Here is a 288,358-nt window from a genome sequence, read left to right on the forward strand (position 1 = left end):
GATTCAAAACTGGAAAACCTCACAGGTTCATTTTATCTCCTCAGTGTTCAAAACACCTACGTATTCTCATAATTACAGACAAACCAGCTATGGTTAGCATTGGTTGAACTGATGACTTCCACAGCTTTGACTGTGAGCATAATTTAGTTTGTTTATTATTTTTGCCTACATTCTAACCAGGTTATTTTTCAAGTGGGTAACAGGATGAAGGAAATAACAGACTGCAAAAGCTTTTAATCTCTAAGCTTTGGAAGGTCTTACTGTTCACAAGATGAATATGTAACTGAGGAATTTAAGAAGACAATGTGCAGTAGCTGAAATTGCACATTCTGGAATCTTGAAGAGCAGACAGAATTTGGCACATTACTTTAGATTATATTTTGTACAAATCTCTAGTAAGAAAAGACCTTTTTGGCTACATGAGAGCTGAGGCACAGACAGTAGTTCTCAGAATTGACCTGTCTTATGGACACGATTGAAATGAAGCAGTTTGCCTAAAACTTAATACTTTCCTTGTATTTTCATTACTAACAGCATTTAAATCCTTAGCGATAACTCAAGATCTTATAAAGGGGAAAATATCCTGTTTGGTAATATGTCTACTGATCTTCTACATGTGCAGCCTCAGTCTGTGAAAAAAAAACCTTTTTCTGTTGGCTTCTGTCCTGTGCGCTTGTAAAGCTAAAACAATCTCATTTTTCTAATACACAATTTGACTTAGAGAAGTGTGCAACAGCAAAAATGGGTCATCTGCACCAAGAAGAAGCAAAAGAAGAAAAAAAATCCCAACTATTTCCTTTGGCAAAAGAAAGGAAAGGAGAACTAAACTGCCTGTTAAGCCACAACAAGCTCTTTAATATAAGCACAAAAAAAGGAAAAGATATATACAATATTTCTTCACTTTAGGTAGTAGCTTATAAAAATCAAATTAGAAAGTCAATAAACATCAACGATGTCAGAGAATCTATTTCTGAAAATGTCTTACTACTTCGTAATACTATTAAATCCTTTGCCCAATCATCTGTTTCTCAATCTAGTATCTCAATTGAATATTTAAGAGACCTTTTTAATGGATCTCTCTTTGAATTGTCTTTTAATATACTTGTTTGTAAATTTACTTTCAATAAAATAAAACAATAATGAAATATTTGTATGAGGAAGAACACTCGGTGTGATTTACGGTCATAAATAACCAGACCATTGGATTTCACCTGAATAACAAGACACAGCCAGCAGAATTTAACTGAGCACCATTCATTTTAGTGTCTAAAAGAACAGGATCTTTCTGATTATAGACATTAATAGACAGATCTCTTTCCTTTCGACACCTTGAGTTCTAACTTCCCTCTCCTTTGTGTTCCACTATTAGATATACCTCTACCCTTACATTTTGTTTCTGGACAGGAAATAGAATATTGCTATTTCTAGCAGACCGTACACAACACATAATGCTGAAAATGGATTTCTAATTCAATTTTTACTTGGAGATTCTTTAAAATCAGAAGATGCACTCAGTGTTTCTTACTTTTTCAGGGATAAGAGAAACAAAGGAGTAGTCAGAAACTCCTATAGCCACTGCCTAGCTTCTGAAACACAAAAGGAAATAATTTAGCACTTGAAAACATATCTAAATGCTGTGGCACACTCTGGAGAGATAAATAGGTGATAACCACTGAGTATAGATTACATGAAAGAGGCACTAGGCTATTTCAGGACAGACAGAATCACAAATAACAAGTCTGGACCAAGCAGATGCAAATGTGAAAATATCAGAAATAGATTTCTACATTAGAACTCTGACCCATTACTAAATCTAACATAAGTGCCCTAATAAAACTTTGAAGTGAAATAAAGTTTCTGGGTTATTTTACACCTTCTCACGATGTCCTTAAGTCACAAAATCACCAGGAAGCCCAGGCCTGAATTCAGTCACAACAGCCTATTAGTGCTGATTTAGACCTGGCAGTTCTGGCACTTGTACTCACGCTCCGTGCACTGTATCGAACGTGCACAGCTTGCCTCCCATCCCGGTTTCTGAATCACACTGCAGCTCCCTCTCTGCCCACATTCCTTTTTCTTTCCAGTAGAAAAAAGGTTATTTGTGGTACATGGTCTCATCCTGACATGAACTCAGGATGTATCTAGGGTGCACTAAAGAACCCGGAAGATTATTCTGGACCACACAGGTTAGGTGTGTCTTGGCTGATTACCCTTTCACTGTAGCCTGATTCATCTCCCTGTGTCTGATAACTTGGATGCTATAGTCTCTGTGTGGTGGACTTGACACAGAAATCCTTCAGGTGAAATAACAGACATCTGATGGCATTAGACTCATTTTGCCCAACAAAGAGCAAGAAATTCTTCATCAGAGTGATACTGTGGTAATCGCTTTTGCAATGTACTACAATGCTACCTATCCTAGAATATATATACGTATATGTAGCCTAAATTTATGTATTGTATGCTGATATACAAAAAACTGTGTAAATATGCTATAGGTACATGCAATATAATCTCTTTAAATAAATACAAGCTTTCATTTATCTCCATTCAAGCATATCTAGTAGCCATTCCCACCTGCTAGCTGCCAAGTCAGTCACAGAACCACTGAATCACAGAATAATTTAGGTTGGAAAGCACATCTGGAGGTTACCTAATCCGAGCCCTTCAACTTGTCCAGTTGAGTTTTGAACATCTCCAAGGATGGAGATCTTTCAGCCTCTCAGAGCAAACTACTCTGGTATTTAAAAAATAGAAAGACTAACTGGAATTTCCCACATTCTAGTTCATGTTTGTAGCTTCCCTTCCTGCTGCTGTGTGCCTCCAAGGAGATTGTGACTCTGTCTTCTTGATATCCTCTGATCAGGTAATCGTAAACAGCAATAAGGTTTCCCCTTTTCTTTATATTTTTCAGGCTGAACAAACCCACCTTGCTCAGTTTTATATGTTCCGTGCTATATTCCCCTGACCGTTTGGTGGCATCCACAGGGCTCACTCCAGCACATCCATGTCTTACTTGTACTGGGGGGGCCAGAACTGGACATAGCACTCCAGATGTGTCTCATCAGGGCGAGGAGAATGATCAGTTCCCTGTATCTGCTGGATACACTCTCATACAGCCCGAGATGATGTTGGCCTGCTTTGCTTCAAGGGCGTGTTGCTGGCTCTTGCTCAATTTGTCGCTCAGCAGAACCTCAGGTCCTTTTTGCAGAGCTCCTTCCCAGCCAGCCGCCCCCAGGCTGCCTTGTTGCATCCGTCAAAGCTGCACCTCAAAAGCTCAGCTTTCTTTCAGGACCTGTCCCATATCTTCCTGTCAGTCAGGGCACCACTTCATGTGCACACCGCAATGTGATTCTGGCTGTATTGTTTGTATGTCTGTGTGAGAATATGCTCCTTTTATTTTCTACTCATCCTGAAACAAAAGATTCAGCAAAACACAAGCCCTTAATGTAGGGCACCCTTATAATATCTCCCATGACGACAATGCCTTTCACAGTTCTTTTAATGAGGTTGCCTTGATTTTGGTTTGAATTAATAAATGTATCTTCCTGTTTTTTCATCAAATTTTTATCCCAGCCCAGGTGAAATGAAATTGTACGTGAGTTCTGATGTGGCATTCATCCTTTTGTATCAAGAGAGCCGAGACACCTTGAAAATTTTCCAGTTTGTTCAGAACACTGGCAGACAAAGAGAACACATTTCTACTCAATATTTCAGCAAATAGATATTATTTAATGAATAGTCCTGGTTCTGCGGTTTGTGGAGAGGTTTCCTGGAGCTCGGTCTACATCCTCTGCTTCCAATATGCTTTGGTAAAAGATTCCAGACCTGCTACCAGTTTGGACTGATCTCCTTTTCCTTTTTTTTCTTCTCTTTTTTTTTTTTTTCTCCTGATGAATAAAACATGGAGGACTCTTTAAGACTAGAATAATCCACTCAAACAATCACTCAAAAAGGAAGAAGAATAATTTACATTGCTGTACATATATTATTTCAACATGTATTGTGATCCCTGCCATATCATCTCTGATCTTTGATTTATATTTCCATAACCAGCAGGCTGCTTTCCCACATCCCAAAGTGGATGAGAAGTAACAAACGCTTTACACCATGAAACATCTAAAATGAAAAAGAAAGTAAAGCCTCCAAAAAAAGTTTGAGTGCTTTTGTTCAGATCCATTTTTGAGACAACAATCTTTGCTAAGAAATGGCAGTTTCTTGTCAGATTAATTCCTTGTATTTTTAAAATAAGAAGGTAAAGGAAAAACTACTGTCACTTCGCAATTGCCACAAACTGTCACAAATTCAAAACTCAGCCCATGGCCTATGCTAAGCTGTCACTAGACTGAAGGGAAAACAAGGAAAAAGTTCAAGTCTGCTTTCTTTGCTACATTTCCTTACTCTTATGATAGACTAAATTGCCTCTTAATTACTTGAGCCTTGTGCTCATAATTCTTTCATTCTTGATTGAACAAGGTCTGAGAGTAATAAAAATATAAAAAACCCTGTAAGCTTTAATTAATGTTTTTAATTTTCTCCTTAAAAATGACTTTTGATTCTCCTGTCCAGCACCCTCCCGCACAGTGCATACACATACTGACTCACTATGCCACAACTTCAGCATCAGTCACCATTTAAAACAAAACAAAACAAAACAAAATAAAACAACTTCTGCTTTCGCATGGGTCAGGACAGCAGATCTAGTGCTGTGACCTGGTTCTTATTTGGGTAATTGCATTCTGTACTCTTTGAAAGCTTTTTTAATGTTCTGGTGTAATGGAACATTCTTCATATCCTTTCTGAACGCTAAAGCTTTGGAACATTTACTTGCTGAGGTTTATACCAGAGATAGAAACCTTTTCTGACGAGCGAAGTCCTGCATTAGTAACAGAGTGCAGGTTAAATGTATCAGTCTATGAGAGGCATCTAAATATAAGTCAGTATCATGTTCTGGTTTTAGATTGATTTTGTATTTATGCTTTGTTTACTCAAAAACTGCTTTTGCTTTCATCTCATAATGATGCCCAAAGCACAGAGCTGCGGCACCACTTCAGATTGACTTTTGGACCAGACATGGTGGTTTTGGTCATGTTCATTTTCCCCTTAGGCTTGTAAAAGGGTGAATATCACCAGAGCCATGGCAATGAAAGTGTTTTGTAAACAACATCGTATATTATCCTGGAAATGGCAGCACTTCATTTTCCAGAATACAGATGAGATTTAGATAACTGTCATATCAAACAAATCAGCTTCTCATCACGCTTTTTATTTTCACTCTGTTGTATCAGAGCACCCTCACACAAGTACACTGTTGATCGCTTCTCATCACTTAAAAATCAGAACCAAACACTGTGTTTTGAAAGACCAGAGAAAGAGGATTGACCTCAAAAAGCAAACAAGCTAAAAAGAGTGAGCAAATACAACTCCTGGCAGAATGGTCATGCAATGTAGACAACTCATGGCAGAATGGTCATGCAATATAGCCTAGGATTAAAGACTAAAGGAAAATATTGCATTTACTGAGAAGAAAAATGTATAAATATAAGAACAGATATGAAGTCAAACAAGTTTATAAAAGCTTAGTTTATATTTTGAACCTTAAGCGTTCCCTGTTTCTCCAGTATATTTTGATGTACCCATTCACTGTACATTACTCATGTATTCTGAATTCAGGATTAGGGACTAGGAGGGAAATTTTCTCCTAGCACAGAGAGGAATGATACAATTCAGACATCATTGCGTAGAGTTGGGGTAGTAGTAGCATTCATTAAATCCAAAGTAATATTTTTGAGGGTTTAACATATTTATATAATTTATATAAAATCTTATATAAAATAATTAGGCACATTTCTATAATATATAATTTACAAAATATATATTATATAATGTTTTCAGATTAAAATTACTCATCGCCTGCCACTTTTTTTTTTCTGGTGACTTCCAACAGCTTGGAACAAATATCCTATTCATTTATCAATTGTATTCTACTAGGAATTGAGCTTACACCCTATCTCAGACAAAATTTATATTTGATCTGTTCATTCACATTTGTATGCTAATATTATCAGATTTTTGGTGGACTGTTTATTGGAAATGTTGTAGAAATCTGGCAGTTCTGGCTTAACATGAGATTTGTTTTGAACAGGGGGTGAAGAACAGGACAAACAGGCTATGAGAAAGCAAAACCAGCCGGGCTTCTGTCTCTGCAGCAAGAGGCTCCCATCGGTGCCCAAAATGTCATCATGGAACTGGTGTCACTGCCAATCTTTCTCCTTTCTATTCACTTCCTTCATCCCTCCGGCCACCTGCTGCCACCAGGCTGGGGATACCCCTGGTAACCCACTTCCTACCTCATTAATCTATTTTTCCATGACCAGTGATAAGATTTTTTTTTTAATTTTATGGCAAACCACACTACAGATACCATCTTTTTTGCTGTTACATTTCCCTGTGAGTGCCTTGGCCTCTCAAAGGCAAAATGTAGCTATTATTTTGTTTGCTTAAGGTAACAACAAGATGGCAGTGGAAGTTATGAGAAAATCACACCTTACAGTAAAGATCCTTTATGGCCAGAATTTCAAAGCTAGCATATCTGGAGGTTAATTTTAAGGCAGAGTGATTAAGAGCTGTCGCAGGCTCCTGGGGTTGTGATGAAATAAACATTTTCCTTACATGGATCTTTATTTCTGGAACAAACTACACCCTCTTCTTAACGTTATCTGTTTCTGTGAGCAGTTTTCAGGACACATTTTGGTCTGCGAAATACTGAACATAGAACTGGGGGTCTGATCAATGGCAAACACTTCTAGGGATGAACACAACACCAGCAACTACAACTAATAACAGAACTAACAAGGTTACTTGACCAAGGAATAGCTCAGCCAGAGTTTCTCAAAACCAAGGACTAGAAAGTCTGTGCTTTTTACTGACATAAATAAATTTGCTTCTTTGGAGCTAGTATTAAACACAAGGAACAAGGTATTTTACATCTTTCCATGTCTAGTAAAAGGACTCATCTTCGAATTGTCATTTCAGGTGAACATAAAAACCGTTTGTGTAACTTGATGGTTTTACACTTCAGTAAACAATGTTTTCTCAGTCTGTTAAACAGCCCAGAATTTATGCCAGTTTAGACAGCCTTCTCATCTTTTAGAAGATCTCATTTAATTAAAGTGGTGACCTCTTATTTTCCATACTCAATACAAGTTTCGCTATTGATTTCATTTATAAAGGGCATGTAGAAATGCTAAACTTCAGTAATGAAATTTAATTTTCTCTGATTCACTTAAGAAGCTGAGCAACTATCATGTCTCAGGGCTATATCTTCCTTTTGCTTTCTGTTGTTTAATATCCCACATCCAAATCAGTGCCCAGCGGGCTTGTGGCTTAACTCCGGCTATTTTTTATTGAATACTGAGCGATAAATTAAAATCTCATGACGTTTAAATTGAGTGTTTGCATGGCAAATCTCTACTTCTGGTTTCCTTACTTTCTTTTTGCTGCTTCCAATTCAGCGTCATGCTCCCTTTCCTAAGAATTTGGAATACCTTAGCCCTTTTCGATCAGCTAAATGGGAAACACCAGGTTTGTCTGACAGCTTGAGAGCAGTTTACTATTTAAACAAGTATCCAGACCTAAGGGTACAAATGTGAGAGTCTTCTAGGTTTCTTGAGAAACAATGACCTGGCATTTTTTATCCTTAAACAACATGCTTTAAGGGAACTTTAGAACTGGGAGAATGAAAGAATATTGGTCCCTTGACAGTTTTTAAGTTGAATATCTCCACTGGATCTGATGCAGCTGTGCTGATTTATGGCATTCAAGTATCCGAGGCAAAACTCAGAAACTAATGTTTCAGTTCTTTAGCACTTGGCCAATTCAGAAACAATTGGGTTTTACTGCCGTACAGCATCTGGATAGATCTGCAGCTTTCAAAAGGTGGAGGATCCTACCTTGGCCTTTGCTTACTAACATCACAGGACACCTTCCTTGGCATCTTAGCATTTCTACTGCATACTTGCCAGACTCATGGATACATACTTGCCAGACTCATGGATACTCAGCTGATCCTCATACACTGTACCCTATTCCTCACCAGGCAGTGAAATTTGTCACACACATATATGTCTTATTCTCTACGAATTATGGAAAAATGCTACCTTTGCCACACCACGAGACAGTAATTTGCTTTCAGTTTAACCAAGTAACTCAGCCTTTTTCAACAGTACACGTTCACTCTGCTGTGCAGCAATAATGCAGCAACAATGCAGCCCTCCTGTCTGCCTCCTTAGATGCCAGTTGTAATCCCACTGATGAAGAGTGACAAGGGTTTAACCATTAATAAACAAATTCAATTTCTGGAAATTTTTGTTGAAACAAACACTATTTTGCCTAAATTCCTTAAAATCAGGAAAGAGGCAATGTAAATCTTCCTCTTGGAAACTGTTTTCCTCAGATGGTACAGCATAAATAAAAATTATTACTTAAAATTATTTTATCCAATGAGAAAATTTGATCCATTAAATGTGAAGACAGAAAACACTGTAAGACAGGATCTGCAAAGCCCAGCCAAGAATGTCAATACACAGCAGAGGGAAAGAGTTGTTTCAACACTGACAAAAAATGAACTCTTTTGCTTCAATAGTGTATTTTATGATTACACAAAAAGACCAGAAAGATTTTTAGATTAGAGCTTGATCGCAATGTAAAACTACAAAAATTACTACAAAAACACCCACAAGAAGCTCCATATTGGCATGTGCATATTTTTAATACATTTTTAAGAAAATGCATTTTTCACTGACATACCTGTTTTCAACACGCAATCTTCATGTTGCATAGTATTTTCATGTCAATTTGGATCTCCAAATACACTTGCAACTTCCCTGAGGTTCTATCCAGTTTTCATTTTCTTTTCTATATTTATTTAGGATTCGCAATTTTGTTAGTTTTAATGCCTCTGAAGAATTATTGACTATTTCTTTCTGAATTTCAGAAATGCTGACATCTGTGAAGTATCACTGGTTGCAACTTCCTACTCCCCAGCCAGCAAAGAAGACTTGTTGCAATACATTGACTACCATCAATGTTAAACTGCTAGGGAGTCATCTCCTTCCACCTCGCACCACCAAATTCAGCTGTCTTTATGCAGCTGCTTTACATATTTATATGAAATATTTATTTCATATATGCAGATAATTGAATACCATACTTTATACAGAGCAACCTTTATTTATTTTTCCTGAAGCTAGACAATGTAGCTACAAAGCCACTCTGGAGCAGATATTGGGTCTGGGTAAGGGTCTCCTAGCAAGGCCTCGAGGGACGCACAGCACGTGCCCTTTGGCACCTCCAGCTGATGCATTAATTGAAAACCACAAGACAAAACAGTCAAGGAAGTTTTTAAGGATGTCACTCAGCAAGCAATGACTGCTCTGTAGAGCATAAAACCAGAAAGCATCTCTCTTCTCTTCTTGTTTTTCTCACTTATCGTGCTCCTGCTTATTTTCTCAGCTAAAGCTGTATTATGTTCGGCAGTTCAGTGAGCATTAGCCAAAGTATAAACAAAGAAAAATTTTAAAAAACATATTACTTCTGTCCCAGGAGCAACGATCATTTTCATGAATATAACTCAATGCCCACCTATTTCCCCTCATTGGACAATTTATAAAGATAAAAGTGTCTGAGAGCCCACTTCACTTCCCGTATCAATATTATCCCCGTGGCAACTTTAGCATCTGAGAGCAAGAAATAATGTAATGTGCATTGTGATCAGCTTCCTGTCCCTCATCTCCTTTTGTAACTATATTCCTTATTTTCTTTGCCACATACCTTCCTGTCTGCAGATGCCTTTTACATCTGTTTCAAGGCACCCTTGTATTTAGTAAGCCAACAATTTTTGTAGCTTTTTTTTTTTTTAATCTGATGGTTTATCTTAAGTAACAAAACACTTGATAACAGATCACAGAGATTAATTACATTGCGGTACGCCCTTGCTGAGGGGAAAAGCAAGTATGCTTACAGTGCAGTTTCCAAAACTATGATTCCTATAATGTTTTAGTCATTGTAGCAGAGCACATTTACACTGCATTTTAAGGATTTAGGACTGTATTCAGACCTCTTTAGGCACCCGTCTTAGACGCTGCACTGCCAAAAAATCATGGCTCTCAATCAGAGTGCTTCGGATCACAGGAGTCCTTTAGATCTTTAATAAAAAGACATTAAGTGCTCAGATGTGAACATTTATGATCAGGCCAGATCCCTCGTGTTCAGTGTTTTCACGACTTAGCTGGTACTTCAAAAGTGATGATCTCTGAGAAATGCATAGTTAACGTCTGCTGGCATCCTAGTTCCAGTGGAATTTAGCAAGCTAACTAGGGATCTAAACATTTCCAGAATAGGGATGAAACCATAGAAGTACGTACTGCCAAGAGTTGTAACATACCAAGAAGGTGCTGTTATTTGCATGACACCATGATTTTTTTAACCTCTACACAACGTCTTGAAAAACCTGGTGGTTTTTTGTAGTGTAGGAATTGCAAAATGCAGTTATAGAGTTCCGGTTTTGGTTTGGTTTGTTTTTTGACCACAAGTTTATAAATTCTTTGAAGCAGATAGTCTCTCTTCCTCTTTGCTTATAAAAGGTGAATCCTATTTTTGGTTGTATCATGTCCTAAACAATGATACTATACAATTGGCAGGCATTGATCATCTGAAAAAATAAAATGTTTTTTTTAACTTCTAAGCTGTGTTCTCAGAGTGCAGAACAATGTTGTGGTCACTATAATAAAAGTCTGTATGGACTAAGACAGTAATTCAGGTTTTTGGGTGTAATCAATCTGTCCCAGGTTTAAACATTAAGTCACTAACTTTATGGCACTGTTTATATGGAGGGCTCTTGACATGCAAATGGAACACTTAGTCTGAGAAACAGAATTTAGATTCTGTCGACCCTTAGGCCATGCTGCAAGATTGTTTTAAGAAAAGGTGGTCAGAGAAAAGGTTTGTGATTTTGATATATGTGGTGTTTGAGGAGGCTGCACTTGTCTTGTTTCTCATATAGCATTTTTTTTCTTTTTATTTAAACCAACAACATCAGAAATTCTTTGAAGCATCTATCAAAAATTTTTGCTGCTTGAAAGTGTACAGTTGAATGTTTGAATGGTCAAACAAATGCTCAGGAACTGCTTAAAAAAATTAAATGCAATTCTACAGCATTACAGTGAGAGTTCTCAGTACAATTCCATTACTATTTCTGTTGACATTTTATACAGGAATTGTGCGGCAAAGCAAGCTGAGAAGTGTAGCTTTTAATCCTCCTATAGTTGTTGAACAGAGCAAGGAAATCGCCACAAAAATAATTTGAGCTTGGTTGAATTTCAAAAGATGTAGTAGTATAAATCAAACTCTCCAGTGCTTTATTATTTGGTTCAAAATAGGCATATTCTGAAGTACAAACCTATTCACGCTCTTTGCTTTTTGAAATGTTTATATTCCGTAAAAACTTATTCAATATAAAAAATATCATTTTTAGATCTGAATCTAAAATGTCAGTTTCAGTTTTTATGTCCTGTAATTGAAAATTAGGTGGGGAAGTACCATAAGAAAACTTGGCTGTTTTTGTGTAATGGTGATTACCACAACAACAAAATTGATAAATCAAAACCAATTAATGACAACAACATTATAATGTCAATAAATTTGACCGGGCGTAGTTTTAAATGTTCTTATCGAAAAACTTGTAATACCATGGCAGTATCAGGGAAAGCATCCAAACAATGCGAGAATATCTGACAGCAAAAGGGAATGAATGAATCACATAATCATAGAAGGGTTGGGGTTAGAAGGAGCCTTTAAAGGTCACCTAATCCAACCCCTCGTAGATGTCCTGTAGGCAGGGACATCTTCCACCAGATCAGGTTGCTCAAAGCTTCATCCAGCCTGACCTTGAACACTTCCAGGGATGGAGCATGAGGATTATGAACAGAATAATATGAAGAAAATAGCAAAACTTTCCAATGAAAGTTCATAGAATTAAGTGAAGTCAATGCAAATCGAAGTCTAATGAATATGCTAAAGAACTCAAAACGTTTTCAATAAACAATGATGATTCAGCATAATTACTGTTACCATTAAAGAACTAAGTATATTTAGCAGGTCATAAAAATGAAATTAGGAAGAACTGAAAATGTGCACAATATTTAACTGCTAACAAATAATGCAAGTAGTAAACACTTATATACCCGGTGAATTTACAGGTATTTACAGTCACATGGTCTTTCTAGTGTAGAATTTTATCAATAAAGTCAGCAGCAGCTGTGAGTTGGTCTTGTGGAAACTATTTGGGGCTCCTTCCCTTTCAGGACCTCCTCGTCCTACCATTTGTGGCTCTTCACCTTTCCTAGTCTTGAAGCTGAAAGAGGAACAAGTCACTGTATAGAAACAAGTCTTTGGAGCACATTTCTGTAAAGATGCAGGCCATGAATGCTCCGATCATTTGGGGAAGTGGAAATGAGAAAGCAAGACGGTGGCAACAAGCAGGCATGACAACTAGCTGAGTAAGCATGAAAACATCACAGAAAAAAAATGAGCATGGAGATGAACAGTGCTAGAGATGCCCTTCTGTCCCTTCTGAGAAAAGGAAGGCTTGGGAGAAGGGAGAAATACAGAAGCTTGAAAAACAGAAGCTCAGTAGCCATGGAAGCACTTCAAATTATTTGTTTTAATGTCATGACATAACAGACCTGAACAGCCTTTTGAGAGTGCTCTTTTAACATCGGTTCCGCTGATAGGTTTTATGAAAACACCTTTGATTCTTGCTGCTTGGCTGGTCAAACAGTTCTTTCCTCTGCAATATCAACAGTGTGAGACACTGCTCAGGAAATATTCCTATGCATAACAAACATACTTTGGTGTTTATCACTCTGTTGAACCTCCTAAATGTATATACAGGTGCCTACATGACATCTAAATGTTAAAATGTTAGCTATTACCACAATGGTATAGTTCTTTTCTAAAAAATAAATTTAAAATTCCTACTTCTTAAAAGAATAAAATGTATACTCCCAAAGTAGTCTACTAGCCAGTATTATTTTGCCAAGAACAACGTAGAATATACACACATTGGACAAGGTTTGTTTGAAGCCACTGCTTCTATAAACTTGTCCTGTATGATTTCTGATGTTAGCTTTCAGAACACTGAAATAATTTCAAAACATTCTGGTTTTGTTTTGTTTTGTTTGTTTTTTTTTTTTTTTCCCGAAGAAGCTGCCTTTTTCAGTCTGAAAATATTTTCAAAGCAAAATAGCAAAAGTAACTATTTCATGATCAGAGTTTTTGAAAAAAAAGTCTTTTCTGAAAAGCCTGTTATACTTGCAGAGCATAAACAAGCATGTAACAGTACACATTTATCTATGGATCAAAAATACACTGATACTACTCAAAGTCATCAGGACTACTACACTAATTTATTCTTTCTAACTTCCAGCACAAGTTTATTTTCTGAGACTGCTATATGATGCAAATTATATTAAGGGTTTGGTTGTTTTTCAATTAGTAATTGTTTTATTGAGCTAAATGGGCTCTGCCAAGAAGTCAGGATTTTATATAAAATGCCAAGCAGCAATTATTTGATGACAGCTTCTTGGTCAGAACTAACTTGGGCTGGATTGTAACTTGCTAATGCAGGTTAATCAGCCAGCCTCTGTAAACCAGGTCCATTTTAAATGTGCTCTCATTCACCCTGACAAAGTAATTAAAGGAAAATATTAGAAGCAAAGAATGCCCTGTCTTCCAAACATGTAGAAAAAATGTTGTGCTTTCTTCACGTAGAGGATACTTTGAGGCACTTTACAACGCCTTGGTTTGCTACTGGAAAAATGGATGTTATATCAGGAGAGGCACTGGGCCAGAGCTAAATCCTGAAAATTACAGCGAATGTCTGAAGGGGACAGTGGAAAACACACAAAAGTAAGATTATACTGTAGTCACTGCGAATGAATGAAGCTTGTCTTCTCTCTGCCTTCCAAAACACCGACCTACTCAACCTGCTTGTAGCCTGTGCACAGTCCAGAGCTGCACTTCTCAGGACGGTGAAGCGTGAAGACGGGGCACCTGCAGAAGAGATGAGGGGCAAGAGATGAGAAAGCAAAGCAGAAAGCCAGGCGGCGGGGGGAGGTCAGAAAGCGCAGACCTGCAGCACGGGGAGACAGACGCGAGGGGAGAGGGGTGGGAGGGACGTGGCGGGACAGGCGGAGCGGAGGAGGAGCCCCTGGAAAGGGTGCTGGGGAGCCGCGGTGCCCGGACCGGCTGCCCCGCGGAGGCAGAGCGGAGCGGCGGGCGGCGGCGGGGACGCCCGCGTTGGCAGGCGGAGAGCGGGGGGCGGGAGGGGCGAGGCGGTGACCCGCAGGGGCAGCGCAGCCCCTCGGTGAGGGCACGGCTGGCGGCGCGGAGGGGCGGGCAGGGGGCGTGGAGCCGGCGGCCGAGCGGGGACGGCCGCGCAGCAGAGGGAAAAGCGGAGCGCGGAACCGGGGGCAGCGAGCGGCAGCCCGCACGGCGCCGCTGGAGCTTGGCGGGGACCCCGCTCTCCCGCACGCTCCGATCGTTTCTCCCCTCCGGGCTTCGTAGCCCCCGGCCCCGTTTCGCTCCCATCCCGGCGGCGGGGGCCGGGGCTGAGCCGCCCCCGCGAAGGCAGTGCCATGTAAGCGGGACCTGCGCCGCCGCCTCAGCGGGCACGTCCGGGATGTGAGGAGCCGCCCGGCCGCCTGCACCCAGGGCGGCCGCGCCCCGGGCCGGAGAGTCACCGGTGCCCAGCGCTGTCCCGGGCCAGCATGACCGAGGTGAAGGCCAAGGAGGCCAGAGCGCCTCCGCCTGCCAGAGACGGGCCAGTCCTGCTGCAGGGCCAGCCCGACCGAGACCCTTTCCGCAGGGAAGCGGAGACCATCGAAGCCTCCCTGGACCGGCTGCTCTACCCCAAGAGCAGCGACGAGGAGGAGGAAGACGAGGAGGAGGAGGAAGAGCCGCGGCAGGAGCCGGGGGAGGAGGACGACCGGGATTCTCTCTCGTACCGGCCGGGGAGCGGCTCCCTCTCGGACAAGGACTCCCTGGACAGAGTCCTGGACACCTTCCTGGCGCCCGTGGTTCACGCCGGCTCCGCCGTGCCCGCGGCGCCCTGGTCCTTCTTCGGGACGGAGGCGCCCGACGCCGGGATGAACCGCGGTCCCTTGCACAAGGCGAGCGAAGCCGTCCCGGCAGCGCTCGAACCCTCGCACCCCGCGCCCCGGCCCGCCCCGCTCTGGCCGGCCGGCGACGCCCTGCCCGCCGCGGCTAAGCCGGCGGAGGCGGGGGGCAGCGCCGAGGGTCCCGCCGCGGCGCCCAAGGGCGAGGCCGCCGGGGCGGCGGGGCAGGAGTGCCTGCACGTGCCGCTGCTGCCGCTCAACTCCGCGTACCTGGCGTCGCGCACGCGGCAGCTGCTGGACGTGGCCGAGTTCGAGGGCGGCGGCGGCGCCGCGGGGCCGCGCTCCTCGCCCCCGGACCTGCCGGGCTTCGCCTTCCCGCCCGCGGAGCCCAAGGACGGGCACTTCGCCTACGGCGACTTCCAGCCCGGCCTGAAGATCAAGGAGGAGGGTCTCGGCCTCCCCACCCCTTACCCGGGCGGCAGGGCCGCCGCCGCGCCGGGCTGCGCCGAGTACCCGCAGCCCCCGCGGGCCGGGCCGGAGCCCTCGCTGGAGTGCGTCCTCTACAAGACCGAGCCCACCCTCCTGGCCGGGGCCTACGGGCCGGCAGCGGCGGCGGCGCCGCCCGACAGCCTGCCGTCCACCTCGGCCGCGCCGCCGGGCCTCTACCCGCCCCTGGGGCTCAACGGGCACCAGCCCCTGGGCTTCCCGGCGGCGGTGCTGAAGGAGGGGCTGCCCCCGCTGTGCCAGCCCTACCTCGGATATGTGCGGTAAGCGGAGGGCGCGGGCGGCGGGACCCTGCGCGGGGGCGCCCTCGCTGAGGGGACGGGCCGAGGGGTCGCGCAGCTGGGGGGAGATCCGCGCTTGCTCCTCAGGGCCGACCGCGGAGTGGGAGGCTGGCTCTGCGGGTCTGTTGGATGGTGCCGAGGGAAGGACGGGAGCCCCGTCTGAGTTTTTAGGCAGTAACTGCAGCCGCGTTTCCATTTTCTGTGTTGCTGATGCGCGCCGGGGTGTCCCAGGTGTGTGTGACACCAGCACAACGTAGCTGTGCAGCGGCACCCCCAGGCCTGCCGGCGGCTCAGTGCCTCTGATGTCCCAGCAGGTGACCGTCCCCAGAGAGGGGGAGCAGAGTGTTCTGCAGGCTGTGCTCACCCTCAGCGAGACAATGTTCATAAATAGCCAAATATTCTCTAAAATATTATCCCCGACTTGGAATAAACCCCACTTAATTTCACACAAAAAAGAAAACTGAAACACATGTATATTGATTTGTTAGAACGAAGTGGCTTACTACGATGCCACCATGTTGTGTATTACCTAGAAATGTATGCAAATGTATCTGCAGTGCTACAGTTTCAGCGGAAATCCGTGATTTTTGGAAACATAATGATTAAGTATGTTAGTCTTTCTTTTCTTGGAGAGAAATTTGGAAGCATGTCCCCTTTTCTCGATGTGCCCATCATAGTTATTGATGAGAATGCTACAGCTGAATGGGAAGCAACAGGTATTAAAGATTTTTGTAGCTGAGATGAAATTTAGTTATTTCCCATGTGAAAGGGACATTTGAGATTCAGTCGACTTCCATTTGATTCTGTGTACATGCCATTCTATGTACAGGAAAAAAGAGCATCAGTCAGTATGGCTTTACTCACAAGAGCTGTTGATCTGAGGAAGATTAACATTTTAACACAGTTCCTAGATTGTACCTTTTTTTAGCTAAAACGGATTAAAATAATACTGTGATTTTTGTCCACAACTTTTCTGTTTAATGACTAGGCCGATGTTGCAAATGTGCCTTTAGCCTCATAGAGATAAACCTTTAAGCAGAAAGGCAGATGTACTTTGTTTTGTTCTTGTCCTTTGGTAGCTTGATTACAAATTTTAAAATGAAGTTTTGAGTATAAAACTGATTAATACAGGTAAGTAGTTAACTGTCGCAAAACTGGATATTTCATTTCTCTCAATTCTTTCTCTTTTGAAGGCCAGATACAGAAACCAGCCAGAGTTCTCAGTACAGTTTTGAATCGCTACCCCAGAAGATTTGTCTCATCTGCGGTGATGAGGCTTCTGGTTGCCACTATGGAGTACTAACCTGTGGAAGCTGTAAAGTCTTCTTTAAAAGGGCAATGGAAGGTACTATATGATGCCATTGTTCCTAATTATTTCAAATGTACCTCTGTAGGCCACTGCTAAGGACATACCTTTTGGTTATTACTGATGTTTAAAAATGTTTTGACTAGCACTGTTGTTTGTTTTGGTAACTCTGTTTAAATGTTACAGTGAATACCAACTAAATTATCTATGAATTGATTTTGCTAGTATTATTTGTTTTACTTTCATTACTTGCTATTTATTATTTACTGTTTATCAGTTACTCTTTCCAAGTAGGCAGTTTTATAAAAATCTTGTGAATTACACAATTTGTTTTAAAAACTGTAAATACTATTTGAAGGAAAATTTTGCATATATGAACTAATGATTAACAGATAACAATTTATTTTGGCTTCATTCTGTTTTTGAATTAGTGGAATTTTTCTTACTTGCAAGATGCAGAATTTGGCTTCCTGAGATTTATGGAAATATTTCAAGTTTCACTGAACTATTTCAAGTCATAATAATAATAAATGGGTTTGAGTTTTGTTCCAAATAGATGTTAAATTGCAAAGTTAAGCTGCAGGTTTAAAAATACAGTAGGAATACCTATGTTTATTTTTTAATTTTTGGATTATATTATATGCTTGTCCACTGAAGTTTAGAATTTGAATATAAGAGCAGATTGCTTTATGTAGTTCAACTGAGGAAGCAGTAAAACAAATACTTCTACATTTTATGCTTTGTCTCCTTTTTTGATTTTTATCTGATCCTGTCAAAACTAGGATGTTCCAATTTCTGCTCCATAGGCTTGAAAAACATTTTTACAATGTATAGGATTCCTTAAAATAATAAAATTGCGTCATGTATTTTCTTGCTGTGATACATAGTTTATTCAACTTTTGTAGGGTTTATTGCTCTTCAAATGAAGAGGAGAATATTAGAAAACTAAAAGCTTAGCAAAATAACATAGTTCGTATTTTTGTTTTAGTGTGCTGTTACTTCCTACGTTAAGCATATGTGCATGTTCTTCCTTTAAACTACTAGATACTAGCAAAGTGATAACACCAGACTAGGTGGGCTAGATGGACTTTGGAGCTAGTGCTGCATTTTCTCTAGTGCATTTAATGGGAATCATCAGAGAGCCACTAGAAACACGCATAGTAGAAAGTAATTTATGAGTGCCGTTATTTAAAATAAGATTTATTATTCACTTTTCATCTATATATTAATATTTTAATTTTTATTTGATTCTGTCACTTTTGAATTTAATCTCTTTCCTAAACGAGTATCATGTTGTGTTTGTGCAGTAGGTGAACCTGCTCAAAAACACATTCTTACTCTTCAGCATGAATATCTTAATGGTAAATATTAAGAAGGCATGTAAATTAGTAGAAGCAATATCTTAAGGTTATTTTCACTGATTATTTAGTCAAAGTCTGTACTTGAAGAATCTTACCAGATTAAGACTATAGATATTCAGAGAAATAAGCGATCAGCACAGTTACACAAACAAAATGCTTATGTTTTAAGTAGCAACCTCATACTCTCAATTTTTAAATGTTTCCAAAGGCTGAGAGTATGGTGAGGAAGTGTGTTTGGGTTTTTTGGTTACAATATTCAAAGAATGGACAACTACTTCAGACTACCTGACTATACTAACTAAAAATACAGGTTTTTTAGTCTTATGGGAAAGAATAACAGGTATGAGCAGCATGGGCATGAGTAAGATGAACAAATACAGTTACCTGTTTTTGTAGAGAAAGTGCAAGTCTACAGAGTTCCTTAAGGACATTAACTTCTTTTTTTTAATGGAAGCACAGGATATAATAACTAGCATTGAAGTAATCCCATTTATGGGTAGATAGTTTATTTCATTTAAAGTACTTTTTTGTTTATTTCTTATCAGAAATAAAAGTGACAAATTACTCTTCTGTAAGAAGAAACAGAATATTTTTTATTGTAAATGCAATAGAAAAGAGTGTTTAAATATTCACTGTAGCAATTATATGAACTTCAAACATTTTTCCTATGTTAAATGTCTTCCTGCCCATGATTTCTTTGAGTGGGAATGCATTATTTACATTTTTAAATGTTTAGTACTACTACAGACATGTGGGGTTTTTTTAATAATAATTCATGCAATAAGAAGTTAAACTTTGTGAGTGCAAAATCACAACCAAAACTTTACTTTTCATATACTTACCATAAAGTACTGATCACTATCAGAAATGAAAATGATTGGAAATAGATGGCTTTTGCTACTTCTTGGATTTTCTGTATGTTGGGATCTTTATCATATGTTGTGAAGTTTTCAAGTACATAGATAAATGTCTATTTTCTATTTTAACTATCTCTGTAATCTCATATATATTGGCTGTTTCAAATTTAATAGCCTATGTATTTTTTTTCACAGAAATCGTCCTATTTGTGCGCCATTTATTTTATGCTCCTCTAACGTGTGGAAAATGCTGCATTAGTTAAATCCTTCCTTGGGGATAAAATGGGCCATTATGTTATCCAGAAAACTCAATTTCCCATCTCTGATCTTTTTGAAATAATATCAGAGTCTATTTAAAATACTCAGGCTGAACAATCGTTTGAAACTATGTGGATGAACCTAGAAATGTGTCTATGCTAAGTATGATTTAATCATGCATTTGACTATAGTTAGTAGATACACAGCTTAGCAGTGGGCTAAAATTGTGTAAGGATCACTAAGATGGAGGTGTTTTAGAATTTAAAATTGAATTATTTTAGAATGTTTATTGGCAATACATTCTTAAACATATATGATTTGGTAGATATTTTCTGTCTTTTGGGCTCTTGGCTCTGCATATGTGCCTATATATGCAAAGGATGGTGTCAATACAACAAACATATTTTACTCAAACCTACTCTTGAAGTAGGTTAAATAAAAATGAAAATCCTTTTTTTGGGGGGAAACTAGTATAGCAGATAGGAAAAAAAATCAGTGCTGGACGTGGAGAGGAGAAAAGGGAAAAAGATACCATTTTTTAGGAAACATTTATTTGCATTTATTGTACATTTTCTGTTGGTCCCTTACAAAGAGCTGATGTACCAGTCTGTTGATTCACTTAATGTACAAAGAAATCAAAAGGCTTTAAAAAAGTGCTTTAAAGATCTCATTTGGGTATAATGAAAGCAACAAAAATTACTGTTATTTATATTTGGTTAAGAAGTTCGAAAAAACAAAATTTGATTCAGTGTGCTGATGGGGTAGTGCCATTCCTGTCAGTGACCTGAGAGTGATGAGCACTTTAGAGTTGGCAATCAAAAAAAATTCAGAAATAGTATTTAAAATGCTTTCAAATATGCAGAATTACTATATTTGCAAAGTAATTAGCAGTTGATGATCAGGCATTATTTAAGTGCTACCAGTATATCTTGTTCATGGTAACAAAACTAGGTTATGATACGTCTAATGGTGCTTTAGGAGAATAAAGATTAAGACATGAACTCTTAATGTTTTAGCAGTAAATTGTCAAGTGGTCATTAATAATGTGTTAGAAAAATATCTTCACGTAAAACCATGCAGGGCAACTGTGATCAAAATGCTTGTGTAACGTAGTAAAATTTCTGTCCTGAACAGGAATCCCCCATGTAGAGTTTGGAATTCTGGAGTTACACTTGTGCTAACACGTGGTTTCTTGGTGACCTGCAGTGTTGCCTTCTAGTTGAAAGTGTCTCCTTTTCACTAGTTTTACTGGTGAAAAATTAATATAACCTAGATCATGAAAAAAATTAAAGTGCTATGTTTTCTGTATGAAGTCCCACTTCTCATTTTTGTTCTGTATTTATATAAAGCATTTTCTTTCCTTTGCACTTTGTTTATAATATTGACATCTGACGAAAATTAGTTTCCCAAACTTGAAGAATTGGGGACCAACATGAATACATGATATTACAGCAGATGGGTCAGAAACTAACTCTTCGTTTATTTAAACACCTGGTGCCCTGTTACAAAATTGATAAAGTGATTGTATAGCACATTTGTCTAGTTTTGATACGTGCTTCAAGCTATGCAGATAATAGCATAAGGGAACAAGCCCAACCATATGTAGTAGTGTGAACTTCTCTTCTCTCTGAGACCTGAATTTGGTGAACACTTCCTGACAGAAAGTAGCATTTCCACATGAGTTTTCACTCTGTATATGGAGAGGTACCTGTGGAGGAAGGTGGAGGAATTAAAGATAAGCTGTATCTACACAGTACGAATGCTGACTGTTGCTTCAGCTGAACTTTCTGATAAAGTTTATCTGGCTTGTGTTATGTATAGACAGTTTTGTGATGACAGGGTGATTCACTCTGTAAATACTGACATACTATGCATAAGAAAAATTGCTAGACTAAACAGTACTTTTATATAGCTTAAAAATGTAAAATGGGACAGCATGCCAGAATCTTAAAAAAAAATACCAGCTACTAATTGAAAATCCTCTTTGAAAACAGAGTGAAATGCAATACTATAGAGACCCTTTTGTCTGTGAAATTGATGAGGCAGATGTAAAATGTTCCTTTTTATCCTAACTCTGCAGGCATTTCCAATTTTTAATCCAATTTTCCAGGCTGGATGTTGGGATCAGAGTTTGGTACAGCGTGTATTGTAAACTTGATAGTCATGAAAGTTTCATGAAGTAGAAAACATACAATCATTCAAACGTACAAACGCACAAAGCAGACACATGGCAAATTGACAGACAAAAATACTTTTCACTTAATATATCAGAGTTAATATTATTAGAGCTCTTTTATTTTACAAATGACCAAAATGTGCTAATGTACAGGAAGCTAAGTGCATTTCCAAATTCAAATATACAAAGTTATTTCATCGAGGGTCCTAAAATTCAAGTGGGAAATGTTACTTTTGTCAGAACAAAGAATTTGCATCATGAAAAGGGAAAGAAGGAAAATCTGCACCGATAAATAATTGTATATATTCATTGTACTTCTGACTTCAAAAATATTTGTTATTCAGCCACTTGACAAACGTTGATTGGATGAATTGATTTGTATTAGGCACAATGACCGAGTGAGCTAAGATTGCTTTTGTTCTGGTACTTTGGCTGTTGCGCTAATGCTGGGCTTCCTACTGCTCTCATTGTGTCTTACTACTGGTTTCCTGATAGACACGGCTTGGAACATAATCAGCTGCAAAAGTGTGATTTGCTAAAATTCTTGGCTTAACTTTATGTAATATTTTAGAAGCAGGATCAAGTATTAATGTTAAACATCTTTTCAGGTGGAATAGAAGCTATTTCAGGTAGTGTAGGACTGTATGTGTTAAAGAGCACCAGCAATGGTCTGCTCAGTGTTGCTGGTGCTCCTTTGTTCTAACTTCAGCTGGTCACAACATGAGTAACCCAAACTGCTCATCTTAGGTAAACAGAGAGAAACAGGAACTTCTAGGAAGTAATTCACTGACTTATTTTAGATACCTACTTGGGATGAAAATAACAGAATTCTAGCAGTAAGTATTTTTCTGTACTGAGTTTAAAAGGAGCGTCCAGTGATGATGTACACTGTCTGCATTGGGTCATATGAATCTGACCCATATCACCCAAGGTAGCTAATATATTTCTGTAATGTATAAAATAGATATAATAAGTATATAAAATAAGTATCTAAGTATTTATAATCAGACTGTTAGCTGAGATTTAGGCTTGACGATGTCTATCTCCTTAAGCTGTGTATCTGTTACACAGAACTGATGGTGTACTAGTAAGAGGTGGTTCTATAGAAACTACGGAATGGAAAGACTTCACAAACAATCATTTGTATGTGACAATCTGCCATTAGCTGTAGTAATACGTGGCTGCACTGCAGAGGTTTCCTGGTAATACATAGTCACAACTCTGCATGTTTACACGTGGCTGTTGCTTAGTATCAGTTAATGTCTGAGCACATTTCAACAACCTGGAATCTTTTGCAGTTAAAACATAGAAAGAGTTACATGCAGGCATTGAGATCCATGAGAATATTAGCCTGTTCTCGTCCAATTGTTATGATACCATCTTCCCTTATTGTTAAAGACAATATTTGATGTGAGACTTGTTGCACCAAGCTGTAGATATTTACGATATGAACATCCATATGTGGACCAATCACTTTAAAGTGTTAATCAAAATTAGACAACTGCTCAAGATAAATTGCATCCTAAAGTGCCTATTTTGTGCCCAAGAAGGGAGTGTATGCTACTTGCTTTACTGGATGTCTACACTTCAGAATCTAGTTAGTAAAATGGATCCCCTCTTAAGTTTTTTTTTAGTAGTTAGTTGTCCATTGCGTGTTTTGAAAAACAGACAATAATATCTGATTTTTTTGCACATTACCTTTTTCTGCTACTAATGTTTCTCTTTACCTTTGTTACTCTTAGACTGAGTGACTCTGTCCCACTGTTTCAGTTGTAGGACAAGTCAAAGAATAAGAGGAAAATATATATGAAAAATATCATCATGGTGATGTGCTGTAATACTTTTACTGATATCAGAATGATGGGATGACTGAAATAGAAATATAATGCTGCTTATGTTGGTGGAAGAATACAACACTCAGGGATCAGAAGAAGTACAAATGGTACTTTAATGATGTATACCTCTGAAATAGTTGGAGTGCTTTAAAAGTAGGTTTTGTGTTCAAGTCCCAGGTTCTATATTTATAAGAAAGAGACCCCTTACTGACAAAAAAGCTGTCACTTCCATCATTTTCCATATTTGTACAACTGATGTAGTTAACTACTTAAAAATGGTAACTGAGGAGAAATTGTGACACAGTGCCATAAAAAGAACTGGAAATACTGACTTGTAAGAGCCAGCATCTCCTTCCGAAAGATGTTAGCTGTGGATAATTTCTACTGTTTTCAGTTCCTGTATTTAGACTCAAAGATTTTATGTCTTTCAAGATGTTGCAGTAGTAAACAATTTAGGAAAACAAACTGAATATGAAATTGTAATCCCGATTTGGTAGTTCATTATGGTTTCTGTGAAACAGGATGTAATTTAACTTCATTTTGGTGGTGTAGGTGTTGTGATGGTTTGGGGTTGTGTGGGTTTTTTGTTTTGGTTTGTTTTTTTTGTTGTAAATGATGGGACAATGAAATTAAAGAGATTAAAAAAGCAGGATTGTAGCTTCTAACTGTGTCCGGAAATGAATGAAAAAGAGGATAGCTACATTTAATTGTTCTGATTTGTAGATATCATAAAAACCGTGTGCTCAGGTTGCTGTCTGAAGAAGCGATTTGTGAAGGAAAAAGCCGATGGTGTTGCAGGATTCGCAGCAAAAGGCAGGAAGATTTTGAGATCAGGATCAAGAAAAGGAAAGAGTCAGTCAAGGATTTCACAAACATTGGAAGTGGTTTGTTGAAGAGAAGGAAAGTAGTGCAGGATTATATAGTAGTTCGAAAATGCTGCTTTCTTTCTAAATAAGCCAATTTTGTGTGCTCTCCTTAGCAAAAAAAAACTGGCAGAGGACTTTAAGATTACATGTTTAAAAGCAGTAGACAGTGGAGTGGAGTAATTCCAAAAGTTTGTTGCAAGCGGAGTTATGTCAAAGATTACTTTTCAATCTGTTCACCAAAGCAAAATGCACTATAAAAAAATTCTAGGTTTGACTTAGAAATGAACATTTCATCGTTTTACTTTCTTTTTGAACAAAATGTTTTTGCTCAACTCTTTTAAAAATCACATTTAATTAAAGCAAAGGAATGACAGACTAGCTTCACAAAGGTGAAGGAATTACTAGTACCTGTTACAATCACAGACCCCATCACTGAGTGCGTAGAACAGGTGAGGCTGTCACCCAGGACGTGAGAGCTGGGTCCATCATCTCCAGTGCCTGAAGGGACGCAAACACCCTTTGTCTCCTTGCAGCCCTGATCTCCAGGCTGCCAGATGACTTGGGGTGCAATCATTCTTCATTGCTTTCACTTTGAACTCTATTATTATGAAGAAAGGAATGCCACGTTATTTCAGGTAGAACAAGATTCCAGGATGGAACATACAAGTTACTCTTCTATCAACTCTTTCCCCTCTATGCTCCATTGAATTGTAAATTCTAAATTCTTTGCTATGAAGCAGATTTGTCTTTATACCAGGATACAGTACAGAGTAGTAGTTTGGGCACCTGCTTAAGAGGTGGGAAATGAGAATTTTATTTCAATAGACTAATTGAAAGCGAGTCTCCTGCTAACTACTTGTTTTTTTTAATGAAAAGATTATGCATGGTAAGGTCAGTGGGGTATATGGATTTTTGTTAAGTGATCAGAGTCTTAAGTCTCACTTTAATAGACTTCTTTGTTTTTAGGGAAAATGTTATCACAGAAATGAAATTGGTATTGAATCATTAAAAAACATTATTTGAGGCGTATGGAATCTTGGAGATTGTAGTGATTTGTAATGGCATACAGGGACATGAAGGGCATATTTTCAGTATTACAAACTGTCTATTATAGATCCCTAGTTCTCCCAAGACTGAAGCTCGTAAACCCACATAGTGAGAGGCAAACTCAACCCACATTTGCTGTTTTGCACATTGAAGCAGTGTAAATAGAATAGTGGTTAATTTAGATCAGAGCAGAGGTCAAGTTCGCTGTGTTGACTGTTTCTGATGATGAACTAGGCTGGAGTGTTCGCATAGTTATGGAAAAGCTGACTGTCAGAGCAGGTACAGAGTGATCCTTCCCCTAGTATATTGTCTTAGCTTCCACAAGTCAAGTTTTACTCCAAAGCTACATCTGCACTATTGTGTTTATTATAGGTATAGAGGTGAAGCTGTTTTCTATTTAATTTATTTTGAAACCGTGTTTCTTTTCAGCTTCCACAAGAAGTTCTAAATTTAATTATGTTAAAAGAGTAATTACTTGTTTGTTTGTTTGTTAACCTATTGATTTAACTTATTTTTGAAAAAATATTGTAAGAGGTAAAGCAAATTGGTAGTAAATTATTGAGCAAAACCTGGAGGCTAGCTCTCAGGAAGCAAAAAGTTGACATTGGGAGGCATTTGGTAATAAAATAATTTACAAAGATATGTAAAAGATAGGTATCTGCAGGTTTATAGACAGAAATCTTAAACTAGACTAAGTAAAACACTGTGATATGTTTTGCAAAGAACGGTCCTCCAGTGGTGGGGATACAGTGATTTTATAAGAAAGCATTTCTGGTTAAGATTGCTACAGGGAGGCAGAATCACATATGGGAGGGAGAAAATAGATTTGAAAAAGTACTTTTATTTGCAGAGAGGAGGAACTGAGAGTTTGTGAACAAGAGCCTTTCTTCTGTGCAGGCTGGCATCAATTCAGCACAGATGCACTTACACAAATAACTGCTTGCATATGATACCCCTGGTGAGGATAAAGCTTTATGTTTTCCATATTTTGCACATCTGCAAAACCTCTGCAGCTTATTAGTTTATTTGAGTGATTTTAAGTGACTCACAGCATGTCAGTGAGCTAAATCAATACTGCTATTTTTAATTTAAAGACACTGTATGTGCAGTTTCCTGCATTATTTGGATTAAAATTTCTCAGTGCTGGAGTAAGGTCTGTACAGCTTTACTGACAGCAAAACTTGTGATCATGTTTGTGTGTGTGCATCATTGGCATTTTGACCACTTTCTCATATAAGCCTGCCAGTATAGCATTAGTCATTACAGTAATTAAAATTATATTTGCCTGTTTGCATTAGCAATTCCACCTTTGCTAACACAAAAGGACTTCAATGGAGGTTAAAGAAAATGCTATCCTACAAGAATCTGGAACATATGAGTAACAGATGGAATTGTCTCTGTTTTTTCTCCATATTCTAAAACAAATCTATGTCACAAGCTGAAAAACATTGATGAGAGAGAGCTACCGTGTGCACTTTCAAAAAGAGGTGAAAAGTAAACATGTATAGGAAACATAACATGGGTGAAGGCTTCTGAGAAAGCGACAGTTGCCAGAAAGTTGCCAGATTCATATTTTTGTAAGAAACACAAATATCACTTTCTGACAATATATCTGACAATATTCTGACAAATATCACAAATATTACTTTCTGACCTATGCTCTAGTGACTAGACCGTTATCCTGTTTTTTTTTTTCCTGTTAGTACTGACAGTAGTCATAGAAATGACACTGAATGACCAGCTACCAGTAACAGGAATTTTATCTTGACAGGGGTCTCTGGATACTTCATTAGGGAATGCATTTTATATAACTAACTGCAATGCTCACATATTGAAGCCGATCGGTTAACATACAGATGATCCTGAAGACTGAGATACTGCAAATGTATTTTCAAATACGTATTTTGGCTTCCCATGAAAAAATTCCACATAGCTTTATCTAACTAAATATTGTCCCGTAATTTTGAAATTAACCAAATATCTGGCATGTTTTCCATTTCTTACACAAGCTGTCAGATGGTTGCTGCTACTTAAATATTGCTTTCAAGCAAATAGCAGTTTCTCAGAATGATAGAAATTGTTTCAGATGAGAACATTTACTTAGATTTATCTATAGATATGAGATCCAATCAGGTGACTGAGATAATCCACAAGAGATGAGACTACAAAATAATTAAACCTTATGTGTTTTCCAAATAAGCTGCATCTGAATGAGAATGAGTAGAGTACAGTTAGGGATGGGAAGTGTTGGGTAGAGATTGGATAGTGGTGAGCAGAGTGGAAGACTCACATGAAAGTGTAATTCCATCTCAGGTTGTAACTGTGGCGTTTTTATTGCCTTGAAGACAAGGAGGTGGTTGACCGTAAGAATCAAGAAGCACCTGAGATTTTATCACCGTAATCTCATGGGACGGTTGGGTTGGCAGGTTTTTGGCTTTTTCTTGCTTCTTTTTTTTTTTATCCTGGTATCAGGGAGACTTTATGCAAGAAATAAACTAGGTAAAGGCATAATAAATATTAGGTCATTGTTCATTATTATATTTATAAATAAATACAGTTTATGAAATAAATAGGAATGAAATAATATTCACTTCCTGAAGACCAAAGCAAATGCTTATTTTAAAACTGTTCTTGCCTTTGAAAAGACGGAATGCTTTTGTAGCTAATGAAGGCAGAGTAAGACAAGGAAAAACTGCAAATAATCCCAAGGAAGACATGTTTAAAATAAGTGTTTTGCTTCCTGGTCTGTTGCCAAAAGCAAGACAGAGTTTTATTCATTTGGTTACTTTTGGAAATGTCTCCTGTAAGGAGGAATCTAGGATTCGAATTAATGGGAGAACATAAATGAGAATTTCTTCTGATTTACTGCATTACAAAATAGTTTTAAAATGCCAGGCAATGCATGAGGCAGCTGGTTTTACTTACCTGTTGTTTTCGAAAAGAAAAAAAAATGTTATCAAAATGAATTTCAGGCAATCAAGTTTCTTTCACTAAAACCAAAAAGTAGTCTTAAAAGCGTGGGTAAAAAGTAAATTAATTATCTAAAAAAATGTTTGCACAGAAACAAATACATTGTTTCACATGGTTTCACACTAGCTCTTTTGTTAGAATAGAATGTTCTTTCTCCTGCACTCTCATCTGAGGATTCATTTTCAGTTTGTCTTCTGTGTAGAAAAGTTATTGGTGAACAGTTGCTCATTTTACCACGTGCAGAGAAAGGACAGAATAGAGTTATAAAGCAACTGAATAGCAGCATCTGAGTAGAATCATAATCTCAGACATGTTGGCTACTGGTGACATCAGATGGCTCACTCAAAGCAGTACTTATCCAGAAATCAGTGAAAATTTAAAAGGGTTGATGTTAATGTCTGTTGTATTTGGAGGTCCACATCCACAATATGCCATGGGGGATGTATCCATGATATTGTTACTTCCTGTAGTTTATCCATACTATTTTGATGTAATTTATTGTTCTCTAAATCAATTATTTTTTTATGTTTTCATGCGTTCATGTTAGGTACTGGTAAGAAACCGAAAATGCAGAAATTAATAGAGGATGATGTGCACAAACAGGCAGGATTTTAAAGTTAAACCTTACAGGGTAAACTTGGGCTTATTTTGAAAGGATATGTTAAGATTAGCTTTGATTTCTTCTTACTTATCTACTTCCTTAGCCTGGCTTACTTATTCAAAATTAAAGTTGATCACAGAAATTATCAATATTATACTAAATAAAAGAGTACTTATTTTTTATTCTCTTCAAGTGAAATTTGGAAGTATCATTGAAGCTTGTGTCCAAAAGAATGTTGGGACATCAGCTGAATTTCATTTTTTTGCTCAGCTGGAAGCTAATTTCATTTAAAAAATTCCATTTTAACACAGTAAGGACAGCCTCTTCCTAACTGAGTCATTCAGAATTAAACAAGAAACTAAGAACTAACCTACCTGAACAAAAAGTTACAGTGTCCTTCTTTTTGTCCTTTTTGTCTACATTGGCTGCATCTGTTCAGTTGGTATTTCAGCAAGTATAGTACAAACTGCTTCTCCATCAGAGGTAATTTACTCTACCTAGAGGGTTCTTTTTGCATTACTTAATGCTCCAAATTCTCCATTCAGTTTTATTTTGCAAACTCTACATCAATCCAAGCAAAATTCACTTAATTACTTTAAAATCAGGAACAAAAATGTAAAATGAAAATAATTTTGAAAGGAATAAATTGGTCTCTCCTCATGCTTGATTCGCATATGAAAAATTGATAGTATGATAGTTTAATTAGTTTGTATTATCTCTTAATTATTTTGAAACTTTTAGTTGGAGAGTTTCACTCCTAAACAGGCCAAATAAATTACTATATTTAAATAGTAATACATTGATATTTAAAAGTTAACATAAAATGGGGTCCTTTAATGGGTCAAGTATACTTTTTTGAATCCTCTGTTATTTTTGGAGCATTTATACACAGAAATGTTAGAAAACATGGTATTAATTCTGTTTTTCTCTTGCCTACAGGACAGCACAACTATTTATGTGCTGGAAGGAATGACTGCATAGTCGATAAAATTCGTAGGAAGAACTGTCCAGCGTGTCGCTTGAGGAAGTGCTGTCAAGCCGGGATGGTCCTGGGAGGTGAGCTGCTTTTCAGATCTGATTCAGAAAAGCAGGCAGTCAAGAACACTACCTGCAATCTCTTGAGTTTAAACTTTAATACTGCAAAGGAAAGAAATACATTCTAAGGTTATTTTTGGAAGAATTATCTGATATTTAAAATAATTTAAAATTCCTTTTGATTTTTCTTTAATGAGTCTGGAAATCCTGAAAAAGAAAAATCTTTCTGTAGGAATGTCTCTTTCCTATGGTGTATCCTTACACTCTTTCTTGCAAAGGCAGGAATTGTGTCTTTGGTGTGTATTTGTTAATAATTTTGGATCAGAGAATTTGCTCTAGGTAAAAAATAAAGAAGGAAATTGGTATTGACGCTAAAATCAAGGATGGGTACTATCTCCTCTTTTCTTTTGTGCTCTCCATCATTGCTTTGAGCATACATCAATAAAATGATATCCTTCTCTTCCACTGAAGAGGGCCAATCAGAGGTTGCACCAGCACCGTAGACTTTGCATACTGCATGCTGGGAATTCTCATCTTTATATTAGTTCTTGCTGTAGCAGATTTACTGTTTTTTACGCAACGTTAATAAAAATTGAGCACTATGTCTTTGAAAACCCACAGGGAGAGAATGGTATAGCATCAGGTAGTCACATGGCAAGTTTTGCTGTGCTAACATTCAGGAATGATGTGTATTTTTTCATATTTTTTCATGAGAACTTTAGCTGTATGAAGTTTTGGACCAGCACAATGCTTCAAAATACGTGACAAAGACTGTAAGAAAATGGCTATATTAAGATGATAGAAAGAATATGTTTTCAAAGGAAATTTAAAAAAAAAAGGAACAAAAACCTGTTTTCATCCTAATATCATTTATTTTAGTGCATCAGACCTCTCTCACCATTCTCTCTGCTTTTTATGTAATGTTCTTTGTCACTGGCATTATATACTGTGCCTAAGTTCATTATCTTGCTCATCCGTGTTCATTTGTAAATTAAAATGTGTATATAGTTTTCAGGCTGATATTTTCCTTGCACATCTGTACGCTTTCAGCTCCTGTAGTATTGTATGGAGTTGGAGTATTCTGCATATTCTATGTCATTCTTGTAGCTTATACATTTATCAGTGATATAAATCAGCAGTTCCCAAACAGTGATCAGCTGTTGCTGGCCCTTGGTACTTCATCTTCTGCAAGCGACGGTGCTGCAGCTCCCGGGAGCAGCCAGCGGGGTGAGAGGAGGGGAGGCGCTGCTGCAGTTTGGGCTGTGTTCTGTGCCCCTCAGCCTCCCTAGACCTTTGAGTCGTCTTCTCCAAACTGCATCCCTCTCACCCCACACCACTGGAGACAGACTAATGAAAGCCATCAATCTAATCAAGGTTCCGGTTTCTCACTCCCTCCTGCACCTTGGTCAGTCAGTGTTGCCTCTCAGTGAAAAATAATGGAGCTGACAAGCATGTTGGTGGCACCAGATGGAGGAAGAGGGATGAGTCAGAGAGAACCAGTGTTTCAGAGCTGGGGTAGGAGTGCATCAGAGAAACAGTATTACTAGAAAGGCAGACTTTTCACCCTGAACATGAAGCGTTGTTTGCCAGGTGACAGAAGAGTCCCTCAGGTTTGGGAGAAGGGAAAGGCAGGGGTCCAAAGTGGGCTGTGGAAAATGTGTGGTAAGAATGGGGACTTGGGAAGGAGGACGTGGCAGATAGAATGCCTGTCTTTTAAGGTTTGAAACAACTTGTAAAGTTGTCTTGTAACGTTTCAGCAACTTCATCTATAAAAGGTATCCCTGCCCATGGCAGGGGAGTTGGACTAGATGATCTTTAAAGGTCCCTTCCGACCCAAGCCATTCTATGGTTATAACTGGTGTAAATTAATACAGGTAAAAATTCATTCCAGGCTGTGAGTTTTGCACAGCCAAGAGTCTGATGATGATCTAATCAGGATTTTTGTGTATGATAGCCTAGACAACACCAATAACTAAACCCCAAGTATTTTAACATCACAGGCAGCACTGTTTCAACAAGCAGAAGGGTGTGTGATGACTCACTAGCATCATCTACTTGTTGTGTTTCAGCATTGTTCTGCATCGTAGTTCTACACAGGAAGAGCAGCCAGGAAGTCTGACTTTGTTCTACATTTTGCATGCATTTAGGGATGGCAGTCTTCCTACTGCTTTTTAATACATACATTTTACTCCGGGTGGAGGTACTTAAAATGAAAAAAGGTGGATGCTTTTGCTAGCAATGTTGACGAGATGGTATGTCTCTATTAGTTTGTCCTCATACAAGGATGTTATGTCCTCATACTTGATACCAAAACCTGAGGATAAAGGTGCTCTGACTCTTAGTTCTTTACCATTGGGTATGAAGAGTAAAAACTTCCTCTTTCTTTTTGCATCACCTTTTTTTCTCAACCATTACTAAGCAAGTATGAATAGTTTCTTTGTACCTAGTGCTAAGTTGTTCTGTCTAGCCAGTCCATTGCATTGTTTAGCCCATTTCTAAACATACCTAATCAAAGCTGTCTTCCATTTTTTGGGGTGACTGGTGTTCCTCTGGAAAGAAGAACTTTCTGGAACTTTCTGGAAAGAAGGACTTTGCTTCTTTGGCAGCAAAAAGGAAGTAGAAGAGAACAGAGGGGCAATGGAAAAAAAGGGAATATCAAATGGAACCAGGACTGTGGCATCTCTAGGTTTTTCTCAGCTGCATCATGTTGAGTGTAGTACTTTGGGTCCTCGTAGTGATGTCAGCAGTTTTGAGGGAATTAGGAAGCTAATTATTCAATGCAAATTGAAATTAAGTGCTAAATGCTGAAAATAGAAGAAAAGACAAATGTAGGCAAAAAAAATGAGGAAAATGAGAGTCAGATTATATTATTTGTTAATGAGGGTTTAATATTCAAACCAACAAAAAGACTCAAGATAGACTGTTTAACCATAATGCTCTTTCTACTGTTACTCTCATCTTCCTTACTATCGCTCTTCTGCCATTTCCTATACTTCCTTTATTGTATCACATGAGCAATATTTCCTACCCATGACTTGCTGTGCTGATCAACACAGTATGATTCACATATAGGATCCTACTGAGCTTAGATAATTTTCCCCAGGACGCAAGAATCCATAGGCAAATTTCCAGTTCATGGAACAAATTGCATATTTTTATGCAATTGGATATTTTTAACAAATCTGAATTTTAAATGCTTTAAATATTTTCCTATGTTTACAGCCTATTATATTTTAAGATGTTTTGTGCGTTTTCTGATTTCTGCCATTCAGAACTTACATAGATACACTTATGTTCTTTTAATCTTGCTCCATAGTTTCTTCATGCTAGCCTTCAGTTACTAAACGCAGACTTCCAATGTTGCTTAATCGAGGTGAAAAGGACTAAGATTTTCCAGGATGTTAACTATGAGATTCTAAAGATTCTTTTTACAGTAATTACATTAAACTTACTGCTGGGAGAAGGACACTTATCTTCCACTGAATGTTATGGATTGGCAACCATATAGATCATAACATAATATTACATGGACAATCATTCTGTTTTCTGAATCTCTTTTCAAAGCAATTAAATGAACCTGAATTGCTGTAAAATTAATTGTAGTCAGTTGTTAGTAAATTATAGAATAGCAACAAATAGCTTTAGTAACCAATTTAACTATATGGACTGCTTCTTATTTCTTAATATGCTGAAGGAAAATATCAATGAAAGCATATCTTTTTTAATTCCTTAATTGTCATTCTCCGTGGGAGTGTTAATTGTCTTTGGATTTTATCATCTCATAACTGGACACATTAATCTATCCCCTTTCTGTTTTTCTACCTAATAGGATAGCGCTTTTTTTTTTCTCCTATCAGCGAATCTAATTTCCCAGGCTGTCTATCAAAGGTTTCTTGTTCACCTGTATTGCTAAATTATCACTTTCTTAATTGTTTCAGTCATCTTTCAGTCCATGTTGCAATGATTACATGCAGACAAATTTGAATTAATTTTCCAGGGAATATTTTCTGTGGTAGCATCAAAGGATTTATTAAAACCAAGATGTATTACTTCTGCATTGCTGCTTTGTTCCTTTATTTTGTATACACCCTCCTAAGGTGTACACAGCTTGTTCTCCCACACAAAACGTAAGAGCATAGTGACCTTAAAATCAGAGCCATAGTGTTCTGTAAAGGAGAATAAATCATTGACATCCTGATTGCAGGGTATGGAGAAGGACAGTGAGATGTTAGGCTTTTATTAGAAACCCAACCATTTTAATAAGAAATGCCTACTATCAGTAATGTCTGATTGGAAGTATGGTTCTGGATACCTAGCGAAAAGAATATTAAAATACAGAATTGTGTATTAAGGATAAAATGTTATTTGATTATGAGATTAATTCAATTTTATTTTAAAAATTTCTTTATGTTTTCTAGGTACATGCAGTACACATGCACTATGCAAGTACTATTTATAGTGATCGAATGTAAGGGAACTGTGCATACTAGGAAACTGCTCGAGTGGCGGGTATCTTAAATTAATGGAAGTGTTATAGAGAAAAGGTGTGCTGTCTAAATATGCACATATGCATTTTTATTTTAAGATAAATGTTTTCCAGAGTGGATTAATATTCTTTACGCATTTTAAGAATAAGTGGAGACATTTGTTTATCTTACAGCAGGAAATTATCGGTATATTTTTGTAAGCAGCAATTGAAAAGCTAAGGTACTATCTAATCTCTGTTGTTTTCTGTATGTCCTTATGAGTTTGAATTAATTTGACATGGTCTCCTTGTGGTGGATGGGAAAGTCTACTCTGAGTTATTAGTAGTCACCTCTCCAGTAGATAGGTAACAAGTTACTTTACTGGTAGCTGTTAAGCAACATAATTAGAAATAAACATATAAGCAATTCTGCAAGCCAGTGTGACATTAATTCTAGTACATTTAATCACTTGGAAACATGGGTACTTATTAACTACTAACATTTCCGTGTGATAAGCAGTCTGTTTGGTTTCTTTCTTTACTTGTTCTCTGAACTGTAAAAGTATCTGAAGCTATTATTTCAGAAAATACCTGAAATCATTATTTATGAACTATCAAATCCATTGTTCCTTCTGTTTTGCTTCATGACTAAACAATAGTTAGTGGGAAATTCCCAGCATTTTTAAGACTATGTATAGCTCTGTTATGATAGGAATTGGCCCTAAGTCTCTTTTCATAATATATTGTCTATTCTTTCGTTTGTTTTTTTTTTTGGTTCAGCTGTAACATAAGGTGTAAGCTTCTGTTTTATTCTTTACTAACGAGTCACTAATAAAAAATATTTGTATCCTTACCACAATTGATAAAATGAGCATAAGATTTTTTGTGTACTTGATACTAATTAAGCTCACAGTTAAGTTAGTGTGAGGGTGACTCCTGAATTCACTGGATAAGTATAACTGAAGACCCCATCACTCATGTGTTTCTTGAAATTTTGTTTAGTATACTCTCTTTGGATTTTATACGACTGTCTTAATTTCAATTGAAGTTTGGCATTTTTATTTACAAATTACTTTTTTGTGTGTGGAATGCATAAACATGCATATTTATGACAAAATAACACAAATTATTATTTTTTTTAAAGCCCATTTTTGCTTTTTAGATTGTGTTCATCTGCTCAATCTTGTCTAGTTCACAAACAAGAGGATTGATTCTGCTTCCAGTTATACCAGTGTACATCAAGAATCATTAATTTAAGTAATAGAATTTGTTCTGTTTAAAATAAAATTACGTAAGAAATCTTTCCATGTTTGATGTATTAATTTTGCTTGAAGTTATGCTACCTGTTTACTAATGAATGTTTTGAAAAGGTCAATTTAATTCTCTGAAGTGTACATCCTAGATCTTCCAAAATGGAGACACTGGATTTTCCTAAAATTTGCTACCTTGTATGGTACAGGAGCATCTGAAGAAAATGGAATAGACATGTTCCTAAGCCATTTTTGTTGAGCCTTTCTATTTTAGTGTGTAGTTTGGAAGGCTGGAGCTTTCCAAGGAGGAAGGTGATAGATAAGTCTGACTATGCTGTAGTAAATAGCTGCGAATGAATTCAGAGCACATGCATGAAGCTCAGGTGCAGTTCCCTACCCCAGTGTCCAAGGGCCTCTTTGGTGCTCTGTTTGCATTCTGACAGCGCAACACTACTTTTAACTAAAATAAAGTCAGTAAAAGATGGAGAGGTCTTTGTCCCCTTCCTTTGGGATGCGATAAGTTCCCTTGTCTAACCTTTCACTTGTAAATAAAAGTACAGTTTTTCAAAAGGCAATTTGATATGCACGTTATAAACTGGATTTTAATAAAACCACATGGATGCCTACTGTTAGGCTTCTATTACCTTTCACCTCCTGTACTTTTAGAATGCTTTTTGCATATTGCCATTTCATAACGCAGTTTCTCAGTGGTTCAGCAGTTTGCTCAGCGTGGGTTTTCTTTTCATCCAGTGAAATTTGGTGCATCTAATTTCCTACTATTGTTAAAGGATGCTACACCTCAAGAAGTGAAAATATGCACATGATTTCTGTTGGGGTTTTTTTGAGGAAATCCTTCCCCATCCTTATTATTTTCTTTAAGGTTGAAACTGTAAACTTTCTATGTTTCCTCGTTAGCAAAATGCTTTACCTTTTTTTTTTGTGTGTGTGTGTGTATGTGTGCCATCACTAAACTTGTTTTGCAGAACTAATGATCTAACAGTGTTCTCATCACCTTTGAGAGTCTGTTTAAAGTGAATGTGTTCCATGCAGCCACCTCTAGACGGATTTCTCTGTTTTTATTACAACAAATAATATGACAATATGTAACTAAGGGTTACTGTCTTTGAACCCCTGAGGTTTGATTTGCTAGGTCTGTATGTTACACTGCCAGACTGTTGCCATGAAAGAAGTTTGCAGAGTTGCATCCTAGAGCTCTGTATGTTTGCACAGCCACAGCAAATCACAGAATCACAGAATGTTAGATGTAGTACTTGTGCTTATTTTGGAAAAGCATTTCAACTATTTTTTTTTTAGTTAGTGGTGTTCATACCATTGCAGAATGGAAATAAGAATTGAAAATACTGAGAAAGATAAATTATCCTTTAGAAAGTGAAGAGTTTTTTAAGTGTTGACATTTGGTTTTACAGTATTTCCAGCTTTTCACTCATCGTCTGAACTCTGTTTTCTTTCTGGTAAACAGAAGGAAAACTTTACATTATAGATCAAAAATAGAATTAAGCTGTGAGACTGAAAAATGCCTTTATGGAACTGGAGGAGGAGAATTTCTATGTGTAGTAATTAATTACTAGCATTTTGTTTCTGAATATTAGGGAGAAAAAATAAACAGTTTCCTTAATTACCATTGAATAGAAACTGAACTGTAGAGCCAGCTGGCTCAGCTGTCGGTATATGATAGAACAGTGGGAACTGAACCAGAAAACACTTTGAGGTTACTGTAACCTAGAATTCATTGCAATAATTTTAATGGGTGGGTTCCATTCATCTCTTAGTGAAGGGAGGAGGATATGGAGGGAGAAACTCTTAAAAAATTTCCATGATTATTAATTATATAAATAGTCAAAAAAAAGGACAACTTATTCAGAAGACAGTTCTAATTTCCTTGTATAGAAGAAAAGTGTAATTCAGTGCTAATGTAAAATATTAGTGTTTCTGGTTAATTCTTATTAACGGATCAACAATTTTCTTTTTCAGGTCGAAAATTCAAAAAGTTTAACAAAATTAAGGTTGTGAGAACATTAGATGTCGCACTCCAGCAGCCAGCAACCCTTCAAGATGAAAGCCAATCTCTAACCCAAAGGCTGTCCTTTTCTCCAAATCAAGAAATACAGTTTGTTCCCCCAATGATAAGTGTTCTACGAGGCATTGAGCCCGAAGTTGTCTATGCTGGTTATGACAATACAAAACCCGAAACACCAAGTTCCTTGCTGACCAGTCTAAACCATCTTTGTGAGAGGCAACTTCTTTGTGTAGTGAAATGGTCTAAATTGCTACCAGGTAATAGCACTTCTTATGTGTCGTGAATTAGTTAAGCAAATACGTCATAGGACGAGCAGTCAAAAGAGAATATTATTGTCTGCCTGTTAATTAGTTCTTAACAAATTCTAAAATGATTGAGCTTCCACTTCATCAGATAATATATGCAGGAATCAAATACATTTGAATAGGAGGGCACTCTTGAAGGAATGCATCTGAATGTTTAAACTCACTCCAAAAATACCCAGAAACCCAGAGTTCCTGCATATGATTGTTATAGCAGCTGTTCCCCACTAACCCCTCAAATCTATTTTTCAGTCTTTTAGTATAAAGAAGTGTTTATATTTCTGCATATTCTTTATTCTTATGAAACTGAATTTTTTGAAAGCAACAAATTAATAAATAGCACCAGTTAGGACTAAGCAGCTCATAAATAGACTGGTAACTGAATTTACAAAGAATCAAGACCGGGTTCCAAAAAAAGTCCATGTCATGTATGTATATCCACTGTATGGTTATAGGGGCCTGATCCTGGGATATATAAAAGTCAATATAGTGACAAGAAAGCCTAGAAATACAGTTTCATGTGAGCTCAGTTTGACACTTCACTGCCGCAGGAAAGGGTAGTCCCTGTCACTGCCCTTCCCCATTGCAGCTTGTGCTGTCAGACCTCTTGTTTTACCCTCTGTAGTTTTCTGATGGCTTCATGAGCTGAACCAGTTCACTGAGAGGTGGCATGAATGCCAGAACTTGCTTGAAGGAAGTAACAGGACAGGTAATGAAGAGCAGGACTGCTGCTTTCAGTGGCAGGAAGCTGATAGATTGACTCAGATACTTCATAGCAATCTCTGAAGTTCAAAGAGCAAAAGTTATCAGAGCCAAACACACAAATGAATACCCTTCAGTTAAGTGCAGGAAAGATATTAATATGTGGATGTTTATTTTATTACATCTGTATCTCTTTTTAAGAACACTGAAGTCCAAACTCTCTCTATTAAATAAGAGTTGGTTACAGTGATCATGTTACAAACTGCCATATTTTCACCAAAGGAAAATGAAATCCATTCCTACTTACTGAAATAGTCACTTCTGTCTGCTAAAATTAATTTTGGCTTGATTATTCCAAAATATTGGATCAGAACAAGAAGGCAAGAGGTTAACCTCCAAGGTGAGATAGTCAGTTATTACACAAGCTTCACAAACTTTTGAGAGCTTCATCTCCAAAAGCACGGTGGCAAACAATGATAGGACAAGGGGTAGTGGGATCAAGCTGGAACACAAGAGGTTCCACTTAAATTTGAGAAGAAACTTCTTCTCAGTAAGGGTGACAGAGCACTGGAACAGGCTGCCCAGGGAAGTGGTGGAGTCTCCTTCTCTGGAGACATTCAAAACCCGCCTGGACATGTTCCTGTGCGACCTCACCTAGGTGTTCCTGCTCCAGCAGGGGGATTGGACTAGATGATCTTTTGAGGTCCCTTCCAATCCCAAACATACTGTGATACTGTGATACTGTGATACTTGTCTTTCTAGGTGTTCTTAGTTTCATAGCTCAAAGTTGTAATCTCAGAATACCTCCTCAACTGTTGTCTAAATTAGAATTATTAAATATTTTAACTTTTAATTTCATTTTCAGGATTTCGGAATTTACATATCGATGATCAGATAACCCTCATCCAGTATTCCTGGATGAGTCTAATGGTTTTTGCGATGGGATGGAGATCATACAAACATGTCAGTGGTCAGATGTTATATTTTGCACCAGATCTGATTCTAAATGAGTAAGTAGACTTTGCTGTTGCATAATATAAATGACATTTTGAACTTACTTTTGTCAATGAGATTGTGTCTTCATTGAGGCCAAGGTTTCATTCATTACTTGTTCTTTTCAAAATTAACAGCAGATGAAAGTCCTCTGATTATGTTAAAATTCAGTAACTGTGGGAAAGGTTTATTATGTTGACATAGCCAAACAAAAAGAGTTTAAATAATACTTTTATTCACTAAGAAAAAAAAATGCTATCAGAAGATTTACCTGAATGCATCTGAATAAGACGTGAGTTTATGTTCAACAAATAGAATTAAGTGGGATTTTCTTTTGTCATTGTTTGAGTGGGTTTTGTCAACTGTATGTAGTCTAGGATACTCAGTTTTGACACTTTCTGATAGAACTCTGCTTTTCCAAAATACATTTCTTATCTGAAAATTGTAATAATTTAGCAAGAAGAAATTTTAATATCAAGGATAAAATATATGAGACTGCTCTTTTCTGTTTTGGGGGGGAGTTGTTGGCTTAGTTTTCCTTCACTGTGCCAATGAATTCAGATAACCTTCATTTCAGTCTTTGTTAGTTTTTCAGTTCTGCAAATTAGTATTATCAAAGCTGTAATTTTAGGTAGTTTGGGTATAATACACGTGAGGTTTCCAGGAACAGTAAAACATAATTTCATCTCCTTATTTATTTTTCCTGAATACATTTTTCTTAGTTATTTTTCCTCTAAATCCTAAAAGAACTACTATGAAGTGAGGTGAAATTTAAACATGTTTTCTTGTACAATATACCTGTTTAAGGATCAAGAGGTGGATTTACAGATGATCCATCCACCTGAATTTAAAATCTATAGACATGCAGGTTCTTCCCAGTGAAGTTCTTCATACAGAATATTCAGTGGAGCTGACCCTGTAAGTCCTGACCTTTCCTCTTCCAAATGACTTTAGATCACTGTGAGGTGACAGAGTAATAAATTCTTTCCTCTCCCATGCGTATTAATTATGCTGTACAAATTGAAATACTTTGAAGGGATGAGATTGAGAGAACTTCTGACTGTATTCTGTGCCAGCACAGTCTGTGATTTTTCTCATGCTTACATTCAGAAGAAACAGAGTGAAATGGCTTTAGGCAGTAATGTCGTGTTGTGGGGTATTACCCTGCGTGTGGACTACTGCTGCCACCTTGTGAAGACTTTGTTCGAGGCTAGGGTTGAGATTTGTGTACCCTGATTATAATTCCTCAGAGACAGCTGCTTGTTTGTAGCTCAAGACCATCTACATTGAGAAGGAGGTGGGCTGACAACATGCCCTTCTCTTGGTTGTAGAACCAAGAACATCGGGGTCACATTAGAAGCATTATAAACAAAGGTTTAGACATCGAAAGTAAGTGGTACACTGAATCAGAGCTGCAACGATTTATTGGGAAATAAATTTGCTTTTAGATCAGTGAAACGTAAGCAACTTCCCTGTCTATGATGATGTTTAAGATTGTACTTTTTCAATCACTTTAAGCAAAGGTAACTGCTGAACACAGCCAAAAAAGTCAACTCCACCTGCCTCCCTGCCCTGGTCATGTATCTCCATGATTTCACTTAACAGCACAGACACTATCTGGTTCCACTGTTGAACAGATAAGGAAATGATGTGCTTGAGAAATACCACAGAAAAAGCCATCAGTTAGTAGATGAGGATGATCCCTGACCTGACTCACCATGTGGACATGGTGGCACTGATGCCAGAATAGCAGGAGTGAATAACTGGGGGTGCAAAAGGAGAATGGAAGTGCCTTCTACAGGGGCAACACACACTTGAGTTGTTTTAAAATGACCATGAAACCACGATCCAAAGATTGTTTAACAGCCAGTCTGTCATTTGGCAAACTGAGTTGTAGTGCTCCTTGGGAATGGCTTGTTTGGTACCATCGATTTCAGACCAAGAAAGCCAGAAGTGTTAATTGGACAATGATTTCAATAATTAGTATTAAAACCTTACAAGGATTTCCTGTTGCTTATACCTTGCAGTGTCTGAAAACATGACTAAGAACAGCATTTAAGCATACCCTGACAGAGACTACCAGAAAGCAATAAGAAGGGAGATTTAAAGTAGCTACCGCAGCAGCCTTTGCTTTCAGACATAACAGGTTAAATTTCTGTGTTTAAGTCATTTAAAAGCTGATGTGAGACATCAGATGTTGAACAGAGCTGAAATAATTTTCATTTGAGATAAGAATAACACTTTATAGGATAGAAGAAAAAAGTGCATTGAGAAAAGTCTTTTATTCATGGAAAATATCTTCTGTTTTCGTTGTTGATGGTAGTATCTGCAGTCATGTTAAATCACTGATATTCGTTGCGGGGATGGGCAAAATTTAATCCTGTCTTTGTTGTACCGAATTTGTCTGAATCAGGATGCATTTTTGTAAAATTAGCCAAAGTTACTGGGTCTTCAGGTTAATGTATAATGAATTCAGTTTCCTTTACAAACTTTAAAATGCTATAATTGCAGTAATTCCAGTTGAAAACTGCCTTCCCAATAAGTATATGCAATAAAATATACTCAGTATACCGAAATCTCAAAGAAAAAAGTAAGTTTGAAGTGCTGCAAAAAACTAAACAGTTTATGTGTTTCCTTGTGTGATTTGAAATCTTTTCAGAGAATGTAAAATGTTATTAACCTCGAAAAAAAAAGGTACTTCACATTAATTAATAGGGTGTTTTTAATTAATAAAAAGCCTTTTTTGGTTATCATTCAGCTTTGATAATCTCCAAGGTTTGTGGGTTTTGTTGTGGTTGGTTGGTTGGTTTGGGGTTTTAGGTTTTGTTTCTTGGTTTGGTTTTTTTCTCGGCAGCAGTAACAGATTAAACATCCAAAATAACAGCACATTCATTAGGATTAAAAAACTAGACAAAACAGTCAGAAGATTGTTTGTGTGTGTGACCTCTTTACTTTCTGTAATGTAGTAATTAAAATGCTAACAAGACATTTCCTTCAAGCAATTAGTACCAAAGCCATTCCTTTTCTTTATTTTCATGTTTTGTTTTGTTTTTTTACCTTTTCTGGGTGTAAGACAGAGGATGAAAGAATCATCGTTCTATTCCCTGTGCCTGTCCATGTGGCAACTCCCCCAGGAATTTGTCAGACTTCAAGTCAGCCAAGAAGAGTTCCTGTGTATGAAAGCACTGTTACTTCTCAACACAAGTAGGTTCTTTTATTTCTTTGTAACATACCATTAACAAAAGCATTTTGAAACCTGTTGTTTAAATTGACAATTGCTAAGCTATCTGGCTTAACAAATGGGAACTTCTATAGAAGAAATGTTAGCATTCCAAGATCTAAAAATATTTTTTCTAGTGTTTATAAGGAACAAATAATTTGCAATTTTTAGTTGGTTTTATTCTGTATAAAGGCACTGGCAAAATGTTGGATCCCTTTTAAAATATAGCTATACTGCATTACACATTCTAAAATCAAGTGTGCAGAATTTCTGCATGGAAGCTCTTCAGCTTAAATGACTCTACACAGATTAAAAAACTCTTACAAGCATTAAAAATATACTTTGAAATATTTAATAAATTGTCAGGACTGAGGGCTTTATCTTGGCCAAGAACTTAAGGCATGCTTATTCAAAAGAATTGGGGAGGTGCACATGGCAAACAATACTAACATTTATTCAGCTTTTTGTAGTTGTAAATAGGCCAAGTTTAGCACAGATGTAAACAAATGGAAATGCTTTTCTTTGGTTTGTGGTCACTTTTAATCATACGTATCTTTTAAAGAATCCAGGATACAGCTGCATTTCACTTTAAATGGGAAATGTGGCAGTTGATGAAGTTATTTTCCAAAACTAAAATACAAAATTGTACATCTGCTCAGGCCATAATTGTTAGTTATGAATCCCCAAATAGAAAGTTTTAAAATAGTACAGGTACCACTAGAAATGAGAATAAGCAGCTCAGAGAAATATAATTGGAAGAATGTTGAAGTTTGGTTCTCTACACACTTAGAGTCAGAGATGTGGAAATCCTCTATAACCAGCTTGTTGGTTGTACAAAGTTTCAGTAAAAGATAATGACCTGAATTTTATTCCTTCTTAAGCTGTACTTAGCCAGTGTTTGCATAAGCTCATGCTTAAAAATAAAACAGATCATAAGCAGTAGAGATTAAATTTACCTCATATGAACATTAAAACTACTGAAATAGTAGCAAAATACCATACACTCTGCTGAAATTGCTTTGTTAGAATTCAAGTGTATTCATATTTTAAATTTTTTCACTTTGTTTTCATCACAAAATGAATTCCTTTGTCTATCTGAATCTTAGAGGAAAGTTCTAAATGTCTGTGAAATTTAGATACATTTATATTGTATATATTTTGTATATATATATATATTTATGTATATATATATATATTTTCTGTGTGTGTATATTCTGTATATATATTCTGCCTCTCCATTTCTGTCCCACAAAGTTCAAATCAAATTTAAGAAACATTGCAATGGTCCAGTCCCTCTCATTCAGGAGTGCATCAGTTTAACAGTATTTATCCAGCTACTATTCTTTATCAACTGCATTGCCCTCAGAAACTCATTTTTAAGATTATATGTTTATATACATGCAAGAAATTATTTTTTTTTAAAAAAAAAAACCAAGTTCTTCTAGCTGTGCTGATGAGTATTGCTTTTTGCTTTCCCCTGCACTTATAATCTTATAGGAAAAAACAATTTGTCAGATCTTTGGGAAAAGGAAAGCATATAACCATTGCTGCTGAGACATTTAGTAGACATTTGCTACTGTAAAAATATAATTCCACAAAACTGTTTTCAAAAAAACATATAACCTCTATTTTGCTATAAGTTGTTTTTTAAGAGTACTTCTATTTTAGTCACTGTATTCACCATAACCTTCAAATGTGCAAGTACGGCCGTTTTGAGCTTTCGTATACTAAGAGTAAATCAAGTCCCAACTTCTAGTCTGTCATTCTGTCTCATGTTTGATTTATTGTTTAGATGAACTGGTTTTTACTTTTTATATAATTTTGAGGAAACAATAATTAAACATAACTAAATGTCAGTCTCAATAAATTTCTGATTCTGAATAGAAACCTCAGCATAAGTTTTAACGCTATTTTTGATTTTACAGCTTTTCCATTGAGTTTGCTGTGCCTTTGACTATATTTATGTATACTGTACTTTGACAGTTTTAAAGCTGTCTTGAAAACAGAATTAGTCTTTGCAAAAAGGAGGACAACATTTTTATTTTCTGCAATTCTTTCAATTTTACAGGTCCTTACTTACTACATGTAATTTGCTGTGTTGCAGTAGTGCCCCAGAAGTTCTAAATAAGTCTCCCATCTTGCAGAGGCCTTATACATCTAGGAACTAATACTGTGAATAGTTCAGAAACACTGTGATTTAAGAAAGTAGAGCTATGCCAAAAAACAGAGAGAAATAAGCATATATCAAGTTCAGTTCTAGCTCTAACACTTTCCAGACTTTTGATTTAGAGGAACTGCAAAATCTTATTGCACAAGATTTTGGCTGGGCTCTTGCCACTGAATAAAAGCATCCGCATTCTTTACATATGTTCAGAGGCAAGGAACGTTTGAGCTACCTGTTTTTAAATTGCGTTTATGCATGTAAGACATCCTTTTTCACTTACATAAATAGCTTAGTGAAACCTTTCCTAATTAGACAGGACTGTGACTGTGCTTTTGCAGAATTCTAGGGAAACAGGCCATGAATTGCTGGAAGAGATCTTTCAACTTAATTCACAAGTGAAATGGAAGGACTTAACTGCTGGTTTAGAGACCTAAGTCAAGGATAGCATCCACCTAACCCTAAATTCCATGAGAATGTCACTTTATATGAAAAAAATATTTCATAGATGTCTGTAATTCTGCTATCAGATATACCCAGAACCATCCAGGCTTTGAAAATTAAGCTGTTCTTTTTCTGTGTCATAACTTTTCCCCACTGTGACTATTTCTGCTTGTGAGTATTATTTCTAAGCATGTTGCATTCTCCACAGAACTGAACTTTTCCATTCAGACCCTCACCACAGATGTGACAGGCACACCTTCAGATGCCTCCTATGTCTGTCTGGACATGGGAGGCCGTATGAAGTCAAACCAAAGCTCCACCTTGTCCAGCATTTTATCTTCATCGGTTGCCAAAAGAAATCTAACATGTCATCCCTAAAAGCTAGACTATTATTAAATATGGTGTTACAAATGTAGTTTTTATGGAAGCAGTCACAATTTCTATTCTCTATTTTTAGTTTTGTTTGAATTCCATTTTAGTGAGTAGTCAGACCCTGACTTCCATAGCCCAGCTCTGTGCTTAGACACTTGTCTTGAAAGTAAACTTACTATTTTCTGTATACGTGTCTTCCTCCTGCCCTGACATTCAGTAGTTGTCTGAGGAGACCCTGAGCAAGAAACAGCCTTAGCAAACAGGATCATTTCCTCTCTTTGGCAATCTCCTACAAAATAGGAGACTTCTGCTTAACTCAGGTAGAGATTTGAACTTCTGCCTTCTCAGCTTTCTCTGGGTTCAAAGTGAGGGAAATGTAGTTTTAATATGTTTGCCTGAAGTGTCTCCTTTCCCCTTACGTTCTTTTGAGGAACCAGACATGACTTAGGCCACAGGGTTTCTGATCTCCAGATGGAGAGCAGCACTTAGTGCAGGGTTTGCTACCTAATTTTCTTGCAGGGAATGGGTTTAGGTCCAACCCCTTTCTGCTTTTTAGGTGGTTTCTCTTTTAAGAATCCCACTCCTAGGTATCTCACAATACAATGCATTGTGCAGAGTGTAAGTACAGGGATTTATTTCTGTTTTAATTCCAGAAAGTGACAAATCACCTGGAAGTTGGGCGTTACTGATTGAATAAATCAATGTCATGATGAACCAAGCTTCAATTCTTTTTGTTTTTTTAATAGATTCAAATGAAATCTATTGTGGCCTGATATTAGTTATGGTCTGATACCAGAGTGAAGATGTACTAGATACCTAGATAGCTAGCAGATGATTTATTTAACTGTGTGAGCTAGTCCCTGTGACATTCTTTTAGAATCTGTGGAGAAAAATAAGCCTCTCTACAGCATAATTCTTCTCTTTCTAAAGCTACTTCTAAAACTGTGAACATGTTTTATGCTCAAGACTTGCTTGATTTTTTCCCACTACCACTGCAGCAAGCTGTGGTAACTGGCTCAGATGGAGCTGACTATACTAGAAAGTGTCTGAAGTTTGATGGGGTGAATCCTTCCCCTCATGCTTGCTGTCAGAATACGAAATGTTAAGTGTGACGTTGCAGTGTGAAATGTTATTGGCAAGAAAGAAAGGAAAGGGGAATAGATTTAACAACTCTTTGAAAACCAATGTGTTTTAAACAAGACAGTGTTTTAATGTATGATTATTACAGCGACACAACAATTCAGATTTGATTGCCAGATGGGAATATATTTTCAAGTTTTTCATTTCTTAGTTGCCTCTGTCAACATAAAGTATAAAACTTGTGTATTACACTCTGCTATGTCAAGTAAATGGGAGCTTACACTGCCTTACAATGCTACCAACACTTATCATCAGTGATCAAATATGGTGTTATCACTAGCAGTTGCTAGTGGGTTCATTTGTCAAGGTTCCCTCCGTGTCCTCACTTTGGTCCTCATGGCTGACCATCAAGAGTGAGTTCAACCATTTACTCCTTGCTGTTAATTTCTCTAAAGAGCTGCCCACATTTAAGCCTCTGATAGTGCATCTATTCTAAGTGAAAGAGGTCCAAACAGGAAGCTTGAGCTGTGGATGCTTCACTGTCTGCGCTACTTAAGAGTTGTTAGTTCATTCCTTGACTTGATTTTGAAGCACTCCAGCTAGATCACTTCCAGATCAATGTGCTATGAAGGGGACTGACCCTCAACACTGTCAATACGAGCCAGTCCATAACATCTTTCCTCAAGGACAGGAGCGGTTCTTTTGGCCATCTTATTTTCAGCAAACAGGCATAGCTGAATCTTAAGGCTACTTATAGACATCAGCAGGTAGCATGATTGACTGGTTGTTGCTTGTATGTTCCTTTAACTAATTGTATCACTGTTTCTGGAATAACTGTTGAACGGGAAGAAGTACCTTGCGTATAATAATGAATTGCACTGGACAGCATGAGATACTGTAAGTCATCCTTGTACTTTAAATTTCTCTCATTGCCTTCACAATAAATTGCAACACAAGTGTTACTTTCTTTTTAGTTCCTTTGGAAGGTCTAAGAAGTCAAAGCCAATTTGATGAGATGAGAACGAGTTACATTAGAGAACTGGTGAAGGCAATAGGTTTGCGCCAGAAAGGTGTTGTGGCCAACTCACAGCGCTTCTATCAACTTACAAAGCTGATGGATTCCATGCATGATGTAAGTATCCTTGTTAATGTGTTTTGCTTATTATGTAGGAAGGAACTAGTATTTCTTAAAGGTAATTTTATGGTAAGTAGCTAGTCAGCATTTCTAAACAACAAAAGAAGAAAACCCTACATTTTTCCTTTAGTTTGTATATTTGTATTGAATAGATAGCTGTATATTCAACATCAATATATATTATATAGTATACAAGATTTAAGTATTTGAGAAACATGCATTTGAATGCTACCATTTTGTTTCATTATTTCTATAACATAACTAGTACAGTTATGGTTTTTGGTAGGGGGCAGCGTGTGTGTGTGCGTGTGTATAGAGGTTCATGAAAATATTTAAATAATGCAAAGAATAGACTATTCAAGTTGTAAAGTCAAGCTACTGAGAATTAAGGAAAGACAACCAAGATTTGTTTTGCAACCTTGGTTCAACTACTTTTATGTGTATATTCTATGCCATTTTTTCAGTATCTATCTATATTTGGGAACTGAGTAGTTGTTGAGAACTCTAGTGGTGGTATCATAAAGATTCAGAAGTGTTTCTAAAGATGCAGCTGAATCCTTTCCACATCCCTGAGAACCAGCAAGTATCCTATTGTCTTGATATCCATTAAAATTGAGGAATGACGTTTTGTATAAACCTTTACCAGCATGAATATTGTTTTGTAATGGCTTGTGTATGTCAGCAGGATGGGCCAAGAGCAGAGAAAGCAGAGGAACAGGGCCAGACTGAGGGTTTGAGCAGGTGCTGAGGGAGCGGCACTGAGGTAGTTCACGAAAAGCGTTTCCGAGTTCAGTGCTGGTTGTGAGGGGCTCGCAGGGAGTTCAGGGAAAGATGGGGTTTTTGTATGTTTCTGTTCTCCTATAATTGGCAAATCTGCATTTTATTTTAATAATTTGAGAATAAATTCATTTCTTAATCTAAAAACTCTCGTTGTCACTAATTCCTCCCTCTGATGGGAGAAAAAAAAAACATGAATAGCTCATTTGTGGGAGTTAAGAGAGGTAACAATATTGATAATTATGAGGTTCACCAGGTGGTCTGGAGTCTTTTGATCTGATGCACAAATCTCTCCATTAGCTTCTGCCATCCACAGAAGCCATTTCCACAATTTGGCTATTACAATGTCTCAGATACCAGCAAAAGGGGAATGACACAAGTACGGAAAGCATTTTTACAGGCGAGGGCAGAGAGTACAAAAGTCTGAAGGGACGACACGGAGCTTAACTTTAAGTATTTGCTGGTAGTCAGACTGCAGTTGTCACTCAGGACTGTGAGTTCTGAACCTTTCTCTGGAGTTCGGTCACCTTTGACTTGCAAAAACAAGTCCTGGTCAGTGACCTCCTCACAGCAGCCCTGTGCTCAAAGGAACCTGTTTAGAATGGTCTTGCTTGGGAGAAAAGGTCTTCTTGTCTTACCTGTAGTAACAATTTGTGTCACAGTATCCACAGGAAGACTCTTCTGAGTACTGGGCTGGACAGTTAATCTCTTCATTTCAGATACTCAAACAAAGAAAAATAGCCTGAGGGAAGTGAGTGAGGCTTGCTGCAAAATATCCTCCTAACTGATGGTCAGAGGAGTGTTTGGTCCGTAGAGTATCTTAGTTCAAGTCACTGTTTCAGCTTAGGCTGATATAGTGATAGGGGATACAAGGAAAAGATAAATTACATTAGAGACACTGTGTGTTCTTAAAGTCTAGGGTAGCAGAAATAGTGTGATACTTGACAACATAAAGGTCACAGGTCTTAAAGGAAAACTTGTAATTGGAACTTCTTAGAGAAGATAGAAGAGGTGAAAGAGTCACATACATTGAGCAGCTGCTTTCAAGGGACGAGTGCCTACGCAGTTTAATGTTTGCGGTATACACAGGCATGATCATCATCAGAACCATGGAAAAGCTGACAAGGAAACAGCACATGCTGTCCTCAGAGCAATGTGTGAACAGCATGTGGTAACCAAGGCGTGGAGACGGGTTGAACATGAGGGAAGACTGAATAGTTGTTCAGTAAGTGCTTTTGCTCATGGTGGTTATCATGAGTGAGGATAGTAATACTTTATGATATTAGTGAGACACTGTTTTTATATGACATACCACGTAGCTATATTTGTGACTTTCTGGCATGGGAGGATATTTTGATAGGGAACGACAAGTACCCACATTATTGATTCAGCGAATGACAGAGGAAGGTACATAATGATGTCAGCTGATGGATGTATGAGATAAGTAATTGACAGCATGTTTATCTGGCTGCATTACTCCTAGCCTGATTTATCATGTTTGTATTTTATTAAATCCAGCTAGTGAAACAGCTCCATCTCTTCTGTCTGAACACATTTCTGCAGTCCCGTGCACTGAGTGTTGAATTCCCCGAGATGATGTCAGAGGTGATTGCTGCCCAGCTACCCAAGATTCTGGCAGGGATGGTGAAACCTCTTCTGTTTCACAAAAAGTGAAATGTCTTTTCTCTTATCATAGAGATGATTTCTGGGTCATTTTTTTGTTTGTTTATTTTGGTCAAGACTTTGCAATGCCAGGACTTCAGTATATTTGTCATATTTACCCTGCCTACTGCTTTATACTTGTAACATACACAAGTCATTTAAGCTTGATGTACATATTGTGAGTTCCTGATTCCTTAACTGCAAAAATCACAACAGTCATAAGAAATGTTTTGTAAACTCGGCTAGGTTGCTTTTTAGATATGCATAAGAATGACAATGAATAGAGTTTTCAGATTTCTAAGAACAGTTACCTTATACATTTTTCTTACATGCTCTAAAATTTCTGGTGTGACATGGTGTAAACTTTATACTTTAGTACATTGTGTGCATGGGTACATGTGGGCATGTGCATAATACAATATTTTGGAGAAATTAAAATAAATAGTGCCCACATTTTTTCATGGGTATTTCGCTTTTTATTATGTAACCTGCCTCACAGAAATAACCTTTCAAAGTTGGCTGTCCAGAGTTCAGTAGGCGTCACTGCAATACCTTCATGAGTGACTGAAGTGCTAGCTGCAAAGTATACATTCATATTCATGCTCTTGTCTGTGCTCATACGGCATTGAAACTCTGAGTTCGGCATCCTGTTTTCTGCACCATTGGAAGTCATCAGTGTGTATTGCACCAGAAGTGATGTGTACGCAAACCAACTCAGCTTTGGTTTTTGTTATTTTCCTTAAAAGTTCAGCACTTATTAAAGCTAAAAATCACTTAGCTATCTTAAATTCATCATCTTTAAAATTCCGTATTTCAGAAGCTTTAAATAGAGATGTTTTCACTGACTACAACTCCTAATAACCTTAATGTTTTGAATTCCACTGCTGAATACTCAAACGGTCATTAACATCAAATTATAGCAAGATTAAATGCAAAGAGAAATGGAAAATATGACTACAAACATTTTGATACACTTCTGGCTCATTTCAATACTATTTAGTGGAGCTACATATTTTATATTTTAAAGGCATGCCATTATAATTGGGACAACTGTAAAAGAGGAATTGGACTAAATGAGCTTTATACATTCAAGAAGACTGAAACATTATGATGTGATGTTTGTTCCTTCGATGTGAATATGGAGCAACTCATGCACTTAAGGCAGCAAATCGCTGATATATTCAAACAGCGAAACAGATAAAGCAACAAGAAGAATGTATTAAAATACCACAAGTTTTGCCAGTGACTATAAAAGATTCTCAAATTCTCTAACAACGTAGGAAAGGTACTTTGGTACTTGCTGGCCACGTGCTTTGGCTCTTCCCCATTCCGTGTGGGATGCACCCACCACCTGACAGCATAGTGTTGGTGGTGCAAATACAGACATATCCTTGTCACGTGAACAAAGACCATCGGATGTAAGTTCAGTATCCCACATTAAATCAGGGTGCCCCTCATTAAAAGTATAAATGATACTACTCGTTCATAAAAATTATGTCCCGATTCTTGAAAAAAATGTTGACAACTAACAACTAAAGGTAGATCTAAAGTTATCTTATTATTTATCGTTTCCTAAAGCTAATCAAGAAGAAGCTACATTATGACTGGGGATAAAAATGGTTTTGAGATTCCCACTTAACTGTCCAAAACCCACTAGAGCTTGTGTGAAGACGCAGCCCTGGATAAAATGATGTAAGCAGACTTTTCTGTTAGTTGACTAGATTCCTCATTTCTAACTGCTCAGAAACAAGCAATTTCTTTCATATTCAATACGGTCTGACTTTTAACTGTGATCCCTAAAGCAATTATGTTTTAATAAATAACACAAAATTCTTTATTTCTACATATGAAGTTTTGTTTTCTTTATTTTTCTTTGTATTTGTATGTAGTAATTGTGGAACTGAGTAAAAACGTCCATTTCGACCATTCTGCATTTGTGTAACAACAATATTTTCATGCATTCTTTGGGAATTGAAGCATTGCCACATGATTTACCATTGAATAAACAGACTCTCTATGTTACTGTTTAGATTAAACTTCTAACAGAAACTTCCCACACTAAATATTATTCCTTGACATCCTAATTCTGAAGATGGAAAATGGAGCAGGCAGTATTCTTGCCTTAACAGTGTCCCAGATCAGCCTGCATCTGCCTTGTTCCAAGTGGCTCCCATGTCACCGTGTCCCATAAATACGGCAGATTAGTCTGAAATGCTTTATATTTGTCTCAAAGGCATAAGCAAAAAGGAAGAATAGATGTCTTTTGGGAATAGACCACAAAGGTTAAAAACATTTCCAAATTGTATTTCTTAAAGATCTTTAACTCACAGAAAAAAACCCCAGAACTTCATGGTCATGATAAATGCACTACATGAAACAGAACAAGATTGGCCAAATGTCATTGTTATGTGAATTTGAAAGTCCTGCATTCATTACTTGATTGTCTGAAGTTACAAGAAACTGTTTTACTTTGAGAACTTCCAGCCTTGAGCCCAATTTATAAAATTGCCTTGAGTGTCCATTTCGGTACCGTTGTTTGCTCTGGATTACACAGACACCACGAACAGTGACCAACCCCCAGGATCGCTTCCTTGCCTACAGGAGTCTCCTGTACTATGACTTTCCAACACTGCAGCAATGTCCATCAGTAAACTAAGTTTTTCTTGCAGTGTTTTAGATAGTACCAGACCTTTTAGTTGTCTGTATTTCTCTGCATTAGTATTTGTTTAAATATTAAGGTATTTTTTGACCTGAGCTTTACAAAACATCCTATATTGCTTCTCGATACACTGAACAAGGCATAACAATGCTGGATCTTCTTATGTTGCATTTTGCGTACTAGAAATAAGAGGTTTTGGCAGATGGAGTTTTTTGTTTTCTGACATTTACGATGTCTCTGATTACATTTTAAAGGTATGAGACCTGTTGGACTAACAAAAAGCTTGCCATCTTCTGCAGATTGCAGACATAACTTTTTGTCTGAGCTGTCATGAAAAGTTCTTTGTCTTACACTAAATAATGCCAGCTATGCCTGAATCTAGGCCTGAATCCTGTTCTGTACAGTTTAGGTATTTTTGACGCAAGGCCTTTATACCGTTTCCATCTGCTGGTACTTCAGTGAAGCAAACAAAACCATGGTCAACCATTTCCTCTGTTTCACACCAAGTTCCTTCGCAGTTGTACCCACTGTGCTTCAAGAAATACAGAAGGCCAAACACTTGGCTTGCGCTGTCACAGATCTCAGCTGGATCAGCAGTTTGGACCAGCCTCTAGGGAAAGGGGAATGTGGGTTCATTAACACCTCGTCTGTCACAGGGGGAAGTGCAGTCTGAGAAACTTTCAATTGATTTCATGGCACTTTGGAATGGTCTCGGTGTATGTCTGCACAATAAACTGAAGCTTAGGGATTTTTGAACTCCAGCTGTTCCTTCAGCTGCACTGCACAGCTGCACTTGCGTTTTCTTGGGTTATATCTACACCAGAGAAGCTGGGAGTTCATTTGGTGTTTTCTGACCAGTTAATGCTTCATTAATACCTTAGTTCTTTTTTTTGTTTTTGTCTTTTAAAGTACAGTAAGATGTTTCCCTCAATTATCTCTATTGGGAAGGTCAGCTGCTTGCCCGTGTTCCTATCTGAAACCAAGTATTTATCTCCTTTATCAGTGACATAGCAGCAGCATGAACAGTATATCTGTAGGGATCTTTCCATCCCCTACTCTCCGGCCTGCACAAAACTTAAGCTTGGTTTATCCCCAGAGCAGGAGGGGACGGGGCTGCTCTCCACCCATGCAGTAGTGCAGCTCCAAGTACATGTTCATTGCCTGACAGGCTGTTTGTGGCACGCTGACCTTTCTCTCCTTCCGATAAGTCAGCTTTTAGCCACAGAGCCAAGCGCCAAAGCCCTCCCAGCTTTCCACGGCCCAAAAGCTGTGTGCGCTCTGCCAGGCTGGACTGTCAGCATCGTGGGATTTATTGGTTTGTACTGCTTTGTGTCATCATGACCTGACTTGACCAGAGGGTTTGTTTTTAATTTAGCTCTTTTCCCCCTTGGAAGATGAAAAGGGGTGGAAAAAAAAGTCCTATTTTAGGTGGTTTTTTTTTTTTTAATTTATGAGGTTTTTTTCAACGAATGCTATTTATTTATTAGATTGACGTTATTTGCATGTAGTGTGGTACTGGAGCTTTTCAGATGCTTGGACAGAAACACGCAGTAGAAGATAGCTGCTTGGATAATAATAACCAAGTTAAAATTTAGCTGGCTGTTCACCTTAAAGAGCACATAATCCTCAGGAAATAATCTTTCAGTGCTGTTGGAACTAATGCAGTAGTTGCATAACTTCCAGTACATGAGCAGAGCTGCTCCCTCCATGTATTTTTTTGCTCACATTTAGACATTTTTTTCCTGGGTTGGGCCCAGAGTGCTCTGTACCAGGTATTTACAGAATATAAAGGATGTCAAGGAGTGGTGAGCTTTCGTTTAATTCTAGTTTATCACCATTTAAAACTGGCAACATTTCAGTTCCTTGCCACTCTGAGCTGTGCCCATTATAAAAATACCATCGCAAGTCTCTTAGCCATAGATCATGTTTTTCTGACCATGAAAACTAAATTACGCTTTCACATCTACAGGTACAATAGTTCCACCAGTTTGACATTCAGGCATTTCAGTGAGGAAGTTCTCACAGTGTCATTTAAGTAGTCTCACTCTATTGCATTTTCCCACAGCTCAATTTAAATATCCACCCAGCCAGTTCAGTACTAAAATCTCTTTTTGCTATATTGAGGAAGAAGAAAGATGTAATTTACAGGAATACAGAGCTCTGCACAGTGGTCCCCATGACTGCATACTTGCCAACGAGGGATGAAAGGCATCTAGTGGGCATAAGTATCTTTGCCATCAAGACAGAAGTAACTGGGCAGACCAGTACAAGGACCCTTGTGTTACACAGGTGATACTTCTATGAACATCAGTGTAAGTTGCTCATTCCATATTGGATGTACAGTTTTCACATATGCCTATATACTAGATAAAAATAGAGTAATACTCTCACATTTCAAACCTTGTAGTGTTGGTTTCTGTCCAGTCTGAGACTGAGATGTGCAATGCCTCCAGTTGGGAGCGATGGTCTCATCATAGCCGCTGTTCAAGAGTCCTGATTTATTCCAGCAGGTCTGTTGTGGCTGTTGTGGCTGAATAAGCAGAGCGCCAAAGAGTCATGAACACGACATTGTGCGTTCAGAAAGGTGTGTAAATGCTTTTGCTTAGGGTACCTGAGAAAGAAACACCCAATGATCTGCAATCACAATGCAGTTTTAAAAGTTAATTTTATTTCCAAGGAGGGTATGATTTTATTACAGAGTGTTCAAATAAGGCTGATTGAATACTAAAATTTAAGGGGATCCCTAATTCCTTTCCAAAAAAAGGAAGCTCTGAAGAGTCATATGATCTTTGAAAACCATAAAGCCATGAACATTATAAATTCCCTGAGATGGATACATCTGTTTAAAAGGCAGTTGACTGCAGCTGTTACCAAACATATATAAATGTAAAGAAGTCACTACAAATAATATTGTTTCACACAGTACTTTTTGTAACAACTAGGGACCATGGAGCAGGCGTAGCTGCCATACGTAGTTTAAGATCACAGACATGCAGACACATGTATGGAAACAGGCAGATGCTGTGACACCGTCCCTGCATCCGGCTCCAGACACTGCCCAAGAGATCAAGTGGATGTGCAGGGTGGACACATTATTAGTAGTACATACCCTTTGTATAAATACATGTATTTATATAAATATCATAGTTCACTTTGTGTATCATTATAAATCAAAAGCAGTTTGAGTGAAATGAGTTTTCATGTCTAGCTCAGAGAAGTCGGGATCCCAGCTTAAACTGTCAGTGAAGGTATTGAGATGTCAGGCTAGTGAGTGGCAGGTGGTTACGTGGAGGAACCTTCCTTTTGATAGAAATATTTGGAGATGTTGCATCTGAAATATGGTATTTCCTTTTCAGAGCAGTGACAAAGATATCTGTAGAGCAATTAACATGTTCCCAACCATTTTCCCAGATCCCAGCAACATTTGTAACAGGAAAATGTGGATTTTGCTGGTCTATATAGGCATATTATTTGATAGACCAAAGTACAACACACTTGACGAAAATGATGCACTAATAAACAAAAGAAATGTGACAGCAGAATCGGATCACATTTCACATCACTTGACATGCCCGAGGAGTCACGGGGGCTGTGGGTTGGGGTCCATGGTGACAGCTTTGGGCACCACGGACGAGAACACCATCTTTTCGGGGCTGTTGTCGCCACACACCACGGGTTGGCCAGCTGAGGATGACAAGGCTTAAAAATTCAATTGGAAGTTTCATATCCCAAAGCTCCGCCTACAATATAGTCATGTTGTGCACTGGCCAGTTCACTTAGGATAATTTTGCACGAAACTGTTGGCATTGGGTTTGCTGTTATATGCAGCTTATAGTAGTGGCTACAGCCAGCTTATATTTTACTGGCAGGCAGGAACCACTGTCCTTTCTCAAACTTTGTAATACAAGTCATGTTTCTAGTTGTCTTCTCACAAAGCAAGGTTATAAACCTCTGACATTAAAACAAAAACAGACCTATGAAATTCTGAAAATACTACTTTAAGAAGATTTTTCAATTAAAGTATCCTTACAGCCTTCCCTGAAGACAGCCATTCATTTTAAGAAAAACTACATTATAGAAGAAAACCCAAGGGTTAAACACCAGGCTGGGGACTCTTGCAATACATGATCTCTTGCAGTTTCTGAATTTCACACAGACTCTATATGCCATATTTGTAAAATGTTTATTGTCCCCTCCCTGCCCTCAACACACTTTCTTTCCCAAAGATCACTTGGATGTGTAATGCATGAGCGTGTTGTGGAGGCTTTGGAATCCTTGATGGAAAACTCCACAGAAAGCCAAATAATCCTGAACTTTGAGACATATTTGGGCTGGTGTTAGTATTTCTCTGTATTTAACATTCAAGACCATGATGGCCATGGTTTATGGTTTATTGCTATTATTTTATTTTTTTAAAGAAACTTGTATAAGATTTCTGTATTTTCCAGTGGAGAGGAACTTGCATCTATATATTTGTACATCTAAAATAATAGCTTTCAAGTATTTTTGTACCGGCGTTGTCTAGCTACATTGTGTCGTGTCCAATAAATTGCAGCTGTGCTTACTTTGTAGTAGTACGAGAAGTGCTTCAGTCTGGGTTCCCCCTGCAGAGCGGGCTGGACGTGGATCTGCAGTTGCCGTCCCAGAGCGCTGGAGCCCCTGGTGCCCGCGGAGCTGCGGAGCCGCCAGGGACGCTCATTTCTATTTGATTGCTTTGGAGCTCCAGGTTAGAGACAACACACCCAGTGCTTACTGAATTTAAACCTAGATGGGGAAGGGGGAACTACTTTCCATTTTGTTTTCAATTCAGATCCTCTACAAGGCTCAAAGAATGGGAGACAATAATTTTTTTTACTTGTATGGAAGATAATGATTTTAGTAAAAACTATGAACTGTCAGACTGCTAATGTATAAAAAAAAGAAAAGTTACAATGCATTCCTGATCTTCCAGCGTAAATACACAGAGAGGAAAAAACTATTAACAAGTATGACTTGCACTGCAGTAGGTGAATGCACAGCAGCCGCAGCTACAGGTGCTGATGTGGAGCAGGGGCCGTGGCGCTCCGCCGCCTCTCCTTATCAGACAAAATGTGTCCGAGTAGAGACACAACTAGTACAGCAACATATACATTTATGCATATTTTATAGCGAGGTTTTGAGTGGCCAGATGCCCACCGTGCGATCCCCAGTCCTGGGGCACAGGGCTCCCCTGCTGCCGGGCACAGAGCAGCTGTTGAGGTTGCCTGGTGTGACCTTTTCTTGGCTGCCCCGACAGGGAACGTCACCCCTGGCTTTTGGGGCTCTGCCGGCAGCGCTCACACGATCCTCTCCCCATCACCAACACCTCCCAACAAAAGGGCCAGGGCTGGGGGCCAGGTGGGGCGGCTGGGACGTGTGGCCTCCTGCCACGGGGACACCAGCTCCCCTGTCTCGTTCTGCAGGGGCACTGGTCATTCCGGTCTGGGCTGGTGCTTCGGCTGCTAAGGATACGCTGCAATGTTCATGTGCCCTCAGAGAAGCATTAACTGTGCCTGCAGCAATGATACTTTTCCCTGTTATTTCCACATAACACAGTACATCTCGAAAGGGATGTTTCAGTTTCATTTCTGAATGTCCTTGTTCTTGTGAATTGATCTCCTAGACAGTACCAAGCACTCCATGTGCACACCATGAACAGTTCCACAGGACTGGGATTTACCACATAGATGATTTTGTCCAAATGAATTTAGTTTCGAAACATTCCATGCAGTATTAAACAATAGTGGAAGGCATTTGGTCAGTACAAAACAAAAACATAGATTGATTTCTTTAAAGTGTAAGTCCTACTATCAGTTAACATGCAGAAGAAAATAATTTTTGAGACACTGAAGAACTACAAGGTGTCAGAGTTTAAGGCCATGCTCCAACTTGACTATGCATTCAGTTCAGGACTGCACTGGTGCCTTTATTTAGTCTCCAATTATTTATTTATGCAACGCTGTAGCTCCAGATTGAGAGGAATGACTTTGTATACATATATACTATGTCCAAACTCAGGCTGAATGCATACTCTATTGCTCAAAAATGGTTTTGGTTTTATGTGATGGTTTGTTGTTTTTTTTTTTTTTTTTAACAGACATGATAATGGAAGGGTATAAAGAGTAAAATAATGTTACTCATTATTTGAAATGAGATGTTTAAGCCCTTTGCTTTATCTTTTAGCTAATAAGAGTCTGCCTAAACAACATGCTTTTTCATTGTAACATCTCAGACTCCATAATGATGCAGGCGCCGCAGACACTGATTCATCTCTGCCCAGTGCAGGTGAACTTCCACTTAAACCTGCTAATGAGTTCTTGCAATAATCATCTGCTGCTCTCAGTGAAGACAGCCCTGCTACTTTGTTACCTAAGTGAAAGAAGTAAGCAGTGCCAGAGATCATATCCTGCCGTAATTCAGATGAAACCATCATTTTCCTTTGTGTGCGTGTCCTGGTTTTGTTAAAAAACAAGTTTCTTTTTAGTGAATTTGCCTGTCAGCTAAAGCCTTCATATTAGCTGCATTTTCCTGGAGAACCAGATACATGTCTTGGTAAACACAGCAATGGAATGAGAGGTTATTGATAAGCATGGATGGACATCTCACGAGAAACAGGTGACCAAGAAACTGACCAGCTGTGTATAACATCCCATTCACGTGAATACTTCATATAAAAGTGGGAGATCACGAGGATCTCATCTCTTTTTTCCCTTCTGCTTATGGCCGACATTAGGAGAGGACCTTGCTGGTCGTCCCTGCGAACTGAGGCCTAGTGAGAGACTGAATCCAGCTCCGGTTGGCTGCAGAGTCCAGTCCAGGACTTTGGTTGCCGGCTCTGCAGTTGCTGAGACTTTCAAGATTGGTTTTGTATATTTTATATTATTTTCTCTATTCTTATTAGTAGCATTAGTGAAACATCTTTAATTTTTCCAACTCTGTTCTCTCTGTCCTTCTTTCCCTCCCGATCGCCTGTCCTTAGTGGGAAGGGGGGAGCGGGAGGGGCAGAAGGGGAAAGCAGGGGAGGAGAGGAGGTTAACAATACATCTGCCAGGGTTTTATTGTCACCCCGCAATCTAAACCCTTGACAGTGTGTCAATAATAAAGATGCTGCAGCACTGGAGAAGGCACCAAACCAAGCCAACGTTGAGGTGGCACTGAGGCGGTCCCTTGTCCTACGTCACCCATGGCGATGGGCTTTGTGTTACCACTGTTCTACTCAAGCGCTCTGTGTCCTGCAGGGGAAAGCTGACCTTGGGAACTGTGAAAAGCCAAGAGCTGTGGCTGTTCCCGCTGCATTCAGGGGAGGAGCTGTTCGTGAGAGATGCACACAAATAACATCGTGGTAGAGATGCACTGTTCCTTCAGTTTCTGTCTGGGTAAAAACCACCCAGCAGAGCTAATTGCTAATAGTGGAAAAAAGCACAAGAGCATTCACCTGAGTTCCTAATGCTGATGCACTTACAGATATCTGGACATTTGGCTTTCCAGTTCATTTAGTGGGGAAATGTTGCAAGGGATCATTTAAACAGAGATGAGAAAAAACTATTAAAGAAAGGCTTCAGTGGTAGCAGAACCTGAACTCTCCTTACAACTCAGTTCTGCGTTGCTCCAAAGGTAAAATTCATTGTGCTTGTTTGTTTCGCATCATCTGAACTACAGAGGGACAGGGAGGGCAGGGAGAAAGGTCTGTTCCAAAACACACCGGTGTCACCTGTCACAGCTGGGAGCTGCCTGAGACACCCACGGCATTCACTGCAGGTTGCCCAGGGAAGGGCCTGGGGAGGTGCCTTGTGCTGAGCCTGTGACAGAGCAGGCAGCACATTGTGCCAAATGACCGTTGTTGCCATCCAAGGCAGGCACCGTTTGTCACAATGACAGAAAAGAAACATTATTTTTCAGGACCACACATAAGCATCCCCCCACCAACAGCAACAGCAGGAAATAATAAACTTAAAATAGCTATTTAAGCTGTAGATTTATGTAAGGATTTAGTTGCATCACCTCTGCCCAAAACAATTTGTTTGCACCTAAATCTCTTTGAAGTCTTATGCTCTCTACCTGCTTCCTTCAGATGTCCTTGGAAGGTGCTTCCAGAGCTTCTAGATGCCTTTTTTTTGGGTGGATTTTCCTTGCATCCTGCTTGTTCCATATTAATTCAGGACTCGGTCATCACCGCTTTCTCAGCCTCCACTTCCAGCACTTTGTGCTCAGCTCCGGCACGCTGAAACCCTAATCTTTGTTATCTCCTTGTGAGGTCCTTCCAAACAGCGTTTGTTTCATTCTGGGAACCAGTTGTATCCTGTTCATTTATTTGGAGGAACGCTGTCTAGGTTGATCAAGCTCAGGTTTCTTACCTTCCTTCCGCCCGGGTTTGTGAACTGTCCTCTGCGAGGTTTCTCATGGGGGTTCCCACCGCGCGGGTTCCTCACCTGCTCGCGGCAGGTGCTGACGCTTCCCCAGCAATGTCGTGAGCACACGCTCACGTCTGGGCTATAGAGCCCCAAAAATGAGCTTGGCTGCAGCATGTGGCTCCTGCGGTGCCAGGCACAGCACAGCCCATCTGCCCCCAATCTGCCCCCAGCCCTCAGCCCCCTGCCCGCCGGACGGGCCGGAGCCCGTGCCCGCCATAGCGGCGCGCATAGCGTTCCCGCTCTCCCTTTGAAAATACCTGCAATCCAGGTAAGCCGCATGTTTCCCTTTGAACCTGTTTTTTTTGGTTGGTTTTTGGCTTTTTTTTTTTTGTTTGTTTTTTTTTTTGTAAGAAGACAAAAGCAATGACCATCAACAAAAATAAATCGCTGGTGTTTTTCATTCAGATGGGACTCTAATCCCTTCTAAGGGCACCCAAGAGCCATTAACAGTAATTTTAAATGAAATACACCCGTGCTAAGTCTAACTAATCAGCTCCTCAATTATACTGGCAGAAAGATGTATTCCAATTACCAAAGTGCTTTCAAGTGAATTAAGACTCCTTTCTGTACCGGCTGTGGAGGTCACTCGATGTTCCCATGAATCCCGGCATGTTTACATTAAAAAAGCACACCGCGATCTTTGGCAAAGGCGCTTGCTCTAGGCTAGCTCAGCTTTTGAGCTTGTTGCCATAAATACAATAGAAAAGCAACCAACTGTTACAAAAGAAGCCAAGAAAATCTTTGAATACTTTTTTTTTTTCCGTATCAGCGATCAATCCAAATTACACAGGAAAAGCTTTATAGATGTGAAATCAAATTTTAAAAGATGAAAGTGCACATACCTTATTTACCGTCTTTAACAAGCGTGGTGTTAGAAATGGAGGGAGGTTTTGAAGGAACGAATAGTGTCCAGCTCATGAGACAACGTTCCCACCTGGGACCTGAACTGACTTCCCGGTCCGTGCCTGTGCCGCTTCCTTGCAGCACCCACGTTTCTCCTCTTCACGAGCGCGGGGGTCACACACAGTCACACAGTATCACACAGTATGTTTGGGATTGGAAGGGACCTCAAAAGATCATCTAGTCCAATCCCCCTGCTGGAGCAGGAACGCCTGGGTGAGGTCGCACAGGAACATGTCCAGGTGGGTTTTGAATGTCTGCAGAGAAGGAGACTCCACAACCCCCCGGGCAGCCTGTTCCAGTGTCTGTCACCCTTACTGAGAACATGGAGCCCCCGGCTCCATCCTGCTGCCCCTCGGCCAAGCGCTGCAGAGGCCCCACATCGCCCTGGACCGCTCTGGCGTCCGCTTTGTACCGTAACTGTTCCACAAGTCACCTGCTCTATGGTCCACATTGTAGGCGTATCAAGCAATGGAGCCTCTGGACCAGGAGATCCACTTTTCCAAACAGACAAGAATCGTGGGCTTTAATAAAGCGTCTTAATGCAACCAAGTGATGAACTCCCTCTTCACTCTTTCTGGTGAGAAACACAGGTAGTTTCATCTGTTCAGTGATAATCCAGTAACACCGAGTTACTTTAACAGGAATTTATGTCTTTTTACTTTTAAATGCTTACTGAAATATCAAAATATAGCAAGCCAGAACATTTGATTCCAGAAACAGAGAAAAATCTTAGTTATTCCATGCCAAGTAAAATGGCCCTATAGACACTGGGAAAATGAGTGATAATATCTATTTTAAGACCCTGTATAGATCCCAAAATAGTCTGTGTTGACTCCTGCAGATTAAAGGATCTGAAATGCATGTAGCCTGCAACCCCATGGGAAATAGTAGAAAGCCTTAAAAGAAAAAACCCACTGCTTTATTTCAGATTTTTAACATAAAACCTATGATGACGGATCATTTTTGATGGACTATCAGAACACACATACTCTTCACGTCCCCGTGTGCCTGCTCACCGTGCAGGGCTGGCTCTGGCCGCGCTCACCACGTGTGCGCCCACGGTCTCTGGGAGCGGAGGTGACTCCAGCCCGGGTGCCGGCACAGACCCCCAGTGACAGCGCCGGCCGGTGCGGGTACAGGCACAGGTGACAGATCTACTCCCAACCTGCCGGGCACAGGAGGGCAGGTCAGGTACCTCCTGGCGTCCGTGCTCAGCTGTGCTGCTGCCCCAGGATTCACCCATTCCTAAAGTGCTCATAGTGCTGGGGAGCGTTTCGGTGAACGAGTGGTGACAGTGGTGACCTTTGTCTGGTGACAGGTTACGTCATTGCTGTTACATCCCAGTAAGTTCATTAAGCTGCAAGTAAGGGCAATAAGCTACAGCTCAGTCCTAACCGCCCATTGCAGCCTCTTCTCCTCAGGTTTTCTAGGTTGAGAGAGGTTCTCCTTCCCCTCTATTCTGCCCTGGTGAGACCACACCTGGAATATTGTGTCCAATTCTAGGCCCCTCAGTTCCAGAAGGACAGGGAACTGTTGGAGAGAGTCCAGCACAGGGCAACAAAGATGATGAAGGGAGTGGAACATCTCCCTTATGCGGAAAGGCCGAGGGAGCTGGGGCTCTTTAGCTTGGAGAAGAGGAGACTGAGGGGTGACCTCATTAATGTTTACAAATATACAAAGGGTGAGTGTCAGGAGGATGGAGCCAGGCTCTTCTCGGTGACAGCCAATGGTAGGACAAGGGGTAATGGGTTCAAACTGGAAAACAAGAGGTTCCACTTAAATTTGAGAAGAAACTTCTTCTCAGTGAGGGTGACAGACACTGGAACAGGCTGCCCAGGGGGGTTGTGGAGTCTCCTACTCTGGAGACATTTAAAACCCACCTGGACACATTCCTGTGTAACCTCATCTGGGTGTTCCTGCTCCGGCAGGGGGATTGGACTGGATGATCTTTTGAGATCCCTTCCAATCCCTGTCATTCTGTGATTCTGTGATTTGAGCAGAGCCAGCACAGCAGCTTCACCAGCCCGATTGCATTCTCCACGTAAGCATCCTCATGGGTGAAACAACCACTGAAAAATGCAGGTATGGATGGAAGTAGCACAAATGTGTTATTTATCAGGCAAAAGAAAAGGCTGAACTAGAGCCCAAATTTAAAAATAATAAAGAAACCAGTTTGTGTAGAAAGGCTTTTTATTTTGAAAAACGTTTTTTGTTTCCAAATTTTTGAAATACAGTGTAAGGTACAACATAGAATTATGTCTGCAAGTCAGCTTATGCATGTCATGCCATTTATTTACATGTAGATATATACAGAGTGCAGATAATTATTGAAACCACACTACAAAATAAACAGAGAGTTCAATAAGATAATTTAGTAGGACTTTATTAAATATATATATAGTTATTGATTGTATATACTTTCCTATTAAAATACCATATAGTATCTAAAGTAACCCCTATAAACTCTAATACCTTCGAAATGGTCATAAATATGATTGAAAATTGAAACTACCCATGTGCCCTGTTTAGCTGCTTTGCCCTTTGCTATAACAGAAACTCGTAGTGCTGAGACCGCGGTGCTGTCTTTAGTGTCAGAACTTTAATGAGAATTCCCAGTAAAACACTTGCAAAAAGCTCAGATGCAGAATAGCTTTCAGCTGAGACATCCAAGGGTTGAAGCACCATTCCCTATATGTAAAATTTAACAAGGATCATCCAATGGCTTATTAAATACTGCCACATACAGGACAAGAAAGACAATGCTATGATCTTCAGTGATGGAATTACAACATTGAATTAGTAGCTGTTGGGATACCAAGCACCTTATTAAACCAAAACAAAGCAAACTCCCAAAGCCCGTGAAAAATTTTCTCTGAAAACGAGACCTCCCGCCTTGCACGGACACAGCTGGACCAACAGCTGGACCAACAGCTGGACCAACAGCTGGATCAGCAGCTGGACTGAGAGCTCTCAGCAGCTGCCGGGGCTGTGTGCCCACACGGAGCGAGGCTGAGCTTTGCCTTCAGCCTCGTCTCTGCTCATTGAACAATTCATACAGGACTCTGTGCTGAAAGAAGGGATAATGCCGAGCTGTATGATGTTACCCCATTAGCAGAATATTCCCTTTACCTTCTGGGGGCTTCTGGCCCGCAAATCCTTGCTATAAATTGCCGCAGGGCTGGCTTTGCATGAGAGCTTTGCGAGTTTCCGTCAGTGCAGAAGATCCACCCCAGCCTGGAGGATGGGATCCCCTACTGGGGTTTCTCTTCTCGCTGCTCAACCCAAAATTGCACAAACTGCTGCCTTAGCAAAAGAAGTTTGAAGAACAATATGCCTTTTAGTTTAATTATTTATTCTGATGCAATTTTATCAAGTAGAAAATAGAGCAGTGGAGAAATGTAACAAAAAAAAATACCCAATTACTGCCATACAATGCTTCTTTGTTGTTGTTGTAATTTTTGTTCTGAACTGCTGAATTTTGCAACTTTTCCTCTCCTTACATATCTTTCCTAAGGGCACTTTACAATTCAATCTAATTATAGGCAAAGAACAGAGATTAGCACCATAAAGCATGTAAAAGGAAAATAAGTTACTATTACTATAATAGAATAGTGCTGGTCAGCAAATCTGTGCATAATATTTTTCCAGAAATAGTTGAACAATGGACTTTATAGATCAGTTAGGGACATACGTGTTAGCTATAGTTTAATTTAAGCATTTTGTTACATAGAACTCTAAATGCCAAAATATGGCAAAGACATTTTAATACTGAACTCATAGGAATTACACCAAAAATATTTTTTCATCTTTATCGTCATTAATAAAAAGTGTGACTATAAAATATTAATATACTTTACATATTTATCATACAATATATCAGTCCTTCACACTATGGATTCATGTTGTACTGTAACATGTATCAAAAGGTTTAACAAAGAAAAACCATGGCTAATTACCTAAGTTGTGGGTACAGACATTATTTCCACAAGATAAACAGAAACCACAATATGCATTGTGATCATCTACCTTGAGTCCTACGGTGACATTCGGGAAAAAAAAGCTGCATCCTTTTAGGAAGGATAATAATAATTATAATAAAAATATTGCACAAGCTTTGCTTGTAGCGGGAATCTGACTCATAAAAAACACAGTAAATCAATACTGTGAACTAACTTAATCCAGCTTGCCTAATTTTCTGGTAAGGCACTATCGAGATATTGTATCTTCCTTTAAATGTTAAACGGATTTCTGATCCTTTGCAATTATCAGAAGACATTTTTGGTCAGGCCTGAGAGTATCATCATCAGACAAGCTTTGGTGCTGCTCTCTCCCCCATTTCAGTCTCTGAACACCTCGCTACTCAACTCTCCAGTTCATTGTGCAGCTTCTTGTAGAGAGAAACTGCCTCCTGGGAACTCGGGCTTGTTATGTCCCACAGAAGAGAGGAACAGAAAAACCATAACACACTTCAAAAAGATGAAAAACCCTCCTCATTGTGCTTAACTGTAATTAAGAACGGGCATAACCTTTTTCAGATGTAAATGCTATTTTAAAACTAAGCTACCTTAAAAGTATTTGTGACCATCATGGCTGGTTCAGAAGAAGGGCCTGAAAAAGTGCAGAGTCTTGCAGAGGAAAATACAGATTTGTTTTGTGAGCAGAAGGATGAAGGGGATCTGGTTTCTTATCAAGTTGTCTTCTACAATTCAGTTTTGTGTCTAATGTGAGATGAATGAAGGGGAACAGACAAAACACTACAGGGATTCCTCCAGGTCTTTCTACAACCTTTCCCTCAGCACTTACAGGCTCTACTTACTTAATCTGTAACAGAACTTTGCATTTTTACAAAATTTTTAATGAATTTGGCATTTCTGAGTCCTCTAGCTTGCACTCTGATCAGCTGGTTGCAAAATATAATACTGGAGAATACCCAGACATAGCCAGGGTGTAAGATCACCTACGGTCAGCTTTCACCCCCCACTTCTTTCTAAATCAGGCTAAAGCAAAGCAAATAAGAGCATGTGCTATTTCATCATTCCTCAAGAATTTCACAACAATTAAATTGCTCTGAAGAGGTATAAGAGGTCATCAAAGGATGTTCAACACGGGTCAGTTTGCCACTGACCCCGGTGCAATAAACAGAAGTTGGGATTTTTCCCCAAATCGCTGCACCTCCCTGCCCGGGTGAGACACGTGCTGGGGCGGCAGCTCTCGGCTCTGCCTCCCTCCCTGCGCTGCTGGGAAGGTCACCAGACGGAAGCCTTTGGCCAGCCTGACATCTCTGGATTGTGCAATACAGCAAAAACACAACCAGACCCATGCTGATCTTCTCGGGGCAATGGCAGTTTCAGGCGTAGCTTATACTAAAAAATGTTGGTTTGTCTTAAACATCAGAAAGGCTCAATCTGGTTAGAAAAGACCTTTGTTTCCTTCCACACCTGCCCTGGGGAAATGAGAGGAGCACACACACGTGTCTGCCTTCACTGCCTGCGACGATGTCTGGCACTGCCCTTCATCACAATGCACTCAACACTGTCCGGTCTTAAGGTGAAGTCAAATGTGATTTGGGACTCAAACTGTTCAGACTGAAGAAAGAGCCCAGACCAGTCAGTCCCCAATTCAATGGGTCTGTCCTCACCCTCCTGCCATCAGTCATACCTAGAACAGCCCTCTGAAAAGCCAGATGACTTTTGGAGGATGCTCTTCCAGCCTCTCTCTTTCCCTGATTGCCCCTTGATACTTAATTAGCAAGGCGAGGGATCCTGCAGGTTTTTGCCACCAGCCTGAATTCAACACAGAATTGCTCTGCAGACATCACGCACTACATGCAAGTAAAGAAGGTTCTGATGTGCTGCTTAATGTTGGAAATAAGTCTTGTTTTCTAAGTAAAAGAAGAAAAAGGCTATGGAAAGAAAAAAGAAGCAATTAAAAGCTTACTGATGTTTTTAGTCCTAACAGAAGTTCTTTCTCAAACTTTCTGGAAGTAGTATACAACTTTGAAATCAATGGAAAATTTATCTATCGATTTCTGTTACTGAAGAAAGAACTAAGCCTTGACAGGTCTATGAAACAGGTCTGTAGCACTAAGGCCAGAGAATTACTAATATGGAGCTTAAATATCTTGGTTTTCAGTCGGGCACGGTAACTAGCCAAGCAAGCAGTGCATGTTTTCCCTCAAAGTGTTCAAGGAAGATGCTCAGATTTATAAAGCTGCTTATGGTTTTGGAGGGTTTTTTGTTGTTGTTGTTGGAGGTGGTGGTGTTTTTCAGTCCTACCAGGAGCAATCAATGGGTCTTTACAAAACCTTTGAAAAGTAAGGCTATTTATTCTGTGGAAGGGGAGAAATCTTTGTCAAATAGTCTAGCAGAAGTCAGGAGAAATAATACTAAATACTTTATTGCTACATGGAGCTTTCAGCATTCATAGCTTATAAAATTAGCTACTTCACAGGCCATTTGTCTTACTTGTAATGGAAAAAGTTTGAAAAGGACTCAGTTACAATTTATCTCAGGTTTCAAAACACACTGTTTTTCACTGCTCACTTCACGTGACTACCAGTCATTCCAGATTCTGCACCTCCTCGTTTTCCACAGCTGTTGTTCTGAGATACACTGAGAATCTCTTCCCGATAATGGATATCACAGAAATAAAGGTTGTTAATATTACCCATACTGATATAGAAAGGAGGAAATAAATCTAAGAAGTATTTGAACGAAACATTCATTAAACATATCACATTTTGAATGAGCACTTACTGCTCAGGCAGTGTATAAACTGATTTCACTACCAGTTGCGTAAGTCCTGTAACCCATTTTAATCTCAACGACTAACAGAAGTTCCAACTTCTGATTTATGGAAAACTCATTTCTTATTTGAAATGATTAGGACTAACTTTACAATCAAGTTTTCTATGGGAGCATTCAGATCACAATAGAAGCATTAGTTACATTGTGGAAAAAATTACAATTTTCCATATTAAAAACTACAGATTGCAAGAAACATCATAGAGTGCATTGCCTCTAAATCTCACACTTCTGTGAGCAACATCCTAGGACCTGAAGGTCTGCAGCTAAATGGCAACTTTTTTGATTTTATTACTCTAGTGTTCCTTACCCATAAAAGAAGAACAGAACAACCTTTTTGCAAACAATGGAAGTTATTTAAACAGAGTACCGTCTTCAGTACAGAAACTGTTAACTGTTTCATTACATTCTGTTCCGCTGAGCGGGAGCCGTGTAACCTGCGGCTGCAGTATCTGAAGGAAATCTACCGCTCAGCTAACGGGCTGATCCCATATCTGTGTCAGATAAAAATCATAGTGCTTATTACTTGTTACCATGGATACCATGAAGATATTGCTGTCCACTAAAGAATACTAGAGGAAGACAACATAATTCTCAGGAACGAGTCCTGTTTTGCCTTCGTAAGTTGCTTTTAACCAGCCTGGTTCCACTGATGGATACACTGCAAAGAAAGAAAAAGAGCCAGACAAACAAAACATATTTACAATAAGTTAACATTGTTAAAAGATCCTATATATGGTTAATAGATTTATTTGGACAGTATTGATTCAAGAGCAATTGAAAAATCAGGGCAAAACTGAGATTTGAAAATGGAATTTTGCTCTCTTTACCTTGTGGATAATCAGCTCAGTTATATATATATATATATATACACACACACATATATACACACACATATATATATATAAAAAAATGTAAAAAGATAATGTAAAACTCTTACCATTGGAAAATATTGCCCCTTGTGGGAAAGACAGCTCATGACTGTGCTCAGCCTTACAGGAATACATGGCTTTTGCTTGCCTGAAATAAAAAAAAACATACAGGCTTGCAATAAATGAGATAACAAGGAAAAACATATAAAGAAATGAACTTAAAACCTGGGAAGTGTAGGAATAATCAGTTGCACAAATACAAGATGGTAATGACTAGTTACACAGCAAGTCAGAGGAGTATTATTACAGCAGATAATAACTCCAAGCTTATTGGAGTTAACAAGCGTGTTATTGCAGAAAACAGACCAACATCCTACTTAGACATTTAAACAGGAACATGATTTAAAACTTTTAAAATCCTTCTTTCATTCTCATTGAAGTTGTCATTCAAATTATTACTGAGACAGAGCTTATTGCTTGAAGTGATTGATGGATGGCCTGGAGACAAATCAAAAGTGATCACTAAATGTCTAAAAACATGACTTGTGAGTTAAATTGGGTGTCTGCGGTGGGCTTCAGCTTCTCCCACCTAAAATTAGATGTCTATAAGTAACCTCTGTGCCACTTCCACTGACCATTCCAGCCTGGTTTCTGCTATGGTTGATGCCCACTTGAGAGTGCAACAAATGGCTCTTGCCGGGTTCCACTGCCTGCAGCGAAACCTTCAATGAAATATTTCCTTAAATAATACCTGACATGAAGACACCTACAGGTAGACAGCTCAGCTAAGTTTATGTCTCTCAATCTGTAGCTGGAAAACCTCACTATTAGTTAGAATAGTGAAGCACTGAAACTGCCAAGAACCGGAGAATCCCAAACTGAAGAATTCTCACTGCTAAAAAATTATTTTAAAAAACCCACAAAACAATAAAAAAGCCACTTCACAGGTATCTGTAAAAGAACTACAGTTAGATATATAATGATTATATTCCAGAGAAGCAGGACAGATAGGTGAGCTCCTGATATGGCTTCCAGCACTCTGATTCTGCAAAGTACAAAATGAGGAACTGAACATGGAGATGGAAATTAGGAGCTCTCTTCAGATTCTTGTGGTTTATCTAATACCCTTCCTTCAATTTATACAGGCAAAGCAATTTTTATGCGATCCACCAGTTTTTATGAGTTTCTTAAAACTTATTGGAAACTCACACCCTTTGTGTGGGGCGTTACTGACTCAGCTTTCCTTCTAGTCCGCACTTATCTCAGTGACCCACTATGTGACCTATGGTGAAATTTAAAATTTCTAGCATACTTTTTGAGAGGGTGTAAATGCAAGTGACATGTAATCTATTTTGTCTTTCCTCCCAAACTAGTGAGATAATAGTCATAAATTAGATTAATAATAGTGCCACATCATAAGCATTAGCTTAAGAGGTCTATTTGATTTTGTGTACTGTCAATGGGGTCGTGGCACTTCACCTTTGGAGCTCCACACCTCCCTGGTGAGGTTAATCAGGGACAGAACTCCAAAAGGGAGCAGAGAGCGTCCCTCTGCCCCAGCCTCACACCCTGGTGCCAGTCAGCACTAGCACCCATCATTCATCTCAGTCTCTAAAAGAGTATGGGTGGAGGGACCTACTCCCAAGTTTGTATGTGTGAGCTTTCCAGAAATGACCTCTTCCTTTGAAGAAAAAGCTCTGAAGCTGATTTATGACTAGACCAAGTGATGTATTTTGCCTTCATCTTAAGTGAACAACTGACTCCAACTGAGGCCTACAAAGCTGGTGAAGGGTTTGGAGAGGAAGCCGTATGAGGAGCAGCTAAAGTCACTTCGTTTGTTCAACCTGGAGAAGAGGAGACTAAGAGGAGACCTCACTGCAGTCTATAGCTTCCTCACAAGGGGAGGAGGAGGGTCAGGCACTGTTCTCTTCTCTTTAGCAACTGGAACAGGCTGACCAGGGAGGTAGTCATGGCCCTAAGCCTGTCAATAATCAAGAAGAGACTGGACAATGCCCTCATACACGTGGTGTGAACTGTGGAGTTGTCATATGCAGGGACAGGAGTTGGACTCAATGATCCTTGGGGGTCCCTTCCAACTGAGGACATTCTACGATTCTACGACTCATCAAGGGTTTGACTCTCAGGCTGAGATTTCCAGAGGAGGTTAAGAATTTTGAGCACCTTATTTTCAGGATGCTGAAAACATTTCTGACTCTCAATACCATCATTCTGGACTCATCCCCACTGCTGACTAGAACAACATGAGCAGCAGGCCCCTGCTTGTCTACTTTGCTTCACTGTCAGCTTGTTTTCTGCCTGGTGTAGACTGCTCTGTTTAGCATTTTTCCAAGACAACTCCCTGGTGCCAAGTGCCATGAAGAACTTGCCCTCTACAGTCAACAAGACAAGTGCGAAGTTTCATTACACTACATAATACATACAAATGTATACATAATAATCTACATAATATATACTAAAATATACAGAGGGAGATTAGATGACTTTACCAAAGGTTACATATAAACTAGAACTGAATTCTTTAATCTCAAGATCCTTTTTCATCAAAGTCAATACAACAAAGAGCACTACAGATGTTGTAATTATACTGACCCAGATCGGTAACAGTCTTACAAAACAGCTTTTTCCTGTGTGGCATAATCATGGATTTTACACATATAAAACAGGAGATTAACTGTTAGTAATTATTATAGTTGCAATGAATATAGAGTATTTTGTAATTCATTTACTAAAGTACAGGGATGATTTTGAATCTGATTTTACTAAGTGGCATGGCTATCAAGCCAGTTTCCCATGTTAAGCATGGGACACCTGAGTAATACTGTGATAAAAGACATTTAAGACAACAATAAAATAGAACAGCAATACTCAAATGTGAGGTAGAATTATTTAAGTTATTCTTGAATGTTGGTTTTTAGTGCCCTTAGAAAAGGAAATTTTAAAAAAATGCCGTTTTCTCCTATATTCTCTTACATCTACTGAATTTTTCTGTTTTCAGCTTTCATTTTTACATGATCCAAGTATATTTACCTTAAAAGTAAAAAGAAGACATAAAAACATGGACTCCAACTTGCTCAGTTCTGGCAAGAGAAAGCTTCCCAATATTTGACATTTAGACAGACACACAAACACAGGGTACAAAGACATCAGTTTCTCAAAAGCTCATGAATTACAGGATTCTTCCCATCACCTGTCTCCTGACACAGAGTAATTACATCTCAGTGTTATCCACAAACTGTGTGTGATGGTATAATGAGAGACAGATTCTATGAATATTTACTCATCATTCTGGAGCAATTTTCAAGCCTCTGGTTATTGCCTCCACACTTTGATTACTTAGGTTCCCATATTAGTTATTACTCACTTCAACCTATCCAGCTAGAAGCGTTAGCAATGAAAAGGGCTTCCACGTTCTTGGGCTTTTTTTGTGTGTGTGCAATTATGAAAGCGGACATTCTTACTTATGATGTTTGTGAAAAGGCATGTGATAACATCACCATCATCTATTACGGTTCTCTTAAGGTGATGCGAATAATGTGAGAAGAGTGTGATTTATGTTGTTTTCCTTTTTTCCATGACTTTACTGGATAGACTTCAGATAAGGGGAAAAAAAAAAGCATTTTCCCTTTTCCTACTTTTTCTTACATTTCTTTTCAGCCCATAACAACAAACTTATACTAGCAGTCAAAGGGTCAATACTCATCAGATCATAAACTATTTTTCTTGATAACATGCAGTCAACAACATCTGAGGCCCCTTTCATAATAGTAGTAATAATAATAGTCATAAATAAGCTTTAAAACTATGCTCCTGCCCTAATGAGTTTTCTGTCTAGCAACACAAACACAAAAGCCAGAAGAGGAACGAATGAGGGAAAACACATGAATCTCTCAGATGACTCATTTGTTGATATTATCCTAGAGGGAGAAGAAAGGTTTGTAGATTCCTGGAGATGGCAGACTTACAGACAAGCTGGACCGAGCAGAAAACACTGGGCTGGGCAAGACATTCCAGGTGCTTAAGGAAATGCAAAATATAGCATGAAAACAACACTAGAAGAATGACTAGGAAAGGATATTTAACCAGATGGTTGGGAGGGGAGCATCGGTCTACAGGGCTTCACACTGTCAGCCTGTTCCTACTGAAGTCCCAGCCCAGCACCCAGAGATCCTGCTGCTGAGCCAGAACTGTTCGCTGCCACCAGCTCCTCCTTCCAGGTATTATTTTCTAATGAAAAGCCTTATTCTTATGATATAGTTTTTCAATTTATGTGAGAAATTAATTGACCTTCTGTGTATCGCTAAATCAAAGTCAAGAAAGCGAAGTCAGGGATTACGTGTTCATGCATTTTTGCACAGAAGTTGCAGTAAGAGACCTCAGGCCTTACTAAGGCTGCTGGATAACTGCAATATTTGTGAAAGCAGTAAGAAAACTCCTTCACCTCTTTCAAGTGCATACTAGGTTAGCAATAGGGATTGGTCTCAGTGTGCACAGTAGCTTAATACCGCAGTCTGGGAGATGGATGATTAATAAACTTGAAGTAATCAGGGAAGAAATGGGATGACTGAGAAGACGAAGTAATTATGGAATTGGAAAAAGAGAGTGCAGGCTGGACAGGGCACAACATTTTGGTCTTTCCTGTATAATCCTAAAACATGTGCTGTGGCCTTTCATTCTCTTTCTGTCTAAAAGAAATCTGTTCGCACTGGTAGCACTATGGGGGTATGTACTCAGGTGTACAATGAGAGAAAACAGCCAGGTCAAATAGTGTCCCAGCATTAAATAAAGATGGGGGACACACACTCATGATAGAGGTATCACATTATATGAAGTCAGAAAGCAGGGCTGCAAAGACTATTTGAAGAAGTTAAGGAAGACCAGGCCACTGTGGTGGTAAAGCACTGAGTGCAAAACTATCTGCTGGAATACAGATGAGAATGTGAGACTGCAAAACCACATAGATACTTCTGATCCGCCTGCTGTACAAATGACCACAACAGGCAACAGATGCTTCAAGTAAGAATGAAGCTACTTAGATACTATAATGCATAGCTAAGCAGTAGCTCAAAACCTCAGAACTAGTTACTTCTAGCAGGGTAAATTACCCCTGCACACAGTTCGACACTGTCTTGATTTGAACATTTTTGGTATCAAACCAGACACCTTAAAAATAGTTTCTCTGTCTCACAAGACCTTTCTACCAGGTAGATTAAAGTGTTAATTACCATGATTTCTACATATTTCAGAGCAAAAAAAGACTACCCAAAGGTTTTAAATCAGCCTTCATGTTCATAAGATGCATGAGAGGTAAATAAAAGCTGGCTCTGAATTGTAAAATCTTACTCAGACTTAAGCAGCACTATAAGAACAGTTGAGCTACTTCTTATTTCTTCCTCATTTTGCCTGCTGACCTCTCGTTTTCCATTCTCCTCGTTACTGTTGCTCTTCTGCTTTCTCAGGAAGGCTGAAGTAGAGGAGCTAATAAGCCTTTCAGCGTTTTTGGCTTTGTTATCAGCTCTTCATATCCATTATCAAACTGCTACATTTTTCCTTTGACACATTTTTGCTTCTTACATGCTTTTTATATACAGATAGAGGTGGCACAGGCTCTGAAGGAACAACAGGGGCGAGTTTACAAGAAGGGAACAATACAAAATAAGAGAAGGAACAGCAGCGGAGATGAAACGATGCAGAACTGCTAAAGCAGACATCGCTCCCAGCTTAGGGCACTGGCTTAAGAACATCACAGTCTCTTCATTTATACTTTTCTTCCTTAAATTAATGCTCTGCTGTTTCCATCTCCCTTTCCCCCCTGCCACCCTCTTTTTTAGTCATCTTACAGTTCATGCACTACAAAAAACAAGAACAGCCTTGATTCATGTAAACTGCTTCTCTCAAACAAAATCAATGGGCCTGTGCAAGTTCAGCTTTCTCTTCCTCATCCGTGCTAGATCCATCAGAGAGGACACTCACATTCCACTGCCCCACATCTCAGCACATGTTGACATCTTCATTTACAGCTGTGTTACTCTAGATTACTACTTTTGGATTTGTGGATTAACATTGACTTTATTTTTTGTTTTAATCTACGGCTTGACATTTCCAGTAAGCTTGACAGTTCCTGGTATCAATGAGTAAAGTGATGAATGAAAATGTATGTTCTGTCTCAAAGAACTTGAAATGCTGAGACTGTGAAAAGAGAGATGAACTTTTTCACACATCCATTTATTTGACTATCTGCCTTAGTTTACTATGTATGGAAGATACCGTTTCCTCAATAAACACTCTTCAAAACATCCTAGCTTAATGTAAGAAAGAATCAAATCCACCAAATCAATGAATGCAATTATAAAGAAAACATAAATAATTCATTCTGCACACTACTGAGAAGAAAGGGCAACAGTTTCTCCAGACAGATACTGAGGCAGGGAAGATGTGATGGGAAAGACACGAATCCTGATCAGCTTAATCCTGAACGTTCTAAAGCAGCTGTTACTCAGGACTTGCCTACATGAGCAAACTACCATAAACTAGCACGTTTGCAACTCTGCTGAATGCATGTATATACAGACAGCTGTATGGAATAAATACAGCACTCTCATCCTAATTTAAATCCTGCTAATTTACTCTTGTAGCTCTGTCCTTAAGCAGATCACTAACCTGAGCATCTCTCACTGCAATTTCCCCAGGTGACAGACTAGCTAGACAGGCTGGTATTCTCTATTAGATGTATTTTCTTCTGGAGAAAGGGTGAGTTTAATAAACCACAAAAATTTTGCATGCCACATCATGCTGTCCAAAAAACACAGAAAAAAGCTCCAACACTTCTATTTCAGCCTTTGAAGCCAGCAAAACAGAAGGGATTTTACAAACTGTTAAGTGCTACAAAACACTTACCGTCCTGAAGAAACTTGTTTAAGTGAACCAGCACTTTCAAACAACTGGGCTCTTGCAGCCACTCTGAAAATAAAGCATCACATTGCTTTATACCATTAATAAAACACACAGACTAACTTCACTTGTAATCATCTAAAGTCATGGACACATTTAAAAAGATCATTTTAATTATTCACTTAAGAAACAGAGGAAATTCAAAAGTTGAATTTAAGTTCCTATTCAGCAGAATTCTTGAGGGCATAACCTAACTGGGGCCTGACATCCACATGCTCTAGTACCTTATGGATTCACCAAGGGAAATCTCAACACCCTATATTTAAAATTATAGTCATGGATGGTAAATACATATATTGGAAGTGTTTTTACTGCCAGTCTGTCATTATCAGGCTGGAACTCTTGAGCTGTGCAACATTCTCTGTTTAAGACATGGCAGTCTGTGAAATGACTATGGTGATCCCTTCCAGTTTAAAAAGTGGAGAAGCTGAATGGAGTCCTGCAGTATTTGGAAAACTTCTTGGTGTTCTGTAGCTCATGACATCACTTGTTCTTGGGGACAGAGAAATTCTGCTCAAAGTCAGGATTGCAGCAGAGGTCTTCTGACTCTGAAGTTTGTGCAAAAAGCACTGAGAAACATTGCTACACCAAATCTCAACAAGCTTTATTACTTAGAACTATCCTCTCAACATAAAAAAACCTCAACAGCCAGAAGAACCAAAGATACCAACTATTTCACATCCATCAACCAAAGAAATTTCAGAACAGAAGGGTTTTTTTGGACTTAGACAAGTAAGATCGAATGATTTCCTTGACATAACAGCATGGACAGTAAGTAGCGTTTATGCTCCTTGAAACATTAAATTCCAGAAGAACCAGCGATAATAATTCTAACCACTTTCCAAAGATACTCTTCTTCAATACAGACCTTCTCTGTAGTTTAATAAAATCAATGGGAGTCTTTCAACTGACTTCAACAGACGTTGTGCCGTGTCTCCTTTGTTTACAACTTCAATGAAGCTAGATAAATAATTCACAAATACAGAAATACTCAAATAAAGTATTCACGGATGCTTTTTCAGCTACCTGTGTAGCTCCCTGGGATCACTTTACAGTAGACAATACTGTAACAACACAAATCTCCCATGAGCCTTGATGACTTACACAGATCCTGGTCTTTGATAGCCATTACTTGATGCGGTATCTAATCTTAATCTCCTGCACATTTTGGGAGGCAAATCAGGGTTTGGTGGAGCCTTTGGTGTATCTTTGGTATCTGTTGAAGATAAGCTCTGTATAGATCCACTGCAGCTTTTGTTACCTAAAGAAAACAACCACATTGTAGGGAATTAAAGCTAATTTGAAGTTGTTTCACAACATGTGTAACATGCAAAGCAAAGTGGTGGGCGTCTTTTGGGTTGTTTTTGGTGTGTTTTTTTTGTTGTAGTTGTTGCTGGGTTTTTTGTTTCGTTTTGTTTTGCTTTAGAGAAGAAAAATACATAAAGTACTTACTAAGACACAGAAGAAACAGCCTTTCAGGGAGAAAGCCAGGAGAAAAGAACCAACAGCAAGAATGAAGAAATTACATTAAATTTTTGAAGGCTAAAAAATTACATTGTACTTAAATGGCTAAACGGTACATGCTTTAAAATGTGACAATAAATCCAACATTTATAAAATAGTACACTGCACAGAATTGTAGAAAAAAAATTCATGTTGGAAGGGATCTCAGGAAGTCATCTAAACTCCTGCTTAAAGCATCTACTATCAAATCAGACCACATAATTTGTAAGTATTAATATTTCAGTATCCACAGGAGCTTCATGCAGTTTAAAAACAAATACGTAGGAATTAATGATTATGAGGTGCCTAAAACAATTACTACTGTAACTTGATAAAACAAGTCCTGTGTCCAGCTCTGGAGCCCTCAGCACAGGACACACATGGACCTGTTGAAGAGAGGTCAGAGGAGCCACAAAATGATCAGAGGCTGGAACAGCTCTGCTGGGAGGACAGGCTGGGAGAGCTGGGGCTGTTCAGCCTGGAGAAGAGGAGGCTCCAGGAAGACCTTATTGTGGCCTTTCAGTACTTAAAAGGGGCCTGTAAAAAGATGGGGACAGACTTTTTAGCAGGGCCTGTGGTGACAGGACAAGGCGTGATAGTTTTAAACTAAAGGAGGGAGATTCAGACTAGACATGAGGAAGAAATTTTTTACAATGAGGGTGGTAAAATACTGTCCCAGGTTGCCCAGGGAGATGGTGGATGCCCCATCCCTGGAAACATTCAAGATCAGGCTGGATGCGGCTCTGAGCAACCTGATCTGGTTGAAGATGTCCCTGCTCATTGCAGGGGCTGGACTAGATGAGCTTTGGAAGTCCCTTCCAACCCCATCTATTCTGTGATTCTATGATAAATCTATAGCTGTACAGACTGTATTGCACACAAAAAAGTCCTTCTACTGAATACAAGCCATGGCCACGTGTCCTGTAAGCTGACCAATCTGTGGACTACTGCCTTGTTTGCATATACATTCTGTGAGACAAGAACTGCATCTACTTCTGTGTTTCTTTATTCCCAAGAACAACAGATGCTTAATAATGTTCCAAAAGCTGTCATAATAAAAAGAGATTCCAAAATATAAACCCGATTCCTATATTACTACTCTTGTTATTCTATAGTATTATCCTATATTATGATTTTTTGCTAATGATAATTATTATTCTACATCATTAATACTGTTAGTATCACACTAATTCATATCTAGAAGTAAGGAAAAAGCTTGTACACTCCATGGGACACAGAGGAGAGAGAACTTTCTTAAACTTTTAATATGTGGTTTTGCACGTAACCACGTATTTACCTACTTGCACTTGCATTACTCATTGACAGCTCAGTGGCAAACTTGGCACTAGCACTCAGTCCACTGGAGCTCATTGTTTCAGTGCTGAATGTTAATCTTCATAATCCAAAACACTGAAAAGATCCTAATTTCAAGAAGGCGTTTCTTTTAAAGTAATTTCCACATAGCTGTCAATATAGTGCAATATCACCTCTTGTACTCACAGGGGTACAGCAAGGGTTCACAGGCTTCCCAGCTAATTCAACAGAACTGTCTAAATTAAGAAACCATGTTTTTAAGCTTCTCTGTCTCGTGGGGAGCCTTGTCTACTGGCTTATTTGGAGCACAGCCTCAAGTTTAGGTGCTCTGAGAGTGTTTTTCGAAGCAGCATCTTCCTTTGACTGCACAGGAAGATTTACATCCTAATTTGTGCAATTAAATTGAATTCCCAAGGTTGGATTTGTAAACTTGTGGTTGTTCTTGCACACCATGTCCATACACAGCCATAATCTTGTGTTCAAGCTAATCTACTTGCTGTACTGGATTACAAACCACGCAAGTAGAGCAGAATGAAGCAGTCATTCCCTCAGCTGGGTTTCAGATATACATTTCATGCCAGGGATTACCTTTTTATCCCATCTGTCCAGTCCTATCTCAACTAAAGGCATGTAAAATCCATAACTAAAAAAACCCAAACCCAAACAAACTAAAAACCCCACACCTTTCCTTCAATCTCCTATTTCAATCACCTGAAGAGATGCAGTGGTCAAAAAGAAAAAGGCAAGCACATTGACAAGGAGTGAAAAAACTGTTACTTACTAGATATGTTAAGCCCAGTGCTTTTTAAATTTGAATGCTACATTTGATCAGTATCAATCATGTTGCAACACATCATTCCTTTGACACAATGATTAACCATAGCTGCCAACTCTTATAAATCAGCAATCTCCTTACAAGTCAGTGGTCTAGGAGAGGCACAGCAAGACAGAGCACTCAGAATTCTAGAAACGTGTTGTGAGGTGAGGTGAACTGCAAACTGGTTGAAGGGAAGAAGCCAGAGAGTTGTGGCCAATGGGGCAGAGTCCATTTGGAGGCCTGTATCTAGTGGAGTGCCTAAGGGGTCAGTACTGGGGCCTGTATTATTCAATATATTCATCAATGATTTGGACGAGGGAATAGAGTGTACTATCAGCAAGTTTGCTGATGACACTAAGCTGGGAGAAGTGGCTGACACGCCAGAAGGCTGTGCTGCCATCCAGCGAGACCTGGACAGGCTGGAGAGTTGGGCGGGGAAAAATTTAACGCAATATAACAAGGGCAAGTGCAGAGTCTTACATCTGGGCAGGAACAACCCCAGGTTCCAGTACAAGTTGGGGAATGACCTATTAGAGAGCAGTGTAGGGGAAGGAGACCTGGGGGTCCTGGTGGACAGCAGGATGACCATGAGCCAGCACTGTGCCCTTGTGGCCAGGAAGGCCAATGGCATCATGGGGTGTATTAGAAGGGGGGTGGTTAGTAGGTTGAGAGAGGTTCTCCTTCCCCTCTACTCTGCCCTGGTGAGACCACATCTGGAATACTGTTTCCAGTTCTGGGCCCCTCAGTTCAAGAAGGACAGGGAACTGCTGGAGAGAATCAAGCGCAGGGCAACAAAGATGATTAAGGGAGTGGAGCACCTCCCTTATGAGGAAAGGCTGAGGGAGCTGGGTCTCTTTAGCTTGGAGGAGACTGAGGGGTGACCTTATTAATGTTTACAGATATATAAAGGGTGAGTGTCATGAGGATGGAGCCAGGCTCTTCTCGGTGACAACCACTGATAGGATAAGGGGTAATGGGTACAAACTGGAACACAAGAGGTTCCACTTAAATTTGAGAAGAAACTTCTTCTCAGTGAGGGTGACAGACACTGGAACAGGCTGCCCAGGGGGGTTGTGGAGTCTCCTTCTCTGGAGACATTCAAAACCCGCCTGGACGCCTTCCTGTGTAACCTCATCTGGGTGTTCCTGCTCTGGCAGGGGAATTGGACTGGATGATCTTTCGTGGTCCCTTCCAATCCCTGACATTCTGTGATTCTGTGATATTTTAAGCTGTGTGAACTGCACAGGTAACAATCAACACAAATATGTCAGAAGGAGTTTGAAAATTGAAAGAACATGCCACAAAAATTGAAAAATAAATATCAATACATATTGTTAGCTTTCAGATGCAGCTCTTATTTTCCGATACCTCACAGAAAACACCGGTGTCCTAAAAGACCCTGCTAATTACCTTCAGCTGATGGAATTGACCTGAGGGAAGATGCTGAAGACCTTTTCAGCCCAGACAAACTGTAAGAACTCTTTTTGGTCAGGTCTGTTGGTGGTGAAGCGTTCTCTGGCCCAGTGACAGAAGCTACACTTTGGCAGTCTGACTCCACATCTGTTCTGGTTGCATCCTCCTTTGATGAGGATTCTGGACTTGTAGTCCAGAGGCCTGAACTCTTCTGGCCGTTAGAAGAAGGGGGAGAGGCAATCCACGGAATCCCTCCCGATTTCTCCCTGGGCTGCGAGGGTGTGCATTTGGCAGTGCTGTTCTGCTCGGAGGAGTGAGAAGAGAGAGACTCGATGCTGCCCATGGGAGTGCTGTCTGGGCTGCTGCTGTACGAGTCACCTAGTGAGGAGGGAGGGGAGGGGAAGAAAGGGAAACAAACAAAAAGAATTACATTTTATAATCATATGCATTTTCCTCATGCCACATCTATCCCCTTGTACCTTGTCATCAAATTCATTCATCTGTGGTTTCAGAGGCAGTGATTCTTAAGACAAAATATCTATTTCGTTACTCTAAGTTTCACACATATTCCTACCTTTAACCTGGAAGAGCTGCATTTTGTGGATATTTCTTTAGATTTGCTGAACATAATGGGCTACAGGCTAAACTATTTTGCATAAAATTTTACATTTTCAAAGAACTGCTTGCAATATAAATATCCTTGGGAAAAACAACAGTTACAATATCTTTCTGGTGTGCCTCTTGCTGCATTTCCACAATAAGGCAAATGTGATACTTGTCACATTTACATTCTTAAATGTAGGATTGTATGGCCTGCAGGCACAAGAGTTAAATTTTACTTTGACTACTAAGCTGCTGACGATCTCTGCAGTCTAAGACTAGTCTGTTAGTCTATAGATATCCTGCTTTCTGAATTGTCATAACTGTTATAAAACACCTATCCTGCAGAAGGACAACTCATTCCTTACAACTTGAATATTTGATTAATGTGTTTAATTCGACATGATAGAGCTGCTTTTGCCTCCATATGTTTCAATATTCTTGGCAACAAGTGACCACAACTACACACAATACTACAGATAAGGTCACAAATACCAGGGCCTTGCACAGTGGATCTGACAACAGTAGTGCCACTGGTACAATAATCTGAAATATTCTGCTCAGTTCTGGCCAGAATTCTGGTATCCCAAGTAGACTGTCCCCATCCTGCCCCTGCACAGACCATTAGTCCCTTGAAAATTGCAAGACTGGCTGAAGCCTGAATTTGTCAGATACATTTTCTATCATTCCCTATTGTTTGAAACCTAGATCTCATTTTGCATGCCATGAAGAATTCCTTAATTTCCTGCAATACAGTTAAGTGTCCGTGCTTCATTTAAATGATGACTTAAAACCATCTAGTACTTCATAATTTGCTGTTGCCGGAAGCCAGGGCTCTCTCTTGCCAGTCTCTGGCCACACCTGGAGATATTTGGCAAGGAGAACACCACTGCTTCTGCTGCCACCTTCCAGACACAAGTGAGATCTTTACTGAAGCTTGTACAGCTGAGCTGGACCTAAGAAGCAAATCCAAGTGCAGAGCATGTGGGTCAGACCTAGTTTCAATCCAACCACCAGCACAAGACGTGTGTGAATGAAGAAGTGTGAGCTTGCACACGCTCTGCAAAATACTTGCACAGAAATGCCCCTTTTTAATGCTGGCATCCATTTATTGCAGTTACACTGTTAAACCAGTTGAAACTTGCCCAGCTGCTCGTTTGGTGAATGTAACTGACAGTTCCACCGTAACTTCTCACTGGGGATCCCAAGCCATTCACACTGGCAATTGATCTGTAGGCAGCTAATTGCTCTCATTTAGTATTTAAACTCTCACTGGCAGGAACCATGTGATATAAACCTATGGAAAATGCAGCACCTGTGTAAGAGTATACTGCAGATAAATTTCCTAACACTGCACACAAGAATTACAGCTGATCCTCAAGAAAAGATGTACCTTAACTGTGGATTAATTTGCTATACCAGTTTCGTGTAAATCTCTTTGAGGAACCAAGGGACACAGAAGTTCTTTTGGAAGTAAGTCTGCTGCAGTAGTGGAACTCTGAACAACTTCAATACTTCTCAGTGCTACAGACAGTAAGTAAAAAAGCAATGGCCCACTAGATGAAAATGAATGAAGTGAAACTTTATAATAGTCACATTTACAGAAAAATGAATAAGCATTCTAAGCAGCAACTAATTACACATGTAACTCCCTGCTGTTAAACAGTAAGCCGTATGATAAGTATACTGTTTCTCCCCAAAATATTAGAGTTTGTTTCTATTCCAGAAAAACTAAACATTTCAGTGGTTTTGGCAAACCTAGGCAGTGGCTCACTTTGAATCAATGACCACAGTTTCATGAACGTGAAAAAAGCCAAGTAATGGTTTTGATCTTTTCACCTTGACTAAATTACATTTATTACAGGAGAAAAGATTCTATTTACAGTTTCCCAACCTCAATAATCATCTTACAAGCAAATGAGGTGAACTTCATGTAATGAACTCCACAGAGTCTCAAAGCAGACTATATTTAGATTAGAATTTAAAGTTCACTATAAAAAATTTTGGAACATGGTATGCAATACGAGACTTGCCTAAAATCAAACATCCTTCCTTGCCTGAGAGAAGCACAGAATGCAGTCATCCAGCAGTGCAGCTGTGACTCACAGGAGTAAGCAAGCTGAGAAATTCCCATATGTCAGGCTTGTAATTATCGGAATACAATGCTTCTTGGATATTATTCAGGAAAGTTAAAGCCGAGACATAGAAAAGGAAGATAACTGAGTCAACAAGGACAAACTTACTGTCAGGATCTGCTAGACACGGTGTGTATCTTCCTTTGGGTTTACGTGAACCTGTGGAGAGACAAATTGCTCTTGTCCTTCTTGAACCTGATCGGGACTGAGGTTGGGGAAGAGGAATATTGGGGTCTGGCGCAGTGTGAAATATCTGCATGATCAAAAAAAAAGGGGGAGGAGGAATAAATAAATGTCATAAATAAATAGTATTGTCATAAATAATAGAAGTACTCTCCCACTTCTGTTACTAATTCACGTTTTCCTCACCACAGCTCCTGAAATTAACGCTGTAATGGTCTGAGACACGCAAGAGTGAATTCACAGAATATAAACTTTGCTCTGATCTCATTTTACAATCCAAGAACGACAATACTGAGCTGTGCTTAAAATTTACACTAATTATATTAAAATATTTGTTTAAATAGTTTTATTTTCTAGCTCTTATTAAGTGCTTAACAGTCTAAAATGTGAAACATACAACAGGTCCTTACAACTTCATTACTGCAGAAAATACTAACATTTTTTGGATATCTGACTACTGTACTTGTGACACAGGTACACAAGAGGTTTTAAAGAACTCTATGCTGATAAGAATGGCCAGCCTGCCAGCAAGGACAATACAGAAAGTCCAGTGATTTGGGTGACTTCCATTTGTATCACTTGTTCTGCAATACCCAAGACACATGCAGTAGGAGTCTTGAAAGACCCTAAAAACTCTCTTGGATACTTCTAGTAAAAATGATAATTGCCTTGGAGGATGACCCAAGCAAAGGATATAACCAAAATATTTGTGTGTTTTTCTCCCAGATGTCCTTTCTCACCTATTCCTCCTAGTGCAGGCTGTAAACTAAACTGAGTATCTATTATGGCATTCTGTAGAAGGAGGTGTAATTAGTTCTGTGGAATGGAGAAGAGGTTTTACTAGGATTGCCTATTCCATTAAACTGCTGAAGGAATCCGAAGTGTCCAGTCTCCATACTGCAGAGAGGGCCAAGTGTCACAGGTTAATACCATGCAATGCCAGAACACAACTCTGCAAGGATTTCTGGATCCGCATTCAATAGGGCACTCTCAGAAGAGGATGAAGTGAACAACTGAAATATACCTCTATGCCACTCACAGAGTACAAGAAAGCAAATATACTGCTATGGCAGAAAATACTGCATGTCTTGAGATGCTCTTGAAGTACATTAGTACTGTATTAGGTATTAGTGAGGAAGAGCTTGTCATTTTCTGCAGGGGAAATTCAGTGTTGGAAACACATACATGTTTTGGGGTCACAGGCGAGGAGGCTACCAGTATCACACCAATTTTGAGGAGTCCTATGAAATATAACTGGCAATACCAAGCAATACAGTCAGTACTTACTGACCAACTAGTGCAGGGGATCCTGGTGTTGATTGGGAGCCATCCCTTAGCTGAGTAACAAGAAATGGAACAACCCCAAAGTCTTTTCACTTTGTTTTGTTAGTCATCAGAGAAGGTGATATATTTCAACAAAAGATCCCCACCCCAAATTTATTTTGATGATCAAGTAAAGGAGGTCTGGACTGTTCTGCTGAGTTCTGAAATCAAACAGTTTAAAATAAAACAAAATCTGAGGAGGCCTTTCAGTGAAACTGATCCCTGCAATGGTAGTGACAAAAGTGTTTAATATTTCATGGATTTTCCTCCTCAAAACATGAAACAGTTCTTATTTAATGTTCCAGGAAAGAGTTTGAGGTGGACTTTCACTTTTACTGGTCTCTTTTACTGGTCTCAAAATAGACCAGGCAGGCACAGACATGCCATTCTTCAAAGCAAAAGAAGTACCTAGAGAAGTGTGTATGTTCCAGAGTATTGAAGAACTTTTAAATCACAAGGACATGATGGGCTTAAAACCTGTAACTAGGAATAAAACCTCATCTGAGATAATTTTTTCTTTTTTGCCTTTTTACTTTTGCTCTTGTATCTACGCATGTGAAAAATGACACCGTCCACAGAAATGGGGGATTGTGCTGGGGCTCCACATTGATGCTGCTCTTGAAAAGAGAAATGACATCAGGTGAGGTTTCATGATGTCAGATGGGACTAGATCTTCACTGTACAGCTGGTCTATCCCCAAATGACAGCAATGGTCAGAAAGACTCTGACCTGGCACACTCATCAGAGGAGAATCTGTGCATTGACCCAGAGTGAACCTTCATACACCAATAGCAGGAGAGAGATGGAGGAGCTGGGAGCAAAGTTATGACCTTCTCATTCTGTTTCTAGATACAAGAAGGACACAGCAATCTTCAGAAAGCAACTGATGATCCAGAGAATCTCCTTCAAAGCATGGGAGATGACGCCTCAGATCTGTACCTTGCACAGCCACAAAAAACTTGCTAGGAATACAGATCCATAGCATGGGGTGGGAAGAAGGCATTCTTTCTATCAACGACCTTCTACAAATGCTGGTTTTCTTATTCTTAAGAATGTAAGGATGCTAATGAAAATGAGATCTTGGTTCCTCTTTATCACAAAACAATCAGATCATGTCTTTCTACCTTTTCATAATGCTCTATCAGAATTTCAACGACGATATTCTGAAACTTAATGTTCATCATAGCAGCCACGGTTTCTTCTTGGGCTCTCATCAGAGTCGGTCCAAAGATAACACCAAGGTTGGATACAGTCATTAGATTTTGCTGACTGTGCAACGATACCCTTTAAATGAACACAAACAATATGCAATTAAATGGTTGTGTTAAACTACAATTCCAACAGGCAAAAACCTGTTAACACAATTTCTTTAACAAGACCCCAAGTTCATGCCTCCCCTTTAAAAACATTTTTTAAACTTTTACTTTTACTGGAGTCAAAAGATGGTGTAGTACAACTAGTGTGCTTCCATTAAGGCTCCCATCCTGCAGTAATTAATGGATAATGAGTATGTCTTCCTAGAGTAAGTATTTAAGTTCCTGACATAACTGACAAGGAAAAGCCAACAATCTCTGAACGTCTCCACAGAGAGGTCCAGACCATGTAAAGTTTAGGAGTCTTTAGGTAGGCACCCATCATCTCTCTCCAATGAATACACAGGAGCTTAAATACTTGATGTGGGATCGACTGAAAATACCGTAGCAGAGGTCAATCATATAGTTCAGCTTTCGTGTAAAGCAAATAAACTTAGTTACTGAAAATACATTGCAATAGGATCTCTTTATTAATGCATTGAAAACACGGGATAAATGGGAACAGTGAAATAATTGTTTCTGTGGTAGAGATAACACTAAATTATCTGGCTTTAAAATATATTAACCTCTTCTGTATATTCTGTTATCACTTACTGTACCTTTTCTGTACTTTTTCTTCATTATGTAGGATTTAAAAACTTAGTTTTTTCAGTAATTTATCAGTTAGTAAAATGAAAACCACCGACCAGTAATCCTCAACACCCCCTTTCCCTCCTTACGAATAAGATTTGCCAAGTAAAAACTGTATCACTGTAAGTCCTTCAAAATAACTGCCAGTCATTCCCCAATCACAGCTGCCCTATTGCCTCATGTCTGAGAAATATCATGCCAAGTAGAGATTTGATAATTGCTTTAATGCTTTATTTTACTGAATCTGCTACCAAATAGAATCAGTTACTGAGGCACTTGTTCACATTTTCCTCTTCCTTCTCACTATCTTCAACCATTGTCAAGCTGAGTGTTTTTAGCTATTTCCCACATAATTAAAATAACCCTTGTACCTTTTAAAATTAAGAAACCTTAAAATCTATAAAATATTGGCAGACTAGCAGGTATGAGCAAACTTTATCTTCTGGTTTTCTCTGATAGCCTTCATTAATCAGGTTTATGGAGACATCTGCTATGTTCTCCTTCCAATAACACTCTCAGTTGGCTTGATTTATTCTTAAAATGTTATACGAGCATTAGCATAATGAACTATCTGATGTCAGACTTTGGTAGCAAATAAAATAAATACTATCCCCTTACAAAGATAAAAAAGGTAGTGCCAAGAAAATCAAATTTTCCCAAGGCTACTGGGGGATTTTGTTAAGATCAGGATCAAACTCAAGTCTGGACTCACATTATGTTTTCTCTCAGTCTCACTGATGACTGGGCACTAAGGACACACAGAATTCGTAGGACAGTAGGATTACCTTGGTACAGAGGTGAGATAGACTACGCAATTACTTCTACAATGAACTAATCCTCCCCTCGTATATGGAACAGGAATGTTTCAGCATCCCATTTAGATTGAGAAGCAGGAGAAATATAGGAAAGGGGTTTGTACTGGAGACAATGTGACCATAAACTGCAGGAAAATAAATGCCCATCTTCTTAGGTGTTTCCTATGTTGCTTCTTTAAGTTATGCCAAAAACACTTTCCAAAATTTTACTTCAGACAGACACATTGGCAGAGATCATTATCTGGAAGCCGTTATCATGAAAATAACTATCTTGTTAAAGCAATTTTTTAGCCAATTATCTTATTTTCTCTGTGACAGATCTTATGTTTGGCTTAGGTGGCTAAGGGGTGTTGGGGAAGTCCACTAGTATTCTAATGAAAATAGAATTTTGAATTAGTTCGCTCTAGGTTTCTTAGAAAAATTAAAAAAAAAATAGCCCTTTGCAATGTTACTCTGCTTTGTGCCACACAGTAACTGTTAAGGTATCTTACATAAACACTATAGTCTTACAGTGTAAGACAGAAAGTAGCATGTGTCCTGTGTTTGGGTTTCCTTGGTTACAAACTTGGTAGCTTGGTTAATAAAAGGAATGGTGAATTTAATAACATTGTGACCAGAAAGGGCTCTCCACAGAGCATTTCAAAGGCTCAATTTCTTGCAAGAAAAGAAAAAACCCAGGCCTGTAAGTGAATCATTTTGATAATCAATTTCTCTGACCTACTCCTACTGTTGCTGGGCTGTTGAACAGATACAGGCCAAGGTAATCGTGCATTTCAGGTAGTGGTGAGGCATTCATTAACATACAGTTGCTTTCTCCTCAAAATCTCTTTTCTCTGATATATCACCAGTAAATTTTTGATACTACCAGACTGTAGACTCCTGACTTAGAAAAGTATGGTGTTATTAAATCATACCAAAGAATTGACTTATTCTTTAAAGTAGACAGGTAATTTGACTACGAAGGTTTTGAAACAAAAAAATGAGTTACCTATCTGAAAATAATACCAAACTTCCCATGTTTGTCTGGCTGCTGACTGAGTATATCCTCATGCAGTATCACCTCTCTGCAGGCTGCTCTTCAACATTTGCTGCTTTTGTTTGTTCGTTTTTAGAATGATTTACAGCACACAGCATCTAGATCATATTTAATTTTGCACAGTGACACAAAAGTCAAGGTAGGTAGGGATGTAAAGCCCTTAAGATGTAAACCAAGAAGAAATCATATTATCCTTGTTTTATAACCTGTAGTTAAAGGTACAGTATTTTCAGCTAGACACAAAACCACACATAAAGGAACTGAACAGCTAACAGAAATATAGGGAAAGGATGTACATTTTGAAACTGGATTTTAAACAAAATAATGAAGAAACAGGAGGTTGTTTTTTTTTTTCTTTCATATTTTCCCATTTACATAAAATTATGCACTTTATCTGCCATTTGTACTCTGAAAAATCTCTACACAGTGGAAGGAAAAAGATGAGGAAGGAAGATAGTTAATACATTCCAGAGACTAATTTTGAATTCAGTCTCATTAGAATTGCTAGCATAAACAACAGCTGGCAAATCATTAAAGAAATTAGAAGGAAAGAAAAGAACTGAAAGTTTTCAGTATAAAACTCTAAATTTATCAAATATATGATAGTCAAGAATTAAAGAGAACAATTAATGAAGAGAATACTGCAGGAAAGCTTTTTGTTGGGAACGCATCTGATGTCATACTGAGCATAAAGAGGCCAGGAAAAAAGGTCAAGAAAGAAATGTTTGCCGATAACTAATTCGGCCAACAAATAAGTCAATTCCTATGTGGACATATATATAGCTAATTTTGGGGCTTCCAGACCAGCAGCTCTTACGAAATCATTAATCCCTCAGTAAATGTTTTAATTTTTTACAGGGTTAGAAAGGGGGAGACATTACATGTTTTTAGTTAATCAAAAAACTCTGAGTAAGAAAGCTTATGAAACTTGTTTTCATCTGGTTCTCCAGGTTACCCCATGTGTGACAAGATGCAAGGTCTGCCTAATCGGTTTTTGCAATGGGAGCATTCACAGCAAGTTGGTAACATGTTAGTTCTACAGGGGGCTAATGGCATAAAGGGCTAAAAATAATTTATTAGGGCTAAATGATTTCCTATCAAAGAAATTTTCAAAGTTTTCATGTCTATAAGAGGAAGCAAAACTGCATTAGGCTCCACTGCAGACAGCTCCCTGCAGGCTGGGGCTCCAGCTGTGATCGAAAAAGCAGAATAGCTGGGATATAATGATCAGAATGAAAACAACATGGACTTATGTCTTCTACATATCTCAGTCATGCGGGCCTGATCTGAACAACTGCTGTTTCAGTAGTCACATTCTCAGATCATTGATAAATGTACTAGAATATACAGCATCCTAAATGAGAAAGAATAATACATATTAAAAAATATTCAGCAAATGCCAGTGAAAACTGGCCAAAGATTTACTAAAGTGATATGAAAAAATTTGATGCAGAAACATGATAAATTATAATGTAATAAAGGCATGTCATCGTAACTATTGACATAGACAGGGAATGAAACCTTGTCTCACAGCACGTGCCAAGTGTAATTCAGTGAAGACAAGGGGTCATCAGTTCAAAGAAACGCAAAATCTTTTCAATCTGACATTTAGTTAATACCCAGAGAAGCCGATGAAACAAAGGAGATTCAAAAGTGGGTCTGGACATTTCCATAGATATCAAAAATATAAATAATAATACTTCAAATTACTGTTTCCAAATGAAACTACACTTCAGAACTGTTAGAAAAATAAGATCAAACATGAAGGCGAAGTATTATCATATTAGTCTCCATACATTTCTGAAACAGTGTGGGACCTCGAGTCAGATTCAAGACAGTGTTTTCTACTAGAGTTTTATGCGTTTCCTAAATTTAAGTAGTGTCAATTCCCGTAGTAAACAGGAATGTGGACTAAGACATCGAATGGGTTCACTTCATAAACATAACTTGTCATCTCAGTGGCTCTGGTGCTATTTTTTTATTTTGTTTCTATGGTGAGTATTCTTCACCTACGTTTAGAGGAGCATTTTAGAAACAAAACGCAACTTCTAGTGATATTGTTTAAGCACAGAGAATGGATTAAGCAACACTGACAAATCTAAAGCAGAAATAATCACATCTTACAATAATATGAAAGAGAAAAATAAAAAATAATTACTTGACCAAGTGCTTGATAAGGATGTCCAGCATCTCTCTGTTCTTCTCTGGTAACTTATGCACAAGCGCGTGTACCGCCTCAACTCTGTAGTTCTGGTCATCTGACTCTATTAAACAGGGAACAAATATTGTTGATAAATTAGAACATGTGCTAAGACACGACCACAAATGGCACCAATGCCTGTACATTACTACACACATGCATTACAAGAAGCCTTTAAAATGATGAGGATGATTTTATTACATTTATTACAACACTCTGAAATCTGTATTTCAAGTAACTCACCAATAGTAGTTATCACTGATATTGGAACCGACAAAGTTTGCAGCGATTTTGACCTAATGTCAAATGCCATTTCACTGAAATCCAAGATTCTACTCCTTGATATTAGAAATATCTAAAATTCTCAAATGTCTTTTATTCTTATCAATGCCAGAATGGGGAAATAACTTCAAATTCTAAACTGATGTCATTATAAAAAACCATCTTACTATTTCTGTATCTAATTATTCCATTTGTGAAAAGGAGATCATTATCACCCACTGCATTTCTCAAGGCAAACTGGGAAAATAAAGGTCCCTGCATCAGAGGGATGAATGCTATAGAAGCGTTATAAGCCCATATAAAACAAATCAGCATATAAATCAAGGTTCAAAATTCCATGCAGAAGGCAGTCACACAGAACAAACCACTGAACAGCTTCATCTAGTGAGACTTCTCTGTTCTGAGGGCTTTCATGTGGCACTGTGCTGTCACATACAGTGACATGAAGAACTCGGATCCATGGCTGGATCACTCAATACTAGATCAAGGAGAAAAATAAGGATAGAAACTGAGGAGATTACGAGTCAGGAACAATATTACTTTCATTAACAATTATTTATTAATTTACTTACTAACAGCAACAATGAAATCTTTGTGCAGCTTGAAAGTCATCAGTGGTTCTGAAAGACACCTGGTTGTAAAATATTAAAAGGAAAATTTTAAAGAGAGCCATCACTCAAAGTCTTGTTAAGTTTTATGGGTGTGATTATAACAGCCCTCAACATCTGCAGAAAGTATATTGGTATGTCCTAGGAAACCCAATTCAGTGATGACTGATTACAAGTAATATACAACTCAGTCACGTACATAGTCTGAAAATCTCTTGAGCTGAATCTGGTATCACCATCTAAATTAATAAGGGAACTATTACCGGCACTGACTTCAGCACAGAGACTCACTGTTTTCTGATTCCCAAGCTGTAGAACAGGAATAAATACAGCTGCAGAACATGGCACAGTGGGCTGCACAAGCCATCTTTTAAATGAAAGGCAAAAACATGATGAAATTTGGGACCAAAATTCTGATCATAGAAATCCTAGAAGAGTCACTCTGACCAGCAGACTGTGACTTGCTTTACAGACACAAGCACACAGCATCTGCAATGATTTGTGCTTCTGAAGATGTATTAAAAATTTCTTCAACCAAAGCCAGTCTTTTCAATGAGGTTTTCACTATAAATCCTAGGTATGTTTTCCAGAGTTAATAGGGATTTCTGTGATGCTGCCCTTTGTTAGAGGAGCAGTTGAGGAAATCTAGATTTTTAGAAGGCACAAAACACTCATCATCTGGGTTTAATGCTTTTTATTACGTTTCTTTTGAATGTTATATATATTTTGAATGTTATATATTGACATCCAAAAAGGGTGTTATCTTGCAAGTACCATAATTCTCGAAAATTCTGTCTCTTAGTGGCAAAAATTTTAAGAGAAAATGATAATGTTGGAGGGATAAAAACATACGCTTTTGCAAAGATTTTATTCTGCGGCAACAATAATGCCAAGAAACCTCACAGTACACCAGCTTAAGGGATATAGAAAAGAAAGGCTCTGCACAACACGCTTTGTGGTTAACCTAAACATTTTTAAATAAAAACATGCAATTAATTAAATTCTGGCAAATTTAGGGCTATATAAAGCATGACTATCTTAATAAGGCAGAAAATATGTGACAAATTTTAGATTTATTATCATACATGATCACATGGATATTAGGCGAGATAATAATATACTCAATTATTACCATGCTAAAAGATATGAGAAGTGTAATACGATTTTAATAAGCAAAAGAATAATGGGCCAGAAAAATAATATCAATATTTGTGCAGCATCATACTCACCTGAGGTAGTTTTTTAGTCCGCTTGTTATTGTTTTATTGTCCCAAAGTTCCAGATCAATATCCATATCAGGGGGAGACTTAGGAGCTGGTAGAAATTTTAATTATGATTGTGTTATAGTTTGACAAACACACTAACTAGAAAAGCAGCAAAACAGAAACTAACAAATTAGACATTTAGTTCATGTGATTACTTATTAGCCAAATTATCTACCAATCAGATCAATTTGAAACTTGTAATCTCTGCCAAAGTATTAGTAAAAATTAATTCAGCATTATTTAGTACCTGTAAACAATAACTATATGCACTGCATCAAAGTGTAAAGTAAGCCCAAGTCAACAGAGAATTACTATTATATTTGGCTTAGACATTCAAATACAGGCATTACAGAGCCAAATTATGTAAAAGACTAGAACAACTGTCTATTAAACAGAATTACGCTGTGTTACAGAGCTAAGCTTTGGAATACTTCTGAAATATGCCAAATAGAACTTTAAAGGTAAAATAAATGCTTTTTAACGAATATTTTGCTCATGTATATCAATGATTGCATGCAGAAATTGAATGCTGATGCATACAAGAAACTAGGTAGATGGATCACTCATTTTAAGACTGCAAACTCAATTTAGAGGAAATTGTAAATATACTGACACACTCTTTTGTGTACAGCAGTTAAGGCAAAAGGGACCACAGCACATACGCTGCATATTGACAAAGGTTCACTTCAGATACTTACAAAATATGGTATTCATCAGCTTTTGCACCTTGGAGTTTACACCTCCTATTCTGTACAGCCCCAGGATTGTAATACCTACATTGGGAAAACAAACGGAATGAAAATAATGTAAATATGGTTATTTCAATATACGCTGATGTATCTCTGGTGTATGTTTTCAAATCATCTGTATGTATTTATGGAAATGGTACAATTACGTTCTAAAGTACTGCTTTACCCTACTGAATGATCTTCTGGGATATTAACAAATGCATTCCACTGAATCCACACTATACCTTACACTAATCACAGTCCTACATTAACAGTACCCTTTCAAACAGAAATTACCCATACTAGCAAACAACAAAGAGATCACTGGGCAAAGTGAAAAATAAGACTCAAAAGCAGCCTTAAAACACATTACACGTCAAGCAAGTTTATCATACCTAGACTTCAGTGGAATTACTATACATCTGTATTTGTTTAGAACATCGTCCCTTCCAATTAAGATCTAATTGACATCTACAGAGAAATAATGATGGTACCCAAAATAAAAACATACATAGCATACCACAGCAACAACTCAGTTGAGAATTTGTATGTTATGCATGGATCCCCATGCAAAAGAGACAGTCAAGTCCCAATTTACCCATGTTTCAATTTTTTTTTAATAGCACAGATGCTAATAAAAGAATAAGGTTTCAAGTGTGACCTTCACAACACAGCATTTCAGTATTCCAGTGATGTTAATTTTATTGTTTCTAACTGCCTCTTAAAACCAGTGGTCTTGCCTGCTCCCCACTTTAGGTCTTACCATTTAAAAATTGCCCAATTTTAATTCCAAGACAACATTTCAAAGTCTGATCTCACTTGCATAATGTATGTGATTTGGTTTGAAAACTTTTTTCTCCGCCTCCCCAGCAGGAAAAAACGCAAGCTCTGAGTCAGCAATGATTCCAAAGCTACATAACACTGTTACCTGTGAAACTGAATTCATGTTGGGCTCAGTGTTGCCCAGAGAGGCCAAGCACAGCTTTTGGATCAGAAGGGAGCTGCACACCGGCACTTCAGTGCACGGGCAGGAAAAGATTCCCACTTTTTATGGAAAATTATACACCCACACCTCTTCATTTCAAAGGGGTTAATTAAAAATTTGCTGTGAGTTGCAAGGTATCACCTCAGCAGCAGACTGATTATTCTTTTTGTATATTCCCCCTGTCAAACTATTAAGCTGTTTAAGTAACATGAAATTACAGAAAATGTTTAAAAAACCCACTTAAACGATAAGTTAAGAAATGCTGTTGGAACTTGTGGCAACAGTTATAGGCATAAAGCACATGGATAAAATGTGAAAAGTAAAAAAACAAACGATGGACACACTTCAAAGCACAGCTGTAAAACATGTAGAATTAATTGAAGTAATATTTGAGAAAAAATAGTCATAATAATCTAATACAGAATTTGCTATTTAATACACACCTCTTGTTTCTACAGCATGAATACATTTCCTCACAAAGTTGAAACCTGCTTCATTTAAGAACACTATAAAAAGAAGAAAAAAAGTTCTTTATTTTCTAATGTAGGAATACACAAAATCTCCCTGTTTAGCTACAATCACGTTAGTCAAGAAGGACTGATGCACATCTGTCCATGAGATTATGATACTCCGTCTGTAATAGTATTCTTGTAGATAAATCCTTAGCACTTGAAATCCAACTTTCTGATCATTAGTGATTCATTCTGGGCAGAATATTGTACTGTTTTTTTCTGAGAAACCAGTAGCCCCTCTACAAATACAGCTGAAACCTTGTTGCTTTAAAAGCGGATTCCTGTACTCCTCTGCTCAAGAAAATGCCTTTAACAGTTCAGGACCTACGTTATGAACAGAATATATTCATTGGTTTTAATACGACAACATTCTTTGTTCCTTGCACATGCACATAACCGCTTGTAAAACGCTAACATAGGAAAACGATCTTTGTTATTGATTTTAATTAGTGAGCTTATCTCTAGTGAATGTACTTCTAGTCAACTTTTGTATCTTCGATGCTCACTGCTCCACCTACTTGTATAGACAAGATCTTAAAGCAGCATATGTATCACCATTAAAATAAACACCATCCTAAGAAAAACAGAGGTAGTGGCTTAAATTTTAGATTTCCAGAGTCTCAAATATACCTGCTATGAAGATGTATGTCCCTATCTGACTCATTTCTCTCTCTCTGAGATACATACACCCACGCATGTAAATTATTTTTATGTATTTTTCTTAATATTATGTTAACATATATGTGTTAATATAATGTTAATACAATTATACACATAAATCTCATAGCACCCTTAAATATAATCATTTTATTACTTAGTGTATGTGTAACAGATACACATCCACCTAAAACCAAAAATATGTGATCCATATGGGATATTATTTCAACACACTGGCATGTATTTACATTTAGGCAGATAGACTACTGATAGAAACTTTTTACAGATTTGTTAAATATATTGTAGCTCTGGAGCCAATCAAATTTCTCCCAATTTAGGTTCATAGTAGTACAAAAGTTGAAGGCTTTCGCACAGTTTACACAGCTTGCAATGTGATTCTGTGTAACCCAATCATGTAAGCCAACAAACAGTTATTTCACAGCAATAGAAAGAAAATGTAAAACAATTAATCTCACACGCATACATCTAGAAACCAGGAAGTTACAGACATCTAGCAATATTTGGTAACTCTACATAAAAAAAGAGCTTACTTTCTTCCTTCTTGCTAATAATGGCTGGTAGCGTGTAGATCTGTAAAAAATAAAACCGCAACATGTCAGTGTTTGTGATTTAAATTCTTTATTGCCAGGCTTGTTGGCAGTTCTTAAGCGAGCTGCAACATGCTGTGTGTTAGCTTGCTGGCAGGGGAAAGCCAGCCTGGCCTTTCACCCAGAATAACAGCCCTGTGCCCGGACCTGAGCAGGTGCAGAGGGGGCCAAGCCCCGTTCTGGTTGTGTTTGCAGTTTTACACAGCTGGTCACCTTCCTCGCTGGGGAGAAGGCAGAGGGCCAGCAGGGTGGGTCCCACAAACATAGCCAGACTGGCCTTGAGATTCTAGATTGACTTAGGATTTAATAGCACTAAATTTATGGGCACTAAAATGTGTTAGAAGTCAGATTTGCAGACTCCATTAAATAGGTTAAATTTCAATACAACTACTGATCTAATTTCTGTACTGTTTCAGTCTAGCAAGAAGCTTGTAAAAACACTCAGCTATTTCATAAAATCGACCAAACATTTTTTCCCCTTGGATACAGGTCTGGTATCACCCTCACTCAGTGACTATTTTAAGAACAGACTAATAGTGGGAAGAAATCTCACACAAGACTGTCCCTTAGTAGCTTTCAACACATTTTTACGTTCTTTGCAGTAACTTTCAAGATGGTGCTGTTTACCTCACAATGCTGCCCAAAAGATGGTTTGTCTTTATCAGAGTAGAAACTACCACTTCACAAATGTGATCTGAACCATGAATCCTATTAGACAATATGCCATCATATTACTCAAACATTAAATATCCTAACATAATAATATACAACTAAAGGCTTAAATTCACTAATAGTTCTGCTTTTCTATTTTGTACCTATCTTCACTGTGTATCTGTGATAGTGTCTCACAAAGAACAGGACTGTATTTGCCCATACTGTAACAGAGTATCTAAAATGCATACTAGCTTCTTTCTTTAATACATGTGCCACAAAACTGTAAAATGAAATGAAAATGAAAAAAAAAACCATCCTTACTGGTTCCTTTCCATCCATTGCTTCAAGCCAAAGTTTTCGGTTGGATTCTGAAAAAGCTTGTAGTGTGATGATTCCAGGTCTGTCAAAAATATACATATATACTGAAGTCACTATTTTTTTTCTCCAACAGTATACAAAGTCAGAATCTAAATGCATATTGATGTGAATACATAAAGGGCAGAAAAGTTAAGTAAATTTGTTGGCTTCTGACATAACACAGTAACTCTGAGCTAGATTTAAAAACATTTCTGTTTCTTAAAAGTTCAGTACTGCAACACATAATTTTAGATGTCTAAGCACTACAACCCTCTAATAGGTATCAGGCACCTCCATATTGCAGGATGAGTTATACACCCACAAAGAGGATCCAATACAACCCATTTTTCAGTGGGGAGATGCTGAGGGTGGAAAACTTAAGAGCAAGATGCCTCAGCTGAATTTGATTAAATATGTCTATGCCTGAGCTGGTTATCTACCTTCCTTTCATGGTAAATGAAAATAAGTAGGTACTTTTAATCATAACACAATATGGACATTCAAAGCCAGTCAAAAGAAGTGTGCCTTAAAATGGTTGCCTAAAACGAGCACCTTGAAATAGCATGTTAAGTATGGAGATGTAAAGCCAATCGATCTGAATACTATCACAGTGAAGGAATTTTTTATGCAAGAGATTTAAAAAAAACCAGTTCTTTCTGTGGGCTCTGCTTTAACTGAAAAACATGGTGAAAAACATGGCATACACTCTCTGGTGATGAAGCTTTGACACTGCATAGAAAAAGGGTCATGGGAACCTGAGAGAGGATAAGGGAACCAATTTCAATCTTTGTTCCTGAAATAATTACGTGAACAGACATGTATATACAAAGAATTAGTCTCTATTTGTGATCACAAGCAAATGCGTTCTTCAAGAAACGATTTAAAACTAATTCACTGATTTGCCAACATAGAATGCTCACGAGACAGTATTCCAACACTGTTTATATTTATATGAACTCGCTCACATTCTTAGTCATTACTGAGATCAGTACTGGCCACTGCATCTTCTCTTTCTTAGGAGAAAACCAACTTTTACCAACATGACATTCAGAAGACATTAATGTTGCCCTTGTATATAAACTCTCACCAAAAATTTCTGGGTATTTTGTTGTTTGTTTATCTCCTCTGCTGACTTGTACAAAAATTCACTACTTTCCTCCTGAATATCAAATCAATGGGAAAAGTGAACCCTCTATCAGGCTGTGAAAGTTATATCCTTACAATAATGACCAAGCAACTTTGTATTCTACATCCCTTTCAATCTTCTGCCCAAGTTTCCAGAATGCATTTAACTTATAGGCCATGCATATTTGTTATGAATCAAAATGTCCTAAAGGAATAAACAACATGTGAAAAGTGCCTGCAACTATCTCTTTGATGAGAACTTAAAGAACTTCAGATGAAACATTATTCTGTGCAGTTTTGTTCAACACAATGAAAAAAATTCAAACCTCTCAAAAACTTCAATATCAAAACAGAAACGTTTGTCAATTGAATCTGTCTTTCTCCTGATGCAAGATTTGAGCTTGAATATTTCTGGTGAGCTTGTGACAAGGCCGTTCTATAAAACAAACCAAACCAAAATTAGCACAGGCAGTATGCTGATATACCTTGGCTTCACATCTTAAATTCAACTGTATGAACAGTCCAAAGAATATGCCTTAAAATAGGGATTAAAATTATTTAGGAACATACACAAGAATTTATTTGTATATAAAAGAAGACTAAATTAATAGCTTTCTGTCACATTTGTTATTTGATCATTATATTTCAGAAATATTCAAAATTTTACAAACGTCTGCATATATAACATGATTATATGCAACAACTTAGAATGAATATCATATAACTCTGTCAACTCTCACATGTATATAAAAAGATTTCTAAAGAAGAAAGCTGACTAACTCCCAGTTCTGGCCACCATCATCATGAGGCCACTCTCTATAATGTTGGAAATACTGTTGCAGTCAGTGGAGCTTCTGAGAAATGGGAGAAAGCAAATGTCACCTCTGTCTTTAAGAAGGGCAAGGAGAAGGATACAGAATCAGAGAATTGTTTAGGTTGAAAAAGACCATTAAAATCATCAAGTCCAACTGTTATCTAGCACTGCTAAGTCCACTTCTAAACCATGTCCCTAAGAACCTCATCTACGTGTCTTTGAACTCCTCCAGGAATGGTGACTCCACCACTTCCCACAGCCTGTTCCAGTGCCTGACAACCCTTTCTGTGAAGAAATTTTTCCCAGTATCCAATTTAAACCTCTCCTGGTGCAACATGACGCCATCTCCTCTCATCCTATGTGAAACTACAGGCCAGTCTGCATCACCTTGGTCCTTGGGAAGGTGACGAAGTGAATAGTCCTGGCAAACATTTCCAAACATATTAAGGACAGAAAGGTAACAGGAAGTAGTCAGCATGAATTTAATGAAGGAGAAATCATACAGGATCAACTTGATAGCCCTGTACAATGTAATGGATGGCTCAGTGGATGATGGAAGAACAACAAATGTTGTTTATCTCAACTTTAGCCAGGCTTTTGACACTACATCCTAATACAACAGGATGTTTCCTACTATGACCCCTCTCCTCTGTTCAGCACCAGTGAGACACATTTGGAGTGATGGGTCCAGTGCTGGGCTCCCCAGTATAAGAGAGACAGTGATGTACTGGAGCAAGTCCAGCTAAGGGCTACCAAGGTGATTAAGGACTTAAGAAGGACAGGGAACTGCTGGAGAGAGCCCAGCACAGGGCAACAAAGATGATTAAGGGAGTGGAGCATCTCCCTTATGCGGAAAGGCTGAGGGAGCTGGGTCTCTTTAGCTTGGAGAAGAGGAGACTGAGGGGTGACCTTATTAATGTTTACAAACATATAAAGGGTGAGTGTCACGAGGATGGAGCCAGGCTCTTCTCGGTGGCAAACGATGATAGGACAAGGGGTAATGGGATCAAACTGAAACACAAGAGGTTCCACTTAAATTTGAGAAGAAACTTCTTCTCAGTGAGGGTCACAGAACACTGGAACAGGCTGCCCAGGGCGGCTGTGGAGTCTCCTACTCTGGAGACATTCAAAACCAGCCTGGACACCTTCCTGTGTGACCTCATCTGGGTGTTCTGCTCTGGCAGGGTGATTGGACTAGGTGATCTTTTGAGGTCCCTTCCAATCCCTGACATTCTGTGATTCTGTGATCTGTCATATGAGGAAAGGCTGAGAGAGCTGGGACTGTTCAGTCTGGAGAAGGGGATCTTACCAGTGATTTATCTATAAGTACCTGATGGGAAGGAGTAAAGAAAACTGAGTCAGATTCTTCTCAGTAGTGCCCAACTGAAACACAGGTAATCCCACTTGAACTTAAGAAAAAGGTTTATTTTATGGCAGTCACATGCTGAAACAGGTTGCCCACAGAGGTTGAGAGGTCTCCATCCTTGGAGATATCTAAAACCTGACTGGACACAGGCCTTGCTGACCTGTTCTGTTCAACCCTGCACTGACCATGGAGATGAATCTAGGCGATCTCCAGAGCTCCCCTTCAAACCTCATTGATTCTATGATTCTGTGCAAATGTGATAGATTTCCTATGCATTTGCAACTACCACATTAGAGAAGTTATTTAATAAATAGCTTATATAAGTTTATAAAGAAATAGTTTTATTTAAATATTTAATTTGTCTATACTATATAAGACAAGCATTGTTTCATGCATGAAAACAGCTTTATGCTTTGTTCACCACATTTTTGTCTTTGAACAGTTCCTGAATGCTTAATATAAACAATGGAATATACAGTTCATGTATGCATTCATGAATGTGAAACTTACCACTTTTCCACCAGATTTTGTTTCAGCTATATTCATTGTAAATGTTTTTGTTCCTTTATCGTAAGTGCAGTAATGTTTTACCCATGTAAATCCAAGAGGTCCTAGGTTAAAGAAAGACAGCATTAAATATAATTATTTTGGCATTTTATCATTATTTTAGTTGTAGTTAGATAAAGTAGAGAAATGAAGCAACAGCATCTACATGTAGCCTACAAAAGAAAAACCAAACCAAACTCCAATAAGTTTTTAATTGGAACATGGTCTCCAGGTATAATTCTCAAGCAGCTTGATGAGGTTGCCCAACAAAATTCCAGCAGACTGATCTTCTTTGGCAACTGGATGTGTAACAGCATTTTACTAGGGTAGACAGGCAGGAGACAGGTAAGATCCTGAGGATTTTTCTGCCTAGGAAATACAGTTGAGGATTTTACCAACCCAAGTGCAGCACTAGGATTCAGTATTCTTTCCTTCCTCTGAGCAAAACCTCGAAGTCTGGTATTAGACACAGAAAACTCAATGAAGTAATGCAGTTAGAGTGCATTTCCCCTTTACTTTCAGAGCTCTTTTCAAAGGTAACAAATGCTTCCGGTAGTACCATAGGAACTCCATTCTTCTACCTGTTACCTTAAGGGAGTGGGTAAAATGGCACTGGCTCAGAGACACATTCCATCTTATGTAGCTGAGCACTGGAGGGTGATTTCATTACAGAAAAGGAAAGGAAGGTGAGGAACAGTGGACTCTCAAATAATAGTGATTTAGAGATGAGGAATAAAATGCTGGATGGTAGAGGTGGCACTTTCAGCCAGAAACAGCGGCCTTTTATGCCTTGGAAGGGGTCCTGCTGGGGAAGAGGTGGCTGTAACAGTGGTGTACAACTGACGGTGTCCACAAACTGACAACTGCACATACCCACAATACCAAAGTATAATGTACTTATGGATTTACTAGTCTTCGATTGAGATAGCCACACATGAAATCTGCAGTGACCCCCAAGTAAGTGGGTGTGTGCTTTATCCTGGAGAGCTCACACCACACAACTTCCTAATCCTACTGCAAGGTACTGGATTTCTGATGAGGAAGATGTTTTCACTCCTGGATTACCCAGAGATTTGCTCAGGCCTTCCTGTGAACCTTCATTCACTAATCTAAACCCAAAACCCTCTTAAGTTTAAGCTCAACGCTATTTTAAACTTTGGCCACTAACATAGCTTAGATACAGGTATTTATAATGTGTTCTTTGCTATGAGGACACAATTCCCATAATTCTCTCCATATCCCAGAAGTACAGCCAAGATCTCTCACAATTTTCTGGAAAACAATGTTTACTATAGCACAGAGAACAAGATAAGCTCCCAAAATTCTTACAGATACATCTAGAGGAGTGGTGCACTGCAGAGGACAAGATAATTCAGGTTTTTGCAGTGTGACTGCTCCCCCTTGGGCCAGAACATTATGGCTATAACTGCACTGGTTAATAAAGAGTGCTGGCAGCATTCATGGTCACTAGATAACACACAGTCAACAGGTAACTTGGACAAAGCTTTTTGATTTTTGAGGTTAGGAAATTTAGCATAGAGGGTGGGATATTCTGTGTAAGCCACTCCCAGTGGCAGAAAAAAGCCCCATTTATTTCATTAATACCAGCATTGACACAGCTTCCAGGTCACAGAGACCAAACACAGTGGCTGTGTGTGAAGAGGTACCAAGAAGGAGGAGTGTTTCTTTCCCCTTGGACAGCATCGTGCTTCAGAGCTTGGCATTCAAACACGGTCCCCCTCTGCAGAGCCATCACCAATGCAGGTGACAAAGTAAAATACATATATATGATGCAGTACTGTAACTACTGTTTAAAATCAGAATAGGACAGGAATAGATGATACTTTCAACCCACATGTGATTTTCAAGTTCATTTCAATGGGAGTTACTCATAGGAAAATATGATCTTGTTTTTTCAAAGTATAGTATATCTGAACCTTCTAATTCTTTTTAAAATGAAAGAACTCTGAGTTAAATATATATATGCATATACATATATATATATATATATTTTAAATACCAGCAGTTAAGTAAAAATGCAAGGTGTTAAAACCAAACCTAGTAGTTTTGCTGCGGCTACAATGTCTTTGTCTTCTAAATGTAGCCTTCCGCAAAGGTAGTGGATATGCAAAAGCTTGCATTGGTCATAAAAGTTGGACATCTGGCAATCCACCAATGTAGATGTGGAAATGTACACAGTCTGTTAAGCCAACTCAGAGAAAGTTCTTCTGTTGCCTCCGTTTCACAGGGAAGTAACGTCATGAACTGACAAGTCAACTCAGCCTCAGAATTTAACTGTTCTGTTCCTATATTGTAACTTATTTTCACTTAGCAAAACAAAATCTATAATAATGTCAAATCGATTTTTCTTCTGATGGCATTTCATTAACTTTTTTAGCATATACAAGAAAGATGAGCCCTCTGAAAGCAATTTTAGATGAGTTTTGAAGTCACCTGTTTTTTCATTAATTGTAACCAGAAACCTACACTGAAACTTGAAGTTACTCATGACTGTCCACCTGAACAAAAAGCAATTAATGGCCTACTGCCGTTTTCTTAAAAAAACATATTTACCACCATGCATTTCACTAATAAATATATGCTGGATTTAGTTTTACTCTCAAGAATATCAAGTATTTAACCCAGTTGTCCAAAATTTGACATGAGCCTATGAGGTGATAGCTGTAAGAAAGTAAACCCACATGACAAGGAAATACATAACTAATACCTTCCCCACTGACACACAGATCACAGGCCCTGTTACTCTTTACTCCAGAATAAACTAATGAACAAATTTCTTTTCAGTAAGAGGATGTCAAGTTGGCCTCTCACTATTTAATGAAGCACACCATGTGCCCAATGCTTCACTCCTTTTCTCCTTCCCCCATTAGCAGGGCTCAGTGTAATTTCCACTTAACGCAGGTTTCTTTTATCATTATTACACAATTAAAATATAAAGGGTCTTCTTAAAACTTTCAGTGCTACTGAGGGCGAAAGTGGCTGAGGTTAACGGTGACAAGCATTGAGGTTTATTTCTTTTAGCTCACATATAGAATAAAGATTAATTTCATGATGTTATTTGGAAAATCAATTATCTATAACTCCATGTAGTCTCTTGAGTTATGCTCTAAAAGGGAAGCAGTGAAGATGATCTCATCAAAGCTGAGGTCAAATGGGGTCAAGTCTAACACAGGAATTCTATATCCAGATGCCTTCTATTTTTTTTCAGATTGAGAAATAAGGTGTAAAGATGTATTTAATAATTTTTGCACAAACATCAAACTTGTACAAGCATGTACACATTATCTCAAAAAGTTGCTATATACTTTTCTAATGTCAGGCTGATTCCACAGCAAATAGAAAAATGAATAAATAAATAGACAAATCTGGGTACCCCATGTAATGGAAACTATTTTTCTGAGGGTTTTGCATGATCCTACCTAATACAGCTAGTTTAGCTTGCTTTTCTATACTGGTTAGGGTATAAAACAGCGGCAGCTGATACTTCAGGTGACATATAGTTTTGAATTATCTCATATGACTTTTCACATATTTCCTGTTCTGTTTTCATTTACAACATCATGTATAGTTAGGCTCTTCAAAGTAGTTTCAACAACTTTAGTTTTATTCCTTCATTTAGCTCACCACTTCATTCTCATGTCTCATGAAGTGAATGAAACATAGGATAGATTTACAGCTATTTTGAAGCTGGTGGACTGTATTTAGGTCACTTTTCTTCCTCTTACACCTTTGTTTTCCATTATGTGCATGTTTATTTACCCTTAGAGTGACTGCAAGGTGCAGGGCAGCCAGCCAGAGCAGAGCTGGCTACCAGTAAGTCACTGGGGTGGCCAGTAGCAGGAACCCAGGGGCCCCACAAGGACCTGAGGGCAGGAGTTGAGTTGCTTTGTGTGTTATGACCACCACCCCATCTGACTGCAGCTACTCTGAGTGCTTTCTGAGAAGTTAAACACTTATTCTTCATCTGAACCTCTCAATCATTTGGACGGCAACCACAGCAGAAGTCTGCAGACATTCAAACACAGAGCTGTTGTGCTGTCCTGCTAATTAAACAACTTTCTCGTCCTTACATTTGTTGCCGTGCCTTTCAAATCAAAAGGTATATCTGTTTTACTCACGTTTCTCCTGCACATAGAGATAGCCTTCCATTGTCCATTGACTTGGTGGTCTGTAATCCTGGTTGGCTGATTTCATTCTTTGCATGAGCCTCTCCACTTCTTGCCTAGTGCTTTCGAAATTATTCCTGGTCTAATACCCGGAAAAAGAAGCAAACAAAAACCCATATTATCTCATGTTAGTTCCAAAAAACAATGAAGAACTAATTGTTAATAATGCCAAGGACACTGTACTGGAGACCAACAGAAGCATTTACCAGAGATAAAAAAGGAAAAACAAATAAAAAAAAAGCAATTAAGAATAATACTCTTCATTGCCCTAGAAGCCTAGGAATAACACAGTAATGAAGAACTCAAGCACACAAGTGTAAAGGAAACATCGAGAATAGTAACTTTCCTCTTTCTGCAGGTCAGTAACCTCAGAAAGGAGGTAATTTCACATCTTCAGGTATGCTTACACAGCATTTTGCAGACTTTCTCTCCATGTACTCTAGAATCCACAGACAGAAGCCAGGCTGAACTAGAAGCTTCTGATGGCACAGCCCCACACCTGACGTAAGAAATCCCACTGAACCACTCGAAGCACAGCGCAGAAAACATGAGTTTGGTTTAATGCCCGGCTAATGTCTCTAAATGGCTGCAGTCTCTCCACAATTGCATCCATATCTGCAGGAATACCACAGCTACCGGGACTCAGAACAGTCAGGTTAACCACACTGTCATGAACATTTTTTGATAGGATTGTGCAAACGGTGCCAAAAGCACGTAAGGACTGTGTCTGTCCTAATTGTGGTGTGTGTAACCAGGCATCTGGCCAAGCAAAGAATGAGGTACAAAGGTGGGTTATTCATATTTTCTAATATCTATACTCATGTAAATGCACATTTTTTTCTGTTGAATTCAGTAAGGCCCAGGTTTCCCTCCACACACCTACGCTGATATAGTAGAGAATTATTATGAGGTGTCAGAGGTTTGATAGGTTGCTACAAACATACCAGATGTTGAACACTTTGTTCCTACAGGTAATAGAAAAGAAAAAAGATTTTTGTAATGTTTCTGTGAAGCCATCTTACAGACTCTAATCCTGACTAGCCAGAAAGGTACTCTCTTGGCTTTATACACTGGCAAATACCTTCCCCTCTTTATTCATTCATTCTTTATTCATTCATGGAGTTGCACAGTAGTATAATAACACACATGTTAAATCTTCTTCTTGAAGATAAACATTATTATTAGAGAGGGAGGTAAAACTCCTCTCTGAGCTTTCCAGATGATATCGTTAGGGTGAAGTATCAATTCAGACCAAAGTTAACAGAAGTCATTCTGAGACCTTCAAGAGGGACTTGCCATTGAAGGATGGATGTCCCCATTTTGAGAGCTTATAGCTGTTTTTTTATTAAGTTTTTAATTACTACTATTTAGGAAGCCAGGACTTTGAATTAAATTATAGAAAACAAAGCCAAATGGACATAGAAGGCACACCATTGGCCAGCTGAAACAGTGAACGCAACAACAGGGCACGTTAGGATGCGGTGACCTGTGAAGAGCTGTCGCCCTGCCACTACTCTGCTACTCCTACGGCTGTTACTGCTCCAGCTCTAACCTGCAGGACAATTTTAAGAACAAAAACAGCAGTTCAGGTCAATTATTCTCCAAGACCTTAACACGGTGTAATGGAGAGGAGTACTTCTGACAGCTACAACAGGTGGGCTGAACACAACTGTCCCTGAACACTGTCCTCAGTTTGTCTTCCCCTACACCTTCCATTCCAGTCGGAGGTTGGGCGATGCTCTGAGTTGACAAGTCAGTAGACAGCCCAGCTGGTAAAAGGAAGCTCGTGATCTAGATCTGCAGCCAGGATCCAAGTTTCTGTGTAAAAGCAGTGAATGACATCCCATTCATCTTCATACATCTTCATGTATGTTTCTCTGATGTATAAATATGATAAAAAATAATATTATAATACATAATTCTGCCTAACTTTACATCTCTCTCTACCTCTGTAGTCTATTTACAACTTCAAGTTGTACTTACATTATATTTAAGAAGAGATAAACTATTTCTTAATTAACACTGAAAATGAAAAAATCCTTTAATAGTTCCGTTTCTCTAGATATAAGCACAGAAGATACTAACATATTCTGGCTTACGATGCCAGTTTTGGTCTGCGCTGTGGGCTCTTGCTCCTCTCAGAACTTGCCATATTAAAGTAAATGAATCTGTGGACTGAAGCGCATTTTTCACCCTTTTACCGAAACTGTGCGGTGCAACAACACTGACCCCTTGTGCCTTTATCTGGAACAGTCTCAGTAGCAAACCAAAATTAGTAAATACATAATTTGAAAGGACAAGGGGCTGAGATGCTCTACCTTCAGAGAACATTTGCGTTTTGATCCAAAAGGAAAAGGTTAATCATGTAGAAAGTTTTGCCTTATTTCCCGAAGCACTGTTTTAAATGGGATCTATACGTACATATGAACAACACAGAAGGGGAAGGGGCTACAGAGGGGTGCTGTGCGTTTTTAATCGCAGCCAAACCTGGAAGAGTGCAGTTCTCCTGAGAATACAGATCTACACTAACAGTGCTAAAGCAATGCTGTTGTCTAACTTTAAGTTAACATATGTCTCTCTAATAGCAAGATGCTACAGGGAAAATGTCAAGTGTTTTATTTTCCAGTAACCTACAGGGAATAGCAGTTGAGCGGGGAAAGGTGCTCCTGTACTCCCAGACCTGTTTCATATTCCTTTAGTTCAGTGACCAAGGCACTATCCACAAAAGTTGGTGCCAGATTTTCTAAACTGTTGTAGATTTTTGGATTCAAATGGAGCTACAAAATTTCTGTTGAGTATCTTTTCTTGAAAGAATGAAATGGAAAAGAAATGGAGTCACCCCAAAAATACAGCATTTGGAGGAAATAACAGAATGACAGAATTCCTTCTTTTTTTTTTTTTTTTTTTACTGGAATTTGAAGTTACTTGTCATGAAAAATGTAGGCCTGGCCCAATATTAACAAGTTGAATTTCACTTTTTGCCTTAAAAGCAAGTGATAGTAGTTCTAATGCAGATCGGGTGTAAACATGTTTTGTATATACTTGTGTGTCCTTGGATGTGTAACATCTGAGTTACACAGTGAAATAAATACAGAATCACAGAGTCGTTTAGGTTGCAAAAGAGATTTAAGATCTTGAAGTCCAACCATTAACCTAACATTGTCAAGTCCATCACTAAACTATGTCCCTAAGCACCACATCTACATGTCCTTTAAACACCTCCAGGGATGGCAATGCAACCACTTCCCTGGGCATCCTGTTCCAATGCCTGACAACCCTTTCCACAAATAAATTTTTCCTAATATCCAACCTAAACCTCTCCTGACACAACCTGAGGCCACTTCCTCTTGTCCTATTGCTTGTTACTTGTGAGAAGAGACTGACACCCACCCTGCTATATATACACTTGTATGTGTGTATACACTTGTATATGGCAGTTATGATGAGCAGAAAAGTATGTTGATTAAATGCATTTTTGGTATTTCTGAAGGCAATGGTGCTTTTGGGCACAGTTAATCTTGTATGTATTTTACCACCAAACTCAGACCAATCTACAGGAAAAGATTCATCTGCTCAGTTGAGAGTAACTCTCTACACAAATAACAGACCCTTTCTTCCAGTGGAACTGAATGCTTGTGAGAGCTGCTCACCGAGGAGGAAGGTCCCACCAATTTTCTGATGTGGACAAAACAAATCCAGAGAACAGCCAGAGCACGGCTTCCCAAGTATACTTAATATACAGTGGTCAGCTAGCAGACAGCAGGACAAGGTTTTTGTGGCAATCTGTGATCTTAAAGAAACAAACCACATCATTCTATACTAGTTGGAGCATTTCTGGGACATACACTTACTCCACAAGACAGGCCCCACTCTTGAGAAAGCATTTACGAATATTTAAACCTATCTGGACTGCTATGTTTTCTAATCAAAACTTGGTTGCTGTCCTTTTCTGGTTCCCGCTCCCAAAATTTTGGCCTGGAAATCACAAACTGACTTTCTGCAGATCAATTTTTCCAAAGTTACTTGTTGACGGAAATCTTTGTGACATTAAATTACCAAAAATAACTTTTGCTTATTCATACATAAATTTGACTTCAGCTTACTGAAACATTGCAAGATTTAGAGCCCCCATAAAGTGCTACGAGTCTACTTTAATATCCTGAAATTAAATTAGCAAACAAAATGGTGTAAACACAAATCATCCTTACATTCTGCAAATTGAACTGCAGCTGCTGCTTATATGGTGCAAACTCCTGAGCCAGTTCATATCCTTCATGGTAAAATGTAAATAATCCTTGAAGAAAGGCCAAGAGCTGAAAAAGTAAAATTGAGAAGCATTATATATTTTTAACACGTGCTCTTAATGCTACATAACACCAATAGAACATACACAAACTTATACAGAATAGGTATTGACTGTGATAGTGAAAAAGTAGTTCTTAGCAACTGCTACACACTTTTTCTATTCAGGTGAATATTAGAAAACAAAAACTAAGGACAGTTGATATTCTGTTAGTTTTCAGCAGCAGAATATGGCAAACAATCAGCAAAAAACATTCTGTGTCTTAGCTCCTAGAACAATCTAAGTTTTTATTGCTTGCAGTTCCAAAGGTTTGCTGAACAAGGAATCCATAGTCACACCTTAAGGAAGATAGGTGTTAAACATGCTTTTGAATCATGAAGTTGTCATTTCCATAATAATTTAATTCACTGTCCTAGTTATTTTGTCCAGTTTTTCAGGTGGAGTCTTTGATAGTGTGCATTTTCCAAGTTCATTCTTTCAGAGTTCAAGGTTTTTTCCTTCAAAATATTTTTTTCTCTTTCTTCATAGTAATTGCTTGGGCTATGACCTATTTTTCACAAATGAGACTCTTGAAAGTATGTTTTGGACAGCTTAATACAACACAAGAAATCCAGACTATTTCTTCCTGCTCTGAACAAAATACAGATTCTATTTGGTATGTCTGTGACTGACTCCAACAGAACAGTTGAAGTCTGCACGTATCCGGTTGAAAGTCCTTTTTAAAGTTTGCTTTTAAATAATGTTAAAGTAGCAAAAAGTGCAACTAGATTTTCTGAACACTTAATTTTAGCTGCCTAATTAATGCATTTTTACCATCTACTAGTTTTAAAAGCCTTCTAACTTATTCCATTTTTAATTTAAAAAATATTTTGACATTGTTGTAAGTCTTCTTACCTGCTGTTAAATAACAAGCTTTTAATTCTTTATTATGGATTGTTTTCTTTGTATATATAATTTAGCTTCTATACATCCAAGTAAACAAAACAACAAAAGAAGATATATTAACTTGGATGTACAATAACAAAAGCTATAACAACACAACAGATTTACCTTAGTGTATTACAGCCATTGAAAAGCTAATCATCTAGGTTGCGTAACAGGCTGCCTCCTAACCCAGTAAAAAAACACAGGTATTCGAGAGAAAAATTCTGTTTCCTTTTTTCAGGCTTCTCTTTCAGGATGGGATGAATGATCCAATGGAAACATTTATCTCTCTCCATTGACTACTGAAGTAGCCTAGACTCAGGCAACAAAAATGTTATCATTCATATTTAATGCACTTTTCTTTGTGTTACCAGTGCTATAGATTATTGAAAGTGAAACAACATAAAATTGCCGCTTTTACTGTGTTTATATTTTCCTTAAATTTACACTCAGCCCTACTTGAAATGTAGTTAAACTGTTCTGCCTCCCTCTTTCCTGCTGCTCACTAAGAGACTGCTGGACTAAGGTAACATGAATATATCAGGGAAATAGCTAGAATAACATTTTGCAATTTTAGGGCCCCATCCATTGCAGCATCGCAAGACATTCCACACCCTTCAATGTGCAAGCTTCCACGGCTTGACAGATGAGGGATCAAGGACGCAGCACTGCGGGCAGAGAAGCTAACGTGATGACTTGCTGGTGCCCGAATGGAGTCGTGCTCTCCCCTTCCCACTCCCCCTCCCCTCCCCACTCCGCTTTGTTACGTATCCTGCATATTCTTGTGCCAGCTCTGGCACCACCGAGCCCTTCGGTGAGCATCTCTGCCTGAGGAAGCCGGCTGTTCTGCTGCGTTGGTCAGTTAAAGCAGTTCAAGGTTAATAGATCATCAGTGCTGGCACAAGCAGAAGCGTGAAGACATGGCTGGGAGAAGGACTCCCTTGTTTTTTTAGAGTATTGCAGGGTCACACAGAATCACAGAATGTCAGGGATTGGAAGGGACCTCAAAAGATCATCTAGTCCAATCCCCTTGATGGAGAAGGAACACTTAGATGAGGCTACACAGGAATGTGTCCAGGTGGGTTTGAATGTCTCTAGAGAAGGAGAGTCCACAACCTCCCTGGGCAGCCTGTTCCAGTGCTCTGTTACCCTCACCATGAAGAAGTTTCTTCTCATATTTAAGTGGAACCTCCTGTGTTCCAGTTTGTACCCATTGCCCCTTGTGCTAGCATTGGTTGTCACGGAGAAGAGCCTGGCTCCATCCTCCTGACACTCACTTTTTGCAGGGCCTCTACAAGGGGTGTGAATTCCTGAACCACATCCCACATCAAGTGCAAGGCTCCTCTGCTTGTGTAAATTGTCTCAGCTTATTAATGTTTATAAATATATAAATGTTTATTTATTAATGCTTATAAATATATAAAGGGTGAGTGCCATGAGGATGGAGCCAGGCTCTTCTTGGTGGCAAACAATAATAGGACAAGGGGTAATGGGATCAAGCTGGAACACAAGAGGTTCCACCTAAATTTGAGAAAAAAATTCTTCTCAGTAAGGGTGACAGAGCACTGGAACAGGCTGCCCAGGGAGGCTGTGGAGTCTCCTTCTCTGGAGACATTCAAAACCCGCCTGGACATGTTCCTGTGCGACCTCACCTAAGCGTTCCTGCTCCAGCAGGGGGATTGGACTAGATGATCTTTGAGGTCCCTTCCAATCCCAAACATACTGTGATACTGTGATACATGGTTTTCTGCCGAGCTGAAATCATGATCCCAGCTAAGGACCTGGCGCTGCAAACCTCTTCCTGGTTATTCAGGTGGTTCTGAGGAAGGTCCAAATACAACAATTTATCTTCAAATCTCCAATTATGTGGACAGAAACAGTTCTATAATTTCAAGGTTTATAATGTAATTCTAGAAAGAGTTACATAAAAGAAAAGACAGAAAACTAATCTTCCTTTTGTTATTAATAAGGTATAAGGAAATGATAACCAAGGCTCTGCTCTGGCTCCAGCTGTTCAAAGCCCCAACCCAGTCTAGATCCAGTTACTCATCCACGTCCCCAGCTACAGCAGCATAAATACTCCTGAGCTTACTTCAACTTGTTTCAGTCAAAAGGACATGGATTAACCTAACCTGTAAGTAGGAGCCTGCTGCTAAACCCACCCTTTTCAGGTAAAGCAGCACTGCAGGAGCAGTAAGAGCACTCAGCAAAACTGCAGCCAGAGCTGAATGTTAAAGCAACCAAAATTACAATAAAGCAACCAGTGGGAGAAAGTTTCAGTATGTCAGCATATGCCTGAATGATCAGAATGAAAGATCAGCTTAAAGGGCATTCTGCAGAATGTATTATAAACCGTTTAAATTTCAGCTTCAATACTTGAAGAAAATAATTTTCCACCATACCAAACGCTTTTACAGATTACACAGAGAAATACTGAGGAGGAAAAAAACATAACACAAGATGGCAGCAAAGCTGAATTTATCAGAAAGCAAAAAAAACAGCAGCAAAAAAGCCCTGAGAAAAATCTGAATGCATTTTAGTTAAAGTACTGCTCAGGTATTCTGGCAGTTGTGCACTGCAGAGGATCCAGCCTTGAGGTTCTCTTAGTCAAATACACTCTGAGCAGTTAAAAAAAGAGGCATAAAAGTAAAAATATGCTTATTATATGCAAGTCTTAGACCAGCTTATTCAAGTTCTGTGTTGAAAAATCTACACTGAGGATGGCATTTGCTCCTATGTATGTGTCAGTAGTCGTGGAAGAATGGCACCAGAAAACACCATGTACCCAGTGGGCCTGTGTTGTTAATGCATCTTCATCACCAGTTCCAGTGGGACAGGTACAGCCATGGCCCTGCATGGAGAAGATCCAAAAGCCAAGGACTTCTGCCCTTGGCTTATGCTCCCAGTGGGTGTTTCTTGTTGCTGGTGTTACAAGTGGCACTGCTGCTAAAGGCAGGCTCATAATTTTAAAAAGATTTGTATTAAATAATAAAGAAAATAAAACCAGCCCTTTTTTGTTTCAAAAAAGATTTTCAGAATGTATTTCAAAGTGGTCTTCATGTGTAAAGAGACCTCACATACAACGCCTGATGTGTTCATATCAACAATTTTTCATTTCAACAAGTGCCTTATAATTACCTCAGTCTGACTATCTAATCGGTCACAAAGCAAGGTCTGAACTCCGTAATACAACGCTACTCACTAGCCCAGCACCGCGAGGATTTCAACACAGAACCTGAAACAAAATCCAGCTATTTCTTGAGACTTTATTTATTTTTATGTAGAGCTGGTGACCTCAAGACTGCCTGGTCATTTCATTCTCACAGGAAGAAGACTGTACTTAGGTTTCGGATAGGGGAGGAATTTAACCTTTGGCCTGCAGCACATCAGCCAGAAGTCCTTGTCTCCCTGGTTTCATTATATTTATAAGTAGATAGCACCAGAAGGTACTTATCCATCAGATTAAAGTGAATGCAGTTAATAATGTAGAAAATACAAAGAAGAGGAAATTGAGTTTAACACCCTCAGTCAAGTGTCATGGAACTGCATGCAATTACAGGCAGGGTTTGTTCGTTGTTTTTCTTTTTTTCTTTAAATAAACACGTCTAGGCTTTCATGACATTTAACGGACCACCCTCACATTTCAGATAGTTCACTGCTTACGAGCTCCATGCCTGGATTCCTACAGGCCAAGGAAGCCCTGGCATTGCTGAGGGACAAAGTGGCGCTCTAGGAAGGAGTTTGTGTTTCTCCTAACAAACGTAACATCCTCAGAAAGCTACGTTGGTTTGCACTAGCTTCTCCGGGGCCATAAGGACAAAGCTAGGAACAGAGATTGTTGTGCCTTACTTCGTTGTGTTGTTTAACTTGCTGTAAATTTTAACACTGACTTGTCCTTGAGAAAAGGTTTAAATTTATGATCTTTATGAAAAATAGGCAGCTGTCAGTTACTCACATTCTAGTACACATTAGCAATTCCTTGAGACAAGATGCAGAGAACGGCAGAGAAATCCAGGGCCTGAGGAGCAGCTGCAAAAGTCTACTCTAAATATTGTAATCCTCTATCCAGAGTATGAGTCATTAACATTTTGTATCTTAAGATCTCTCCCCGTTCTCCTCCAGGAAGGAACATTCTCCACTCTTACCGATTTCTAGTGCCCTACTGCCCCAGGTGTAAACCACTTGGCATTTTTGCTCGGCTGCTTCTCCCACTCTGATTCCCAGACCATCTTTTGGCACAGACAAACTGCAGGTTCTGGAAGGAGCTCCAGCAGACCATGTGCTTTTCAAGTTCTATTCCTATGTCACAAACTTATCCTTCTTTCACATGGGCATCACAATTGCCTCCTTCACTGCACTAACAGCCTTTCTTTTATTTTGCTAAACTGATCTTCAAAGAGTCTCCTAGTGACACATCAGTCTGCAAATCATACGGAGATGTGACACTGAGCTGATAAATCAGACACAACCAGCACAAGCACTAGAAAGCACCACAATGAGCAGAGCTCCTGAGGAGGAATGTCTACATAGACACACAGCCAAGCATCTCCTAGCATTTGAGTGTCCGTAGGACACACAGAGGAAAATTAATAATATGGCAAATCTTCTGAAAGGTGATTTTGAAGTGTTAGGCTTTGTCCTCATCTATCTGCATCTAGGAGTACATGCTCATACTTCCAACATCACTTACATAAAGTATGCATTTTTAGAAAGCCTATTTTGAAGACTTTTTTTTTTAAACTTTCTCTTGTGGTATTGCTGATGTGTATTATAATTTACTTGGCATACTTTGCCTTATGGGTTTTAGTAAATTATTTTATTCCATCATGTTGTATGCAACAGACTAGAAACAAAAAAATTAAGAATTTTAAGGGTTCAAAATTTTGTAACTTGTGTTATAACTTAAGTTCCACTTATATGCAGATTGATCACAAAAAATTCACAACCAAAGCCAGAAGACACTGCCCACAAGGGCTATTATTACCCAGTCACCAGAGTATTTCCCATACCTGTGTGTCACAAACAACATATCAGGCTAAAATGCCTACTGATCTGACACAGGATGGCAACTGATGCACTCAAAAGTAAATTTTACTCACTGGGTGTGTACACCTGATGACAAAAATACCCACGTCCACACGACTGAGTTTACCAGTAACCTCCCGCTAGCTTGCTCAGTATCAGCACTGATAAACTGAAAAATCGCTCTTTCATTTTGGTAATTCATAGCTGCTGCTATGATGGCTGACATAGTGTGGGGATAGCTCCTGGTCAAAAGGATAAAGCTTAGTATCTCCAGCTACAATATAGAAAATCAAATTTATTTTTCCTCTCTAGCTAGCCCATCGAATGAAAGACACCTTATTTTAAACATATGCAATTGCACAATAATATTTCCCAATGTACAAAGTGTTCTCAATACAGAAAGTTTCTATGACCTTACAGGAGCATAAAGTTTCCTATACCAGGGTCAGAACTAGGTCGAGCCTGCTAGTTTTTTCCAGGATGTGAGAGTTTTGTAGAAGCAGACAGAGAGAGACACTCTGGATTAATCTGTGACAGGTAGAAAAATGTTCTCATTTAGGAATCCGAGCAAAGTTTTAGTCTCTCAGATTTAGCAGCTGTATGCCATAAAGATAGGATTTCTGTAAGTCCTGCTTGCTGAATCCGGGTTCATTAGTTTGCATCAATGTCAAACATTCACTACACAATACATTCTCCTTTCATGGAGGGGAGGCATCTGAGAAGCTGTTCTTGGTGACAGTGGGTGTTAGAGATGTGATTCAACCTGTTTCACAACCAGGAGTGCTGCTTCAGTTAGTTACAAGGGAGCTGGAAGACGGCGTGGAGAGAGAAAACGTTATACTTGTCATGTTCCTCTCTCACAGCTGGTGCTCTGCGATGCTCAAAGTGCTTAACAGGAAGGGACAGGTCACACTGGATGTTCCCTGTCCAGGACTACAGGTACTAATGAAATAAGGCAACTGGCAAGCTACTCCTGTATGACGTGAACAGTAGCAATACTCCTAATATGCCGCAGAAATACGCTAGCACATCATATCGAAGCAGCTTTTGGTACTGACTGACTCAGAAGACAGTTAAGGGTAAGAGGAAGAAACACAGTCCAGGAGAAAAATCAAAGGTCTAAATATGGTCTTTGAAACACAACTTTATCTTCCTCTTTTATGGTATGTCAACATATGCTTTCTTTGCACATTATGTGCAAAGAAAACTGAAGACAAATGACTCCACCAACAGAAAAACAAAAAAAAACAAAACTCCAACCAAACAAACAAAAAAACCCCTTACCCATCCTAAAGAAAAACTGATTTTTCACTTTATTTCATGTACAACTCAGAAAAACATATGTGTACACTGTCTACATGGAATATGTAAATCTGAAAACCGGCTCAGAACTTCAGCCATGAAAGCACGGTATTAGGCAACATCCATTATGTCTTGCACAGACACAACATTACATGTTGTCCCATTAAAATGTTATGCACACTTAAGTCAGCAGACGTTTCACTTCACAGTAGATATGATACTCTTATATAAACCTTCAATAAACATGGAAAGTGCCCAAGCCAAGATCTTACTGTCTGTCTATATACAAACAACCTGCTATCACAATTTTAAAAGGGAGCAAAACCCAGATATTTTAAATTCAATTTTCAGCTTGAAATGTGTGCATTCTAAGGAAAATGAAACACAAAACTTACAGGTTCAACAAATTCAAATTTCTTTTTCTCTTGTACTTCTTGAATTTTAAAAACATATTCTAATGATGCTTCATAAAAGTTTTGGTGTTCTCTGTCAATCTGTGTATCTGCCTAAAAGACAAAATGAAATATAGACAACATTAATTTACCCTCATGACTGCTTTAAAACCAGATTTTGTCATTAACGAACACATCTTCCATGAGATTGCTTTACAAGCTTCATGGGATTCAGTTTTCTTCCTGAAAATTAGAATACCAACTTAGAATATCTAAATTCGAGTTTAAGGAGCAAACAGTACACATTTTAGCCTCATGCCTTTGCCCTGTGCCTTTTTGATTTCCTCTTCATTTTTGCACTTTAATATTCTGCTTTTCAGGAGAGCCTGGAGAGAAAAGAAAGGTGGCAGCAGGAACTCTGTCTCTGGTATGTGGAAAGTTTAGAAATAGTAGAGAGTAGGAAAGTAATTAAGGAGAAAGAAAAAGATTAATATCTCTATTGAAATGTTTCAGTATCACATGCACTGAAATATATATATTTCTCAACTTCAAACATCCTCCCAAGAAAGTATTTTCTTTCTTAAATAGACTGTCTTTAACTACATCTTGCAACCTATTATTTCATAGATGAGTCACATGCTTTTGGAATATAAACATATTTAAGTCCTTAATCAATTATTTTTTACATTTTAATTTTTGAATGCAAGAACAAGGCAATACTTGTCAGATGTGCCTGAATAATACCACCCGACATGAAGACCCAGTACCAAAACAAAGTCTCCTGCCTAAACAACTAAAGAATTAACTCTTATCACTGATAAAGAGTAATAGGCTTTTATCCTCAATTTAAACAAACCGTAAGAGAGGGACCTAACAGACAAGCAGTGCAGTATGTGGATAATGCCTAAAGAAGAGACACAGATTGCATTTTAATTCATCCTTCGTCATAACAAATCATTTTCTCAGGCAAATACCTTCTGAGCTGCATTAGTCTTAGGTCAAAAAGAAATTTTATCAGGTATTTGCAATGTGAGTAAAACCAGCTCAGCTATTTTTGACGTGTGCCATTCTCTAGTTTTATTCTGGCACTAAAAATAACAAATATGGGAAAACTGGAAAAGCTAGATATTGTCTTCACTTGCTAGCAAACTTTAAAACGGCAAACATCATAAAAGAGGCTTAGTAATTTTAACAGTAGAAATGCAAAAATGTCAGTAATTTTCTTCAGGCAGGGCTTGGTCATCAACATTATATATAACTAACATCGCTTCTTTAGTTAAGGACATGGTTTGGCCACACAGGCTCTTAGTAATATTGATCCACTTCCCTAGCGTAGTGCTCTAATGCTACTTCACAGCATGGGCTTCAGTGGTATCTTTCAAATGGTTCAGCACTTCCCATGCCTATAAAAAACTTATCAGGAAATTAAGTACAAAAACTAATATTACAAAGCAGAAATCAAGCACTCAAAATTCCAATAAACAAGTGCTTTACCACAGAATTAATTCTGATATGTGCCACTAATGTAGTGCATTCAGTTACTGTTTTCTTTGTTGACAGTTTTATTTCACAAAACACATAGCACGAAGGTAATACTGCAAAGCTGAACAGAACCAGGTGCCAGCACTCTGGGACATGATCCAGCAAACCCTCACTCACAGAAGTGCAGTGAATAAGCACTTGAGACAGACCTCAGCTCCCACTTTTAATGGTAAGCAAATAATAGAAACTAGTTTTAGAAATGAGCTCTTTCAGGCTTTGACTTGGAAAAAGTATTTCAACACCTAATTAAATCCATCTCTATTCTGAACAGCATTTAAGCAGATTAAAGTTGTAATGATACTTAATACAACCAAGTGCCATCTCAAATATGCATGGGTTCTTAAATTAAGGTCATAATCACCACTAGTGTACAAGGACTAAATCATAAGTTCCAAAATATATCTTCTGTAGAAGCTTATGGATTTGTGTGAACACTGAGGATTCAGATACGTAAGAACCACTTTGAAAGTGATTTTAAAGTTTCAAAAGCTAAATGGATTTTCACACATTTTTCTATGACTTCAAACTACATGTAAAAACCAAAAAGATTTGATGGATATGATTTTGAGTCTCTACTGGTGTATTATCTAGTTATAGGGAGTAATATTTTCATTGATGTAGGATATCGCTAAAACTTCTACCAGAACTTCAGATAATGTTGGTGACTGAAGCCTTTACTCTATGCCTGATTCTGGAACAGATTTCAGAGAAATAAAATCAGGAGTTTATTAAATTTCACATCACTCAGTTCTGACCGTTTTCTGCTCCACTGTGGACTCTCGTAGGCAGTGAAAAGACGATAAAGTTTCTTTCGGATACTAAAGGAAAAAACCTCTCATTATCTATGTAAACTGCATAACCAGTCTTGCAGGCTCTTAAAATATCCAACACATTTCAATTAGATGAATATATGCAAACCACTCTCTATAGAATATGTTCAGAACATCAAACTTTAGATGCCTAAAGTGCTCTCAGCTGCATTCATAAGAGATATGTAAAAAAGTCCAGTACAGTACAAGAACTACTCCTTGTATGCTTTAGCTCACATAATGTGATGCAGTACCATGAAAACTTAACAATTAAAAGAAACAGTAGGTTAAACGAGAAGTATTTTTCAGTATGACAGCAGAAGTCAAAAAATGGTTTTCCCATCTCACTAAATGCATGATGACAGCTGGAGGTAAAGACTTCCCTTCCCCTGCACTGAGAGCTAAAGCCCCAGCCACCAGCACCGCTGGGCTCTTTGCTCGGGGTCTGGCTGCGCCAAGGAACTCTGTCCTGGACTAGGGCTACACATGGGGCTCACCCAAACCACTCTGGATGTGAACCATAGAATAGTTTGGGTTGGAAGGGACCTTCAAAGCTCATCCAGTCCAACCTCCTGCCATGAGCAGGGACATCTTCAACCGGATCAGGTTGCTCAGAGCCCCGTCCAGTCTGACCTGGGATGATTCCAGGGATGGGGCATCTACCACCTCTCTGGGAAACCCGGGCCAGGGTTTCATCACCCTCACTGTAGAAAATTCCTTCCTCATGTCTGGCCTGAATCTTCCCTCCTTTAGTTTAAACCCATTACCCCTTGTCCTGTCGTTACAGGGCTTGCTAAAAAGTCTGTCCCCATTCTTGTTATAGGCTGCCTTTAAGTCAAGACCTACCACTTCGATTTCAGGCCAGGAACTGGTGCTTGGCCCCATTTCATTTACGATACAGATAGAGGCCAGAAGTCTTCCCAGTTAATATTTTCGATACTAATTTGCTGTTGTACTTCTACTTATGGTAGGTGTGTGCTGCTGATTCAGCACACCTATAGCTGCACAAAACTGGGGAAGACAGAAATAACAAGTTATGCCCCAGATGCTTTACAAGTAGGACATCCAGAAAATCAAAAAAACTTCAGCCTCAGTTACAAGATTTTTAAATCCAGAGATGTCACTTAAGGACACAGTGGAAAATTTTTTCGGTTTTCCATTAGTTTATATACTTGAGCCAAATCCATTGTTATTCTACCACAGTTTATTAGATTCACAGTTGTTACTTTTCATTTCAGTTGCTGTTTTTAGACTGTAATTATTCTCATGTCTCAAGAGTAAAATATTTTATTTTATACGTTTTATTTCTATTCTAGAGTAAATTGGGGCTTGAGTTCACTTTTCCACATTTGGATGAGAATATTTTTTTTCTCAGCTGGTGCTTAGCCTCTAATAGAACTGCTTCTTTATTAATACACACGATGTTTAGGAAAAGTGAAAGCTGTACATATAAAACTTGGACATACAAGCAGAACAATTAACCAATGCTATATAACTAATGTCTTATCTAGCCTGATTATTATATGGACAGCAATGGTAATTCAGGTGCATAAACAGCATTACAAATTTTGAATTGCTAAGCATCATTTAATTTGAATTATACTATTAATGGTAAACATGAAAAAAAAATCCTGCATTATGTGACTGAGTGATGGTCACATCTTCTGTGAAAACTCCTTCTGCAAACTAATCCCCATGATCTAAGAGTCACTGCGAGAACAGTAATCCCATCAAAATAATTTGTAATTACTTTTGGCACAAATCCCAAAGTGTCATCGATATCAAATTGCTGGTTTTACTGTAATTTGCCTCAAAGACAATTCATAATTATTTCTACCACCATATCGAAAAGCCCTGGAATCCTCCTGTTAAACTAGAAGTGGTGTGGTTTTGTTTCTGTTGGTTTGTGTAACAGAAAAGAATTAGCCGTACAGACACTTCAAAGCTGAAGTCGTGGATACAATTTCAGAGCATGATGCTCCAACCTCAGAATAAGGCGAAAAAGAGGAAGAAAAAAGGCACAAAAAAGGACCATTAAAGTGACCTCAGTTCAGTCTCACAGATTAAAATTTATGTGAAACAGATGCATAATTTAATCGAGTAATAAATTAAACAGCGAAAAAGCAATTAAGTATTTGTCTTTTAAATATTCCACATATACCTTATAAAAGTAACATTTTTATTGTAGTACTCTAATTCCATTGTTGCAACCAATAAACATGAGCTCTACCTGAAGTACACAAAATTGGACATGCAGAACATTTAATTGACAAAATATACAACTCTATTAGGGTCATATATAACTCTACTAGGGTCATAATCCCACTGAAGAATTTACATTCACAACAAGTGTGACTCAAGTAATCAGCACAATTTCACATTAACGAAATACAGCATGTCTTGAAGAGAACAACTTCGCTATCATGATCTCTACGTCAATGTGAAACTGGGTGAGAACATGTTTAGTGCTTACGTCTTGCAAATGAGATTCTTTCTTCTTTGCCGATAAATTTAAGTGCTTCTCTAGGATGGAATAGTATTTCTCACTTTCCTTGTCAAATTTCTTCTTCCCATCCTGAAAAACAAAATATTGCCAAGTAAAGTATTTGACTAAATGTCCCAGGTAACTTAAATTAAGAGAAATAATAGGTGCCAAAATAGGCCTGGATATAAAGCCATTTTTGTTGTTTTTGATGTTTTTAGGGTTTAAATCTGAACTGGGCCTGAACATAGAAGGAGGACTGATTCAATTATTAAATGCAATATTAAGCAGGATTTTTTCCCCATAAGTACTAAACCTATACAACAGACTCGAATAGTTTCCCATAATAAATATACATGAGGTTTTATGTAGGTGGTATCTTGCAGACACTTAAGGCAAACTAATCTTTCCCAAATTTTATAAATGTACCTACCTGTCACACTGTCTTTGCTGAATAAAAACATCATGGAAGAGGACGACGAGTATAATAAATTTTATGATATAGGCCTCTTCCTCGCATTTAAGACTTACATATGCTTATTTTCCACCCACACTCTTAAAATATGAGGATGATGGAAAAGAACATACGTGGTTGCAAAAGGAAATTGGTCCAAAAGTCTGTTTCCAATAATGTTTTGATGTGTCTGAATATTTAAGCTTGTCTTATTGAAAAGAGTTATCCCGCTTTTTTTCTTTTCCCTCTCCTCCTAAGTTTTTCCCATCATGTGTAGATAATCCTCACATTTCTACCGTAAGACTACTGTAATACGTGATAATACAAAAGAAAGCTACTGCTATGAGTAGGTTAAAGAACATCGTATTTCCTGTGATCTAATTTAAAATTTATACTTCAACGTTTAAAAATAGGATATTCTGAAATTTAATTCTGAAATGTAAGAAAAAGAAAGCTTTCTCACAAGCTTTGCCATCTTTCATTTCAGGAAACAGGAGAAGGGATCAAAATAAAAATCCCATGAGAGTATCATTAACAATAAAAATATAGTTTTTAATTATAAAATTGTATATCCCCCAATTAAGAACAACCTCCTGCCAGTGACCTTTACAATCTTACGTAAGTTGTAATGATTCTTTCTAATGACTAACAAGTTGAATATTTTGAGAAAACAAAGAAAGCCGAAGACCAGCAGTCCTACTTACACATGTGCAAAAGCTATTAATGGTGGAAAAACTAATTACTGGACATAATGCAGTAACATCAGGTCATCTTCAGAACTGTAGTGATTATTTTCCTGACCCCTTTCTCCCTGGAAATTGTAGCACCACCCTGTTTTTCTTCGTCATATCATGGCAAAGTCAGGTCAGTCAGAGAAATAAGAAACAGAAGGAAGAATTTAATGCTATCAATGAAATGTTATCAACTAACTGTAACAACAAACCAGTGATTAGCACCAGTGACTAAAGTTCGCAATGGTAATTATACTAGATTATAAAACATATTGTATACTTTTTATCATGAAAAAAAATCAAATATATTTAGTATGAAAAATATGCACAATTTAATGTTCTCATTACCTCACAATAAAAGTATTTTCAGACGACAGAGGGAAAAGAAGGTACTTGACCCAACAAAATATAATTAACAATACAGAAAAATTCCCAATGCCATTCTTTATTTAATTCCAGCTATGCAGATATGAGGAAAAAAAGGCAAAAAGGAAAAAAAGAAAAGCTTGTATTTTGCCTAGCAGGGGAAAAAGAAGGTATATCAATTATCTTCCAAAATCTTTCCCAAACACATTCTTAAAAGAGAGAAGGCAGGACTCACCAAATGACCTGTTAGCCAATAAATGAACTTCTGTGGGACTGAAATCACAGGTTGGTTCCACAGCCCCAGTTTTCCTGGGGAATACTCAAGTGACGGGTCTTTGTGATCAAACAAGAGCAACCTGAGTATCTCAACATCTTCTTTGGTCACAAACAGAAACCAAGTTCAGTTGATCATACACCATAGATAAGCTTCTTTTGAATAAAAGGTGCAGTTAGTTGCATACTATCTTCTGAGACAATGATGTTAAGGTGTTGGACTAAAAAATTAACTGGATTATTTTAAAATCCAAGAGACACAGGTGGTAAAGTCACCATCTTGAGGAAATCCTCAAGTCAAGGGCAAACTCAACTGATGCCTCAGAGGCTGCACCAAAGGAATGAGATGTCACGGGCAAAGCTCCTGTAGAATTACCTGTGTCAGACCAGGAATCACCCAGCCCAGCTGGGTCAGCACTGATTCCTTCCCTGACAGATTTAGGATACAAGCAGTAGATACTCCTCTTGCCTCATGAACTCAGACTCAAGCTGATATACAGAAAATGGGTAAGTCCGGTCATGCATTTGAGCTCACATTAACATACTAACACAACCTCTACCAACAAGAGCTGGAAAAGTGTCTGAAGTCTAAGCTGCTTGGTGAGAATCAAAGTCAAAGGTGTGAGAACAGAACCCGGCCATCCGAAATGGGTCCTGTTCTACCATACTGCACGTCAAATGCATGTCAATGCCAAGGGGAGTCCCTTCACACATTTAATGCTGTTCCAGTGTACCAAATCCAGCTGCTTATATTTTGTGCTGACATCTGCAAGCTTCACAAAGATCTCCATGGAACCATCTGTGAAGACATGCAGAATTTAAAGGCTTCCTTGATAGGGCTTCCTTGATACGAGGTCAGCTTCTAGTCTGAGCAGTGTTTCCAGGGACAACACATCCTAACAACTTCTTCATTTTTTAACAAAAGAAAACCTCTCCCTTCAAGACTGCAAGTGGACCAAGTGCAGAGAATAAATAGAAGCAGACTCACAATAAATATTACTTGGCAGTTTTGACTGCGTTAGTGTCTTACTTTGGTAATACTTCTGGGAATAAGGGTGCGGTGCCAGCAAGACAGTGTTTCTGGCACTTTACTGATCCCTCAGACATGTTTATGGGAAAAGTCTAAAAAAACTCTGGCTCCAACAGGTGGGTGAGTCGCCTTCACATGAAATGTCTTCTGTTATGTCAGTAAAAAACACATATTTGAATGTACTGAAGCGTCTGAAAACTGTTTACATCATAAAAATTAACAAAAAAAGATACACTCATGAGCAGGTGATTCATTTTCTGGAAGAGAAGAACCACGGCAGTTTATGCCAAGATTGCTCTCACCTCGCACACTCAGCCGGTGACTCACAGCAGGCGCATCCTCAGTGGAGTCACAGACGTATCTCACTCCAGCTTTAGTCTGTTCTGCAACCCCCAAAACACTCTGTGCCCACGAGACTGACAATACTACTTTTCCACAAGCCAGGAGGTTTACAAAGAAAGTTTCCATGCAAAACTATCTCCTCAAAGGTTAGGAGATAGAGGATTGCTTCTGCCTCTAGATTCCACTTTGGATCAAACCCCAAGGAGAAAAGAGATGTGGCTGGATAGGAAAGCTCATGCTGTACTGTTACCAGAACAGACAGCACCAGCCACAACACAAGGCATGAGGTACGTGGCCATTAGAAGACACTGTTCCCGACCTCTGGGCTATGTCTCTTACTCCCTGCAGCCTCCAGCCACCTTTCTTCCTCACATGACCTTCCTGCAAGTAATCCTCATCCTTTCTCTTTGCCCTGGAAACTTATCAATCATTTCTGTCAAAGTACGACCTAGAATTTTAACTTTTTAAACTTTAGGCTTTAAATTAAAGCTGCTGGACAAGGAGAACCTCAATCCATCCCACTCCTACCAGTCTGATGGCAGTGGCAGCAGTAGATGCCCAGGGCCCGGAGAAGGACCACAGTCAGCAGGAGAGCACCTGAAGAGCAGCACAAAGGAATTCCAGCCAGTCCAACCAGCAAGTCAGCTACATTGGAGGCCAACTTAAATGTCTCTATGCAAACACATGCAGCATGGGGAATAAACAAGAGGAGCTAGAGACATGCACACACCTGCCAGGTTGTGATCTTACTGGAATCACAGAGATGTGGTGGGATGGCTCCTATGACTGGAATGCTGGAATGGAAAGTTACAGGCTCTTTAGGAAGGATAGGCAGGGGAGGTGAGGAGAGGGTGTCACCCTATGTCTATGACCAGCTGGGATGCACAGAGTTCTGCTGGGCGTGGATGAAGAGTCAACCAGAGCTTACAGGTCAGGATTAAAGGAGGGTAGGGGGTCTGCTGCAGGCCACCTGACCAGGAGGACCAAGCAGATGAGGCCATCCATAGACAGACAGGAGCATTCTCACGTTCACAAGCCCTGCTCCTCATGTCTGACTTCAACCACCCCAATATCTGTTAGAGGGACAACACAGCAGAGCATAAGCCATCCAGGAGGTTCCTGGAATGTGGGTGTTGATGATAACTTCCTTCTCAAAGTGACAGAGGAGTCAACAAGGAGAGGTGCTATGTTGGACCTGTTAGAGCAAGTCCAGAGGAGGGCTACAAAGGCGATCAGAAGGCTGCAGAACTTCTCCTATGAAGACAAGATGAGAGTAGAGGTTGTTCAAACTGGAGAAGAGAAAGCACTGGGGAGACCTTATAGCAGCCTTCCAATACCTAAAGGTGACCTACACGAAAGCTGCAGAGGGACTTTTATCACAGGCATGTCGTGATAGGACATGGGATAATGGCTTTAAACTAAAAAAGGGTAGATTTAGACTAGATATAAGGAAGAAATTCTTCACCATGAGGGTGGTAAAACACTGGAACAGGCTGCCCAGAGAAGTTGTGGATGCCCTATTCTTGGAAGTGTTCAAGGCCAGGCTGGATGGGGCTTTGAGTAACCTGGTCTAGTGGAAAGTGTCCCTGCTTATGGCAAGGGAGGTGGAACTAGATGATCTTTGAGGTCCCTTCCAACACAAACCATTTTATGATTCCATCAATGTATAAAAAAAACATGTGAGCTAATTAAGAGAGCACAATAAAAAAATGTAAACACAGAAAAACACAAATTACAAAATAATCCTTGATGTATTTTACAATTATGTAGAAGTCATCAATACTGTTTGCACAGATCAAATTCTGCAGACTCTAAGTACTGTAAATGTCTCTCTATGGTTGTTTAACTGTTCTCAGGTGTGTCAGGTCACTAAATCTTAAATCAGTTCCAGAATATTTACAGTTTTAAATGCCTCAAATTTTTAACAATCCAATTAGGAAAGTCCTTAACTAAATGCTCATATGCCGGAGTTTTACTAACTTCCAGTACCCTCTTGATAGAGTCAAGTGATGTAATAGCAGATCCAGGTTTAATTCCTGGTTTTGTTCTCTCTGCTTAGTTTTTCTCTACTTCTATTTCAAAACTGATTAGACTATATCCAAAAAGAGAAAATTATCTTTTCAGAAACAAATTTTGCTCAAGATACCATTAATTATAGATATACCAGTTAGAAGTGTAACTCAACTTCCTGGAGGAGCTGTCAGCTCATGGCCTGGATGGGTGTACTCTTCGATGGATAAAGAACTGGTTGGAGGACCTGGCCCAAAGAGTTTGTGGTAAACAGAGCCAAATCCATCTGGCAGCTGGTCATGAATGGTGTTCCCCAGGGCTCAGTATTGGGGCCAGTTCTGTTTAATCTCTTTATCAATGACCTGGATGAAGGGATTGAGTTCACCCTCAGTAAGTTTGCAGACGACACCAAGTTGGGTGAGAGTGTTGATCTGCTGGAGGGTAAGAAGGCCATATAGAGGGATCTGGGCTGGCTGGATCGTTGGGCTGAGGCCAATTGTCTGAGGTTTAACAAGGCCAAGTGCTGGGTCCTGGACTTGGGTCACAACAACCCCAGGCAGCGCTACAGGCTCGGGGAAGAGTGGCTGGAAAGTGCCTGGCAGAAAAGGATCTGGGGGTGTTGATTGACAGCAGCTGAACATGAGCCAGCAGTGTGCCCAGGTGGCCAAAATGGCCAAGAGCATCCTGGCTTGTATCAGGAATAGTGTGGCCAGCAGGACTAGAAAAGTGCCATGGTACTTGGCACTGGTGAGGCCCCACCTTGAATCCTGTGTTCAGTTTTGAGGCTCTCATCATAAGAAGGACACTGAGGTACTAAAGAGAGTGCAGGGGAGGGTGACGAAGCTGGTGAGGGGTCTGGAACACAAGTCTGATGAGGAGCAGCTGAGGGAACTGGGGCTGTTCAGCCTGGAGAAAAGGAGGCTGAGGGGAGACCTTATCACTGTCTACACCTACCTGAAAGGAGGTTGTAGCATGGAGGATGTTGGTCTCTTCTCCCAAGTAGCAAGTGATAGGACAAGAGGAAATGGCCTCAAGTTCTGCCAGGAGAGGTTTAGATTGGATATTAGGAAAAAATTCTTCATGGGAAGGGTTACCAGGCATTGGAACAGGCTGCCCAGGGAAGCGGTGGAGTCACCATCCCTGGAGGTGTAGACGGCGTTCTTAGGGACATGGTTTAATGCTAGAGTTGTTTAGGTTATGGTTGGACTTGATGATCCCGAGGGTCTCTTCCAACTGAAATGATTCTATGATTCTATGATTCATTTTACAGAAATCTATGGTTGTGAAAAGATCAGACATCAATTATTAAAAAGGTGAGTCAACCGAGTCAGATAATTTTGGTTTTGATTCCATGCTGTAACTAATCACATGCATGCAACAAATCATTGGCATGATTCCTACAGATTTTAACCACAAGTAGTATTTTTAGATGTAAAGCAGAAAGATATTATGTTTTGAAGCTGACTTCTCTTTTCCAGTGGGAACATCAAGAAAACAGATCTTTTTTTTTAAATGGTCTATGTTTGCTACTACTTTGTGTCTAGTATTTTCCATCAAAATTGTTATATGTATCTTCAGAATTATTACATAAAATATCCCTCTTATTTTTCATAAAGAGCCTTTGCTCTTCTTCCCATTTCTATTTTTTCTAGTTGCAATGACTTTTGGTGCTACACTTATCTTTTAGCATATCTCAGGTATATCTTACATCTGTCCCTAAATAAAGTATTTTACTCTTTGTCTGACAATTCATATTTAAACTTTAACACAAAAATCTTTAAAACAAAAAGCCCTGCACAATTAGTTCAGATAAATATTCAAAACCAATATCCTTGTTTTGTAAGGGGTGATTTTAGAGGGATAACTAAAGGAAATGAAAGCAGAAAACCTTGCAAAGAAACTATTTGAAGAAAAAATTTCAATGAGAATCTCTTACTTAATTAGAAAACAAGTGAATATTGTGAAATATGGCTGTGATGGTTTATTTTTCCCCCACCCTAAATTAGTAGATGTTTTTCTCACCAACTCAAGCTGAGATGCAGAAAATGTAGAAACTGGCATGAAATGCCATAATAAGACTTGAATATAGATCAAGTCAGACACATTTGTCAGTGGAAGAAACTGAAGGCAATGGTGAACTCCACTGAGCTCAATAAAGCCACCTTCCCTTTCTTTCTCCTTGACAACAACTGCAAAAATGTTGATATAATAACGCACTGGAGATAACTCATTGCTGGAATCTCAGACTTCAAATATATTTGTCAAAGCTACGTTTTTTCATTACCTTCCAAGGAAAAAAATCAAAATGTATTCTACAAAGTTGCTGGTATTTCGTTGGGAGTTGTAAATTTTGGGGATCATGTCTTACTAAGTAGTAGGACAAAGGAAAATAGAGATGTAGACCAGAAACTAAATTAGATTTAGTCTTGGAAAGATTGGTTTGAGCTCAGATCCTATGAATTTCCTGAAAAACATGAGGTCTCAGAGTCTCAGAACTTCTCTTCTGAAAATAAATAAATTCACCTTACATTTTATTCTGCCTGAGGTTTTGCTTGTAATTCTCAGGGGGGTGGCTGCTGTGTTGGGGGCTGGTGGTTTTTGTTTGGTTTTAATAAAGTTGAAATTATCATAGGCATCTGAGACCACAGACTGCATTGTGATAGATGTCTGGATGGGGGGATTTCTTTTTGGTAGACATTTTGATTTGCTATGTGCGTGGTAACTGTCTGAGGTAAGGCCGAAAGACATCTTCCAAATGCAAAGGTGAAAACGGGATGTTAAACTCCTTTCCTCCTCCCAAACAGAATTCAACATATCATGAGGCTATAGTGTCTCTCCAAATCTATGAGAAAGCTAGGAGGTTAATGGGCATTGCTTATGTATTGTTAGCAAATAATATTAAGTGGAACAAAGTTATGGTATAGTTTATAAAGAAATGACAGATGCTTAATATAAAATAGGGTTTATATAGTCATAAATTATGACTTATGTTACTCATAACTGCTAGTGAAAACACTTCCAAATTGAAGCTGAATGCACCATGTAGAAAATTAAATGTCCTAACACTATAAATCCTTAAATCAATCATTTACTAAAAAAGAACAGCCATATGCAAACCATGAATATCCAGAAAAGAATATGGTGTAACACAAATAATTATAATAAAAAGAACATATTGCAACTATGAAGTATAACAAGGCAATAAACTGGGAATACAAGAATGTTTAGCAGCATTAAAGCCATGAAGACAGCTATTAAAAACTGTCAGTTTAAAAAATAACCTCAATTAAAATCAGGTAAGATATGCATAAAACTAAAAACATACTTTAAACAACCCGAAACTAATTTAAGTTTAGGATGGAGTCGACATCTGCGTAAACCACTAAATAAACCTGCAAGAGATAATTTACTTTCAGGTTCATAAAATTCTGAAGAAAATTTTCTTTTCCCTGTGTAATGTCTTGACAGATCCAAATATCAGGTACTTTCAAAAGCATTTCCTGTTACGGTAAAATCCTACAGCCATTTCCTAATACTTCCCTATTTAATTCCATCAGATGTGTGCAGACAGAGGGTGCATACCAGTTGAGACTGAAAAAATAGCAGAAAATTTTCACTGTTTCTATGAGATCTAAAATTCTGTTCAAATTAAGAAGCAGTTACTATTAAATGAACAAATGTGTTGGTAGAATGTCATTCGTTTCTCTCAAAAATATTCTCTCTCGAAATGGAAAAAAACATTGAAAGTTCCCAGCACTGCTGTGAAAAGACATGCAAAACTGCCAGCACTGGCAGGTCGCTAAGCAGGACACGTTTGACTCTGTTATTCAGCTGCAGAGCTGTCTCGAGTTCATTTGGCACTTGGCGATTCCAGGAGTAGCTGCTAGATGTCTGGGAATCTGTTAAATCCCTGCCCAAACAGCAGGACTGCTGAGTCTACACACGTAATCTAGTTTTATTGTTTTTACTGTCTACTAAACATGAAGTATTTTTTGCTGGAATATCTTGCTTAGGATACCAGTGTGTTACTGCTTAAATAAGATGAAGAAGCTCCCTACAACAGCAGAAACCAAGTTTTTAAACTCTTCTCTGAGGAAGGTTTAGGACAGTTTCCTGACGCTGAACTGTAAAAGGGTGTCTTGCTCCTGTACAAAAGATTGTGACTTTAAATTATTTTAAAAAGAAACTTACCCATGCATTTTAGGAATTCAGAAAGAAGCTTGAATTAACTCTGTATACTTCATTAAAATTCATACAAAATAAACCGCCCATGTCATAAGCAATACAGATATCTGTTAGAAATCAATATAGCTATATATGCTGAGTAGACAGTAAATGAGAAAAATACACAACCCAATCCTAAATCATCACTTACATGACAAAAGGAAAGAAGCTCATTCACATCAGCAATAACACATGCTGAGATTTAGAATATTCAAAATGCTGAAGTTACTGAGCTGGCAACACTAGCCATGTGAACCTGTTAACATCAATGCTTACAAAATCAGTCAGGAGAGGAGAGCTTGTCTGCAAAAGCAGAAAATAGTTATATATATATATATTTTTTTTTTCTCATTGTCTAGTTCCAGTACAAGCTTAAAGAATCTACTGAAGTTCATTAAAAAGAAATAAAAAATACAATGTTTTTTACGTTTTCTGCTTCAACATGCACCAAATTCAGTTCAGTTCAGACAATGAAGTGGGAGAAACATAAAAAAAAGGAGGTTTACAGGAAAAGACACACCTAACACACAGATCTGGGGGGTTGTAGCCAACTCTTTGATGCAAACAGTGCCACACACCGACTACGCGGACAGCAGAAGAGCAACACTGACAACGGGGGATACTGAAGTGGGCTGGTCTTACCCATGGGGAACAGGCAGCTCCAATTGTTACCTTATCTTCTGCATCAGCACCTAGACTACGCAGGGACAAATCTCTCAGCTTCACCCATGTGTAGACAGCTAGAAATTGGCCTTTCAAGTTCAGTAGTCATACCAACCTGTTATCCAGCACAGTGCCAACAGTGAAAAAAGTTCGTTTTTCTTGATTCTCTGGTTCTCATACTAAGGACAGAGAAGACAGACTTGGCTCTACAGGTACTAATGTAAGTGCACAGAAATAATAAAGATACAGAATCCACCTATGTGGAGTGCAAGCACAGCACAGGGTTGCTACAGGCAGGACACCATTTGTAGCATCATCTTTGCACTTGACAGCAAGGCTTGGGTTCATCCTAACAGTCAGGGTGGTGAACTTCTCAACTACAAAAAGAACATCCCGTTTTTAAAACTGTATTACACTAGTCAACAGCTTCCCTTGGTCTCCACTGCTGTCCCTTTACTGACATTGCTGCTTCTCTCTGTCCGTTCCTTGGTCTCCCTAAGAGGCCACGACCCATTCCCTGAGCATTCCCCATTGGCTTCCCCACCTGATGCTGCTGCTCTCCTCACCCACATTACTCCCAGCAGCAGTGGCTTTTTCCTTCCTCCCCACATTGGGACACGGCCAGTTCAGGTTCTCCACACCTCCTTTCTGTGCTAGATTCCCTCCCAAATGAGGTGTATTTCAGTAATGTCTCAGTGCGCCAGTAAACTAAAATGTGTATGATGAGGCCATTTCAGCAGCGTGGTTACCAAATATCTTCTTCCCTTTGTGCACTTAAAGGAATGAAAATGCAAAAAAAGCTGCAAGGAATATAGTGTCATTCAAATAAAGCAGCTCCGAGACTAGTTTATAACGTCACATACTCACTGCTTTATTTTAAAAGCAGAAGATAAAAATATCTCTTTCTTAAGTAGTAGTATCTTTTTAAAGATACCCTGGGAATCTCTCTCTCATCTCTGCCAACCAGTCAGCGATGTCCCTAATTTCAGCGTGCCAGCAGCACGTCCAGCACAGCGCAGGGTCCCACGCCACCTTCCACGTCATCGCTACGGGACCACAACGCTGACCGGAGGAAGCACTTGAGGCGTGTTATGAGAAAGTTTTCAGATTAATACACAGAACTGGAAGCTGTGCTGTTTATAGATAGAGAAGATTAAAAAAAAAAAAAAAAAAAAAAAAAGAGGAAACAGTCTGGGGTTAATGTCAGAAGTGATTTTGTTTTGTTTTGAAAGCATCTATTTTCAGAGTCCCTCTAACAACACTGATAAAGGAACACAAACTATCACTTTAGGGTGAAGAGTCATGCCTCCCCAGTGGTGTTGTTAAGCTCAACCCATGTTCTCAGTTTACTTCTTATGGAGGGATGATCTTCTCATCAAAACAACCATCTGAGACCATCCCTTCTTGGCAAGCTCCACAGGAACAAATGGTTCTGTGGTGGCTACTTTAGCCTGAAAGATCCTGAAATAACGAAGGTGTTTCATCTGCCAGAAAGATGAGGCTCTTGGTGCTCCGATATCTACACCGAGACACATTAAAGTTTCAAGCAATGATGCCCATCTTTTGTTACAGTACAGAAGTGATACTTGCCAACTACTATCACCCACGACACCTTGGAATAGAGCTATTATATTTTATCCTTGCCTTGCAAAAAGCAAAATTGCTACGATGGTAAGAGAGTTCAAGTTTGTGTATTCCCAGGCCCCTGCAGAACCTGCTGCATAGAGCAAGCAAGATATTGGATGAAGGGAAACCTATGGTTGTACAGTCAAGTGTCCCAATCAAACTGTTTTCTATTTAGAATGGAAACTGCAACTCTGCCACAGGTGTGGAATAATCACCCATAGAGACAGCATCATCTGAGTAACGCCCAAACATAATAAATCTATTTTTATGCTCTTATCTTAAATACACTACAGAAGAAAGGGAAGCAATGGAGAAAGAGAATAAGATTCACAGATTAATTTATGCCCATGTAAAAAGCCTCCTGATTTATGTAAATATTACGTGTTTGGTACAGCTGTGGACTATGCAACAACCATGAGCACACCTCTAAAATAACCCCTGTAGGGTAAGAGAATGCAGCTGCCTTTCTGAAAACATTATGAATTTGGTTTCATAAAGATGGTAAAATTCAGAGTGGAGTCCTATTTTGAGCCTGAGGAAGCAGGGGAATAGATGCCTTTGACTAGTTGGATAAAGACTGAGACCTTGTGCAGGGGGCAAAAGACTAAACTCTCTGCTTCCCACAAGTCGTGTCCTGCTCTGTGCCACGGACAATCGGTCACGTTCTATATCTCTCTTAAATCCTCCTTGAGATTCTTGAAGAGTCTAATCAACAACTTTGAGTCCTGTTTTTCAGGTGCGGAATGTAATCTTCCCCATGCAGTGGCCGAGAGCAAGGCTAGAAAGGACATGATAGATGAGTAGGGCTTCTGAGCATAGTTGCCAAATTCCCCCACTGTGAAGTACCCAACAAGAAGTTCAGTTCCCCTGTGAACTGGAAATGAAATCTGGAGGTGATCGTCCTCGCTCATATTTTGTTCCAGGCTCAGGAGCCCAGCAGGTTTGAGCAGCTGCGTGGGGTCCAGACGCAGTGTCCCTGAACTCTTCCTGTGACACGGGTGACAGTGGGCCAATTTAAATTAGCAAGAAAAAGAGCCTTAATTTAATTAGCAATTGCAGACTTGCATTTTTATGTTCTTCTGTTGTTTTCCACTTAAAGGACTGATACTTGCTGCCTAAGTTTTTATTTTTCTGGTTTACTAACCATAGATTTTTTTTTAATAAATGGTTCTTTTTGCCAACATAAATACACTGTATACTGACTTCAGCAATTTCACCAATTAACACACTTATTCTAAGCCTTAATTCTTAAATGTTTTGGCAGAACACAATAAATTACATTGCCTATTTACTATAGACGACTAATTTATTTACAATTAATTTATATCTGTTTTCTTTGGGATGTAAATTAGAGTTTTATTAAAGTGCAGAAAAAACACAGGTTCAGAAACTGGTTTTAGTCAGTCAGCCAGTTAATCATACTTAAATTTTAACAGAAAGAATGCATTTAGTACAATATATTAAAACAGACTTTGTATAGAGTATTAATTGTTTACTAACAAATACTTGCAGTTAATGGATTGAACTAACAGTTTTTAATCACCGTGTCCACAATCTTTTAGTTAGGAGAACTGAGTTTTTGCTCTTGTTTTTTAAAGGAATACACTAAAAGTGAAACAAGCTTTTAGGATTGTTCCCTTTTGTTTTCAGTTAACTTCCTAAAAGTTTCTCAACTTTGAACAAAACCAGTTACTGAACTGAAGTAAACTGCAATGAGAAAATAATTTTGCTGCATTTGCAGAATGACAAAAGGCCTCTGGATCCAGGTGATCAGCCAGAGATATCTCCCAACTTAATGGTCTGTTTTTCCACAGAAGAAAGTAAGACTGCCTGAAAAGATGAAGTGTGTGCACACTGGGCTCTTCACCACTATTTTTGAAACATCCCAAACATTTCACACACAGAAGTGTAAAAGAAGCAGTGGGTAGTCACACCGTAGCACTACAATTATTTTCTACTTTAACAGAGATTACCAAATGGATGCAGGTCTTACTCAGCTTCCTGCTTCCATAAATTTATTTGAATAGCTATGTTTTAAAGTAAAAATACATTTCATCCATTTAAAAAATCTTTTTTATACTATACATTTTCATTAAATGCAAATTACAAATGGAAAAGTAGATAGCTGCAGCTGATAAAGCAACAATCCACCTACTCCAAATTTTAGGATGTAGGTCAATTCACAGAAGACTCTATACATAGACACTGAAATCCAGAGGAAAAAAGCAAAAATCAGGATGAAACAACATTTTAAAAAATATTTAATCTGAAGTTTTCAAACTTTTCTTACATCAGTCACAAACAAAATTTACCATTATAAACCCAACATTATTCTTCTCATTTTTCAGTTCTTCTATCTGTCAATACTCGTTTAAGTAAGATATCAGATTAGACAACATATTCTGCATTATCCCTCAGATAAAAGTGATCTAGGACTCACACTGGAATTAAGTGTATTTACAAATGCAATTTACAGCTCTTTCACAGATCACAAGCTTAACCCAAACCCCAACAATTCATATGAGTAAAAGAAAACCTAAAGAAAACATGTACTTCCCTATCTATCAGGGATAGATCCTTAAAGACAATAGTATCTAAACAGATTGTCACTTGATCTTTTTATCAGTAAAGTAAATTTTTGGTGTGCAGCCATAGAAACATGGAATTGTTTCGGTTGGAAGACCCTCAGGATCATCGAATCTAAACGTAACAGTGACGGTCAAGCAGCCTCAATTCCTCCTGCTCAGTCATTTCTCCTCTTCCTAATCCTCCAGCCCTCCTCCTCCTCTGCCTTGGCAATACCCCAGCCTATGGCAACCCCAAGCTGTTTTTACCTGATCACTATTGAAAATAAAGCAAAGACTAATCTCAAATTGCCCCTTGGGATCTTCTAATCAGTAACTTCTCTCAAACCAGGCAATACCTCCCATAAACAAAAACCCATCACCCTTTCCCCATTAGCCAGTTCCTTACACAGATTCGGTTACTTATAATAATCTCCATCTAAACTAAATTATAAACTCTCATGCAGAGTGCTTTAAAGGCCTTGCTGAAATAGGCCTTGCTTTAAAGGCCTTGCTGAAATGCTGAAATCCACCGCATTTTCCTGCCTACAGAGTAAGTTACAAAAAATAAGGTCTCAGGTAACTCTGGTAGTAATTGTTTTTGGGAAACTATGTTGCATTTTAACTCAAACCATTTGGCCATCAATTATCCTGGCCTGGCTCTATTTCTGCTGCTTCCCCAGCCCCCTCCACTCTAAGGTTCAGGCTGATATTAAAATACCCCAAACTAGTGGACGCAAGGACCAAACCTTGAGCAACACATGCGGCTTATAATGAAACACCTTCCACCATACCTACTAGAGCAAAGTCATTCATTTTTCTCAGGAACAAGTGCTATAATTTGATTAGATACCAAGGAAACTAGTTCACAAAATAGGCATTCTGGCATCTCTAACTGATCGTAGATACCAATCTAAAACTCTGCTTTGACAGCTCTCCGACAGACTTTAAAAAAAATGGGTGTTTTTCTGTTTGTTTTATGCCTCTTGACTTCTGGACAATCCAAATAAAACACAGAGAGAGCGTGCCAGCCCCTGCACGCCTACATACATCATGTGCCTATAGGTGTGAACATGGGTGCAGGAAAATTAATCCCAGCAGTTAACATGGATTTGTCTCCGAAACAGAATGGAATTCACAGCTTCAAATGAATGAATGAAAGTAGGTAATAATACAAAATAATCCTCCTGGCCAAAATAAATAATTTTATGAAACAAACAGATGGAATCGCAAGGAGGAAACAAAACTCTCCTTTTAAGTCTTAAAATTGCTTCTGTTGTCTTCGATCTAAGTTGCACTAAAGGTCAATGAACATTGGAACGAATATTGCTAAATACTGTACCAAACGGATAAAAAAGAAACATGAAAGTTTGGCCTTATTGTACATAACACATCACACAATGATCTCACCAAAGTCACCAGCTGGGGACTTGCAAACCACATTTACCAAATAAGGCAAAACGCTTCGTGCCTGAAATCCTTTCCCAGTTACCTCACCCGGCTTTTGCTCGCGTTTCTACAATAATTGCAGAGGTCATTTTTTTAAGCTCAGATGGAGTAAATCAACAGGCTATCCAATGCAAAGCTGGGTTTGTGTAGTCTCGGGAGAGAGCTCAGCTTTATTTAAACTGAGTGTGTACAGAAAAGGAAGAACTGAAATATGTGCAATAAAAACAGAAGAGCAAGTAGCATAAATCCCGAAGAGCAAGTGATGCAGAGTTGTGTATTGCTACTTTGATTACAAACACTAATGTTTTATGGGGAATGTTTCTCAAATTTGTTGGGGTCCTTCAGGTTTTTGAAGTGCATGTGAAGAATTGCTCTTTAATGTTATTCTTGTTACAATCCAAAACCACTTGAACTTTGCACTCTGGGTTTATGCTGCCCTTGTATTTGAAATACAGCTTTGTAACATCAACAGGACATATTTTATCCTCCATATTCTCTTTGATTTCTGTGATTATACTCTTTGCCTAAACTTGATATAGTCTTAAAGAAAAAAATAAAATATTCCCATTCTCTATATTAAACACAACAATAGGATAGTCCTAGATAGCTCATCATGGTAATAAAAATCTTGCTAAGATACTTAGTATTCAAACAAAATGGTGATTATCACAGTGAAAACTGTCATTAATTAATAACATTTCGTCCTTCTCCCCCCACTCCCTGTGTGTTTGTGGTGGGGCAGATTGCTTGGTTTTATGTCCAGCTGAATTTTATCTGGTGTTTTAGAAAGAAAGAAAAAACCCAGTAAACGCTTTTAAGCACTTGCTCTCATGATCTTCCCGTCCGCCCCCAAAACCTGACTGTAGTACCAACCATCATTTCCTATTATGTATATTGGTAACACAACTATCTAATATTTTTCCTCCAGAAATTTGGAAATGCAGCTTAATAGGGTACTAAAATTAATTATTTCAAAGTTCGGTTAGAAGAGAGAGAATCCAGCGCTCACCACTGCTTATAAAACACACCGTCACAACACCAGGGTGATCACAAAGACCAGATGCTTGCATCTCTGGCTGTTGCTGAAATTGCCAATGCAAAAGGCATATACAAGGAACCTCATGTTTCCGTATCTAATCTCTTAAAATGCTGGTCCATAAGATGTTATGATGTAAATTATTCATAGCTCTAGAAATATATAATATGACATAACTATCATCTATGCCGTGGAGTCTGCACCACCCCAGCCTCTCTTTGGAGCAGAACAGAAGTACAGAAATGTTTTCAGATTTTTAAGGGTGACAGGGATGGCAGAGAAACAGAAGCAAGTTTGGTTTGATTTAATATAATCCTCCACACTGTTGTAAATTAATATTTGGGGAAAAAATTCTCTCAAACCTGATACAAACCTCAGAACAAAAAATAACAGTTGATGCATGGTTCATACAGCCGACATGTTTAGAGAAGACCTCAAGTAAGAAGTGACATTCTCAGTGTTCTGTGAACCTTGCTGTTGAAATCCAAGTATCAAGAAAGCATTTATGTTTTTTTGTTTGGCTATCAGTTAAGATCGCCCCAGAGGAGTTCAGAGAGCAAAATCTCTGTGCAAATCTTCATTAACTTCAGATTAAAAACTAACAAGATCAACTCATTCCATATTTATAAGAGTTCATAAATGCTCCAGGGTCGAGGCCAGTGAGCACCAGTGGAGGTAAGCAATCTGACCACATTCTCTACTTCACTAACAATGAATTTCAGAAAGCCCAAATTTCTATTCTATTTTGTACTGGTCTCATTATTCCTAGATTACACACTGCTATTTTGCAATTACTAGAAAAACAGTATTAAATGTAATTATTCTCTCACTTCTTTATGTTGATTACATTTAGTTAAAGGCCAAGTGTAATTGCTTCTGCTGATAAAAATCAATTCAGAGGCGAATGTTTATATCACAATCTGGGTTATGCAGGTGGTCTGAGTCTCTCATTTTTGAGGCTGACAGCTGAACTCCGTGCGTAGTGCAAGAAAATATGAGTTTATCTGACGTTTTATAAAACAATGAGCTGGGAGAACTCTCTATATGGCACCAATGTGTCAAGCCAGTACCCTGGACTGCCCCAAACACACATCGCACTGCACAATGAAGTGCATTAGACACTGGAAAAAGGCTTCTCCCGAACTCATTCAGGACACTGTTGTGTGACCACTTACAAGTCAAACCGATCACTGATGCCACAAATTATGTAAGATGGCCAGATGCCCATATTATATCTGGAAGGGATATGGAAAAGAAACCAGCCATTGTGATATACCGAATAGAGAGGAATCAACCTGTCCTATAGTGCCCTGCCTTTAAAGTTGAATACTTGCTGATTCAGAAAACAAAGGAGTCATCTTCAATTAGAACATTAAATGTGTTGATGTCTACTGAGTAATACATTCTCAAAGGAGACATGAGTGTTTTATGGAGTTCTGCAGACAGCCACCTGCAGAACCTGTGAACCACCTGCAGATCATCTCTCTGCTGGTACCAGGACACTCAATAGTACAGCAGGTTATGCTTTCAAACAGGGCTCTCTGCAAAGAAGAATCATATTCTGTATAGGTATATGCGAAGAAGAATGATATCCCATATAGGTATATTAAATGAAATGGTAACACAAAGAACTGAAAAATGCAACTAAAATCTGCTGAAAACTAAAACCAGTTTTGTGCTGGGATTAAATTCTGATTTGTGCAGCACAGAAAACAAACTCCCAGCCCTGCATCTCACCGCAGCATAGGGGTGGGACAAGAGAAGAATGCAGCTGTACACAAAAACATTTCAAGTAAGAGGATAAAGAACATCCATGTCAGAGAAAACTGACCTCAAGTTCACAGTAAAAATTCTTCTCAAAATTCACTTAGTTCCTGTACAGAAGTGTCATCTGTTTGCTACATAATCACAATAGCAGTACAAAAAGTATAAGCCCTCAGTCTCTCCAATCGCTCTGTTCTTCTTCTGAGGTTGTTTGAGTACTGCACAAGCGCAACCTCAGCTACAACATCAAAGAGATTTTTTTCATACCCCTTTAACCTTACAAATGGAAAATTTCCCAGAAAATGTTATGAGTGCTAATACAAGATGCAAAATGCTTCAGAACTGGCATATTTAAGACAACAGACAGAACTGTTATTAACCATACCTCTAATTGACTACCGCAGCCTTTATGCATCTCTCTGAGATTGTGATCAAAGCAGCCGCTGATAACCACTTAAGAGTCCAGGATCAGACTGGAAACAGCTGTTCTAGACTAACAACTCACTCCAAAATCTTCTTCTCCAATATTGCTGATTTTCCAGGCTGACTACTAAACCCTGGTATAGACAACCTGCACTGTTTCTCTAACACAGATGTAACACTTAACACCAGAGAACTGGCTTAAAACACCAACTGGAGCATTTCCCTCATGGGAGAATCTCTGGGCAGTATGAAGATGAATACTCTGGCAATATGAGTCACTGCAGTGCATCAGCCATGTAAAGTGGAGAGGGAAAGCAGAGACAGAAGGAGGGCATGCCTAAAGAACGCTGACTTCTTTTGGTCTTCATACAACAGCCCTTTGAGGGCCACTGCACCCACGGCTGCAGGTCTGGGTTGACCCAAGGCGCAACGTAAGGTAAATGCAGACATTAGAAGGCAAACAGAACTCCAGAAGGTAAGAACATGCAACAGTAGCAAGAGCTGTACTCCATGAACATAATCAGTCTTTAAACTCCATTTCTAAATCATCTCCTTCTCTGAAGCAAAGAACTCAGTATAATTTACCAATACATTAACAAGGGTGGCACCAAGTATGTTTGAATACAAATGTCTGTTTTCAGTCCAGCCTTCAAAACACACTGATAAACTCAAATAAACATGAAATGATAAAGAATTGTTTCCACAGCCACTTACTTTTGCTGCTCCTATTTGCTCTTTACGAAACTTCTCCAGCGGTGCTATTAGCACATCATTAGCATTCTGGATCTGCAAAGTTAAACATAAAGCATAGTTTTTTAATCCAGAGTATTTGCAGAAAGTGGAGTCATTGCAACTCTGCCAACGTGCAAGACTGAAAAAGTCACGTCTATAACATTCTGGTAAGAGCAAATGGGTAAGAGTCAAATAATTACATCTTCTTCATGCAAAACATACAACACACATGTTCTCTGGCCTATTATGGAACATTCTATGATTCTATGATTTCCATTACAGCAATTGTAATGAACAATGTAGTAGCAACATATAGAAGAGTTTTGTGGTAATTTACTTCCATTTCCTGCATCTTGCCTAAAACCAGAATACAAAATGAAAACTTCCAGGAACATGTTTTGGCAGAACACAGAAGATAAACACAGTAGTACTGACAGCACTGCCTAAAAAAGCCCATGTTTACAGAATCTGAATCTTTGACAGCCGAATCTTTTCGGCTATCTCTTTGGATGACATACTTACACTGAACAGAGGAGCACAGGACAGAGAACTCTACAAGAAAAGTAGACAATTTAAAAAGTACTCTAGATTGCATTAATTCAATTTTCTGGTTTTTAAACTAATTTAAGATGTCTTCCAGCTATTTTTATCACTTTAACCTAAACCAGGGTTCCTAATGAATCACAGTTTCCCCTCGTGGCCTCTGTTTATTTAGCGTAAATCCAGTCCTGGGAACCCCTCTCTAAAGACCATTCCCAGCAGCGACCACCCGAAGTGGTCCCTGGTCATATGGGTTGGAAACACACATGCAGAAGAATACAAATGCCAGACGTGCCATCGTGCCACTCACTTAAAAAAGGTAGCATGACTTCACCATATGCCTTTTAGGGACAGGCAGAAAAAGCAACTAAATTGATTTTACTGTAGAAAAATCAGAAGAAACTGAAAACTGCCAACACATCAGAAATAAAGCATAATAAAACACATTACAAGATGCTGCTATACTAACTACAAGCAAAACTTGAGCTTTGCTGTATGAATAGCTTCTTTTTCTCATCACCAGTCCAGTCTGTGCCATACTCATCACATCCCACATTTGTGCTTGGGCAGGTTTGGAGCTCTGGGCAAATCTAACATGTATCTAAGCCAAATGTGAATGAATACAGCTCTTGTAACTCTTCCGTAACAATAATTGGTAAGTTACATTGTCAGTTGAGCATGAAAACTTCCCAAAAGGCTGTAATAATAAACATATAGAATAAACCCATTGAAAGACAAACACATTTTCTTTCCTCCCAAACCTAACATTACAATTCCAAAGACCACAGAACCACCACATCTGTCTCAGAAGGGCAGAGTTTCAGGAGAAGTCAAGACTCAATCTGACATCCTAAACTAACGAAGTCCGAGACAGCAAAGACAACAGTTGCCATACTTGACGATGCCGTGATCAGAACAGGCTACATTTAAAAATAAAAATCGGGCACTGAGGATGAGGAGCAGTATTTTCACTGCATTCAACATACTCCATCAGTTTGACTGGACCAGACTACAAAACTATGTTATTCTCCATGTGGACATTTCCCCAAAATATATAGACTTTTGGGCTACATCTAACAATCTGAGACTCAACACTTTCTACAAGGCAAAGTGCATGCACTCAAAAGATAATCACTCTCCCAAGGAAGGTAGATTAAAATTAACAGGGGTAACAAACCTGCGAAATGGCTTGCCCGCAATCAGGCAGAACTGGAGTACGTATGTCTGGAGCCAGCAGCTGGAAGCTTTGAGGGCTCACAGAGCATATACATGGCAAATACAGGAACCACAAAGGCTTCCTGGAGCCACTGGTACAGACTCGTGAGACCGCATCTGGAACATTGTGTCCAGTTCTGGGCCCCTCAGTTCAAGAAGGACAGGGAACTGCTGGAGAGAGTCCAGTGCAGGGCAACAAAGATGATTAAGGGAGTGGAGCATCTCCCTTATGAAGAAAGGCTGAGGGAGCTGGGTCTCTTTAGTTTGAAGAAGAAGAGACTGAGGGGTGACCTCATTCAAGTTTATAAATATGTAAAGCGTGAATTTTGTGAGGATGGAGCCAGGCTCTTCTCGGTGACAACCAATGACAGGACAAGAGGCAATGGGTACAAACTGGAACACAGGAGGTTCTGCTTAAATATGAGAAGAAACTTCTTCACGGTGAGGGTAACAGAGCCTGGAACAGGTGGCCAAGGAAGGTCATGGAGTCTCCTACTCTGGAGACATTCAAAACCCGCCTGGGACACATTCCTGTGTAACCTCACCTGGGTATTCCTGCTCCGGCAGGGGGACTGGACTAGATGATCTTTCAATGTCCTTTCCAATCCCTGACATTCTGTTTGCATCTTTTCTTTCCTTTTCATGTACAAAAGTAAGCTTTTTCTCTGCCTTTTAGAGTCATTGCTATATACAGCAACAATATAGTAAATATGTCACAGCTCAATTAATATATATTCGTATTACTGAAGCAGTTACTACTGATACCAGCAGTCACTGCTAGTCCTGCTGTTAGTCACTGCCAGTCAAACTAACTCCACATGGGGCTGAATATGGCTCTTCCCTTTGCTCAATGCTATCATGTTTAGGCAGCCTCCACACCACCCCAGGAGACCTCACTTCGTAGTTTGGCCTCTTGACAGCCTTAAAATGACTGAAACACAACTATGACCAGCCTCACTCAATGCTGCTGCAAAGCAAATGAAACATCCTGCTCCAAGCACTGAGTAAGAACACGCTCATGGGAAGCATCTGGCACCGAGAGGAGTCATCTGGGAAGTGGCTTTGCTGGGCTGAAGCACAATCTGATTTACCCCCACAGTTAAATATGCAACTAGGAGCAGACACCGGGTGTCACAGGGCTAATTAAAAGATGTCACGCACTTCATTTAGACAGGGTCTGTGCCTCTGTGGCTGAGCCACATCAACAGAACATGCTGCAAGCTCCTCCCAGGCTGAAAGCTTCTACTGACCAGAGCCCCGATGTGGCAATTCACCTCCCAGCAAAACGAGGAGCTCCGCAATGACAGGCTTGGGCTTTGGGAAGTGAGAAAACACCAGCAAAGTTCCAAAGAGAGTCCCAGCAGAAGTAGCCGGTATTAAAAGACGCAGAACGTTCTACTGTGAAAAGACCCCCGCTGATTTCCATCAGGTTGTGCCTAGCTTTGGAAACTGAAAATTAAATAGAAAAAAGAACTTTTGCCTTATTCATGCATTTATCCATTTCCTTTCATTACATTACAGTTTCCTTGCTAAGGGTTACAAATCAGCAGAGAGTCCACCCTTCCACCCCCACCACCCCCAATTAGGAATCTAATCCTCCCACAACCATTTCTATAGAAATCTGATTGCTTCAAATAATCTGAAATTTTCACTGTGTGGTCCTAGTAGAGTAACTTTCTTCCTGCCAAGACGATAATCCCTCTCCTTTTCAGTTATTGTGCTAGGTTGAAATCACAGGCACTTGGAACAGGCAAAAAATGTCAAAGACTGCAATGGTTTCTGTAAACAGCAACTTCAGAAATCCATGTCATGTTTAAAGCACAGATCTCATCCCTAAAAGATTATTGAGATTAGTCACACCTTTAGAGAAGCTATACTTTCCTGATCCAATAGTTATTGAATGCTACACATTTCCAGCTCGCAGCATGGCTAATACATGGCAGTCAATCAAATAATGTGATTGTTTCTCTTGTCTGGCACAAGCACCAATGTTTCTCCAGATTGAAAAAACAAACAAATGAACAAACAAACAAAAAACCAAACATTAAAGAAACCCCACAAAAACATGCAGTTTTAAAAAAGACTGAGATGACACCAAGTTAAAATGCTAGAGAAGTATCAGGCAGACATAACAGGAAAATATTACTTTGACAAGTGAGAGAGCTATATTAGATCTAGTAAAAAAGAAACAGCTTGTTCTAAACTAAAGAACTGAATCAACTTTTTAACGTCGGTATGTGTAACTCTATTCAGCATTATTGATAAAAATACCATTAAAAGAAGTACCACCCAAATCACATTGAATTAGTAAAAAGTACTTGAAAAATAAACAATTAAAAAATTGAAAAAAATTTTTCTAAGCCAGATTTGACAATTTACAAGGTCATTCTCTGTTTGTGTAACTGTAACATTTCAATACACTCTGACAGCCTTTGAGCCAATGTGGTGAAACACCTTAATTTGTCTTGTCTGATTCATGATCTTCCACCTTTCCACCCCTCCTTGCTTTCAGAAAACAGCTGTGAAATTGAATTAATGTACCAATAATGAGATTAAACTGTGGTTTTCACACATCATACAGAAACCCCACATCTACACTAGGAGACATTATTGACTAGCATTTTTTTAAACATTTATTTTTTACTAAACGTCTCAATCATCAGTAGAATGAAGAAAAAAATTCAACATCAACTACCATCCTTATAAGAACCATAACCACTACACTATGTTAGAAAGGAAAGAATAAAGATTTTGCAAACATATCTACGCATTGCCATTTCTAGATTTTCTTAAACTTAAGTTAATGTACATTTTTTGAGAGAGCTTTCTAATTAGTTCCTATCCTTGGATTTAGGATGGTGGTATGCAGACTGTACATGCATCATTCTTCCTCTTCGTTTATTAGGTAGGACTAGTGAACATAAACAGAAATTAAACTAAAACATTGATGCAGCTGCTTTATAAAGACACAAAAATGTTAAGACCTGAAGCTTTACCTGGCAATCTATAATGTTCAATTGCAGTAAGAACAGTTCATATGTTTTGATCTTATATTTTTATTTGTAGGGCTAAGGACTAGGTAGGTCATACAGAGAATGAAGTTAACAGGATTCCCCATTGCCAGAAGATGACGGCAACAATATCAAACAAGGCACTTTCACAGTGACAGAATTCGGAATTAAATCAAGTTTATCTGACTTATAGTAAAATGCTTTCACTATAAAATTTCACTATATAAAATTTGGGAAAGATACTTTTTGCTCCAAATCTGCTACGAGTACTTTTAAATGCAATACAGAATGACCACACTTTCATATGGGAAATAAAACTCATTTCCCTAAAGTACTGAATGACTCACAAAACTGAATGCTGACCAATACTAATTTGCTTCATGTTGGTATAAGACTTCTAGAAAATAACAAATTCATTCAAAGGTGGCAACAAATCTCATAGCTAATATATGCATAGTAATGCATTTCTAGTATAGAAATATATTGCTCTGCTAGATAAAAAGAAATAATTTAATTTGAAATTCTTCCTCCAATTCCTAAAAATTCCTAACATCCAATGTGTCAGAAAAAAACACTTCTATCAGTCTGTGGCCTGTATCAACAGCTCCTAATCAACACAACTTCAAACAGAACAACAGAGACCAAATACAACCAAGCATTTATGTACCTTACTTATGTATCAGGTTTATGTGCTCCAAAGAATGTGAACATGTAATGATAATACATTAGCCATGCACTCAGGTCCCCAGTTTTGTACCTTAAAAGTTAAAAAGTGTAAATATTACATCAATTTAACAATGTGAATTTCAATGCCTGTAACTATGTGACCTTAGTAGGACAAATATTTTTACAACTTTGTATGGAAAACTCCACACAGGTAACTCACATACTTAGAAAACAAAACAAAAAATAGAATTGAAATTTATTTTAATCCCTCTCACATTTACAAAAAAGATGACATCAAACAATATGCAGGCTTGTGTTAATTTTCTAAAAATATCCCTAGCAATGTCAGTTATTTCAAGCAGAGTTAAAATTCAGATGGTGTTAAATCAGGTTCCGAAGATCACAAAGCTTTAACTACACAGGTTGGACACTTCATGTACAATGTGTAATGCAATATCCAGCTTCTTAGCAAAACCCTGGTGCTGCATCAGGTGCTCCTAATTTATGGCCACAAGGGGATGCCTATAAATCACATGCCAGTCAAGGCTGAGAGTAGTTATATATGGCTAAATAAACTATTTTTCTCAAAGTTTTTTCAAGTGAACGTTATTTTTTAATTTTCTGTGTTGCACAGCTTATGTCATACCTGAAATAACTGCTTCTTGAAGCAGTCAAAAAATGACCCAGGAGAATGTGCACAAAGGCTGCTTTTAGCACAGAAAGGCCAGTGTCCCTATGGAGTCCTCATAGAACTTTAAAGGGAGAAACACTCCCCTGAAGAACAATATAGAGGAAGAATCCAACTTCAGATGTGAGATCTCCTCAAGGAGTTTTTCTCTTCTACTGATTACAGAGCAAGAAGAAGAAAAACCAGCCACCTGTGGATAAAGTTGGTTTTCATGAATATTCTTGCCTCAGATTCTACCATCAACTTTTTAAACCTAAACATTTTATTCTAAAATGTACACATTGATATGAGGTGTACATATACACAGAAAAAAATACGGTATATACACACACTTCTCCTCTTCCAGACAAAGTAAGACTCTTCACAAAATTAACAGCCCACCAATGCAGCAGTAATTTTAACTCTGCTTTTTCCTCCACCAGTCTCTAGTACAGGTAAAGAGGAGAGTATAATACCAACTGTAACTGAGTCCAGTACTAACAGAAAGAAATTACATTCTCAAAAGGGAAAAGAAACATAATTCTTGAAAGCACAAAAAGCATCAGGACTGTACTTGTACCACTTTGTGTGCTGATGGAACAAAGAAAAGCCAAGTACCTTGCTGAGGGAAGCCAATTCAAGGATTACTCCCAGGACTTCATTTGAAAGGGAAAGAGAAAAAATAAATAAATAAGATGAAAGAACAAACAGTCCTGCTCATGCTAAGAAGATTGCTGAGCACAATATAAAAACAAGCAAACCTTGCAGAGAGCGCTGTGACTATCTCTGTGATCACAAACCAGAATCACCCTTGTCTCATAAGCTGAGGAGAATATCATCAAATACTAGGAGGTCCCCTTGGTCTCTCTCTCCCATTTGGCAGTTTCCTTTGTTCCTCCCAAGTATCAGGCAAGGAATAAAATGCTACAGTTTGCAATCAATACATTTGTGAGCACACTGGCATGAATGAATAAGTACATGCCATTTCAGAAAACTTCAATTTTACTGTCTTTTTTTCACTTATCTTTAAACTATCCACTATCCTTCCTGTTACACGTTATTAAAATATTTAAGTTTAAAATAATTTCAAGATACCAGTACATTAATTGTTAATAAAGTGTTTATATAAACCACATTTCATTCACTTTACACCCAACAGTCTCAAAGGTGAGGCATGTGCTCTCTGAGCTGTTTCCGCCTGCTCCTGAACAAGGTGAAGATGAGTCCTGCTCTCTCAGATGAGGGTACAACATAGCAAGTACCTACCAAACACAGCCCAACCACTCTCAAGCATCTTGCCTTTTTTGTGGTGTCTCCATCTCTACAGCAAACTATTTGTATGGTACTTCAGCACTCAAAGATCCCAAGGTTCAGTACTCCTTTCATTAAACCAGTAACTTGATTCTCTTGGAAAGAAAGGAGGCACCAACATCCTCCATGTGTGCAACGACCGACGGTGGAGCAGCAGCTCCTTTCCTCCTCCCAGAAGATAAGCCTTGTGTATGACCCTGAAACTCTGAATCTTTGAGACTACTCCATACTAAGAGTAGCTTACTTTCGTTGGGGCCAAGTAACAACAGAGAAATAAGAACTCAAAGGACTGGCATTAAGAGGGAAATAAATATTTTTGAGTTCAAATTAACAGCTCCTTCACAAAATCTGGGAACTTTAAGAAGTACCCTAATGAATCAGACCATGCACTGCCAACAGCAAGACCTGACAGAGGACATTATCATCTCAATAACACCACCAGTACAAAGAATCTCAAGAATTTAGCAGGCAATTAACTCAGTCACTCCAGATGAGATATCCACAGCCTCTGCATGATACAGCCACATAAGCGTCCCTTCCCAATCAACGGGGAGAAACACATCATTTCTGTGACCCCTTTGGACACCTTTCAGACAAGATGCATCACATCATGAAATAGCCAGGTTCTCTGCAACCAAACTCAAGTTTGCTATTCTGCTTCCACAAAGATAATTCTGAGTTCATCAAACCATTGTAGAATTATTGTGGTTGGAAAAGACCGTTAAGATCTTCGAGTCCAACTGTTAACCTAACACTGCCAAGTCCACCACTAAACCATGTCCCTATCAACCTCATTTAGGCATTTTTAAACACCTCCAGAGATGGTGACTCCACTGCTTCCCTGGACAGCCTGTTCCAATGCCTGACAACCCTTTCCGGGAATAATCTTTTCTAAAATCCATGATGTATAAAGCCTAAATACAACACTGTTTAGATCTTTCCAAAAGAAAGCAAATGAATGACTGGGTCACTGGGCCTGAAGTCTGCCCTCACTCAGGGACATTGCAAACCCATTTAAAGTTTTATGGGATAACCCCCAAAAAATCTGGGATGGCAGAATAGTGGCCTCTCATTCAGCAGAAAGCAGACAGATTTAACAGAGCCAGCATAAACACTACAGCCATTACAGGATTCACTATAGGTTACTCCACAGTCCAACTTCACACTCACAAAGGTATATAGCACTCCTGATACGTAAACAAACAGTTGACCTACAATTTAGTCATACTCACAGAATTACAAGGATTACATTACCAAAGTGCTACAACCAATGAAGCAGGGTAAAACTTACTTGCTTCAGAATTTACAAGAAAATATAGTCAAATACATTTTAACTATATACGGAACATATAAGTTAAGCTTTATTATATCAGGTAATAGAAAATATGGCTTATTTTTAGGCACAAATTTAATATTTTTATACCTCTTGACTTGCTTATATTTAATTTATTTCTGGCACACTTATTACAGTTATCACCAACCAATACATGTGTGGAGTGTTGAAACAGGTACACTCGAAACTGCTGGCTTGATCTACGCTGTTTTGCCTGTTAAAATGCAAATGTGCCATTGCATGTCAATGCTCTTTAAGACGGGACTTCATTCAGTCTCAGAGATGAGCATTCTGCCCTGTGTCACAGAGCCCCACGGCAGCATGACACCTCTACTCATTGCACTTTCCATCACTAACACATTCACCAGCTGACCCTGGAACAGGGGAGCTGAGAGGGGTCTGACAGAGACGGGGCTCACCCAGGGATCACCACAGCTGAGGACGGAAACCAACAGAGAAAACAGATCTTCGGAAATCAGAAGTTCCCACCATCTGACTCCATTCACTTAATGCTGCTCCAGAAACACCTGAGCATCATTATGTTACCTAAAGACAAGGTCTTATAGAAGTAGAGGACAAACTCCCAACAGAGCAAACATTTGACAGCACTATACAGAAAGTAACAGGTCTTATAAATGACTTCAAGCATTTCAGGATTATTTTTCTTAATGAGTTCTTCAGCTCTTCATGAACCACAACAGACAATACTTGAGGACTGCAAGACTGGACTCTGATTTTCGACATTGCTCAGTCAATGACAAGAGGCATTTTAATGAGGATACCAGTATCATGAAGCTACAGCAGCAAGTTTCATGTGCATCTCAACAGTTCTTGTTTTGCATAATGAGGCAGATTATTGCTGGCTGAACTTTTCATTGCAGGCAAATGAGAGTAAAGTTAGCCACAAAATTTCCATATATTAAAACTTTTTAAAGAGAAAAAAATGGTGTTTGCCACATCTAGATAAAGTATATTATCTACATGTTCATATAATACTTCTTTTTAATGCTATTCCCCTTTAACTATCTTGTTCACTCAATGCATTCATTGCCTGCAACATCTCTGGAGGGAAAAGCTAAATATTCATTCCATCTGTTTTAAATTCCACATTAGAGAATTTGCAGTAAGCTTAAAACATCTTTGTTGCCTTATAAATATTTAAAGGGAAAAATATCATTATATTTAAACTCCCAGAATTGTTGTTATTTTACAGTAGTTAAATTTTAATGTTTGTATGCTAATCTGTTTTGGTTATAAACAGAAGATTTTTGGGCATTGTCAAATCACTAATACTTCAAGCACAACTTTAAACAGCACCAAGAAGAACCTACTCAATTCCCACTGTCTACGTGTGGAACAGAAACTGCATTTATTATAAACGCCATCTACTAAATGGTCTGGTTTGACAAATCAAATTTACTGTTAAAGACATTTTGATAGCTGATGCTCAAACTGTCCTGCTGAGTTGAGAAAGTGCAGCAAATACATATTACCAATTACTCCAACTAGCAGTAAAGTCAGAGGCTACAAACCTGCCACATACCCAGTGAAAAAACTGCTTCTGATAACATGCAGCGGCAATAAGACGTCTAATACGTTTTATGGACAGCCTTAAAAATTATTTACACCATATAATACAATGCCATCTGCGTACAGAAGGCAGATTTTTTTCTTGGAGGAATATTACATGGCTTTAAACATTGTGAACTGCTGAAGTGAAATTGCTACAAACACCTTTATGGTAACTCTATTTTACATCTTCAAGATGCACAAAACAGAGCCTTAAGAAAATGGATTAGTGAAAACAGTCATGTTCCATATACATGCATATGTCTAAATGTATATATGTGTGAAGTCAGACATTCTCTTCTATTCTCATAATTCTTTATTTTACTGGAAATCTCAAAAGACTGCTAAATTTCATTTTCTTTTTAGACAGCTGAATGAAGACAGGTTAAATACCTCAAATATTTCACCCAAATAAGTCCAAACCATATCTTTGCCTGCTACTGTCATGACAAAAGTATTTTACAAACACAGATTACAATACGAAAACCACGTGATGCTAACCTTTAAAAATGTCTAAGATTCTACTGCAGACTTTTAAATGTATTTACTTTTATAAAACTATTATACCAAAAATTTGCACTTAACTGTCTTTTAAAATAAGAGATTACATAACAAAATGTATAGTTTTAGCTATTATAATCTACAAATATGACAAATACAAATGAAAATAGCCTTCAAGAAAGGCAATACAATACATCTTACCAGAAAAACAAAGAAATGAAGTGGATAAATGAAAAACAGCAGCTGATAAGAATTCTAAGAAATAAAAATGAGATTGTAATAGTAATACATAATGGTCTTGAGAAACTGAATGCCAGAGGTGAGTATCAAGACAAAAAAAAAATCATCCATCTGTGTTATTAAAGGGCATGGCTGGTTTCATGACCAGTAATAAACTCACACTAGTTACATGCGCTGAATTGAAGGAAATCAGATCTGAGACTTGAAAGTGTTTGCAAAGTGAGCACAGAACTTCCTGTCCCGCTCACAGCACACACACTGGCAAAGGAGCCCTGTGTTCGTTCAAACACCAGATACTCCCAAGAAGAAACATCTGCAAACAAAAGGGGGCCAAACAAATTCAGATAGGTTGCGCTTTATAGTGTAGTTGAAGTGGTAAAGGAAAAAAATCCAAAATTAATTTCATATGAAAATGATTAATTTCACTTCTCTACATCTTCATTTATTTCTCCCTTTCCCCCTTGGTAGCTTGAATAAAATAATAATAATAAAAAATTGCACAGCTCTTTTCAAGTCAAGTCTCTGCTCCAAATGTCAAACACTATTTCCCAAGTATTACAAGTACTGAATAAAGATGTAAACACTGGCATATTGTTAATTGGGCTTCATGGGGAAATTAGGATGCAAAGAATGGTATCAAGGGAATTGCCCAGACATGGGTTTTAACAATGCTGTTACTGCCCTCCCACAGCAACTTTTAACAAAATTGACTCCATTCCTCTCACAGTGGGCCTTGCCAAGAAACAGATTTGAATAAAGGGCCCTCATTAGCAATAAAAGTTCAGAGGGTGGAAGTGCTGCTTGAACTTTGCATTTTGAAGTACATGCAAGGAAAAGCACTTTGGTGAATTACTTAACGGTGTCTGCGCAAGCCAGTCTCAGCCTGCCAGTCCTACTGTGTCAGCTGCTGCTCCCGGGTTCCTCAAGAGCAACAGAAAAATAAACGTATAGCATCCACACACCGACACAAGAGCTTAGAGCCTTCTCTGCAACTGTGGAGCTCACAGGGGCTATTCAGATGTTCTCAATCCCAGCTGGGCTCTGTAATGTGCTCTGGGAGATGCCATGTGAAGGCTGATAGAATGATGTAACGACTATCAACGCTCAGACCTTTTTTACTTGTTAGCTTCAAAGCAAAATTTAAGGTGTTGGTGATTCTTGAGTGTAGTGGTTACAGTCTGGAACACATCTAATAGTCAAAGTTGCTCAGAAATCTCCCTGCTGGTATTCAGAGGAATACTACCCTAGTGACAGTGTGAAGTATTTATGTTTACTACTGACAGCACCACTGAACCTGTCTGAGAATCACACATGTCGTATCTACTTCAAGCAACATATGGATCTACAGAATTGTAAATTCAGTTCCTGTAACACTACCTTTATTAAGCCACCTTTAATTCAGGTTCTCAGGCCACAGATATACACTTATAACAGTGCACCTAGATCCATTTTATGAAATATTAATCACAGCAAAGTTCTAAGAATTGAATTTAAAACAAACTGGACAATCTACAAACCTGCCCCTGTGAGTCAGTGACCTTTAACAGCCTGAGGGCTCACACAGATGAACCACCCTCTTGTCACTAACACAGCTCCTGTTGGGCGCTGAAGGCAAAACGCAGAACTCAAGATTCCTAACATTAAAAAGATAATACTGAACCTAGGATAGGTGAACTCATTATGATTACACCAAATGTGCCTGTAGAGTGCCTAGAGAGTGACCCACGATCCCTCCTTCAGCTCAGCTACAAAGAGTTAACATCAGGAACCTGAAGGGCAAGATGTTTAAATGTGTCTCTGATTAATGGGGAGGAGAGACTCCGATACAGTTACATATCATTCACAGAAGGCACAGACCACTTCAAAACAGTTCTTGGCCAACATGAAGGCAAAATACATTCATGGTCAGACACTAAGACGTTTTGATCCAATAGAAAACACGTGATCATGTTTAAGAAGTTTCCTGTTTTAGGTACTGATAATAGAAGTCTTAGGAAGCGCTGGAGTGTCTCATCTTCAGTGTGCTCAGAAATCAGAAACCAAAAGGCAAAAACTGGTTCTTCTTCACTTGATTGGGGGTCTTAAATAGAATGACTTATTATAAGGCAGCGTTAGCCACTACCAAACCTGTTTTCCCGAGCAGGCAGTGAAGGACTCGGCAGTGCCGGGCAGGCTCAGCAGAGACTGCACCGAGAGCTGGAGCAGTGAGTGGGCACTGCAAAGAACCTGGTTGCTTATGGATAAATACCTGCATACTACATGTATTGATCACTGTAAAGTAAAATTCAAATGCAGAGAGCACTGTGCATTAAGGTTTTCCTTCCCCCCAATTTTTTTTTTTAATTTATGTGAAAAACAGTCACAGCTTAACCCTACAGAGTTAAGGCCTAACAGAAGCTAATGGCCAGTAAGTTCAAAAGCAAAGAGGTAAACCCAACTGACTTATGCCTTGTAATTGATTATAAAAGCCCAGGAGAGAATAATATACGGGAACAAGTTTGCTGCACACATCTGGGGCTCCATTTGTGGATCTGCTGTGCTTTCATTAATCTCTTTTCGGGACATGCTAGTTATTTTTTTTTTTCCTAAAAATCCTTTCGTATAACAAAGACTGTGCATGCCACGGTGCTCCTGTAGTACACAAGGACACACTTCAAACAACTTCTGATTTGTCTGTGTCCTATATTCCAATTTTCACTGGGCAAGAGCTCAGTGGGGTTTTTGTCACTATTGTCACTTATAACGTGAGCTGGAAACTCTGTGTATCTCCCTTCTGTCCCTCCTGTCTCTTAGTCTCTCAGGTCTTAGTCTTGCTACTGAGTTGTGTCAGCAGAATTATTTTCTACATAGATGGGGCCATTTTGCATCGTGTTAAAGAATTCATTTAACTTTCTCTGATCTATGAAGAATTACACAAATGACTGAAGCTGGTAGGTTTCATAACTAAAAGAGCTACACCCTTTCCACCCTATGGTTTTCTGGTTTTCACCAAAATTATCAGTTTATGTCGAAATAGTTCTGCTCAAAAGTAACTCCCCTGTATCCAGAGGTGAGTGACAGAAGATAACAACTTGAACACAGCACTTTGGACACTTAACTAAAGAAATCTCTTTCTCTGTGTATTCCATCAACACTAATAGGCACTACTTACACTGAGGAAAAAGAACTACCTGGTGTTAAAGAAAAAAAACAACACACCAAAAACACCAACCACAAAAATAAAACTAAAAAAATCCAGTTGTTGTTTTTTTGTGTGTTTTCTCTTTTTTCTTTAGCGAGCCCATGAAAATGTTTAGAAGACAGCCATAAATCAGCAATGGATATGGTAGGTACCTCATCATCTGGTAAATGATGCGATTTGTTTTTATGGCTTACTGCATGTACCGTAACTCAGTGAAAACGGTAAAAGAGAAAGTAATCACAAGTACAACTACAACGAAGGAAAAACAGTTTGGTTGGGTACTTACAAGTTTGCATATTTACTTTTTTATCACTGTCATTAGTACAAACAGTGCATGTCTCTTGACTAAGCTGAGAGTTCAAACCATAAATGAAAGCAAAAGAGAACTCCAGAACGCTGTTTCAGATAGGCAGCAGAAGAAAAGTTTTCTGTTTTTTCCTCCCTTTCTGGCTTTCCAAACAAACAAAAAAAATCCTCAGCTTGAATGTTTATATTACATATTATCAAGGGGGAAATGGCTACATAAACACAGGAAACAGCATAACTGGAGCACAGAACTAATTAAGAAAAAATAGATCCAGAATTCAAGTATACTTATGCTTCACTACACTTTTAATGGTAAACTCTTTTATTGAGTACTTTGGTCAATGTAGATATTTTACTACATTACAAATATCTTTCACTTCTTAAACATTTATCACAAGTATTTTTTTCCCACAAAGAAAAAGTAAACACAACAAAACCAAATTTTCTTGTACTGGGTGGGAATCTTCAATTTAAGAAGTGAAGGAATCTCTGTTTTGGTGGAGAGTTTTTGTGGCTTTTTTTCTTTTCCCATTTTCAAAATTCAATGCATTAACGGTTACAGAAATTATCTGATTAAGATAAATCTTAGCAAATAAACAAGATTCACTTTACAAAGTCCCTGTTTTAAAACTTCCCAGACATTTTCACTCTGGCTGTCAGACCTACTTAAGAATCACTCCAAATCAGTTCTGTATGGTTATTACTTGGCCTCTTTGCTTTTCAAAATGCTGATCTGTAAATTTCCTGGCCAGGCCTGTTTCCCTCACTGTGCAGATGTCAACAAAGCTTCTCCAGAGTGGAGGGAATGCAGCCCGAAGAGGCCGCCTTGTGAGGTCCACTACAATGTAAAGAGAAAGCTGGAAATCAATAAAAGAATAAATAAACACTTAACTAATCAACGTAAGGACTTTCTGACATACTATGAAAAGTAAAACCAATGGTTTTTAATTAGCACACATTATCCCTTAAGGGATGTTGAGCTGTCAGACTCATCACAGCATTTATTTTAAAATAAGCTTTGTCAGAATTTCTGAAACTGACTTTAAATATGTTTTCCTCAAAAAAACAGAAAGGGAGAGGATGGGTACCTTCTTCCTAGACAGAAACTGGAGACATCACAACAGACAGACATAATGTTGTTTAGCAGCAGCCTTCTAAAAGAAATCAAGAGCCTGAGTGCCCACATGTCATCAGCAACTTCTTACGAGTCCAAAATAAGAATACACCAGAATTTTAACTGAAACAAACAAAGAAAAGCCCTAAATGAAAGTTTAGCAGTGAGGCATAAAAGTATGTTGGCAGAAAAGTTTACTAGAGCTTGGATTTTATTTTAAATTTTCCAAATTGCCAGAAATGGTTATATTTGACTTAGTGGTTCCTTTCATTTATTTTCTTTAAAGAAATAAAGAAACAAAAACGGGCCAGCTACAGAACTCTCCATAGAAGTGTCAGCTCCTAAATACTAAAATCAATATATTTAGAGACTCACTCAAAATGCTCTCGGGAAAATGTCATGGCTAATGAAGTTACTCTTAAATCCAACTAGAAAAGGAGATGTTCATTAGAGGTTGTCCAACTTCCAAGTGTTTGCCCTCTTCCCCACAATCCCTATCCTTGAAAAAGAGAGTGGAAGTCATCTTGAGAAATGCACGGCTTCTTAGCCCATTATCATGAAGGGCATCTTTAAAATAAGTTATTAAACAATCCTTAACAACGAAGTGATCAACCCTGGTTCAGGCTAAGAGGGAGGCACAGTCACTGAGCAATACAAGATACGTACTTGGTTTCTACATTACATTTTCCAACACTTGGCTCAACCTCAGTTTGTGCCTTAGACGCTTCTATTTTCCTTGGCAAAGCGTTTCACAACATAGCTCATCCCGAGGAAGTTTTCCTGACATTCAGCCTAAATTCTCTCCCAATTTCTTCCTGTCAGATGATCGCCGCCTCTTAGCTGGATGATGTAAGCAGCACTCACAGAAACTTCCCACACACAGAAACAAAAGTTCTGTTACTAACACACAAATGGAGAAGTTTGAACACCCTCTTTTCAGGAACTCATGCAGAAAAAAAATGCAAATGAGACAATCCAAAAAAACCTAACAGATCCTGAGCTCATTCTTTCATCAGCTCCTTGCCTTTACACTTAACGGGTTCTGAGAATGCCTAAATAATTTTATGAGGATAAATACACAAGCACAGAAGCAGATAAAATTATACATACGTGCAGTTACATTATCACAGCTTTGAAACGACACCATATCCCTGGGATAGATGCTCAGTTTTTGCCACTTTTAGGATACTGTTCTACACTAATCTTCACTGATTTTTTTTCTACCAGCTTGGTTGTAAATATAAGTTTTGCTACCCTGTTAAAGACAGTAACAACTGTACCCCTTAATTATAAAAAAAAAAAAAATCTGAAAACTCCATTCCTTTTCATGATAGTCATTATCATAACAAGTAGTATTCTTGGCTTGTCATTTTGAAAACAGGCACCTTGGAAACAGATATCTGAAGGCAGGTCCCTGACATTCATTTCATACTGGCAAGTCTCCCTTAACATAAGTCTCACCAGGATCACAGGGGAAGTGACAACTAGGATTGCTTAAAATACAAAATGGGTGCACCAGAATATAGATCGGGTAAACTCATCCCAATCCACAGCCACTGCAGAAATCAGAGCTGGTATCTGTCTTTTAGAAATGGTTTGAATAAATATCCAAAGTGCTTTACTTGAAACCTGTGTTGGTTACAAGATGGAATCCCAAACATGGTGTGGTAACAAGCTTTAGAATGTGACAGAAAAAGGCTCAAAAACAACTGAGCACAAAGCGAAGCTGCACGGGCCTACGAACTCATCAGTAACTGCACTGGTCTCCCTCTTTGCCTTCTTTTGCAACTCCCATTCATTGAGCCCCGTTTCAAATTAAAGAGCGATGGCTTGACAGACAAGCTGAACAGTTCAGACTGGAACTGGTCTTAACTATTGATCTACCTACTTACTTCTTCAGCAGCTCATGCAATCACTTCTGTATGAGGTAAAAATGCTTCATCAGTGGTTAAGTAGTGGCTACTGGGACTAAGCAACTCCGTATGCACCATTAGTGACATAAGCCCTGCCTGCTGCTCTCAGTGACACTCAGAAGTGATCAATCAGCCAGGGAGGGTTGTGCTGGCCCTGCAGTCACTAGTTGTGACCAACCTGTGCTACCTGACAGTATGAAAATGAATTTTCGTCTTCACAGACACTGCAGATCTCAACGGATCAATTCCAGTAACTGCAAAAGTGGAGTTAAGAGCTACTAAGCTCTACTACCTACTATGATTACAAATCCCTTTGCATTGTATTGCACAGCTGCTGTGAAAAAAACAAAACAAAACACTGTGAAAGGCAGTCTGATAGTTAAAGGTTTTGCTTCTGTGCAGGGTCTGGTTCTTGATACAAGAGCCATGGCAGCATCCAAACAATCTGCTATTCGCTACCTCTCCAGTACCAACAGGACGATCCTCCCAAAAATCATTGCTAAAAACATATTTTTTTAAAAATGTTGGTGCTGAGGAAACTAGCTATTCTAAGAGATGAATGTAATTGGAAGTTGTATTTTGTTTTAACAACTATTTCATGAATGAACATGTCCAGGCATAAAGCCAAAGTCAGCTGAGCTGTTTGTAATGGTACCATGCCCAGGAACTGCTAACTCCGAGACTGGAAGTATGTATCCTTTCAGGAAACAAAAGCACGTGTATGAACATTTAAAATTTTCTGAAGAAAGGTAGGTTAGCCACAGATTTGAACTGTTCAGAGATAAATGAATTTTTATAGGTGCAGGATCCACAGAAAACCTTTCATTATGCCCATGCTATTGACAGCATTAACCATGTGTGTACAGTGCTCCAGTATCCCAACAGAAAATAAAGAGAAAATTAAAAATGTAGCTGTTCAGGCTAATTCCTTCACAACCACAGGAAAATGTCATGATGTTCCTTTAAAAAACAGACATAACAGTAAATAAATTAATATGAAATGAAGTTATGGAATAGAATACATGAAGTTATAGAAAAAATTAAATTGATTTCACACTGTGAAATACAATTTGATTGCTGCATGCATACAAAGCATTACTGATAGCTGACACAGTAAAATGTTCAGGGGTTATTTAAGCTTCAAATGCTGAAGAATTATAATTTAGAAGGTTCTGCCAATGGTCAGTGGCGAATGTTCAAAATAAGCATGTTGGGAACAGCACAAATAATTAAGAAAGGGATGCAGGATTTGGGATGACATGTCATGACAAGACATTTGGAGTAAAAGCACCAGAAGCAGCATCAGATCCAGGTCTCTTAGTCTTTTTTCTGCTCTCATGAAAATATGACTAACAACATAAATCAGTTTAGAAAGCGCTCATTTATCTTCTAGTGTCTAGCACACTTTCTTTAAAGGTAGTCTTTTACTGAAGGATGGGTATCCAAAGCAGCAGCTCTCACAATATTTAATCGTTAAGGCTCCCAGACTCCTTGGCCACATAATTTGGAACTTTCCACAGGACTGTGTGACACGGCTTCCAGATTTTTGCTACAATTTCCTGTAACCTCTTTCGTTGATGACAACTGGTTGCAACAGCAGGGCTGCAATAAACGTAGCACCGAGAGCTTGATTCACAGGCATTCATTCTGGTGATCCTGCTAGCTTAAGCAGAATTTGCTGATTTTACATTGCTTCTTCATGCTCTCTGTGACTTCTTCCTTTGTCCTCTGTCACTGTGATGCTGGAACAGCCTGTGGTAACATGGTTGAAAAATAAGCAGCAAAAAATGTTGTTTGTTTTGCTTTTAGCCACGTCAGTTTTCTGAAGTGGGTACAGAATAAACTGGCACTGCTGCCAAAAAAACAGCTTAGTTCAAAGTAAAAGCACTGGCTTGGGGAGATGTGTTTAAGAAAGTTTGTCAAAGTAACAGTAATTGAGCTTCTACAGACATTTGAAAATAATTAAAAAAGCAATCTGAGTGTTCTGCAAACCTTATGACAACATCCTAATGAGAACACTTCAAATAAAACATCTTTGTGTGTAATACAGCTATGGGCCCACGCAGATTACACAGGTTCCCCAAGGGAGAATATTGAGCTGCCTTGGCTTCAAAAAACATAATTTACTTGATTTCTTGTGAAAAGGTGTTGTTTGGTTTTGATTGTGTTTGTTTGTTTTGGTGGTGTTTGTTTTAAATAACGGCAGCTTTTTTTTCTACGTCCCCTTGGTACACGAAGTGCTTGTGTTGTTTTTCATTTTTAATCACATTTCCCAGGATACCAGTTAAGAAAAAACAAAACAAAACCAAAAAACACCACACAAAAAAACATCAAAAAACAAGGGTTTCAAACTATTCCAGAGATCAGACTAAAAGAAGAAAAAGTTGAAAATAAATTGTTCGTAGGAATGAAGTACCTTTTCCAATATTACTTGGAGAAGCGCAGATAAATTCAGAATCCATTAAAAAATTTGTGGTAGACTGTCAGATACCAGCATGCTCCCACATTGTTACAGGTTAATAATGGGCACAACATGTACCCTCTGCTACAAGCAACTCCATTCCCTCCCTCTGCAGTCACAAAATAAACACATAAAACTTTAAAGCTATAAGGTTGGCTGCTCCAGCAAAGCTCAGGTTCCTTTAAAATACTCATTTAGAAGTGCAAACAACTTTCTCTTTTCTCTGTCAATAGTTATCTGAGAAGATACTTGGTTAGTGACTGTGTTGAAAGCCAAAGCATCTACAAGCTGAAATAGCAACTACCTGCCTTCCCGTGAAAACTAAAATGTCATTAAAATAAGCTCATTCCAGCCACGATACTTGATGAATGCCTCTCAAAACCATTTGGGTAGTTGCTCTCCTATAATGCAAGATCATATGTATCGAAATACAGGGAACATGAAATGAGTATATGAAATTGGGACCAAAAAATATTTATAAATAAGAAGTAGCAAGCAGCTTTCCAACTAACCCCGCATTTTGTGATTTTGCCGAAGGGCCGATTTCACTCCTCTGTCTCCCGATTATACTCTTCAAAACTGGGAATGGCAAGCAATCTCCACTCCTAATAGAGAAATGCTGCAAAGTAAACCAGGATTTTTCAGAAATTTGTCCACAAGTTACTGTTTTCAATAATCACTTCCTATTCTTATTGCAGTCACTGCTAATTAATCAATTAAGAACTCCAAGGAACACTATTAAGGCACCAAGCCAACTCACCAATACACTCTAAAAATCATGGAACTGTTTACAGCAAGCTGTTATATCTTTTAATAAAAAGCTTCACAGAGCAAAGATTAAAGACTCCCTGTAATCATTCTATGTTGTAATAGGGAGCAATCATCCTAGTGCCTTACTAGTCAGATATCCATCCGGAGGTGAATGCAAATACAAGCACCATGAATACAGAAAGCAGGAGAAAATGTAATAGTTAGCCGAATCAATTACAGTAATCTACAGTGTAGTACTCCTGCAACACACATTGTATTTTAAAATTAAATGGATTTCCTTGATTTCCATTCTCTGCAGAAAACTGAAGAGCAAATACTATAAGCACACTAATTATCAAAGCCTTCTTACTAAGGCTTTGCCTACTGTTTATGCAAGATGTTATAGGTACACGAATGTTAAGAAGCATTGTGAGCAAGGACCAGAGCCAGTGAAGCCACTTATCTCCACTCCCTTTTCCCCTCAAACAATTATCCAAGGTCCTGCTCACAGTCTCTTGGCTCCATCAAGATAAACAAGCACTCCCAGTTTGGTGCCAGCTACCCATCCAACATAAACCAGAGATCAAGGTGACAGACCTACATTTTCACAGCTCTGACAAAAATGTTTTCTACAAGAAAATAACTATATCACGATTCAACTCTATGACAACTACATTGGAAAAGAGCCAAGACTGTCCCTAAAAACAGTCAGATTGTTTTCTTCTGCAACTGGCAGGTTCTCAAGGCAATGGAATTATCTAGGACCAAGCTGAGCAGAACAGGGTGCAAAAGGCTTTGCATTTGCTACGGTTCTGCACTGTGGACATTCCTATCAATAGGAAACAATTCATATTTCCAAAGGAAATGAAAAAAAGAGAAAGCAGCTAAGAAACACAAGCAAAATACGAACAACAGGTATTCGGCTGACTTCATCATCATTGTAAAACTCTGAGCAAATTCTGTATTAATGGCATTACTCTGCCATACTAAAATCATACCAGAAGTCCTTTCAGCAAAACAGGGACCTCTATTTTCCATCCCAGATGTTAACAGGTGGGCAGTAACATGGATGTGAGAGGGAATAGTTGTAAACAGTTTCTGATGAGACTGGTTTGATATTTTAAATATTATCATAATCAAATGTCACAGGATGACTTCATTTTTTTTCTTCATTTCCACAAAAATAATCACAGAATCATAGAATTGTTTAGGTTGGAAGAGACTTTTAAGATCATCAAGTCCAACCACTAACCTAACACTGCCAAGTCCACCTCTAAACCATGTCCCTAAGAACCTCATCTATACATCTTTTAAACATCTCCAGGGATGGTGACTCCACCACGTCCCTGGGCAGCCTGTTGCAATGCCTGACAACCCTTTCCACGGAGAACTTTTTCCTAATATCCAACCTAAACCTCCCCTGGTGCAATTTGAGGCCATTTCCTATTGTCCTAATGGAACAAATTACTCCAAAGAATGACAATTATTAGAGAAATCAGAACTATAAACAAATCAGGGGAATATACCCAGTGTAAAACTGGAAAGTAACACTAAGAGCTCCATATGCATTCCTAGTCATTATTATCTAAGAAAATCATGGAAGCTGACACAGCATCCTCTGGAAGAGACAGTTAATGCTCTATACAAAGAGCACCCATAACTTTACCTCCAAATTGTCTAGTATGTGTTCTTTCTTTGGGGAAAGTTCAGAAATATCTATGTATACATAGAGATGTTAGATATTAAACTACATTAAGGATAACAGAATGTGAGCAGTTTTCTTTTATTATTGTGGTTTTGTTTTCTTTGTTTTTTGTTGTTGTTGTGTTATTTTGTTTTAATTGAGCACAAGTGCTAATAAACAGTCACTGAACATGTGTATTTTTGTACTGGAGTGGTGCAGATAAAGACAGCAAACAGGATTCTTCAAGCCCAAGACACAGCAAGGGGGAAAGCTGCACTGCAAATTCTCCCTCAACAAGGACACATCACAGGATCACGTTGCAGATCTCCTCTCTAGGAAGTCTGCATGAGAAAAATAGGCCAAACACTGCTTGATTTCATCTGTCAGTTCTAGTGGTCACAGATAACATCTGCAAGCAAGTAAGGGTATGGTTCTAGTATATTTCTGATAGCATTATATCATAGAAATGACTATCTTCTTGATAGCAGTTCTGGGCCAGAAAGTCATGATTTTTATTGAGTGCACTGCAGTGAGGAGAAAGAGCTGATAGAAAGTCAGGGCCAAAGGAATTATTTTTCCAGCTGGATCACTTCTCCAATTATGTTCACTACACAAACAAACACTTGTACGAACACAACAGGGAAGACTGGACATTTTCTTAAAGGGTCCAAAAAATACTCTACAAATATGCAATTAATATGAATACAAAAACATTCTTCCAGGTGTCACTGAACTCCACTTGAGTTACCTCCCAATTTTTACAGGGACAGTAGCTGAGGCACAAAGTTGACTCAGATTTGGGGTAGAAAGCTGGTTCTGAAAATCATTGATTAGTTAAAATTTTCTGTAGCACAGTTCTTCCAACCATTCCAGAGCTAAAATACTGCAGGAAACCACACACTGGTGCTGACAACATCCACTCTCTACTGCAACAATTTCCAACTCTAACAGGCAAAAGCCTCAACAAAACGGTATTACGTATTTAAAAACATAGAATTTGTATTATATTATGTAAGGTAATGACAAACTGTACTTTTCTCCAGAAGAGACAAATGAAAAACATAAACAAAAAATATTCTATTATGTAAAATCAGTAAAATAAGATTCACACAAATTAACCATTTAGAAGGTAAAATTCACACACATCCCAAAGAGAAACATGCACACACTGTCAGTAAATTACTTTTCGAGCATGTGCTGAAGGTTGACAATACCTGAAAAGTTCCCATTTCTCTCCACAGACTCCATAATGTGAGACTGGACTGGAAAAATGTAGATTATTGCAGTCTATGTGCAACCATAGGTCGGGCAAATTTCACGTATATAGACAAAACTTACGCTTCTCACAGTTTGGGATCTGAGATAAATTCCAGAAGGACCAAAAAGAAAGCAGGAAGACAGCAAAGCAGAAGATGCTCTACTAAGCTCTGCAGCCTGTGGAAGTATCCATGACTTGTCCAAAGACTTCCAGGAGCAATTTAGAGCAAAATGGGATGAAGCAGCAATCACCAACCTCTGCACTCTGAGGCACAGCTGTCCTCAAATGGTGCAGATTTGGTTTTCTGCTAGCAAAGCAACTTCTCCTTTGAGATCGTACAAGTAGACGTCTTCCCCAACCAGTCCTTTAGATCCCAACTTCCCTGGCCTAGAAGGCAAGCAAGGATGAGGACATAACCTACTGATGCTTTGCCATACTCTGCAGACCTTTCCTGTCCACTTCCAGGCATGAAAAAATCATGCTGGTGAGGACATACCGATTTGGCACTGATACCTCTGCCCTGCATAGAGAATAAATTCCCTAGTGATGTACTCAGTAACAGGAGAAGGATGAGGTGTTTCCTCTTTTGTCTTTTTCACTCATTTCCCACAAAGTTTGCAAATGGCTCAGATCAGGGAGCGGAGCAGAAGAGTCTGAGATAAGAGGCAGTGGGAGAACTGGGTAGCAAGCAGGGCTATAGTGACACAAACTTTTAGTTGTATTTGACACAAGACCTGAATGTTTATACTGGTTAGTTCTTAGGAACAAGAGTGACAACTGCATCAGGAAGAAAAAAAGCCTCATTTGAAGGGCTAAAGTGTTAACCTGTTGCTGAGGACTCATAGGTCTGATCTGCCAAAATATTTAAAGGTATGTCATTGCAATTAATGAATCCCACGTCTCCAAAAAGCATTGATCTAATTTACTTGAATTAAAGCTACTCAAAGGCTCATCCCCATAGACAGTCTCTTCTCATCCTGAGCTCCCAGGTGTCCAGCCATCCTTGCTGCCTAATCTCTGTATCTTTTCTAGTCTACAGAATGCTTTCTGACCCAAAATGCATACAGCAAGTATTCAAAATGGGGGTTCACCAAAAAGATTTATGAAGGCATGTGATTTGTCTTCAGTCGTTTTCCCAATGATTTGTAAAACTTTGCGTGACTGCGAGTGGACAGTAAGATGATGGACTACAAAAAAAAACCCAAACTAAACCAACCAATGAACAAAACTATTCAAATCAATATTTTCCTATCTTGCAGAATTCCTTTTACCAAAGACAGGGATCTCTTCTGCAGTTAATATCAAGTAGACTGAGGCAGGAGGAAGAAAAGGGGAAAAAATAATAAATAAATACATAAATAAAATTATTGAAAAATAACTCTGTACTGATTTAGTGCTCCTTGTTCAATAGAAAGCTCTGTCAGTTCGGAAATGGGTATTTCCAAAATACTAGTCTGATGCACAAATTCAAAAAGTCTTTCCAAAGAATTCAGGTTAACGACACATCACATGTGTCCTGGTTTTGTTAAAAACAAGTTTCTGTTTTAGTGAATTTGCTTGTCAGCTAAAGCCTTCATATTAGCTGCATTTTCCTGGAGAACCAGATACATGTTTTGGTAAACGTAGCAATGGAATGTGAGGTTATTGGTAAGGACAGATTCACATCTCGTGAGAGGGGCAACGAGAAACAGGTGACCAAGAAACTGACCAACTGAGTATAACATCCCATTCACGTGATACTTCATATAAAAGTGGGAGATCATGAGGATCTCGTCCCTTCTTCTTATGGCCGACATTAGGAGAGGATCTTGCTAGTTGTCCCTGCGAGCTGAGGCCTAGTGAGAGACTGAATCCAGCTCCGGTTGGCTGCAGAGTCCAATCCAGGACTTTGGTGGCCGGCTCTGCAGTTGCTGAGACTTTCAAGATTGGTTTTGTATATTTTGTATTATTTTCTCTATTCTTATTAGCAGCATTAGTAAAACATTGTTAATTTTTCCAACTCTCTTCTCTGTCCTCCTTTCCCTCCCGATCGCCTGTCCTGAGTGGGAAGTGGGGCGAGGGAGAGGCTGTAGGGGGAAGCTGGGGGAGAGGGGGTTAACAATACATCTGCCAGGGTTTTATTGTCACCCTGCAATCAAAACCCTCGACAACATTTTACCTTAATTGCTCAACAGGATATGTACAGCCCACCTTACGTAAAGGAAAACAAAAGAAAACATAAACAAACAAACAAAACACCACCACCCCAAAAACAGCTTTGAGGTGCTTTTTTATTAAAGTTGCAAAAATGGGGAGGCAACCAAAACAAAAAACCAGTCGTAATTGCAAAGAGAAGAAACCCTCTTGCTCGCAGTAGTGTTCCTTCATTAGCAGCGATATGCTTTCAGATAGTCTCTTTGCAGGCAGGTTCCCACCAAAGAGATTAATTTATATCCCAAAATTGATGAGAGGTGAAGAGCACTGAAAGCACTTACCAAGTATATCAAAACACCACCATACACTATTTTTGTCATTTTATGAGAAAGTCCATGTGAAACAAAATGCCAAGTGTATGCTATGCCATCTCAGGGTGCTTGTGTATGTAATTTTATGGCTCCTCCCCTTTATAAACTGAGTAATAAGCAGCACCTACGGACAGAAGACTGCTTACTCTTCCGATGGAATCTGTAACCCCCTTCATATTATAGGGAAAAGGTTAATTCTGCTCAATAGCATGCTGTGTCCTTCTGTATCTGATTTTATGTACCATTCCATGGATAGCTGGTTTTAATAGTTTGTTTATTTTTCAAGTGCAGCTTTGAAACTGAATATTTCGATGCTTTCCCTGGGAGAAGATAGCATCAGACCCCTTGAGTGAGGGCACATACAGAACCACAATGAGAACATCCAGTTTACATTTTAAAAGTCCACAACAATGAGATACTCTCTGAAGCATGAAGATTATGAGATACAAGGAGATAGACGGTAGAAAAAAAAATATTCATCAAGCAAAGTCCACAACTATCCACTTCAGAATTTTTGTAGCATGCCCTGAGGTATTCAATATTGGTCAGGAATCCAGAGTAACCAAACACATCTCACTGATTCATGATGCCAGAGAGAAAAGCTCTGGGACCATTCATCACCTGCCAGCAACCTATATCAACTTGGGTAAATAACAAGGAATGTACCAGTTAAGATGCCTGTTTCGCTGATGGATTTAGTGAACTTTCAGAAATAATCAAGAAGTTACATTTGAGGTAACCTAACACTCAAGAGAACACCTTCAATGCTTCAAACTGATAGTGGGTCTCAAGAAAGAGAAAAATCAGTAGCATGAACTAACTAATCTATTCTTGTTTCAACACAGCATAATCCTATAAAAGGAAAAGGAGTCAGTATTTTATGTGACTCCCAGTATGTTTCTGTTAGTTATAAAGTTTACTAACAATACCAAGTGAACGGAAAACGTAAATAGTGAATGTATCTCTAAAATCTAAAAAAGCATATCACTTATTTAACAGAAACAATCAAAGTCCAGCAAGAGCAGAAGGAAAGCATTTTAAGTTGTCTTGATATAGATCCAAATACTCACATGGAATTAAATTATAGCATCTCTATTGTTCCCTAACAATCACTGGGAAATAGAGGGAGGTCATTATTTTACAGTCCCTGGTCGCTTGTTGCTGAAGTCAGTGGAAAAGCAGTGGGGATCAATCTGACTTTTTAATCCTATTGGCACACTACTTGTAAAACCCAAGAGCTGTTTGGTAGGGTTTTTTTAAAGCACCGTTTACCAAAAGCATCATTAAATTAACAACAGCATGAAAGGACAAGTATCAAACATAAGGCAGAATACCATAAAAAGGTGTCTTACAAGTTATTTTTGTTTTATTTGCTTTTTAAGGGAAAATGTTTGGTGCGTGACCTCTGTTTTTTCTAAGGACTACCAGTCATTTTTTTAGCATCAGGAAATAAAAGGCAAGGATAAAAGAAACTGACTCATAATAATCACCATATTATTACTGCTGCCAATAATAATGGCTGCAAAGCTTTACATAATGGAATATTTATGTATGTGATACAAAATTTTATTTAACCTTATGCTTCAGTGTTTTTCCCAGTAATATTGTTCATAATACCTTATTTCATTAGCTTCTTCTAAAGAAAACAAAAATGAGTTCCTTTTGGTTCTTTATGCAAAAAGGACAGAGGATTTGCTAAGTACCTCTCTCACTAATTCCTTGACCACTGGAAACATTTGATTTATACATTCAGTGGGCAAGCTCTCCAACACATCTCTCTGCATTCACCAAAACAAAAATATCATTTTACTGATGAAGAATTTAATGGGCATCAGACGAGAAATAAATTGGTGATATGAACACATACTTTCCACATTCAAATCTGAATCATGCACTCATATGCATGCTCATAAATTAATGATATAAAATTCAAGGAAACTAAATAAGATCATTAGTTGGTACGTAAAATTAACGTCTGCCACTCCATCTTCCCATAAATGCAGCATTCGCTGATACAATACCGTCTTTTACTGTCACACACTTCAAGAATTAAAAGGGAGTTGTAAATGGCATGATGAAGTGTATCCATAAAAAGTCTTAACCCGACTAGTTGCTTTTCTTAAGGCTTCTACAAAATGTTAAAAAGAACAAGCTTTTTTTTTAAAAAAAAAAAAAAAACAAACCACTTTTGTCAGTGTTGTCTTTTTATGCAGAAGTAAAGGAAATTAAATTCTTAAAGACCTGCATGCCCAGCCTCAGGCTTTCCTAAAATCATCCCTAATCTGCAAACTGGCTGGCTTCAAGTGCTTCCAGCAGAGGAATCAAAGGCTACAAATAATGCTCCATACTTCCTCAGAAATAGCCAAAAATTGTTTTGAAGATTTCACACTTAAATCACAAGTTTGTCAAGCAGAAACCTCTTATTACTAGCAATCTGTTCAGCATCTAGCACGGCACCCCGATCCTCAAAGGGACCTCTGGATTTGAGGATGGCGTGCATGAAACTGCAGCCGGAGAACTGAACAATAAAAAAAAGCACCTTTGATGAAGGTGATACTTTCTGTGTCATTTTTTTGTTTTGGCTGGGTTTGAAGCTTCTAATCCTTAAGCTTCTAATGCCTAAAACAAAGCCATAAGATACAATATATACATTCATTACAGTATGAAAAGCTGCAAACTAGTGGGTTGCAGCAGAAAAATGTCTGGAGAGCCTGTCTTTTGCCTCTCAATAAAACCAGGGACAAGCTTTAAGTCAGTGCTCTGCATCAGAGCAGGATCTGCAGTTCATAGGACTCTGTGAAGTGAGTGCAGCATCAGTGCTTTGGCTGCTTTTATGGAGCATTCGGAACTTTGTGACCCGGGGCTGGTAAGTGAAGCAGCACTGGGCATAAACTCAGAAAGATGGAAAAAAGACAACCAAAGTCACTTCTTCATTTGTAAAACATACCCTTAAAGAAAAGCATGGGCACAATAACTGTGTAGAGACCTAGGTGGGACTGGTTTATCCTACATGTATTTTTTCAAGCCTCAGGTTCCCATTTTTGCATTTGGGTCTAGCAGGAATGAATATTTTCGGAAGTTTAATTCCAATAATAATTAAATAAATTCCACCAACAGGCAGATCAAAGTTTTTAAAACCAGAGAAGTTCTAAGTTTGCTAAATTTTCTTACTCAAATATCACTAACATTCAAAATTACTGCAGTCTGCGCTAACACGTTTCTGCCTTTGCAGAATTTCAAGTGATTCTTATGAAATACTTGACATCTACTACACAAATTAAAAAAAATAAAACAGCCCTTCAGGAGGAAGAGAAAAACAGTAGAATTTTATATAAAAATATGCTCAATGCACCATATTATTGCCAGCAAACTTACCAGTCGTCTCCTTTCCTCTTCAACAGCAATCAGGAGCCGAGCAAACTCTTTCAGTGACTGGGCTAAAACAAAAACAAAAAGAATGACCTGGTCAACATCACATTTTAAGATCAGATGAGTCCATTATCTGGACTGAAGTAGTAGTGATAGATACTGCTCTTATAAAGTACTTCCCCGAAATCAGTAGTCATTAAATGAAGGACAGATTGAAGTGAGCAGCAGCTCAGGAGCAGATCAAAAGCAAAGGGAAAGAACCTGAATCTTAGGAGTTATACATATTTTTAAAATATATATTTTTTTATCTGGAGTATGGCAAGCTTATTTTCCTGAAATGTGAATAGATCAGTCTCAAAACAAAGTGTTCTACAATCAGCCAGAAAATCTGCTTTAGGAAACAAGGAGTAGAAACAAACTGCAAAGAAAAATCCTGAGTTTCTCCTCTAAAAACGCAGCAACAAGCATTTGCAAGTACTATGAAAATACTCAGGTAAAAATTTGAAAGTCAGCATCTCAGAGGAAATTTGATACTTATGCCAAGTGTTCAGGTTTAGCAGCTCTTTGGCTTTATATTTTGCAAGGACAAGCTCCCAGGTGACAAGAACAGATGACTGATTTATAAGCAAGCTTTGAGTTCTGTTACGACTGGGAGTAGGTATTTGCTCAAAACTGCCTTCAAATACAAGTCAAAGGGCTACAGCAGATGTCAACAGAAACATAATAAAAGTATTAACCCGTAAAAGAGGGCAAGAAAGGGAAAAACATTCCAGAAGCTCTCAAGGCTTTACTCTCATGCAAGTGAGTGGTGCAAATCTCTCTAGAAAGATCTGTCTTTTCATTTACTTTCTCAAGGGCAATATGGGTTGTTCAGAATTCAGCATCGCAGTTCAACAAACAAATATGCCAGAGAAGAACCATTTAAATAAATAGAGCCAAGTAGTTATTTTTCCTTTCTCCTGATGCATCTCAGCAGTAATTGCTGCCAATGACAGGATGCTAAATTTGATGGTTTAAAGCTCTGATCTCAGAATGCACCTTCATAAATCCTGCAGCTTCTCAAAACAAACTTGAGGCAACCTAAATATTCTTTTAAAGAGGAAAACAAGGAAACAAAACTTGTAGAATTTCTCAAAATAAAAGGCTTTAAAAAGTCTTCACAGTTAACCCACATACCCTGTTGAGGGTATGATAACAGAATTCCTGCCCTCTTAGCTATTTTTCCATCTTCTTAAGTGTTTTTACAAAATGTGTCACTCTCCAAACATATGGCTTCATCTCCTCTCAATTTCCCTGAAAGATTTAAGAAAATAAGTACATTGTCTAGAGGATGTGTTATGTTCAAGCACCTTCTAAGAAGGAACCAGTATCTAACTTGCCTTAACTGTCTGGTCAGCATTCGCAAATTGCTACTTCGTTTTTGGACCATACACAAACTACTTTTCTCCTTTATCCCATCTGGATATCGCAGAGGTCATCCTTGCATTTTTCCTGCTCTCTTAACTTTCACAGCTGAAGAACACTTCACTATTTGATCCAATTTCTTCTGCAAGACCTTACATAGTTTATTTTTTGCAACTGTAATGTAACACCTGCATATATTGACCTCGAAGTAATTCTTTGCTGACAAATCCTTTTTCCCCCCATTATTACTCATGAGCACTTTGTTTACTCCAAATACACCTGGTAATTTGAATGTCCGTCCAGTTGGGTCTTAAGCCTTTTTCCTTTAATATTTTTCCCTGAGAGGATGAACACCAGAAAATTTTGTCATCTTTTAGGTAAAATAAATTCTAGGCCTCCTGCACAAACTGCTGAACTCCTCGACTCAGGTTTTCTAGCTGAGCCTTTCAGTTACTGACTTTCAGATAGTTATCATCTCAGCCTTTATCAGAGTTACATCTTGAGATCAAGAAAGTTTACTATCCACTGCATTAACTCAGTCTCTTAGAGTCATCTCATAATAACCCATCTGTCAAAACCAGGTAAAGAAATTGATGATGAACTGACTGGTTAAGTCAGTTAAGTCAGTGAGGAGAATCTGTTGAGTGCTACATTCACAAATATTTATGTATCCATTACAAAACCTAAAAAAAACCTTAAATAAACAATGAGCCAAACACACGTGGCCAAACTATTTCCTATTTTCACACTGATATCTGCCAAAATTTAACAAGAAAATATCCTTGACTGTAGAAAACAGGACAAAGCCAGTTCATCCCTTGCGCATGTGGCAGAGTGATTCTTTACCCACCATTAGAATTAATCTTTTCAAATAAACTAGATAAACATATTGTTTTCATTTTAGTACCTATTCAGGGAATTAGGATGCACTTCAGAAAAACAGCTGACTTTCTAGTAAAGCCAGCAAGAGAAATTGTTCCCAGATTATTTCAGTGAAATAGCTGGTCATTATTAACCACAAGATGACGTGTTACTGCAGTCACATGTTAAAACTCCATTCCCCCTTTTTTTCACTTTTTACCATAGAGTCACTCAAAATGACAGAACTATTTTAAAGAGAAGTTATCATATATCTTTGTAAGACAGCAGATCCAGAACCCACTGAAATTTAAGTTTTCCCTACCCACATCAAGCCTTATGGTGCTCTTCACTTAAGATGCTGATCACTTCATTCAAGCTGCTTCATTCAAACAACAAAGGTTCATGAAATTTTTTTCTTCATCATCTTCAATTAGTAAGTTAAGACTTCACACCTTTTAGCACCCAAGTACTGACAGTTCTCAGCCCCAAAACACAGTCATGATTTTATCTGAATCAAATAGAAAGGGAAGGTTACAGGCAGGTAAAAGCAATACAGTTGTGAAGAAAAAACAATCCTCTCCAGTCAGGCAATGTTCAGTGTTTTAGGAGCAAAAAGACAGTAAAGGAAGAACAGCAGGAAGAAGAAACTGGGCAGAACCATGACTGGAAACTGTGAGGATGAAGTAAAAAACAAAAACCACAACAACATAGAAACAAATAGTAAGAGAAGCTTTTGATTCACCTTCTTAATTTCAAGGCAGAACCAGAGGGTTTTTTAGTTTCTGAGTCAAAACTTCTGCTTAGGATTTAAATAAGACCAGGATAGAGAAAAAAATATAAAAATATGTTCTGTAAGTGCGGAAATGAATATTTTCCTCAACGCTTAACACTAGTATAAAGGTAATAATATACCCCCTATACTGTGGTTCAGCTAAAGACTGAGAAGCTGTTTCCATCTTGTCTGCCCCATTGCCTCACCTTTGGGGGGATTATAAAGGTAAAAGCTTCAGTAAGAGCACAGAACCTACAGTCTCAGCAGCACTAAGACAAACCATTCCCCGAACCTAGAGACACCTCATCAACACCAACTTTGCCTCTGTTGCTTGCTGCCCGACATCCATACCCACCCTTTTTGCCCTGGTCAACGCCCACAAAGCCATGGAGCATCCTTTCCCAGCTCAGGAGGTACACAGGGAGAACATGTGCACTGTGTAATTCAGACCATGATGAAGGATGGACAGTCAGTATGCAGACAGAGCTCAGCAACATGGATGTCTTTGGTGACCCCACTGCTTCTTCTGCCCTTGCAATGGCACAACAGAACATCAAAAACAGCTCTACTACTGGCAGCTCTCCTAGAGTAGCAATGAATATTGCAGTACTTTCAAATCTTTCATGTTATTACATCCTTCTTTCCATACACAGTTTGACCTCTTTAAAGCCAGGCTCCATCCTCAGAGAACTTCATCTATGCTGGAAGCCCAGAGGGTGCTGGACACTGGAACAGGCTCCCCAGGGAGATGTCACAGCCCCAAGCCTGACAGTGTTCAAGAAGAGACTGGACAACACGTTCAGACACATGGCGTGAACTGTGGGGTTGTCATATGCAGGGACAGGAGTTGGACTTGATCCTTGTGGGTCCCTCCCAACTCAGGACATTCTCTGATTCACACAGCCCAAAGCCACCAGGTTGTATCAGCCTTCCTGACACCATACAAATGGCCTATGCTCATGCAGGGAACTCGGCACTCAGGCTGGCTACTTGCACACTTCGGATTAATGAGATACAGCTCCAAAACTGTGTGGCACTCAGTGGCAATTTTATCCATGCAATGTAGCCTGGTGCTAGGGAAAGTTTAGGTTGGACATTACAAAAAGGTTCTTCATGCAGAGGGTGCTGGACACTGGAACAGGCTCCCCAGGGAGGTGTCACAGCCCCAAGCCTGACAGTGTTCAAGAAGAGACTGGACAACACCCTCAGACACACGGTGTGAACTGCGGGGTTGTCATATGCAGGGACAGGAGTTGGACTCAATGATCCTTGTGGGTCCCTTCCAGCTCAGGACATTCTATGGTTCTATGACTCTGAGCTGCAGTGGGAGGTGGGAAAGCGAAGACAGCCCTGGCTCCTCTCTGCCCAGCGCACACCTTTCCCTCTTCTCCCCTCTCTTCCCACAGCCCCTCTGGCTGCAGACAGGACAGCTCTGCCTCACCTGGGGACGGGGCTGGGCAGATGGGGGGATCCCCAGCCCAGAGCTCCCTGTGGGGCACAGTCCTCCCCAGGACATGTCACCCCCAGGGCACTTCGAGGGATCCCCAGCTCAGAGCTCCCCATGGGGCCTCAGGCCTCCCCAGGACAGGTCACCCCACGGCCACCAGTGACCCGGGGGAGCTGGGCAGGGGCATCGCTCCCTCCACAACTGGGATCCCTCTCCAGATTCCAGCACAAACCCAAGGCACAGGGGACACACACCTGATTCTGGATACTCTCAACAGGAAACAAAAATACTTCAACAATAATAATCTGAGGTTATTTTGTGTAGTTAAAAAAATAGATGTAAAAATCAAAACTATTAGAGGCAGATACAGCCCACTGCTGTCTGCCAGGAAGCCCATGAGGCCTCACAACCTTTAATCACTAATGCTGCGATGTTTTTACTTTTTTCCCCCTCCTTTTAAAATCAGAATAGAAGCACTAAAATGAACTTTGTAAATACAAAAGGGGGGGGGGGGAGGAAGAGTCAACTATTTCACAAGAGGAAATGTCGTGGGAATGTGCTGATAAATACATTCTGACAACATACCAATAATATAAAGTACAATATGTAACATAACACATGAAATAAGAAAGTATTTTAAATTATTTTCAAATTGTTATTGGTGGGACATTTTAAGTAAAACAAAGTGCTGCCTTAATACGTTATTCTATGTCATTAGGGGATACTAGTTTACAAAATCCACTTTTACAGTCTGCTTTTTATTTAAGGGCTATTCAAAGGACTTGTAAGTTACAATTGGCATCATGAGGGAAGTAATGCTTGTGAAAAGCAACGCCCAACAAGTAAAAACAATTGTATATGTACCCGTCTGTACATTTGTGGCCTCATTCATCCCAATTAAAACAGGTCGCCAGCTGTTTTCTCTGGAGCGTTCCCAACTCAGCAACAACTTGCTGCAAAGTTCCCTCATTCAAGAGAAATGGCTCCCATTATTAAAAAAAACAAACCAAACCAAACAAACCAACACCTCCCTCCCCCAACAAACACACAACAAAACCCCACAACATCCCAACACCCTCTTTTTTTTTTTTTTTAATGAAAAGATTTTTAATTAATTTGTTTCACAAGGAAGCAAACTAACAGTACCAACAGCTTAAACCTTACTGGTATAGATCAACAATGTCCTTTTTTTCCAAAAGATCCATGTCTTTCATTCATTTTTAAAACCCTATTACTTAAACCATACAGCACAACTCCACAAATGGCTCCATCTGCATGATCAAAAAAGAACTAAAGCTTAGTGTAGAACTAAGTGAATGAATGAGAAATGAAAAAGGACACAAGTTTATTTATCTGAATTGATAGAATGTATTATTAAAATATGCTTCATTTATTATCTAGAATTCTGGTTTAATGCATTAAAATCAACCCCATGGATCCTGGGGAAACAAACAAAAACCCAACAAACCTGTATTTAATAAACTTTATGAAGTTTCTGTTATATACTTTTGTAGAGAACGTATCACCTTAAAAAACATACTTCCAGACACCACTGAAGCTACTCAATAATCAGCTTAAAACTAATGAGTACAGTGTTACACTGCTGTTCTAAAGGTTAAATACAATAGGTATGATGCCATCTGTATTTAATGAGTAAAGGAAAGCAACTACCTAGAAGTAGTTATATATGACCAATATTGAACTCAAAGACAAAGCCAAGTTTGGCAGGTAATGTTTAACCCAAGATAGAATGGAAAGTTACTGTGGAACACAGAATATTTTTTTTCCTGTGAAATGGACTATTGGTTTAACTTATACTTGCACATATAGTCTTAATCAATGCAGAGGCAATTTTTAAATACTCTAAAGTACACTAAACACAATTTTATAGTATTCTAAGCATATATCACCACTATCTTCAGATATATAAATGCCAGCACGGAAAAAATACACATACAGAAATACATCATTTGTTCTTCAGACATCTTGCTGTCCAAGAGCCAAAAACATCCAAGCCTGTCAGAGATTTCCTTACATCTTGCTGATGTGAGTGGGGAAGCGCCAGGACTGCGCTGCACGGTGCTCCCGACACGCTTGCACAGAAAGGTCGGTCAAGAACGTCCTCTCTCCAACCTCGTCACACCTCACATGGACGCGCTACAGCAGGCTCCCTATTCATGCTTGAGTACCAACCTCAACTAAAGCCTCCAAGGGAGTTTTTGCCAGTAAGTAATACATTACTAAGTCAAGAATTCAAGGTGGACCTAAGTCCCATAAGGAAATTTCCTAAGGATTAATATTTGTTTTCTAGACTTCAGTGACAAAGCAGAATAAACATAAGATCCATGAGTGCTGGGAGCACTGGGGGAAAAGACTTTCTCTTACAGTTCTAAAATGAAAGTAAATGTATTATTAAATGGTTACTATTTCACAGATGTATTTCCAGAGCTTTTAGTGACTAGCATTAGTTGCAGTCACACTACTTCAAGCAGCTTTTAAAAAAAACAGAACATCAAATAAAATTTCCATCCTCCTTCCTGTGGCTTTCAGCTATATTGAAAAAGGGCAGGGAAAATAAAGAAGTAAAACAAGAGGAGCAACACATGGTTTTCCTGATCAGACAGAAAAAAATCACAGATTTTAGATTAACACTGACAGGCTGCCATAAGTATGACAATAATCTACTTTCTCAGTACTTTCTACCTAACAAGAATTGTGGATGTCAAAAGCCATATGGGATCCATAGTGCGTTTCTAAAGGTAACTAAGCAGGATGTCTCAAAATGTCACCACTATGGCAAGTGTTTAACATGTCAAAATGTCAACCCAAGAGGACTGTCTTGAAATAAGGCTCCCAAAGCCTCCTATTCTCTTCATCTTTCAATATGTTGGCTGTGATTTAAATAAAGCCTTACCTTATACAACACAGATTTCCTTTACCACTGTCAGAACCTGGACTGATCTGTTAGCAATTCTTTTTCTTCCTTCTTTTTTCTACTGAATAAGGCCCATAATACATTAAAAGTGTACAATTATCTACAGCTTCAAATGGAATTATAGTTTAGCCTAAAGGGAACAAGCTGCTAGATCAGTGCCTTAGTCTGCAAACCGAAAGAATAATTTGTGCAATTTACAAATATTTCATAACCAATGCTGACTAGGCCTCAGTATCGCAGCAATATAATTTAAAAAATAGTAGTAGAATATAATAGCAACATATTCCTACAGAAAACAGTATTATATTTTTTAAAGAGATATTCAGAAAAGCTGTATTTGGACAAGTACACATCTACTAAATCTTCTCAGTTTTCACTCAGGTTTTCACGTTTCATTGGCTGCTGCTATTTCCGCTGCCACTTCTACCCTGGGTTTGTTTTCCCCACTTTCCAAGTGGCAACATCTTCGAAAAACTTAGTTCAGAAGACTGAGCTCAGTACCAGAAGTAATATTTACTGGGAAAGCATAAGAGAAAACAAAAGAAGGGAAGAGGGGTGCAGAACCTGAAACTGTTGTTTTTCTTACCAATTTAGTTCTCCTCTGGGTTTCATTCCCAAGAAATTAGAGGAAACTACTTCATTTTGTTTAGGTTTAAGGTTATATTGCTTAGGTATTTATGTAAATTTCAGTTTGTAAAATAGCAGCATGTCAGATGCACTTTGAGCTGAGTATTGGTGTCAAAAGATAAATTACATTAGAAGATTCCACTGTGAAAAAGAAGTTAGAATAGTAAAATAATGGTTCATCTCTTCATGGGATTTCAGTCTCTTTTTAAATTTGGAAAATTAATATTGGATGAGCTGCCTTATCCTCCATTTGGTTTCTCTTATTTTCCTAATCTGGGTATCAGATTTTATGGATCTGTAATAACGATCTCAGGCATTCCTTCAGTCTGTGTTTACATTTACCACAACCTCCAAAAGGAAAAAAAACCCAACCAAAAAACTATTTGTACCTTCCTATAATACAATGAAATATACTTCTGATAATAAAAGAGACAGGCTGAAGCAAAGATGCAAGAAGTTTTAAAACAGACACTCTCAAATTGAAGGCAAATTCTGCCAGCAGACAGCGGTTTAAATTCACAGCCCAAAAAACCACAAATATCCTTTAAGAATTCCAGCATGAGAAGGTACACAAAGGTAGAGGCAACTCTGGTCTGTACTGCTCTTGTGATAGAATCAGGACAGACCAGACTAATTGAAGCAATTTTGGACTCAATATATGAACATTCTTAATATCTGCTCTATAATTAATCTGCTAAGTAAACTCTGTGAAGGCTTAATCTAATGATTTTTTATGAATTAGCACCATGATGTTTCAGATTTTGAAGCAATTTCTGCCTAATCTAAACTTCGAACTTTCAACTCTGATTAACTAAAAATTGAAAAAAAAATCCACTCAATTTGAAGAATAGTTTATCCTGACTTAACACAGACCTGCCCATAAGAAAAATAAATAGTAACTATTGCTGTAAGAGTTAAGATCCTCCCAGGGAGCACAACTTAGAGTGGTAATTTTGTTTCCTGTGGCGATTCCCACCTTGAACTGTAGGGAAAATTATTTTGCCAATATTTCTCAACTCCTGAAAATGTGTGTATTACCTTACAAAAATAAATCTAAATTTGCCAAACAAACCCATTATGCATCCGGAAGGAAAAATATGATAAAAGACAGAGAAACACAGATATGAAAGATGTCTGGTTTAGAGCTTCTTGAAATAAATTACACAAATGAGGAAGCAAGAAAAATGACAAAATTAAGATTTTATGCCCAAATTTATGCTTCAAGGACTATCTATTATTCTCCAAATATGATCATATCTTCCATTATATACTGGCAAGCAGACAACTTTATCAGAGCACAGTTACTTAAATCCACATAACTAAAAGTAAACAAACGAAACCCAAGGAATTTCTCTGCTTCATTTGATTAAAGCACTCTAAACTCGCGAGACCTGTGCTGGTATTTTGTCCTCTACACTGTAATTTGGAGCCTATTGGCTCTTAGCAGTGTTAGGACAGAGAGATCATAATAAGCACTCCAAATTCCCCACAAAGACAAAACCAGCAGTGACACTATCACAGACTCAGTATCAGTCTCCCTGGCTATGGCATTCCACCCCTGTATGTTTTTTAGGGAGGGTTCCCCAAGAACAGCTGTTCAAAAACTGGTCATTTCCCAGGAACAAGCATTTCCCCAGACCAGTCTTCTGGGTCTTGTCACAGCACCAAGGCCAGACAGACCAGCAGAAGGGGCAGCAAGGTCCCCGGCAGGAATGGAACCCCCTGGCTGAGCAGACTGACAGCCGAGCCACATCAGACCTAAGCCTAATCAAAGCCCAAAGCTTTGCGAGATGTGTTTGTAAGTACAGTATAACATGTACATACCATAATAGGCAACTGGAATTTTAACTCAAAAGTATTTTCATCTTGCAAAACTTAATAAGCAAATATAGTATGCTTTTTACGAAGATTTTTTCCTAAACATGTGTAAAACATAAAATGCAGGGCTGCTATGAGGAGTAAAAATCCTTTTCCCCGCTACAGAATTTTATTGAAACAAACCTTTGTCTGCCTAAGTAAATCCAGTTACAAACAGTATCATACTCAAGAATTCTTTGCTATAAAAAGTAGCTATTGTGTCACAAATATTTAAACAAATATAAGCCTTCTCCAAAAATTAAAACAATGCTTTGAGCCAAGACATTTACACTTTCCACTCCACTCCTTTTCAACAATAGTCTACAAAAAAAGCTACACGTTTATATACAAACCAAGACGACTTGCAAGAAAGCCAGGTTATCTACAATTTCCAGATCCACTGTCGGTACTTGTCAAACGCGATACTTGGAGAGATAACCTTAAGACATGCAATGTTACACAATTTAAATAAATCTAATTACTTGACTTAATAGCAGTAAATTGCCATGCCCTACTCATGCACAACCTCACAAAGCAAATACAAGCAGAATATTTTAAATCGATCAAACAAGGGCAAAATGTTTCTTAGAGTCTTGAAATATCTTTAAAGTTTATAACGGCTGCCTATCCCACAGTATGTTCGTAACAACAAAACAACCCCACACCAATTATTCAAATACCACCACCACACTTTTAACACTTTATTGAAAAAACAGCTGCAGTATATACCCCATGTTAATGTTCTACTTTGATTTCAAAAGTAGCAAGTATTTTCAAAATATATCATTCAATTTGGAAATTCATCTTCTGCAGCATGAATTCTTCAATATAACCATTTTTTTAATACAACACTCGCAGCGCCGTGCTAGAAAAAGCCTACTCTAGACTCTATTACTTTATCACATCTCTCCCAAAATGTGGCATCCTGAAGTGACAGCAGAAACATTTTAAATCATCTAAGCGATTTCTTCCACTTTGTTTGGAACATGGGACTGAATGGATGTCCCAGGCAGTCACTTGCTCTCACAGAGCACTGTATCAAAACCCTTCCGCAAATTAGTAAATCGCTCTTCTTGTCTCTCCTTTTCCTTCTACTCTTCTGTGAAGGAGTGGAGGCTTTCAGGACTAGCCAAAACAAATCTATTTTCAGCATGTTCTCACAGAATAAAAGGAACAGTTTTAAACAAGTGGTTATAAAAAAGTGCTGCATCTCCATGCCACTACAAAATAAGTTTTAACATTTTCATTATCTGTCAAAGAGAAACCAGCCTCTGTTTCACCTGATGGAGCCACACACAGAGCAGCCCTGGGGCTGAGCCCCACAGCTGCACAGCTCAGCAGGGGGTGGGGAACAATGTTCAGAACATTATCTTTTGCCCAGCAGGTATGAAGTGATCTTAAAGTGCTTCGGGAGACCTAATTTGGAACCCCAGCAGCTTGAATTGGCACCCACTGAAACTAACAGCATAACTTCCTACACTGTAACAGTCCGTATAATCCAATTAATCTTTACCTTAAATAAATTAACCATTAACTAGAACAGATCACACTTCTCCAGAGTTGACTGATATCCACAGCTTGTCAGAAGAATAGCTTTAAAAAATATGAAATATTGGGATATAACTAAGATCAAATGTGGATTCTTGTTAAATCAGAGACTCTTTCCATCCCCTCCTGCTTTCTTTTGCCCCTCCCACCCCAACCTCACTAGAAAGAATTGTGATATAAATTGACTATGAACCCAAATCTTTCATTCTAAGAAAACAATTGCTATTTCAAGCTCATGCGGGAAATAATCACTAGGCAACAAACAACTTAGTAAGCTGCAAAAGTAATATTCAATCCTAGCATTCCATAAACACAGGAGTTAGAAGTCATTATGACTACATTTCAGGCTTGCCAATCCCTGACTCTTCAGAGGCACATCCATACTTTAAAGGAGGGAAAAAAAATGATATTTCAATCTTTCCAGCTGTACAAACCTTATTTGTGTGTGGCTCTTTGTGGGTGCTGAAACAGGGGAGGTAAAAGGAAAAGCACTGTATTCAGAATGCAGCTGAGAATCATTAATAAGGTTTTTCTGATTTGTAAAGTTCAGCACATTTATTACTTGAATGGTGAAACACTCTAATTAGAAAAAATATCACCAAATACTTCAACAAGTGTTCCATTTGCCATAATAGCTTTGTTGAATTTAGGTCTAGAAAGGGATCAAGGACTTCCTGGGCTTAAAACTCTAATCTCTACTAAGGATTTTGATTTCAGAAAGCACAAATCCTTCTTCATCTTATTTGCTCAAACCTGAAAATGAATATCTCTCAAAGCCGAGTTGATCAAACCACTACCTGTTTTTGAAAACGAGTGCCAGTTATTTTCAGACCAGCTCTGTAAGGCAATTCCCTAGTCCTCGACCTGTCTCCCCACAGACATTCATACTTCCACTGGGATGCCCAACTCTAGAAATACCAAAGCTAAAGGAGGGGAGAAGAGGTACGTTGAAGGCATGGAATGAGGAAAATAAAGTAGAATGCGTCTACCAGAGTCCAGAAGACCAAACTATTAATGAGGGACACAACAGATACTTCATCTTGATCAGTGAGTGGCACAGACCTGTCTACTTGTCTACTCAGCTGTAGATCAGATGTTGATTCCTTTAATCTCCTCGGCAGAAAGCACCAGGACAATCAAAGCAATTGCTGCCCACTGCCTGCCCCGACCTCCTTCTGTAAACAGCACGAGCTCCAAGGCAAGTGGGGCAGAGTCTGAGATACCACAGCTTGCAGTCCAACAGAATAAAATGAACTGGCATGAATTTTAAATTCCAGTAGTGCAGCAGGATGCAAACAGCAGCAACTCAGGAGATCTCCTACTTTAGATCCAGCTACTCCTGCCACAGAAGAAGGGTAAGACAGACAGGAAGGGCAGTAACTGCATCAGCCACCTCAACCTATTTTTTTCTTTCACCTGAATACACACCTTAAGGTAACAGGGAATGGAACACACAAATTCTAATAACCTGATATGTATCTTGGAGAAGAAGAAAAAACAAGGCCTGTGTTGTTGATCTAATTTTCCTTTCCTCCTTCACAGATGATTGTAACATTGTTTTATTTCCTGCTTTGTCAGCCTCATATGACCTTCCACAGCAAGGACAAGAGCTCTGGGCTGGACCAAAAGAATGCCAAACTTCGCTGTCTGGTGCAGATGCTGTTTTGGGGCCCCTATAGGATACTTAGACTAGCATAAAATCACTCATTTCTTGAACTTAAGAAACAATAGCATGCCAGAAACAGGTGGCATTTGTTTAAATATGCAACAGAGATCAAAAAAATAACGCTAGGAACAGATTTAACAAATTCTAAACAAATAGTTCAGGCAGTTCACACCCTGATTGTGCTGAGTTCCTCCCATAATTCATTACTATTTAACTTTTGTCGATAAAAATAGTCCAATAGGAGTACCTAAGAACTGTGTCCTGTGATTCAGGTCTTGTAAGGAGCTAATGCAAAGTTGTTTTGAAGGTCATCTAAAAAGTTAATCTTAAAATCCATTCTTCCAACTGGAGGAAAAAGAGCTGGCAAATCTAGGCAGGTAATTACTGTGGAAAAAAACAGCATACAATCTTTGTATGCAAATTCACTCGCAGTTGCAAACAGCTTTCTGTGCTAATTCAGGACTCAACCCTTCTCCACCCATCTTAAAAACAAACAAAAAAAACCTGTTATAAATACCCTCGTCTCTACTATGTTCCACAAGTTCAACAAACTCAAGCACTATAAAAGTTACTGTGATGATACCCATGCTAAAAAAATCCACCCCCAGAATTCTAGTCTCAAGGCGGTGGCAAGATCCTCCTCTTTCCTTGGCTTGGATAAGGCAGTCGTAGGCCTGAGCCACTGGAATTCATTTTACACTTAATTGGTATTTGGTAATTGCACTCAGAAACCTGGTTACGAATGGGAATTAAGTGCAAAACAGGGGGAATATTAACCCTAAAAAGAACTTTATTGAACATCAAAGCTAACCTCAAGTGATTAAGCAGATGACCTGCAAGATATCCAAGTGATTCAGACCGTAGGTGGCTCAATGGCATTTAATAAATAATTCCTAAACAGGCAGGCAACTCAAGAAGCCATTGCACACCACAAACGACAGAGATACAGTGGCTTGAAATCGCAACTGGCCTGACAGGCACCTTCTGAGATTCCTGATTACAGAATCGACTGGGTTGGAAAAGACCCAGTTTACTAGATCATGGCACTAAGTGCCATCTCCAATCTCAGTTTAAAAACCTCCAGGGACGGCGAGTCCACCACCTCCCTGGGCAGCCATTCCAATGCCTGACCACTCTCTCTGTAAAGAATTTCTTTCTAATATCCAGCCTAAATTTCCCCTGACAGAGTTGAAGCCCATGCCCCCTTGTCCTATTGCTGACTGCCTGAGAGAAGAGACCAATCCCCACCTGGCTAGAACTTCCCTTCAGGTAGTTATAGAGAGTGATGAGGTCTCCACGTGGCTCCCAAAGAGAGTCACCTGCCTTGGAGACTGCATGTCCAGAGATTGACACGTCAAGATTTCCCTCCATGCACTTTAGGCTCCTATGAATTCTCTCCATTTTAACAGAGCATTGCACACACAGTTTGCACCATTAAAAAAAAGTGGAATTTGGCACTTTTTAATGCCAATTAACCTTTTACATTTTTTTAAGAGATGGATGGAGCAAAACTTTTTTTTCTCTTATTTGTGTAGTTTTATTTCCCAAGACAGAACTATTTGCTGCTTTGACTGAGAAGATGCTCATCCTCTGACAGGCTCTGCAAGAGGTCAGAGCAGCTGCCGAGTCAAAAGCATTTTGTGTGTGGATGGCCACTCAGCTTCTGGCATCGCTGCTTAACTCAAACAAGAGATCCTTAAGATCACAGCAGTGGACTCTAACAACTACTATTAAAGGTTTTCTTGTTGATGGCGGTGCTTTTTCTTGTTGTTATTGTTGGGGATTTTTGTTTTGGTTTTTTTGGGGGATTGCTTGTTTGGGGTTTTGTGCGTTTTTGGTGTGTGTTTGGTTTTTTGTTTATTTTTGTTTTGTTTAAAAAAAAAAACCCAACTATTTCTCCCCAGTACCTTTTAGCTGACTTTTCAAAGTTCAACTTGAACCTAACTGCTGTATACAACATAATTGCCTGGTACGAGTTAACAGTTCTGTAGATGGTTAGTTGCTAGCAATTTTAATAATCCCATTAATGACTTGAGCTGTGAGTCAAAGATCACATGAGCCACAACTGCTAGCAGCAAGAGTAGAATTCAGTCCCCACAAGGAAAGATACCACAGTTTAGAACTTCTGACCTATTTCTTGTGGCTTAATTAATGATTTCATAGATCATCATAATCCTATTACACTCCTAAATCGAACATCTGATTCTACCTGAAACATCTGTCATAATATAATTCTCTTCAGGGGAAAAAAGAAAAATAAAATTCAAAACCAGCAGTGACAGACTGAAATACACATTCCTTTCAGTGCTTTTCCCTAAATAGCACACAGTAATTAAAAACAGATACTGAAGTAAAATGCTAGAATATCAGAATGTATTTATTGGTCTTGGTTTCTTTTAATTCTGAAGAATATGGTCTTACACTGCTGATATTAAATCACCCTGATCTATAATGAGCCATAACTCAAACCAGATAAGAACTTCTTAAAGAAACAGGACAGAACATCACTGAGTTAAATAATAATGTTTATTATTTTCATCTGTATCAGCCACAATCCAGAAAACATAAACAGAAGAGAATAAAAACAGGGAGGTTCCTGTGGAAGGAATCAGGTGACACAAGCTGGGTAACAGTAGGGAAGGAGGAGCTGGGCAACCTTCTCCTTGCAAAGTTTATGTTGGCACAGTCTATACTGAGGAAAAAGACACACGTCCATTAAAAACACAGCTTTTGCACCTATCCTGTCTGTGTAATGTTCTATGTTACCTATAAGTTTTGAAACACAAAAATCATGCACCTGTTTTGCACAAAACTCTTACTGGGTAAAACAAATCACTGACCTCCTTTACATTCATTCACTGTGCACAGGGTGATACATCTAAAAGAGTGAATGCACAATGTTGTCAAGTCTTGGCTATTAATATTTCAGACTGAGGAAAGCACAGTTGATAGTATGATGGGGGGAAGCAACACCCTCTTCATCGAGTAAAGGTGACTTACATCAAGTCTGCATTACTAAGCCTTTTTAGTATTACTGATTCACTGTCATCCATTGTGTTATTTTTACTTTAAAGACATCACTGTCTGCATAACTTTTAAATGACATTAAAAAATTACAGCTTGGCTGAATCACATGCAACTGGAGCTAATACCCATGTACTACTATCTATTAGTATGACCCTATCCAATAGTATGGTCCTTGCACTGCTGCAGATCACATGCTGCCACATGCATTTCAAAACAGAGGAAGAAACAACACTGGCAATTGTTGCTAGTTGTTTATTTTTTAAGGTTTAAAAGTCGGTAAAGCTGGGGAGCGCTATTTCCCAAAGCAAAATTGCAGGCAAATATCTGATAAAGCTTTTTATAGCACACATCCTTTGATGTTCACAGTTTAAGAAAAATGAAGTTGTAGATAATTTGAGAAACAAGCCCATCTGCTTATTCAAGAAAGTCAGGAGAACAGCTTACAATCCATGCACAAAATGTCTGACTCTAAACTGGGCATGTTATAGCTGAAAATGGCTATGTAGGTAATCTGGGTAACTTGCACCAACATGGAAAGATTACCTAAAATGTGTTATACAGCCACTAAAAGACACATAGATTTTTTTTGTCACTACTTCTATGGAAGAATTAAACATTTGTAAATAAAAAGTAAGCAATCATAAAAATTAGAAGTCAAAGACAAGAATTAAAAGAAAACAAATACCCCCAAATAAATGACTGGATTAAATAACAGATGGATTAAAACAAATATGAAGAACACCATCCATCATAATTCTGTTTGTACTGAGTGTGTCATGGAGCTGAACTAAAACTACTTATGTATTACATGTAATAGGCTTATTGGAATAGATTAATTGTATAAAGAGAGTGTCTAAAAAGGCACAGGTTATAGGAAATGCAAATAAAACTGCATGCTATTATTAGAACTCAGGTTGGCAACAAAAAGCAAACAAAAACTAGGTTGCACTGAGTTACTGAACAGAGACCTTCAGCACTAGTATTGTCTCAAAAATAAGTTCATGGAGCTGTCAGCTCAGTTCCAAATACTTATTACTGGTAAGAAAAAAAAAATCACTTATATTTCAACTTTGAAAAAAGTTGAAACTTTTTTTTTAAACAGAAATAATCACATCTTGACAGAAGAAGCCTTTTTCAGTGGCTGAATTTCCAGTGCTAAGGTGGATTAGGGTAGATTTCCAATGCTAAGCCTGACATACAGATGTATTTTAAAATCTTCAGAATGCAGTCTGCCTATGCATACAGTGGTTTTGTACAAAACTTATCAAGTCAGAATAACACTGCAGACTGAAGTAAAACTTCCAATGGCCTGCACTGCCGTACATATTCTTAAAAAAAGGAGGTGAAGGAAGAAGGCGGCACAGAGCAGGATTCATCCACACAAAGCTGTCTTTGATGATAAGCAAACATCCAGCTTGTTGGGACATGTTAAAGATACGGACAAATTCTAGGTCACTGCTCTAGGGAGATCAAAAATTGAACCTTACTCTATAAAAGCACACAGTATCATCCAAGCTCTGTTAGACTTGAATTTGATTCCTGTCAGTTTACCTTTTACTCTTATAAGCTTCTTTGATGTACACGACAATCCATCAGGCAGTGAGCGCTTTAGAAGCTAGAAATCTCTTCTTTGAAGCTCCAAGTGAAATAAATCAGCTGTCAAGCTTCAAGAACTCTGTTTTTTTCTTAGCTGTAAATGCCTGTTTAATGTCTAAACAATAAAATGTCTTTTCTTTGCTACATTTGAGCTACAGGTAAAAAGAAAGTTGTCTTTGTCCTCAGGCACTTCATTTTTAAATGCAAAACCGTATGTCTTTAAAAGTTATTGATCAGTTTTAAGACATAAAACTGAGATACTGTATATTTAGTTCAGATGCATAATATATGCACAAGTTAACTTTAACAGCCAAGAAATAACATGTAGAATGCCAAAGAGCGCATGCACACCATTCATTTTCTGTCTCTTTCCAAGCTGGATACATCTGAAGAATGTATGTAGTTTTATATCAGAGTAGAAGCCACTCAGAGGTTTCTCTCCCCTATTTTTATACGTCAGTAAAATTAAACCTCCCCTCCTGCCCCCCTGCTGCAGGTTAGTGGAAGACAATGACCAAATACCAACCATCTTTGATGACAGCCCCCTACCTATCACAATGTTGTCGGGTGAGGATGAGAAAACCTTGCTAGGGAAAGCAAGTAGCTCAAAGCTTCTGTCCAATTATTAGTAACTCAGTCAGGAAAAGGGAAATACTGAAGGGAGAGGAGACTGGCTGGAAGGCCGACCCAAAGAGTTTGTGGTGAACGGAATCAAATCCAATTGGCGGCCAGTCACAAGCGGTGCTCCCCAGGGCTCAGTATTGGGGCCAGTTCTGTTTAATCTCTTTATCAATGATCTGGATGAAGGGATTGAGTTCACCCTCAGTAAGTTTGCAGACGACACCAAGTTGGGTGAGAGTGTTGATCTGCTGGAGGGTAGGAAGGCCATACAGAGGGATCTGGACCAGTTGGATCATTGGGCTGAGGCCAATTGTATGAGGTTCAACAAGGCCAAGTGCCGGGTCCTGCACTTGGGTCACAACAACCCCAGGCAGCGCTACAGGCTCAGGGAAGAGTGGCTGGAAAGTGCCTGGTGGAAAAGGACCTGGGGGTGTTGATTGACAGCAGCTGAATATGAGCCAGCAGTGTGCCCAGGTGGCCAAAAAGGCCAAGAGCATCCTGGCTTGTATCAGGAATAGTGTGGCCAGCAGGACTAGAGAAGTGATTGTGCCACAGTACTCAGCACTGGTGAGGTCCCACCTTGAATCCTGTGTTCAGTTTTCGGCCCCTCATCATAAGAAAGACATTGAGGTGCTGGAGAGAGTGCAGGGGAGGGTGACGAAGCTGGTGAGGGGTCTGGAATACAAGTCTGATGAGGAGCAGCTGAGGGAACTGGGGCTGTTCAGCCCAGAGAAAAGAAGGCTTAGGGGAGACCTTATCACTGTCTACAACTACCTGAAAGGAGGTTGTAGCATGGAGGGAGTTGGTCTCTTCTCCCAAGTAGCAAGGGATAGGACAAGCGGAAATGGCCTCAAGTTGTGGGAGGTTTAGATTGGATATGAGGAAAAAAATTCTTCACAGAGAGGGTTGTCAGGCATTGGAACAGGCTGCCTAGGGAAGTGGTGGAATCACCATCCCTGGAGGTGTTTAAAAGGTGTTTACATGAGGTTCTTAGGGTCATCTTTTAGTACTAGAGTTAGGTTAGGTTATGGTTGGACTTGAAGATCCTGAGAGTCTCTTCCAACTGTAATGATTCTATGACTTTATCATGCTATGACTTGAAAATAGGTTTTAATATGGGATATGCTTGGAAAAGCCTACATTTGAGTTCCAGCATTACACAGATATTTTAAAAAAATACTAACAAGTCCTACACTCCCTTCTTCTATTGCCAACTTATCTTTTTAGAAGCAACTACTCTTTAATAACCATCTTTCTTCCTGTCGGGGATTTTGGGAGAGACATGGGGGCTGTGTGGTCTGAATGTAGCCATTCCGAAGACGGATTATAATCCAAGTTTCTCACGAACAGGAGCTAGAGCACTCTAGCTGCTGCACCACTGCCCAAAAGCATTACTGCAACGACCGCAATGCCTTGTGGTAAAGTGATGGAATTTCTGAATCCCGGAAATCTTTTCAGGATTAGTCTGCTGGGGGAAGAACATTTTGATGATATTAAAAAGGCTTATACTCAAGACTATCTGAGCCGTTCGGTTCTGTGAATGCAGAAGTTCTGGGTGTGCGCAGAGGTGGAACATTAGGCAGCTAGTAAATTTTACCGGCAGAAGTTCACACAACTATATACTTAGGAATGCACAAGTTGTAAAGAACATATTCCTGTTTTAGACCCTTAAATACTTCCACTTACTAGGCACTTAAGTGTTTTTTTTGCAGACCTATGTTGTTTCATAGGAAGCTGGTGCATGTTTTAGTATCCCAATGAAAAGTGGCTGCAAATTAAAAATAGCAGAAGAATTTAGACGATTCAGTTTATGAAGTCTGCTGAATATTCTCCTCCACAATGAACCAAGCTATATCATGAAGACATAGTTTTTGACACATATTTTTAAAGTCTTGCACAATTTCTACTTATTGAATTTTTCTTTTTTTTTTTACATGCTCCATTAAAAAAAAAAAAACCACAAATTGCCCCTCTATATTCATAATACCATATTAAATATATAAGTATCAATATAAAACGTTACTGCAATCAGAGCACAGAATGTACTTACCAATATTAATTTCATCATCAGTTTCAGCATCTCCAATACACTCGAACTGGAAATCTTGTAAAGACTGCGAAAATTTTTGCACCGCCATGGATAAATCTAAAATTCAAGAAAAAGAATAAGAAAATATCAGAACTACTCCACTACCACTTCACTGGAGCAACGTTCCATTAATTTCTGCATGAAACATTTTTATGTTTACACAGCTTCCTCTCTACTATCTTTTTTGGACAGTGACTTCATTCACATTTCAAAGTGAAAGTACCTGAGATATCCCAGAGACCTATGAAACACATTGATGCCAGATTTCAAACATTAACACGGCCATTATGTTGACAACTGAAGAACTGTTATACTTCTTGAAAAATAAGAAATTACTATAAGAAGTGAATGTCTAGTGATAAATTGCATATGTAAGTAGACCACCGTTTAAAATGTTGCAACATTAGGTTCCAGATTAAAATAAAGATTATGACAGTTTCTTTTGTAAAAATTATCAAAATAATTACATTCTAACTATTCTGATACACTAAAACATTATAGTGTTATGTAAAAGCTTTGTAAAAAGAAATTGAAGGGAAGAAAAAAACCACGTTTGCCTATCAACTAAGTTGTCCATGTATTCTGAGCACTATTTTCACTGAATTACACAGAGTGGACCTTCAGATCAAAGAAACATCAAATCAATCCAACTTCATCTATTTAATGGCACACACAGAGATGAATGTGATAACTAATGAATTTGGTGAAGACTTGACATTGCTACCAGTCCAGATGAGCTCAGAAAAACAGCAACAATTCTCTATGTCCGTGATCAGGGGTGTCAAACTCATTTTCACCAGGGGCCACATCGGCCTCGTGGTTGCCTTCAAAGGGCCAAATGTAATTTTATGACTGTATAAATGCAGTAGTAGTTAGTATCTATTTTATAGCTAGGAAAATTGGCAATTAAGATTCTTATATCTGCTAAATCAAATCAGAAGTCATGCTAAGGATAAGTCATGAACAAAAGACAAACCATAAATTCTGGTTTAAAAGCATCATGTATCTATCTCCATCCTTGCGGATATCTGGATGTGGCCCTGGGCAACGAGCTCCACATGGCCCTGCTTGAGCAGCTGGGCTGGGCCAGACGACCTCTGGAGGTCCCTTCCAACCTCAGCCATCCTGTGATTCTGCCATTTCCTCAACCCTCTGTTATTGTAAAGCCATAAATACTCATTTATTCAATACTGGACACAAAATTAGAAAGCCAACCTTTTTCCTGGCAGGAATAAAACCTAGCACATAAACACACAAATTGGCCTAATGTCCCAAATCAAGACGCACACACAAAAATGTGTCATTTAAATTTGGACAATTTCCAATAGTAAGAACCATTCCACTATCCTGAATGAAATAAGCGTTGAAAAAAAAAAAAAAATCTTTAAAACACCTCCAAATAAGAATCCACACAGTAAGGTGACTGATTTTTTTTTTAAAGGTAACCACTATAATGCAATAGAATCCCTACGAGGAGTTTGCACCAGCCCTGTATTTACCCAGTGCCTGCTGATTTCATATTTTTACATGCAGCTTTAGAGAACATCAGTCCAACAAGAGAACCAGCAGTCTTTATACAATAGAGACATTAACAGACTTTTTTTTTCTTGTATTATTAAGGATTTTCATATGCTTACCTGATAAATAACTGTGGTGTAAAGAACTGGGTAAACAAATTCTGTATCTTTTTGATAAAAAGCAAGGAAAAGAGGAAAGAACGCATCCTTGCTGAATGTTTCCTACTGTACTCTGTTAACAAATTAGATGCTAAACACAGTGTTTCTTGCTATTTGTATAAAAACAAAACCAGATTTTTATAGGCTGAAGCACTCCACTTCATGCAAATACAGCATCATTGATCTCTAAGTAACTGATTGTTCCAGTTTTTAGAAAGACCTAAACTTGAACTTAACCATGGCAGGATGCTTTTGAGTTTAATGGAAAGAAACACAGCTTTATTCTTGGCTCTTCCACCAGGTTACTACACTGTCCTAAACCGTTTCTATAGAATTGCCGCATAGCAGTTGATACCAAAAGGAACAATATGGCCTTAAGGTGATTGAACAAAAAAGATTCTATATTGCAAGTACACTGAAATTTAAAAATTACCCCTCACTACCAGGAATGCAGATTTATTTCCTCTGGGCAGTCTAATAGCCGTCCACAATGGCCAGCATCTCTTTGAATGTGAAAGGAAATGAGGGAACGTGGACTCTCCCCATCACTCGTCCACACGTGCAGGGCGCAATGGAACAAATGTCAAGGGAATAGGAAACAAATGATAAAAATATCTAAGGTGGAGTCTCCATTTTATATCCCAGATTCGTCATACACAGATGCTGCTCTCTCTTTCACTGTGTCAGCATATCCAACAGTGTTAATGCTTCTATGTTTTGAACGTGAAGGAGGCAGGTTTAACCTAACTCCAAAATAGTGGGTATGAAGAATGTAGTAAGAATTACAGAGCTCATTACATAACTAGATAAAATAATCCAGAACAATACTGTTTGGAGATTTCTTACTCTATATAAGACCTACTCTAACAACCTGAAAGTATTAGAAAATACCATATTAAGGTTAAAGCTGTTTGGTGTAGCAAGGAATAAAATTAAGTTCCAAGACAAGATGTTTCTTGTGAAAGTAATTTACAGGTTCTGTACAAAGTTAATTTTACTTGAAAATATAAAAAAATATTCTTCTCAGAAAATTCCAGCTTACTTGGACAGCTTCCAAGAGGCTGTAACACAAGTTACTCTGTGAGAACTCAAAGCTCAACATCACAGTTGAACCACCAACACTGGATGAAACAGTGCAATTAGTTACATTTATCAGTTTATTTCCTAGGAGCATCATCACTTTACTTGATTATAAAATTCACCTCATCACAGAAAGGACCAGTTGTGCAATAAGCAGGCCTCCTTTAAGAGATACAAAGACTCAAAACTGCACTAAATCAGGTTGAAAAGCAACTGCCTCTTCAATCAAGCAGAGGCAAACAATATCACTACCATCTTATCTTGTCTGGACAAAAAATGAAAAGAGCAGAGAGATGGAGCAGAGACCTTATACAGTAATAAATGACATCTTGTAAAGCGGGACATCCCAGAGTCTTAATGTCCCTGAGAGCCCTCAATACATCTTGCTCCTTCCAGTCATAGTAAGGTAAATCATGCCAAACAAATCACATCTTTATCATTGCAAGCTATGTGGCATTACAAGAGTCACTCTTATTCAGCTTCTAATATGTACATCTTGGCAGTCATGTCCCTCTTTTCATGGAGTCCACATGAACTAGGATATTTCACTTAGCCCAGCACAGAAACTCTCTTTTGAATACAGTCATCTACTCTTGTAAGTTACTATAGAAACCTTATCAGCTTTATTGACTGACAGTGCAACTCTACCATCCAGGAAAGGACAGCTGCTCAACAAGTCTCAATGATACCATAAATGTTGTTGCCCCTGCTCTTCTGTAGGCACTCAAGTAGAATAACCTCTCCAGGTGCCAGCAGAAGAGTGCAAACGCACCCTGTTATCCCTCCGTTGCCAGAGGGGTGAATTTCTAACCAGCAATTCTGTTAACGTTTATTTTGACAGTACTCACCTGCACCTTCCCTGTTTTCCCCAACTCCAAAGGAGGATTCAGTTCAGATTTGCAGTGAGCCATATAGTCAGGAGTAACCATCTCACACTACTTACAGTCAGTGGAAAGAGATATTAATAACTGAGACAGAGTAGCCTGTTTTAGTAAGGGCTGAAGCAAGTCAGCTGGCCAGCAAGGGTTTTGGTTTGTTTTGTGGAGCTCTGACAGAGGAAGTACTAAAAGCAGCAGACTACAATGTGACCGGAAACAATAAAAGGATAATTGCAGTTTAACCACAACAAAGTAATATAACACTGCTATTACATATGGATACATATAATACCAACCATCAGCATCATAATGCTAATGAAAGAATAATAAAAGTCATCCTCCATTCAGGAAAGTCACAGAGGAATCAGGAAACACGTTACTCTATTGTTCTTCTTCCTGAAGGTTTGTGGTTTTGATCAAACTGCTTAGCACATATTTACTCAATAAAAATATGGAAAAAACCTCCGCATTATCCTAGAAGTCAGGTTTATTTAACATTCACTTTGTTTCAAATTGTTGAAAAGGAGGATTTAATTTGAACTGTAATACATTAACTTATTTTAGGCTTCGGATAGGGCCTTACATACTGGATATAGGATGATAAAATTATTTTTTAAATTATAAAATTATTAAAATCCCTTTGTATTACTAGAATCCTTCTTCAACTTTCTTGTACTAGACTTGTTGAAGAGATCATAAAATCAGTTCTTTTACAGAGCTTTGATTAGGAGGAGAGAACAATACATCACACCGAAGTGGTGAAATGATGGATGTTATTACCTGAAGAACAAAAGAACGAGTATCTTAGTTTCGGCACAGCCCTTCACAACAACAATCAAGTGCTACAGATAAGGAAACTTGACAAGATTTCTGTAAGTTGGTAAGCATGAAGGATTTTTTTTGGTTGGGGTGGGGAAGGTTGTAGTTTGGTTTTGGCAGTCTGATTGGCTGGAAGAAAAGAAGAAAGCCCAAGCTTTTGACAGCGGTCAAACAAGCCTGAAAAGCAGAAACTTTATGCACTAGCAAAGGACCCATATCCCTGCCCTAATAACAGTCTGCAAGAAACTGTCCTCAGCAAACACATCAAAGCCGAAGTCTTTCCACTTGTTTGCTTACAAAGATGACTTCATTAGCAAATGGAGTTTCAATAACCAATACTCTTCCTGACTGATGTCAATCACCCTGGAAAAGCTTGGTATCATTCACTGGGTTAATAAAGAAAAACAGCAGTTGAAACCCAGTGAGAAGATTAAACACGCCTAAATGAACTCCTGAGCGCCAGCTGGAATGCAGCAAACGGGACTTCAAACAACAGACGCTCTGGCCAAAATACTAACAGCAACATATCTGGTGATCTGACACAAAGCTAGTTGTTACCGTGCGGCTTCAAAGCCAGCCGAGCAAAGGGGCGACGGCTGCGCTGGCAGGATATTAGAGGCAATTCTTCCATCAGCTGAACCTCAGGACAGTTGAAGACTGGAAAGGAGACCACGTACAGTCTCCTTCAGTGTTTCAAACCTCTGGGCAGTTTTGATTCTGCTATCAGATATGACTAGATGCATTGCGGTACTTGATGAGCTGTATCATCTGGTTCTGCACTGATATACAGGTTTATTAAAATCCAAGCCACTCAATGGAACTGAGCATTAAGGAGCCATAATATGCGAGTAAAACAGCAGAAACTGAACAATATTGCCAAAGTACTTGATAAAACAGCATGCTAAAATGCAGAGAACCATTTCTCTAGCTCACTGACTTTCACTCCTCGGTACCTGAAAATGAGTCACTGTTGTAATTTTTTGGTTTGGTTTTTTAATCACTGTACAAATAAATTTATTTTCAAGTAGATTTATAACAGAGACACTATTATTGTGAAACAGCAGCTATGAGCATGATTTGCAGCATTCTTACTGCACCAAATGACAGAAATATTTTAAAATTCAGACAAGTGAAAAAGGCCTTTCAGTATTAGAAATACCTGTAAAACAATATTTAGCCAGAAGAATACTTGTGAGATACATGTCTTCCTAGGTAGATCATGACACACTTCTTTACTATGAAGATGAACCAGGAACTGCCTTGGTTTTGTTGTTTTATATGAGAATGAGCTCCAGGGAGATGAGCTATATCAACAGCCAGAAATAAGCTGGAGGAACAAGAACACCCCACTGAGAAGCACTGAACTTCAACAGCTTCTGCGTTTGCTACAGTCAATTTGATTGTAACTAGAACATGTCACAGTGGGACATCTTTTTCCACATCATAGACTGTAAACACAGCAGCTGGCAGTACAATTATATTTAGGCAGTATGAATTATTAAGTTGTTAAAAGCAGTGATCATACAAGACTGTATATTGCTACTATATTTCAAATTTCTTCCTGCCTAAGGGCTTTCTCATTAAAAATCCCAGCTTCACAGTTGGTCTTCATTCAGTAAACAGCACCAAAATGCATTTTCTTCACAATTTTTGCCTCTTTCCACTCTTTGTCACTCACTACTGCTTTAAAACGAAAAATAAATTAAAATCAACAGCCATAGGTAACTGTCACACAGAAAATCTTCCACTATTGTAATGTATAGCAGGTCAGGACAAACACAGGGACCTGTAAAGGACGTTAGCATATATCTCAAGTACTGCAATTAATTCCCTCAGCTCTACATGAAGAGAATTCTGGATTTTGCTGCCAGAAGAGGTAACCTCAGCTTAATGAAACAGCACCACCAGAACACGTCCATACCACCTGTAGTTAGAAAGCAACTTAAAATGCATGTTACTATGCCTTTAAAACATGAATGAAAATCTGTAGAGTCAGCTGATACCGCTTCTGCCATCTTCAGTTTCAAGTGGCTTTCAATAGTAGAGCCTTTCCTACCACTCATGGTTCACGGATTATACCATTGCATGAGATATTGACCACAGCATTTCTATTTTTAGAAGTCTATTTAATGGCATATATACACACACATGTTATTTCCTTATTTCTCAAATGCATTAATTTGTGTATCAAATTAACTTCTCCAATTGTCACAGGAAAACTCTTTTTTTTCGCACATTTCTGCAGAATAATTTTATTTGGCAAAACACAGAGCAATCTGGCAGAGGAGAGGTTATCTGCAGGGACAGATGGAGCTACTGCTGGCCACTTGCCATAATTCCTTCTGAAGAAGCCACAAGAAAAGACCACAAGTGAATACAGAACCCAGTGCCAAAGGTTTTGCAGCAGAAGGGCCATTACTCTCTATTGACACAGTATTTCATTGTTGCTATCAATGAACTCTTTATCCTCTTTGCTATTTTCATCAGTGTGTATTCTTTGCCAACTTGCTATTCATGGAACCATAATAAGCAACTAAAATAAATAACTCCATACACCAACAATCCCACATCACTTTTCCACCTTAGGCTCAGTGGTTTGCTCTTAATTTCAGGGAAGCTCATTTCTTCCTCATAATCTCCAGAGAAAGGACATCAGCAGAATATGTCAACATGTAGCCCATGCATTGCTGCATTCCTCTGGGGTTAAATAAAGTGCTACAGCAGTTTGAAATTTTTCAGTGTCACCTTCTTACTCATGAATATTTCCATGAGAAATGTGCACAATTTACTTTCTCATTCTAGGAAGCACTGAGAAATCCCCTTGACCAAACGCCACAAAGTCCCCACTTTCTTAACACTATGAAGCAAGAGCTATTGAAAAGTCGGTATCTTCTACAAACTTCATAGCTATTCAGACCAACATTTTTAAGTCCCAACTTCCTTATGTTACAATCTTGTACAGTACTTTGGGTATTCTTACAATGTATCTATGTTTAAGCACTAAATCCAACACATTCTTAAAGAAGCCACCCCAAGAACAATATTGACATTTAATGAGAGAGGGATTTTTCTTTTAGGTCACATTTGCATGCTTACTTGATAAAATCACTGATAAAACTTATTTGACAAAACTTCCCAGAAACATAACTGGTGAACCAAATAATGTTATACAGTCAAAAAGACAATGTTAGGAATATTCCATCCCTCTTTTTACTGTTGCTCTCCTTACCCCAACTTAATTCATCTGTAGATGTGGAAACCTAACTTTATTCACTTAATCAGAAGAACATAAATAAGTGAATTGTAGTATAGTATGCTGAAGCTGTAAATTCTAGACAATGACTGAATTGTTTCGACTTTGCATAGTTATAAATATGTGAAATAATGAAAATGCAACAAAAAATGTATGCCTTATGGCCATCAATGTGGAGGACACCACACCGTGTATAGTGCACATCTGCTTCTCTAAACATAAGGCATATACATAACTTCATAACCGCATGAAGTGGTGACATTTTATTTTGTTTCAATACTCCCAATTCTTGTATTTGATTTCCTTACCTCATTGCTACAGAATCCTTTCTTTCAGTATTTTCATTTATAAAGACTGTTCAACAATACTGCTGTATTTGGTTAGAAACCAAACTGACTATGCAGGGAATTACTGGGGTCTATACCTTCCAATCAAATCATTTTCACAAAATTCATGCAACAATAAAGCCTTTACAAGTGACTAATCACACGGTTAAAAGCAGAACAGAAAATTTTCCTTTGCTACCAACTGCATTTTCTTTAATACTTTCCACAAATATGGCTAAAAGTTTCAGAAAGCATTTGGTTTCATTTTACTTTTGAAATTAAAGATTGGCTGTGGGGTGTAACTCTGATGCTATTTCTAGCATAATATTTTATTTTTCTAAACTACAGTCAACCAAAACATTTCTATAAAATGCTGGTTTTGCAGATATGCTTATTTTAATTCAGTAAGCTTTTTGGCCAAGACCCACAGTAAGAATTCCAATATTTCCAATACTGGAACAGTGTAATAGTTCTTCTCTGTTAGAGAAGATTAAATCTTTGAAAACAAACTACATTTCCCTATTTTTTCCATTCACAAATAATCGAAAATCAGTACTCACCACACTCTTGTAATATTTTCCCTGTGTCTGTTGATAAAACTGTACCATAGTTCTTTATCAGGAAGATCTCAACTCTTTAGCCTAACTTTTTAACCACTCAGTAAAGCGCATGAAACATACCTGAGATGAAGCTAGGATTATATCTGATCTATATCCTCTTTGTTTAAACATTTATCTGACCTTCGAGTTGCTCACTTCGGCTGAGGGCTGTATTCCAGTCTTTTCCTAAGCCTACTGCCTTTCAGTACATTTTGCTGCGCTTTCCAGAGAGACGCAGCTTGCTGGTCTTCAACTTCATACGTACATACACCAAAAGAGTATGGATCGTGGTGGCACACAAGATGTTGTAGCTGAGCCACATGATGGATCTTTTGTTCACGTAGTCTTTGTCACACGTTAATTCTCACACTACAAAATTGTATTAATACTGGTTCAGGTGCAACATCTCAAGTTGGTGTAACTCAAGACTGCTCTAAAATCTCAGGTGTGAGTGTACAACCTCCTTCAGATGTAATGTAGATAGCACACCAAGGTAGCAATTCAAGGATGCACAGCTACGTAGAACTGTTTGGCCAACTCCAAGCACTGCATGCATGCCAGTTTTCATCTCTTTTTCAAATACAATTAATTTCAAGTTTTTTTTTCAACAGTCATTTAAATGACAAACAACTTAAAACAGTAGCCTTGGTGTAAGATTACACAGAAATCCTAAAGGACTGGAAGAAGCCAGAATGTTAACTTCTTCCCCCTACACTTTTTATTTTCTTGTTGTTAGTTTTTACTACCTTCAACTATACCATTCTACTTTTAATTTCTGCACAGTTTTGTACCGCTCCACTATCCATCCTAGGTTCCTCAGCTTTCTTCCCTGTAAATTTGCTTTGACCCCCAACATCCTTTCTCTTAGCTCCTTCTGGGGATTTTAAATGCTCTTTCATGATCTTCCACATTCTTCCCCCACCCCACAGATGTTTATTTCCCAGAACAGTGTCAGCCTTTTCCAGGGAGCTGGGTCCACAGCCTTGTCTTTCCCGTCCCCAGCCTCTTCCATTGAAACAGGGTTTATCAGGCTTGCTGCGTCATTTCTCACAACTCCCGAAACATCCCAGAGATGGCGAGCAGTGAGCAGGCAGAGAAGCACCACAAAAAAGGGCAGAGAAACTAAGAGCAGATGCTGCCAGAGGTTGAAAAAGCAAAGAACGACTTCCTGTCTGGCAACCAAGGAGTTGCCAGAAAAAAAACAAACGGGAATTCCCAGATTTCCAGTGCAATGTAAAATATTGGTGCACCAGACTGTCTTTCAGTAGTACTTTAAAATACAGTTTTCTCTGTTTGTTCTTAATCTCACAGAGTATCCAGAGAATTTTTTTAAATGCATGTGCCTATTAACAGACAGTGAAACACAAAGCAATATATGATAACATATTTAAAGCCTATGTTGCAACACATTCGTAAGGAGCCACAGGTCTGAGTACTTGGGCAAGATCAGTTCTGCCAGTTCTGTGTTGCATATGTGTGTGTGTAGAATGAGATGCAATTTCCCCACTACCACCCCTACCCACATATGTATCCAGTGGGTAAAATAAAACATGGGGTTAGTCAGTTCTGGTATGAACAGAGAGCTATTAAGAAACTGCTTCTAGGAAAAGCAAGAATAAATCACTGCAGTAATTATCACGCAGATCTTCAGCTGTAAAAATTTCTGCAATATATCTTTAAGTGCTTTTATGTGCCATGATTTTTACATTAAGTAGATTCCCCTGTTCTGCGAAAGAGCTGCTGGAGGGAGAATCGGTCACATTGGCCTGTGCGGGACGGCGGGGGAGGGATGAAAGGAATGAAAGCAGTTATCAAGGCATTTGTGAGTAGTGAGCTCTTGGAACAACATTAGAGTCGAGGGTCATGGGAAACAGAAGCTTTGCTCACCCTTCTTCCTGGCAAAGTTTTCTGCACTTGGGCAACAAAGTAGAATGTTTTGTAAGAACAGAAGGAGGAGGAGAGGGGGGAAAAAATTAAAATGTGTATATTTAGCTCATTAAAGAAAAAAGTACTACGACTTCGCTTTAAAGGAAATGAAACACTTTATATATGAAATTCTTTTGGGCTCTTATAGCTCAGGAATACACTACTTGATTAGATTCCTTTGATCAGACAACTAATATCACAGTCACATGAACTTCAGTATTGCACATGGTTGTGTGAGGTTTTTTGCTAACAGACACACACAAACAGATGTAACATTTGTTTAGAGAGTCAGATATACACTTCCAGACGGGGAAGACAGAACTGAGACCCCATATCAAGCAGGATTTTGTCAAGTAAAGTTAAATAGGACTAAACATCTTTACCAAATTTGGCCTAAAGAAGTTTCTTGCATTCAAATAGTCTATCATAGAGCCAATTCACTACAGCGCTACTTCTCACTACTTCGGGAGAATGGATACTCAACACATAAGTTTTATATAGCAAACGAGCTTAATATGCTAGCTAAACCCTCTTCTACCTTTAAAATATGAAAGGAATTCAGAAAATGCAGAGATGAGAGCCATGAAAGCACTTAAATGCCTTAAAGATAAATTTCTGAGGGTTTAAATTAAATCACTTGCAGTATCCCAAACTCAGAAATCTGATACCAAAATACTTACATTTTAATAACAGGAGAAAAAACAGCCAAATGAAATATGCTTCATTAAATAAAGAACTGCACAACTACAAACCTGTTTCACCAGGTGAGCTCCTGTTCTTACACCTCAGGAATCAAGAGTTCCCAAGGAGTTTGGAGTTAACTCCAATTTGCATGTGACTGTTTCCTTAACACTTATGAAATAGTTTTTGTATCTTAAATACTTGGCAGTCTTATCGCTTTCAGCCAGAGATGGAAAGATGAACCCTATAAAAAGCAGTAATCATATAGAGTTTCTCTCTATGCATGAAACTATGTCAAAGAACACGCTCTTCATTTGCTACAGGAAAGAGAATTATCCCTTACATTCATTTCATTGGACACTTTTACTTAATTAATTTCTCAGACAAAAGCAACTTTAATGATCTTCTGCTGAAGTCTGCCTAACTTTTATTAAGTCAAATATCTTGTAAGAAGGACCAAATAGGTTTTTACATATTTCATCTACTGGTTTTTTTCAACTTTTAATTCTCTGGAATTTTGTTCTGCTTTCCTGTCAAGAAAAGATTTAGGAACATATGACAACATCCTCTTGTTATCTTCCTGGCAGAGTGCTATCCTTTAATTAATACTCTTACCATCCATTAGTACTAGTAGTGTTTATATTACGGCATGCGTAATGAGTTCTGAACTAACTATTATCACTCATGTATGAGACCTTTGTCATTAAAACAGATAAATAATAACTAGGTTGTTTTATTACTCTATGCTCAGGTCCAGGCAAGAAACAAAAATATTAGTAATTATTTGAAATTTGGAAAAAGAAGCAGAATTATCATTAACATCATTCCATCAACTCATGAGAGACCTGCATTTAAACATTATATACAGATTTTTGTCTTATTCCTTGACACCATCCCAGAGTATCTGGGAAAAGCACAGGGAAATGAGGTAAAGGTAAATAATGGTAAGAATATCTTGTTTAAAGAAATGCACTCAGCCACCAGCCTGGAAAAGACAACTGGGGAGCCCTAAAAGTTGTACAAAACTCACAAGCATTACAGAAATGGTGGCTGTCTCTTCCAAAGTGAAAACAAAAGGGCATTCACATAGCAAGAAATAAGCTCAAAACAAAGAAAGAAGATGCTTTTCTTCGTAAAATGCATACTGAAATCATGAGGCTCCCTGCCACCGGATGCTGTGGATATCAAAAATTCTATGTATGTTCAAGAAAGACCTAGACAAGTTCATAGAAAAAAAAAAATCCACTGAGAGCTATTAAAGCCATAATCCTTCGCCCAGGAAATCTTCAAGCCTCAAACCGCCGGGGACAGCGGAAGCTTCCCCACATTCTGCCGGTTCTTATCCTCCCCTCAGCAGCCCGTGCTGTGCATGAGAGACAAACCAGCTCCCAGCACAGCACTCAGCTGTATCTAGAGACAGGATATAACACCAGATAAGCCTCAAGTCTGACCTTGCATGGTCGTTCTTCAGCTCTCTGTAGGAAGATTTGGATGTGTATGTTTTACTATAGCTTGAATAACTCAAGACACCATTAGTTGATGACCACCATCTGTTAGCAGGATGTTCTCACTCTCATGGATGAGCCAATACGCCACCATAGGTAAGCTCTCTTTAGCCACCTATCTAGGATCACCTATTTTTGCAATGAACAACAACAAAGGAAGAAGAGCTGACTTAACACTGCAAAATCAAGGATCACGAAGATGCTCTATCTTGCTGGTTGAACCATGGGAGATGTTCTCCAGGGGAGGAGTGATGATGGACAGCTGGAGGCTGTACCATCTTTAACTGCTCCAGAGCCAGAGGAGGTGGACCACTGTGCCTTTAGTCATATTACAAGGCTGTAATTCTTCCGGCAAAGACTTGTTTATTTGTGCTATGAGGTATGCTAAGCATAACTTTTAACATTAAGAATAACTGCATTAGCAAATAAAGAGCTGTCAACAGTTGATATGGGCTACCAAGCCCAAATGGCTTAAATGAAGACTGATTATACAGCTTTACTCCGTTCACACATGTATTATCTTCACCCTCCTCCTTCGAAACTTTTCCTAACTTACTCTTAGCATGTGGATGGCCACTATGTGGACAGCTATTCAATACTTGATTTTCTCCTCAGAGTTCAATATTGTTCTCTCCTCTACTCCTTGCACTATGGCTTACTGCATACCATCCAAGTCCTCTAATAAATACAAAATTATCTCAGCCTTCCTGCAATCCAAGTCTAGGAAGACAGTAAAAGGAGGATATGTTCATGTCATACAGAGCATCATTACCTTATTTGACAGACGGAGATGCTGAAAACAAGACTGCCCAAGGCCACACACGGAACTGGTGATTAGGCAGAGCCCTGTGGGTCCCTGCTTCGTGCCCATTATTCCAGATGCCATTCCTTCAGAGCAGGAGATAGTAACCAGAGCTGGAAAGAATGCAGCTCCTCACACTTCCCAGTCCCCAAAAGAGCTGCAACTTTTTTCTTCCAATGTGGCATAATTTTTAAAAGTAGATTTTTATATTAAAAGGAGAAAACAAAATCCAAACCTCATTACAAAGTAAAAAGCAACACAATCTTGTTTTGACCCATTTAATGCAGCCCCTACAGAACGCCCAGTTACTTCAGCTGCAGCAGTTAGTGGTGTGTATCTGTTTGCAGTCAGTCTCTAGGAAAATGAGGAACACACCACAAACAAACATATTTGGTTACTTAACAGCCACTTGCTAAACTTTAGTTAAAACATCTTTAAAAACACAAAAGAAGAATGGAACAAGAACAGGACAGAACAATTAAGGTTTGCACAATTAAGCTCTGATATTTCTTAATTGGAACAGTTTACATTTGAATAACTTTAATATAGGGTTTTTGCATAAAAAATGTTTCCATTAGTTTTCAGGTCCTACAGAATCTTATTTCTCTTTCGCAAAATCATGTTAATTCCCATTAATTGAGATTAATTCCCACTAAGATTTCAATCTAACCTCATCACAGCTCCATCTCAAGAATAAATGCTCAAGGGAATATTGAAGAGATGGGAAATAGAGAGCTTCTTTGCTTGCATCTAAGTTCTAGGGGAAGTCCAGATGGGTCTTCTCCAAGAAAATGGGAAAATTTCCTTCTGAAAAGATACAAAACAACACTAAAATAGCTGATAACAATGCTTTTGGAAAACATCCACCAATTTTGTTTTTGCATACAGTGCAAAAGTTTTAATAATTAAAAAATTCATCGGGAGGATGAAGAAAAAGATCGAAATATTCTGAACCTGAAGCAACTATTTGTAATGAAATTATTAATAAAGCAAAATTTGGTGTTTAACCAGAGGACTGTATTTTTATGCAAAAACTGACTGCAGAATGGCCCTGACATCACTATAACATCATTTTCCCGCCAGCAGGCCACAAGAAGCTGCACTTGGAGCACAAGCTCTGCATGACTCACAGCTCGTTGGCTGGCTGGATTTCCATTCCAGCACACCCTCCTCTCCCTTTTCTCAATGAAAAGCTGCTTAAAGGAGTTGTAGATTCCACTTCAAAAGCCCAGCAGTACTTATACTGGCTTCTCTACCCTCCATTTAATACCAGTGGGAAGATTTCCATTAAGTTATGCTTTTCATAAAAACATGGGAAACACTAGCAAGATCAAAACCAAGCAAGTTCTGTAACTGGATGCAATTCTGAAATCATCAATTCTTTTTAAAACAGAACTGGAATTCTTGTAGCGGAAAAAAGTTCCAGTTAGTCTAGGCAACATTTGTTGTTTACAAAAAGCAATATGAACCAAACTGACAAATCACAAACATGGTAGTCTCGATTTTGGACATTGCTTTCCAAATGCAGTATTTTTAACTCTCATGAACATTTAAAATGCTTAACTGCAATGAATCATCCTTTCAGAGATCAATGTGTATTGACTGCAAATCTGCTTCATCTCCAGTTAAACATGTAAGTAAACATGAATCAGTGAACAGCCCATGATCTCTGAATCACTCAACTGACCACACGAGTAGCCAAGTAAAACACCTTCTTCTCAAAACACTCATGTTTGCTTCCTTGACACAGGCAGAGTACATTATAATATTGGCTGCAAGAGGAGAAAAACATAGCACTAAATAGGTTATTTTTTATTACTTTTAATTATTTTATTTAAAATTACAGCATCCAATTAGCATATGGTTTTATAGATATCTTCGAGTCTCACATGCAGGGCAATATATAGTTTCTCCCTAAGGAGTCATTCTGCTTTGTTAATTGTTTCTGAATTAAGGACCCCCAATCTAGGCACTATCAAGAGAGACCATAATGACTCCTGCTGACTGTTGTAATAGCTTATTTATTAAGGACAGGGATACTCTGGCTATCTAAAATACAATGTATCATAACATCTCTTATCAAGCTCATCATGCACGAAGATAGGCTTGCTAAATCTTTAACAAGCACCTTTCAATACCAAACAATACTCCCGAGATCCACTCTGCACAGACAAGAACCCAGAACACTGATGTAATCAGAGCTACCTCAATGCAAGATGGTCGTGCTCACCACTTAGCAGCCAAAGAGCTAAAAAGTTTAACTTTGATATCATTCCCTCAAGCTAAACACACAAATTAATCTTGTGTGTTCTGCTGTCCATTTTTATAATGACTGGAAGAGAATATGAAAAAAGATCACTGTGGAATATTAACTATAAACCGGGTAAAGACTGCTCAAAATTAGTGTAGGAAGCAGTAACCATAAATAATACAGATGAGAGAACCAATATGAAGCTTGACATAAACAGTCTCATTGAGCATTATTTTCCTATTGGTTTTGGAGGCCACTAAGAGACATACACATTTACTGAGAACACCAACTAAGTCAAACAAAAAAGGTGACTTACAGTGCCCTTTTCTCAGTAATGACACTCAGGTTGCCTTTTTTTTCCCTTCCTCCTCCTACTTCCAACACGAAAAAAGAAACTTCTCTTCCCTGAAAGAAAACAAAATCTAACAATAACCCTCAGAAGTTCTGCCTTTGTAGCGAAAGTCAGTAAAGACTTCAGTTTAAGAAGTCTGCCTGAACTGAATTTTCAGTGGCTAAGAGATGCTGCTGCTGCTAACTTTACTTGTTGGTATATAGCTTCCCAAAATATACCCAATAAAGCAATTTTAAAATTAATGATTTTCATGAATGAAAATAAAGAACATGTTTCTGGATGTGAATAATACTCAGATCCTCTTTTCCCCATAGATAAGCAAAACAGAAGGGTTCAAGACCGTTCTGGCTTCTTAAATCTTTTAGCCTGAAGTTCTGGTAACTTTCAAGTGTATCTGTAAATGATTATTGCAAGAAAAATTAAATAAGAGTACATTTACTGCAATAGCATAGAACAGTACGGTTACCTGAATATTTCCTTATCACTATCATCTGCGTGACTGCAGCATGGCCTGGTAGAACTCTTCCCGATAAAACTTATCACTGACACAAGTTATTTTAAAATTAAATGCAGAAGGCTATGCAACACAGATAATATTTGAAGTAACAAAAGATAACCTAGGGGAAAAAAAAAAATAAAAAAATCCAAAAATCAACAAGATACCGTTTTTAATTTGAACAAGAACAGTACAATAACAGAATAACAGACCTAGCATTAACTGAAAATAACGTATAGAATGAAGACTGCATAAAATTAAGAGTAATGTAACGAACTCAGAGATACTACAGATACCATATATAGTCTGCATTAGAAAGTGATAGACACAAAACGTATTACCTGGTCATTCATTTAATTAAGCACTGCAGGAATCTGTATGCACAAGTGGCAGAATAATTTTATAATTTTGTATTTATGCTTAAATCTTCTGTTGAAAACTTTGATAAATACTTCCATCCTTTTCAGATCATGTTTTCACCATGTTATAGGATCATTCTTTTTGCTATGGAATTTCAGATTTTAAAAGATAAATGGAAGAGCAGAGCTATTAAGCCTCTAATAGTACAAGATTCTGACATTCTTCAAAAAAATTCCTAGTGATACACCTAAAGGCCATAACGTGGAAATATTTTACCAGATATCGTTCATCTTCTCCTGGGTGTTTACTCCCAAGGGTATGGAGAAAGTCTGGCATATTTTTTAACTATGGAATTGCTAAAACAAGTTTTTTTCCCTGCAAGGCATAATTTATATAATTCTTCCTCAGGACTGTATATTGGAAAGGAGAACAAGTCCTGAGAACGAATTCTGAAGCAAGAAGAAGAAAAGAAGTCTAACCTTCTTCTGAAAGCACAGCAGGAATATGGATATCTACTAACAGTGCACACTGCACTGTCTTGATTAGGATTTCCTGAACTGTCAGGTTTGGGCAACCTCTGGTACCTGAGATGGTTTTTCCTTCTCCTCTGTGTCTGCAACCGTGAAGACTGAACCCAGTTGATATTTTCTGGTTAGTTTAGAAGCCCCAAATATTTTCCTTTCTTCTTGAGCCCCTCCCATACCACCTTTTCAGATAGATGAGGTTCTCAGGGACATGGTTTAGTGCCAGGTTGTGGTTGGATTTTATGATCTTGACGGTCTCTTCCTAGCAAAACGATTCTATGCTACAATTCTATATTTCTCCATCTTCAAATGCTAGCACTAATATTGAGTTTCTCTCTGTCACTTCCGGGAAACATCACTTTAGTCCAAAACCTTTCCAATACACAAAAGAAACAAAACTAGTTTTCTAAGCTATGGTCATCTTTCCAAAAACCTACCTATTTGGACAATGCTATTCACAGTAAATATTTTCATTGCCCTCATCTGAACATAGAACTTACAGAGAGTAACTGCCGCTTCTACAGCGTTCAGTTTAATAAAAAATTAATCAGAATTGTGAATTGTAAACAGGAATATCCCTCAGACAACACAGACTAAGAACTCAAATCACTTCTCCCTTAATGTTACCCTTTCAAATACTTGCAGATAGCTACTGAGACACTCTCAAGTTTGATTGAACTACTGGCAAGGGGACGAAAAAGAATTTTTAAAAAGCGTATTCTGTCCATAGGTTATTCTTTTTCTAGGAAGGGTGTAATGGAGGAAAAAGAGAAAGAATTCAAAAGCCAAGGGCCTTGAAACCAGTTTTTAGTGTTATTTTCTTCAATACAGGATTTTGACCACCAGTACATAATGATGAAAGGTGGCTGCCTGCACCACTCACACTCACATTCCGCAGAAAAGGTGTCTGACAATCACTGCAAAAAGATCGCACACAACTGCCCCCAAAATACTTCACATATTGGAACTGGTATTGATAGGAAGTGTTTCTACGCATGGACAAAAAACAAACAAACAACAAAAACCCACAAAAACAGCCCCACACTATCAGAACCAGTCAAATTAATATGACATCAAGGAAGACTATTCCCTGACATGAACATAACTCATCTGGATGGAAAAACAAACAAACAAGAAAAAGGAATATCAAGAGGTGCTCACATAACAGCTTTTCAAGTACTCTGTATCTCTGATACATATTTCTAAAAGTCACATTCCAGTAACTCCTATATAATCCTGAAAATTTCCTTAGCAACCTGTGTATTCCTGGTATAGTTTACAAACTAAACAAAACTTTTAAGGATGCTATGGCAGTAGCAGAGCCATAGAAAAGGTTGCAGAAAACTTCTCTTGAAGATTCAGTTCTGCGAAGTAATGAACACAACAAAGCGCATATTCCAGCTCAGTGAGGGTACTCGTCTTGAAAGGAATACAAGAGGACATGGGCTTTAAGCCAGGAAAATATTCAAGGATCTGGAATCTCACAGGAGAGACCTACCAAACTGGTTTCGCAACTGCCAGTGCACAAAGACAGCAACAAGTACTTAACTCTGTGGCAGCTTCTCATAACGGAATCAAATTTTAGTAGATTTTCTGTATTATCACTATTGACATCTCTCTTTTCCACCAAATAATTCCTTTCAGGATATCAAAGAAGCCTTACTATTTATCAGAGCCATCACAGAATCTGGAAATCAGATTGGAAAAAGGGTGTTAATACTGAATAACATATTTTGCTGCTGTAATAGATGGTTATAATGACGTTTATAATCAATTTCATTTTTTCCTTTCTTGAAAAGCAGCAGAAGGATGTCACAAACTTAAATGTCAGGGAGGTAAGAGGATAGAAGAAAATAAAATTTAGGAAGCGCACACTAATGCACATGGGAAAAAATTATCTCAATTACATCCACTTAGTGATCGGATTTACATTAGCTTTAATACTCTGCAAAGATTTTGTAAGAGAACTGTCTACAGTAATTCCAATGTCAACTCAATGATGAGGAACAGTCAAAAATACCAAGGCTAATTAGACAAAGAAAGCACAAAGTAGAAAATATTATTTCATGCATTCACACCTCAACTATTCCATGAAGTTACCATGAAAAAGGCACAAAGAATGTTGGCAAAAGACAACCAGAGGGACAGATTTGATTATTTAAAAGCAGAAACTAACTAGACAGAAACTTTTCAGAGTAGCTGGGGAACAAAACCTGCAAGGAAGAAGAAAGAGACAAAAGTTTTAAAACAAACAAACAAACAAACAAACAAAATCACACACACACAAAAAAACCCCACACATGAACAGCACCAGCAATGCATGGAGGCAGCAATCACTATTTTTCATAGAACAAAAATTAGCATCATCAGACAAAATAACCAAGCAGCAGGCACAAGACAAAGGAACTTCGGCCCCTGCAGCACACACATGGTGAAACTCCTGGCTGGCTGCCACAGGCTGCTGTGGAGCCCAACAGGACACCTGCACTCAAGCCCCGGGTAGATAAAGCCATTTCTGAAAACGGGTTATTTGAGGACGGGTGAGGGAACTCCAGCAGGTGGCTACTGCAATTTAGAGGTTCTCCTTGTCTGATGTATTTTAGATGCTGAGTACTTTTGCGTGAATCACCAATTGGCCAGTTTTATTCTGGACGTCTGAAGTGCAGAGATGCCAACACATCTCTAAAGCAGCCTCATAAAATCTGCAATGCGTATTTTAGTAATAACAAGATTTCATTACTGACTGAAATAATTTGTTCCGTGTAGAAACAATCAGGTTTTGCAGAAATGGAAAAGCTGTTGAGTCTTATCATTTTAAGGTTTTTTCTTACAAAAAAAAATAAAAATCAACCACACTCTCCTTACACCTGACATCCTTCAAAGAAGCAGAAACCAGCTTTTGGAGAGACCCAATTCCACATGGATCTCGCAAGTAGTAAAAACACCATCAATCCCTCTCCTCCTGAATTTCTCACACACAAATGCAATCCTTATTCTGGAATTAATAAGGAGTTAATGGAGGATCAGACTTCATATTTAAAGATCCAACATACTTCTAACAAAATTTAAGAAAGCGGTATGACAAATTTTCTACTGGCTAGTATGACATACAGCAGTATGACAAGTTCTACTGCACTAAGTATTATCTGAATACTCTAGCTTCAGGAAAAAAAACTCCTCCTATGCTATTTTATTTTAAAAGTACTGATCATCTAAGATCCCACTCCTACACTAAAAAGGACTTTTTAGAAATACCCAAATCAAACAAATTAAAACAACTTTCAAAAAAACTGTATTTAACACATTTATAGATAATAATATTAAGATAAACTCCCAAACCCACAGGCTTTATTTTACTGTGGGATAACTGGGACAAGAAGAAAGCAAAAACTGGACATTCAACTGGTCTAATTTTTAGATCTGCCAGGAATCCAGACATGAGATTTGCTTTGCAGAAACTCCATTTCCCACTGGTATAGATCCTCATCGTTCCTGTTCACCGCACACAGTCCCTCCACACAATGGGGAAAAAATAATGAAAAAAGATATCTGAATCATTAAGTATGTTTAAAAATTAAAAAAAAACCTCCTCAAGCCACTAAAACATCACACCCCAACCCACTAGTGTTCACTAGTAAGCCTAACACTGCTGTCTTGTACTTCATCACCTTTATACAAATATATCATTGCTTAAGTGCCATTTTAATTTACAAAGGGACACGGAAAGAGTTTGTCAAAATATCATGGAATTCCTCTGGGTACAATAAATGTTTCAGAAAATACGGCAAGACTGATGCTTAGTGCATCACCACAGTACTCAGTGCTTCACAACAACTCCTCAAGACAGGCAACAAAAGTAGGCGAGTTTTTATTGTAAAATAGTCGTAACGTCTCAAGGTGCCCTGAAAACTGTAGCTTCTTACAGAAGACAAATCAAAAAAGCTCTGGAGTGCCAATGACAACAGGAATTGTGACAGTTCACATAATCCATACGTCACTGACAAATTATTTAGAAACTGGCAGAAATATAATGGAAAATAAGATGTGATTTGCAGCATTTTTTTTTGTAAATTTAAGGTGATTATCCCTCCCAGAGAGGTTTTGGATATGTTGCACTGAGAGAAAATAACTGAATGAACAAAACAAAGAATTACATCATTGATGTGCTGTAGCAACATAAATAAAATAAAAATAATCACACTTTTAATCGGCTGTATTTCAACTTCATAAAGGAAGCACTAAGCAGAAGAAGTCTTATTATGTACAGTTATCGATATTGTTCAAGAATATAAAAATTAAAAGTTCTTTAATTTGCATGGGACCAAAAGAAGTCAGTGGATTCCATGGATTTGTAGTTTAAATTTACTTAGACTAGAGACCAATTTGTCTCTTGGCACATGGGGAACAAGAATGAGAAAATTGTACCTGTTACAAAACTTGTATTTTTTCACTTCCCAATGAAACCTGAACAAAGAAATGCTAAACAAATAACTTAAACATGGCCTTAACATTTTCATCTTCAATCCAGCAATCTAGGGATAAACAACAAATGGCAAGACTTAGATGACAATCATCTCTGTTTCCTTCTCCACAGGCACATGGAGCTGCATCACTCTGGCCAGGGTGCAGACGATGGCATTTGCAGGGAGCTAAGTAACAAAAGTTACAGCTTACAGTGCAAACTCAAAAATCCTGCCTGAGTGTATCAGTAAATCTCACAGCACACAAAGAAGATCTGGCTACGTAAACAGGAAATGTACTGCTGTGCCTACACTCCTCTTCATAAAATGAAATATTTTGGATTTCTCATTTGACCTTAGGCTCCCAAACAGCATGAAGATGCAGCAGCTCTAATGCCTACAAGAATTTGCTTGGAGACACACTTCTGTGTTTTTAAATCAGTGTACCTGTCTATTTTCCAAGTAAACCACTCATGCTAGTAGATGACAAAGCAATAACCTAATGAAATTTAACAAGGGCAAGTGTAGAGTCCTGCACCTGGGCAGGAACAACCCCAGGTTCCAGTATAGGTTGGGAGATTACATATTAGAGAGCAGTGTAGGGGAAAGGGACCTGGGGGTCCTGGTGGACAACAGGATGACCATGAGCCAGCACTGTGCCCTTGTGGCCAGGAAGGCCAATGGCATCCTGGGGTGTATTAGAAGGGGGGTGGTTAGTAGATCGAGAGAGGTCCTCCTTCCCCTCTACTCCGCCCTGGTGAGACCACATCTGGAATATTGTGTCCAGTTCTGGGCCCCTCAGTTCAAGAAGGACAGGGAACTGCTGGAGAGGGTCCAGCGTAGGGCAACCAAGATGATTAAGGGAGTGGAGCATCTCCCTTATGAAGAAAGGCTGAGGGAGCTGGGTCTCTTTAGTTTGGAGAAGAGGAGACTAAGGGGGGACCTTATTAATGTTTATAAATATATAAAGGGTGAGTGCCATGGGGATGGAGCCAGGCTCTTCTCGGTGGCAAACAATAATAGGACAAGGGGTAATGGGATCAAGCTGGAACACAAGAGGTTCCACTTAAATTTGAGAAGAAACTTCTTCTCAGTGAGGGTGACAGAGCACTGGAACAGGCTGCCCAGGGAAGTGGTGGAGTCTCCTTCTCTGGAGACATTCAAAACCCGCCTGGACATGTTCCTGTGCGACCTCACCTAGGTGTTCCTGCTCCAGCAGGGGGATTGGACTAGATGATCTTTTGAGGTCCCTTCCAATCCCAAACATACTGTGATACTGTGATACTGTGAATGTAGGTACAAGAAGTATGAGAATTTTAAGATGTTTGAAGTACTTCAGACAATTCATATCTCAACAGGCTAACAAAGCTACGTTTGTAACCCCACTTTCCTAACATCAAGGATCTTTCAAAAAATGTTAGTCTTGTTATCTTTACATACGTGTAGCATAGGAACTTGAACTGGACATATTTATTTAGTGTCTGTGTATATGGAAATAAAGGTAGTATTGCCATCTTCAACTGTTTGGTTTCGTTTCAATGCATATTTGCACATGCATGTATAAACACTAAATTAAAGCATCCAGTCTGGTATTCAAAACTAAGGAGAAAAATTAAAAAAAAAAAACTAAACACAAAACCCACACCACATGTACGAACCCCACCTCCCCAAGATGGTTATTCCAGCATATCACCTCCATTTCAAGTCACATGATGATGACACTGAAGTAAGGAGAGTACCGAAGGAACCATCTGAAGCCCCACTTGAAAGTATTTTAAAACATGACAAATATTAATCTATAAAATGGCTTAAGGATGTATTCTTCACAGATTTCAAAGTTCCATATACACAGGTACATTCAACTAATATAAACTTGAAGACTTGAAGGTAGACTGAGAACATTTCTTTCTAAGGCAAGAAGGTGGCAATGCGATCAACACACTGAGCAGGAGTTTCAGGCATAACTGAATGGGACTGCGTCTTGGGGAAAACAAACAAACAAACAAACAAAAAAAAAACAATTTAAGAGCTTCTAGCATTGAAAAGTCTATCACAGTCCAAGAAATATCTTATTAACTTCACAGTTGCACTTTTCTAATCTTGTATAGCTTCTGCCAACACTTGGATCTTCATATGACTTGGTCTGTTAGATAGAGAAACTCTCCATCAAGATTCTTTTCTGTGATCTATATAAATCTTTAACTTTCTCTTCCAATTAAGCAATTGCAAAAAACATGCTTTATAGTGTTTGTGGTTTCCATGGAGCTTGAGCACTTTCATGTGCTCCTTATATGTTCACAGGGTCTTCTCTGGGCCTTCAAAATTTTTCAGCATTTTCCTGAAAATGAGCAGTAGAATCAGACTCAACACCCATAAATGCAACAAATAGAGCCAATATCCATAAAACCCTTCAACTTATACTTGCAGAGATCATACATTTCCGGTATCTGTCAGTCTGCAAGCCCATGCGCCATTTATTAAATACAGTCATCTTCCTCCTTCTCCACCACCAACCAATTGCTTTTCAAAGTCAATGTTAACTAGCCTGTAACCATGCCACATTCACTACTTCTTGACTTGTTGAAAATGCCCCCAAAGAGATTATGCAAATACAACAGAGGTGAAATTTGATGTGATCCAACTCTGAAAAAAAGAAAAGCGAGTTTTTCAACACAGGAGACTCACCATACTTTCTAAAAAAACAAAAAGCAGAAGCCAGAGAATTTCCTCAATAAACTCGAGCAAAGCACTGGCAGCTGTCAAGGCAAAATTATGTTGAGAAGCTGAAGCGCATTCTCTTCCTTGCTACTTCAGTTGTACTGAATACATCAATAAAATTATGAAATTAAGGTAACATATTCTAATATTCAACCTGTGCAATATACCCAGTAACTAATTCCTAGATGGAGATTAATGAATCAAAAAACATCTCTTCATGTATTGATGTTTACAAAACTGCACTATTTTTTCCTAGTTTTACAAGCAGGCTTGGACAATAATATGCTGGGACCCAGAGCAGGGGGGCAAGTAGTATTAGCCATTTTACATTTCAGTAAAAGTATGTCTACTTGGTTAATAAAAAATGAATATTCCCAAAATATCATTTTAACCTCACATACTTTGTTCTGGATCAAACCAAGTCCTGTTTAAGTGGATCTGTTACCAGTGGAAAGCAGTCATTCTTTTCCTCAGGTCTGTTTTGAACTACTTGACCTCTGCCTGCTCTCCACTGTCTGGTTCCTCAGAGCACAACTTGAGTGGAGAATCCAACCCATTAGAGGTACTGTGAAATGCCAGTCCCCAACTTTTGAAAGCACTGACTGGCAACTATCAACAAGCCTTTTATGAGAGTAACACATACCACAGGACAAGATTCACAAAAGCACCTCTGGATACACAGAACAAACCAAAGTCTTTATTACAAGCTAACTATAATTTTTATTAAGGAGCCATTAGATAATTTTTCTTTATTAAAACAGACTCTTTATAGAAGTATGCAAGTTAATACAGCTTATATTAGAAGGTAAAATATTTGACAAAGGCATGTATTTCTAAACATGCATGCTGGTTTTAGCTGTAGCAGTATCAAATATTCTCACAATTTCTGCCTTTCCCCAGTATAAGGGTATTTTACCTCTCCTACAGTAAACTCAAGTCTTACTTATTTCCAAGTTCCCCAGAAGGTCAGCTCCATAGCCCTCTAGCTTCCCTGTATATAGGCTAACTAGTAATCCACAAGAGGGACAAGGAAGCATATTTCAATTTTTTCTTCAAGCATCACTATACAGCTTGTTTTAATGGCAGCAATAGTGCTAGACATGAAAAGGTTCAAGAAGAGAACAATTATTTTTACTAGATAACCTCAGGCTTGGAGTAACCTTTTTCAAAGCAGCAAGTTCCACCTGCATGCTTCCTGCAAAGTCATTTTAGCCCTAGAGGGAAAATATCACCCCTCTACAACATTCATGGCTTCAAAATAACAGCTTATACAAACAGTACATCCCAAGGAGGTAGAGTTCTTGGGTTCCCCCTCCCTTCTCTCCTGCTCACCATTCGTAAGCAAAAGGTTAAAGGCAAATAAGGTAGAGCACCATCACACAAATAAGAAAGAGCTCCATAAACTCAAACAGGGATTATGACAGATAAAATTTAACAATAAAACTCCAACATGATAATGGAAGACTTGGTACCCAAGATTTAAATTGGTCAAGTCAAAGAGTCTGCTCTCATAGCAAATATATACCTATTATAGGATGGTTTGGGTTCAAAAGACCTCAAAGATCATCTAGTTCCAACCACCCTGTCATAAGCAGGGACATCTTCCACTAGACCAGGTTGCTCGAAGCCCCATCCAGCCTGGCCTTGAACACTTCCAGGGATGGGGCATCCACAACTTCTCTGGGCAGCCTGTTCCAGTGCCTCACCGCCCTCATGGGGAAGAAACAATATATTTCAGAAACAAAGATAATGAATCATGTTCCACCACTAATGCTTGACCTTAAAGTCAATAAGTGCTTTGGAACACTGTTTGAAGAACAATTAAAAGCTTAGAACTTTATAGAATATAGGGTAAAAGGCAATATAGACTTATCAAAGATAAACTGCATCAGATTAGTGGATCTCTCTTTTACACAAGTAAAAAGATTTATTTATTAAAAAAGAGAAAAAAAAAAACCCCACACAACACAAAACCACAATATATCTAATAAACTAGTCGCCCTGTAAAGCACATGATACCAAGCTACTATGGCAGTAAAATAATTTAGGTGGAGAAGATGAGAACTTATACAGAAGTTATCTAGATAAGAAACAACCAGGAAAAGGTTTTGCTGCAAACATCCAAAAAGAGGAATGTTTTTGTTCAACATCATTCAACGGCTGATGCTGAGATCAATCTGATTTAACATTTCAACCCTGACTTTGGGAGAGCTTGGCTGCTACCACAGAGCAGGGAGGTATCAGTGACACTGAACACTGGACTTGTGTCTGCAAAACAGCGGGAAAGAGGGTAAAAAAGAGGAGGAGGAAAAAAAAGAAAGAACAAAAGACAAAAACTAAGTTTGAGGTGTCATCACCTACAGGAAACCAAAGGAAGAAAGAGTTTGCTACAGCACAAAAGGCAAAGAATAATTAAAATAAGAGGCTTATTTATCCCTGTAATACAGGATCAAACCACATTGATTCTTCTTACTGTTACCTGTTTTATTTTTCATGATGTTTATTTAACTTAGAGGTTCTCGACTGAAGAAAATAATCCTATTGGTGATACCTACTTTCATTTACATAGTATCTTTCAGTGAACAGAAGAGTACCTTTGCAAACAGACACCACACTGCACATCTGACATGCAAACCTCTCTTTTAAGCAACCTGCAAAATATCAAGTAACATCAGTAGTAGAACAAACTATATGACCTAGGCATCACAGCACCTTGTATCCTGCTTTCAATTTTAAGCTAAAAGAAGACAAGACTTCTGAAGACACACATAATTTCCATACCATTTCCCATGACTGAATATTACTAAGCAAAACACCAGCACAACAACATGTTGTTTAGGCTTTTGGTGTCCTGTGAAACATGAGTTTGCATAATTCAGGACAGGGAAGTGATTTAAGTTGATAACTTTGAACTGATCTGTAAAACTGTATTGTAACATAGCCCAGAGTTCATAACGTGCTGTGAAATATATTATCTTTCTAATGAAAGTTATTTGCACTTCACAGGGTGCCAATGGGAATTTAGATTACTGCCCAACAATACCTCAGTCTCATTTTAATATGGAAGAAGGTCAAGCTATTTTTCTTTTGTTTAATATTTCCTTCACAGCTACAGCTTATGAGATCCCAAGACTTTTTCATCTTTTATCACAGAGCTGAGGAAGCCATAGCACCACACAGTCAAAACAAGACTATAAACACTGATTTCATTTAATGATTGGTGTTCTCACAGAATACTACGAGCAAAGATCAAACGTGTAAACATTAGACTGTTTTCATTTCCGATACATTTACTTCTGATCTCCTGAACATTTAAAAGAAAATTTAAAAAGGCTTGGAAAAGAGCTACTGAACTGACCAAGAAACCAGAGAAGCTCTTAAAAGAGGATGAGAACAGCTTGTTCAGTCTAGCGAAAGGATGTGATTATTCCCCAAGCAAATCCAAGTAAACAACAGTGCAGAAAAGTTGAGTGAAAGGAAAATGAGCATAAACAAGTTTGAATTTCCACAATAAATTTATTTTTAATTAGTTACTCAGCCCGCAGAGTAACAAGGTTCTAGAACCTCCTTCCAGCAAAACTAGTAAGGATAAAAACTTTTTAAAATGAAGCTTGATATGTGGGAGTTACATGATGTAACACTAGCAAGAGATTGGATTTAACAAAGGAAATCCATGATAGTCTTAAATACCCAATTCTCCTATGTTCCAAATTTGTTATAATTACAATTTTGAGACAACAAGAAAAACTAAAACAGCAAAGACACAGCACTGATTTACATATCATTCAGTAGTAAGAAGGACTGTATTGTCCTCTCTATTTTTCACACAGGATGAATACAAAGTCATTTACTATTACAGGAAACTGCAAGTTGCTGTAGTACTTCTGCCCACAAAAACCCAAGAGATCTGTACAAGTTCAGTGACCATAGCATCATATTTTCCATTGTAGTAAAGACAATATTCATGAAGCAGCTGGTCTCTTATTAATAGAATTCATTTATCTTATTCATAGCAAATGAAGTTTGTAGTAGACAACAAGCCAACCGGCCAATTAAGAAACAGATTCCATCTGACCTTTTCAAAAATCAGTTTAAAAGTCTGACAATTCTAATTTAAAAAGATGTGCAGTATTTCCTTAAAGCAGAGACATCATTTCATATGGCATCTGAAACTCAAACCCACCCCTTTGGTAGCCCGACATAATCTAATTACAAAATTTCTCTAAAGAATACTTGTTTCAATATTAAGGCACAAGAACACCCATGTTGAGTCATTCAAGGACTTTATTAACACAGCAGTCACTACTGACAGTACGGGAATTCACTTGCAGGGATCCTTGGTTCAAAATGAAACATCATGCGATGGACAGAAAATACTGTGCTCTGGAACAGTCCACTGCATACTAGTATTTGTTATCTCCATGTAGATTTGGTTAAAGAAAATAACACACAGGTTGCAGCTGCTTTAAACAGTAGAGGAAGCAAAAATGCTCCTTCTCTGGCCAAGAACCAGCGTATCATTGGCATCTTTGCATAAAAGGCTGAAATCTGTTGGAATTATTTTTGAAAATTATGTCCATAATTCATAGATAACTCAGACATCAGCAGAAGTTGAGCAGGACAGAACAAATGCCCATCAGAAGTAACAGAACAGCACGAGAGCAGATGACTTCAAAACATTAATGCCAATTACTCACTTTCAACTTCCTTTTAGTGTGAAATTTTTCCCCATTGGTAAGGGAATCATTTATTTAGAGATTAAGAAATGTAATCTGTTGTAGTGCCCTGCCTCTCACCCAGCCATAACATGAAAGGCAAGTTATGCATCTTTGTATTTGATGACTAAAACAAGTAAAAGCAATCGATTTTCAAACACAATGCGAGTTGTTTCTGAAGTTGTCACTAGGAAGCTATACTTCAATAATTCCATGTTTGCCATCATTAGTATCACATGGGGAATATGAAGAAGTAGTTGCTTTATTTAGAATCTAAATTAATAAGGTTGGTAGCAATCATTCTCCTTTGTTATTATTCAATGAACTCAGTCTTGCTCCAGTTGTAATCTGGAAAAAACATTGTAAAGATTTAATCTCATTAAAATATGTGAAGCAAAGATATCTGGGAAAATGCATCTTTCTGGAAAGATACAAAGTGGGGTTTTTGCATTAAAAAAAAAAAAAAAATCCCAAGAGAGATAACAAGATAAGTTCTTACACTGTAATTTTGTCTTTATGTTTTTTCCAGCCAGCTAACCCCCAAAATTTCTATATATAGCCAGGTTCATCACTGTATTTTTATAATTAAGTTTATGAGAGGAGCAGAAAATCATCCCTGAAAACTGTATGTCAAAACAGTTTCAAGGCAGTCTTTTCTGTGTAGAATTTCTGTAAAACTCTGGTAAAAAACATACCCCTTCACACCCCCTACAAAAGATGGTATTTCCACCTTGTGCCTGTTTCTCTGTTTCTCCACGTGTGAAGTAGTAAAATTAAAGTACTGATGATTGCTACTAAATTATAAATTCATGGAGATACCTGTTAAATCTTATTTATATTACACCACATCTCTGCATTACTGTAAACTACATTACTGTTTACACCATCTTAGAACACTTTAAAAGGTAAACCATTACTGAAAACAGCTGCAAATGCACTGAACTTTTAACCATTTTAACTAAAACTTATGGAGTTCTCACCTTTGAATACATGAACTTATTGCTAAAGTAGGACTTAAGATGTAGAGAGAAGGCCTCAAAAGTCAGAAAGAAAAACTGAACGCTTCTGCACAGCAATATACATGTTACTTTTTTGGATTGTTGGATATAGTATTCATTAACTTTGGCAGAACAGTGGGCCTATTACAAAAACTGAAAGCATACAAGTATTTCTATAATGAAATGTCCTCTATAATCCACATGATCGTGAGTAGGCTGCTTCTTTGCAAGGCAACTACAACGAAATTACAAAGTACACTACTAGCAAAAAGTACAGGAAAAACAGACTTGATGTTTTAACTGAAAACAAGATGGAATCAATAAGAAGGAAATATTCCAATTCTGCTTCAGGAGTCCAGCTACAGGTAGACTTCCCTATGTGAAGTATATAAGCATATATGTATACATTTTAAACATGTATCTGAAAGATCTGTTAAACCAGGCATCTGAAGAACTTATGAAATTAAGAGTTACCTAATAATCAAGGAGGCCTGTTGTACCTAATTGTAGGACAAGGTAGAAGGAAGCACAGACACTACTAACATAATGCTAACACCTAACTAAACTGGACTATGTAATCTATGCTCTTCTAGGGTACTCCCAGAGTCTTACACATTTAGAAAGAGAAGAAAACATTGGAGAAAAACAAACAAACAACACACTAGGAGAAGATTATGAGGATTTTGTATCAATCCTAGTATTGTCAGCTTTTGCTGCATTCACAATAGTCAACGGATGCTTTACGGGGCACAATGGTACATATTACAGCTCTACATACTACTTTGGAAAGCAGCATTCTTTAGAATGAACATTAAAATAAAATCTTGGGACCGCTCCAACAATTAAAATGCAAAATGTTTGCATATTACATTAAGTGTATTTGTTCAACCTTCATTTTTTTGCAGAATATTTTGTCACGTACTTGTAAACACTGCATTTTCACCGTAACTTCTCTCATACTGGATTGTGCACAAATTAATATCTTGTAACTTTTGTAATACAGAAGTTTAATTCTATCTGAAAAAAACATGCACGCACTGCCGTTTCATATAATATCTTACATTTAGGTAACTTTAAAAGATTATAGTATTTTCTAAGTACATTAAGTTAGCTTCACTGTCTCTTCTCTAAACACGGTCAGGAAGGACATGTTTCAAAACTCATCTTCACTGAAGCTCTGCAGCACAGTCTGAAGTTTTCCCTCAATAGAACTGATCCTCAAAACCAACATGTAAATGAAAATTCCTAGATCACCTAAAGAGATTAAACATCGCAAATAATGCCTGTTGTTCTTCAGGGCTTGTAGGTTATTAAGTATTCAAAGACCAAATTATAAGAGTCCATCACCAAAATAAACTACTTCCTCTGCTGTTTGATTAGATCTTCAAAGACAACTTAAAAAAAAAAAGCCTCACACTCCACTGATTTGAAAGCTGAGTAGGAGTAGTTAGTGTGCTTTAATGAGTCAAAAGTTCTCTGTTCTAAGAAATACACAATAGTGCTACTTGCCATAACAGGTACACTGTCCTTGCAGCACCTGCACCTGAGTCTGTACAGTATAAAGCTAGGATTTCTATTTTGTTGAGAAAAATCCAGATATTTGCCAGTTGTCCTAACACAGGGGCTGAGGCAGTACTCTGTGGAAGGCACAGTCACACAACTAAAGGATTTCAGATGAAGGAGAAATATTTCTTACTACACCAGAGCAGACCTGATTTTGCTAAATGACACTATAGCATACAGCATCTCGAAGTTGCAAATAGAACACAATAAGCATTGTGGCAAACACAGTAACATTTGAACTAAAAAGTTTTAAAAATCAGGAGAACTTGCCAGTTTAGTAGTCATTACGTGAAAGAAATACTGCTTCTCTTTGAAGAGGGAGAGAATTGTTGAACATGTAAATAACAAGGTCTAAATCCAGCAAGGACTCACAAGCAGCCTTCACAAAAGTAATGAGATTACTCACTTCAGAATCAAGGCCTAAATAACTTCTCAAAAATATTCCTTCTACAGCAGTCTTTCTTTGACAACTTAAGAAAAATTGTATTTGTTCATATTTGATCTGGAACAAAAATGAGTCAATTTCTAGTGCTAGCCCAGGCCAAAAATGTACCCATGTGGTATCCTAACCTGTCACTGCTATTTGGGAACACCACCTCACATGATCAGGTATGTAATACTAAGTTTTATTAAGCTTAAATTTTTACTACTTAAAGCAAGCTCAAACTTCCTGGTTTATGTAGAAAACTTTTTAGCATAGAGAAAGACCTAAAGTACAACTGAAAAAACAAACTTTCTTGCTTTGGAAAGAAAAATCTATTATCAAGTTTTTAGATTTTATATATATATATATGCACATTTTCTATGGGCACAGATATGGGAATTTATTGAATTTAATACAAGTTCACGTAAGACGCTAGATTTGTATCCAGCTACACACTAAAACAGAGATGTGTCCAGAAATTCATGCACTTATATGAAAAAGTCTCAAAAGGCCAGTAGCTGCTTTATGTAAATGCAGTGCTGTAAATAAACTATGTACAGCTGATGCATGAGCAAGTACAATTAACATTCAGTCCTACTGCTGGCCAAATGAAATCTTCAGAATTTGACCTCCTGTCCCAAGTAAATGGACAAACTTTTAGTTTAGACTTCAGGTAAGCATCATCAGGTTCCCTGTGAGCACAGAGGATTAACACCTGTTCCCTGTCCACATAGACCAATACTGCTACCCTTCAGTCTACAAAAAACAGCACACCATGTAAATGTGGCAGATATTTTTAAGGACTGAAGTGATTCTTTTCCTTCAACATGTTGCAGCACAAGAAGCTCTAAGTTATTTCTCTGTTCTACCCGAAGGAAAGCTCTAGGCAACAGCTAAGAGAGATCCAAAGCGACTAAAGACGAGAAGTAGGTGGCCAGGAGTTAGAGGAGATGAGGGCAAGCCAGGTCTAGCAATGCTCATGGCAATTCCTAGTTTTCACTTTAAGCTCTTCAAAGCGGGGGGGCCGGGAGCTGTCAGTGCTCAACTCACCGAGCTTTAAAAGCATGAAACGGTGCACCCTTATCTCTGCTTTCATAATCTTTGAGAATACATAGAAGTTAAACTAATACATGAAGGGGGGCGGGCGTGAGATAGAAACTTTCTTCATAAAAACTAACTTTAGTGTCTTGCTTTGCCCCTTTATGATGGGCATCTCCATTATCTGAAGACACCTCACTAGCAGCCAGCGTCCCGGAGAGAGACCGCGGGCAGCGCTATGCGCCCAGTCCATCCAGCGACCTCCATCGCCACTTTCGGCCCCCAGCCCCAGCCCGGGCTCTTCCCCGTCCCCAGGCGGGGCCGCCTGGACCGGACGCGCCCCCGGCAGCCGCGGCCCCCGCGCTGCCCGCTCGTCCCGCCGGGGAGGGCGCGGCCGGGCCCGCAGGCCGGGGCAGGGCCCCGCGCCGCCCCCGCTCCCCCGGGACACCCACCCAGCCCCGCCGCAGGCGAGGCGAGGCAGAGCGGCGGGGTGGGAGCGGGGGAGAAAGTTTACGAGGCGCTTTTCAGCGGCTGCCGGCAGGGGAGCCCGCTCCCGGCGCCCATTCAAACAAAAGAAGCCCCTTCCCCTGCCCGCCGCCCCCAGCTCCACTCACTCCGCAGGGCCCCGATGAGGAGGCTGCCGTCCTTAATCAGCTCTTTGATGAACTTGTTGGTCCTCTCCAGCTCGATCTCGTGACACTTCAAGCGCTCCCTGAAATCCGGGCTGTCCAAGTAGGAGTCGCTGAACTCCAGCGTGGGCAGCCCCATGGCAGCGGCGGCCGCAGCCCCCCGGCCGGCGGCGAACGGGCGGCGGGCTGAGGAAGCGCTGAGCCGAGAGACGGCGCCGAGGACAGAGGGCAAAGTGGGGGAGAGGCGAAGCGAGGCGCGGCTGCCGCCCCCTCCGCCTCCCCGGAGAAGCGCCCGACCCGCTGCACCGGCCCCTCAGCGAACTGGACGGCGGCTCCGGCGGAGGCGGCGCGCTCGGACGGCTGTCACCAGCTACATGCTGCCCGCGGAACTCCGCGGGCTCCCAGCGCCAGCGCCGCCGCTTCCGGCAGCGCTCCCTCTTCCTCTCTCCCCGGCCCTAACTTCAGCCTGAACCTCCCCCGGCCCGGCCGAGGACGCCCTCCTCCCGCCCCGGCATGCTCACACGCCGGGATGCGGCCCCGGCAGTGCCCGCCCCTCGCCCGCCACCGCCCCCTCCGCGCTCTGCCCTCCAGCGGCGGCGCGGGCGGGCGCGCTGCGGCCTTGGGGCGGCCCGGCTCGGGGTGAGGGAGGAGCGGCGGAGGGTCCGCACGGGCCCGAGGGCTGGCACTCGTCTGCTCCTTTACCTGGGGCTTTGGGAGGCCCAGAGGAAGGCAGGGAGCGGGGATCCACCTCACGGATTGGGAGCCTCAGGGGGATTTAAAACCGTGTGCTTGGAGGAGACCGGTTTATGTGAGAGGCGGGTGTGGAGGAGAGCAGCCCACCCTGGTGCGGACGGGAGCTGCCCTGGAGGAGCAGCGGGGCTCAGGCCAGCCAGCCCGGGCGCTCCGGGGGATCTTCCATGAGAGCCCAGCACGGCCCTGGCGGCCTGGCTGCTGTGTGTGTGTGTGCCCTCTGTCAGGGCACTGCTCCAGGGGAGCTGGATGGCGAGAGGAGACGGTAGAGCAGCATAAAGGAGCAAGGGAGAGGGAGATGGAGACCAGGGAAGTACTAAAAGATAGGGACGTCCATGTTCTGCCATGTCACTTAGTTGCGATGGGGGATACAGCTGTGCCAAATCCGTCCTGGAGAGGAGCTTCAAGAAGCTGCGAGCCTAGTTACTATAGGAAAGTTGTGTTTTTCTAAGTACATGAGTGGGTTTATCTCAGTAAACAGAAGCAGTTTGGATGATTCTTGTGTGTTTATCTGGAGCAGTTTTTTCCAGACATACCCTGTCAGTATGCAAGTATGTATACAAATGTACGTGCAGGGTTTGAGGAGAGCTGTCTGTAAACACACCTTCAAGCCAGCAATAACTCAGTTGGAAACAACCATCAAGACTGGCCATAAAAATAATAGTACTTCAGGACAAAAAAGAAGTCAGTGATGTGTCTCTGTTAGCCAAGCACACGCTCCTGCTACCACATCAATCATAGTCTCCATGTTTACAGTTTAACACAAAAGCAGAGGAAGGCTCAAAGCTGTTGCATGTTGTAGGTCCTTAGCGCAATTTGTGCTCTTCACGCTTCTTAACCATTTGTCGAAACTCCTTTCTTACTTTTCACAATAGATTTTTGTGACTGTCAGAAGTGCAGAAAAGAGCCTGTAATTTCTAACTGTATCACATGCAGAAAAAAATAATAATTCTCTGTTCTTACAAGGCTGAAACTTCCTACCCACAAGGCAATCTCTGTGCTAGCTGTCAATGTTGGTATTGACAGACCCATTGAAGACTCTTAATTCACAGTGATTGCAAAACTCTGCTTATCAACATGTTGACAGAGACAAATTATTTTTCTAATGACAGGAAGAATAAGGCTGGAAAATACTTTTGGATTAACAAGTTTATTTCCTTGCTTTACAGGTAGTAGCATGCAGTCTCACTTGTAAACTAATAAGCTTCATTTAAAATTGAGTTGAACTACTGGAAGGATGTTCCAAATAGAATTTTTCTGATTATTAAAAACCTAATTTTTGGCCTATGTGTATTTGTAGAGTTATTTTAGGCACACTTGTTCTTCCTTCAATGTCACCTGTAGCCAAAAAGACTCTCTGTCTTCTACCATATTTATTTTTTTATGTAGTTATAGAATGCTATAATGTCATCTCCAAACCTTCCATACAATATCTAAATAAATCAAAGCTTTCTGTCACAAAATAAAATACTCGATCATGTGTTATTGAAATTCTGCACAAGACCTTGTTCAGCCCCATCAATGACTACACTGTTGCACTAGAAATACCTTCAATTAACATTATATGTCTGTTTCATGGCCAAATTATGGGCTCACTAATTCACTTTGATTTTTTCCCTCTGTTTTCAACCAACAGATGATGAAGTTACAGCAGAAATATTCATTATGTGTACTTAACATTTTATTTCAGAGCAATTTTTCTGGTAATCAAGATGTCTCATTTCTTACTTTTTAATGTTCTCATCTTCAGAATTTCCGTAACCCCATTGCTGCTTTTGGTATCAGGTTCATGAGCAGAAATATTAATGAGACCAATACTAACAATGTACTCAGCAACATTTACTATGAACTTCCCTACAGCCTGACATCTTCCCTCCAGGTATCTTAACATTATCCACTTAACAGGTTCCATATGTTTCTCAAAATAATCCACATCTTTCTTAGCTGAACCGTGAATTTCTCAGCATACGGTGTATTGAATACCTTGTACAAATCCCACTAGTTCACAGACACTGCCATTCCTTTTTGTCAGAACAAACGCTTTTAGGGAAGATAGATTCATTAAGAATGATTTTTGTTTCAAAAAGTGATAAGTGATTAGATGTAAACACAATCCTACATTATCTTCCACTGGCAGAGAAAATGAGCATTTGTGGCTGCATCTGAAGAGGATCTGTTAAGTGAATGATTTGGCACATCTGTAGATAGGCTAACTAACAAAAAAATCCTGATGTAAAGGTAAGTCTCAGTATGTGCTTTGTGTTGAGGTTAGGTGGAACCCCGTAATTTGTCATTTTCTAAAGAATACAAGGTATTTGAAGATACATTTGGGAAGCGTAGAACGTCCGGGCTTTACTGTGAGAAAAAACTGTCTTTGTCTCTCTTTTTTATTTTTTTTTCTGGAAGTTTCTAGTACAGGCCCTAGCAGAAACACAAGGTTTCAGGATTTCAAAAGATGAGAGAAACAGGGGAGAAGCCTAGATTTATGGAAAAGCTTCTTTCTTGAAAGCTACAAGAGGCTGCTGGAAGAGGGTGGACTATGCTAAATGAGAACTCCTTTAGACACCTAAGTAGGTACAAACACCAGTCCCTTAAGTAGAAGGCTCTAGTAAATGAGTTACCCTGATGTTATCACTAGCTGTGAAGAGCTGACTGAAAAGTGAGATACCTTTTTTTCTGTACCCTGGGGAGCTTTGTCCTGTTTCATCCGCTTCTTTGTTTGTTATTCTAAGCTTGTCCTAAAATCTTAGGCGTTAATGAGGTCAGATCAATTATTGTAGATTTCTCCTTCATCTGAAATGTAAACACTGAGCTGTAATTTCCAATCAATGACCCTTCCCTGACTCCAGAGGATGCCTGGGGCATATCCTTACCCTGGACCTGTTAGCTGGGTTGCCTGGGAAGGGCAAAGGAGAGGAGCGTGTTGGTTTACTGACTGCACTGTACTCATATAGACACACCTACTCGTTCGCTGAGGAGGTGGCTACATATGCACTCCTTAGCGTTATGGCTCTGCCGACCTCTGTTAGATACTGTTAATTTAGTGGTTAATGCCGAGAAGGACCGCGAGGGTCTGTTGTCCGCAGGGGAATATTTTAGAACAGAGACTCTGCCAACTTCCTTGTTATTTCTTCTGCCTCAATGTACACAATTATGGGAAAAGAGCATATAGAGCTGTGTGGTATTGCTCTGTCTTCTGCAAACTGCTGTCGTCCCTTGAGAGAGTGGGGGATTATAGCCAAAGAATGCAAGGATAGTGATGCTTTTAAGTCCACTTGAACTGCTCAAGGGTACAAGATTAGCTCTGTACCTATATAGCACAGAAAATAGTAATAGCATAGAAGACTCAAGCAATTATTTACAGAGTATTTGAATTTGTTTTAGCTTCTCTAAGGATCTTGTTTCATCAAAGTTTCCCACTGTTTTCTTCATGGGAGTTGTTAAGGTTCCCAGTAACTTGCTAGCATAAATGCTATTAAAAGTTTTCAGTTTCTCCTTATTAAATTTAGATTCTAGATCTTAAGTTTATATTGGCTAGCAGTACTAAAGTAAAAAACAAACAAACAAACAAAAACAGGGAAATAAGTCGAAGTTTCATAATTCCTTGTATGTATAAACTGAAAGTGATACTGCTCTCTCTGTCTGGAATATGATCTCTGTGGTGTTAACTGATTGTTAAATGATGTAGCTGCCAGTGGGTTCTGTTTGTTTTGTTGTTTGGATTTTTTTTTTTTTTAACTGCAAGTTAACCTTGTCAGGGGAGCAGAGTAACTAGCCAAAATCATAGTTTAGAAGCCAAACCATGTAATTTAGTATGTACAGATCATGTTATCCTGAGACATGGGTTTCTGAGCACAAAGGTCTACTCACATATGCGTTCCTATCAGTGTTTCAGTTTGTAATCAATAATTACAGATCAATAGTATTTCCTGGAAAAACCTGTAGTGTTTTTAGTACTTGAACTAGCTCCAACTGGTTTGGAGAAGCTTCAAAGAGCAAAGTTCAAGGCTGAAATTAAAAATCATGTTTAGTAATTCTTACACTGTGTTTTCTTGGGCCTCCTGGGTATGTCTCTGTTGAATCTGAATATTCCCTGTCAGCTGTGGTTCTGCCTTATGGTATGCTCAAAATAGCATTTACCTGAAGAAGGAGATGCATAAAACCATGTGAGTTACAGACACTCAGACAAAAAGCTCCCAAATCCCGGATGGGATTGACACAGTGCAAGTGACTGAGCAGAGGAAGGCTACTCAGCGTTCTACATGAAGCAATAGATGTAGCAGCTTAAAAATCACAGCAAGGTGATGAGGACTGCCAGTTTTGTATATATATCTTAGTAGCCAAAGCATTTGCCTACAAATTGGGAAAGTTAGATGTTAGGTGCCTGCAGTCTGGATTCACAGTGTCCATCTCTGGATGGGTGAACCTTCAGACAGCTCCTTGCCTCACATTTCTTCTTGACAGCTTTGGGGAGCTCCACTCAGCATGAAAAGGCTTTGGATCACTCTCCATGTCTGCGTACTATAGAGAAGTACCCCCATGCTTTAGTTTTTGCTCTGGAAGCAAAGCATCTGAGAGGCAGTGGGTGTAGCATCTTAACTGAAATTTGATTCATGTATTCTTTCCTGGAATTCTGTTATAGCCTGATGTCTGCACTATCCTGTAAGTAACTTAGATATTTTATTTACTGTAGTTTATTCAATATAAGTAAGCAAACAATTGGACTCTAAAAATCATCATCAAGGAGAAAAGCAAGAAACTCAGTTTTAGCATTGGTATCCAGAATTATTCTTTCACGTCCAGAATCTGGTTCCATAAGTGGATGCCACCCTTACTGGCCTTGTGACTTGTATACTTTGAATGTGAAAGAAGAAAAAAGGCTACAGGCAGATGTAAGCAAATTTGGTCCTGTCCTTAGTCAACTGGCTGCACCATGTAAGGACTGTGTGATCATGTGGTGCTAGATGAGCTAAAAGCAGGGCTTACACCTCTGCTTACACCTTTACATGGTGATTGGGTCACACTGGATTTCTCTGGTTACTGCTGACTGCATAGAAGACAGGAATAACAGAAGATTCCTGAAGGAATTCTCATTCACTTTGGCAGATCATGGTAGAAGGGATACCACAGAAAAGCGTAGCAAGAGAGGGAAAGTGAACAGACATCTCTGCTGTCTTCTTGATCTTATGACCCTCCACTGTATGGAAACTAGATAGCAATCGCAGCCATACTGTGTAGTGGTGACAGACATGAGGAGATGCCAACTGGTAGAGGATCACACGTAAAGTCTTTGCTATGCTGCTTGATTTTCAGGAGCGGAACCAGATCTATGAATACAGGACATTAAGATGGCATCATTTTTTGCGGCTAGTAATTTCCTAATATGATTTGCAGGTACGTAAGATCTTTAAAGGAAATCTGACTAACCTTCATACCTCACTATTTGTAAATTTGAAGTAGTAGTTGTAACCTGCAGCCTGTTTAACTGAGTAGAAAAAGACTAGTTTATTCTTGCCATGTCTGTCAGTAAGATATGACACAGGGCCAAGAGTTCCTGGATGTCTCACATTAGTCGCCATTAGCTGGAAGATTTAAGTTCTCAGTGTTCAGTACTCTTTAGCATATAATTTGCATTTAGATTGGCTCAGGAGATAACTGGGGAAAAAAAAAATAAGATCAGGAAGTCTTTTTATGAGACAGTGTCATCTAGTTTTTCATGGGAGTGCTGAGATCTGCGAGGTCCACCCTTGCAGAGCAAATGTGAGAAACAAGCTGATTCCAGTAACAACTCCTGATATTGGGTACATGTAACGAGCTGCTGAGGCCCATTGCTAAAGTGCCCGTCCAAAGGGCAGGTGTGTGAAGCCTCTTGGCAGTCATAAAGCAGTGGAAGCATTTTGCCAAGTAAAAGGCTGGCTTCAGTTCCAAAAGATAAATCTGGACTTGGCCAAGTTAAACACTGTGATAAAAATACTGGATGACACATGAACTACCGGTTTACCAAAAGCGATCTCTCTCCCGAAAACTAATTACAGAAAAGTTTATTTAGAAAGTAGGGCAATTCAGGATGGAGAAAATAACTAACAAATGCAATTTTGAGGCGAATCTTTAAGTATTTTTTCAATTATCTAAATATGTGCTTGTGGAGGTAGATAAACCAGAAACTAAATCAATAATTTGTTTACCTGAATGCCTTTCTAACTCTCTATGTTACCTAAAGCTCTGCTTTTGTGCATGTGCAGAAGTGCCAAAGTCTTGACAGGGCTAAGTAGCTTTGAGTTTGAGTTCTGCATGAATCCAGGAAAAGGATGTTCTTTATGGCATAGAAGGGCAGAAAAATTTCTGTGCCTAGTGATGAGGGCCTACAAGGGTGTGTTCTGGTCCCATTCTTCTATAAAAACTAGTCAAGCAATTTATGCGAAAGCCACTGAGTAGCAGTCCTAGGGTGAAAGATACCAGCTATGACTCTGGGTGTCTAGGGTCAGGTTCAGAACAGAATACATGTGGTGAAATACATTTTTCTGCTCACAGGTAGGGAAACTGAGACAGATTAATGGCCAGAAGCAAGTTACTTCCATAAACTTGTCTACGCTTGGAAGTTTACTAAAATACCTATCATAGAATAGCAGTGTCCCCTTGAGGATTTACAGCAAAATGATCATCCTAGAATAAAGTAGGGATAACTATTTCGATATATCTCAAAATGCATAGAAGATAAATAATGCAACATTAAACTCCCCAAGAATACTTTAGCTGAACATATTCTTATTCTTTATTTATATGGGAACTCTGTTTTTAGCATTTTTTCCATTTACTGTATAACTGAAATCTACTATGACATGGGTTTTTCCCTTTTTTCTCTGAAACATGTAAGTTACATTATAATTTCCAAGTTATTGAAGAGTTTACTGCCAAAAAGTAGGAAAGTGCTTCTTGTTTTAGTGTAAAACTAAATCAAATAATAAGTGAAGTCTATTTTTCATGGCTTCATCTATGAATACACAATAGATCTTCATGTGAACAAGGGAAATGTGCACTTTCTTTGAACTCTCTCCTCATCAGTGTTTCATTTTTTTGTTTAATTCACAATGTTTTCATTACATTAGGGGAACAACAGCGTAGCCCTCCTGTAGACATCAGAATAACTGTGTATCCTTGTAGTATAGTTAAAAGAGTAACTTGTTTTGTTTGAAGTCCTGTTGGTTTTGCATTTTTTTAAAAAAAATATACACTTTTTTGTTACATCTGCTTTTTCTTAGTAGTAGTGTTTAACCGGAAATGTTTTAATAGGCATGTTGAATATATTACAAACATATTTAAAAATAAATAAGTCACACATCTAAAAAGCAATTAAATTAGGTTGTTATAGCTAATCTGGGTAATTCTTCATGTAACTGATAAAGACTGAGAACAGAAAATAGTGTGGAAGTGCTGAATTTAAGTGTATTATGATGTAAAACAATCCAGGTTTCTTTTGTCATATTAGTAACTTAAAATGAAATATTACTCAATAATAAACCCTTTTTTTTCTGAGAAGAGGGAGAGAAGGTACCTGTTTAAACTGTCCTCAGCCTGTGGTACCCATGGCCCACAAACCTGTTGTTACTTGGCACCATGGGAAATTAAGTTGTGATTGAAGCTGCTGCTAGTCTCTTTTGCTATTCAATGTAGAGCCACTTGCATGTGGTCCTTGTTTATTTGTTTAATTATGCAAATGACACTGGCTGAAGACAGTTACCTTAGGGAGCCAATGCTTCTAATCTGGAATTCTAAAACTAAATTAGACATTGGTAATGTATTTTGTTGCTCTCTCCTCATAGTACTGGAAAAAGAGTATAGTGTAATTTGTCTGTTGTAATGGCTCTCCCTTCCTCCACTCCTCCACATTTTTAATGCAGTATGTTTTCCCATAAATTGGAGAAATGTGAGGTTAGAGAAGATCAAAGGGAACATGTAGTATGAATTTCTTCTCTAATGCTCAATCAAGTATACCTAAACCTTCTCTGAGAAAAAACTCACCTGTGCCTATTAATGTTGTCAATAAGTTTATTTTATTAGTTCCTCAGATAGCGTCTTCTTGCTGAAAAAAGTTCTCCAACCTTAATCTTCGCTGTCAATAGTATTTTTTTCTTTTTCTTCTCCCTTGGCCATGAAGAACAATTGATTATAGACCTTTCTCTACCATTTTTATCCTATGTCTTCTATCTTCCTTTCTAGACCAAACAAACTCACTGCCTTTTGTTCTTTTTTTCAAAAACTCCACCTCTTAAAAACTCTTGGTCTTTGTTTGTTTGTTATTTTGTTGGTTTGGTGGGTTTTGTTTGTTTGTTTGTTGGATTTATTTTTAATCAGGATTCTCTCTAGTTTCTTGTTAGACATGTGGTTCCTAAACCAGACACAGAATTCAGAATTTCCTGTGAGGACTCTCCAAAGCGGAATTTCTAAGATTAATTGTCATTCCCATTATTGCATCCTAGAAGGAGACAGCTCTTTTGAAGGACATCACTGTATAAGCCATTGTAATGCTAGCCTATTTCTTTTCCCACCATCTAGCTAAATGTTTCTCATTCTATATTTTATGTATTCTGTGTTTCATTTTCTCACAATTGCACATAATTTTGTTCTTCTGTTTGGTTCAGACTGAGGAAGATGAAGCTAGTTATCTTACTGATTTGTCAAAATAATTTTAAATTATGATACTTTCACCAACAGTATTTTCTATTTTACTATGACTGGTTTCAATAGATGGAAATTGGAATTTGGGAGTTGTGCAACGTTCTCCCAGTATGAGAGGGAGCTACTGAAAACTACTTGTTTGAAAGTGAGTTTTTCAAACCGCTTGTATATCCTTCTGATGCTCATCAGAGCATCATTTCCCTTGTGCTTTAGGATGTCAGTGCAAACCGACATTTAAAAATTTTGCTGATGTTGAAATCTATTGCACCTTGTTACTTACTAGGCCATTTATTCTGTTGAAAGAGGAAACTAAACAGTCTGAGTATCTTCTGTGCTTCAGAAATCCATGCCAGTGGTTTAGTATTCCATCTTCTAGGTATTTTCACTTTCTCAGCATCTTTTGTTTCTCACTGTTCCCTTTGTCTTCTTGTTACTTCTTACTTCTAAAACTTTTTCATATTATCCTTTATGCCAATTGTGTCCCCTCACATCTTAGCTTTTATTGATATATCCTGGCTTTCAGTTTTTGTATGATTCATTCTTCACCACTTCAGTTTATTGAAGAGCTCTCAATGCAGCCATAATGGTCTTTTGCTGTGGAATAATTCGGTTTACAAAATCACCTTTAACTCCTTCTACCAATACTTCTTTGTTCTTCAAATTATTTCAGAAAATGAGTTTACTTACCATCTCCCTGTTTGCTGAGATCTGTTTTACTGGAGACTCTTGCCCTATTAAACTACTTCTGCAATCTTTGTTTCATTAGAATAATAACATTTGTCCTTCAATGATCATCCCTAAAGATGATGCTTTCCTAGTGGTCAGAATCGTATTTAAAAGAAATACTGCTATGAAAAGATTACTCCATAAAATAAAATTTGTCATTGATAATCAAAGAACTTAACAGATTTATCATCCAGTTTACAAAATAATCCCCTTTATTAGTTCCTTTTTAAGCAAAAAAAACCCTTATATTTGTAGGTGACACTAAGGTGCCAGGTTCTGCAGATATTAAGAAGTGGTCTGTAGTTCCAATGAGGAAGTGGTCTGGTGGAAAAAAAGGCCTTGAAAAAGTTATTTATTCAATAAATAAAAGTGCAGTATTTTATACTTAAGTGCAAATAAAAGAGAAGGGGCAACTGTTTAAATCAAAGGTTTACATAAATCTTGAGATTATAGCAGATTCACAGGCTGAACTTGAATTAATAATGTTATATTGCTGCAAAAAGGCACATTTTGTAACAGCTCCATTATAATGATAAGGTGTGCTGGACTACTTTGTCCTGTTGTCAGGTATGGTGTTTCAAGAAGGATGTGGACTAGACAGAGAGGGATAAGCGGGGAGCAGTGATAATGATCAGACATCTAGGAAATGAGTAAATGCTGAAGGAAGGTAGTGTTTGTCATATACAGAGGCAATACTGAGGGGTGATACAAGACTACTTGAAAGAGGAGGGGAGTATCTGGTTTATTTGTTCAGTTTAGCAAGACAAAACATAATTGGTTTAAATTGCATTCTGCAAGATTCAGGTTAGACCAGAAAAAATGACCAGTGATAATGATACTTAAATGTTGGAACAGTCTCATTTATTCTTAAAAGCTATAAATAATAGAGCACTTGCATTTTTCATAGAAAATTGTCTAGTCCATCCTTGTCCCTAGGCAGTGTCAATTGTGTGTAAAGTAGAAAATCTGTCAAGCTTCTGCTTAGGTCCTGTTTTTCAGGGTATCATATCTCTAGATTTTATCACCTCTCTGAATTATCTCGTTTTCTCTCCTACTGATAGCTTCTGGCCATGGGGAGTTTATCAGCCTCACTGAGAAATGAAAAGATAATCGCAATCCTAATATTTGAGTTGAAAGCCTATGAGTTCTTGGCTATCTTTTCAAAAGTTAAGCTTAATGAGGACTAACTGAAAGGGAATTGATATCAAGGGAAGTTCTGATGGTTTTCACTGCATTTTGAATCTAGTAATTTTAGCTTTGTCAAATATCTTTTACTTCGGTCTCATCATTTTAACCCCAAATACCCACTGAGTAACCCATCTTTGGCCAAAGATTAGTTTGTCATTTTGAGCTGAAGTCACTGGGTTACTGGAACAAAAAATGTATTTTCTCCGTACATTAAGATTTTTTTCAATGTTTCTTTCATTTAAGTATTTGCTGAGGCAATACCTCAAACTTTTTTCTCCAAGTACTTAAGTTGCTGCAGACAAGGAATTTTCTGTGATTTGAAACTCTGAAAGGGTGCTTGGTTGCTGTAGCAGGGAGACATTTTCACTGATTTCTCAAAGTGAGCATTTATGTATCTAGAACAAATAAGTACATTTCCTCTTCCTACATCCTTGCCACTTCAAAGAGAGGTCTCATTCAGTGCACTTGAAGAAAAATCATAATAGAATCATAGGACCAAGGACACTTTCCACTAGAAGGTTACCCTTCTTCAGTTTAAAGCTGTTACCCCTTGTTCTATCACTACATGCCCTTGTAAAAGTCCCTCTCCAGCTTTCTTGTAGGTCCCCTTTAGGTACTGAAAGGCTGCAATAAGGTCTTCCTGAAGCCTTCTCTTCTCCAGGCTGAACAACCCCAGCTCTCTCAGCCTGTCCTCCCAGCAGAGCTGTTCCAGCCTCTGATCATTTCTGTGGCTCCTCTGGCCCCTCTCCAACAGGTCCATGTCTGTTCTGTACTGAGGGCTCCAGAGCTGGATGCAGGACTCCAGGTGGGGTCTCACCAGAGCGGAGCAGAGGGCAGAATCACCTCCCCTGACCTGCTGGCCACTCTGCTTTTGATGCAGCCCAGGGTACAGTTGGCTTTCTGGGCTTTCTGGGCTTTCTCAGTCTAATACAAAGGAGTGGGAGGCCTGATTTGGAATAAATCCTGCTGAGATTTGAGTTGTGTTCATGGCTCATGAGAAGAGTGGTAGGATTTCATGCAGTCAGGGAGTTTCACAATAGCAAATAATGTCTGTCTTTTCCATAAAACATTTTGAAGTGTTACTGTTATCCTTGTATTGAAGAGGCTGGGAAATGATAAAGCTAAAATCACATATGTTACTAAACTCTTCCCTCTTATGTGTGTATCTAGCAGTCAAGTTTTTGATACTTTTAATAATTTATTTTTTTTGTTCTGTACACTTGCAAACTTGTAGTGTAGTTACCACTGTGTCTTGCAACAAATATTTTAAATGGCTCTTTTATCCTAGGCTCACGTCTGGAAATCTCTTAGAAACTACTGTGTAGTAAGTTCAGATGTCCTTTATGAGGATTGTACAGCTTTAGAGGCTCTATTTTGAAAGCTGGACTGCTGTGCTTTGATAATATCTGTCATGTCAGGTATGAGAAAAAAGCAGAGTGACTGTAGTAGGTAGTCAGCCTACATAGACACAACTTTGCTTTACCAGCGCTGAGAGAAAGTAAGGTACTGTTCTGAAAGAGAGCTGAGGCAAGTGACTTAAATGACTTGTTCAAGGTCTTCCTAGAAGCATGCAGCAGAGAGTGGAGCTAACTCAAGTATTTGAGTTTGGATTTAGAGCTACAGCTTCTCAATCATTATTTTCCCTTGTTCTGATGGGCAGTTCAGTAAAGTTAGTGATTGTGTGATGTAAATCCCTTTTAATTGAAATTATGAAAAAACATTATTATCTAAGGAAAATGAAAATAACCATAATCATACATTATTGTGATAACAGAAACATGGAAAACCAGTCTGAGGTCTGAGTGGAACAGTAATGCCCATGATGTAACAACATCCTCCAGGCAGCAGCAGAATCTTCCAACCACATAATTTAGGTCTTCTCAAAAGAAAGGGCAGCCTTGTGGCCTCAGATTGCTGAGACAGAGACAGGACAGAGCCCAAACAGAACCAGAGATGGACATATACCAAATAAATAGTATTTCTTGTCCAAAAATCAAGAGGAAAAGTGCCAATCTGTGGTGCTTCTGCCAACTGGCTGTTCTCCTTGCTTGGTCCGAAGAGAAGGCTTGTCTGTGGGTTCTAACAGTAAGGAGAGGCCCTGGACTTGGTCTCTAGATCTATGTGATGTGGAACAGAAAATGTTTATTGGGAGCTTTGTAGGGAGAGGTAGGTCACATCATCTACATATTTCACAGGAAACTCATTAAAAGTAGGTTACATCACAGTGGAAATTTTTCCTCCCCTCCCACAAACAGCTGTTTTCATTATATTTAAACATCTTCGCCTGAGGCGTGATCTCTATCCTGTCATAGGTTTTGTTAGGGTTCACTTTCTGGACTGGAGGCCTTAAATGTGGGAGAGCAGAATGCTGAGTTGGCAGTATCTTCACACACCTGCAGATCTCTTGTTTTCTAGCTAGTACCTTTCTCGTCCCACTTCTTTGTATATCACTGCCCCCTTTACCATTAATTTCATTTCACAACCAGATCTTTAGCTTTACTGGATATTTTTTTCCATGTGGATTTGTGCCTTAACAGTGGTTTAATTCACATCTGAAATATTTCAAATGATGGTATCTACTTTTACTTCGGAGGAGATCTTCAGCTCTCCTGAAGCAAATTAAGCAACATAGATTTCTGTTTCCATGTCTCTTTATGTCACTTTCCTGTAATGTCTTTACTCTCACTTCTCTGATTTAACATTAGCTATAAACTGTTTCACTCAAGGATTGTTTCCTTGTTGCAAATGTGCGTGGGATGATTATTACACTACAAAAATACAAACAAACAACAACCCTGTATCTAACTCCTCTGCTTTATCTTATATTTACAAAACAACTCATTCTCCTGGAATTGGTTTAATCATGCTAGTGTTCATCCCACAAAGAATAATTCTGATTCAAACTGCAACTAGCATTTAAAATGCAAAAATTGCCTACTTGTGTTCTGTTTACCATTTTGTACAAAAATTCTGAAGAGTAAATGGACACAAATGCCCCCATACCACTTTTCTAATGCTTTCATACTGAAGAAAAAACCTCAGGCTTTCCTGGGGTTAAGTGAGGAACTTAAGTGAAGCATTCATCCTGTATGAAGCTTACAGAGTGCTTTTCAGGATGCTGCACGTATAACATGTTAACTACAAGCAAAAAAATGCTGCAGAGACCCTGAAAGAAATGTACAGAACACGATGGAGCACAGATCAAAATCAAATTCCCTTGTGCAGTATAGAACCATAGAATCATAGAATAGTTTTGGTTTGAAAAGAGATTTAAGGTCATTGAGTCCAACCATTAACCTAACACTGTCAAGTCCGTCTCTAAACTATGTCCCTGAGAAACTTATCCATGTGTCTTTTAAACACCTCCAGGGATGGTGACTCCACCACTTCCCTGGGCAGCCTGTTCCAATGCCTGACAACCCTTTCAGCAAATAACTTTTTCATAATATCCAATCTAAACATCCCCTGGTGTAACTTGAGGCCATTTCCTCGTGTCCTATCACTTGCTACTTGGGAGACCAACACCCTCCATGCTACAACCTCCTTTTAGGTAGTCGTAGATAGTGATAAGGTCTCCCCTCAGCCTTCTTTTCTCCAGGCTGAACAGCCCCAGTTTCCCTCAGCCACTCCTCCTCAGACTTGTGCTCCAGATGTCTGGAGCTGTGTTGTGCTGTGGGGTTGTAATTCAGCTGCAGGAAGATGGCAGAGCTGCTCCTGAGGAGAGAGGGTTAAAAGTTTAAGGCTCTTTTCAGCTGAGGAGGGCTCAGAAGTCTGGTTGCCCTTACCTTTCAGAAAATATTCTGTCAGTTTGAACTGACAAGAAATGCAAAAAAAATTCTGGTCTTATTTTCTGTTATGAAAGGACTAGTTTCACTATGTTAGTACGGAATTTAGTTTAGTCTGTATCTGTTACTGAAGTCTACAGTGCAATACACATGTGCAGTTAATGTGGCATCTGAGCTGAACAGCAGCAAGCTCCATGGAAAGGGACCATTCACTGCTCTTCCCTGCCCATGGCTGCATGATTCTGCCCTTTTCTTTGCTGTTGCCCTCTTCTGACCCCAGTGGATCAGGGAAGACACACTAGCACAGAAGTAACCCTACAAAAATCTCACCAGCGCCAGGAGGTGTGTGAGGGGAAGAAATAAAATTGGACTACTTCAGTGCATTAGCTTAGCTGAACTATTGATCTGTGTTGTTAAAAAACACGACCGATTATTTCCATAAGGAACTATATACCTGATTTGTTGTGCCAGCTGATGGTCTGGGTATGTGCAGAAGCCAAACCAGAGATCCATGGAAAATTTTACTAAAACTTAACCAATAGTTTCAACAAGAGTTTTGAGGGCTTGTACATAAAAATCCTGGTTTGGGCATCTTCTGTTTTAGGACCATAGAGAACTTCACCAGTAAAATGTAGGTGCTCCCTGCATTAAAGAGCATCTGAGTTTTTAGATTAGTTTTCCTAAAATGGCACATGTAGGTACCTCTGTTTTTACCCTGCTACTTGCGTTTTCTGGAAATTAAGCTGAAATAATGAGCTCTCCCTTCATTGTAGTGACAACACACACAATCCTTTGCCCTATTTTTTCAGTCAGTTCTCAAAAAGCTTACTTAAAAAGTCTTTATGGTTTTCATGTTTGTAATTTCTTTAATGTATCCTAAACCCATGTGATTTAGGTCAGATACTATATTACTTTTTGTTGCTAAAAACAACAACAACAAAAATTACAAAAACCGAGGAAAAAATATATATAATGTTTAAAAAAAGATTAGGTGGAAAAGTAAAGTCAAGCTATTTTTGGCTTCTTTCATGTAAAAACATAATGCTTTAGTAAAAACTGTAGGATGCTTTTGAAGAACCATGTGATTTTTAGAACTCTGGGGAGTTTGGTGCTTCTTTTGACGTAACAGTCAGGCAGAACTATGAAGAATCACTGTTCATAAAACTAGTTTTACTGCCATTGCTATTTTGATAGTTATATGTGAAATTCGGGGGGGGTTGGGGGGGGGTGGATGAATTGTGCTAAATTAGATTTAGAGTTTCAGGTAATTTATTTCTTACAGCTGTTGGCATTTTCTCACTTCCTTAAGTTGAATGAGATAGTTTGTTCTGAAAGTGAATCAGATTGGCCAGCACATATCAAACCAGTGATCACCAGCAGAAAAATACAGCAGGTGAATACAGGCAACAGTTCACACTAATTGGAAAGAAAATCATTATTTTTTAACTCAAGGAAATATAAAAGATGACCCTTGGGCAAGATAAACTAGGAACATGGCTACTTCTGCTGCTGTATTAAGGAACCTTTTTTGTTTGAGCCTTACGTTGGCTGCAATGATATATTATTTCTTTCGATACGAAAGCAAAACTATAACATCCTAACCTGCTTAGCTCCAGCTAAATTCAGGTTTGGAGTTGATTTTTTTGTTGTTGTTGATTGTTTGGTTTCATTTGGTTTATTTGTTTTATTTGCTTGTTTTCAATTTATTTCAGACTGTAATGTCCAGTTTCTGATTGACTTGGAATTTTATATTAAAAAATTGCAATTTCATATTAATGAATTAGAACATATATACTCTGGCTTATTCACAGTAAGTTTATGAACAAGCAATAGTTTACATTGAGGAGAAAGTTTTTCACTGTCTACTGGTAAGTATTCTCTTTTTTATAACAAGAAATTACAGTATTTATAATTTCTTATGAACATTTGTAAATATCTTTGTAATATTACCTATGACAAGAGCTACATTAGTATAGTGAATGTCCCACTTTCTTGAGATGTTGACAAACAATATGATTTTTCCATGGAGGTGTACATCACCTACTAGAAAAATATACATTTTTCCCATTTTCTGAAAAGTATCAGATGATTCAGGAAAAAGGGGCCACCACAACAAAGAAATAAGTTTTTTTATTGTAGTGCTTTGGTGACCTTTACCATGGAAAACCAAAAAGTTAGACCCATAAAATTAAAGCACACGATAAAACAAACCCCAGTGTCTAACAACAGGTCTTTAAGATGGCTTCACTAGCAGATTTTTGTAGCTCTAGAAAATAGGTGATGTGGGATAGCAAATAAGCTTTATGCAGATTTACATTTCATGGGTTTCCATTCTGAAAGCTCTGCTGATTCAGCTACCAAACCTGTAATATACTGCAGTAATTGTATATAAAATTCCTGCTGTGCTGGCTTGATCTTGCTGCGTTTGGTTTACATGCTTAACATTTTCTGTTTTCTTTGGTAGGCCAATGCTATGTTTAATATACTGAAGTATTCTAACACATGGAGAAACAGGGTCCAAATAGAGTTCTGTGTGTTCCTACAGACGTGAAGTACCACTGCCAGTTTGGTGACACTCTCAGTCATTGAACTTATGTGTACTCAGTGTCTGCATAGGCTATTTGCTCTATATTTTCATTACACTGAAACCGGCTGCTTTTGATTATCCTTTATATCTTTAATCATCACTTACATGGCTTTATCTGCTTGCTGTTGTACGAGGTAAACAGTCTTGGGCCTCACCACTTACATGAGAGGCTGCCAAGAAGTCTGACTCATTCAAGAAATACAAGACTTTTTAGCTTGTTCTTATGGCCTCTATTACTGTAATATCTTCAGACTTTCCAGTTGTTATTTACAGTTTATGTATTTCCCCACCACAAGCAAGGAGTCGAGACTTCTCACTTGCTTTGTTCTTCTGCCTCCTCAGCACGGTACAGAGAATCACAGAATCAACTGGGCTGGAAAAGACCTCAGAGATCATCAAGTCCAACCCTTGGTCCAACTCTAGTCCGCCATGTCCAATCTCGTTTAAAAACCTCCAGGGACGGCGAGTCCACCACCTCCCTGGGCAGCCATTCCAATGCCTGACCACTCTCTCTGTAAAGAATTTCTTTCTAATATCCAGCCTAAATTTCCCCTGGCAGAGTTTAAGCCCATGCCCCCTTGTCCTATTGCTAACTGCCTGGGAGAAAAGACCAATCCCCACCTGGCTATAACTTCCCTTCAGGTAGTTATAGAGAGTGATGAGGTCACCTCTAAGCCTCCTCTTCTCCAGACTAAACAACCCCAGCTCCCTCAGCCTCTCCCCATAGGTCTTATGCTCAAGTCCCTTCACCAGTCGTGTTGCTCTTCTCTGGACCCGCTCCAGCACTTCAATGTCTTTCCTGAACTGAGGGGCCCAGAACTGAACACAATACTCCAGGTGTGGCCTCACCAATGCAGAGTACAGGGGAAGGATCACTTCCCTTGTCCTGCTGACCACGCTATTTTTGATAAAGGACAGGATACCGTTGGCCTTCTTGGCCACCTGGGCACACTGATGGCTTCCTGTCAATTAGTACCCCCAGGTCCCTTTCTGCCTGGCTGCTCTCCAGCCACTCTGCGCCCAGCCTGTAGCGCTGCAGGGGGTTGTTGTGACCAAAGTGCAGCACCCAGCACTTGGCCTTATTGAACTTCATCCCATTGGAATCAGCCCATTTTTCCAGTCTGTCCAGATCCCTCTGCAGAGCCCTCCTGCCTTCCAGCAGGTCGACACTCCCTCCCAACTTGGTGTCATCAGCAAATTTGCTGATGATGGTCTCAATCCCCTCATCTAAATCGTCAATAAAGATGTTAAACAGGACTGGACTCAACACTGACCCCTGGGGACACCACTAGTGACTGGCCGCCAGCTGGATGCAGCCCCATTCACCAGCACTCTCTGGGCCCGGCCCTCCAGCCAGTTCTTAACCCAGCGTAGAGTACACTTGTCCAAGCCATGAGAAATGTTGGTGGATCTAAATAAGATGGTTTGAATTTCCTCCTGAAGTAGATGGTGTCTCCATTCTCAGCTGAAAGTGTTAGAATTATGAGGCACATGATGAGAAACCTTTATTGTTCATTCCTGAGAAACAGGATCTCATTGATTCATCTGAATGCTGCCCTTTAGGGCACACAACCTTTACACAGTGTTATTTGGCATCTTCGGTGATTTGAAGTTTTCCCCTTGTATTCTGTTTTATTAGATACATTTTACGTCAAAATTGAGTATTAACATCTTCTGCAGTGCAGCTCCCAAAGGATTTGAATACACAACTCTATGAAAATGCCCTGACAGCTGCCCAAGGTCCAGAGGTCCACATCTCCTAACATCCCCTGCAGAGCTGGGCAGACATACGCCTTGCTAAATCCCAGATGTCCAGCTCCAGTTGCTCTTGGACATAATCCCAGTGCTTACTTCCCATCCTCCTTACATATAGTCAAAGCAAGAGCCTGGTGCCCACCTTCCTTACATCCCCTGATCTTTGAGCTCTCTGAATGCTGCTGTGAAGCCCAAGTCCTCCAACAGTCTGTCATCACAAAGCCAGTAAGGATGACCCTGCCTGCCAAGAGGACCAAGAAGACTCAGGAGCTGGATAGGTGCCAGTCTCCAACAGGAACATAAAGTGCCTTCTTGCTTTATTCTCAAGTCTAATTCCTTCTCCCTCTCTGTGGTAAGATGCTTGAAGAAAAGCAGTGAAAAAATGGATCTTTGGTCAAATTCTTCTATCCATGCCTAGTTTAGTCACTGTTGTACTCAACATACTGATTGCTATGAATGCCTTTCAAAAACTTGTATATACCCTATCCATTACATGGAGTAAATTAAACATCCAACTCAGAACATTTGCTGCCATTTCAAGAGCAAAGTACTTTGAAGCTGAGGTTGTGTCCATGACGGGTCTTGCACTCTTCATACCTCTTTTTTTTCAACCCTCTGAAAATTCTTTCAGTCATTGTTATTTTGCTTTCTTGGAGATTCATGATTCCTAGTTTCCTACTTGAACGTTTTTAACTGAAAATGGAGAATCAGCAAAATGCTATGTATACCTGTTAGCCTGCCTATGAATTTCCAGACTGCTCTATTCTTCCGCTTTTAGTATGTCTTCCTCTAAATTATTACTTGGATCCAAAAATCTTAACTGTTTTCAGATAACTGTTGTTTGTTCCTTTCTCGGATTAGAAGAAAAACTTCTCCCCTCAATGCAAACACAGACACAGACAGACAAACACACTCACCCTCCCAAAAGAGCTTTATTTCATAAAGTCTTCTGCCCGTTTTGGCTTGAACTGCTGCCTTTATGGCAGCTACTCAGGTCCTCTCAAGCAGTCTCATATTCTTCAGGTTTAACAAAGCAAGTGCCTGTTATTCTTTTACTAACCATGGGGTGAAGAACAGCTGTAAACTCCTCATCATGTTTTCCAGCCGCTGACGTGAGACGCCAATGCACAATTCCAGTTGGCAAGATCTGTCTGCAGATAAGAGGACATAAATCAGTGCACACTGCCATTGTTTCATTAATGTATCATTGCCTAAAACCTGAGTGGGAGGGAGTCAGGGTATCAAGGTTAGCTACTGTTTTCAGAAGCAGGAGGCTAGGTTAAGCTCATCAATTTAGTTATTTAAACAATATTTTCATTTATAAATCAAAAGCATATTTAGTGCATGCACTAAAGAGAGTAGAGCCAAGTAACCTGTCCTTATAGTTGAAATGTTCATAGTGATTGTGCAGCTTTCTTTAGTACTTTATTTTTCCATGATCCAAACATCAGTCTCTTGAGAGAACTATTAATAATATAACTTAACCACCCTGACCAGCCTCACCTGGGACCTTCATCCACAGTTGCAGCGCACTGGTCTAGGAGCTCCTATTAACCTCATTCCTGGGCAGCCAGTTTTTGTCTGAGCTGTGCTGTAGGTAGTGGCTGTGACTCCTGGATGGATTAAGACCTATGTTGATGTCTTCATACTGTCTTCTGGGTAGGCTTCACACCTATCTTTTAGTCTTGTCTCCACTCTGGTGGTATTTCTGCTGCTTCTTACCAGGCCATCTGGATGGACTATGCTGTGTCTGGGACTGCTGTGCAGGTGCAGCAGGACTGTGCTCTGGCTGGTGAGGACGCTGTCTTACTGTGGTCACCCTTGGCTCCTGCTCATCCTTCCTCATGGATCAGCCTGCTCTTGCTGCTCCCTGCCTGGGAGGGGTGGCTGGAGCTCAGCTCTGGCATGGTGGTCACCAGAACTGATGTGAAGGAAGCACAGCCAGCATGGGCAGGAGAGCGGGACAGTCCCTCTCGCTGTCAACCAGGAGGGAAACTGCATTGGATGTGGGGCGAACTTACACCTGAGAGATCTTCCTTCCACCGTAATAACTTCTCTAGGATTTATCTTCAGAAAGCCAGTATTTCATCCAGTGTTTTGTCACTTGAAGTGACTGAAAATCCATATGGAGTCTCCTGTACTGGTGATTTAATGGCACAGTGTAGACATAGCTTTTAAATTGTTGGCAAATGTTTAGGTGGAGTTTGAAGGTGACCTTAAGCAGGTTCCTCATTTAGTCAGATCACCCTGGGAGAAAAGACTAACTGATTTTTTTGTGGTCGGTGTGTTTTTATTTCTTTTTTCCATCTCCTCACCTCTCCTTCAAAGTCAGGCATGTATACTGATACCTTTGAGTAGACATTTGACTTTTTTCTGCCTTTTTTTTTCCCCCCATCATTATCATTATACTTTTCGTTAGATCAGTATCAAGCTGCTCATTTGACTGGGATTTTCCCCCAGGAGTGTGTCTTGCCAAAAGTAATATTTGTTTCATGACAGATTTACATGAGAACAGGTTTTTCAGGTTCTTGGTGGTAAACTGTATGGAAACTTGTAGGCTGGAAAACTGCACTTTGTTTTAGAAATCTCAGCAAGGTCACAAACTTTTCCTTTCTTATATAGCTACTTTCACCTCACCAAATAATTGCCAGCCAGCAGTGCAACCAAGGACTGTGGCCAGCATACAGGCCTTATGGTTCCAGAGCTTCTTATCTCCCCAGAGGGGTGCTGCACATCTGATATTAAATGGTGGTGTGAATTAATAGTTTGATGAAAACTTGAAATATTTTGTTGTTTCTCTTCCAAAAAGTAAATGGGGAGTACATGTAGTGTGTGTGGGGCACTTGGGGGGGAGACCTAACAGTTTTACTGATACTAGGAAGGTTTGCAACTCTAATTCTATTCTTCCCCAAAATAATGCTTTGTGTGTGGGAATTCATGTTCAGTACCATTGCTTAAACTGTGAATGATGCTGAATATGTGCTTCTGACAGGGTGGCTTGTCATGCAGTGGAAGGTGACAGCCAGACAAGTAGGTCACATTACATCTTCTATGTCATAGTTGGCTAAAGAAGGGATATGATAAATACCTTCCATGGCTAAACCTTGTCCCAGGGCCTAATAGGCAACATCCTTGTACACTGAGAACATATATATCACTGTACTAATGAAGTCCCTCCTCTGTCCTCAGTCTGAGCCTGTGGAAACTGCAGTGGAAGCCCTGTCATTCACCCTCACAAAATAAAACACTGTAACCTGAGGAAGCACTTAATGAGGGCACAGTTGTGGCTGACTCTGCAGAGTCGGTAGCTTGAGACTCCAAACAGACTGTATAAAGTTGCACAAGCACCATTAGTAGAACTAGAAGCTGAAATCAAGGCATGTAACTGAATATCCACATTTGAAAAGCCTGTCTGGTGTAACTGAGTATGTACTTAGGCAAATAGATTTGCGTGTACACTTTTTAAAACCTTCTAGTAAGGCTGCGCTCTTAGCACTTGCTCCCATTCGTGCTCACTTGTAGGAACTGGGGAATTAAACGTTATCATATTGTTCAATTTAGATTTTCAGGTGATTTTGAAGAACCACATCCTACACTCACAAGGTTTTACTTAAGAACTATACCACTTAAGAATAAATAAACTTAGGATGTGGTTTTAATCAGCCAATATGTAAAACCAGTTTTAACTTCATATTTTTATATATAATCTCACAATTTAAGTAAAGAACATGTAATTAAGTGGTTAATATTGCTGAAATAAGCATTTTGCTCAGTAAAATGAAATCTTTCAGCCATTGACTCCTGTGACGTTTTTTTTCCCCCATAATTTGTAGTGTATTCTGTATAAAGTTTTAATTTGCCTATGCATTTAGCTGTCTAAATGTCATTTCTGCAGTAGTTCAGTGTATGCGCAGTAAACAAGTACAAGTTGGAAAACATAGCTTTTAATAAAATAAATGTCGCATATGAAATGTTACTTTAATACTGTGATTCTGATATTTATGATGAAAACGCTACGATAAGCTTCTCAAACGCCTACTCTTAATGTGAGTGAACTGCAGTTTGTGATAGAAACTCGGTCCTAAAATGCCCCCTACTGGTTCCAGGCAGCAGGCAGCCAGCAAAGCAAAAGTGATTAAGGTTGGGAAAATTGATGGGATAATGTGAATTACATCATCCAGCACAGTTTCTGCATTTTGAAGGAATTTCATATTAAAGTTATGATTGTGTAGTATGAAACCATTTGAAAGGGAAAAATTAACTAGTTCTGGTTAGACTTAAAGATGTTTCTAAAGAAAAAAATATATTTTCTTGTTCTGGAATTAAAACACTTTTGGTTGATATCATGTTTTTTTCCCCACTCCAGGACACAAACATTATGTTACTGAAGGTAATGGGTGTGCTGGGAAAAAATTGCAAGTTCTAACATACTGATATTCTGCAATCATGGAGCAAGGAGAAGCCGAATGTGTAACATCAAATTGTAACTAGGAGAGGGTAAAGAGTTTCATTACTGGTGTTCACTGATCTGTCGGAGTTGCCTTCCCTTACGCAAACTGATTGTAATGTATAAGTAGACAAGGGAGATCTAAATGGCCTTATGTTGTACTGATAGAGTAATGGGCCCAGAGAGTAAAAGATGTTAATGCAATCAGGTCTCTGTATGATAGACAGTTAAGGGAAGTTCTGGAGTATGCACACAGTGGTGTTATACTGCTTAGTAGTGTGACAGGACATCGCTGTTAAAGTCTTTCTGAACTTTTTAAAAGTCTTAAACATGGGAAGTGATTTCTATATTTGAAGCGTAAAATATTACGGCTTTTATTTTCTCAAAGCCTTTCTGTTTAAAATATATGAACACATATATACATAAATCTCTTCCTGTAGTGTTATAGATAGTCAGAACAAACTTATAACTTTCCTTGTTAAAGAGAATATTGGCACAGGCTAAAGTTACTTTGGTGATTCTTACCATTAAAGTAAGATTCAGCTTCTTTGAAGACAAGACATTCAAAAAATTAAAGCGATGAACAGCACATTTGGAAAATTCCCATTTGCTGTTCATGCCAGCAACCATGGCTCTGGGAAAGTATAGACACTGCTTAGCAGTACTGCAACCTGACAAAACTGTAGTAACATTAGAGTTTTAAAATATTGCCTTAAGTTACATTTCTGGTTCATGGTGGTATATTTGTGTGATGACTTAATCTGACTTTTTTATGTCAGTTTTGTAAGCCTCACTGGTGTTTGTAGAACAACAACTGGTCTTTGAACCACAACATAGCACCAATTTAGTTTCAACTTTTGACTGTGGCAGTGTCAAGTAAATCTCTTGGTGTTTGGTTTTGGGTGGGTTTTTTGGCACCATGGTACTCGTCTTTGGGGATGGTGATGTGGTGGTCATGATGATAGAACCCACAACTTTTAGGCCCTTTAATGGAGAAAATTATGGATCTAAAAGAACTAATAGATAGCTGCATTGGGTAGTATTCCATTCTCACATTAAGTTGCCCACCAGTTAAGTCTCATTTCCAGCATACCAAGTCTAGTGATTTATTCCCATCTCAAGCCCTTCGTTGTATGCTCCTAACGTGGTTATTGTGTTGTTATAGGCATTTTTGGAGGGATAAATTCTGTCATTTAAATTTGACAGCATCTATAAACAGTGGCACATAAAAGCTTTAAGTTATAGTTCTGTTACAGTGGACAACTAATATCACTAATTTCTGTACTCAAGTGTAAACACTGGCCTTCCCTGAATATCCAGAGCTTTCAGAATCCAAAAAAGACCCAACTCTTCATATTTTCTTGAAAGAATATTTACTTCTCTTATGGTTCAATTTAAAGAAAATGAATAGGGCTAGCACTTCAGGAGTGCTGAAATAGTTCTTTGTGAAGCTGAAAGGAATACGAACATGGCGTTTTCAGAGTGGTGATAAAATGGCTGTGGGGAGGCACTTAACTCTTTACTAAAGAAAGTACTATGCATTGCCAGACTTATATGGCAGCAATGGTGACTAATTGTTGTATATGTGGAGGGAGAAAATGAGAGGAGAAAAACAGAGGGAACAAGAGAAAATACCAGTATTCTAGGTCTTTTCATTTAATCTAATATTTCTTTTATATATGGAACTCCATCCCCACAGTAGCTTTTGTGGCCACAGAGAGAGAACTGTTGGGGATGCACTTTCCAGCAATCTTCATCCTGCTGTAACCTGTATTACTCGCATTGAATCCTACTGTAGGACAGAGAAATCAAGACTGATTTTTAAATTTGCACAAAATATCCTTCCAAAATCCCAAAGTGCAGTCATTTGAACTATTAGTTTTATCTACCTTGGCATAAATCTGAACATGTGAATGATTTGTGATTAAAATATACTTTAATTATATATGGGATAATACTGTTATATTATCTTCAAAATGATATTACCTTTTAGGTTGATTTTTGGAACTTTGTGTGAGTAAAATGAAAACGGGTAAAAATTTAAGCTTGAATGACGTGTGCCAGGCTTAGATTTTTTGTTGCTTGTATTTCTTAAATGTTGAGAATAGATAGTGAGTGTAGTCTCATCTTCCCTTGTAAATTTTGCACACATAAAAATTAATTTACTGTCCACAAGATGCCATTATTGTTCCAGAAAAAGACAGTTGTCAGTATATTTATATGGCAGTGCTAGCAAGAAATTACTTAACATGTTCTAGACATTTTCGATGCATGGATTTGTGTTACATTTATTAATGCTTTAACGTCTCACTTGCAATATTTACCTTCTCCTATGCAGGTAGTCAAAGCAAGGCTCCTTACCAAGCCTCCCAAAATCTGAAAAGAAGCATAAGGAAAAGAAAAGTTCAACTGTAGCTGGGGGAATAGTGCATCTTTAATATTCTCTAGCCACAGCCATCATTTGAATAGTGCTTAGCAACATTCTTCAGTTTATTTGCCCTGAAAATCTTCCTTGTCAGCGAAAACTTGAGCAATGGTGGCAACAGTGGTCTGGAGACCAGAGAACCATCTTGGGTGAATTTACAGTGGGCTAACCACAAAAATCACATCATTCAGTGAAATAAAATCTGAAATTTCTTTAAGTAGTCTGGGTATAACAGGTCCTTGGCCCTGTGTTCCAGCTGTGACTGGTGCCATGGACTTGGCAGAATAGGACACTCACTCCAACACCTCAGCGTGCCCAAGTGCTGGTTAGTGGCCTGTCACCTGTATGTATCTGTTCCAGCTTTTTGTGCAGTCCTGGACATCTTGGGGTAGCCCTTCCTACGACTTGTTTTCACAGTTTATTGCTCTTCAACTTAAGATAGTCGCCCTAAGCCAACAAAAGCTATGTAGTCCCAGGTCAATCTCTTTGTCTATATCCATACCTAAAGCTTATTAATGTCATTATTTGGGTCTCTGTCACCTTTTGGCATCCCACTCCAAGAGTGATACAAAGCTTTAAATATTTTGTCACCAATAAGTTCACCCTGTGACAAGGCAACATAGATAAAAAGGTGTGTCACGATGCTTCAACTATAGGCTTCTGATGCAGAGGCAGATGAAATCATTGCTATCTCCTTGCTTGCGCCTCTCTGAGTCTCTCACTGCCTATAAGTGCACAGATAACCAGCATGCAGTTCTAAAAATGTTTGTATACATTAACAAGACTATTATTTTTACTAGATAACAAGTGCATTTCTCTAGTCATGTGCTCTAAGCTTTAGGCACATGTTCCACCCCTTCCCAGAAATCTCACAATTACCTATGCATCATTTGCATCACAGACCTCATTAAGACTCTTCCTTTATTATTTGTGTATTGTTAACACAAGTAAAACATATTTCCATAACAAATAAGGGCTAGAGTTATTTAAAACATAATATGCTTATTTATATATCCCACTTTATAGTGTACTTAAAGACTGTTTGTGTTACCCTGTTGTTCCTTAGACCGGTAGTAGTTGCAATACTTTCGTATTTGTCAGAACCAGATACTGGGATTTTTTCCAGTAATCATTGAAATATTGGCCTGATACAGATCAGAAAAAACATCAGACTTACAGAAACAAGTAAATTAGGAGTTATCCTCTCAAGGTTTATCTTTGAGTAGATGACTGTAAAAAGATTTTCATCGACTGTAAGTCTTTGTGATGTGATTGAGCGGGTAGTCTAATACTGTCAGCTTGTCAATGATCACATTTGTGAAAACCTTGTCCAGTGTTGTCAGTATTGGACACAAGCCTCTGCATGTTATTGCTTTATATTTCTTCAATGTATTAATCAAAATTGGAACTTGTTGTTGTTGTTGATTTAACTGTGCAAGCTGGTGTGTGAAATCTGCTTGAACTGCTTAACAACGTTCCACAAGAAATATCAGCATTTGTACTGTCATCCTTTAAGATCAATTAATTTATCTCAGATCTCTTCAGATACAAGTCCTGGACTACTGTATGTTTACTTGGAAACCATTTTTTTCCCTCCTCGTGAAGTGTGAATACAGAGTTTTCTCATGGGGAAAAAAAAAGTATTTGGGTACATTAAAACAGATAATCTATGTTTTGGAGTGATTAGTTCTTCATGACTAATAGGAAATATGCTAGCAATTATATATGTATTATGTGCATGTTTTCTCTGTGCATTTTACTGAATTATTACGCTTTGATAGTGGATAGAAATTTGTGTTAAAAGAATATGGTTGTCTAATCTGCTATGTTACACAATAGCATTTGATATCTTGTTTGCTACAATATACTGCTTCCTGTTAGAAGACTAAGAGAAAAATCGTTGTTTTAATAAAGCAGGAAAGGAGGGAAATGAAATCTCTCTCAACAGCTGAATGCTTGCGGGACTCAAAATTCCTTAAATTGGCACCTTCATCTTCCAGCTTCTTGTGATTCTTTCTTGGTATTGTACAAGGAGAACCTTTGAGTCAGCTCTTCATCTGCTAAAATCTCATCCAAACCTGAGCATGACTTAGCTTACCCATTTATAAAGAATAAGACGCCATACATGCTCTCCTGCATACTGCCTCAGTAAACCATGTTTTCAAGATATATTTTCATTGTCTATTCCACCATTCTGTAGTTTTATAAACATCAAGAGACTGCTTGAATGCTGTCAGGGAAATGGTCTTTCTGTTCCTGCAGAGCGAATATTTACACTCTGTTACTTTCAGAATCTTCACAAGTTTTCAGGCACCATAACTCCACTTCTTAACAGCTTGCTCAGCTCCATTATGTTCCCAGGTCTCATGCCACAGGTCTGTTACTCTGCTTACTGATGTGCAATATCAATGGTTTATTCATTTCAGAATGCTTCCTTGTTTGCACTGTTAGCTGCCTTAGTTCTCCTCATTCTATTTGTCTCTAAAAAAATGTGCAGATAAAATCTTCTAGTGCATTTTCTTGCTGTTATGGTCTTGAATTGAATTAGTTCAACTTTAATTAGGTCACAGACTTATGTCTTTATTTTGGGGAAAAAAAAGTTAAGCTATAATAATATATAATTGAAAGGGAAAAATTGTCTCTTATAATTCAAGAAAACTGTCTTATAGCACCAAGATTTCACAAAATATATGATCACCATTTTGTAAACCATAGGTGCTAGGCAATACATAGTTCTTACTGGATGTGTGTAATAAGAACAGAGAGGCATATATGTTTCCCTTTTTAATCTGACAGGGAGACTTTCAAAGTTTTCATTTTGCCTCTGGTCAGCAGGATTGTTTTATCTGATAATGCAGCTGCTGCTTTTGGTCTGCTCAGTGTTTGAGGAGTTTACAATCTTTTTTTGTCAGGTTTTGGAAAATAGTGGCTTAAACATGTCTGGTCTTTTCCTCAGTAAAAGCTGTTTGCGTTGCTGAGTGGTCTATCATACCATCATGAATTGTGTGATTCAAGGGACCAAATATCCTCAAGCTTGAACTTTATGTCTCTATTACAAAGCCTTAATGGTTAAATCTTTTTGTTTCAGAAGTTATTGCATAAACTTTTCCTCATGTTCTCTCTCTGTGTCAGTGTCCTCTTTTGCTCCACCCTTTCGTATTATTGCCTACACTCCCGTGTCTCCTGCACATAATCTTTTCCTCATGCAGCTGTTATTCCTGATCTTCTTAGTTTATCACAGTGGAGAGAAAGAAGAAGGAGCTTACCAGCACCCTCTGTACAGAGTGGGTGGCATTTAATATTGTAAAGCTATCTCTTCACTTACTGACTGGTAGCATCGGCTATGCATGTTCTGTAGGACAGCGGTACGCTTGTAAGGCAATGAAGATGTCTGGTCCCTGTTTCTGCTGCCATCTGTGCCTGAAGTGTCGAATGGTATTTTGTGTCTTGAAACACAACAATCTGCAAGGAAGAAAGATGCAAAGGTACATGTCAAATTTATGTGACAGAAGCAGTTTCTAAATGCTTAAGATTTTTTTTCTGTCTCCTGTTAGAATTTTTATAGTAACCCATCAGTCTACCATACACCTCATAAAGACCATATTTTTCTTCTGATAAGAAAATAAGAACTGGCAAGCTTAGAAGTCTTTCCACGTGGAATGACTGCTAGGTAATATTTAGGGGTTTTGACAGGAAGATGTTTTCTTCTCAATAATAATTAAAAAAAACCCAACCTATCGCCCATATGAATAAAGTATGTACATTTCAGCTTGATGTCTGAGATTTAGAAAACATCTAATATTGTGATACTTGCAGTAAAATCACAGTGGCTGCCAGGAGATCTTTTGTCCATCTTTAGAAAGTCTGAACAGAAAACCAAAACCTTTGCTGCTCGTCACCTTCCCTTTTGTCACCAGATCTAATATAATCTTGCTGATTAGGTAAAATACTTGGTAATTTTATACCTTGTGTGGTGGATTGACCTTGGCTACCAGGTGCCCACTAAGCAGCTCTATCACTCCCCTTCCTCAAGAGGACAGAAGAAGAATAAGAGAATAGGAGACAGAAAAGCTTACGAGTCAGGATAAGAACAGAGAGGTTGTTCACCAGTTATCATCATAGGCAGAACAGACTCAACTTGTGGAAAATTAAATTTATTTATTGCCAATTAAAGACAGTGAGAAACAGAGACAAAGATAAAAACACCTCCCCTCTCTCTTCCCTTCTTCCTAGCTTTAGATCTGCAGCATTTCCGATTCTTCCACCTCCTCCCCCCTGCAGCAGCGCAGGCGGATGGGAATGGGGATCAGTCATTAACACTTCATCTCTGCTGCTCCTTCCCCTGCTCCAGTGTGGGGTCTGTTCCACAAAATATAGTCCTTCTTGAACTCCTCAAACATAGGTCCTACCCATGGGCTGCAGTTCTTCAAGAAGTGCACAAGCACGGGTCCTTTCCATGGGGTACAATCCTTCAGGAACAGACTGTTCCAGCATGGGGTCCCTATGGGCCAGAAGTTCTGCCAGAAAACATGTGTGGACTCCTCTCCACAGGCTGCATCTCCTGCCAGGAGCCTGATCTGGTATGTGCTCTCCACATGCTCCAGCGTGAGGTCCTTGGTGGGTTGCAGGTGGAGACCTGCTCCACTGTGGACCTCCATGGGCTGCAGGGGGACAATCTTGCCTCACCATGGTCTTTGCCACAAGCTGAAGGGGAATCTCTGTTCCAGTGCATGGAGCATCTCCTGGCCTCCTTCTTCACTGACCTTGGTGTCTGCAGAGCTGTTACTCTCACATTTTCTCCCTCCTCTCTATCTCAGGTATTGTACAGAGGATTTTTACCCTTTCTTAAATACACTGTCACAGAGGTGCCACCAGCGTCACTGATGGACTTAGCTTTGGGCAGTAGCTTGTCCACTGAGACCTGTATCTAGTGGAGTGTCTCAAGGGTCAGTACTGGGACCAGTATTATTGAATATATTCATCAATGATTTGGATGAGGGAATAGAGTGTACTATCAGCAAGTTTGCTGATGACATGAAGCTGGGAGGAGTGGCTGACACACCAGAAGGCTGTGCTGCCATCCGGCGAGACCTGGACAGGCTGGAGGGTTGGGCGGGGAAAAATTGAATGAAATAGAACAAGGGCAAGTGTAGAGTCTTACATCTGGGCAGGAACAACCCCAGATTCCAGTATAGGTCGGGGAATGACCTATTAGAGAGCAGCATAGGGGAAAGGGACCTGAGGGTCCTGGTCGACAGCAGGATGACCATGAGCCAGCACTGTGCCTTTGTGGCCAAGAAGGTCAACGGCATCCTGGGGTGTATTAGAAGGAGGGTCGTTAGTAGGTTGAGAGAGGTTCTCCTTCCCCTCTACTCTGCCCTGGTGAGACCACACCTGGAATATTGTGTCCAGTTCTGGGTCCCTCGGTTCAAGAAGGACAGGGAACTGCTGGAGAGAGTCCAGCTCAGAGCCGCAAAGATGATTAAGGGAGTGGAGCATCTCCCTTATGAGGAAAGGCTGAGGGAGTTTGGTCTCTTCAGCTTGGAGAAGAGGAGACTGAGGATACTGAGGAGACTGAGGAGACCTTATTAATGTTTATAAATATGTAAAGGGTGAGTCACGAGGATGGAGCCAGAAACTTCTTGGTGACAACCAATGATAGGACAAGGGGTAATGGGTTCAAACTGGAACACAAGAGGTTCCACTTAAATTTGAGAAGCACATTCTTCTCAGTAAGGGTGACAGAGCACTGGAACAGGCTGCCCAGGGAGATTGTGCAGTCTCCTTCTCTGGAGACATTCAAAACCTGTCTGGACACCTTCCTGTGTAACCTCATCTGGGTGTTCCTGCTCCGGCAGGGGGATTGGACTGGATGATCTTTTGATGTCCCTTCCAGTCCCTAACATTTTGTGATTCTGTGATTTCATGATCTCAGAGCCAGGTGGCATGGGCTATGTGGAGCAGGGGGTCAGGTCCTGGTGTCTTTCTCACAGAGGTCATACCCGCAGTCCCCCCCCACCAAAACCTTGACATAAACCAAGTAAATCTTCCATCTTAAAAACAAGTGGAATACTGAGATTCCTTCTAAATGTCTATAAGGAGCGATATCATCCTTCTTCTTCAATGTCTATTGTTTTAAGAAAGCACTACTATTTTATGCCCAAAAATACTATTTCTAATGAAGACGATGTTTCCTGTTTTTACTGGCAGAATCATATGTATCACATAATAACAATAAGACTGAGAATAATTTTTTTCTTCTAGCTGAAAAAAATGGACTTTACCACTTTGTCTCCTACATTAATGGTGGTAAAATTACTCCTTTTCATAGATCTTCTTATATATATATATATTTTAAGTTGGGTTAAATTTCTGTTTTCACTTGAAATGGTGAATGTCTTGGAACCTTCCTTAACTAAGACTCCAGTAATCATTGGTATAGGGTTCAATGCTGTATCTGAGTTTTTTACCAATATTTTTTTCTGTATTTCTCTCTTTGAAGAATGCTTGTTTTGCAAATTTAGGCAGAAACTGTTTAGAAGCAGTAGAAAATGGAGTACAGAGTCTTTCTTCCATTACCAAATTTCCAATTTTAATGCACAAAATATGACTGATATGATAATAATGTTTTAGAAAATTTGCTGGGTTTTGCATAGCTGTAAGTCAGCAATACATGTGGAAATATGGAAAATCAGAAAAATGTATAGCAGGCAATGTATGCTGATCTTATTTTTATGAAATATTTCCTCCAGTTTATCCACTTTTATGTATGCAAAATAAGAAAATACTCAATGCAGTATGACACCACTTCTCTTATGGAAGGATATTTTACAACAGTCATTCCTATAATGAACCTGATCAAAATATGTCCTATATGTTACATACCACTATGGTTTTGTTTCTAAGGTGGTAATACTTTGCTGAGAGAGATTAAGCTCAAATTTTTGCTGTCATTGTCATACAGTTCATTTAATAGCACAAATAAATTACTTGCTTCTGGCACAAGGCATAAAGCAAAGAAACTAATTTCTACCACTTGTGAATTTTTAAAATTTATAAGGACTGTCCTTTGTGACAGCAAATCTGACATGACTGTGCCTTTATCATAGCAGCACATAATTACAGACTGTTGTAGAACACTACTGGGAACAGTCTGGATCTGTCGTCTTTACTCTGTTCCAATCAGGTATTTATACACACTGATAAGATTCCCTCGAGCCTTCTCTTCTCCAGGCTGAGCAGCCCCAACTCCCTCAGCCTCTCCTCATGTGACAGGTGTTCCAAGCCCTTAATCACCTTTGTGGCCCTTTGCTAGAGGGTCTCCAGTATGTCCATGTCTCTCTTGTACTGGGGAGCACTGCACTGGACACAGGACTCCAGATGCGTTTCTCCTGCTGAGCAGTGGGGAAGGATCTAAACCTGCTGCGATGCTCTTCATAATGCAGACCACAAGGCTGTTGGTACCTTTGCCATGAGGGCACATTGCGGGATCGTGGTCAACTTGGTGTCCACAGGACCCCCAGGGCTTTTTCTTCCAAGCTGCTTTCCAGCTGGTCAGCCCTGGTGCCTGGGGTTATTCCTCCCCAGGGGAGGATTTGGCATTTTCTTATATTGAATGCTTTACTTAATGCTCAGTACTGTGAGGATAGATAGAAGTGGAAGGTGATTGCTTACTCAACCGAAGTTCCTCTAGTGGTAATGTCCTCCCAGGTATAGGGCAAATTATCTTTTCAAAGAAGTAAATTAAAAGCTATGGTATTCTTTTATCTGCCTCCTCTTAGAATGCAGAATTAATAATTTCAAATAATTTTGCCTAAGTGCAAAAATATTGTAGGGACTGTAAATACAGTATATGATATCAGTTACAGAAATACTGCAGTCTGTTTTTTAAAAGTTTGGACCAATTCAGGGAGAAATGTGAACACATACACTGACTTAACTCCTGGTTAACCCACCTTTTCACAATCTCCAGTTCTTCCTGCACATGAGGAAAGCAAGGCAGGAATTTTCTCTCTTGAACTCTGTGTATACCATGGACAGGTTGACCAAGGCAGCTAATAATCAGATACTGAATACATCTATTTTGTCGCTACTGACACTAATTTCTCAGTCCAAGGTTCACAGTTTTCCCTACTCATAGAAACTTTGGCAGAAATTTTTCCATCTAACAGCATAGAAGATTATAAATTGAAAATTCCTCTGTCCAAGCCCGCTGTTTTGCTCTGAGCAACAGAGCAGTCAAATAAACAGGCAAAGCCCTGGAAAACTGACAGACACAAGATTCGTAAGTGCTCCTCTAAAACCAGTTTGAAAGCATCATTAATCATGCTGGGCTCTGAGCCAGTGTAAGCAACTAGTTACAATTGTATTACTCATTTTAACAGAAAAAATGAACTTTTCTCTGCTTTTCTCTGCATGGTTCTTTGCACAGAAAGTAGATCCACCCTCAGCTAGAAGTCTTCCTTAGTAGATGAGAAAAGGGAGACAGCAGGAGATTTTAAAATGATGAAGTGAACATATTTCAGCTATGCCACCCTCCCCTTCATAATCTTTGGTGTGCAAAGATATTCTTTCATTAGAAATATATCCCTTGCTTCAATTGTAGAATGAACAGCAAGTCTCTCTTTTGCAAAGGAATACTCTACACACCATTCAAACAGACAAAAGAAAACCAAAGTATAATTTATATAATTTATATAAAATTTATATAATTTCTATAATTTATATAACTTACTGCAGTCATCTGGGCACTAATTTATGCTAATCAAGTCCTTTGAAGAGTAAGAATACAATTCTTCGATTTTATGGATGTAGATTTCAACTTTATGGATGCAGGTTTAGAGGCCTTTACTTCTCAAGGACCTGCACATCACAAAATCCAGGAAGAATATACTTTGCCCTTTACTTAAATGCCTCTTCTATGTTATTTTCATTTAAAGTAAAGACTAATTTTGAAGACATGTATTTCAATGCATTAATCTAAATGAATTTGGGGTTAAGCTGGAATTCTAGGAGGACCGTGTATGTAATCTTCATTTCTATTGGTTCTGAGTCTTGCTATTGCATTCTTCTTTCTTTAGTTCTTCAGGTACAACCAAGAAAAAAAGTGTTCAATTTTTGTCTTGAAATAAATACCAATATGCTCAGTTTAATGCAATTTTCATTTAGTTCAAGGTGAAATTTCACAATGGACGTTTAATTGGATAATGAAGCATCTGTATTCACTTTTAACTTTCGCATCAGCAATATTTATTTCATAGAAATGAGGAAGTATATCTTCAAGATGAATGACAGAAAATACCTTGTTTTGTACCTGGAGGTGCTTGTTGGTCCATTATGATCCCATTGAGAAAGGCACTCAGACTCTGTAAGGTAGCATTTAAAAAGCTATTTCTTAGATTCAACACTACAAGAAAAGAACAGAATAGGCAATCTTATGCCCCTTTAGATGCTTGAAACCCCAAGTGGTGTAGCATCAAATGGGCTTCCAGCTCCCACGCAGCACGCTGTGCAGACCCTGTCTATAGAAGAGATTATCTGCTTTTGGTCCTTTGAGCTACTCCTTGTTTTCTCACAAGGAAACAATTCTATTCATTATTTCTACTGTCAGACAGGAGGGATGTTCACATGGGAACTTGTTGCTGTGCTGTTAGATAAAAGCAAGGCCAGGCAGGTGGTGTAATTGCTGGTACCGAGTGGGAGCCCGCAGGCTCCTAGGTTAAAATCAGTTGACTGTGTTTGTCCTGCAGCCAAAACTTGAGCAGCACCAGCCTGAGGGCTGTGCTCATTGTGCATGTACATGGTCATGCCATGTGTGATGGTCAGGACCACTACACCACTCCATAATTATATTTTACTAAGTAAGTTATATTTTAAAAATTACTAAGAATGTGTTGATGTCTGTGAACCTTAGCTTCAAGAGCCTTGTTTTGTTTCTCTCAATTTCAGGGATAATAGAATAAATCAGGTTCCAAATGGCAAACCCCAGGGAAGTTGCTTGAATTCCTTGCTAAGTCCACAAGCAATTTGTAAGGTAAATAAACCGTAAGTGTTCTTGAATCATTTATTTGAATTCAAGGTGATTTGTAAAGTTAAAGACTGCTAATAAATTGGTATCACAGAGCTGGTAAAACACATCATGTATGACCAACTTTAGTATAACTCCCATGACATGAATGTAATTATTTTACATTTCAAAAGCAAAAGAGAAAGAATCAGGCAAAGAAAGTAGCTAAAATTAAGTGAATGAAATTTAGTTAGAGATGATTATTGCAACATTTTTCCCCCTGGCTTTCAAAATCGCAGCAATGAGGGCTCCTCCTTTGCCCTCCAATAACAAAACGCTGGAGGTAAAATTACAGCAATTCCTGAAAAACAGTGGGTATGAACATATAGTAGAGAGTTAATGGAATATTTAGTAAATACAGACTAGAATGCAAAAGTAGTAGTGCAATGAACACTTCCCATTTCAGAACGAGTGTGGGCTGAACACTGTGAAGATGCACTTGAATTATGCAAAGTACATTTACTTAGTGGTTTCTTCTCTAACAAAAATGCATACCAGTGTGTTTATCTATCTATCTAAAATCAGTTTATCTTATAAGACACCCTCTCACCAGGCCTTCAAGTACTGTGAGGTTTCCCCTTAAGTCTGTTCTGTGAACTTTCATCTGTAATTTGTTGTATGCACAAGAAGTTGTACTTTATTGCGTAGATATAATTCATATCATGTTCTGGCTTTCTATCATTTCACTCATGCAGAAGCAAGAGCTGTGTGGAGTGCATTAACGCACTGGTGTTTTCCACACCACTCACTGCAAGTCAAATACATGAACTTGTTATGTAGCCTGCATAGAATTCTGTATCATGGCCCATTGACCCAATGAAATGAACAGGAAGACCTCTGGTAACTAGTTCAAATACTTCTTTGTACTTGATCTGGACATAGTGAACATTTATTTTGTTTCTCTTCCCTTTATTCTGTATATAGCACATAAGCAAATAATAGTTTTTCCTCTTAATATCTGTCGTGCTTTTAATAATAAATTTAAGTACTGATCAAGAAAAAAAATAATCTTTCTGTAAGCTCTACATACTGAAAATAGGACTGGATGGTTCTTCATTTTTTCCCATAGCAAATTGCTAAACTGTATTGTAATGAGACTGCACTACAGCTTGAGAAAACACACCAAAATGAAATTATACATGTCTTATAGAGCTGTTTCCTGGGTAGAAGATAGGAATGATAAACCTTTCATAACTGATCTTAGTGTTTTTTCTGAATACTTTCTTGCATGAATGAGCCTAAAATTTGGTAGAAAACAGACTAAACACCTACAAAGAACAGAATATAATAGAAAATAATAGTCTTCTGTGCTCATACTTGGCTTTATGGAAAAGGAATTTATAACACGTTCAAGATCAAATATGAAATAAAGGAATGAAAAAAGCGTAAACTCACAATATATTTAGAATTTAAATACATGCAATCTGAAGTGTTTTTTTTTCACTTTACTTCCATTTAGGAAAAAACCAAACAACTTTCATCTTCAATTGGACTTGATCTTAATTTCTGGAATTCTAGGAGGACCGTGTATGTATTACAAACAGAACTAGATGTGTGAGAAATTTGATGAGAAAAATCTCCAAATATAGTTTTGCCTGGCTAATTATGTGTTTTAGAATTATTTCTTAGGCTACATAAATACTATGGCCAGGATAGCTTCAGGTATGTATGTAGGAAATAGTAGTATAACATTTCTGATCTATTTGTGTGAATAAACCTAGAAGTAGAAATAGTAGTTATTTGATGACATTTTCAGAGGTAAAATGCTTTTGGAGTATTTTCTGGGTTTAAGATTCTATTTATAAATAGCATATAAAAGACTCATATAATGATCGTATTAATTCATGGTACCTGATGTTGGTGGGGCCATCTGTTTAATAGTTGCCATTGAACCTCCAAATACTTTCTATCAGTGTCATATCTATTCATAAAACTATGTTTGCCATGATTAGTAACCCTTCTGAACCATTTTCAAATGGAGTTCTCTGTACAGCCTCCTTATTAACCGCAGAACACCAGTCTAACAGACTCATGCTAACTAATAAATAAATTGCATCAGATTAAGTCCTGCATTAGCAATTTTGAAAAGGTTAAAGTCATGCTGAACTTAATGAGCTGCAAAGAGAAACATCTGTGTTTTCCATTAGCTACTTTCAGAACAACATACAAACAATTCTGCCCAGAACATCAGAAGTAACACTGACATAAGGAAAGATCTAATGTCCTTGGATGACCTTTGTGGTGATTTGCACTGTTAAAGTCACTCTATCTGAATTTCCACTGCTTTAGTATTATCCAATATCTGTCACAGAAGGTGGTTGGGCTTTACTTGCTTCCAACCTTCTCATGTTTCTGTCTTCTTTGAATTTTAAAATGAGGTAGAGGTGTCTGGGAAAATTCTGCATTTGTTAGATTTAATATCTACAAATGTTCTCAGGTATTTTCTTCCAGAGGCTTTTAGTCACCTGTCTATTCTTCTGGAAGATTTTAAGTTTTCAAATCTATACACTAAGAGCAAAAATTAAATTTGAATTAAAGACATGGAATTTGGTCTTTAAGTTGAACATTTTTTAAGCAAAGCTTTTATTAACTCTTAAGATTCTATCTTGCAGATTTAATAGAATTTATATGTTGACGTCCTTACATGCTTGCTTTTTCAGCCATAATATGCAAATTCACTTAATTCCTTGTCTTCTAAGTTTTATGTTGAGTTTTGATTTGAAGAAGTCCTCATTAGACATTTGTGTTGAAATTTTGGTTTGTGATGGTCTGCTATTTTTGTTCCTTGCTTGCATGTTGGTTAAGCTGTTACTTCCAAGAGCTATTTTCTTAGTCACAGCTACATCTTCCATGCTCTTCCTGTGGAGCAACACAATGTGTCTGTCCTGGTTTTGTTAAAAACAAGTTTCTCTTTCAGTGAATTTTGCCTGTCAGCTAAAGCCTTCATATTAACTGCATTTTCCTGGAGAACCAGACACATGTTTTGGTAAACCTAGCAATGGAATGCAAACATATTGATAAGCATGGATGGACATCTCGCGAGAGGGGCGACGAGAAACAAGTGACTAAGAAACTGACCAACTGTGTATGACATTCCATTCACGTGAATACTTCATATAAAAGTGGGAGATCACAAGGATCTCGTCCCTTTTTCCCTTCTGCTTATGGCTGACCTTAAGAGAGGATCTTGCTGGTCGTCCCTGAGAACTGAGGCCTAGTGAGAGACTGAATCCAGCTCCGCTTGGTTGCAGAGTCCAATCCAGGACTTTGGTGGCCGGCTCTGCAGTTGCTGAGACTTTCAAGATTGGTTTTGTATATTTTGTATTATTTTCTCTATTCTTATTAGTAGCATTAGTAAAACATCTTTATTTTTTCCAGCTCTCTTCTCTCTGTTCTTCTTTCCCTCCCGATCGCCTGTCCTTAGTGGGAAGAGGGGGGGGAGAGGAGGTTAACAATACATCTGCCAGGGTTTTATTGTCACCCCGCAATCTTAACCCTCGACAGTGTCTAAACAGGATTTTTCTTAAAAAGAAGCAATGTCAAACAGGAAAGACATGTTCTTGACACCGCTTGACATTATGTTGAAGCATTTGCTTAAGCCTGAGCTTAGTTTGAGTGTGCAATCTTAACTGGGTATAAGATCTAAAGTCTTAATTATGTTAATTATTTATTGGTATATTATTATATTTTAGTAGGTTCTGCAACGAATGACAATGAAGTCAACAGCATGCATTTTCAAAATCTAATAAGTTTATTATAAGAGCTTTTTGCTGTTTGCTTCATTCTTTCATATTTGTGCTTGGGATTGATACCTGGCAAGCAGATGGTCTTCCAGATAGGAACACCAACTGCGCTTCAGCTCCCAGATCTTCAACCTGACCTCTTTCAATAAGATAAGATGTCAGTACACTTCATTGGTCAAACTCATTGTTGATGTTTATTAGGTTATTACTGTACAGTTTGTTTATTTTTTTAATGTTACATGGTATGTTATTCTTTACTGAGTCACATTTTTTTCATAATATATTGAAAAATATGTTTTTTATCAGGGGTTTTTATCATATATGCAGTGACTATGCTTTCATCTGCAAATATACTTTGTGTTAGGTTTGCAATTATGCTGTCACTTTGTATTATGCTGGGTAATCTAGTGTCATATTTGTGCAATTCATTTATGATTTTCAACTTTTCTTGTGATTGTGATCTTTCCAAGACTTGTTAAGAGTTCTTCAGTTGCTACTCTATTCTTTTTTATCTGTTTTCAAGGTTTTGGTGGAAAGAGATTTTGAGCCATAACCTAGACCTGTTTATTGATCAGTCCTTATATCACTAAGTTTTATAGCTTTTTCATTTCCCTATTATTTCTGAAAATTAAGTTAAAAATATTATGCATGACAAGTTTCTGTCTTGTCTTATTTATACAATTATTAGATCTTGTTGGGAAGACTGATACAATTGTTGTAATCTATGTTAAAGTCATGAAGAAAATAATAGATATCATATTAATCATTATCTTTGAATCCTGATGCTGTTGGTCTCTGAATTATGCTTTACTGAACTTGAAAATTGTTTTTGCATTAGATCAGCTTTCTATTATAGTGGAAAACTTGTTTTTCTTGAATTAGATTTTTAATCATATTGCACATAAATTAATATCACCTCCAGATGTTCTGAGGGGCAGATTTAAGTTTCCTTTAAATTTCTAGAGCACTATCACTTTTCTTGAGGCTCCTGCTTATTTTGGGGTGAACATACAGGAAGAATGACCTTCAAACTGTGAGCCTGATGCTACCCACAATTTCATTAGTGCTATACTATTTTGATTTTGAAAATGTGTGTCCATTTTTCCTTCTATTCATATTTATCTGTGTTGACAAAGAAGTCCTTCATTGCTGGCCTTAACAGTCTTGGGAATTTAGTTGGTCTAAGTTTGGAGGCAATTGTAGAATTAACCTTTGATCTCAACTTTGTGTCATCCCTTGCTATATAACATTGTATAATTACTGTTTTCATGTAGTGTGTTTAAAACCTGGCTCAGAGCAATTGCAGCTAAATGACATTTGGTCTATCAGCAATTTTTTCTGCTTTAGAAGTCATAATTAATGCTACTTGCTTTGAGTGCTAATCCTCTGGCCTCCTTGAATATTTTATGACTCTGTTTTTATTCTTAAATTGCTTTTTGCTTGCTCCTGGCCATTGACATGTGCTTATTACAGTGATTTAAAATTACATTCATCCAATTTTTTAGCAACAGCATTGTATTGTTGCAGTTCCAGAAATCTACTTTCACAGTTTGTTACACCCTAATAAAGAGTTTCTTGTAGTCATGGCATTCCAATCAGCAAGACTCTCCAAGAGGAGTGGTTTGCTTGGTATGCATTTTTTGGTTATATTTCTGTAACTTCACTCTTTTTTTTTTTTCTTTCTGTAATAAAACAAACAAAACCAAACAAAACCAACCAACCAAACAAACCAACCAAACCAAACAAAAACAAAACAAAACAAAAAACCAGAACAGATAGCCAGTAGCACAACTCCAATTTGGATGGCAAATGCAGTATTTTTAACTTAAGAGCTATTCAGCCCTATCACGAGATACAACTCCTATAGGCAAAACTTTAAGTGTTGTTAGGACTCCCTGGACTACATCCAGCAAATAAATGCACTATTATATTTTGAAATATTTTTGAAAGATCATGCCGATTTTTTGTTTTCTTATCTTCTGCTCTTTACTGTCTTGTAATTTGATTTGTGTTTGATGTCTTAAATTCCTAAACTGATCTTCAAACTCAGTTTAGAATTCCATATTTCTGGAATTCCTACTACACTGAGTAAAAAAAAAAAGGCAAAAATAAGTAATGGCTCTGGGGGGATTGAATGCCAGTCTATATCTGATAGTTCTCATATGTGACTAGTTAAATGACGAGCATAATGAGTCCATTACTTTTTGTAAGACAGCAAAGAAGTTTAGCTGATTGTGACCATCACACCTGAGCCAACACACCAACTCAGGCAATCTCTTACCAGAGTCATCTAAGGTGATTATTTCATTTAACAGGAAAATGCTGGAAAAGCAGAAATTGATAGAAAACTGAGGAGTTCTATACAAATAAGTACTTCACATATCAGGTGGCTCGTGTTTTCTGATTTTGGAAAAATAAAGTGGTTGTGTTACTTAGTAGTTTGTTTATAGTGAATGTTTTGAAGTTACCTACTATTCCATACTAATCTTCATACTGGAGGCCTGGAAAATTGTGAAACAAATTCTTCTCAAACTGTGCTCCAGAACACAGTTATTATTTTATAATAAAGTAGATGTTAATAATTCTATAATACTTTTTCACTGTTGACTAAACTGAATGTTTGGATACTTTTAAAAATTAATATTTCTCATGCAGTGTATTTAAGAAGGATTAAAAGACAAAATGACTTGTCAAATACAGTGAAATATAAAGACTTTATTTTCCATTCTGATATAAGTTGCACCTCTTTTAATCCCTAATAATATCATATTTATGCATTTCTTGGGAAGCTGTGAGAAAAAAAAAATGAGTATGTTTAAATGAAGTGCAAATGAAAGAAGATCAATAGAAAGGTTTTGAGTAACAAAAATTAAATATAATAAATAACATCTTGCTTTCTTGTACAAAGGTGAGAGAATATAAAGAAGTGATATTTTTCATTTTTTCTTGCTTATTTTTCAAAGGAGAATGATGAAGAGATGTTGTCCCACTTTAACATCCCATTTTGCCTCCTGAATCTGTATGCTAAGCACAGTAACCAGGGTCAGGCCTCTCTTTAACATATGAGTTATTCAGATGTATATAATGAGATGCACGTGCCTGCAAACTCATGTATCTATCATCTGCTCTAGCACAGAGTTAACAATTGTTCCCTTAGCAATCCTCCTTCTCTAATTCCACACATTGCATTGGGAACCTCGAAAAGGTCGTGGATTGAGGTCCAGGGAAAGGAGGCCCTAAATACAAGTGTACATCTTATATTCATAAATTTCATTAGATATGCCACTTTTTTATGTTTGAGTGGGAGCAAAGTCGGTTTGAAAATAATGTAAAATGGGAGTTCAATAACAGCTTTTTCCTCTTAGCCACCAGCATTTATAAAAACCCTGTTCCTCAAATATTTTCCATTTTGTGTTTTTCATGTCTCAGATTAGACAACCCCAACGGTGAAACAGAAATAAAAATGTCAACGTTTTAAAAGCCTGAGTCCTTATGAGATACATCGTTTCAGGTTTTGTGGTGCTCAAATGTTCAGACCAGCCAGGTAGTTTTATTGCTTTCTACTTGGGGACAGATAAATCAATAAGGATAGCACTTAAAAAAGCACTTCAAAGTAGGTAAGATCATATAAAGGTGGATAGCTAGTTTTAGCATTTTATTTATTTTACAATAAAATTTAATGGCTTCTGTTGATTTAAATTATTTTGAAAAATAGCCATTTCACTCATCTCCTTGTTTGTTATTTTAGTTTAGTGACCTGATCATATGAAGAATGAAAATAAGAACTACTGATATAACAATGTTTAAGAAGAAATATGACTCACAAAGACCAAGCAGGTAGCATTTGCATGTGCACACAAACAAAAAGAAATAAAATAAGAGAACCTTGTGGGGAAGAGAGGCCTCCATCTATTTTATAATAAATTATATCTTCCCTGAAAAACTTTGTAATCTGTAGCAATTAGATGGGTTAATCACTTCTGATCTAGGAGCACCTACTGACATTATTAATTTGACTGTGTATTAGCAGAGCTATAAGATGCACCATGAATAAAGTATATACATTCTGGGTGGTGTTTACTTAGGCTGTTTACCATTTTAATCCATTAGTAATTGGTTTTCCTAATTATCTTGTGCATAATATTAAATACTCTAATTACTTGCTGAAAAAGCTAGCTGAGCGTTTCTTCATAAAATCTAAAATATGCAGTGTCTAATATGTGTAACTATATTGCAGAGTTAATTGCATATATCTAGAGAAGTAGAAGTGGATATTGTATTTAAATATGGAAAGAGTAATAATAATCTTTGTGTGTTCCAAACAAATATTCTTGCTTATGAAAACTTAGGACAGTTGTGGTATGAGGAGCTATAACTGAATGTAATGCAAATCATCTTCTTCTAGATAGGCTTCTCAAATCTACCTGTGCTGTAAGTTTCAAAAAGATTCTCTGTACTGTGTCCCGTCTTTCTGATTGTTTTGTATCTGGTGTCAAGACAATAAGTCTGATGTTACAGTAGAAGTCTTCATTACAAGGCTAATTAAAAGGGCAGCTCTCATCAGACATTCTTGTAGAGATTAAGGTCCTTATCAGTTTACAGTTTTTTTACAGCTTTATTTAATTGGTGACTGACCTGAATCCTTTTCTCTGTTCAGCAGACTGATACAATTTTTTAAAACTAAATTGTCAAAACATAGGACAGTAGTTTCTCACAGTCAGAGTTTTTCCATAGTATTCCATTAATATTAACAAAAAAATATAGATTTAGTTTATATAATTGTTTTTTAAGACTAAAAGAAGATATCAAGTGCAGGCGAAATTGCAATAGTTCATACGAAACACTACAATTAACTAATACTTGTAATTAAAGAACTTTAATATTTACTGCCAGCAACTAAACCAGCCTGTTTGATCTGCAGAACCTAGGCCCCCAAAAGCTTTTTCTTTTCAAAAATCTGTGTTTTTTTCCTCAAGGCAGAAAAACCTCAAGACATCTGTGGGCATAGTCAGAATCAGTTCCTAAAATTTGCCTTGCTGTGAACTTACTGTTTGCTGTATTGTTGAAGAAACAGATAGATCTCAATTAGCAATATAATATACAAAGACAAGACTGAGGACCATCAAAGTTCGCTAAGGACTAATTTGGTCCTGATCAGTGTAGATTTCCTGAGATGGACTAAGTCAACAAGTTCATCGAAATAATTGTTCGTGATCTGATCTTCCTCCTTTTAGTTTTGCCATTGTGGTATGACCTAATTATTTTGTGGTTTGTGTCCTAGTGGATGGGATGGCTTCACGGTACCTTGCTTGGACATAATGTTATTCATACAGAAGTCTAGATTCCTCCTAGTTATTTTGATTAAGTTAGCAAAAACTGTACAGAGAAAATAATTGTTCTCAATCTGCAGTCATATTCCATTAAAGGTTAAGGGAATCAGAACTCATGGAATGATTACTGCCAAGATATTTACTCTTACAATGAAAATACCTGCAGTGCATAGAGCCACAACAAACCAGAAATACAATTGATCTTTTTATTAATATTGCCAAGGGTAACATTTCAAAACAGTCACAACAGGAACCTAAATGATCACGTATTATTTGGGAATGCAAATACTATGGTCCAGCTCCCTGCAACATGAAGATAGTCTTTATCCAATGAATCACTCTCCTGTTTCTTTTGTTAAACTCTATCTCTCCTTTTGCCTAGCAGCCTGCCAAGTTCTAAACACTAAACGTTGTCTGAACATATTTTTTCCTGCCTTCCCAATACTACTTAGAATTAATAGCTCACCCTAAGTTAGTCCTATTTTCCAATGTTTAATTATATAACAATCACTTTTTCTTCAGATATTACAGCCTTCAAACCTGCTTTACACTGTGATTTAGAAATTCATTCAGGATGAGTTCTGATGGCATAAAAATCAGATCATGCAAATAACTTTGCCACATACTCCAGACTTCTGTCTCGCAGGAAGTGTGCCAATGTGTGCCGGAGCTGCTCACCAGGATGCGTTGCTGAGTATTTCCAGTAAACATGTTTTTTAACTGTCTTATAAACAGCTATTTTCAAAAATATGAATGAACTCACTATGGTAAGATCATACAAGGTTTGTGTCTATACTCTTGTTTCTTGCATGTATAGAATGATAATAAACAAACACAAAGAAACTGTGAAAGTCAATCTGACTGCCTTCTGGATATGACTGATCCTGTGAACCTCTCTTTCCCCAATTGAAAGAGGGGACTATGAATAGCTAAGGAGAGAAGGCACAGGCAATGCTTCCAGAAATGCTGCAAACTGTGCCCATCTGCTTTACATCACTACATTTTTTGGACTGACATCACAACTGCTATTTTTTAAATAAAATTACGATGAGGGATTTCATTAGCAAGAGAGATGTGTTTCTGAGTTGGTGTCCTTTTTTTTTTTCTTCTTCCCCCAAGAAAAAAGGAAGCCTTTACATGATACATAAACCTATTCTGGAAAACAGGTGTGGGGTCTAGAGAGTTAATCCAAGGGAGAAAAAAAATGTAGATATGAATAGCTGCATGAAGATCATGTCTGTGTTGCCTGTAGATGTGCAAGCCAGCTCTTCCTCTGTCCCTGAACCTGGTCCTCCCAGTTTTGGAAGCCTGTTGCCACATTCTGAGACGGAACTGAACTTATACAATGAATAAATGGCACTGTTGTGATTTGTTTGGGCTTGAAAACTCAGATCGTTTGTGAGCAGCAATCAACTGTACATAAAAGCATATGTAGCCTCATTATTACAATTCCAGTGATCTTTGTGTTTCATAGTTATGTAAGCTGGAGTGATTTATTTCAAAATAATTGCAGAAAATGTTGCATAAAATTTGAATAAACACAATCCATCTTGTGCTCTAACACAAAATTCTTAATTCCCTTTCAATTTAGTATTTAGGTCCCTCTGAGTGGCATCCCTTCCCTAAGTGTACTAACTGCACCAGTCAGCTTGGTGTCATCTGCAAACGTGGTGAGGGTGCGCTCAAATGTAATAATGAGTATTTTCCATAAGCAGAGTTTCTCATTACCAATATACTTTGAAAATTTCTACTTTCCCTCAAACCCTGTCTTTAGATTCCCTTTTTTCATATTTTATTTTGCTGCAATTCATGTTTTCATAATTGTGCAGAGTTTGTGAAGCACCATCAGAAAAACAATAGCTGTCTGAATATTTTTCTCAAAGCATTATGGACTGTTAATTTAAATGTGTTCAGTGAATGTTTTAACTTCTTGAGTTTAATTCATTTGTCAAGCACATTACAATGACAAACATTTATGCCTTATCAGATTTTTTGCATGTCAAGTCAAAAGTATAAAATTAAATTTGCATGAAACCTTCCTATCAATCTCTCAAGATAATTGCAGATTCATTATTATATAAGACCAGTAATTTTCTGGTCTAGAGTAAAAATGTGAATTTTGTATATGTAAATTCAAGTATGAAGGAATAGTATTCTTTATCAGAAACTCAATACCAGTGAAGTATAAACCTTCATTATCCGTTTTGATTTTACATAGCATGAAAACATGCCACCTCCTCTTCTCTCCTGAGACTGGGCAATTTGTGCCAGTATAGTGTGATGGCATTATTCAGCAGAGCAAATTTAACACCAAATTGTAAATGAAATACAAAACACCCTTAAAATACCAGAATAAAAAGGTACATTTTACCTTGGATTGACTTTTGCCTTATTTAAGTGTTTTTATTTTACTTTATAATGACCTTTAATGTCATCTGATGTTTAAGGTAGATAATAGAACAGCATAAAGTAGCTGTCATCAGGATAGAAACACAAACTTGAGAGAGTGATAAGAAATGTATGCCACTTGTCATGCTACAGTAACATAAGCTTAGGTTTTAGGTTTCAAATTTTAAAGATTATTTCTTAGGTGATACCCTGATTTCACAGCAACTGTTAGAGAAATAGCCCCATTGATTTAATAAATATTGAGTACAGCCTGTACCAAGTTGACATCTTTTATATTTAACTGAAATTTTGTGTTGGGGAAGAAAAGAAGGAACTTTTAAAAATCTCCATAGACAAATAGCAAAGAAAGAGAATATGAAACATTAGTAACTTCCTTTGCCTCACTCTTAATTCAACAAGTAGCACATTCTGGCAGTTTCCTCAAGGATGTACTTAAAGCAAGAAAATGTTTTGTTGCATGAGGCGCTGTGCTTAAAAATAACAAAACATAAACATTGGCCAAATTCCTTTTAGTTTTATACCTATGCTTTTTCTTGTAAAGAAAATAAACCAGTTTTAATTGTGTGCATTAGCATGTCTATATTCTTACTATGTTTTGCCTTTTCAATGGATTGTCATATCAGTTCATTAAAAGGTTGAGCTTATTGCTTAAAATAGAATGGAAATCTGAATGATTGATTCAGGCATCCAGTACTGAATAAGCTTCTGCTAGGTACAGATTTTACAGTTTTTGCTTAAATCCTTCTGTGGTAGCTGAGATGAAGCATTCCCAGTCAATATTGCTTAGCCTGTACCAAATCAGAAGAGGATTATGTTATAGTCCTCAGCTTTTCTGATGTCATTCTCTTCCTTGGGCATTGGCTGCAGCAGGAATTTAAGACGAAAACCCTTTGGAAAGAATGGGATTGCATTTTCTAAATTGCAAAGTGAGGTTGTAGTGAGGACGTACTGTATTTCCTTGGAGATGCTGACTGGTCTTTGGGAGAGGCCTTGGACTGATGCTGTAGACCCTCTGTTCTGCACAGACTTTAGGCCCATGGCACATGTATTCTGTCCGCAGCCCCATTTGTTGCATGAACCTTGGACGTATGTCATAGCCTTGTCTCCAGGTTTTTATCTGGCCCAGTCTGCTGCTTTTTCTGGTCAGACTTTCCAGATGAACCCTGAACCATGTTTAGTGCTCGACTGTGTCTGAAGTACACTACATTGGAGAAGAAGGCTCTTATTATCATCAGGTGGCCCTGCTCAGATCTTGTGGGACTGTGTCCTGGTCAGTGAGAGCACAACCCCGACCCTCAGCTCATGGGTTACTCTTCTTCATGGAGCAGCAGCTCTTGCTTCCCCATCACTATCCACCAAATCCATATCTGGGGACAGATATCTGACACAGTGGCTAGTGCATATGCGATATAAAGCACTTATATCAGATCTTCGTTAGTCTAGAAGATTAACATAAAAGCAATATTATAGCATATAAAAAAGCAATGGATATTCCATGGAAAGGTAGCGTCCTTCACAGTTGAGATTCAAAACAGAAAAGAAATTTGGCGGATATCTTTGATATTTGATTATTGATATATTTGATTTCTGCAGTCTGTTGTGGTTGTCCTCACCACTGTCTTGACTGATAACAGTTCTGTTCTCCCCAAACAAAACATACCCACTGAAAAGATCCAGGTGTTGGTGAAATTAAAATTATTCTCTTATTTCTAGCACAGCGGTGGTGTCTAGAATCCTTCATTGGAGTCACAAACATGAACTTCTGAGCACAGACATGGAAATGCTCCGTTTATCAAAGAGTTTATCATCTGCATATAGAAGGTACAAAAGTGTCCAATGTGTAAAGAATGAAATCTGCTTCCTCAAGGTCACCTCAAATTAGTGTCAGATGAAAAGAGACTACAGAATTCATTAAAGTTGTGCTTTATCTGCTGGGCCACGTTGCTTCACTTGGAAATGCATTGAAAGTATAGCACAACAATAGTGTGGGAAAGAAGAAAATGAAGTTATTCAGCTGATGGATACTTTAAAAGCATTTGAAATACATTAGTGACAGAATTGGGTTTAAAAGCATCAGTTTCTGTTTTACCTGCAGCATTTGCACAATTAGTGCTTGTCTTCTTGGATAATTAAAGAAGTGTTAATGGTACCAATTAAGAAGTAAGAATGTGATTTATTGCTCTTTGTTACTTTCTAGGTCAGAGGAGATGCAATAGGAAAATACATATCCAGCAATCTAAAGACAGTTTAAACTGAAATAGTTCTTTGCAATTTAGGCATTTAATTAAAAGCTTTAAAGTTTAATTAAAAAGTTAAATCATTTGTCTATTTCTCTGAAAAAAACCCCAGTGCTTTTGTGTTTTGATCAGTTATATAACATAAAACACAGTGAGATAAGTATACTCTTTTCTGGTCTGAAGTTATAGCATTTTTCATGCATAACAGCACTACACATAAAAAAGTATTCAGGGTACTAGAAGCAAATAGATAGTTCTATTAAGCACAGTGTGAGAGTAAGTTTTAATCTAAAAGGATATTTTTTCTTTATTTTTTGGGATGTTGCAAAGGCAAAAGGGTTTTTTCAATGTAGTGAGGATAATGAAAAGGAAAAAGCAAGTCTTTTCTACTATACTTGTAACTTTCAAAGTGACAACCTTTTACATTCCTATACTGGTAATGAACATCAGAGAAGAATACTAAAGAATGAAACATCAGTGGGAATTGTTTAATTAGTAGTTATATTTTAAACAACATTAATAGTAGGATATAAAATTCAGAAATATTTGATTTAATCTCATAACTTACACGAAACTTTTCAAAAGGGCTGGCAAACAGAGTAAAAGGCTTGTGAATGTCTCAGAAATCAAAACAATGTTCAGAACAAATACAGTTGAGATTAGAAGTAAATAAATCATGGATAGAAGTAAATAAATGCCTACTCAACACTCCCCTTTGAAAATAACAGGAGCTGGTCGATATTATTAAAAATGATTCTGTTCTTTAGACATCTAAATAAGAACAAAATTCTTGCAACTGTTCATTTTGATGAATACCCTTTCTCTGGAGTATCTCCTGAGTGAGATCAAATTATTGGTTAACTATTTTAAATTGCTTAAACTAGCGCTCTCCAAGACAGTTCTGCTCTAGATGGGGCAAGTCCAAAGTGTAGACATAAACTGAAATGGATCTGTGCTCAGCTGCGTGTTTTGAACTGAGACCCTCCCATCCACCCCCCAGCAATAAAAATAGTGTCTTCTGGTCACAGGTACTTCACAGGGGGCTCAGAGGAGACCTGAAGTCAAATGCGATGTAGCCAGACTGTGCCACTGGCAGGGTCAGAGATCAGTTCCTCTTTTGTTTATTAGGATACACGTGATCATTGGTAAGATTCTGGAATGCTGTGCTAAAGATTTGCATCTGATTCCTGCTATTTCCACAGTATTTTCTACATTATATTAGAAATTACTCCCTCCAGTTCTTTTGCTACTTCTGTTCTTTCTTTTCTGGCTGCCCAGCTAGAATACCTTAGGACTGTTTGAATAGAAACCTTCATACCTGCAAATAAATGGCTGTTCCTGGAACACCTCAGTCTAATGTTTTTTTGCTAATAGAAGAAGCATGTGGTAAAGTTCCCAAAGTAGGACCGCCTTCATTTGCCTGTGCCCAATTTATCTGTTTATAAATAGGGTAATTCCTTTTATCCTCTTCAAATGACACTATTAAAAATAGTTTTATTATTATTATAATAGTATGTAGTATCATTAAGAAATATAGAATCATTTAACAAGAAATAATTTTGTCTTCGGAGCAAGGTTTAAAACATCTGCAGTGATATGGTAAGGCAGTACATATAGACAAGTTATTAAAGAAAAATTAATTAAGTAACCAGTGATGAATACTGGGACAAAATAAAAGTGCTCTATGGAAGTCTGTGGCAAAATAATGTGTGTACATAAATTGGCTCAATTAAGACTGTTAACAGCAGTGGCATATCCTAATTTTAAAATAAATGTTCACTGTTATAACATTAAAAATGTAGTTTTGTGAACACAAAAAATATGTGCCTCCTGCTTTTGTTGCAAAGTAGCACAGATATTTTTCCGTGGTCTTTTTTTTTTTTTTTTTTTTTCCAGTGTAGAAGAAACATGATTTAAATTGCATTGAATATAATATAATTATTAGGCTGTACTTCAAAAGAATTACACTGTGGAGATAAAGGGTAGAGTAATCAATGCCAATGATGACTTTTATATGCAAAAGAACAGAATCTACTGAGATATTGTTGATTATGAAATGCCATGAATAGTCTGTGAAATGTATATTGTAGGTGCTGTGACAATAGTTCTCTTATCTGAAGGTAGCTGTAAAAAGCTGAAACAAGTATTATTATGTGCAAGTTATAAGAGTGAGATTGGATTTATATAGCGGTTCAAGAGTGTGTACATTTTATAGATGTTGGAAACATGTATGAGGTAAAAATGAATCACCTGCTTAACTTTATCTCCTGTCAACATCAAGATTAAGTGTTGTTGTTTTGTTTTTTTTTTTTTTTTTTAAATATTAATCTTCCCTGTATAATCTGTGACTAAATGATTTGAGTTATGTTTTATATATGCCTAGTCCTAATTTCTCTGCCTTTTCAAGCAGGTTAATTAAATTCATAGACCTTTGTCACATTATTCACTTGGAAACCCTTGATAATGCATTACACATCAGCATTTCATAATTCAGCATCCAAGATAAGCACTGTATTCAAACGTGAGATGACATTATTAAGTCTTAAAGCTCTAAAAATATATGAATTACAATATGAGAGTTTTCTTAGTGGGAAATAACTTATCCAGCATCAAGGTAGACTTTGACTGTCTTCTATTGCATAGTTCTAAAATTGTTTTGCAGAAAGAGTGCTCACAGCAGAGCTGATAATGAAAACAATGCTGGAGATGTCAATATACAGATTATTTTTCTAGGTGTAAAATTCAAGAGAACTTTTCTCCATTTTCACTAAGAATAACCCAAGCTAAACATGTTTGGACACTCATGTAGATCGTTATGTAGATTAAAGACTTTCTCGGTCTGCGTGGCATTCCACATTAGTATAGACAGATTCAGTCCAGGGGACTTGAGAGTTCTCTTCCGTCAGATAACTGCTAGATAGAATATGACCATGCCTGGGTCTCTGTGTAGAAGACAGGCTGCTGGTTTTCTCATTCCATATAACAGTTTACGGACTTGTCAGGCTATATAGTAAACACTTCTGGCTACCAGACTGGGCCAGTAGTTTCTTTACTGTCATAATCTGTGTGAACTTTTGCTGATGTTTCATCATCTCTGTTGATCTCATGTCTTTATGTTCAGATAGTATTATAGTATGGATACATTTCTCCAATTTCTCCTCTATAGAACAGAAGCCCTGAACTCTGCTGATGCACTGAAAGAAATCAGAAATGTGTGGATATTAGAAATTTAATCTATTTATTCCAGGGTTGGCACTGGAATAGTTTACCTGCTGTTCAGTATCAAATTGTTTACTCCAGAGTTAAGTAGGCTCATTTAATTTTAGCCATGGAATTAAAGACTAGCTTTGTAATGGGTGTCACTTTACTGGATGTAATAGGCAAGTAGTTAATGTTAGACTGTTGTGCTAGTGCTGTCATATTGTGGGACTTCCTGCTTAGGAGCCCACTCTAAACCACTCCAAATCCAAGACATACCTAATCTGTTTAGCATTTTTCTCCTGGTTTGTTATCTTCTGACACATCATTATTGCTTGCTTTTAAGGGCCGCTTACTTTATCCATATGGTAAGTACCTTCAAGCTTCAACATCACCTGTATTTTCAATTAGTCATGCATTCTGATGAATGCATAACTGGATGTTTTCATGTCTGCAATGCTACAGGTGTCTTGTGTGGACCTTTGTTAATCCTTTGGTGACAAAAGAGGTCCTGCTCAGTGACCTGTTTTCTATCTGGTGATCAGTTACTCGGGTACATAGTTGTTTCCACTGCGTAGTCACAATAGTTAGGCTACTTTTCTAGCAGGAATACTACTGCTGTTGTTTGCAACTGGGACTCAGGTTTTTACTCATGAAAGCAGTAGATGTTTAACTGGGTCTAGAAGAAACACCTAAGTCAGACAGACTGGATTGTCTTCTAATGGTTTTCAGAGAAATCTTTGGATTCTGTACATTATCACTGAAGATATTTTCAGTAGACTGCATTTCCCCACTGGGGCAAAGATATTAAAATTTTTATTTAAAAAAGTACGCAAGTTAGAATGAAAGCATTACAGGTGCTCTTTTACTAACCAAATCCAATATATAAAATCATTATTAGCATGTAGTAGAGTAGCATATCTTCCTATTAAAACAGAAATAAGAAATAACTTCCTTTTAGAAACATAAGCTCCAGGGTTTAGATGCATCTTGTGAATTGCTTTTTGTTGTTGTTGGTATTTTCTTTTTTATTGCATTGTGGTTCACGGTTAGAATAAATATATGTTTTGCATGCTGTGTTCTTGATTGCACACTCAGCTTCCTAATAATAGATGGTATACCAGGATAATAATGGTAATGTGTTAACACATTCTGTGTAGGTGCAATTAACCATCACCGCAGATGTGCTATCAAATTGCTATTCTGCATTACTGTTGTATAATCAGATACCTTATAGGCTAACACAGCCTTAGCTCAGGTTAAAAGTGACAAAGCAATCTTCTTAGCCATTGGGTCTCATAACAATATTTGAGTATGTGGAGCAAACAGTAAAATGGGTTGTGTTATTAAGGGCTGGAGCAGCATGAAAGGAGGAATATAGTGGGTCTCAGGGAACTGTGGGACAAATCATGATAAGTTCTTTTGTGCATCCAACACTTAGGATGCCTCCAGGAGGTGAGAAGAGAGGCAAAGGATAGTAGGATGGATAGAAGAAGAGAAACAGGCCTTTGTCCTTGCTGTTGTTAGTGTTCCCGGTAACTGGCCTATCTCTTTCATATTTCGTAAGATGGAACAGATTATTAAATTGCATGAAATTTCTCCTATCTTGGGTTCAAACGGCACTAAAATAAAGAAATTGTGCCATTTGTATATTGTTCTTTGATATTGTTGGTTGTGCAAGTTTCTTTACTGTATTTTTGATGGATATTTTTGAAAGCTAGTGCATGTAGTCATGATCAGGCTCTTAAACTGGATTTTGAAATAAATAGAAGAGATCATGAAGGTACAAGTTCAAAAGACTTCTGTTGGTTTTGAATTTTGAGTTTATAACTTTTCCCTCATAACATTTTGGTGACAGGGAAATGAAGATAAGATTTAAGAATTTATTTGCAATCATAAGAATGGCAAAGAGTCTGCTAACAAACTGAGTAAAGCATGCAGTGCTAAGCTTAACTGGTAAATTAGTGGCAGTAGCAGCGGAATGTGCCACAAAGAACTGAAGTATTAGTTACTCTTAATATGCATACCACTTAAGTACACCTTGTGTAGATGTACTTTACTCTTCTGATTCTCTCCCCCATCCCATCAGGGGGGAGTGAATGACCAGCTGGCTGGGTGTCCTTTGCCAGGTGGGGTTAAATAACAACAAAACTGCAACAAGACTTGATGTGGTTTGACCCCAGTAGGCACCTCACCTCCACACAACCACTTGCTCACTCTCCCCTGGTAATATGGAGGAAAGAATCAGAGTGGCAAATGTGAGAATCTCATGGGATGATAGAATGACAGTTTAGTAGGTAAAGCAAAAGCCATGCACACAAGCAAAGCAAAACAAAGAATCCATTCACCACTTCCCATTGGCAGGCAGTTGTTCAGCCATTTCCAAGAGATCAGGGCTCCATCACATGTAATGGTGACTTTGGAAGATAAATGCCATCACTCTGAATGTCCCCCATTCCTCCTTTGTCCCCCAGCTTTATATGCTGAGCATGAAGTTGTATAGTATGGAACATCCCTTTGGTCAGTTGGGATCAGCTGTTCCAGCTGTGTCCCCTCCCAGCTCCTTGTTCACCCCCAGCCTACTCGCTGGTGGGGCAGTTTCAAGAGTGGAAAAGGCCTTGACTATATAAGCACTGCTCAGCAAGATCTAAAACATGCCTCTGTTATCAACACTGTTTTCATCACAAATCCATGTTGTAGCATCATGCTATGAAGAAAATTAACTCTATCCCAGCCAAACCCAGTACAATTCTGTATATGAAAAATGGCAAAATACCTTTTCCTCATCCCAAGCGACAGCTTGCTGTCTTTCTTTCTGCACACTATTCTTTGTGACATTCAAACAATGGGTGCCTTCTGCCATAATGCTGCTAAAAAGTCAGACAGTGCCTCATGGAAGTTGTGTTCACCCTGACTGTATGTACAACCCAGGATAAGCAGCTGAATTGCTGGTAGGTTTCTTAACTACGGTATAGGTTGTAATCACTACATATAAATTGGCCTCAAAACTTTTGCTTTTCCTGAAAAAGCACATTTTCTGCACCTTGTTCTGGAATTACTTCTTCCCTCTCCTTCCTGATTTCCCTGAAAATATCAAGAATTCCCTTTCAAATTACCTTGAGGGGAAAAACAGGAATTGTCTGTTGCAACAGTTAACAGCCTAGTTCCCAGGGAAACCTGTGGTTGTGTATCTGACAGGTGCTGAGCTTCTCTTTCTGTGTTTGTAACGCAATAATTGGTGTGGATAATTGTGTTCATAATAGTTGATTCACTGTTTATGCTTTTTTTTCAAAATTCAGAAGTCATTCTAGGAAACCTATAAATAAATATGTGGGGGGAAAAAAAAGTTTTCTGTCAGTGGTGGTCTCTTTAATCTGTAACCCAGAAGTGTAACAAAATCCCACAGCTGGAAGTTAGGTACAGACAAATCCTGACTTGAAACGGGTAAGGATGATTAATCATTGAAACACCTAGGGATGAGGGAGTACTCTTGTCACTTGTAATCTTCAGATCAGTATTGGATATCTTTCTAAAATGAAAGCTTGAGCTTACCTGAAAACTCTAGGCTTGATGCAAGAAATCCAGTAATGGTCAGGCTATTTTGTATTTTCATTTTTTTTTGTGAATTTTATTAATTTAAATCATGTAATCAAAGATAAATGAGTGCTTACGTACCTTTTTATTATTGTTATTAGAAGGAGTTAAGCGTAAATATTTTAGTTGTCTATTTAGTATTTAGTCTATTTAGTATTCTTCTGAATAAAGGCCTGTTCTTCTGGTATGGGCCAATAATTGTCTTTATGCTGTTGTACAATTGTTAAAACAGTCTTTTGAATAATATATTGATGCTTACACTACTGTCACCAGGACTCTAATGAATTTTCCTTTTATCTTTATTAAATGTGCTGTTTTGCTTCTCAGACATGGGGACTATAGCTTTAGCTAGTTTTATTATGGAAGAATTAAGCTCAGACGTGATTTCAGTAAAATCTTCCCACCTTTTGCTAAGTTGTTTATTCTTTTCAATATTTTATCATTTGTTTTAAAATTATATATTGAACAGAATTTATAAACATCCATCAGACAGCTAGAAACTCATGCTGGCTACTTCCCACTATTTTTTTTTCTTTTTATTTTGTTTCTCAGTACTTTGTACTTTGATTTGCATTGGAGTAACTGTTTTGTTTTTCTCCTTTCACCACAGGTTTTCTCTGTGGATAGCACAACATAGTGTCTCCTGATAATCTTTGCAAGATGTTGTGGAATTCCCTGATAATCTTTGCAAGATGTTAATAGGATCTGCAAAGTTTGGGTATTGTTTCCTTTTGTGCCAGTGACACACATTTCAAAGCCAGTAATATTTGCTCTTTGTTTATAAAAGCACATGAATATTTTTTTAATAAGCCAGGTTTGGAAGGAGGGAATACAGCTACACTGCAGTGGTCTTATGATCAAATTGAATGGTGAGGTAGGAAATAAGTAAATAAAGCTACTAAGAAACAGTCATAGAAAAGAGAGAGACAATCTGGGGAAAAAAAAAGAAAATAACTGAGGCACTGACAGCAAAATTGGATAGTAAATGAGACATCTGGAAATGGAAAAGATCTATCAATACAATAACATTTAATTCCTCTTCTTGTAATGCAATATTTATCTGAATATATAGCCTAATATCCTCTCCAATATAATTTTAAATGTAATATTATGCTTCCATCTTTTACTGAAAATATTTGAATGTTATGCCCTAAACATATGAGTCATTTTTGCCATTTAATGACCTGCATGATGTTTATGAACCATTTCATAATAGGATCCATAACAGGAGTGTTTCTCACTTGCAATCATCCTGTAGGAATTCTACTCACAGCATGTCCATCTTTATGTCAACATGAAGCCAATGGCAAAACAAAAAGTTATTTGTGAAAGCTGCTCTGAACTAGGTATGGTCCAGTAAGTTGCATATTTTGAATTGAGCCCTACTCTTGTATATGTCTGAGTGTTCCTCATCTGTAAAATGAGGTAACAGTATTGTCCGAGCTCATACAGTGAACATTGACACATGAAAGACTGCTACATGCTCAGATATAGCAATAATGAGAGTCAGATAAATGGGTAGGTGCTGGTTGTACGGGCACATGAGCTTGTACAAAGTCAGAGAATGCACAGGATGTTAGTGACTTCAATGGGATGCGCCTCAGTGCACAGCTGCCTTTAGACATCAGCTCTGAACCCATGACAATGACAGTTTGATGGCAGAATTCAGGCACTAAAAAACTCCAAGGAAGAAGCCAGCTGTTTTGGATGATCTCTCTAGATAGTCAGCTGTTGCAGGGCTTTTTCCTTTTTTAGCTACTTGCTTTTACAGTAAAATGTATTAAAAATATTAATTTGAGAGTTTTAAAAAGTTATAACTTTTCTATCCTTTTTCTATCAGTTTGTTGCAAACTTGAATCATGAATTCATTAGCAATTTAATTTTATACAAGCTTCTAAACAGGAGTGTTGGTGCTTGAGGTATGGTCTTTGGTTTGTGATATTAATAAAGCTACAATCCTCCTGCAGAAAGTCACACTTTTACTGCTAAACAATGTGCAAGTATCATTTTAAAGAATGTTTTAGAAACACAAAGGACAAATTTATACAAAATTGTTTCTTATAAAGTGAACTGTTATACCTCTACTTGAAAGAAAATTCTTTAGGGGGAAAAAAAGCTGACACTTTGATTATACAGGTGATTTAATGTTTACTGTCTCCTATCCTACTTTTCTAGTGCTAAAACTGATGAGAAAATACTTTAACTTATAGCAGCCAGGTCCATTCTAAAAGTATTTGCATGTTGCTGCCCTGGACATCACTCTATGAAGGACAGAACAGAAAGACTTTCCCTTGACCTAAAAGGCAATTTCCCTTTGCTGAAAGTCATGGTGTTTGAATAGTCCTAGATCTCATTCAGAGACCGTTTGTAACATTATGTATTATTCTATAATAAGTTTGGCAGAAGATTCATGATAAATATTCCCAAGTCACTTAAAATTATTTAAGAATCTGAAAGTGTGTCAATACTTGAACTACCTACAGTGAAAAGCATTTATTGAAACTGGTAACGCTCAAGTTCAGTGTTAAGAATTCATCACTCATACGTGACCCAAGGAACCAGACTAATTTTAAGGGAGTGAGCACTCACGTGCCCCATTTATTTCAGCTGTAGTAACTCTTAAACTAAGGGCAAAGATCTACTAACATGAATTAGCTTCCATTAGGAAGCTACACTATACGTTACTGATGCTTTGATTTTATCTGAATGTCAAACATCAGATCTTCACCTCCTTTTCACCCGTAACTTCTTCTTTTGCTATTTAATCACAAATCATTCACTTGTTTCTTTGCAGAGGAAGTCCTATTATCTTTCACTTGGGTTATAATTCTAACAAATGGTTAGTGAAGTCTGAAACTGATGTATTGTTTGTGGAGGAAGAAGCGCAGGGTGGGGTTCACATCACTAAGCTCAACACAAACATTTAGACATCTCAAGTCTAAACATCTGTATCTGAATTAATTGTCCAGACTCTTTCTAAACTGGCAAATATTTTTCATCTACTGTAGCAGGAGAACCTATCCTACTTTTATTATTTATTTTATTTTATTTTATTTTATTTTATTTTATTTTATTTTATTTTATTTTATTTTATTTTATTTTATTTTATTTCAATTTAATTTTTTCTACACTGACTGTAAGGAGAGTCTAGAAAATTATCTCTATAGCTTTCAGTGTCTACAATATGGAAGTACAAGTTTGACGTGTCTGACAAAAGCAATTTTCAGATGCATATACTTTCTTACAGAAAGGGTTTTAAAATTCTGTCTTTATTGATGATAACATTGTTTGATAGTGTTTTGTAACCAAAAAAAAATACTAATATTCTTCAGTTGCTAGCTATGTTATTAAATAAATATTGTGGTACTTTGGGTT

General features: G+C 38.5%; 2 protein-coding genes across 2 annotated transcripts; one reads left to right on the top strand and one right to left on the bottom strand.

Annotated features, from left to right (window-relative positions):
- Positions 1–14,707: 14,707 nt before the first annotated feature.
- Positions 14,708–52,725, top strand: PGR (progesterone receptor). Its single transcript, XM_082064343.1, has 8 exons — positions 14,708–15,943; positions 17,155–17,306; positions 30,178–30,294; positions 37,981–38,283; positions 39,896–40,040; positions 43,097–43,227; positions 48,275–48,432; positions 50,731–52,725. The coding sequence occupies exons 1-8, from the start codon at positions 14,829–14,831 to the stop codon at positions 50,884–50,886; spliced, it is 2,277 nt and encodes a 758-aa protein (XP_081920469.1). The 5' UTR covers positions 14,708–14,828; the 3' UTR covers positions 50,887–52,725.
- Positions 52,726–65,051: 12,326 nt separating this feature from the next.
- On the bottom strand, positions 65,052–228,569 carry ARHGAP42 (Rho GTPase activating protein 42). Its single transcript, XM_082051268.1, has 24 exons — positions 228,053–228,569; positions 193,956–194,051; positions 173,551–173,612; positions 143,934–144,005; positions 124,256–124,357; positions 119,435–119,545; positions 111,694–111,798; positions 107,438–107,567; positions 103,263–103,363; positions 100,899–101,008; positions 99,412–99,490; positions 98,380–98,419; positions 97,103–97,165; positions 95,645–95,719; positions 94,911–94,995; positions 93,646–93,704; positions 92,750–92,855; positions 87,922–88,081; positions 85,400–85,544; positions 82,554–82,934; positions 78,614–78,770; positions 77,456–77,518; positions 70,609–70,688; positions 65,052–70,329 (listed from the first exon to the last, which is right to left on the bottom strand). Exons 1-24 carry the CDS (start codon positions 228,204–228,206, stop codon positions 70,241–70,243), a joined length of 2,625 nt encoding a protein of 874 aa, XP_081907394.1. The 5' UTR covers positions 228,207–228,569; the 3' UTR covers positions 65,052–70,240.
- Positions 228,570–288,358: the final 59,789 nt, after the last annotated feature.

This window comes from Streptopelia decaocto (genome assembly GCF_964273445.1).
Source record: "Streptopelia decaocto genome assembly, chromosome: 1".
Taxonomy (NCBI): Eukaryota; Metazoa; Chordata; class Aves; order Columbiformes; family Columbidae; genus Streptopelia; species Streptopelia decaocto.

Coding starts and splice junctions, on each gene's coding strand:
- PGR (XM_082064343.1), top strand. CDS start 14,829: ATGACCGAGGTGAAGGCCAAGGAGGCCAGAGCGCCTCCGCCTGCCAGA. Junction 15,944..17,154: donor CCCTACCTCGGATATGTGCG/GTAAGCGGAGGG, acceptor TCTCTTTTGAAG/GCCAGATACAGAAACCAGCC. Junction 38,284..39,895: donor ATGGTCTAAATTGCTACCAG/GTAATAGCACTT, acceptor TTTCATTTTCAG/GATTTCGGAATTTACATATC.
- ARHGAP42 (XM_082051268.1), bottom strand. CDS start 228,206: ATGGGGCTGCCCACGCTGGAGTTCAGCGACTCCTACTTGGACAGCCCG. Junction 119,546..124,255: donor AAGAATCTCATTTGCAAGAC/GTAAGCACTAAA, acceptor TTTGTCTTTTAG/GCAGATACACAGATTGACAG. Junction 93,705..94,910: donor GGACTAAAAAACTACCTCAG/GTGAGTATGATG, acceptor TTTTACAACCAG/GTGTCTTTCAGAACCACTGA.